Genomic DNA, 258,752 nt, shown 5'->3' on the forward strand with positions numbered 1-258,752 from the left:
GCACTGGCATATTTGTATAAGATTATCTGGTGTTATACATTGAAGGGAAATTGACATTGATGCATGATTAGCCAACTTTTTAACGATGCATAAAAAATGATTTGTAGGAAATAAAAAAGAAACCTAATCAACATTTTATCGTTTGATCAGTTTAACCTGATTACCTTCAAAATAAATGATGGGGAAATTATCAATCATCATGTTCAGCCAAAGCGAATATAAAAAGACCAAACCTGTAAAACATGGTATATTATTCTTAATTAGATTTTGCCTGTCACATAATCTGACGCTCCTTTAAGGGATTTTCCTTGGCGGCGTGAGCGCGCCGCGTGTTCTCGCAGTCTCCTGCGTGAGCGAGCCTGCGTTGTCCGTGACAATCCCATTTCATCTCCCCTCCGAGTGCCAAAACATCACCAAGGACAAGAGCACAGTGAGATCAGGTAAGCAGCGACCATTTGTGGGCAGTGGGGATCATGGACGTGGATGTACGAGGGGACAATGGGTTTATTTTGAAACACTGAGATCTCCCCAGGCCACAACACAGCAGCGCACAGGCAAAATGTATGAGACTACAGTCAGATGAACACCCTGCACTGGCATTGTCCATGCATTAGTAAAACATATTATTTATAACACGTTTTACGTGCAATAGTGAGGATATTTTGTAAGTTTCTTTTACATGCTCCACCTCAGTAAAGGATTTCTACTGATGGCCTGTCTAACAAACCATGCCATCTTTTGCTTTTTTTTCATAATCATTCATACACCATGTTTTATTTGATGTTTACAGGGGCTGAAAGGCAACAGCACATTTATTTTTAAGATGACCTAATTTAAAGGGGAGAGGGAACAGAGAATGTGTCTGTATGATGACCATATATTCTTCAACACGGAACACCACACACATTTCCCATTTGTTGAACACTAGTGTCAACTGGTCTGTTCATGGTGAAGACATTTTCTGTCCAAGCAGCTGGATTATTCGGGATTTTGGACAGAATTTATAAAAATCTGCAGCCTCAGTGGTATAAAGAAATGTTTTACAACCACAGACTGAGAATAGATCATCTTTTCATCCTGATCCACATATTAAAAAAGTGAAAGTGCCCACCGAAGGTCGGGTTGAAATATGCTCTTCTTCTCGTCTCCTCTCCTAATCATTTTCCTGCACAGACATCAGGGATGAACCAGGTGGTTGCAACATGCTGGACTTTCCTCCTGCTCTCTGCTTTCCTGTGTGAACCCGCTCTGTCCAAGGGCGGGCGTGGAGGGTCCCGGGGCTCCTCTCGAGGCTCCCCCTCCCGCAGCTCCACAGCAGGGAGTTACCGGGGAGGAGGTGCCTACGGTGGGACTCGCTCACGCTTCAGGGTGGCAGGGAGATCTTCCCCGGCGAGGGTGGCAGGGGCAGCAGCGGCGGGGGCAGCAGTGGCATTGACGGCAGATAAATGGTACGCCTCTGCCTACCGCCGCAGCAACACCGACAGCTCAGAGGAAGAGCTGGATTACTACAACAGGACCAATTACTTTGATGCACAAATGTCAGGCTCAACTCAAAATGGATCTTCTCTCTCTCAGCTGGTTTCAATCATTATTACCTTTTTAACAAAATATGGACTCCTTCTGGACAGTATACTGTAGATGTTCAGGTTATTTCTCAGGATAAGTTCTGGGTTTGGTTTACGCCTAACCCTCTGCCCTGGATCTGACTACAAATGTGCAGGACCTGCATTGGGAAGACCAGTTAGAGGTGCAAAACAGTGGTGGGACACCACAATCACAAATAAAAACAAAAAACATCACTGTACTGTATGTTTTTACACATACAATCCTCTATACCAACAGACAACTGTACATTACCAGCATAGTGTTCAATGTGACATCTCACCTGTTAAAGATTGCACCTTTGTCAAATCTTTAATCTCTTCAAACTGTGTGATAGACTCAAAGAGAATTAGTTTACTCTCCTACATTTTGATTTCCTATAAAAGAAAACTTGTTTTAAGAAAAATATCAAAAACCTTCAGGAGTGTAAAAGGGTTGGCTGCCAGTTCTAATTATACTGCCAAACTCAACTCTATCTTAAAATGTGTATTTCATAAAGTGCACAGAAATTGAACGACCAATATTGCTGCTTTGCACGACTACGTAAAATTATTTGTATATATTAGTAGAATTTGGGGTTAAATGTAAAAACATGGATTTGCAGTAATTAGCATAAAACACTGAAGTGCAGGGGACCTGTCGTTTAAATTGTTTTCTGTAATTATCAAATGAAGCTGGTATCAGTATTATTCTAAAATGAAAATAGCTAGATTAATCTTTTTTAATCCTCAATTAGATTTTTTTTTTTATTTAAAAAAAAAAATATATTTTTCAGTTTGTGAGCCACCATGACCCTTTTTTTTTTTACAACCCCTTGAAAATGTGAGTCTAAATCTGAGTGATTTATGGTGGCAGTCACTGGTGTGGTCATAAACATGATTCTCCACAGTAACACTAAGTAAGCAAATGAGAGCAGCTTGCACTGGACAGCTAAGATGCTTTTTTTTTTCATCTTTCCATAAACTCTCATTTTTGTGCAATTCATACCCTTTTCTAACATCTGGAAATGTTGTGAATTCATTTCTCAGAGCTGTGTATGACCCACGCCATGGTTAGGCGAGACAAATTGCTTTTCTCATTGTTATTGATGTCTCTGTCTGTCCATCATCCTACAAGAGCTTTCTACCTGCAGTTAAAACTCAGGAGCAACAGACTGTTCCATATTTGTAAGTGCACTCAATTATATGCTACTACACTTATGTACACGATAAATAGTTTGTTATTGCTGTCTTTATGATAACAATAAATATCCTGTTTACATCATATTAGATATCTGCCTCATGTTTTCTTAAAGCAAAGCTGACAGAAATGTCATACCTGAATTAAGTTCAACTCTTTTATTTACAAAGGATTACAGTGACTTTTCACAAACAATAACAAACTGTCTCATGTCCAGCAGGTATCGTAGGCATGAGGACTGAGATGGACAATATATCCTTGTTGACACCTTTTAGGTGAAACTGAAAACCTTCAAGTTTGAAAGAGGCAGAATACAGCAGCAGTCTCTGTTTACCTTGATTAAAAATGCTCAAGTCAGTCCAGCATTACTTGCCCCAGCTCTCCTTTCCGGAAGGCCCTTATGAAATCATAAGCTGCTGCAGTATAGTTCGGGACAGTGATGGTAATGTTGCCTGAGAATGAAGAGTGAGACATTTTTTCAAAGAAGTATTCTTTAAGATGTTGATGCAGATTGTTGGGTCAAACTGAAGAGAAAATGAATACATTTTAATAGCATTCAGGCACATGAAATATTAATTGGCAGCAGAAAACGGCTCATCAGGTGTTTTGCTGCAAATCATTTTGTCATAGAGGTTTTAGTAGGTAGACGGAGGCCAGTTATCTCCCCATTTCCAGTCTTTAAGCTAAGGTAAGCTGACTAGATGCTGGGTGTTGAATCATATATGCTGTGCAGAAAGTGATACTTCTCATCACTCACTTCTCGAGTTTTTCTTTAAATCAATGGAACTAGTCACTAGTCAATAATCGTACACGCAGCAGGGTTATCTGTAGGATTAATTCTTTCTTACCCAAACCAGTGATGGCTTTGACGCGCTGGGTCTTTTTAAGTTTTACAGCAATGCGTTTCAGGACATACTGGATGTCATCACTGGGCTCTTGGAGGTTGTATTTCTCCACATAGCTGCTCAGACAGAAACACAGTAATGTGAAAGAGAAGAAATCCATGACCAAATGACAGTTCACTCAAACATAACTTAGATAAATATTCAAACCTGAACTTCCCCAGCCTGTTGAGAGAAAAGAGTAAATAGTCTGCAATAATGTCTTCACCAACCAAATGGTCCAGAATAGTTCCTTGGGAGAGAAAGAAAAAGAAATCAAAATATTTGTTGAGCACAAAAGAAAAATCTGTTGTACGAGAAAATGTGGTGCTGGACATTGGAAGGGCTCACCGCATAAAGCCAACTTCATGCCTGTTTCAACACTCTCAATCTTAGGAGGAAAAACTCCTGGTGTGTCCAACAGGTGTATTATGGGTCGCTCACATACCTGAGGACATTGTACCAATGCACACAAAAATAATCAAAAATAATTAACTCGTGAGCATAAACACACATATAAAGAGACAAAGATCTCATCTACACTCACCTGAATTCTGGTGAGGACAGCTTTAGTTATACCAGGCTCTCCACCTACTTTAGATGCACGACCTGCAAATGGTGTATGATGAAAATATTTAAGATGAATATCACACTGGATCAATGTCCAACAACAAACAAATGTTTTATTATCCATACCTTTCTTCAAGTTTGTTCTTCTTAATGAGTTAATAAGGGATGACTTCCCCACATTGGGCACTCCAACCACCATCAAGCAGTAATTTGTCATCTGAAAGATTTTGATACCCAAAATGGAAAATGGACAATATATGAATAGTTATCCACTATTATCATATTGAGAATATATATAAGTCAAAATCCAATCATATAGGTCAATTAGGCTGCATTCAGTGGAAAGTTTAAATAAATGAGATACTGGTTAGGGAGAGAAAGATAATATTTATAAGAATCTGCGCTAAACACTGTAAATATCTCCAGGGATAAGACATATTTACCTCATCTCTGTTAAAACGTGGTGTGCTTCCAACAACGTTAACCACCATCGGCAACAACTACAGCAAGTAAAAAAAAAAGGAATATTGTATATTGATTGTCAGAATTAAATTTTCTTTCACACGGGACAAAGGACTGCAAATCGCTGCACGTTTAGTGTCCAGAGAAAACGACCTTTACCTTTTTGATGTTTTCATGTCTTTGCTGTAAACAATCTGTGAAGAGAACATTCTTCACTCCATCTTTCTCTAGCCTCTGCTGGATTTTCTAGAGGTTAAACATGAAGACATAACTTTGTTATATATCATTTTTTAAACATAAACACACGGGACAAAAATAGCAACAAAAGTATTTACCTGCTTCTTGGACAGATCAGCAAGATCCATTTTATTGAGGATTAGCACATGTGGTCTGACATCCAGACTCTCCTGAAACACAGGGTTTCTCCCTGTGAAGGGGATCTGCTTTATGTTAAAGAGAAATGAAATGTACTTTGTCCTTAGCTTGGCGTTTATCAGAGCATTAACTTCATATTCCATTTGGTAATCAGATAGGCCTAATTATGCAGATTAGAAATTAAAAAAACTAATATACTTAGCAACAATCAGTCATCTTCATAGAAATATTGGTGTCATCTTGGAATACCTGGATAAAAATATTGCCAAATCTATTTATACGACTGTATACAATATTTTACATGATCTTATTCTGATATGGGGCTTGTTACTGTAATAATAAAAACCCTTCAAACTGTGCACTCGATAATTGATGAAGCATACCTTTCTTTCAGATAATAATCTGGAGTGTGAACATTTTTTCTCCCGCCATATCTACATTTAAGTATTAAATAAGACGTGTACTTTCGGCAGAAAGGTATCTCTAAATAAAAGATGCCACTTTGTCCAGTAAGTGAAGAGAGAAAGGATATTCTGGCATCGTGGATTTCTAAGATGCAGTCCACGCTCTTCAGGCTGGCTCTCATGTGCTTGAGTCCTGTAAACAGATGAGATCATTCCCATTTCAATCCTGACACTTTCATGACATTTTGGCCCGGAGGGTGAGTCCGATCGGAGCCGCCACCTTTAGCCATGTGTCCCGGGAACCAGTGAGCCACGTCCCGCCCGCCGAAGTCAAAAACGCTCCGGAACCTGTCGGCATGGCGGAGCGCCTGGTACAGTTTCATGGCTACTGAGTCTGATTACAGCTGCTTTTCATTTGTGTTCAAGTAACACTTGTGCTGACCTACGAGCAGTGAGACATCACGTCGAGCTGGACGTGGTCGTGTGCAACACTGTTTACACACCGACTTGAATCCGCTGTTAAATTACTTCAGTTCCGGTTTTACTTCTTCGTGTGTTTCCCCCCTCCACACTGTTCTTCCGCTTATTTCTCAGAGTATCAGAAAATAAACAGAACATGGACACATTCACACCCAACACAGGAAAACAGAGACAAACAAAAATCTGCGTTTATTACGAAAAACGATGTTGTTGGACGGATGAAAGTATTCATCAACACACCAGTCATTATTAAATATTAAGTAACAAAAACCCTGCAACTGCAAATGTTAAAGCAACATGAACAATGATTATTGAGCGGTACTCTAAAATAAGTGGCACATCTTATTTGGAATGTTTTCTATACAGATGTTGATATTTATTTCATACCTTATTTTTTATTGATTAAAAATATATAGCCACATTTCTTTAGTTAACATTTAAAGCTGTGTGCTTAATGAAAATATAAATGCTATATCAAAATCTGGTTGCGTTTTAGCTCACTGAAACTTGCATCATGGCATGAAGTCAGTGGTATTATAATTCACTTTGACTGACTTTAACAAACAGCACCTCTTACACAATTACACAAATCAACTCCGAGATCAGTATTTGAGAAGATTTTAGATTTTATGGTGCTGATACATTTATTTATTTATCTTCCAAAGCAGTATTGGTCTTTTAAAGCTTTGCCTTGGCCAGCTGAGAGGGACTGATAGAAGAGTAGTGAGAGATGAGCCGATCAGCTTCTCTCCACCCGCTGAGAAGAGCTCCGTGCACAGTGGAGTAGTAGCTGGGATGAGTAGCCTCTCCAGCGAACAACACCTGCAGGGGCTAAAACACAGCAAACATTTACAGAAGGATTATTTAATAGTGGTTAATTACATGTGAGATATTTTGTACACATTGGTGTTACTATGAATATGTAGCCTGTGTACCCGTGACTGTAATCCCTTCACGGGGAGGGGCTCCATCATGTTCTCCAGGTCCTGCATTGAACATTGTTTTCCAGGATAACTGTAGGATCCACATGTCCAGGGGTCATGAAACCACTGGGAGCGTACAATTCTCCTTGGGGTGATGGAAGGGTTTCCTGAGAACACAAAGTTGAGTTGAAGATTAGGAACATTCTTGAAAATACACAGTTCAGACTCTAAGTTGAGGAGTGTTGTGAATTAAACCAACTCACCTGTAAATCTACGAATGAGTTGTGTGACGGCAAACATGACCTCCTGCTCAGACAGAGTCTCCATATACTCTGACTCGTGCCCAGCAATCCAGCCACACAGAATATGACCATACCTGAAAGTTCAACCACCAACCTCTTAACATATGATCATCAATGAATTTGCTAACGAATATGCACGAAATATAACATGAGAAAGCGCCGCACACATCAGAATTTCTGATGTTGTTTACCTTTCAGTGGGTTTAAGCACGGTGAAACCAAACAACTTCTTAATCCAGGGTCTCTGTACATCGGGCTCTTGGTCCACAATGGCATCCTAAAACATGGCAGGAGACTTTTGCAAACTCACTGTCACAAACATCAAACTTTGTTAGGTCTGATGTACAGCAAGTTAAAATATATGAGCAAAGTTACAGCACAGTCAGCATTTTCATTCAACATGCAAATGAGCAGTGTGTATTTTCTGTCTGTATATTAAATGCACACCTTTATTCACTGACTACACATCTCACCTCATCTTCCCACACAAGGTAAATGACCTCACAGTCAGCATCCCACCACGGTGAATCGAACTCCACAAAGATTTTGTTGTTTGTTCCAAAGCCCTGTCTCTGGATGGAGTGCAGCTTGTGTAGAGGGAGAGGAGGATGGAACAGAGTCGTATGGTGCTTCTTTAGGTATCCTGACAAAAAAAAACAAAACAAAACAAAGCAGTAATTTAGGTAATTTAGATCAGAAAAAGAAAACATTCTCTTTTTTTAAACGAGCAAACTGAGTATATGTTGTACTTAGTGATATACTCTTAAGTAAGCTCTCAGAGACAGTAACTGGACGACAATGGTAAAGCGTCTATAATGTCAATGTCTACCCACACAGAGTTTTTCTTTTCTTATATTGCCTGTTTATATATTTTTTTATGGACCATGTAGATATGTACAGATTATGTTTGATAGACATTTGACTGAACCACCTACTAGTTTTACATTGCTTGGGAGAGGTTAGACTTTGGTGGCACTTAGTGACCTAATCCTCAATATGGCTCCCATATTGCACTTTTCACACTATACATGATGAAGTGGTAATCAAGTGCTTGTGTATGTATGCATATGATTCTACCTAGAGGTACTGTGACAATAACATGATCGGCAGAGAGCTTCTCCCCATTTTCACACTCAATAGTTAAGGGGATTTTCCTCTTCTCTGTGTTGTTCCAGTGGACACATCGCACTGGCTGATTGTAGGTCACTGAACCATTCGGGAGCTCTGACATCATTTTTTTGATTAAAGTTTCATAGCCACTGCAACAAGATGAGACTTAATTTCAATTATTTCATGTAGGGAATAATAAATAAATGAACATTACATAAATTTGAATAATTCTTGGTTGTACATAGGAACAAACCCTGGGAATGTGCAGTCCAGTCCAGGTAGAGTCTTGTAAAGGCCGTAAGCCCCCAGGCCCACCTCATCCAGACTGTGCGTACCATTAACAGAGCACTCCACCTTCAACATGCTGCTGATTGCACCCATCTGCAGAGTTCTGGTGTTTGCATCAACATCTTTCCAGATCTCTGCTACTCGTTGTTGCAACTATGTCAGTGGACAAGGAGCAAATTAAACTCTTTATATCTGCAGCATGAATTATTTTATCCATCTTAATTCAGAGGGTTAGGGAAATTGCCTGAATAGCTTCTTTAGTTCCTGAAAGGCCTGTACCTTTGACCGTATGAAATCTCCCACACTGGCACAGGGTTCTCCTCCTTTACTGTGAAACTCTGAACTTTCTTGCATAAGCTCAAAAAACACTTCCACAGCTGGCCGGAGAGTCTCAGCCTTCAACCTCCGACCTGCACACATCACATAACACACAGATTACAGATTAGGGAAATATCTTTACATCAATTTTATCCACATTATCAAGTGTACCGACTCATTTTATTTTACTCACACAGCACAGTAGGTATTGATTGACCTGACACTGGCTGCATATAACAGCAGGGCAATACAAACAAAGCTGTAATTAATTAAACTTGGGGCTATCATGCAATTGTACTTTTAACAAAAGAGTATATGAAATCAATTAAGTTCAACAATTCCATTTATCCCATATTTCCAGAGGACACTACAAAGAACACACTCAAAACACCCCTCACAGGTTCAGGCTCAGATAGGACATTCAATATTTAACTACTGACTCTGTCTTTTGTGAAATCATCAACACATTATTGCAGCTCAGCGTGACACATCACTGCAGTCTGCTGTGTAGTCACAGCTTTTTAAAACATCAGCTCACCTGAACTGCTGAAGATATTAGGAACCCAGGGAGGGTGTCCTGCCACATCCACGGCCTGGTTCTCTGGGGTTAGGGCCTCAGGATCCAGGAGCCCATACTGCCGAGCCAGACAAAACACTGGGTTCCCCTCAGACGGTCCATGGATCCAGTTTGCCCCAATCTCAACAATACTATTACCTTCAAGATATTGAGAAATCTTAGAAAATAAACCATTTATGGGATTTGTAGTTTTCTGTTTTCCTCCTTCATAATAATTTTTATGTTTTGTAAATGTATCTCTTGTAATTGTCAGTTAGTCTGTCATTTGAAATGGACAGAGCCACACTGAATCCTCAAAACAACACATCTTAAAAACCAGATGAGACCACACCTGGATCGGAGTTGCATTTTGGTAACCTTAAAAAACTAAACGACATTAGTTGCACTGTGTCATAAGCTTTGTGTTACATATGACTGCAGGTTGTACTGCTGTCTTGGAGTAAATGATTAACACGAACCAGAATCTGAAGACGCAGCCAGGTCTTCAGGAAAAGGATGTTTTTACATTTTAATCAAAGCAATGGTTCGATAATAATGATATCAGTGACTCTCTCAGTAGCATTTGTCGCTCTACAGCTGGCAGAATATCAGCACACCTTGGTAATTATGGTGGCTATGATCGCTGTGCTCACCCAGTTTTCCTGTTTTTATTCTTCCTCCACTTCTTCCAGTCGCCTCCAGGATCCGGACGTTGTTGAATCCAGCTCCGATGAGCCTGTGAGCGGCTGCTATACCGGACATCCCGCATCCTATTATCACGATGTTAGAGTTGATATTCATGATCACAGCTGAACAAACTGTTAGTTGGTGTGTTAGTGTCTTCTTCTTCTTCTTCTTCTTCTGCTTTGGAGGAGAAACACACTTCCGCTTTAAATTTTCAAAATAAAACTGAACTGTGAACTGCTGCAGGAGGTGTTCTTAATTTTATCTCTCTAGAAGGTCCTGATTTAATTATTAAAAATAAGCAGGCTTTGTTTGTATTGAAATTCTACCTATTTATGTGTTTCACAGATTGCCAGACTTGGCCCGAAATGAATTACACCTCTTCCCTGAGACACTGAAACCATCTTCATTGCATGAAATTGGGAAAGATGGTTTAATTCAACAAACAAACTTTAAGCAAGCAACACCTACAGGGGCCAAAACAAATCTGATCCAAGAGAATTAACACACATTTCAGGTGTGTTTTGTTGTTCCTGTGTTTTTTTAACTGGCATATAAGTAACTTCTACACATTTGCTTATTATTAAATAAAATCGTCTTCAGTGTGATGGTAGGGTTTCCTTAAATTATGCTGACTGTTCCATGAGAACCTTACTGTCCACATGTTTGAACAGCCTCTGTGTAACTCAGACATCAACATAATATCAAACAGTAACTGATAATTGATACCTCTTTAATTAAGGCTCCTGTGTTTTCAATAGGGCTGTGCGTGTGTGTATGTACAATCTGCAGCTTGGCCTGCAGCTGGCAGCATAGCACAGGTCATATTGTATTACTGCCAATTTTCATCAGGGCCATTGATCAGGAAGCAGAGACAGATTCACAGACTCACCTGTGAACGTCTGGACGAGCTCTGTGATGGAATCTCTGATCTCCTGCTCAGAAAGTGCCTCCATATACTTTGACTCTCACCCAGAAATTCAGCCACAGAGAAAACAGCTACATCTGAGAGTTAATTACATTTATCATCATACAATGCTTTTTTAATCTATGAACGTCTGTGGGAGTGTTTATGTGCTGGACTTGTTACCTTTCAGAAGGTTGGAACACAGTCAAGGTGGACATCTTCCTAATCCAGTATTTGCTTATATTTGATACCTGATCTGAAAACTTCACCTGAAGGCATAAAGGGCGTAAAACAAACATTTTATATGCAAGTTTGGTTTTTTTTATATCACTACTTATCAAAAATGTATAAGTGGATTATTTGTAAACTGAAAATAAGCAAAATAATGCAGCTGCCTGACAGAAAATACTGTAGCAGGTAACAGGATTTTACATCTCAGAAAATATCAGTGGTGGTGTAGTGCTGATCAGTGCCCCCATCAAATCAAGAGATGAAAATCAAAAGTAAAGACAAACATGCTGTAAGATCCAAATAATTATTAAAATATGGTTTTATTTCATTCTGTGGGTGACTGTCAATACTAACTAAATATTGTTTAAATATTTATTTGGGTCTAAAATGGTTTTCATTTTATTTGATTCACTTCCTGAAGTGAAGGATGCACATGGTCTGATTTTTGACATACCCAGTTTCACTTTCATTGCAGACCCTGCACAGTTTAAATAAAGGCTGAAAACTCTCCAGGACAGAACTCTCTGATATTCGACTTCACCTGTACTCTCTGTGAGCGGTTTACAACCCAACCATGGCAAACATCTCTGGTAAGTGAAGTTACCACAGAATAATGTAAGAGAGGGGAAGTAGGACCTGAGCCCAGTGCTCAGAGGGTACGAAGACACACAAAGGAAAAGGCGTAGCACAACAGATTCCGTTATTTAAAACAAGGTTACTGTCATCCTTGAAGCAAATATCAATCTTAGCTGAACGATCAGTGGGAACCAGATTTGGCAAACTTGTAAGAGATGCAACTACTTTAGGTCTCGATGCCATCGACAACGTAATTGACTGGATTTGTTTCTGGAAATGAAAACCGCTTGGAGATAGATGAATGAATGAATGATGCTTGTTTCCTACAGCAGTTCAATAAGAATCTGAGATTAGATAAAATTAGACTAGTTGTACCTATGTTTCCTTCAAGATTAATCTGATCAACTATTCTCTTCTTCTTTAATAAACTGATGTTGCCAATGTTTTGCCAGACTCTTTGTTATATTTTAATTTTTCATCAATGTTTTGAATTAATATCATTTTAGAGGGGCAGGTCCAGTTTGCACACTCCCACAGCTTTTCATCACAACATTACACAGCCAGAGTTGCAAATGATGTGCATCCTCCTACGCATAAAAAAAATAAAGATTGTGAATCAGCAATAGCGGGACATCGTGTTTAAAGTGTAAGTGAAGAGGCAGGAAATAATGGAGTGCCTCTTGCTGAGTTTGAATTCAACGTTGACATGATGGTTGTCTTACTTGAGAACTACAGCCCAGGTTTGGGTAGAATATTGGAATATTATTTAGGTTAACGCTGTCATGATGTTCAGATACCTTATTGCATTTTTATTGGCTCTCGAGTGATAAAGAGGAATCAGTCACAGGACTGAGTGCAAGCTCAATGAATTCGTGCGATAACGTAGTTAAACCAGAGTGAGACTGCAGGGAATGTGGAGGCTGATGGAAACTGCAGCTCTTTGAGATTATTGTTTATATTGATATATTTGTGTCTGTACTTACATATAAAGCACCCTGTGACTGTCCTGGTTTAAACACCCAAGTCCTGGATATGTGCTGTTCATGTACTGGCCCTGATATCTGCTGGTCATTCATTGGTACCACTGTCAATTAAATAAACGGTCTCCTCATCTGTCACATTGATTTAATATGGCTTGAGTTTGAGTTTGAGTTTGTGAGCCATTACGGTTACATTTTACAAGAACTTCCCCTCAATTTTATGAAATTGTCCGGACATCAGGGGTTTATACCATTTAGAGAAGATGAATCTGATGAATGTTTCCTGCAGGGGATCAGCTTCACCACCTGCCAACACTGAACTGAGATATTATTATCTCTCAGAAGCATCACAAGATGGCGACTTTTACAGAGGATTTAAGTGTCAAATTTAGTTTTGAACATTGAACTATATGACAAAAAGAATAATGATGGCCTAAACAAAATGAGACTGATCCCTTCCCACTGATCTGTTTTAAAGTTCAGTGGGAAGACGTGTGTTTTACACTCCTTCTGTTCAAGACTGAACTTCATGCTTTACCTTAAATCATCTGATATTCATACTAATCTTCTAAAGTTTTTTTTTACTTGGATTCATGAAATCTAATTTCATTAACAGTTAAATTAGAAAACAACTAAATGTACCCAGCCTGCTTGGCCTGTGATCATTGCCATGGCTGTGTTTATTAATATCATTATTATTGTCTCTGACTCAGTTGAAGTTAGGTCCATGTTTGAGGTCAAGGTAGGCTCACAAAACATTAAACATGTTTGTGAAACTGTGGGAAAAAGGAACAGTCCCTCTCTCTCAGGATACCCCATTGTGTAATGTTGATAAGTTCAAACACACACACACACTCAAAGAGAGCTCATGGGAACTAGCTGGCACAGAGGGTCACTCAGTAGAACAATGCTAATCTAAGCCAGTCACAGTGGAAGTGCAGGAAATAATAAAGATGACTGTTTTCTTTGTGAGCAGTCTGAGCTGTGTATTATTTGGTGTCAGCAGAGATCCAGCAACATTTATAAAGGCCACACCAAAACTAGTTTATTACATAAAAAGGTCCAAAAAAACAGTGTGTATAAATATCCATATTCAATGTAAGAATTTTCATACAAAATGCAAATACGTGAGTTGCAGAATTATGAAAACAGCATTACTTAATTGGAACAACATTATCGAAAGTAATCATACAAACTGTTCCTGATGCCATATTGTAAAAAGTAGAAGCACATCGGTGCACGATAAGGTTCTAGTGAAGCTTTTGCTTTCACTCCTATACCCTCACCTCCACATTCACTACAGGACATCAACAATCATTAGCGTTGCAGCCGCTCCTCTCCTTCACACACACACACACACACACAGCATTCACACCCTTCCTGCTCTATACTCTGTCACCGCTGTGAGCTCTGCCTTCGAGTTGATGGAGAATCATTGACCTCAGAGCGCTGTACCTGTAGGGATGAGACAGCACACAGTAGAGACTGACCTGATTAAACACACACCACCAACACAAGCAAGCACTTAAAACACACGCACAGACATATATAATGAATACTAACAATGACTTCAAACATAGAAAAACGCCTGGGTGTAAAAGAAGGATTCTACATGAATCCACATGCTGCATGTAAACAGTCACCATTACATGAACACCAATCTTGAAAACAGTGAGTGATGAACACTGTCCTCATTGAAAGGAAGATGGTTTGTTTTGATTGTGTAATGCCGGCGGGAGACACAACATATTGTTTTCCCAAAATGAAATCATGCCACTGAGCAAGGCTTTGTTTGGGGGGAAGCTACAGTGCTGCAGCTGAGAGAGAATGTTGACTTACTTTTTGGTCAGTTTTTTTATCTCACGTTCTTCTTCCTCTTTCAGTTTCTCGACGAAGCTGTCTAAAACAGGTATCTCAAACTTAATGTACTGTGCAACCTGCGGTGAAAAAAGATTGAAAAAGCTTCACTCAGGTTTTGTGACACTCGTACTGCAGCTACACAACCGTACAAATAGGCATGATCCCTCGATGCTCATAGTAGCACACATCAAACTTTAGTGACCTACACTGTGCTGTAGTTGATACTGAATGAAAAGGTAGATATTTCAAATCCAGGACCGATGACACAAACAAGATATTTAGATACCAGTAGAGTAAAGCAGATGGTTTTTGCAGTCACAACATAGTTAGTCTATTGTTACATCAGTCTCAAAACAGGATATCTTTTCTGAGCTTGCTAAATTTGACCCGACTGTCTCTCGCTGGGCCATTGTTTCCTTGTGTGTCTATGCTGAAGTTTACAAATAATAAAAGAGAAAAAGGGTCACGTATCGTGATCAAGGTGAGAGAAGAGAGAGAGTGGCAGCTCATGGCCAAGACTCACATCGTACGTGACTTCCTCTCCAAGGTCGGCCTCCATGATGAAGATCTTGGAGATTTTCTCACAGGGTCCATAAAGCACCCGAGCCACCAGTGGGTATTCACTGTCTCTCAGACAGGTCCTCTCTACAAGGTCACATTCAAAGAAGGCTCACTCACACAAATACAAAAATAACTCAACATTTCTAGCGACGCAACCATAATGAAAAACAACTTACCGCCAGACTCATGCACCATATAAAGGACAAACTCCTCTGAGTTATTCTCCACCTTAAAAAACATAAAAACAGATTATTTCTTGTTTTAGATTTTACTGAAACTCCACCAGTGTCTCACTGCTTACCCTAAATTTATGCAGCAGGAGGTTAAGGACCTGTTGAGTAGTCATGGAGCTGTTCACTCGTACGTTAGTGACCGAACCATAGGCTGGGGTAAATACAGATGTCTGAGGGCAAGAAAAAAAACAAGCATGAATCTATATCTGAGGGGACACAAAGTATTACATCTGAGCAATGGTTCCTGGACTTGACCACCTTGGACATTTTGAAACGGAAATTTTAAACAGAAAGGAAATCCCTCCTTCTGCAGCTGGAATTTGTTCAACAACACGTACACACACCGTGTGTTTAGGAGAAACTGACTAAGGAACTCAGTGTAACCTTGTATTCTGTAGCACATGAATAAAATCAGCAGTCTATTGTGAAAACTGAGCACATTCGATGGCACACCCACACAGGAAACTGCCTCCCTGCTGCACCTGGAGATGGGTCAACAACCGGATGTGTTCACATGTGTGTCCTCGTGTCTGTGTTCTGTTTATTGTACCTTGTGGTTGTAGAAGTGTCCGTTGATTGAGAACCTGTGGGTGCGCAGCCGCTGCAAGTCCCTGGGAGTGTGTGTCTTTGACCTCCTCTGAACTCGCATAAAGGAAGCATCACTCCTTGTCCTCAGCAGCTGAGGAGAATCCTCTTCCTCTAGACCACCAATGTCAGCACCTCGGAGATACATGTAAACAAAAACACTCGCCTGTTAGCAACATCGGCTGTTATTATATGTCAGACATGATACTGATACCTTTATTTGGCAGTCAAATTAATTACACACAAAGTTATCAATTAGTTCAGATCATCACCACATGCTGCATGTAAACAATCACCATAACATGACCACACACATACACGTACACAAAGACAATTTATTTGCGTGCGTGTATATAACTTTGGTAAGTGATTCCTTCGTGTCTTTTAATTTTAGAAGTTTACCTTTTTTTGTTCCCAAATTCCCAAATACCTAAGCACTTAGACTGAACTGTCAGGGTTCATCTAAAAATCTCCTAAAACAGTATTAAGATCACCATGGGACAAAACATTGATGTCAGCAAGGGGAGTAAATATAATCTGAGCACCTTTCCTCCACTGTCTACCTGTGATTGAAGGATCCCAAAAAGAAAACCGCAGTTAAAAAGGCCAATATCTGACCCTTCACTGCATCTAACTTTGTTTATTTCTAGTGCTGGTGAGCTGACCTGGTACCAAATGGTAATCTCTGCTCAACATGTGAGCCAACCTTTCCACTGGAAGTGCTAAATGAGGCACTTAAGGAGCTCTAATCTGTTTCATTATGTGTGGATAATCTACATTAATCCGTCAGCTGTGAGCGCACACGTGTGAGTGTGACAACGACTGCACATGCACATTACTCACTTGCTGGTCCAGTTTCTCTGCCCAGTGAGTTATTGTTGGAGTTCAGTGATGAGACAGAAGCTCTATTGTTTTTGTGGAAAAACAGAGAAATCGTGCTCATTGTTTGTTGAAATTCCCAGTATTCCTGTATGTTTTACTCCCACTACACCATCCAAAAATGATCTTGAGCAATATATTAGTTATTTCGGTCATAAAAAGCAATAAATCACTAAAAAAAAAAACATTATATGGGTAATGGTTACAATGGTTATAACATTATGGATAATGTTGTACCGGTTCAGGTGGAATCTTTCATTGTCATCATACATCTGAAGCCTGATTGGGCGGCGTAGGCCCCAGTAAATGTTCAGCAACCCCTCCAGGATGAGCTCCCCATCCTCCTACACACACATATACACACAAAAACACACACAAACGTGCACACATATAACAATGATTATCAGCAGTCGTGGTCAGATGGGATATCCTGCTGGCTGTCCGCCATAGTGGCTCAGTATCAGGTGTACGTGCACGGCTGCTCAACTCTACAGGGTAAATCCTCTCATCTTGGCGAAAACCTGTAAGTCCCCCAACCCACCCCCCCTCCTTTTTTTTTTACAGCACAAGGGTAAAGTCACGTCTGAGAAGACAGGAATAATAGGAACAGAGCTGTGGGTCACGTACACAGAGGGATAGTCCTTTTGATTTCAAAAAACCAAAACTGTCAAATTAGAAGAAAATGTCCACACTGCGGAGAAAAGAGTACAACCTCACCATGTTTCTGATGGCTTCAAAATGTAAAACCAAAACAAATCAGTGTCATGGATGGGGTTGAACAGACAATTTTTTATATAATAATATAACTGAAAAAAAGTTGTAAATCTGATTGTACACAACTGCCATAATCAGATGTAATCACTGACTATCACACAGAAACTAGATCTAATCGCCGTTTCCAATTTGATGTGGCATAATACAATGCAGCTTTTGATCCATTATAATAAACCTCAAATGCCAATGTGATCATCTGATAAACTTATCCTGTGGTTAGCCTGTCACATGTCCGATTAAGTAATTTCATGATTTGTTTAAAAGATGAAACGATTTTTTAGCGTAATGTAGTGTGAAAGTATAAAGAACTGATCATTTCATTTCATTAGGCCGCTGTAACAGACACTATACCAAAGATAGATACAGGCATCGGCAGCTGTACATGTACATACTGGTGGACGATCTTGCAGTACCACAAACGATAAGGATCTAAGAATTTGCGAATGAAGTACTAACATTTAGCTTTAAAGAGCTCAGAAATGATTACTCCAAGAAAAAACATCACTCAACCAAACATAAAGCGTGAGTGAGAGAGAGAGAGAGAGAGAGCTATACAGAAAGAACTGACAAAAATATATTTCATTGAAATGATAAAGCATCAAGCATCTGATCATAACTGCATAGCCATATGAATTGGGATTAAGGCAGAAATGCTGTGAAATATTGCACCGAGGACAGTTTCATTTTTATGGCTATCATGTGGAGATGACATATTTCTTATTCCATAGATGTACAATGGTTCAAGGCTTAGCTAACGCTGGGGATAATCAGTTTTATATTTAAATTGGAGGGATTATAATTGTTTTAATGTGTCAGTAAGTCTATGTAAAGGCAGGTTTGTGGGGGAGTGTCAGATGGGTCCCAGCGCTTCATTGTTTGTGTAAAGTAAACATTCAGAGCAGCTGCACCACTGAACTTTGTTAACCTGCCACTCCTCAGTTTCCTGATCAGGCATGAACACACCCTCACACACACATGCACATGCGCGTGCGCACACACACACACATTTCCATGGATGCAAGTAAGGTCAAGGCTATTTTTGGCAGTCATGGCTAATCACTCTGCTGCAGCATGCCTCTATAAAGCATGGATACAGCCTCCAGTCCAGTCAGACTCAACTGAGCGGACTAGACATCACTTTGTTTTACTGTGCTGATACATAACTGAAACATCACAGGTAAGCGTCTGCTTTTCCCTTTTATCAGCTTTTCTTTACCACCACTCAAGCTCTTAGAGTCGATTTTAAAGGAATTGTTGCAATGTAACATATTTCCCTTTGAAAAACCTGACACTTGTAAAACATAAGGCTCAGCAGGTTAAGTAGTGAGGAGGAAACTCAACCATTGTGGCACACACATTTTTAATTAAAGCCAGAAGAAGCTCATTATAAAACTAAATATCTAACTGTTTGATTATCTCTCCCAATACAGCATGAAACGTAGGCGGCTGTTGCTTTCTTTGCCTCACTTGCCCACAATTACAGAGACGCTGGAGGACTTGCCTGTCCATCCCTCATCCTCCCAGTGTACCCAGGGCGCTCAGTCTCTGGAGGACTACATGAGCAGTATCCAGGCCCTTGCCTGTCCATCTGAGCCCCCGAGCTGTGGGCCTGTCAGACTCCAGAGGTCCCCGAGGCTTCGGCAGTTCTCAAAGGCTCAGATGAAGCTCTCTGTCTCAGCCTCCCTTCCCCGCGGTTCTCCCCGCACACTAAGGACTTCCAAACCTTCCAGTCTGGGTCTAAGCAGCACAGAGGATTTGTCTCTAAAGATGGATAAAGACCCCGTAGACTGGCTGTTTGGCCAAATAAGGACTTAAGGGGGGCCATTGCTTCATCCAGCACCTCGGTGGAGTATCGCATGGTGACACAAGATCTGAAGACTCTGCTGTGTATAAAGATGAAGACAGTTCTGTAGGATGGGACTGGCCAAGATGCCTGAATTGAGATAAACCAAAAGTGAAGATCTATTTATTTCTATGCATGGAAGACTCAAGTCAACATGTTTACATTGTTTAATATTTTGTAAAGATGTAAAGGATGGAGTTTGTAATAAAATAGTACGACAAACGTGAACAACACAAATCTAATAATTATCATTTAATCTTTGATCACCCTTTATCAAACAAGAGAATATTTATTTAACAATTCCCGACCGTGATTTTTCTGTTTTCCATTGTAAAATAATCACTTTATCTTTTTTTGTAGATTCTTTTTGGCATTAGGGAGCTGTCATAAACATTATGACTATCTAACATTTCATAAAAAAAGATTTCATGACTAACGGAACAAGTAACCAAAATATCTGGCTATTAGTGTAGTTATTTGTGATGAACTCAAATGCTGTAACAAGCCGAGGGTGGAATGTAGAATTTAATCACTGGACTTAAGTACATCTTTGCGTTAAGTGGAAAAGTCCTATTAACATTTTTTACTTCTATGCACATATTTCAAAGAGCTGAGAAAAAAATACTACACTACAAACTATACCGCACATACTACACACAAAAATACTACGCACATTACTAAATGACTGTTTTAGCACTTACTATAAATAGAATCACAGGCACAGTATTATACTGGCAACCCTGCTACCAGTAGTCCACTATAAAATCAAGACAAGTACGTGGTTAGGATTACACAACACTAACATACAATAACCAACAACCAGCAACTCTGATTCCAGTGTTTTAACATTAAATCACATGACAATCTTCTTCAGCTATTTTCATTAAAGTCGGGTAACCTTTTATGAAATTATAGCATCAGTCATAATTATCCAATGATATATATGTAAATGTATAAAAAGGCAGGTGACGGATTAAAGGACAAACATGATGAATATGTCAAGGTTACTCAACGGAACATCTACGATGAATTGGTATTAGGCAGCGTCCTTCAGCATTCTTCACAAAACCCAAGAAAAGCAAATATTTTGGAAAAATGTTTTTCTATTCCTCCAGAGAAGTCAGAGAGCAGGGGGATCATATATACATACGTATGTACACACAAACACACACACACACACACACACTATAATATACTTGAAGTATTTTGCTGTTGTGCACCAGTGCTGCTCCTTCCACAAACAAAACTACACTAAAAACAAGCAAACAAACGAACCAAACCCCAGAAACAATCCCAGCATGCCCCTGACATCTGGTGGTAATCAAAGGTAATGCAACGGTGGATTTGGAACAAGAAAAATCCTTGAAACAGCCACCAGAGAGAGCTGCGTGTGCACCGACTGACATTTGGTTAACACAGCAGACATGTAGAGGCAAAGACGTTGTCATGTGTTTGCTCAGTGCTGCCTCGGATCAGACCTGTTGACAGGTAAAATCTTTCGACTAAACTACATCATAATTTGAAAAAATAAATCCATATTTACAACCGCCATTAGAATCCCTGAAATGGAAGACCACAGTTTGACACATATGAAGTACTCTTCAGCAAGGCAGCCAATAAATACTTCAGCAAAGGTGTCAGAGGAGTGAGAGAGACGAATATGACTCCAGCAATCAGTACCATCAATATTTTTACAATTAACACAGTAGTGCGCTTAGTAGGTGTGTACAGTTTACCGCTTACAGTATACTGTTTTCAATGAGCTTTCTCCAAAAAAAGATGTTTATGATTGCTGCTAAACCTCAGAGGTGAACCACCTGACATGTTCTAACACAGCATGACTAACCCATATCACCTGACGACACCTGATAACAATCTTAAAACAACCATGTCAAATTCCTGCAACACATCCGGGCACCATTTCCAGCGTTTTATTCCCACACAGAACCTGTTTGCATGAATTTTCACAATCAGCCGATGATCAAAAGCTATGTTGAGAAAAAAAACAGCGCTTCATCTGGTTTTCATCGGAGCTCACTCAAATTCATTATGTGTTCACCAATTCTGGCCTTAGGCCAGCTTACACACCAAGAACCTCTCTACTGAGTAATGTTTGGTCATGGCCACAAAGAATTTACTCAGTCAGACTTGACTGGTACATGAGGTTAAAGAGAAATACCACAAAACATGTCATATATAAAAAAAAAACAAAAACACATCACTTATCAAGTTTAGATAAAACGCATATGCACCATTATAGCAATCTATTATCACAGGGCTTTTACATTACCACATATTCGAAATTACCTTTACTCATTTGGCACACCAATTTACTTTCATCCAAAGTTAAAAGTGAGGGCCATCGAGCATGCAAAAAAGGAAAACATCTATTTAAAAAAAAAGTAAAAAACCCAAGACATGAGTACTGAGTAGCATGCTCCGTTCTATAACAAGAAGAGTGCGGCCTTGTGTGCCGGAGCTTCCTCTAACAATACAGCAATATTTGACAGCTGTTCTAAATCAGAGACAAGAGTTCACATGAAGGAATTCAGACTGGTAAGTAAACATGCTCATAGTGGTTATCTAGTAGCAAAACTGACAGATTTCTCCTTTGAAGACACTTCACCTTGCCGATAGAACTTTGACACAAAACAAAGGTCATTCTTTTTGTAATGGGAAAACTTTCCAAACCAATCTGAGTGCTATGCTTCCATCTTCAACTGAACTTTAATTCACCAGGATCCATTTTCACATCATGGATATACTGTAATCAGACTGTGCTGGTATAGCTTTGTAGCAAAGTTTGAATTTTCATGAGAAGATTGTGATAGAGACATTACTGCCGGCTCTGCTCTGTACCAGACAGTCTCATTTCTTGTTCAGTCTTCATGATGTACTATCTCTAGTCTGGTCTTTAGACTGTACAGCCTGGCTACCGTCTCAAGGTCTTCCCAGTTTGAAACCAAAATGTTCTTTGACTTCTAATCTGTTCATTCACTGTCTGCTAAAGAGTGGATGAATCTTTCTGGATAAAATTCTTCTTAAAGAATCAACATAACGGATCCTTGGTCCTGTCTGATTGTTTTCAGACTCACAGCACACAAATCCATCAATTATGTCACACCAGACATTGCTGTCCTTTGCTGACTTGCTAACTTATTATCTTTAAAGCTTTAGCACTATTTTTGGTATAACTAAACTATATATGACTAAGAGGCTGTTTTGAGACAGGGATTATTTGATTGCCAGTATAGCAAATGCTGTATATTGTTTTTGACAAAATACAGGTGAAATACACGAAGTACTATGAATTATTATCATAGATGAGTAAGTTATTATCCTCACTTACCATTAACGCAGAGTTAAACACTACATTTATAATCAAGCTGAAACATTGGTCAATATGAGTAATAATGCAGAAAAATAAACCTGAAGAATCCCACGAGTAGCCTCTTTATACAACTAGTACACTTAAGAAATAAAAATAATTATAGTTTGAGCTGAATTAAAAAATATCAAGAAAATTAAGAGAAAAAATTACAGACTCAGTTCCACATTAAACCCCAGATTAAAAATGACTGTGTTTCAATAAAACATGTCAAATGATTCTTAACACTGCGTTCTGTTTCCTCTCAATAAATAATCATGTTCATCTCTTTTAAAGTTTGACACACTGTGATCACTGGTGCCTTTATCTATGTGCATACATCGCATCCGTGACTGTGGGGGATTTTCCGAGAATGAGACAATATGGTGAGTCTGGCTAGGGGGAGACCAAAAAAGATTCGAGATCGTTACCACCAAGAAATACACACACAGTCCAGTTCTAAAAAACCCACTTGTGAACACAGAGGGGAACTCCCAACCTTAAAATCAGAAGAATTAGCAGATAAATAACCAAACTCTTACAAACTGCTTTTTAGACAAACCACAACAGCAGGCATTTACTGTGGAATTGCTTTGCTAAGCAGTGAGTATATATGACTTCGGGGGGACTTTTTGTGGTTTGCCAGCTCTTTGGTATGTTGGAAAAGGAGCCAGGAATTGCAGATTTTTAATCCATAGTATCGGTCTAAAAATCCAACTGGTTGCAGTTTTGTTGCACATACAACACAACCCACGGACATCGACAGTATAATCATTAACTCCCCCTGTTTACCATTGTGTTACTAGCACTGCCCCCTGTCAGGTAATGCGACCACAGCTGAGATCTTCTTACCTCACGAGTCCTCAGCTGGAAGTTTTTCCCTTCATGGTAACAGTTGTAGGTCCTCAGCAGTGACAAGATGTCAGACCTGATTGCGAAAACCAGACCACAAATGAAAAATATTGTCAGGTTGAAATTTAATACATGCAATCTCTATCACACTTCTGCACGCAATTACTGTGCAGTTCATAAACTAAGACAACTTACTTTGGTATCAGTTTGTCTTCACTGAGCTTCACACAGATCTGATGCTCCCCCATTCTGTTTAGAGTACAGCTGTAGGAGGAAAATATTGCAAAGATTAAAAAGGACATAATGATCATATTATCTCCAAATCTACATTAATTTAATTCACCACCATGTTCCACTTTAATGAGATTTATATATTCCTGCAATGGTAGAAATGAGTAGAAATCACAGTGTTGTTGACACACAGCCAAAAAAGTATTGTCATGTTGTTCCAGCAAAGGTTAACAAAGCCTGGAAATGGACAGTCTCTACAAGACTCATTCAAGGAAAGTTTCTGCCTTTGTGTATTGCTTATTAACAATTGAAACGAAAACACTTTCTTCATAAGAAAACACCTCCGGTGTCTCTCTGGCATTTTCCAGAAAACGAATCCTGTCTTTTTTTGCCAAAAAGACAAAAAAAGAACAAACACAGGGGAATTCATTATTCACTTTGTCCTTCAAGATGTCAAGTCTCTGAAGACAAAACTGAAGGAATACTGTCCCTGATCCCTGCATCCTGCATCAAATCAGAAAGAAAGTGCCACGGGAATTTCCTGGTTTGGAAAGCCCAGCTCGGAGAGAGCGGGGGAGGAGCACACATATAAAGCAGGCTCAGGCTCAGGAGATCAGTGTCAACGTTCAACTTGCAGCCACTATGAAGTGTTCCCTTCCCTCAATCTGTCAGCTCGCCTTCCTGAGCCTCTGCTGTGCTCTGATTGCAGGTAAGAATCATTTGGTTGATTTGTGCTTATATCTGAGTATTTTTCTGTGCTTAAATCTGGCCAACAAAACGGCTCGGAATTTCACTTTGTAATGGAAAGAATCTCTTTTCTTGCAGGAACTTAATCCCTGCTTGTGTTGCACATATTGAATTAATCAGCAATCCTGTAATTTTCTGTGCGCAGTGAGAGAGTCGGACAGCACATTTGTCCCGGGAAGATGCCGATGCCCAATTTCACAAGATGGCATCAAAGGGCAGCTGAAAGGCCTGACAGTTTACCAAAAAAGCCCAACATGCAACAAGATCACAGTCATGTGAGTGTCAGATCCTGCAAATGCACAAATTCATCTATTCTTGTGTCCAGAGGAGTGCAACTAAAAGTGTCAATTTTACATGTATTTTTCAGAGTCACGCTGAAGAGTAAAAATGAGCAAGTGTGCCTCAATCCAGAGGCCCTGATGGGCAAACAGCTAATTCGCTGCTGGAATAGGTGAGCGTCTTGATAAATGAAACGTAAATATAAGTTAAAAACACAAACATATTAGGGGCATGAAGAGTGACCATTTGGATAGGATCTTTGGCTTTTGAGGTACACTAAACCTTTGTAAACCGCAGAAGATCGCACAACGTTTAAACTTAGGCTTAAATTTAGGGTTCAATTCAATTAGGCAATGGCTTCTCACACGACAGAACAACGGAGACTATGTGAGGTCCTGTTCTGGTAAAGAAGGGTTCCACCCATCCAATTTACCGGAAATCCCTGGTAACAGTATCTTATTTGTTCCCAAACCAGTTCTCTTAAGACCAAGGCCTATAATTTTGCCTCTCATGTGTTGGTAATTAATTACTTTTGTATTAGAATGCAAGCTTTCTTGTCTTTCTTGACGATTTTGATGAGTCCACCTACATGAACCATTATTCTCAACCATCATCAGTTCTACACAAATGCTTTCTGATACTGCAGGAAAGTCTGTTTCTGCCTCTGCCTCTACATTAAAGATGGAACGTATGTGTTTGCTTTCTAGAGTTCACAGTATGGGTCATGATGTGACACTGTGCCTGAGGAGAAGGAGAAACAGAAGGAAGGGCGGCCAGCGCCGGCGGCCACAGCAACAGTGACCATAACTCAAAAGCTTCGTCCTAAAACTCTCAATGATTCACCATCCAGCAAAATGAGGTTAAGCCACTTCATGGAGAGAAGAGGCCAAAAGCTGTTTCTTGTCAAAGTGTTGATTGTTTTACAACAGAAAGCCAGCAGCTGCCAAAGAAACAGCACATCAGCACTTCTCTCTCTTAAAATGTCTAACATCTCTGACATCAAAAATCCCTGAATTTCGGTCTGAGACACTCAATGACTGCAGCATTGAATGTCTCAGCAGCAGGGGACCTTTGCGTAAATAACTCATGTACTGCTTTAAGTTAGGCCCTGGGGGCTTATCAAAAACATTAAGATTTAGCAGTAAAACACTAACCAATGGTCAGTATATTTGTTGCGAGTTTCTATATGCAGCTGTAAAATGTTTAAATGTGTTGGTTATTTATTTTTATAAGATTTTTTTTCCATATATTGTTTCATTTTTTAAATAAATATCTGAACAATAGTGTGGCATTGTGTGTTATTTGTTGTTAAAGCTCGTGTCTGAAGAACCAAAGGATATTTCCTTGGCAGGACAGGAGAGCTTAATAAACTACAGGATGTGAGTCAGCAGTGGGCACAAAAGAAAAACCAACTTTTAAAAATATCTGCCATAACAGCAGCTTACCCCTTCTATGAAATCTACAGAAGTGACCAATTATAAGGGAATTTGAGACGCAATTGGTGGAATGTTTTACACTTTTATCGTCTGGTGTTGCTCAACAGACACTGATCAGGGTGGTGAAAGTGATTCATTGTGTTCATGGTTCATCACACAACCATGCTCCAAACAACTCGTTGTTTTCCTGTAAATCATGTGACTGGATTCACACACACACACACACACACACACACACACACACACACACACACACACACACACACACACACACACACACACACTCTCTCTGAATTTGATGATGAATAAACTAGGCAAGCATCAACGTGTCCTGTTCCAAATGTAATTACTTTGGTCGGTTGGAAATCTCCTTGAGATATTTCACAGCACTCCAGCATGAGGGCAAAACAGAAAGTGAAAGTCAACTGCTGAACAATGTCCCCTCTGCCACAGACAGAGCTGGGAAGGCATTTTTTCCCATAACACGGTGTTCATGTTTGTTTGAATTGAACTCAATAGTTTTTTTGTTTTCCTTGCTGAGGGGATTAGACAGGATACTAACTGAGAGGAAATGTCAACAGCTGTCCAAATGACTGTCTTGTTTCTGCTTGATACGACACCAGCACAAACAGAAGCACAGGATCTAATGAATAATACAGGCATTGTGCAGTTTACATCACTCTATGTATGTGACAGGTGCTGCTTTGTTCATGCTACCGAGCTAAATATAACTAATTCAAACGGACATCACCGTAATCACAAACATTAAAACGCAGTTTAATTTTAATAACAATACAATTCTACAAATGCTAAGATACACCATTTTCTGCTACAAATATTACTGACTAAATTTTTTTTATAAATAACGGCCTTGCACTTTAACTTGGATACATTCTGGCATCTTAGCTTGTGATTTCATATGATGATCTTTGTTAAACTTTTTGACACAAATTGCTGCTTCAGTTCGCTTTTTCTGTGATACACTACCTGTAATGCAAAAGTAAGCAAGTTTTTCAATGCACAAGTGATGTGATGTTGGATTCATCTACAACCTTTAGTAGCACTGAAGTAAAAAGTGTCATAGTGTGGTATTCACAGCTATTAGCTATGTGTTAGCTAAAGCAAAATGTTTCAAAGGTCAGATTTTTTTCCAATGAGTGTTACTTTTTATGATATTGCTCATTTTTTCCCCTATGAAAACTGTAATCCTTTATATATATTATTTTATCTTTTTCAGCTGTAGACTCTCCTTCCAACAAACACTGGACTTCACATTTGAGGACTTGCTTCTAAAAACACTCGTCACCTTGGACATGCAGTCATGAAACACATGTCACAGTGGTTCCACCTAGTGTCTAAAGTGTGACGTACAACAAACTTAATCTTGATCCTCATCCACTGCTGAACAGTTGCTCCCCTTTTACTCACTGATCATTCATTAATGGGTTAAATGTCTCAGTCTGATTTTGGTCTCTCTTCACAGAGAAAACGCCTGCAGGACTGCTTTAATGTAGGCTTTTCTCCAATGTGTGAAATCACTGAGCTCTTGCTTGGACTCCCCAGTAGTCTACAGTCTCTGCTGAGCAAAGAAATCGCAGTGTGTGTCATTTGGCCACATGATATAGGAGGTTATTCTTCTCTTTTCTTGAGGCTGAAAGAGAAGTTTCTTGTAGGAAAGAAAAAGAAGGGGGAAATGCTTGCATTAGTAGAGCCAGTCACCCAAAAAAAAAAAACAAACCAGGAAACAAGACTGCCCAGTACTGACCACACAACTACCTTACTGGGAAGTGACACCGGGAAGTGAGGCAGAAATTTAGCAGAACAATGACCACTGAGCACAAAAAAGAAGACAAGTAATCTGAATCATTATCACACAGCTGCTCCTCTTGCAATTCTGCCTGAAATCCATTAAAGGATCAAAAAAAAAAAAAAAAAAAAAAAAAACTAACTTTAAAGGGCAGTTCATCATCTACCTATATAACAATCCAGTAATGTTATTGTAAATTACACCTCTCAGCACCTCTCCCTGTAATGACCTCTGGCAATGTCTCTCCACTTTCATCCAAGGTAACTGCTGACAGAGCCGACGCATAATTGGATGGTCAGTCTATCTTGTCATACATATTTATACATAATAATGGCCGTATAAATATTCCATCACTTCAAAGATTCCAGTCTGTCACCATTACTATGAATTATTCAGCAAGTGCACATGGCTGCACAGCAGATGGACCAAAGGCTGGGAGCAAAGAAAAATAGGAGTCGCTGGGGTTTTGGTGAATTTACGCATTCTGTGTCTTCTTTTCTCTGCTCTCCTCTTCTGTGGCTGAATCGCGCGCACACACGTCGATGCGTGTAAGCTCCCTCGGCGGACAAAGAACCGTCTCTGCAGGTCTGCTAATTGGTTTGATCATCGCGAGATTCGTATCCAATTATCGCACCTCAGCCTGCAGCTGCGTCCCGGGTCGATCCAAATAGCGCGCAAAGTGCCCTTAATACAAAAGTCTTCATATCACAGAAAAACGCTGGCTGAAAAAGGGGACATATCCCTGCAGATCACCTGACGAGGATTGATCTAATTATTTTTATGCAGTCTTTATTTAAATGGAGTTTAATATAGCTAGGATTAAAGATGAGAGCTGATGAAAAGTAAACGTTCAGTCGCCATAGTATCTTATTATTGTAAATGTAAAAATAAACAACTGTTACCGTTAAATAACCTGCATCCAACTTCTGAAGCCCATTTAACTGTGTGTGTTTTCAGTCTTTAACCGGATTATTTCATTTGTCAACCCTCCCTTAAGTGTTTTCTTAACAAAAGAAAAAAAAAACCCCTGTGGTGAATTTGATCAATGTGGGTCTTACCATATCAAACCGAGTCCTCCGTCTTCTTCCGTATGACAGCCGGTGGTCTCCTCTATCCCGCCTCTCCCTCCTGATCTTCACGGCTCCGTTACCGTGCTGCGTTCAGAGCCGGAGAGTGAAACTGACCGCAGGATGAGCCAATAGGAGGCGGGCGCCGACACGCTCCAGCCAATCAGCGTCAGAAGTGGGCGGGGCCAACACAATCAAGGCTGCATACCTCTCTGCTCCTGATCGAGGTGAATGTGGGCCCGCAGCAGCGTCTTGATTTTTTTTTTCCATGTATCATCAGACAACACCAATTTAAAGTGTGATTACACAAAATGATTTTTGACAGAATCCACTTAAGTTGCACACACATGTGATAAAAAGAGCCAATTCTGTATTTTCTTGATTTTCCCCATTTCACATTTGAATTAGTAAATCCAGTCCTGTTGTTGTTGGGTTTGTGTGTGTGTGTGTGTGTGTGTGTGGTGTAGAAGTAAAGGAGGAAGTCAGTGTGACCTGTTAAGATTTATTTTACCCATCCTGTTTTTGAGCCTGGCTCCGGCATCTAGGAAACCTTTGCAGGGTGGAGGCAGAAGCTGTAGGAAGTGTGTGTGTGTGTGTGTGTGTGTGTGTGTGTCTCTCTCTCTCTCTCTCTCTGCCTGTCTCTCTGCCTGTCTGTCTGTCTGAAAAGGATTTATGATTGAGCATGCACAGAGGAAGTAAGTTGTTCCAACAGCTGAATAACTTCCCTCACTGGGAACAGCTCATAGCGAAGGATCTGGGGAAGAAGTTGGTGGGGAATTTATGGAAGTGGACTGGAAATAATGACGTTCTTCTCCCCGCTCCTTTGTTCATTACTGGGTCACTCAGCTGCTAATTGACCAGATATCCTCCTGAAGAGGACAATGCGGCCCTGCTCATGGCCCGCTGAGTGGCCTGAGCAAACTCTGCACAAAGACTCCCTGTTCTCTCCATAAAGCAGCAGAGCATCTCCTGACTGCAGTCACATGTCATGGCTTTGATATATAGGGCAAAAAAAAAAACAAAACATATTTAAAAGGTTGAGAGAATATTTGGAATAATACTACACTGCTGCTGGGGATGAAGATTGCGTGTAACATGAAGTTGTTTCACCCTGAGGCGTGTGTGTTTTTACAAGTCTGCTGTCTGACCCCAGTGAGGTATTTTTTGATGAATGAGATGCTGTTATTGATTCTCTCTTCAGCTTTGATGCTGAAGAGCTATTGCCTCTTAAGGATACATACACTTACACACCTACTGTTCTGTGAACAAAGGACAGAGGAATACGATGAGTGTACATTGGTGTGTGTGTGTGTGTGCTTGTGTTTTGACTGAGCAAAAATACTATTGATTTATGACCTGAACAGAAGAGAGGATTGTTGTTATGATTGGATCCGCTGTAGCACTGTGGAAAAACAAACAAATGAAACAATAACACAAGATTATAGAGTCTGAGACACCTTATTAATGTCATCAATGCAAAACCTATGACATGTCATTAGCGCATGAATAATACTTGTAATTATTTTTAGTGTGCTGGCACATTAGAGGTGTTTCGGTGAAGCGTAGGCCTATGGTGGCGCTCTGGTGGGCGATCTGATGCTTCTCTCATCACCATAATAACGCCGGCGCTCCTCCCAGAGCTCCGTCTCCATGGTCACCACTCACACATTACAAACACACAATGAGGAGACTTGAATGTGACTAAAACACATTGCACCTGCACAATCTGCTGCTCTCAAGTCACATTCGCACACATTCTCACTGACGCTGAATGGATCAAACTCTTGATCTAATTTACCACCTTATGAATAATGTATGCTTCAGTAACTGGATGGATTACATGACGCTAATGTCTGCTTTTCAATCAGTGCTGGCTCTGCAAAAAAAAAAAAACCAAAACACTGGCTATCACATTAAAAGCCACCCACACGCACATGTAGGTAAAAGTGGTTTAATTTCTTTGAATTTATACATTTGATGCTGCTGGAAATACTTAACACTAGATGATAGATTTCATGCATCAGATTTTCATGGTGCACAAATGGATCTTTTTCAAGTAAAAAAATGTACAAATCAGCCACAGTGTAGAACCATCTGGTTTTACCCAGCCAGTATGACTAAATCACACGATTTCCATCACGTGTTATCAGTAAGGAGCTCAGTTTGAGCACAGGGGGACCTTCAGTCAGTAATCATAGGTGCGGTATCTGAGGTGGTGTCTGCCTCTGGCTCACAGTATCCGTCCAGCTCCTCCATCTCTCTCTCCACAGGCTCCTCCCTACCTCTAAAGCTTATTAGCCTCCTCTCTTTCCAGCCCCACCTCCCTGTGTCTGTGTCCTTCGGTGCTGCTGTCTGCTCCAGCTCCAGCATGGCCTGGACGCTCTCCACTCTCTCTCCCTGGCTGAGGCAGCGGTCTCTGGTTGAGAATACCAGCCCCCCACCTCTCCTCCCTATCACCGTGTGGAAGAATGGGACAGTGCTGTCCAAGTCTGCTGTCTGACTCACACAGACAGTGGTCGGGCCCTGGTCGCTGTAACTCTCACTTTTTGAACATGTGGTCTTTTTTGTTTTCTTGCTGAGTATGAAGTTGAAAAAGGCAGTCACCAGAAGCATTGTCCCTGGAATCAGAAAGTGTATTTCTTTTTCTATAAAAAGATAAATAAAAAAGAAAAGAAAAAAGAATGCTGCTCTCTGCTTTTAGTGCTTAGCTGCTTCAGTTTCAGCGTCCTGGTATTGTGCATGGTGCCTCACTGTAATGTTCACTTCTGAGAAGGTCAAATGATCTGCCTAGTCAAGTTAATAGTGCTATAATGATTACAACAGATTTTCTTACTGCTGGTGTCGTTTTACCTGGGATAATCGCATGCCATACCAACACAGGGTGCAAGAAGCAGACCAGAGACATGATGGAGTAATAGAGGAACTTGTGGAAGCCTCCAATACGAGCCATCTTCCCCCAAAGCACAAACAGCTGCCAGTCTGGAGGACAGCTGCAGTGAAAAAGGGACATATCAGGAGTGCAAATCTTACATCGTGACAAACAAATTCAATGCATACATTTAGCAATCTACATAGTGGGTTAAAAATGACCCCAGAGAATTGTACTGTGTGGGGGATTCCCTCTTTCTATTTAAGTACCATACAAAACACAGATGTTGCAGTCGATTGTTGTGTACTCACGGCAGACAGAGAGACAGGAGAGCATGCAGGAAATATGTCAACTCAAACATCATGATGGCAAAAGATGACACTCTGGGGGGAGAGGTTAGAGCCAGATGAAGAAGATCAGTAAACTGTTTTGAAACTATGTAAACTAGATTTTTTTTGTATTTTAAACAGCTGCAGGCAGGGACAACATCACTTCACTCTTTTGTATGGGAAATATGGGAACCATAGTTCAGGACACTCTGCATTTTTGGAAGATTTTTTATATCATCACAAAAATATGGACCCCTTTCTCTGTTTCGTGTTTAAATTATTTGGTGACCATCTAATCTAGTGATCCAGAAAATGGCCCCAGACTAATTATCACTGTGCACTGCAAAGAGGTATGCTTTTCTGTGTGTTCCTCTTTTTCTATATTGTTGGGGTCAACTGCTGGACCCCACAGGATTACAAAAACTGTTTTTATGCAAGATTCGTTTTAGGTTTATATTTATAGACGTGTGGGTTAGGGCCTTACAAAAGTGTTATGTCATGTCAGGTCCCCACAAACATAGTAAGAAAAAGACGTATTTGTGCTTGTGGCGTCTGCATCTGTGCTGTTCATCTGCATTTGTGTTTTCCGACAGAATAAACAGTTTTCCTTCCAGCCTCCTCTGGGAGATGTTTTCCTTTGGCTCTGAGGAACTTTGTTGTGTTGTGTGAACCTCAGAGATCATTTGAAGTAGCGTAGAGGGACTGGCCTCCCCTGCATCCTGCACCTTGCTTCATCTGTCTGACTCCCTCCCAATGTCTCCCTGCAAGTGTGTACATAAACTGTTGTAGCTGTTTTCCAAAAAGCCCCTCAGGCCACACATTGTTTCCCAACAGCTTGCTTTTGACTTGGTAACGCCAACTCTTCAGTCTCAAGTAGGAGAGAGCCAGGAGTGCTTTGAAAGGTTTTCATTTCTACACTATGTGACAAGGTAGAGTCCACTTACAGCAGATAGATGCCCAAGCTGGTGAATTCTCCCAGCTGTATGGTCTCCACTCCCACAGCACACAACACTGCAAACAAAAGAGCTAAATCATTTGTTTTTCTTTTTACTGGTGAGCAGATTCTGTCCACCAGATGTCAGACTTAGCTCACGATTTTCACTTCAGTGCCAGAAAAAGGTTGGAGTTGTCTTTAACTTATATGAATACTGATGACATTTCCCCTGTGAGGGAACTTTATGTTGTGCTGCTTTTACTGTGCTGTGGCATATTTACTTTATATGGCTTTCTCATATTGCTCTCAAGGTAGTTGTTGTTGTAGTCTTGCAACCAATTTTAAGCTGTGTTGTTTGGGGCATTTATGAGAAACTAATTAAAGTTTTGGCAAAGAACCATTTCTTCCCTTACCCAGCAATAAAGACTGACTCGAGCCGACCTAAGATGACCTATCTCGAATCATTACATTCCATGGCATAGTATCGAGCTGATGACATACATTATATAAATATCAACCACTTTAGCCTGGTGATTACAGAATTATTTCCATTATGGCCACAGAACTTTTGCTAATAGCTTACTCAAGCTCTCAGTATCTGAATGGACACTTAATGGATACATGGACACATGTGATGGACAAAATCAGATGCCGAAATGTGTTGATACTCACTCCCGCTATCTAAAATCCTGATAATTGATACACAACAGATATACACACCCCTTCTTCTATTTATAACGCTTCTATGTTGACAAAAGCAAAAGCACGTTGAATAAAGGGATGCTTTCCCGCAGCTGGAAGTTTCCAGTTTATTGCTTTTTTAAACTTGGATCAACTTTGCTGCGGTACATTTGGACAAAACACTCAATGTCCTCTATGGCTTTTTTTTTTTTTTTTTTTCCTTTGACCTTACAGCTGTGAGAGAAGCTCTGAGGTATTTCCCTGAAGGCAACGATACAGTTCTATAATTTTGTATAATAGGAAATATTCAAATTTGCTTACTTGCTGGGATTGAAATGGAAAGATTGATACTTCTTCTAATGTCTCTGTGGCAAATGTGGATGCCGGCAGCCAGCAGGTATTTAGCTTATGAGCATTAAGACAGGAAATACTTGCCAAGAGAAAACCAGGCACTGTCCAAAAGTAACAACTGCCTGGCAGCACCACAAAAGCTGACTAATTGATGTCATATTTTGACCTGGTGGTTTGACAGGGGGTTAGCCAATCACTAGCTCCAGATTTCAGAGACCGACAGACACAAGAATGCCGTTATTCCTTTCACCAAACCTCCTGCAAGAAACCCAACAAGTTAAAGTATTCCTGACAGTTCTGTCAGGAAAATACATTTGCTCACATATAGAATGACATCAAATGTGATCAACAATGAACCCTAACAATCTATCCAAAGAAGTATATTTTTAATGGCCAATATTTTCTCTGAGAGATATAAAAGAGGTAATTGTGGATAAGTGGTGATCACCACTAAACACATGGAAGCAATTTCTCTGGCCTGCTTACCAGAAATTCAGAGATAGAATCAGCACCGGAGGGAAATCAAGGGAATGCAGCTAAATGGTTTCTGGTAGTTTATAGAGTGTGAGAGGAATTAACGCTGCACACACACCAGCTGGGCATTAACATATATCTACTCCCTGCATGTATGTCTGTCTATGGAACTCACACAGAGGCAGACAGGCCAACCACAGCATGCAGACGTGTGAACAGACAGAGGCACACGCAGTCATACCATAAATGTACACACACAAAAACGTGGACCGTAATGCAGAGAAAGCCCATGTAGATGTGGCTGTTTAAGAGCTTGTTATTAAGTAAGCCTACTAACCCAGCTTGATACAGAGACTCGGTTTTGGTGTGATGTGATGCACATGTGTCTCAGTAAATGTTCAGTGTCTGCAGCTGTTTGAATTTAGGTGGATGGTGGGGTTCCTATTTTATTTTATTTTATTTTTTTGAAGGAGGCAGCGACCAGAGAGCCATTTCCCCCATGATGATTTAATGTGGCTAAAAGAGCTGCATGCAATCGGTCCCACAGTGCCTTGGGAAAACAGAGGAATGGGGAGGGGGGGTTAGGCAGGCAGGCTTATGTATGATCAAGTATGTTTTTTCAATGCTCCACATCTCAACCAAGAGACGGTCAAAAATACATTGACCGAACATCACCATCTGACCCCCTAACATCTGAGGTTTATGGCGGCTGTGACCTTCCCCTACAGGACAGCTTTGGAGGTTTCTGAAACGGTGATATTTTGGAGATTGATGGGGTAAAAAGCTTTCCTGTAGCATAAATAGTCAGGATGTCAGGTTTTTAACGCAAGAAACACTTCAAAGCAGACAACATGCATGGCTAGTATTACTCTTACGTCTCCTATTATAACATTTAATATTTTATTTGAAGTCTTTATTTACATTTTTAGAAAAGTATGTGTTCTGACAGAACAACTATAGGCAGAGGGGGTCTGGGCTCTGTTGCCCATCTGCCAGTGCTTCCAAAGAACTCAATCATGCCCATACTGAAACAATAAGTGACTTTAAATTGAATCTTGCTATAATTCTTTTGTTTGTTTTTATGCAGATTTACCTGTTGCCGTGGAAACACCAAGGATCCTGCAGGAAAGCTCGACTACAATCCACCATACGCTTTCTGAGTTCCCCATGACCTTAAATACTTCTTTTCTTGTTAGTATTTGAGATTTATAACACTTCACTTCACCCTGCTTTTTTAAAGTTGCCTGCAATTCCTGGTGACACAGTCGCTACTAAAGCACCGTTGGAGGAACATGGTATATCGTCATCTTAATGGATAATTGCTAGTTTAAAAAAAAAAAAAACAGAGGCGGGTAATCCATGAGTGCTATGATGTGGAGCCTCTTAAACTGGTTCAGTTTACCTCAGAAAAGTTTGTGACCCAACTCCTGTGTACTAATCAGCCTCACACACTCACTCACACACACACACACACACACACACACACACACACACACACACACACACACACACACACAGTAGCAACGGCACATTCAGATGCTTTAGTATTGCACTGAGCAGTCTATGTCATGATGAAACAGATCAGCTCAGGTTCACACATTCACTGTATCACATGTATCATTAGAGGTGGTTAAAAATTATCTATGAAGGATTAATACAAAACTAGCCCTGTGATAGACTGATGACCTATCCAGGGTGTACCCCGCCCCTCGCCCCAGAACGCTGGCTGGGATTGGCTGCAGTGGCTCCGTGACCCAGAAACAGGAAAACGGCCGAAGATGGATGGATTAATACAAAACTAGCTAATACACACGTGCGTGTGCATGCACACACATTTTTAGAATTCGTAGTAATTTGTATGCTTAACTGTGACCTTGCTTTCCAACCAAAGTCCCCTTTATTGTCTGCTGCCAACACATTTTTATTTTTTTTTTGTGTGTGTGTAACGTCACCTTATTGTGTGGACAGCTTCAGAAACACTTAAGGTCACCGTCAGGAGCCTAGAGTTTGGTATGCATTTGTTAAATGGCAGTTTGAAATTGAGATGATCCTGATGGAACATGATGCAGCTTGTGTCACTAAACAAAAAGAACAATTTTCACACTTCATTTATCCTCGTCTTTCCTAATGCAAGACTGACTGTGTATGTTGTTCTGTGACAACGCAATGTACGTGGGATAAAATGCCAAAAGAACAGCCTGTCTCTCTGACACACTTAGACAGGCATAAAGTACAAGTCAACATAATTGCCTGACGCAGGTTTGGCTGAGGTGTAATCTTGTTGAGGCACAGCAGAGGCCTCCTGGAATGAACAGTTAGGGCACACACACACACACTCTGACTCCTGGTAGGGGCCAAAGTAAGCTACATAAATCTCCTTAAATCTCTAACAAAGGCATTTTTGTGTTTTCGTACTCATTACACTTGTTTCCGGCTTAACATTCAGATTATTTGTGGTATTTATAATATATAGCGCAAGTATGTACAATCAGTGATGCAGTACAGCCTTCTTGTTGTTTTTTTTTTCCCCCCGTATTTATTGGCTTAACAGATTTAATGAATTTAATACAAAGTCGTCTACAGAGTTTTGTCGTGTAATCTTTCAGTCATTGAGGAAAATCCTCAAAAGAAGAGATTGAATAACTACAAGGAAGATGCACAGTATCATGTCCTAATTCAACAACTACATTCAAATGCGGGAAACTACTACTGATGACCCCTGCAAGTGATTTGATTGGCAAAAGCAAAATGAAGAAATCGTAGTGAAAGCACATGAATGTTTGGACTGCAGTACATTATTGCGCATAAACCAGACACAGATGAGCTGCAGGAATGTTTGATGTATATGTTAACCGAGCCTCACCACCATGGCCACAGCAGGCTGCGTGTTTATGTTTACGGGATGTGCTCGACGCTGATGGTGACATGAAAAACCACTGGATAAAAACACAATGTATTATAGTAATCACAGTATAGTGAGAGATGCTGTGTATTGTGAGTGTATCTGTAATTGTCACAGTTGTACCAGACGGTTGTTTAAATATCTTTCACTGATTTCACAGAAATTTTAATGTTACGTTATAAGTACTTTCTCCTGTTTTCATTTTGGTCACTGCAGTGGAGAGACATGGACGGACCCTTCAACTCTCAGCTTCACACAGCTTGACCGCCTGACCTGGCTCCTTCAAAACGTTCTGTCACCTGCTTGCACATTGTCTGATCTTGTAATCGTCTCTGCTTTCTGTTTTCTCGTCTTTCTCATCATCACACCGCCCCCAACTCTTTTCCTTTCTCCACTGTGCCCATGGGCACGGGACTGGAGATTAGCTAGGGCACTCTCTTCCTCTCTCTGTCTACTTTCTCCCTCCCCTTCTCCTCATCTCGCCTCTCTCAGGCAGACATGGGCGTCTGGTGCCCGTCAGAACCGGTGAAACCAGCTCTAATCATAATACCACCAGCAGTTTTATTACCCCGCTACATTGCTTTATTCCTGCAGTACCTCCATAATCACCTCCTACAGGCTGCTTTATCTAAAGGCTGAAGGAGGGCAGTGAAATAAAGGCTTGACTAATTTCAACATAATACATTAATATTTCTTAAAATCTGAAGATAAAAGCCTCACTGGATGCTTTGGGACACTTACACCTCATGTGCAGTTTTAATCACCAGATGCCCCACTATGGTGGAGATTAATTACAAAATTTACAAATGAAGGGAGCCACCAAGTGGCAGAGATGTGTTGGTACATGGCAGGCACCAAGTGACTTCGGTGATCAACATTTAGGTGTTTAAACATTCTCATGGTGAAGCTGACCAGCAACAAAGTGCCTTGTCTTTCCTCTTCTTCTTTTTTGCTCTGATCCCATTTGTAGCATAAGCAAAAGATCAGGAGCATCATCCAGTGGGAGGGAGCACAGACATGGGAAAGAATAGGAAAAATGTGCGGTTGTGAAATAGACATGAATCATGGACAAAATTTTCAGATGATAGTGAGGATGCGTAATATCAGACTGTTTATTGTCTCCAACAGTCAGGGCAGATTGTGTTTCTCAGAAAGAAAGAAAGAAGTGAACAGACCCCCCCCCCCCACACACACACACACAGTATTAAAGTAAAGTTATACTGACTGGAGCAATTTATCGGGGTTTCTTTATCATGATCACATTTCTCCTAAGCACCTACCTGCTGCTGGACTCAAGCATGTAGTGATCACAGTAAACATTATTCTGAGTTGCATTTGTGTCTACCTGCTGAATGTAAATACACTCCTCTGTGCTACTGACAGAAATGTGTCTTACTAGCTGTTAAATAAAGTTAACTAAACCTAGCTCTACGACTATTGAAGGTAAATAATGCTGATATATTCTTCAGAGTGCAGACGCAGACACACTAAACAGAGGCAGTATTTGGTGGGGTTTTACTATGCGCTCTATTGTGCTTAATTTTGACTGGCAGAGCGTGACGTAGCTGAGAGGTGTGAGAAGTCTTGATTTCCATTCGCAAAAGATGCAAATGAGCTGGCTGGTGAAAACGTGTAAATGTTTAGCTTGACATCATCAAACCAGCGCGTACATGTTCATCGTGCGTGCATTAGCTACTGATTGTTAATTTTTAATAATGATATAAATAATGAGTCATCTAATAAACTGTTACATCGTCTGTGTTTCAGTTCAGTTTCATTTGGTTTTCTCTGAGCAGAGCTGAGTCTGAGGCTGCAGAATATATAACTTTGATGTGCTGTGTGCATTGAGCACAAAACAACGAGGTCATCAACTGCTTAGTGGTGATTGTGTGAGCAGATCACTCTCAGCCCTTTCACTTTGAATGACAGCAGATTATTAAAATGTTGAGTGTTTCTCCATGTTCCGATCACTGAACTTTGTCCTCCTCACTGTGAAGTGTTTAAGTCTGCTGTCTCTCATCTGTCCTTCTTGTCTTCTCACCAGCTCCCAAACGGGCCTAATTAACAGAAACTGCTTAACTCTTTTGACTCTGACAAGCGAACCGGAGTAGCTGTCCAGATGACTGATTTAACATGTGGCCATTGAGAAGAAGACATAAGGCATCCTGTCACACCAGTTGGATGTTTTTATCCTGAGCATTAACAGGACGGCATCATCCTTATGTGCAATTGCAAGGTAAAGGAATTGAAAAGTGAGAGGAAATTGCCTCTCAGGTGTTCGCATAAAAGTGCATTAGACTCATACACTGATAGTGAATGGAAAAGAGAACTGCAAACAATCAAAGTGTGGCCTTTTTTTTTATTCTTTACAAAAGAAAATTTCTGTCCTATGAGTACTTATTCTGTGGTTAAAGTGCAAAGTCATTAAAGATGGAGTATTTGCCCTGTTGCTAAGAGGTTGCAGCACAACGCTAGGCTCCACCGATCCCTCTGGAGCGGTGGCAGCCTCACATGTGGCTGATTTCTGCTCTGCTGCACATGCTTCCTTCAGTGGATCAACTCCGACAGAAGAAAGCAGATCTAAAATGATTTATAAATATGAGCAAAACCCTCAACAAAGTATTCTTCCCTTAAACACATAATTGTGTAGCATCATCTCCCCTGTGATAGTATCTGAGACGGTGCAGCATTCCATTGTAAACAGAAAAACTGCTTCATGAGATAGTTCAGCATTCTTTTAATGGCATCCAAACCTCAGTCATAAAAATCTGCTCCTCATTTCGTCCTTGTTCCAACCCAGGAGTAAAGAAAAGCTGTCACGGTAATTTGGCCTGGCTGTAAAGATTTTCTGAATCGGCCCTCTGAGACCGAATTCCTATTTTAGATTTCATAGAGGAGCTGATGTCAACAATAAGTATGCCATCGAATCCATTAGACAATAAGATCATTTCAATGCGATAAGCTTTGCATTCAAAAGAATTCTCTTCTATAGTTTATTATCCTGCCTATCGGGCGATGGACAGAGATAACATGGAGGTTTTTGGTGACCTCTCATCAAGGAATGTGCAGGAGGCCTGTTTGGTATTATTTTGAAACCCTGATACAGTACAGTATGGTACGAAGGTCAGGAGCAGTGAAATACTGAAACAGACAGCAGCGGCAATTAGTCATACAAATAAGTTTAGCTTTAAGTCTTGAAGTAAATCCCAAGGTTCTATGCTGAGGGTCAAGAAAGTCAGGTTATGAGTCATAAAACAACTTTCTGATCAGTGAGAAGTTTCAGTTTATCTTCTGCCTTAATGAAAACTGCTGCAGCTGCTTGCGCCTTATAAAACTTAATGATATTAGACTTTTGTGGCGATGTAGAATCTGGATCTGTTGCTGCAGCCACTGACTTTGACCATCTGGTTGCTTTGTCTGGTTTTGTCTTTTAACAATATTAAAATACATAACATATGATATAATATCATATTATGAAGTTGTGTTTTTGTTTTGTTTTTTTTTTTAAACCAAGCTTTGTTAACTGACAAATACTCAAATTTGCACCTCGACTCGGTTAAATGGCCTTGACTATATCTCATACATAACTCTTTGTAAAGGTTTGGTTTTATATATCGGTGTCCATCATTTTTGCTGTGAAACCAGTTTTGGAGACATAAACATAACAATTTAACTGTACAACTGTGTAAAATACAGTTATGAACATGACCTTGGTCCTCTTTTTCTTTTTTTTTATATGCATATAAGATAATCCTTTGTTAGTCCCTCAGTGGAAAAATCTGTACTATATGGTTTTAAGGTTAAGGCTAGAGGTGAGCAATTCATTTAAGGATGTATGCATTGAATCTGGTTACTGCCGGCCCTTCACAGACAAAGTGAGCTAATAAAATTGTGTCATCGGGTTTCAGTTAACACCCGCTACAGCCTACAACAACATTTGCCTGATATAACATCTTTCAATGCAATGTAAAGACTCTCCCACAGCTCCAAGTCATGGATGCAGAGAACAAAAAAAATTACTTTGTGTTATAGCAAAGATATAGGAAAACAAAGATGACAGTCTAATGTGCTAAAGAGCCTTGAAAAGTAAAAAGTCATGGCAATGAGATGCAGACAAATTGATGTTGCAAAGTGAAAAATATACGTTACAGTACAAATACAGCCAAGTGGCATCCAGCACAATGTCTCCTACTTGATAATGAAGCATTTATGCAAGTGCGTCTATCCGCTTTGTGTGTGTCAAGACCTCAAAACACAAGTAAATTTACCAATCTCAGAGGTCCAGACAGGTCTGGGCCACTGGAAACCAGAGCAGAGGAAGGACAGCTCCTATTTGACTGGACATCATGAATTTGGATGGAAACATGTTTGAAAAGGTGAGATTCCAGAGGATAAAATGGACTGTCTACTTCTGTCTTTGTCCTTCAGGCAGTAAAAAAAAAAAAAAAAAATGCCCAAACATTATTAGGGCTAATGTACAGTCGCTTCCAATAATGCAACCTCTAATCCCGTAGTTGGCTTTTACAATTGCCAGCCGTGTATAAAAACAGCTAATATATTGGATGATTAACTGCAAGATCAAGGTTAAGAGGGCAGAATCATGTCTTATTATATGACAGATTATAAACACCATGTCATTAGTCATGCTTAGTGCCCTCATACTAAATATCAAAAGAGAAGTCATCATCCTTGCAATCCTTTACATATGGCTGTATTTTGTGAGTGTGTAGGGTGAACAGGGTGAGGGCCATCCTTCAGCATGCTTAAATGTTTCCATCCAGCACAGTCTTGCTAACCGCAGCTATTTGCCCAATTGCAACCAACGAGAGGAGGCTCGATCAAGGACAGCCTGCCAGGGAGATTGCTGCAGCTGATGTGCAAGTCTGCATGCACACGCTTCATGCGTACGAGCAAAAGCGCTCATCCATGTGCAGATCAGCTCATGGCATGGAGCCCATGGAGTTTGTGAAGAATGTAATTAACGTCCAGGGAGCTAAATGAATGTTTTTGCTCCATTTGTGAAGCAACGAGAGTGAAATCAGATATCATAATGAGACGAATTTGTTAACTTAATTATTAGATCATTAAAAAAAAAAGAAAAAGCAGTACAGCCAACGGGCCTGAGATCAACTGATTCCTCTCTGAGTACTCTCAAAATTCTTTAAGTCCCCATGCATGAATTTAAATGACTTCACATGAAAAATAAAACTCTGCTGTGTTATGAGCAAAGACAGATTTGATGACATACATTCAGAAATTGTTTATTCTGGCATCCACAAATGTGTTGGTCTAATGAAAGGGCACTAAAGGTTTTCTGCGGTAAGACTAGGACTTTGACTTTTTGGTAATAATGTCAGCAACATGTCTTGAGTGTGTGTATTCGTGTGTACACCTGTCAGTAAAAATATCTAATCAGAATCATGAGAAAACAGAAGGAACACTCACTAATTAGTCTGTTTCCACAGTTGGATGTGCTAACAAGCTATGAGTGACAACAGATGGGCTGTGGGAATGAAAAAAAAAAACCCCAAAACATTCTGCTCTATGATCTAACAAAGAGAAAAGATAAAAAGATGAAACCAAAAGTCTGGTTTCCGTAATACCAAACAAAAACATCTAAATATTTAGGATTTGGGATTAACCATGTTTGAATAGAAGAGTAAACAAAGCGGGAAAGGACGCTGTGACTGATGTCTGAATGATGTTTCCTGGTTATGGATTATGTTGCCAATATGCAGTTCGCCTGTCGCTCCTGCTTGACCTTTCACTGCTCCTCAGTGAAGCTGTGACCCTGTTTGACCACACAGGAGCCCTCCATCAGCAGGGTCACGACTGCACTTTAACCCTCTCTGCCGCTCCAGCTTCACAGCTCTAAGACATATGTGAAAGTGCAAGGACGCCTTGAGCGCTCACAAGTCTCTTCATGGGCGTGACACCACGGGTCATCCTTGTTACTGTGGAAACTGGAGTTCATGAAGGGAGGGGGTGGGTTATTTAAACAGTCAGATAATTACAATAATAGGAGAGGGGGGTCACAGATGGGGATGTGAGGTGAAGTATCGAAGGCAGAAAAATGGATGAGTAAAGGATCAATTCCTGTCATTAGTGAGCGGTTGTCAGTGAGTCGGTGAGGTCAATAAGATTCTATAAAGCCAAGTGCTTGTAAAATATAAGAAGGCAAAAGCTCTCAGTTCTAGGTTTTAGAGGAAGTGGTGAATATGAGGTGCAAGATCCCAGAGGTGCCTTTTCAGCGGGGTCATTTGTCTAAATGGAGAAACTCAGCACTGTAATAATTCATGCATGAAATGTGTTTTTATTCTTAACAAAGCACAGCAACTAACGCAGGAATTTTACACGTCCTCCATGCAAACGCTTACATAAACATCCAGGAACACGATTCCCTTCCGGTAACTTCAGTAGTAATGACTGTAATTGTTTCAGTTGATCCCAAGGAAATGAAACTCAGTGGATGATATTCACCGGGGGGCAGATGAGATCTAGCTAAAAATGAAAGTGTTTTTAGTAGTAAAGTGAAATCACAATTATATGTTCTGTTATGATGATTCTTTGGCAGAACTCCAGCCCCCAACATGTTGAGCTCCGAAAGGGCCCTGATTAGAGGAGCTCTGGTTTTCATCCAGACAAACAGCTACGATTGTAAAACATCGCTGTGCTCGCACATTTCATCACCTCTGGTCTCTGAAGCAATAAAAAAAAACAACAACAACGATAACACTAAAAGAAAAAAAAAAAAAAAAGGGGAAAACCTCCTCATTCCCCAAAATCAAAAGGGAGATAATTCAAGCTGAATGTTCATCTGATAAGTTTATAGTTTGTCCTCTTCTCAACCTGCTGCTTCCAGAGTTGGGGGTCAGAGGTTTGGTGTGTGATTCAGCAGAGCTCTTAACCTTTGTATTCGCCAAGTCTAACAGCTGGAGCAGTAAAGATGCCTAAAGGCCGACAGGTAGGTCGGAAGTTCTGCTAACAGCTGTTTCAGCTGCGTCAGGAAGGACAGTGAGATGTGACCAGAGGACTCAGCAGCATGTTGGACACAATCAAACTGGAATAGTTAAATCCAACCTTAAACATTAAAACATTAAACGTCACTGAAAAACTATGTAGACATAATTAATGATAAAATTGAATAACATATCACCGGCAGGAGTATGTACGGCTTTACTTTTGAATACGGGGATTCTACTTGTGAAGTATTTCTGTTGAAAAAGAAAAATAAAGCTGGCATTTAATTTCGCAAATTACATGAGCACGATCAAATCCCATTCTGTCTCTGTTGCATAAATATAATTAGGGGGTTCAGTCTAAACACCAAACATTTCCATTTCAAAAGAATACTTCTCATGACCTTCTCATGACCAGGGAAATGCAGCACACTTCGTTCAATCTCTGCATACCACACTGTGAGAAAGAACTGGTCGATTAGCTGGCCAGTGATGCCTGACGCTGCACCTTGTCTAAATTTCATGGTCACTTTGTTGATGGCGGCCACACTATGATATATCCCTGCAGCCCTGACCTCTGACAGCCACACACAATCTGAAAATGAATGATCCAAACATTACTTGAGGAGGTTTGTGGTCAGCAATCATGAGCCCTGACTCAACGCCCGTCACTCTTCAGCGTATCAGTGCAGGAGATGGAATAGTAATCACAGCATAATTGCAGCACAAACATCAGAATATATGCAGCTACATAAACACTGTAATAGAACGAGTACACCTTATGTTGAAAAATAAAGCAAACAGAGTGAAGATGAATGACAGTTTTCACTCATTTCATTACGCCAACATGCTTTCTTTACTTCTTCTGCACAGATTCAAACAGCCGAGCTCACACATACGGAGCCTTGAGCTCACCTCATGCATGCACCAACATGTGCAGAACTCATGCACAAATCGTGGTATTGCTTGTAAAAACACGTTTGCCAACCTGTATGCATCCACCACACCATTTGTTGTATGTGACCAAAAGAAAAGTGAAATGATTATGAATGAGGGTTTTATATAGTTAATGTCTCTGACCTAACCTGTTGTCTTATCTTCATCAGAACACAAACAAATGATGCAGGCTTGATAAAAAAAAAAAAAAAAAAAAAAAAAAAAATCTGCTCAACAGATTCGCTGTCTTACGTCAGTGCTCAGCTTTGTTGATGTTGCTGTATCTGTGTTTACATTTTCAACTATAGAAACGTAAAAAAAAAAGAAATAAAAATGGCATAATAGTTGTGATTAGTGCAGTAAGCGCAGCTGGGATGAAGATAAAAGATTTAGCAAAATAACTTCTGACTGATAAGTCAAGAACAAGTCATCAGGTGGTGAACCATTTAGTAAATCACCGATTTAATTCCCGTCTTGGTCAGTTCATGTGCTGAGGAGGCATTTGTGTGTTCTCTTTAGAAAGACACAGGCTCGGTGTGGACAGAAAACACAGATTCTCTTTTAGGTGAAAAAGTGCAGCTTTGTTATACAAATTGAATCTCTGTTTGCAATTTTTCCCAAAGGACCCCATGAAACACGCCTGACCACAGTCTACACAAATGCCAGACAGATAAACCCACAGCGAGCATTTAGCACCGACACAGCCGCAGACACACATGCATCTTAACTGAGAGATATAAGGAAATGGCGAAAGGCTCATAAATACACAAGTGAAAGCGCAATGTTAGTTAACTTCAACTTCAGTTCAAAAATTCACATTGGAATGAATCAAATCAGATGAAAATCTTTATGAATCACCTTGATATTCTGAGAATTAACAAAACTGAAACTTGTCAAGGTCATTTCCCCTTCAGTCACCAAAACTATGTTGTATTTACAATATATCTTTTCTTTTCCAGCTTTTAAAATAATAATAAAAAGTATATTATTATGTAATTGTTTTGTTTGTGTCACATTTTCTGCTTTGATTTCCAGAAACAGTGCATCCAAAGGATCATGGTCAAACAAGTGTTTGGTGTAAACTAACACTGGCAGTATATCGTCACTTGGGGAACACCCTATATTTCTTCCAGGAAGCTCATCATAAATCCTACATCAGGGAACCAACGTTCAACCCTGCTGGTAAGTCCATTTAACCATCATCCAACCTTAAACTGTGGTCGTGAGGCTGGAGCGTGGACTCAGAAGCCCCAAACTGCTGCACGTGGGGGAAGGCGGCCTCTGATGGTGTTTGTCCTACGAAAGAGTTGGATTCAGGCTGGATGAAATAGCCTCCGGCTGTCTTTCCAAGTCATAACTGCTTGAGTGGAGTGCGCACCAGTTTATGTGTTTGGGGAGATAAAGGGGTACAGGAAACCAGTTAAATCCATCTTGATCAGTCCGTTAAGTCCCAGACAGATTCAATTAAAGGAAAAAAATAATTACTACTGTCACAAAAACATAACGCAGGAACAAAACAGTCCTGTCTCAGACACTTAACCACTCACAGACTGACATTTGGGCAAATATTTAAACACCGGAGAACACACAGAAAACGTCAATGTTTTTCATTTCAGCTAGAAAGCCGCGTGGTGGACTCCAGCATGGTGATTGTAATTTCACGCATGAAAACGTAAGGCGAGTTGCCTCAACAAAAAACAAATGCGCTCCTCGGTACTTGTTAAGCGTTGAAAATATCTTCCTCAACCTGAACCGAAGTAGAATGTTAATAGGTTTCGAATTATCGTTGTTTTGTTGTCCAAATACTTCTAAGTCTTTCTACGCAGCCTTGTCCAGCTGTGCAAATATGAATGATTTACCCAGAGGGAGTATAACTTTCATCTCATACAAGAGGCCTGTGACAGACAAGCTGACGCAGATAGAGTTCAACCCTTAGAAATGAAATACATAGAGGGGACACCTAATATATCAGGACAACAGAAACTGCCAAGAAGAGACATGGGACCATGGGGAAGGGAAACTCTAATTTATTCCAGAGGAATAAGAATACTTTGGGTTTTTTTTTTTTTGTTGCTTATTTTGGAATGAGATGAGTGAGATGCCGATATGGTGATGAGGCTTTTATATATATTCCTCTCAAAGGATTTATATATTCATCTTTTTAGAGGAATGAAGTTCTGTCGACTGGATGACAGCCACTTTTTAATACTTCACTGAAAAGTCCAGGAGGAATGAGGATAATGATCTTATATCTGTCAGTTAAACATAAAGCTACAGCTTTTATAAATTATTATATTTATTCAAGGGCTTTATGGGTGCGGGATGGCAGACTTTGTCACTGTTGCATAGTGCTTTATATTTAAGGTATCAATCTTCCCACTAACTGTCTGTAAGAATGAGGATAAGTTAATTTTGCAAACATGTCTTTTATATAGATTTTTTTTTTTTTACCCCAAATTCAAGACTGGTGAAGTTGCATAATCATCAGACAGCAGCAAACAGCAGGGACCCTCGTCCTGTAAGTAACTATTTTAAAAAGCCAGAACAAACAGTAAAGCTAACAAACCGTTCAGCCGTGCAGCCATACTTTCTCTGCTTCCTTTCATTGCCAGTCACAGTGAAGTTCACATAGTCAGCCTTGTTCTGCAGTCTAAAACCAGTTCTTTTTATCTTTTTTTAACTCTTTTATAGCTACTATATGTGTTAAAAGGCGACAGAATGAAAGAGAATCCGACCCCCTCACCTTCCTCTGCCTCTTCCTTCGCCTTATCAGACCTTATAAGGTTTGAGATAGTGCATTCAAGCTCAGATGTTTCCCAGAATCCCCCTTCAGGTCCCCAGGTCTGGTGAAGCAGATTGACAGCAGGCAGCCAATAAAGGGGCCACATGGCACTGCGTTGTTGGATCCTGGGGTCAAAACACCTCTTATCAAAATCACAGTGCGACAGAGACCTGCTAACCAGCCTGACCCGATAACAGTGATACACAACGAGCAGAGGAAAGGAAAGGGGTATAAAGAGAGGCAGCAAAGCAGTAAAATATGGAAAGAAAGAGTTGCATCAAAGAGGGAGATTAACACAAAGAGTTTTATCTGGGAACTTCATTGTAACCCCTAATGAGCGGAGGGGGGGTAGACAGTTTTAATGTGTGTATGTTCACCACAGGGTTGCACTTAGTAAACCCTTAACATCGTCACTGAACAAACTATTAAGCCCAGTTAAGGACAAAAACCCCATTAGAGTAACGTCCATTTGATGCCGCACCTCATATCCTGTACCTGAGTGTGTGAGAGTCACGAATAAAGTCAGAAAATACTTTGGTTTGGTTTCCCGCTCTCCGCTACCGTCACATAATAAACGCAGAAATGACTGTTGCCTGTTTGACTGTAATTGAGTGTTATGACTAAAAAACAAAGAGAGCGATCTTTCTGACAGAAGTGGAAGAACAGCGTAGGTTTACCACAATGATTCGTTTGTGCGCTTTTATTCCCCGCATCCTTTCTAATGGGTTTCAAGTGAAAGCCACAGTAGCCACAGTAGCTGAATAGCGCCCACAAAGAACAGAGACAAACAGTTTTAGGCAAATCAGTCTCAGATTTCAACGGCCAGCTAGCATCTGAACAGCGGATTATCACAGCTTCTTGACCGTTATACACCTTTTGAATGGTCTTGAGTCTCCTGTTAATGGTACCCATGCATTTGTAAAGTTAGGGAGTGAAAGCAGTGGTCGCAAAAGGAGAAAAAAGAGAACCTTATTTCACATTCACCTCCCGAAAACCTTTTCACAGCGCACACAGCTCCCAGACACAAAGCTGCTTTTGTCTGGGGAGTCTGGGGTTAACTGAATCCTGCTCAGGGTCCCGAGACAAGGCCACTGGGAACCTGCATACCTTGACACACACACTGATACAAATACTTACAAGGGAAAGTTTACATTAAATTACACAAGCCACAACAAAATCAGACCTTAAAAACATTATTACTTTCTGATTAACTCTAATAAAACAATTTCTTCCTTAACGGTCCATATGGGCATTCTTTGGTTTCTTTCGCCTCACGCTTTGACCTATCAACACTGTATCCCTTGACTGTTGACCTGTAGGCCATCATAAAGGTTTTGTGTTTACATTAGGCTGTCAGACTTTGTTTTCATTTGCCATTCACACACAGCCGATAAATATGAAAAATGCTGCTGACTTTGTTTCTCCTCTTTTGTGGTTGGAAAATGCTGGGATGGAGCATTATCACTAACAAATGTTCAGGACCGCATTTAAATGGATTGGACATTGTGACAAACATGAGCAGATACTTAAGCTCTGCCTGGGTAAAGCTTGGCCCTTCCTTTTTGTGTCAGCACCAGCATGAAATCTCTCCAAGCCGGAGATGTCGCTTAATGAAATAGTACCTGTAGCTCAAGGCTAACAAAAACATTGGCCGAGCCATACTGAAACACTTGACGAAATCATTTTATATTTAATAGCTGTTGTTCAACAGAAGCAGAAAAACATGTCACTGGAAACAACGCCTCGCAGAAAGTTGGCCCGTTGCACAAACACAGGGCCAAAGTAGTCAAGATGTCTTATCTATATTAGCAGGGACTTCATTTAAAGCTAATTGCACACTTGACCTTAATTCTCATCTCAAATGATAACTCTGAATTAGATTAGAGTAAAACAGGCACCCTGTGTTTGATTTTCATACTCACATGGTATCCATCAAGACAGAAAATACAAGAGCATACACAGACACAAGCGCACACAAAGTGCACATACCTTTGTACAGATGGGAATTTTTGTGAATTGTAATGAGCACAACCGTCCTTCATTTCTTTGCGGTAAGAAGGACATGACAGCAGGGTGCAGTCACTCTTGCTGGAGAACAGTGTAGCGATAGATGGAGAAGAGAGGAGAGAGAACTTGCGAATGAGGTGTTAAATCTTGTAAACGGCATTTTGGTCCTATATCTCCCCCTGTGAATAAAATAGCCCCTGCTGTGGCAAAATGGAGAGCAGAACACTAAAGGCATTAGAACTTTTGGAACTGGATCATTGCGGGTTTGGAAAGTCATACGCAAAAATCTAACTGCCTTTCATCTGTCATATTGTCCTCTGAAGTTCCAAACGAACAGATCTCATTTCACCACCACTTACCATTTATTTCTGTTTTCATTCAAGACTGGTGTGTGATCGCAAAATATGTATTCAATCCTGCAGCCAGTCCTGCATCGAAGGGGGCAAATTTGCTCCCAATGAAATATTATTGCTTTCTGTCGTGCCACATCACAGCATTTGGCAGCACCTGCCCATGTGAACACAACACTGATTCCTCGGTGCGCCGGACAGGTGTGCTGACAGGATGTGTGCGAGTGTGTATTCGTGGTTTATGGCCTTTTAAGCATGAAAATGATCATCAGACTGGCTCAAGTTGCCAGACCACATGTGGAAATGTTGAACAACACACTTGGTTACTGGTACTGGTTGATAGGGGCTATTTCAAAGACCAACAATAATCTGTGTATGTAATCACAAGATATGTAATATAATCTGTGTGTATGAAGACCTAAATCTGAGATGAACCTGCTGAAGACAACACTAAGCAAAAGGGGAGGACAGAGCTCATCCCTGAAGCCCCATGTCTCATAAAAATAAAACTTAAACAACTGCATCGACCATCAAACACCTCCACATAAATCTAACATTTGTGTCGTGTGTCTGTAAATTACATGAGTCACATTCTTACCTCCACATTGCCCGTGGCACTCATAAAGCTGCTTTGTACCTCAGCGGCCAAGCCACACTGATGGAACTATCCCACAATGCTTTCCCACACTTTTTTTTTTAGGAGCAGATGTAGTTCCTATTAAAAAGAATGTTTCATGTTCCAATGGAAAATGTTACAATCAAGAAATCGATTAACAACAATAATAAAGATCAAAAATAGCCATAATAATAATAATAATAATAATAATAAACACATTAAAACTCGCACATGTGTGATTGTGGACTGCTGGCACGTTCTCTGCACTGCGGCTTGGCTGATGAAGACACCAACATGTTATAAAGCAGGTGAGAGTTTGAGAAGATCACTTCATTCTAACACATATTTTACGGCAGTAAGAAGCATGAAACCCACACCAATGAGATCAGAAGCTGCTGCTGAATTATGGTAACATTAGTTTGAAGGGGGAATGTGCAGAGGATGAATTTGTGAGTGGGACAGGTTCTCAGACTCCGAGGTTAGTCAGGGCTCCTAGAAAGAGGCTCGCTCTCTTTCGCTCTCGCTCTCGCTCTACTTCCACACGGCGCTGAGTTAATGAGGAACAGAGCTTGGTTTCTGTCACTAATCAAAGCCAGCTTTGGAAACAGACCTCTAGTTGGCCGGTCATTTCGCTCCCTCACCTCATGTTACTTTGTCTTTCCTCTACATCATCTGTACATCTCCCCTTCTCTCTCCTTAGCTGTCACTGGCTTGGCTTCCTGTTTTTTCCCCTCTTCCACTTTTCCTTTCCTGGTCTGTACGTTTACCATCCACTCTTCTGTTTGAGGAACAAGGATGACCTGTGCACACGATGCTGCTGATAGTGAACCTGCGGGGGATCTCAAGGATCACACAGCCCATTAAAAAGAACCTGGCCAATTAAATACACATCACACATACCATACACACACACGCACACTGTCAGGAAACAGTTACAACTCCAATGCTCTGATACCACGAAAAAGAATGGTGAGTCCTCGTGAAATCCATTTTTCTCTCCTTGTTTTGTGTCCTTGTTTGTCCTTGTGTGCTGACTAGGTCTTTGCATGCATATGCATGTGACTGAGGGCAAGTCAATCTGCACACATAATCCCCTTCATGCTCATTGATGTCGCCATGAAAAAAAAAAAAAAAAAAAAGAAATCACTCTCTGATTCCCAAGTGGGGCATTACTTCAAAGGCGCCGAGCAGGATGAATAGCATGTAACAATATCTATTCGTTTATTTGTCCATGGGAGAAAGGACAAGATACTCTGTCTTCTGTGCTCGTGTCGTTTCCTTGGGCTGATTAATAGACCTTTGATTGCAGCTTCAGACCTGAGCTGCAAGCCCACCAATGTGCACCAAAATACTGTTATAGACTGCCAAGTTACAAAGAGCGCACTTTAAAGTGACAGTCAAGTTAAGTCACTCTGTCATTCTGATTGACAGCTGTAGCTTTAACTCTCTCTTTAAATGCACTTTAAGTGTTTTATGTAGTTGACCTGGGCATGGAAAAGCAGTAAAGAGACGGCAGCTGTGGCGTTACGACTCAGTGAAGGACTGAGAATAGAAAGATGTGGGGGGGGTTGTCCTAAAAAAGAGGGGGCAAAGGGAGAGAGGTGGCAAAATGTCTTCACAATGATTCTCTGTTAATCGATTGGATCGGTTTTAGGACTTTCATGCAAAGAAGACATAATCTGGACAACCTGTAGGTTTGGGTGAACTTTGAGCTTTTGAAAGCGGACCTGTGTCTTTTTTTAAAAAGGAAAAAAAAAAAACTGTTTCAGTTTTCTCATCAGCCTATGCCAAATTACTGATACGAACTTAAAAATACAAAACACATGAGGAAGTGGGCAGAGGGACTCATAACTATCCTGTCATAATAAAATAACTGCAACGAAAAATATGCAGTAGCCAAGGACAGTTCATGTATTAGCATTGTTGTATCATTTGATATTTAATGCTGAGCCAAGATTTTGCAGACTGATGTGGTTAAAGAAGTGATTCCTCTCGGGTTCACTTCCAAGTGTGAAAGTATTTATGTGGCTCTGAAATGATATTATCAGGTTTAAAAACCTCCCAAAAATATCTCAAGTCCAGTCTGCATCATTTTGATCCCGTGACTGACCGAGTCTGAAAGACAGCTTCTCATGTCTCCTTAATACGTCAAAAGAATTTTATAACTTTTAAACTAAACCAAGAAACGCTAAATGTGTGATTTATGTCCGAGTGTCTCTCAGCTGTTTCTGGCACTTCCTCACCTGTTTCAGCATCTCTGGCAGCACCCAGAAACATTACATGACCACATACCAGCCTGATGACAGACTGGATCAGTGTAGTGGAGTGGATGAACCTTCTGTTATGTTACATAAAGGAATGAATGAATGAATAATGAAATATTAACAGGCTCCATGTGTCTTTAGGCTCTTTTATCACACAAATGGATCAGGTTAAAAGACAAGCCAAAAACATTGACTGTGTGATGAAGCTTTGACTAATACAAGATTCAAAGAGGAAAAAAAAAAAACAAAAAACAACAGAAACGAAAATGGAAATAAATGGGAAAAGGGATTGTGTGTCAATTCCTTTGTCAGCGATTAAACATGTGGTCAGGGCTAAAGGCACAGGCCATATTGTTTGTATTGTGGTTCTCAGATTCAGTGACAAAATAAACATCAGAACTTTTGTTGCATGTGAGAAAGAGTGTGTTTACAAATGTGTATTTGTCCTTGTATCCAGTTTGTGTATATGTACAGTTGCAACACCATAAGGCCTGTGTTACAAATGTATCCGTATACACAAGTTTATGGTCAACTGCCTCTGGCCTATACGGAATTGACAATCTAAAATAAAGGAACAGAATCAAGCTAAATTGTGTTACCTTATCTAAACAGGCTGAAGTCAGTTTGGTAACCTGTTATTTCTCTGTCCTGACAGATGACTGACATCTCTGTGACCCATTAAAACAAAACTCTACTGAAAGGAGTGAATCTACTAGAGCTACGTATGTACTGTTTATTTAGAATATTTATTATTTGATCAGCTTTGAAGATTTAGCAGTGTTTATCGGCTCCTCCTGGGCAAAATCCAAAAATCACAGAGGCAGCTGAGGGCTTTTGTTCCCGTGGCTGGACAGGACCAGGTGTCCAACCCAGCGGATCCACCACCAACCTCAACCAGGCAGTTCTGCACCAGCTGGGGCTCAGGCGGCTCATTCTGGCATAAATTCACAGCTGAGACTATAAAAACTAGCACAACTGACACTTGATTTAAATCCAGTTTCACAGTCCAAAGTAAAGTAGCATGTTTTTCTTTTCAAGGAAGGACCAGGGAAAAGCTATTTTTTATTATCAGGGGGCAAAAAAAACCCCCAACCCTTCTGTTTTTTATTAATGTGACATTCAGCTTTAGTTTCTTGCCTGCAGTAACAATCATTATGTTTTTGTGTATGGCGGGGATAAGGAACAGGATCTTGAGTTATGTGCGGTTTTCTAAATTTGTTTGTTGCATTTCTGTGACAACAGCATTCTGATACAAGAAGGATCTTATGTCATTCACAAAGCCAAGTGAAGTGCTATACAAAAAAAGTCTCTCAAAATTTGGAGCTAAGAAAAAATGGAAATTGTGGCATGTCATTTGACCTGGAAGTTTCATCTGAACAGATAAAATGAGGCTGTGAATTTCCTTTAAGCCGCTGCGTTCGGAGGCTCTTGAAACCTCTAAGTGCTTAGAAAGCTTTTGTTCAACACTTTCCTTTCTCTTTGATTCAAAAATCTTTGGTTAAAGACTTTGTTGAGGGGCTGTTGAGGTGGTCCATATGGCGGTGTGAAGGTACAGGGCTTGTGATTCTCTGGAGGATGCAGTGGAAGCCAGACAAAAGCTCAGCCAGCAGACCCTGAGCCTCAATGGGGCACTGGCAGATCCCCCACTGGGACCAGTTGCCTGTACGTTCTCAAACCAAAGTCTGATCTATGGAAACTGACCACTGCCCCATAATACGTTCAGCCATCCATACTCCTGCCGCCCCCCCCGGGCCATATGGTCTGTCTTTAGAGGTGAATAGCAGTTAAGGAATGTTTAGGATTAGATCTATGTGTGTGTGACAGATTCTTGTTTTTTCTGACTCATCAACCCCACACAGATCCATGTGGAGTGATGTGTTACTGTTCTTGAACAGCCTGGTGTAGCGTGAGCTTTTAAAATATTTAGATAAGGAAAGCATAAAAGACAGCTTGTTAAAATGTTTTTGTGATTAGACTGCTTGAGATCATAAATCTCAAAGTCAAATGTTATTTTGGCTTCACAATTCAGAGGGTAAAGATTTCAACTGTACTGTATGCATACATGTGTGCGAAAAGATCCAGGATATATCTAATGTTCACAGAGGAATTCAAAATGCAGTGTACTGTATCGGGCTTTGTACAATGCTCTAAACTATTAAACCAGTGGCACAATTTGAAATTCATTTCAAACGTTAGAGAAATACCAAAGAGAGCTGATCAAAGTTTAGCCACTGTAAATTTTCAAATTGTAAGGTTTTCAAAACGCCAAAAAAGAAGACCCTTGAAGAAATCTGCTGCACATTCAGTCTTTCAGAGAAGTTTGATTTACACATGCAGTCCAAAAGGCACTTTTTCCAAGTACAGTAAGAAATGGTTCATGCAGAGAGCAGGAGATGGACCCCTGCAGTGAGACCTCCCATCACAGACAGATGGGCTTCAGAAGTCTACACCACAACTCAAATATACTGAACACAGGACAGGTGTGAGCAAATAGGTAGTGTGTGTGCAACATCCTCCATTGTCAATGGAAAAAAAATAAAAATAAAAATCAAGCACACATTTTCACAAAATATTTTGTTAAAACAACTAAAAAAAACACTTAAACACTTAAAAAAAAACAACTAAGAAAAAAAACCCCAAAAACCTCAAACTCTTTAAGATATAACACTTTTGATTTTACTGGAAATATTCTCAATAACGAAACAATCAAAAAAGCTTTTACGGCAAACTTGTTAATGCAAGAAAGAAACAATTGAGCAAGAAGATGTTCTGCCAAATTTGATTGTGTAACTGTACTATAAAAATCCAGTCACCTCAGCGGAAGAGTGAGAGCCTCATTCACAGCGGCAGAGAGATGTTGAAATACTTAAAATGCCACTGACTTCTTTCCCATGACATGTTACAGGATGCCTCCATTTACATCTTGCCATGTGTCTGTGTCCCCAAGACAAATCATTCTCACTTGTGTCTGTGCTTGTGTAAACTGCGCTGCACACGTTTGTTGTTTGTGCAGGCTCACAATGGTTTGAGGAAGAAACGGAGAAGTGAATGTGAAGACTGGATTGTGAAGGATTGCCAGGAAGCCTGTGAGAGAGTGCGCAGGTGGAAGAGCTGTTGTGGGAGAAACTTTCACAAATACTTTTGCTTTCGTACTGCTTGGGTTTACCCCTTTCTTGCCCTTTTTCTTTAGCCCCTTTCTAACCCTCTCTTTCTCCATCTATTTCAGACACACACACGCACACACACTTAAAGTTAGCTTTTGTTGTCTGTGAGAGAAGTCAATATGTGTCCGCTCAGCTGTCGGCTGATTCCACCGTCTGTGCATCTCCTGTGGTCTGTCTGGTCTCCATGGCATCATCTATAATAATGACTGAGATCCAACACTCTCTGTCCCATATGGAGCAAAACATAAGAAACACAATGCTAAACGTGCACCCAAATCCAAATAAGTAAGCGCAAGTTGTGAAAGCGATTCCTAATCACCACCCAGTACGCACCATTAATGGTCATTGCACAATGACGAGTGCAATAACGAGTTGTACTTAAATGATGCTGGGGAGACACCGTAAAATCACAAGTGGAAAACAGCTATCCTCCTTGAACTACCCTTTTTTTTTATTTCTCACTCATTGCCATGATAAAGTGTGCTGTCAGCAGGTGCTTTGCTTTCCCAGAGCTGTGTAATGAGAGAATATGTCTCCAATAAAGAGAAAAAAAATGATAGAAAATGAACAACAAACCACTTGTGCGCATTATTAATGTTGGTCTGTGATGCAGTAAAAAAAAAACACAACACACGCTTTTGTTTTATAAGCTCTTGTGTGTGCAGAGTAAAGGGATTTCTTTTTTTTTTTTTTTACATATTAGAAGTTAATGTATGTGTGTTTGGCTTTAGCGTGCATCTGAATGTATTTCAGGTATAACAGCATGATGTTAACACAGTCTGCAATCAGTGCAAAAAATACGAGACTCATGTTTTCATCCAAACATGAACACGAACACAGAGCGAAAGAGCGACGCTGGAAATCAACGAATACACATACATATTTGGGGTGTTCGCTCTGGAAGATGAAAGCCAAATGTCTGGAAACTGACTTAACATCTGCATCCTGTTAAATACACTAATAATACCCCCAAATACGAGGAGAGGGATCAGTACACACACCAATACAGAGTGAGAGTGAGTGTGCGTGAGTGTGCGTGAGTGTGAGAGAGAGAGAAAGGGGGCATTTTAAGCAGGTTAAATAAAGGCAGCTGTTTGGGGATTCACTTAAACTGAGAAAAGATTTACTGTATATGTATGTGTGTTGTTTCTACGTCTTTTGTATATTTGTGGGAACCAACCATCATTCATTGTAAGAGAAAATTTGCAGGCCATCTCCAGTTTCACTTTTAGTGTTTAATTAATTTAGGCTGAAGTGGGCCTGAGAAGACAAACCATGACTGAAAACAAACACATGCATGCATGTCTCCTGTTTCTCGTCATACACTCAGACAGCCTTATAGGAGCAAGTTGGGCTCAGGAAACGCTGTTCAGGGACATTTGGGGTTTTTCTTCAGAATCCAGATCAGCTTCCAGTTGAGTTGTACAAGAAAAAAAAAAAAGGACAGCAAAACAAGTATCTGAATTACTGGATATCGTCACTTCTCCTTTATCGTGCATGCTTGAAAAAAAAAAATGAAAGTGTGTGTGTGTGTGCGCGCGCGTGCGTGCGTGTTGTCTGGTCACTATAGAAGGAAACAAGTGTGTTAGAAAATAAAAGCACACAGATGAAACAGTGAATATAACACCCCTAATCACACTGTGAAGAGGTGACAACCAGACCACGCTTTGAATGTAAAGTGGGGTGTCGTTTCGTTTGGCTGTAAATTTGCTCGTCTTGGTGATTTCACCGCAAATCTGATCCATATTAGTCTAAACTCAGCGCGCGCTTTTATTTTGAAATCCAGCAGTGCGGGCTCAGTGCTCCGGGCTTGACTCTGGAGTGTAAACTCTCTTCAGTGATCCGGACTGTCACAACTTCTGTGGACTTTACTGAGAGCAGGACCAAAACCCCCGGAGGCTTTAACCCAGGATGGATGTGAAACTGTGGACGCTCGTGGCTGCGCTGGCGCTGGTGACTTACGCGCCTCCATCACAAGGTCTGACATTATCTGGCATTATCCTCAGTTTGCTGCCTGGATCAGGTCTGTTTAGACTCCTTTCTGCTGCTGTCGCAGTAAGATAAGGACCAACAGGTCGTTCAATCAGTTTTGGACAGGGGGTCGTTCATGTGTAGTTTTTTATTTATTGGGGTTGGTCTTTTATTTTAAAAGAAATGAAGAAAGTTTACTGAAAAAAGAAAAAAGCTCAATTAAGAAGGTTTTAAATCAGTTTTCATAGCTGCATTTTAGCAGGCTTATTTAAATAACACCCCGAGCTACGTTTTCAGTTATTGGTGTTATTTATTTATCTTAATCCCAGTTTTCCTGCAGGGGCATACAGCCTCATATCATTTCATCATTTCAGTGATCAGTCTCCCCAAATAATTGCCATTGCAGTTGAGATACAACATTTAAATTGTAGTGCAATTGTTGTCTTAATTGGGTTTTAGCTTGTTTTCATTCTAATTAAGAAATATTTTTATAATTGCAAAAAAAAAAAAAAAAAAAAAAAAATAGTCGTGAGCCCTGACAAAATGAAATCAACAGGCACATCAGGCTCTCTCTGTCAGATATTCTTTATGTCGCGGATCAGTGTGTGTATTTGTTCTGCGTTTTGTTTTCTTTTAATTACGCGCAAATGACGCAGGTTTATACCAAAGTCCGAGCGAGCCTGCCCGGCGACACCGGTCACCCAACGGGAAGGTGTTGCGCCTTCTATCATGGTAATGTCTCTACATCAGGTGTTAAAAAAAATTTACATAGATGTTATTGAATGGCGGATCTTCTAACCATCTGTCTGTGGGGCCAACATCAGTTAAAACTGTTTCTAACAAAGTAAAGATATTGTTTTGTTCTTACACCTATTTATTTTAAAATCGCTGCCAGCCAGCGGAAACAAACATTACAGCCATTTTTTTTTTTTTACAGTTTGCTTTTTCCTGTAGGCTTCACAAAAAAAGAGAGCGAGAACGCATAGACCTATTTATTTTTCCACATTAATCAACCGTGAACATCTGTGTATGACCCTGAAAGCTGTGGTTGTGATGGAAAGTATGCGCATCCATCATGAAGTTTTGGGACCACACAGTTGTGTATGTCTGAAACAGCTCCATGTTTGTGTATGTTCAAGTCCTGATATAAATGCCGCTTATAATTCAGTGTGGGGAAGAAAGAATGCATAAAGTTTAAATGACTTGATTTTGGTTCAGTGTTGGCCACCTGCCACTGAGCAAAAGACGACGGGGTGTAGAAAATGGATGGATTTACGTACGTTTGTGGGGGCGCTACATTATAGGTTTGCTGGAACCATTTAGTCAAAGATGATTCTGGATATGATTTATCAGCTTGCTACCACAACTAATTGAATAATTTCAGGTAGTTTCTATGGGAGGTTAGTGTAATTGTCGTGCTTTCTTATAACTGGTGCTTGTCATCTCCTCAGCCAAGCCCATCAGCCTGGTGGAGAGATGCTACTGTCGCTCGACGGTCACCAACCTCCCACGGTCCTACATCCGAGAGCTGAGGTTCATCCACACGCCTAACTGCCCCTTCCAAGTGATGTAAGTAGTTTTTAGCATTTTTTCAGTAGATGGTGCTCACGCAGACACCAAAGGCTCGCTTTATACCCCGGTACGAAAAAAGTCGGACAGGTTTCCTCCTCGTTGGGACATTTCTCACCATCAATCTCTGGGTGGTGACAGGCCAGAGAAAGGAGTCATGAATGCATGTGCGCACACACGCCCCTCTGTCCCTTGCCCTCATCACACTTCAACAGAATGCGAGACGCTTTTCCACTGCCCCAATGACACATCCGCCGGAAGCACTCGACCTGATTGTCAGTGACTTCGAAAAGGAGGTAGAAATTGGATGTAGTTTTATTTTAAGCGGAGAAGTAACAATTGTGTGTTTTGTAATTGGGTTTGCTTCTCATCAGCTTGTCACGCAGCATTTTCCGCCTTGCACTTGCAACCCTTTTGGTCTGATCCCATTTTTGTTTCAGTCTGCATGGAGAGAATTTAAAGATCAAAGTGTGTGGTCAGTTACAGGGGACAGGAAAACTACAGACACACTTCAATTTTAGGAGAAGGAAATAGTTCTGGGAGGTCTTGAAAATACAAACACGGGGAAAGTTCAAAACTGATTTAACTCACTCAAACACAGCACACAACTGCCAGATAAAGCATGACCTCCTATGTTGGAACATATAATCCCATTCTGCAGGTAACCACAGGATTATTCTGTATTTAGAAAGTACCTTGTGGCCATTGATGCACTGAGGCAAACATTCTTCATGGATCTATGCAACAGCTTCACAAACGGGGCAAAGAGTCACTGGTCATTATCAAACTTATAGACTCCTGTGAAAAGTCTCTCTGTATGTGTCAAACTGACAGGGCAGTGCTAATTCAGTCTGTTTGATAACAAGGTGTCAAGGTATCTGAGGTTTGGCTTTACGGACCTCTGCCTTTCATCTTCAGCTAAGGTTTGGATGGTTCTCTGAAATGAACTGTTTTCTTTTTCCTGATCAGTGCCAAGCTGAAGACAAACAAAGAGGTTTGTGTGAACCCCGAGATCCGATGGCTGCAGCAGTACCTGAAGAATGCTATCAACAAGTGAGTAATCAGGCTGATTTTGGGTTTGGAGTTCTGTGTTAGCTGCAATGCTTGTGTCGTCTGGAGCAGCGTAAATTCACTTCCACTCTATAGAAATTTAAAGTAAGCCATGCAGGAATACAAAAGCCCAAGTGCTCATTTGGGCAACTATCAGTAAACCATTGAGAGAGTGACAGTTCTTAATTGCTCAACTAAAGTCAAGACATGCTGCTACATGACCAAGTGGGAGTTCCACTGACACACTAACTGTGGGGTTTTTTTTTTTTTGTGTGTGTGAGCCATTAAAACCACATTTAATTTAGTTCTTTCTGATATATTGTTGGGAAGCATGGTGGCACAGTGGTTAGTGCTGTTGCCCCACAACAAGAAGGTCACGGGCTCGGTTCCCGGCCTGAGGCCTTTCTCTGTGTGCTTTCTCCACGTGCTTGTGTGGGTTTCCTCCAGGTACTCCGATTTCCTCCCAACGTCCAAAGACACACATGTTTAGGTTGATTGGTGACTCTAAATTGTCTGAGTGTGAGTGGTTGTTCATCTCTGTCTGTCTCTGCGTGTTGGCCCTGACCTCAATGAATGATATACTGCTCTGGGATCATCAAATTTCATAGAAGAGCCAGATCTGCAGAACCAGCTCTGTAAACTACACACTGCCTCACTTGAAATGTGTAATTTGTAAAGTTTTTACTTCAAAGATACGATCATGGGAAAATGAGTGCAACTTTACAGGATTACCTTTCTGCTCTGGTCATATAATATAACATTAATGCAGCAAACTGTCTGAGATTAAAAGTCATTTGTCTCCTTGCTGCCCTCAAGAAAGAGACAAAAAGGCAAAAAGGCAAAAAAAAAAAAAGCGCTGGCACCATGAAGTTTATAAAAGGGATCAAATTGCCATCTTGGAATCTGTACAGTTGTATATTTCTGGGGTCTGAGCGCCCCTTCAGCGGCCGGATGAAACAAACTCTGCACTGTTTTGTGGATGTGGGATTCATAAAAATGTGTGTTTCCTATCCTTCTATTTTAGGAAAACTAAATGAATGCAGAGTGTTGATGAGTCTTTTGTGCTCCAGCTTCTGACATATACACTCAATATCCACAGGCTGATCCGCCCGCTATCCCGCAGTCAGACTGTCTGTCTCAGGGATGGTTGTGGAGCCTCGACTTGTCGAGGTGTTAACAGTTCCTCTGCATAACAAAACAGGTCATGTAGAGAGTAGATGGTGGTCATTTACAATGGATCAGTCTTGATGTGTTTCCAATTACACAAACAGTGAAAGGGGAGGAGGGACAAACTTATTTACAATGTGTAGAAATGCACACGGTTGTAATGCTACTCTTTAGTCTGTTAAACAAAACCATGATTACCAATTTGAATCAGTGAAAATGTGCCTCAGCATTTACAGAGTGTAATCCAAAGTCAATAAACTGCTCACTCATAATCAAGTGTTTATGCTGTTAGTCTCTGCTATCCCAACAGTGGCTACCAAATTTTCATTTAGTAGCAATGAAGTTTCCAAAAGCCCTCAGAGTTGGATATGACCAATTACCTGCAGGACTAAAGGGGGATTCATGAACCTGTAGAATAAAATCACCTTTAATGAGCCAAATATTTGGTTCACAAACAGAGTTAAAAAATGTTTTGGCCCTATAAATCTAAAACAGCTGCTAACTGAGTCTTCTCTGAATGCTGGCACTTTCTCTTAGTAACTCTGGCACACAGTCACAGTTAAACAAATACTCATTAATTTTCATTTTGGTGTTTACTATTTACACGTTAACAGCTGGGTGATTTGTCCAAACAGACATGATACAAATGTTATTTTTGTCGCTCTGCCAGAGTTATTTCTTTTAGTCTGTTAACCACCAAATATGATTTTGACATGGCTGTCTTCACATCACTTTTGTTCTTACAACAAATCATTATAATCTTTTTTTTTTTTCCTTCCAGGATGAAGAAATCCAAACAGGGCAACTAAAATGCCTACACATTCTTCCTGAGCCATCACTGAAGGATTTTGGACCATGAAATCATCTGGTATGTTGTCAGCACTTATCCCGACTGCCATGCTGCGGCGGCCTTTCGCATGGAATCAATCCACAAATCTTCACAGTGAACACTAATCCATTAGCCCTGCCACCGTCATCACCCTCAATACTTATATGGGTCATAGATGTTACAGGTGGAAAGTATATCTGTGAGTCTGTGTTTTTCCAACTATAATGTAAATATGTTTTGCTAATGGGATTCAGCTGTAAAAAGCTAATTTCAGAGATCGTCTCATCCCTCTGGTTTTTCTGTCATTTAGAAATTATCTCGGGGTCTGTGTTTAAACGGAACGTTATTGGTCAGCATGAAGGTTTCCTTCACAACAAACAAGTCTACATCTTTCTTGCATGTAGCAGATACCTGTGATCTGTTGAGCTGGTTGAAATGCGATTTCTTTGACTGAATCCTCAAGATGGGATTTGGTAACCCTTATCTGAAATTGTATTCATTTATGTGTAACAGCCTAGCTCCCTTTCTAAAAGGAATGGGTAGCACTGCAGAGTTTGCCAAGTTGAATTTCATGTTTCAAGTTAATTGGCACCATGGAATTTCAAAGGCTGCCAGCCACCCCCAGACTGAATATAAGATGCTAAGATCTCAGTAAAAACTGCAATTACAATGTTTTCGTGTTGGAAATTAGGGTGCCAAAAGAGAGCGAGCTGCTCAGAGGATGTGATTATGTGATCTTTTGTTACCCAACATCTCTGCTTTATTCAATCTTTGAGAAAAACTCAACATCTGGAAAACCCAAAACATTTTAATTGAGCAAAATTTCCTGGAATCAAAGTTGTTCCAGTGAACAAGAGATAGTAAATTCAAATGCTGACACACCGGTCACTGTTTATGGTGGTATTGCTAAAATACTAATTCATTTTGTTAGGATTCTGATAGAAATAACCTTTCAACATCACTGTCCATTTCAACGAAGGGCAAAAAGAGTAATTTGAATAACAGATATCCAATCTGGATTTAATAACACTACATTATCCTGACGAGGTTGTACCATTACTGTCAATAAATAGATGTAACTACCTACAACTGTCACGCAGATAGCAATGCACTTTATATCTGATGTATTCATATTTTTAACCACAAAAGTTACTATTACTCACTAAGTCTGATCATTAACTTCTGTCTTTTGTCGTTGTTTTTTTTATGTTTACCTTGCTGTTTTCACTCTGTTCTTACTGATCAATGAATGTGTAGCTGCATTTAACTGTTAAAGTCTGGGAGATCTATTCACATACTCATTCAAATCTCCTTGTCATATGTGAAATTAATATTATATAAATGTTTTATTTTTGTACTCTTATGCATTTATATATGCAGACATTTAAATGAAGAAACTGTACTCTCACGATTGAGCCATCTAGCCAATGTGTTCTTGTTAAACTTGTATGCAATTGGACAGTAAAAAAGAGGAAATCTTTAATTTCCTATGGTCACTCTCATAATGTATCCATTGTTATATGGTTTTTATTTTTCATCATAAACACACATTTATACCTGCTGATGCCCATGGTTCAGTTAAATACTCTTAATTTAGCGTAAAGCAGCAGGCCTTTCCAGGGCCAACACACAGCTGGTGTAGTCTCACTGTACTGTCGGGTCAGAGGGTAAATTTGATGCTTTGATGTGAGAACATGTGTTAGGCTTTACTCACAAGGGCAAATAAAAGGCAAGGACAACGATCCTGCCTGTTATTTAACTATTAACTCAACAAGCAGCCATTAGGAAAACATTAGAGCTAAAAGGGATGAACTTTTAACTTCCCTCCAAGGGTATTATTGAGGCGAGGCACAGTAGTTCGTGCGATGAGTAGTTCCGCTGATTGAGACATCAGGGAGAGATAAAGACCCCTGAGTGGCAACCCACAGCACATTTTGCTATGTTTGCTGATCAGCTTTGAAGTCAAGTGTATAAGCACGATAAAAGCACAGTCAGCAGCACTCTTGTGGCAGATAAAGCCATCGATAAAGCTCTGGTGTCCAAATTTGAAATGGAAATGAATTACATGTAATCACGGTATAACCTGACTGTATTTGACCATCTTTAATGTGGATATTGCAACAGAAGTCTGCAGGTAGTAGCAAGTATTTTCCTCTATAGTGATGTGAAGATTAAGCAGCTTCACATGTCTCAGTGTTATGTGTTTGTTCAATATCAATCATTATAAAGCATTCATTCACTGGAAATATTTCAATTAAGCTTTAGGTCGGTCACATCTTATTTGCCTTCTATCGTCAGGTCACTGCACGGCAAATTATCACAAAGTTATCTGTGCGGACAGTGGAACATATACAAATATTTGTTTCCTAATGAAAAGCAGATGAAATAGTTCATAACTCATTGCTATTCTTGGGATCACTGCCAAAAGCCAGCGTTTAAACTGTACAGGTGGTGTGACAGGATCCATGAAGCCCAAGGGGCAATAAAAGGGGATGTAAAAGGATATTACGTGATATTCTATATGCACACAACACTTTCCTACAAATGGGAAACAATGCAAGGCATTTTTGAGAATCTTGTAAAGCTTGTTCATTCATATAAATGTGTTGTTTGAGAGAGACAACACAGCAAAAGTAAACATATAAAGAGGTTTTGGAACCAAGCCATTAAACAAGAGGCTGTGGAAAATAAAAGCAATGCATTACAGAACTAATGCATCTGCAAACCAGGTTTACTGAACTGGAACAGAACCACACAAACAAAAGAATTATTGGCTGTTTTACACCCCTGATGCCGTGTTGGTACATGAGGCTGTCTAGGCACCAAGCCTGAATAAACACACCTTTGTTCAAGCGTCTCATAATCATCATTACACCACAGAGTCAAGTACATCAGCAGTGACTCACTGCCACTGCCACAGATAAAGATAATCCCGGAAAGAGCTCCATTTCCAACTAATTAAAAGTTTAGTAAACTGTGTTGCAAGACTGGGTTTTTAAAAATTATAATATATCCAAAAAGAAAGAAACCAAAATATTGCTGAGTACCATGGAATGAGCCATACAGCCAGCACATTAGTTTGCTGGAAAGCTACAAGAGCGGAGAAATCATCTGAATTTCATATCCAGCGATGCCTTCTAAACTCTCTTGGGGTTGAGATTTGACCACAATGTCAGACAGAAGACTGACACCTTGACAGATGAATAAAGAGTTGTCATGTGAAACGCAGGGAATGACACAGAAATGAGGTGTCAGTCGAATGTCTGTGCTCATTTAATCTACAGTACATGTTCCGTCCATCATCCACTGTAAGGACTCCCAGATGTGCAGCCAGTCCAATTCCACTTTGTGGTAAATCATCACGAAAATATGGACACGTAAATACAACATTTTTGTGTATTTGTGTGCGAGAGGGTAACGGGTGGTGGTGGTGGGGGTCGCAGAAAGCCATTTGAAAAGGGCTCCAGTGAACGCTGCTCTCTTTGGTCAGACCAGTTTTTAATAAAAACTACAAGGTGTTAAAGATAACCTGGGGTCAGGTTTAATATTTTTGTGTGTCAGTGAGTGGGAATATGCGTGCATACATGATGTCACTTCCTGGCTCTGCTCAAGGACCACTGGAACCTACAGTCAGTCTGGCAGCTGAACACGCCAGACTGACTCTCATGATATTTGTCACCATTTCAAATGTCATAAGATCACTAAAAAATTGCCCAGTGGAGTGCATTAGGAGGTCAAGATGCATGCAAAATCTCATCCCTGAGATTTAAACATGGACAAGCAAAGTGTTGCAACACGACATTTCTCAGAAGAAAATGAAAACTATTAGGCCAGTTGTGGAGCAGCTGTGAACTCGAAAGCAAAACTTGAGAGCTGTTTGCACTGGCAGGATGAAGATGTGACTGCACATAGAGCTGGTGTTTTTCAGGGCTCTGTGGTCCACTGAAGATTTGATTGTATTTGTTTCTGATCCGTGAAAATGCTGTCTGGTTTACATGCCTTCCTGCCCTAAAGTACTGGTAAGGTCCACACATAAGAGAAAAAAATATTTCAAACACGCTGTACGTCTTTGGTTCTACAGAACTTTTGAACGCCATCCTTTCTGTTTCTGTTGCCTTTTGAAAGTGAAATACAGAGAGAGAATTTATTAAATTCGTTTGCATGAAAACATTTTACTTCCCAAGGGGAAACTTGACATTTTCTTCTTCACCCTCTGAACAATTTTCTATGGGCACAGGTCAGCTACAGCAGGGCACACTTGGCTGTCATGTGGAATTAATCATTGTCTTTTTCTGGTTTGAAAAGTATTTTTTTCTTAAACTTCTTGGTACCCAACACCAGACTCTCACTAGTAAGTATATAAAGATGAGGATCAGATCAGATAAAAGATTAGATTGGGCCTATAAGAGCCTAAAATAATGGGAATTGCGATGATACATTATTCATATACTGGGCATTTTAGAGTCTTTTAAAACTGACAGTCTTCAGATATTATCTTGATGAGGTGAAACTTCTTACCAGATGCAATGTATTATGCATCATGGTTGCATATTTTGCATTCAGTTCTGCCTGCAGTCTTTCCATCCTCGGTCAGACAGATGCTCATAGGCATTGATTCTTTCTAGCTTCTCATCAGAGTACACATACAGACATTGCCAATTCCCCAGCACAAGAAATAAACTTTATTGTTATTCCTACGTGTGTGTAGCTCTTTGAAATGTGTATCCACAACTTCTGTGCTCTCTCAACCACAGCTCCCTTCCTGCTCCCCCTTTCTGATGTTATTTGTCAAAGACCAGGCTGCTGCCCTCGGGCATCGAGTGCACCAAAATCATGCTTCCCAAGGGAAACATAGTTATTCTGGTATCACATGACCCATAGCACATTTTCACAAGTACACACTCATACTCTGAAAAGTCCACATAATAATTTGCAAACGACTTGTTGATTATATAAAAGGGGGCGGGGGGTGGGGTGGGCGCTGGGTGTTGTTAATTACTTTAACACTGCCAGTGACCTGCCAGAACATTAATCACAATTATGACAGAAATTACTCAGCTGTACGTCTCAGACAGGTTCGTTACTGCGACGGATGTTGAAAGTAACCAACATAGAGTATGTAATAGCAGCGGCATCTGTGTGTCTGTTTTAGAATGACTGTGAGGCTAATAGAGGGGCCCATATGAGCAGTTAAAATAGCCCTCCTGCAGTCTGTCTGCCTTTCATGTGCTAATATTTCAGAGGTTATGAGTCCCGATACCATCCATCTTCACACACATGTTCAAATGTGAGGACACACACACACACATAAGCTGAACAGGACAAGGGGCCTTCCTTCAACATAATAACAGCAGCAGCTATTGAACACATTCCTTCAGAGTGATTCTGCCCAGAAGAACCACAGCCAGCTCTGGATCTTAGGTATGGATGACATACAAAGGAGTCACACTCTCAGGGGACAGTAGGAGGCCTCAGTCTGCGGGGCCCAGGAGACCAGAAATACCACCAACTTTCAACTTCACCCACATATCACACACTGTGTTGCCCCTCAGCTCCATTCCTTTCAGGATTATCACCCACGTCCTAATTGGTGGGTCGGTCCATACTGGCTACATGAATGGCATTTTTAATGTCCTCCCATATCAAGCTCTGAGTGCCATGTGACACCCAAAGAGAAGAAAAAGAAGAGCATGACCGAAGTTACTAACCATAAGAAGAAAGACACAATTACGCCATTATTTGGAGATTAAAGTGATATATTGTACACGTTTCATCTCCACTACCACAGAGTAGGGTTTTTTTGAGGTCAGTCACTATAGAGACTCCTCTGTCGGGCTGCAGTGTGACTCAGTGCCTGAGTATGTTGGCCAGATGCAAGAAACAGGGAGGTCTGATGGCTAATGCCCTTTAAAAATATTACCAATCCTTAAACAATTACATTTTCAAGAAAGAAAATGAATAAATTGTCATTTGACCCACGGCACATCTGAAGAGCCTTTAAATGTGAGGGATACCCCACAGATATTTGGGATTGTACTTAGCTGAGGCTTGAGGGTCTTTTCCTCTTCATCATAATGGCTAAAGTCTGCACTGCCTCCCCCCCAAGACACTTCAGTGTTAACTTTGATTATTGAATGTTATGTATATTTACATATCATAATGTATATTTTAAAGAGTTTAGTTGTGTGAAAAATATATTTTTCCAACACACTGCTACACAACTACACAGCACTATTTCGATTTTAGCAGGAATTGGAGAATTATAAAGAAAACGCACTTTGTCTGCAGGTGGAACCGTGCTCAGCACAGTTTTCTCACAGCAAGAACATCCTCGGTTCAAACCCAGAGGCCTGGGGCCTTTCTGGGGTGGAATTCGATCTTCCCGCGCCTGCCTGGATTCCCTCCAGGTCCTCAGACTTCCAAAGCCACTAGGTGACTCTAAATCGCCTGTAGGTGTTTGAATGCTTGCATGTCCCTATGCAATACACTAATAACTTGTGTATGCTGTTCTCTGCCTTTGCCTAGTGCCAGCTTTTCACTTTGTACCACAATCAATTTAAAATTAAATGTATGCAAGACCTCATGGCCAAATAACTGCAGTAATGATAATGAAGAGCTCTACCAGTTTCAGTTGTGCTTTTGGTTTAGCGGTAATTAGTAAAAGTTAGCATGGTAATCCACTGCAGTTCATGCTGACTAAGGTAGGCATAATGCATGGTTAACGTCAGCATGTTAATACTGTCACTGACAGCACGTTAACATGCTGCTGTTAGCGTTTGGCTCAAAGCATCACTGTGCCTTTAAGTAAATCCATACAGCTACTGTGTCTGGATCATCTTAGTAATTGGTTAGAAAATTTTTGAAACAGTAATGACCATAATCTTCCAGTACTGTGAGAAACCCAGCATTTGTCAGTTATAGTCTGTAGTCAGACTACTACAGACTACAACTTTGAATGCTGATCAGAAGACATCAGATTACTGAACAACACAGACATGTTTAACAAGAAAAAAGGGAATGATTTCCCCCCTTTCAATCACATTAAGCCCCTTGCCAGTTTTTATCCAAAGCTGGGCCAACACAACAACTCCTTGCCTACTCTGTCTGTGAGAGTAGTACAACAGCCAAAGTAATTCACATGATCACACATATCCAGACACCAACTTCACTGCTCTTGAGTGCCTAACACTCAGTTGGCAACAAACCCACTCTCACCATTGGTGTGAAGTAAAGTCGTGCAGCTGAATCCATCGGCACACAGGAACATTAGAGACCATCCACCTTGCATCCACCGCTGTCTGTCGCTTTTTTTTTTTTTCTGCCATCTGGCCAACTTCATGAAGCCTTCTTGGAATCACATCTATTGTTAAAGGAGAGCGCAACCTCGCAGAACAACCAGTTGTCTGCTGTAGTTTACATTAAACACATCAAAGACATGAGAACAAAGAGTGTCTGATGCCAGACTGAAAGGAATTCCATATCAATCTGGTCTGAATTGTACAGTACATAAAGGAAATGTTGTAAGTTGGCTGTTTATTCTTGGCCCAAGTATACAGGAGGAATGAGTGGCTACTACGTTTTGATATCAGAAAGTATTTCTAGCGATAAAGTCATTTACTTTTCACAAATGAAATAATTGCACTGACTTTAATAATTGCACAGACTTACAACTGGAGGATGTGTATGTCAGTGGGCGATCTTGTGACAAGTCTGGTTTATACAGTTCTTTCCATGTTAGGAGTATGAGTGATGAACCAAAGTGCTGTTGAAGTCAGAGGGAGGGGGGGAAAAAAAAAAAAAAAAAAGTTGGACACAGAAGAGAAAGCATAACTCTTTGTCTTTAAAGACGCTACAGAGGACTAATATTCTTCCCTTTGGTTTCTTTGTGGAAGTTCACAAATCAGGACGTAGTTTTTCACAGTTTCAACAACACTGATCCCAAATGTGCAGTATAACGCTACCCCCTCAAAAACAAATATTACCCTATTTTTCCATGCAGAAAGTCTGTGTACATTGGCACAAACCAAAACCAAATCTGTGACATTTAATAGCTGCAGCTGAGCTTTGTTAACGAACTACAGATACACGACACATTCATAGCAGGAAACTCTCATCTGGAGGATAAATCATCGGTTTACAAACTCATTATGTTGATAAAACAGACACCATATAAATATAGATCATGGAACATGTCTATTTTGCATCTTCAGAGTTGAAAGACCTATCGGTATTCCTCTGAAGGTTTCTTTCTGCTCTGTGTGTTTTCCTCTTTTACTCACACATGGTTTGGATTAATCTTAGTGGTGAAAATAGTGAGTTTCATCAAGCTTGAAATATGCTCAACCACAAGTTTAAACAGTGTAGGTTAGTTTCGATAAATTTGAACACGCCAAAACATTTCTTTTTTCCTCAGAGTGTAAAAAACAAAAAAAAAAAGCTTTTTCTCATGAATTTGCTCTCATCAAACAAATTAATAGATCAAAGTCAGTGAACCAAAATCATGACTCAAGGGAAAAGAAATTTCACACAAGCACTCTTTTCATCATGGTGGAGCTAAAACAAAGGTTTTAAATTATATTTTAAGATTGAGATTTCGTACTTTATTGTTATGCTGCCCCTACCCCTTTCTCTTTTTTGCATGCATGCACGCACACATTCACACTCACACCATGCAGTGACTCTTTCCTGAGCTAGAAACATGAACAAATCCTGCAGAGCAACGAGCACGTGAATCAGAGAACATCCCTCCACCTGCAACAAAAGCTTGAACTCGTCGACAAATTCTTCTCAAGCTAAAACGGTTCCATGCATTTAAAATAAGCACCACTGTTCTTTCCCCTCTCAGTGTACTCTTTTTGACAAACCACAGCTGGAGAAGCCACAGTGTACTTTAATTTGGAGTAGCCAGAACAGGAGAATAAAAGCAGAGTCTTGGGACCTGGGACCTAGACAGTGAAATTCAAACAACAAGATTTTCCTCAGAAAATTCACTCAAAAGATAATTTCAGTGTTTGGAGAAACAAAATGATTGCCTTTGTTGCTGAGAGTTTGAAAGATCAGAGGATCAATACCAATCTGATCTGAAAACTAAATATGTAGCTGAGGCCAACAGTCAGCTGGCTGGGGTGAATATGAAGAAAGGAAATGGGAAGACAAAATCTGCCCATCACTCAATAACTCATAAATTAACAGTGTTTTCTGTGCAAAACTCACAGTTAAAAATAGTATATTTTGCCTAATGCTGCATAAAATACAGGCATACCAAAAATACATTTTTAATTTAGATAAATCTTGCAGCTCTCTTGCCATTTATCTGTCTGAGTAAAGAAATAAATGTTTTGTTACTCTGTCAAACAACCAACCAGCCACATCCGTGTTTCACAAACTGACTGCCAGCTTTTCAAGGCCATTTACACAAACAATTATGTCAACATTGACCACCTCCTTTCCTGACACACACACACACTGACATCCATGTGAAGACAGGGCCCCAGAGGGTCCAATTTTCACAGTTGTAGACAAATCTCTCTGTTCCCTTATATTGGTTGGATATTCATGGAGCTGAAATGTGCCGCTGTGGCATCCATCTCTCTGTGCGCGTTTGATGGTTAGCTCAGTACGCAATTGCTCATTTCATCCGTGGACCCCCTGCAGGGGTTTTTATTACATGCATCCAACCATCAACAGTTAATAAGAAAATGACTGTTGTCAACATGTCATGAATGAATTTTCAAACACAATAACACCAACACGCGGCTGAAAGCTGTGGTTACAATTTGCCAGGACAAAAGAAACACAAAACAAATTTTACAAGGAAAAAAAAAAAAAATAATAAAAATAACCTGCAGATTTGATTGCATATCTCTGGCATCATCCATGTCCCAAGAAAAAAAAAAAAAAAAAAGCTGCTGGAAAAAAGATTAGATTTTTGACATTTACTTCCATAGCATATTTAATGTTTACAAAGCCAGAATGAGCTATTGGCACAGAGGGTTGGGAGCCCTGGGTAGCAATTTAAGATGTATGACAGAGGCACAAAGAGGAGGAGGACAAAAAGAAGGAATTTGTCTGCTTTTCATGCAAAAATGGCCAACAGAATTAGACCGTGAAGATGAGAAAGACTTGACAGAAAAGATGCAAAAGAAAAAGGCGATAAAGCAAATGAGAGACACAAAGAGAGTGACAGATGGAGAGAGAATCCATCTTCATTTTGTTACACAGTGTATAAAACATTGAGTAACTAAAAGTGTGCATGTGTGTGAGAGAGAGAGAGAGATGAGTGTCTGCATTGTGTATAATTTCCTCTGAGGTGGAGGAGCATCTCATACCTTCTCAGGCCTGTTAATTTTCCTCCAGGGATTGAGGCAGTTATTGCAGTCCTGTTCAGTAATTACACTGCAGTCCAGAAAATGCTTAAAGTTACATCTATGTAATCCAGGCTGTCCAACCCCTGGGATACACCTGAAAATTGCTCTAAGTGCTATTTCCTACAGACTGATTACCTTGTACATACACTGGTGCTTATAAAATGGAAACTGAATCCAAATGGTGTTGTGCAAGCAGCTCATACAGTAAACTGAACAAATCTAACAGTTTACGACGGCTTTATCCAGAATTCTTGTTTTAAGAGACATTATGTCTGATTCTTTAGATTCACTTTCTCCTGGTGCTTGTAAATCATTCTAAGTCTGTGTAATTGTGAATCCAACCAAAACTGTAGTGGCATTTCCCACCACTTTGTTTTCAGTAAAGCGTGACATCTCCCACACAGCTCTGAGGAAAGCATTACAGTTCTCAGGCCGGATTTTAAAAGCACTTGTTGCTGATCTTGTGATAAAAGTGCATCAACATTTTAAGGTTTCAACTAAATAACGGTATCGTAGTTGTCAAAGGATCACCAAAGTCTTTATGAGGATTCATCCTCTGGGAACCATTCATGTGTTGATAACAAATCTCGAAGCAATCCCTCAGTAGATGGAGAAATTATTCGGTCTTTACCATCCTTGGAACTATGCCACTAGCATCGCTAAAAATAAAAGGCAGCCAACTTTATTTCATTTTTCTTTCTGTAGATATTAGGGTTCTGCCAAGGAAAATGAAAATGTATTCACAAGTGAAAGGTACTTTCATCACAGAACACAACTGTACGGTTGAAGTAAACATTTATAGAAACACACACTGCTTAATGACTCTTTTTAAATCAGCACAACCCCTCAAACTGGATTCCAGCTAGTCTTTGTTTGGTCTTCAGCACTTGATGATTAGATTGCAAAATGTTTTTATTGTCCCTCTTGCTATCTTGCAAAAAAAAAAAAAAGTCCAGAAATGTAAGAGCTGTTTGTCACAGAAAATATAGAGTTGCCTATTAAACTGAGTATGAGGGAAGTTGTCGTGAATAGAAATTTGACTGTTTATGAAAATGGACCACAGTGTTTTGGGATGATTCGTTGGCTTACTTCTCAAATAATGTTCTTGCTTCATTTGGTGCTGGAAATAGTCAGCACACATCCACCCACGAACACAACAGTAGGCCAACAGCTTGTCCCTCTACGACCACAGACTCTGAGATCTGGAAACACTTCACTGTTTGAGCCTGCGAAAAGGTTTCACAGCGATGCACCAGCAAACCTGCCACCACAGGCAGCACGGATTAAAACACAATGGGGAGAGGGAAAGTAAAATGAAGCGGTCTGCATGAAAAAAAGAAACAGAGTTCCATTATAGAATTAACTCCACATAATAGGAAGCAAATTTTTTCCTCCACCAAAAAGGGTATGCCAAGGTGTCAATCCACATGGATTAGCAGTATATTTGATACACATATAAAGCAATCTAAATATTCTTTTGTAAAAGCGGTATTGTTGACGCAACTAGAGAACAGATTATGGATTGAATGATAAATTTTTGTGGATATATGACTTTATGTGATCAAAGGTCCGCACTTGTGATAACACCTGATTCGGCAAAAAATTCTAAATAATTTTATTCCATTGAATTAAACAATAGTGCCACTTTTTTTGTTGTAAAAGCATAATGAGTTAAATGGCTATCACTGAGTTTAGTGTTTCTTATAATTGCATTTTAAGTATTTGAAAAACTCAGCACAATCCTGTACTGACAAAAACTATTGTGAAAAACAGTATAGTTAAGGAAACTTTAGGAAACTTTTCAAAGCAGAAAAGAGGGAGTAAAGTGGAAAATGAAAACAGTAACTGTGTCTAAATTCATTTCCATTATAATACCAGTTAAAAACTGAAACATCACCAGTAAAATGGATTTACAGGCTAAATTAATCCATAATGTGACATATACCCTGACAATAGTGGAAATATATAAATATAACAAAAAGGGTAGATTAACAGGTTGGTTAAAATTAGAAATAAATACAATGCAGATTGAATAGTGACTATCATTCATGTTTTTAGGATACCACAGAAAACAAGTGCAGTCAACCTAAATCTAAAGGAATAATAGAGTATCTGATCTAAGTCTAAGTGGTGTGTCTCCGTTTCAACCCCGACAGTGAGACTCAAACTAAATCTAAATCAGGCGCCAAAGTCAACACTGACAGGTTACTGAAGCATATATATTACCGCTCTGGAAATGACCTGCACAACTTCAAAGTGTGGCATGCTGTCACCAATTACAACCACATTACAAAGCCACATGTCCATATGTATTGTATTGTCCTAACTCCTCATGCAGTCTATGATATTTGCAGTCGTGACTGCGGGGAAGCACATGAGCAGGACTCAACATTGTTCCAGAGGGATGAGCTCCCTTGGCAAGCTGAGTATCTGTTAAAGCAGATATTGGGTTTGTTATTTTAGCTCCGGGAGGGAGAGTGGATCTGTTTTCAGATGTAACTCCAGGGGATCTGGTGTGGATGTTTATTTGTCTTTCTCAGTGACAGAGGCTGTTATCAGCCACTAAAGTATAAGTCTGAAAGAATCACCAGCAGCTTCCGCCATTGACCATAATCCAATAAAATATCACCTGCAGATAGATGGTTGGCCCTGATGGCTGATTCAACAAACACAAGCTGCTAGCACGCATTAAGACAACCAAGCAAAGATTCATGTTAAGTGATAACTAGCGACCGCTGTGGGTCATACTGTGGAGACCGAGGTTTAATCAAGCAGAGTTTTCATGGTTAATTTTTGAACTTCGCAAATTTGGCAATGCATAACATCAGGAAATCATATAGCTCATAACACAAAAAGCAAAGTACTCCATCTAACCTAAATTCAATTTGTCTGCTGGGCTCACAGCTCATGTGCATAAAGTGGCTCATGGCACCAGTTCAGAGGAAAGGAAACTGGGATCAAGTGAAAGTGAATATCACTGAAGGGTTAGAATGTTGTTTTCAGATCGTATTTAAAAGATGGATGATTTTTAGCTTGATAAATTGCAGCATTAATATATACATTATGGTTTCAAAACCCATAGCAAAATCTATAAATCATGGAAAAAGTTTTACTTTGTCACAACCTTGAACGTTTCATGCCTGTGGTGGCTTGTTAGAAATGCACAAAAACACACAATTTGAACGTTGTGGGTGATACAGAGAGCCTGTCATTACAGAGGATGCTTAGATGTTTAGTCTTACGACACACAAAACATGGAGGGAGAATTGGCAGTGCAGGACACTAACCCCGCTGACCTCTGACCTCTCAGAGGGGCTCTCTAAACATGGACACTGGGGCATTTGAACAAAAAAATACACATATTAAATTTAAAATGAAAAGAAGAGTCAAAGGAAGCTGAGAATGAGAGACAGGCGGAGCCTGAGGGAGAGGGAAGTGGAGGGCAGAGGGAGAGCTGGACAGGAAGGCAGAGTGTGGCCTTTGGTAAGTGTTAAGGATAATAAAGAAGGGCTTAAGAGGGTTTAGCAGCTGATAGGTGGGTAACAGCAGGACAAATGAGAAGTCCCCTCCAACAGCAGCACTTGACTGACCCCAGCTGAGTCAACAACATCACCACGGGAAGGTTGTTGTGTCTCCAAGTGTGAAAATTCCCTCTCATCACAGATACCACTGATACTTGGTATTTTATCACAATGACCTACATCACGAGCACGGTATTACTGAAAGTGCCACAGATGTAGTTCCAAAAATTATACTAGTCTGCTGTTAGCATGTATTAATGTCAATTGTGCTATATTTTAACTTGAATAAGTATTTTATAATTAAATATTCATGATGGGTTATCTCACCCAAGCCCCATCAGAAAACAGAGAGTTATTAAATTACACCAAGGACAGAATAATCCACATGCACCAATGTTAGCGGAATAGTTGTACATTTTAGAAAATATAGTTCTGTCAGAAAGGTAAAAGATACAGTTACAACTAGTGCCACTTAGCTCTTCGAAAACTGAATACAAGGGACTGTCCTGGAAATTATTTTTAGGAAATTATCTGTGCACAACAGGCAACGTCAAGAGAAGGAGGAAATCAGCTGATGCCTAGTAGAGACAAAAGGACTTATAGACTGCTGCTTGTCTCTCAGGTGAAGCCAATAATTCTTGTTTGTTTTATCAGTGGCCATTCAACAAACTTAACAGAATGCTTATTATTGTAACCATGTTGGCGAAAGTCCTCTGACCAAAATAAGGTGCCATGACCTTTTCCTAAACCTAACCAAGTAATGTTTGTGTCCCACTCGAACCAAAATGTGCCTGTTCACAATCTTAATCCCGTGTTTACTATCTTTATGACTAAAATGTATAATTCAAATTCCTTTATTTGTACCACAGTGGGGGAATTTCACTGCTGCAGCAAAGCAGAAACCAAATCACAGAGTGGGAAAGGGGAAAAAAAAAAAAACGCACAGTAAAATAGGGTGAAAAAAAGGGGATCGTTGTATATAAGTAACAAATTTGATAATAAAAAAAATAAGCAATAGACAAGAGCTATAAAAAAAAATCTGTATCATAAAAGTACATTCTAAAATGTAGAACTACTCTTTTAAACTTTTGCATCCCAACGGCTTTTTAGTGAAGATACAACTGAAAGATTTCAGACAATGGCATGCTAATCCCTTACAGTTTATTATCAAAGATAATTGCTGCCCAGCCCAAGTGGCATACATCCAAACTATTTGAGTTTTCAATGAATCAGCATCAATGCTTCACAGAAAATGTTCTTCGGGTGGGGTTTTTCAATGGGCATTACGCAGCCAGAGCAGCAGTGCTTGCCTTGAAGAAGGGAGGTGATCCATTAAAGAGTTGGAGAGCACCACGGATGCCGAATGCCAGCTCTGTGAAGCAATGAGAACACGACTATGCCAGCATTCATAGAAAACTACTTCAACCTTCAATTATTAACTGACTAATATGATGAGAAGCCATATTAGATCACACTGAAAATGCAAACAAAGTAAAAGAAACATCTGTGTTTCATTTCGCTGAGAGCCAAAGAGTTGTCAGCTTTACTAAAATGATTTTTGCATCCAAACAACAGATGCTAGTAAGGGAAAATCGGCTGCTTTTTATTGGTTAATGCCAGCCAAAGCCATTTCCATGTTAAAGCATTTAGAGCTGATGAGCAGGTGAGACCTCACATGTTGATGTGGTGTAACTGTCAATACAGCAGGCAGCCATAAGATGAAGAGAGGCACATGTTTTAGTGCTTAAATAAAGTCTGGAACAGGAATATATTTATTTTTCATGTGTGGTTGCTCAGAGTATAGTTACTTTCCTGAGCAACGAAAATAATTCTAAGAGGTTTTGTTTTGGTTTTTTTTTTTTTTGTTTTTTTTTAATAGTTCATACATTTCCTATTACAATCTACTCTGAACATTACTGAAAAACTTGAGTTGCCAGTTGCAGTGACGTTAGGCCAAGAAGATTTTTTTTTTTTTTTTCCCTTTTTAAAGATCTACTCTACGTTTTTCCACAGAGCAACTGGGTGTTTTTCCTCCCTCGCTTTCTCCCCTGACGTTTTTCGGTTGGCAGTTCCTCTAACTCTTGCAGCATTAGCACAGACTTTTCAGATAATCTAACACCCTGATAAGATATGTTAGAAGCAGCCTGATTTTCTAAAGCAGCAAATATTTTAAAATGTATTCATGAAAAACTATTCGTAACAATAACTGCAAATAACCCACAAGTGAAGTGAAGTATAACATTAAGATTAAACTGCAAGATATCAAAAGCAAAATCATCAAGTAGTTAGACTGCAGACTAATAATTACCAAATTAGGATTATTCATGTTTATAAGGGTGTTCATTGTGAGGCTAAATTTAGGATTTTTTACACGTATTACTAACCCACCTAAGTGCTTTATATTTTTGCATAATCATTCCTGTATAAACATCCAGTTGTTGGACCCACAAATGTTTACAGTCAATGTCAAAGGTCTTTAAATTATCATGTCAATTTTTGTTTATGTAATTTGCGCTCCCTATAAGCTTGGTGTGGTCTGTTTCCTTCTGTGGAAATCTCTACACTCTCATTTTCAAACACCTTATTATGCTGTAGTGCCCAGGGGCCATATGGATGACATTAGACAGTTTATTTGCAATGAAATATGCTGACCTTGCTGAATGAAAATGCCCATAACACTTCCTTATCTCAATGTCATCCTCACTGTTAAATTTTTTCTTTCCAATCCACAGAAACGGATCACGGACTACCACTGACTGTGGTCCATGCCATGAAAATACCAGGTAAATGGCTTTACAGGTTGCTTGATATTGTACAAATTTTCTCCGAATGAGTGTGCGATTAGCAAGAAGCAAAGTGTACATGCTCTACCTCTCATTACTTTCATAACACAGCTTAACAAAAAATATATTTTCTTGACTTTGAAATTCTGCAGCTATGTGGCCAATTTCTTCCAAGAGTCCTATTGTTTACACTGTGAAGAAGTGTGGCATTCTTCTGTTGGTCTTAGTTTTCCTGTTTTTCCTTCACACCATGTGTCACTGTTCTCAGCTAGGAGTTCCCCTGCATGTCCAGTCTGAACAGACCCGAGGTCATCACAAACATGTGGCAAGATAACAAGACCCCCATTAAATTGGATCACAGCTCCCCTCAGGATATCACAGGGCAAGGCAAAACTCGTTCTGGACAATAAAAAATGCTCTGACACAGGAAACGCAAAATTTTCTGCTGAAAAATGACAGTAAAAATGGCATGACCTTAAACACATGCTACTAATTTTACACTGCAAGCAGTAGTAAATGGGTACTGAAGTCCTGAGGTCTGACATGAGAAAGTTCATTGCTCACAAAGAAGGGATTAATGATAACCAAGAAGTCAAAAACTGACACCATTATGTCCCCAACAGAGGGCAAACAAAACAAACCACGAAAACTAAACAAAATCAGATTAAATGTCGAAATGAGACATCATGCAATGAACAGATGAATAGAAAAAGCTGTGCAATTTTAAATAATTTAATAAAACCAAGTGTCAAAATGAGTAATACATTGAACCATAAGTTTATGTTGTTTCCTGGCAAGGCCACTTTTGACATCCTTATACATTTGTTAAGTGGTGAAAAGATATGTGTAGGTCTGTAGTATTTTGTTATGATGCTATCTGGACAGATTTGAAAGAAGTGTTTGAAGAGGTTTGTTTGAAGTGTTGCGTTTCGTCACAAACATTAAACACACGTGTTGTTTCTTCATTTAAATGGGTGTGATGTGGTGAAAATACAATAGTGCGTCACGCAATAGACGTCAGTCAAAATATCCATAACTACAATGCAATGTATTGCTCCACCAGCTGTTTGCTGGCAAGCTAAACGGATACAAATATAGAAAATGTAACACACATTTCAATGGATATGAGCTTTTTCCCACTGACTATGTTTTACAATTTATTTATTTTTTGTTGACCACAACCACAGCAGCGTGTGCCAGAGTCTGTGCCAGTGCTTCCAGCTGCTTCTCCAAACTGACAGTGCGCTTAACTGAATTGAACTGAGATAATAAACTGACTGTTGTTAAAGATCCCACACAACTCTGTGTCAAATAACCCAACTATGACTTTAATGTAGCAGCTTTAACCCAACACAATCAGAAAATTATAATAGTGTGAAGGTTAACGGACAATTAGTGGACATGCTGAAGGACATTCAAGATCAGATTCCTTGTTTTAGATTGGAATAAAAATTAAGGGATTTGCAGTTTCCAACTCTCCAGCTTTCATTTATCCTAAAATGGGCCCACTTCATCAATTAACAACCTTGGATACAGGAAGCCAGCTGAGCCAAGTGACAAAATTCAGGAAGGAAGGACAGTTTTGTGTGGGGAAAGAAAGGGGACATGTATTTTCCATGGTTAGAGCCCTCCCATCCATTAAAGTGAGAACTGGCAAACAAAGGATGGGGTAGAGGAAAGAGGACACACAAACACAATAAGATGGAGAAGAAAAGCAGGCATTTGATGGTTACTATATTTATTCATTCCCTTTCTTCGTGGTCTTATTGCTCCCATCTGACTTATACTAGGCTGCAGAGAGTACATTTATTTTACCTCACTGACATGGCTCCTTTGCTGATTTTTCAGCCCAGCGCTCATATCAGATTGGGTTGCATAGCGGATAAGACACTCTTGGCTCTCTGATATGACATTTTATCTATTACCGAGTCAGCTTTTCACTTTCCCAGCGACACTCCTCATTTTTCTCTATCTGTCCTCTGTGAATATACATAAATCTGCTATGCTATGCCTATTGCACTCCAGAAAGAGGGGTGGTGTTTCCTCAAATTCTATGAAAAAGGGTCAAATAATAGTCTCAACCTTACCTTACCTTACAACTTGACAAAGTACTCTTTGTGCTTACCCTGCTAATTTTGTATATATATTTTTTTATCCATTGAAGGGGCACATAAAACACTTTTAATTAGAGCCTGATGTGCAGTAGATTTGCCAAGTCTTTGTTATAAGACCAGAAACCAGAACATACTGGCAGAGAATGGACAGCACATATTCATTCTTAACGAAGTAAGTCACTGCTGATCTGGGATTTGAGTGATTTATGCAAAAAGGATTTGGTGGAGCACTTCATATTCATCACATGCATCACTCTGTTGCTTTACAAAACTGGTCATTGCCTCCCATGATATCTTTCTGCAGCTGGAAATACTTCTTAGTCCATGATTAAGTTAAGGTCTCAGAAGACGTCAGCATGTTTGCTTTGGTCTGCAAAAGATATCTGATAATCTTGTTCATGCATTTTGCTTCCCTGGTCAGTTTTTCTCATCAGAACATAGATTAAAGCGGGGTCATCCACTTGAAGTTATACATGTGTTAGGGGTTCAATTGAAATTAGAAGTAGCTGAAATTTATTATTGTAAACTCTGAATAAATCTGTGTCTACATCCGCAGAAAACCACAAGAGCGAGAGTGAGGAGTAATGTAGTGTTCCAAGTCCCGCTGAGGCAATATACCCTGCAGCCAGGGCTGCTGCTGGCTGCGTTTTGTCGGGTCATTTCTAATCATGCTAAGTGAGGACATGGTCCAAGTTGGTGACAATAAAGGGTAAGTGTATCAGAGGGGCAGGGGCAGAGGAGCGAGCTGTTAACAAAGCTTTTGACTAATTTATGGCTCCCGGGGCAGACAGGGGCCTGGTCCCAGCTCCACAGTCATGAGGGACGCCGCGCTTAGGCTCAATACCCTATGATCCTATCCTGGAGTAAATCAACCACTCAAAACCCTGACAGACTGAGAGCTGCTCGGGCAGCCCATCATCGCTATGCTACACTATTGGCCTGCTATAAATCAGCTTGATGTCAGAGAGAGGAAGAGGCACATGGACCGAGTGACGGACAAAGGGCTCCCTTGAGCCCAAGGTCCTCTGAGACGCAAAGCTCTCTGCTTCTTATCAATGCATGGTTTTAGCTGAATTTTATGGGGCAGACACTGGCTGTCAGAAAACCTCTGCACATCCGCAGACCATCTCATAATTGGACAAAATAATTAAAATACCAGTCTCCATTAGGCTGAAAAGATCATGATATTTGACATTCTTTATGTCTAATATCCATCAGTCAAGCTCACCTTCCACTATGAGCTCACGTCTAACAACTGGAATTCCTAGACAGCGTTTTAAAGTGAAGTCTGTTTGGTGGGTTATTTACGCCACACATCCACTTAACCATGTATAAAATTGTTATTAATACTTTGACTTGTTATTGCAAAACCTTACTCATACATCTATGGTAGCCACTGTTAAAAAAAATACAGCATGTTTGCAGATCCCTAAAATTTTCAACAGGTTTTCACCAATGTCAACAGTTGCAAGCTCCCACAACATATATTTCTGTCGTCTTTTTCTTAAAATGTAATACAAAGTACGCATTAGTGGTGAAACTGAAAAATCCAGTGAAACACCCAAAAACACTTGTGTTACTGTAAATGATCTAGATTTCATATGTCATTGGGAAACATTCTGTAACCAACTTTGCCTGACACAATCATTAAACACTCCGGGGGTTCAACCTACTCTAATGTAAGTGTGGAGTTGGTTTTAAAAAAAAAAAAAAAAAAAAAAGTGTTGAGCTACTTCCTGTTCCCACAACATCCAGAATGTCTCTTAATATGCTGACAGAAAGAGAGAGCTTTGAACTTCGAGCTTTACATAACATTTGCCTGTCAGCTTGTTGCACTCACTGATCCCCTTGGCTTTGACCCTGTTGTCCTAACTTTGTTTCTTTGCCGATAAAGAATAAATCATCCTTTTCATTCTTTTCCCCAAAATGAGCTTAGACATATTACATTTTGAACAACATGTTTATCCCCCGGCATTATGTTTGTCCCCAAATGTTAAGGATGATTACTTCAGCAAAGAGTGGATTCAACACATCACTATCACCAATCCTTGTTGTTTCGCTCCTATTATATGAGTTTACTGCAAATCTGTTTTCTGCCCAAGTTAATTGCCTAGTGGGCGAGGTCCCTGGTGTGCAGTGGTCCCCTGTTAAAGTTCTGTGTATTCAGCAAACATTTCCGATGATGGCACACATGTTTTAAATTAGACAGAGGGAACAAACACACAGCAAACAAAGGAGCTGTTCAAATGTCTCAAATACTCCATGTGGGCAAAAGAGAATCTAACCTATCGAGAGCCAAAGGATGGTGGCACAGAGAAATGTGAAGAATCTGACTGCTAGCATTGACAGGCAAGGAAAATCACCCAACTCCCAACCAAATAAATCATAGAGTGTTGAGCGGTATTGTAGTTGACACTGGGGAGCATTTCAGTCATGACAGTGAATAATTGAATATTGTAGATCCAAAGTCGGGTGATGGAATTTGTCAAAATTAATTTACCTTGAGTCTCGATTCTTGTGTGGTTTAAGACGGACCCCCGTGCACACTACTGCAATTTATTATGAGAATAAAGATATCACAGACAGCGCAATGACAGGAAGAGGCCTTGGGAGAAGTGGGATGAGAAGCGGAGGCAGTTAAGATGAAGATTCACTTCATAATATTTACAGACAGCACAGCAAGGCCTAGAACAGGTTGACATACATCACCTTAAGTGCATTTTTACATACACAAACATACAGTCAAACATTCATACAGAGTTGAAGAAGAAGTCAGGGCCTATTTTGATTCCTGAGCACAAAAAGATTTTAATTACTTACTATAACTCGTTGAACATAAAATTTGACAGAAGATGATGTATCTCTGCCCTGTGAGGTATGAGGGCAGGAAGAGTCATAACTCACTTAGAAACCATTGGGAGATTAAAAAAAAAAAAGACTATGTAGCTTGAAAGTGTACCTGTTGTAGAAAGTTCACTTTTGACTGATGTGCATTAATTTTCTTTCTCATCCAACTTCTCTATCTGCTCTCTGCTTTCCAAGACTATACTGCTGTTTATCCAGGGGGCACCTATCCAGAGTGCCACTGTCATCAGCTTGGCAGCTGGATTTGTATATTTTAAACGATTGTCAACCAAAAGTTCATATTTTCAAAGTCACAAATCTAGCCATCCCTACTTCTGCTGAACCACATTTGTCTATGCAATGTGTCAGTTTGTGTTTCAGTCTAAAGTCCGTGTCAGGACAGCGCTGCCACTGTGCATCACCAACGCAGTTCTGATCCCACTGTTGTGTTCTACAGCTATCACAAGCTGGACTCCCCCAAAGCCACATCAAAGAAAAGACTATCACTGGAGACTGATGTATACCCCAACTTAGCTCGTGCACACTGCAACGCAAATGTGCACACACACACACGCATGTACACATTGAGTAAACTGAGCCTGCATTGCAATGTTCTAGTGGTTTCTTGTGACGTGTCACCGAACCACACAGACATCGTCCTGATTCTTTCTGCTGTGGTTTGCTCCAGCTGTGTTTGAGGTCGGCTAAGTACACAGTTCTGTGTGAAATCCCACTAATGTGTCGACACTCCAATGTGACCTCAAAGAGGCAGACATGTTTGATCAGAACCAATTTATATGCAGGTGTTTTCCTGAGCACTCTTGGAATCCCTTTTTATACTATAAAATAACATTTTATTGGGACGCAAAAGATTAAAATCCATTTCCTTTAACTCAATGCTTCGGATATTTGACTTCAAAAATTTATTTTTGTAGAGATCATCAAGACCACAGAAGTGTGCAGTTGCTGTGTGATTAAGTGTGCTCAAACATGCATAATCACACACTTGCTGCCGAGTGAAATCACAAGCAGATGGATTAGACATCTACTGTAACATGGCAGTGGTCTGATGCACCCAGATGAGAACCCAGCCCACCCAAGTAATTATTATCAGACACAGACAGGCAGACATATACTAACCGGGACAGGGCAACACATGGGAAACATTAGCACTGCCAATATGGCCCCACATGTAAAGTACAATATGGCTTGCTTATGCATTCATAAAGGCACGATGATACTTTGCTCATGTTGATTTATTAACCAATTTATGGTTTAAGAAAACATCTTGATTCCCATCTCCTCTGAATTAGACTGAAGTATTCACTCATCTCAAATATGAAACAATCTGTGTTCCACTTAACTGTGCAAAATTGAAGACTTGCCTGAAAAATTGAAATGTAAAAGTCACTGCGTGAATGGGCGTAGCTGCGTTGGGGTAGATATATGGAAACCTAAAGTACAGTATTTCTTACTGCAGCCTATAGCATATTATTCTACAAGCACAATTATACAAAGTTGCAACATCAGGCAATTGTATATATGTTGACACATTAATGTACGAGTATAAAGAAGTAAGTGCATAGCCTCTATAGTCTACACCGTGTGGTCGTCAAAAGCACAATGATATTTAATTTACTTTCACATAAATAGAAAAATACCAAATTTTTGTAAATAATTTGCTTGATCTCATTTTTATATGAATGCATTTACACACACTTCCTATCCAAAAGGACATTTTGCATATTTAAATATGTAAATACAAATCAAACTCAGGCTGAGTAATAACCATTCACTTTAAGTGAAATTAAGTGTGATGGAAACAAAACGCCCTCTAGTCAAGGAATGCCAGTTGAGTTTATACCACGGAAAACAAAACAAATTCAGCATGACTACACCAAAAAGACTCAAATTACACATCTAAATTTGAGGAATAAAAGACCACACAAAAGCCGCACATTTTGCAGTTCTTTCAACAAAAAGAAAAATCATTTGAATGTTAAGAACGCAAAAGTCAAAGATAAGGTAGAAATGAAATTTCTCCACGACTCGCAAGGTCAGAGGAAAGAGCTTCCCCAAGTGAGAAAATCCAAAAATGTTTACAATAATCCAAAACAGAGACAAGAACAGACATGTTTTCCCAAACCTAATAGGTAACTAGTTCATCTGAGGTGAGAAAAAAAGCCTTCCTGTGACTGTGGGAAAAAAAAAAAAAACTACACACATTTCTTTGTGTAATAATTTCATTCTGGAGACATCAACAGGTTCCTGGCAGTTAATGAAGGCCACACACACTTGCAAGGAGGACAGTGTGGAAACAGTAACATGTTACACAACCGCAACTCCACCAACAAGGGAAATACGGAGCATTCGCCACATATCACCTGTGGAAGTCTGATACAGCAACTTGTGTTACCTAACTTACCCTTTAATGCACTTTAACACTCAACATGTTTTGGGACCATAACTCTGTACAGAGACTGAAAAAAAAACCCCACAATCCCACCATGTCTTGCACATATAAACATTAACCTGTAATGTCTTCTCTTGAAAACTTGCTCCACTTGTTATTTTACCGTCAGCATGGAAAACAGCAGCAAGTGTGAACACCACACTGACGCACCCTTTGGGGTTGATAGTGTATGCCCTCCAGCACCCCATAAATCTACAAACTCTTTATACACAGTGTAGCAGGAGTCATCTCATTAGACCATTCTCACACATGAATATATGCAAGCACATAAATAAAATAGGTAGACAGCTTTGCCACCCAGTAAATCTTGTGAACTTGGTGTGGTCTGTCAGCTAGCTTTTCCTAAATTATGATGTGCACAAAACACAGCCACATACATATTATCTCCTCCTCCTATGTGATAAAAGCCGTCAAGCACAGCTTAAATACACAAAAGACAGAGAGTGAAGACAGACAAAACGTTTTCATTCCTCTGTGCAGTTCAGCCTTGTACTCACAACACTGTGTGAATGCATCGGTTTATTTCCCACCATATGATTCATTAGCAGCTTGACTGTTTATCAGACTTTTCTCTGACGGTTCAGATGAAAACCAAAATTTCATTCTTTTGAGTCTGTTGGTTATCCGGTCAGACCTTCGCATAGTGTGCATCATCTAACCAAACCACAAGGCCTCTCATATCACCAACACTTTTCTTTTTTGTTAAACACTTTTTTAAATTCAAAGCCCATCCAGTGTCTCTGGAGAGGTTCTACTGAAGGTGACCCACATTTACTAGTTAAGCAAATAAAATAGAGCAGCGTCTCCATCTTCCTTCACTTTCTGTGCCAAGGGTAACAGCAACATCTCTAGCCTATATAGATCTGTCTGTTTACACATATAACACTGTTTGGAAAGATTGCCGCCCTTTGCTCCGTGCAAGACGATGATATTTTTAATTAAGTCGTTCGTTTGTTATTGCAAGACACTGGAGATAAACTTCCTGCGAGATGCAATATTTGGCACGGCTCACATTTTTGACATCCAATAAGCACAGGCTTTCGACACCAATCACCAGAAATAGTTACATAAATGAAGGATTGATGCTTTTTATGGCAAGTAGTTCTAATTCTTCAGTGTTTTATGGACGTTTTGCCTGAACTTGATCCTGGTTGCAACACACATACGCACAACTTATTCACTGTATCTTAAGACACAAACACTTGGAGAGTTACTGAGCTGATCATACAGAACACAACGACAGTTGTTTAAACTCTGGCCCAACAAATCATGATCACCGTGCAGACAGAGCGTGTTTCTCCACGTGTTACTCACTCACTCGCTCATCTTCCGGGTCGGGGAGGTGCTGGATCCAATCCCAGCTCACACCGGGCGAGGGCGGGGGACACCCTGGACAGGTAGCCGGTCCATCACAGGGGCCAACACACAGAGACAAACGGAGATGAACAGCCGGCCAGTCGCCATTAAAATAAGCGGCTTTGTGGCGCCATCTAGAGGTCAGGGAGCCCCCTGCAGCTGTGCGCCGACAGGGGGCGCTGTCTCACAGGGCACTGAGCACACAGCACCGGAAACCGGGAGGCAGGGCGAGAAATATACCATGAAGCGGGCCGGTGATGTTGTGTAACTGCACGTTTAGTAAGTAATCTCTGTCACCGTCTCCTCAGCTTAATGTGCCCACCTTCACCCAGACAGGGCCGACAGTGGCGGTCGGATAGGTCTCCGTGTGTTTGTGTAGCTGAGCTGAAGCTGTTGCTCTTCAGAGACGAGCAGCTGATTGTGTTTGGCTCATGTTAGCTTAGCGGGCTAGCCTAGCCACGTAAACAAAGGAGCCCTCTGACATAACTGTGTGACTGTCTTAAATCCGTGCCAGTGTTTGAACGAATTATTTCACCACCTCCCGTAGTGCAATCTTTGGTTATATCAGGTAACAGAAACATTTACTTCCTTGCTTCTGCGTTAGCTACTTAGCTTAAAGTCAGTTAACCGTAACGAAGCAGCAGGTCAGCGTTCATTAGCTAATTAATTCAGTTTACAATTAACACACATTAAGTCAGCATCATATCATCCATTGAAGGGGGGGCGGTGGTCTGACCGACCACGGTGTCGTTTACCTCTGGATGACCCTTTAACGGACCGCCTGCAGCAGCGCCGTGATGCCGGTAGACGGTTCAGAGGACCGGGCGCTCTCCTCTCTCTCCAGCCCGGCCAGCGCAGCCCTCACCCCGGGGGGGACGGAGGAGGATGGAGCCTGCTCTTTCCCCGGCAGCAGCCAGGGCTCTGAGGCTGCTGCAGCCTACCCTGCCAACGCCGGGCCCGGGGAGAGCAACAGCGGTGAGCTATGCCCCTAATTAGGACAGAGAAGAGATGAAATAACTAATCATGGTAGACGTGAAGTGAGATAATTTAATTTTCATCTGTGCGTACAGCCGCCAAGAGGTCTGGAGCCTTGTTGCAGATTGACCGGCAGCGTATCCAGGCAGCATCGGCCAGCTCGGGGGCAGATGAACTCCAGGGCCTCGGTGTGGCTGTATATGATCAGGACGTCCTGGAGCAAGGGGTCCTGCGGCAGGTGGACGAGGCAATCCAGGAGGCCAGTCAGGCAGCTGTTAAAGCTGAGGCTGAGAAGGAGTACCAGTCTGTGCTTGATGATGTCAGGTGAACACATATGCAAGTTTAACCATGATCTAGTTTCTAGTTTTTAATGAGAGCATATTTGATGTCCCATTAGAAGTGAATCTGTAAATTGTTAAGGTAAGCCTTCATTGACTATAAAGTTATCATTATGTAAGATTGGATGAATGAAACAAAGGATAAAAAAAAATGATTTCTCCACTATCTTCATAGAATTGTGACTTTGCTCTCAAAACCACATATCTTGAAGTAGCCAAATTTAACTGTTCTTCATTGGGGTGTGTTTCAGGTCTGTCACAACATCTCTGAAACATATCAACAAGATTATCGAGCAGCTGTCTCCTTATGCTGCTTCCAGCAAAGATATCAGTCGGAAGATTGAATCTGTCAAAAGACAAAAAGAAAACAAGGTAAAATGACTCACAAGATACTAGTAAAACAGAATTACACCATTTACAATTCTAATGGCAGAATAAGAAATTTTGTATTTACAATGGCATTAATGATGATGAGGAACCTTTTTAATTCAGGAGAAGCAGCTGAAAAAAGTCAGAGCCAAACAGAAGAGACTCCAGGCAATTCTGGGAGGAGAGGAGACCCTGAGAGTTGAAGCTGAGCTTTTGGCAGAGGAAGATGATGAGGAAGGTGAGATTTTTTTTTGTAGTTGTTTTTACTTATAATTTTTTTTGTATGTTGTCCAAAAACATTGCTCTACCAGCCAGTCATTACCGTTTGGGGTAATCAACATTGAGTCTTATGAGGAAAATTAAGTGCTGGTGTCCTGCCTGACAGGGTCATGTCCAGTAAGGCACAACATTTTGCAAAACAAAGCAGAGACGGAAACAATGCAGAGCATTAATACCACTTGCAGTTGTGGTGGCCAAGAAGGTTATTCTGTTGCATTCCCTGACAAAGAGGATTGTAAGCAAATACTCTGAGTGGGTGGTAAAAAAAATACAATCCACAGTGCAGTGATAGCTGTTTGGAAAATCAAAGTGACCATATATGTTTTATCTTTAGTGGATTTCAATACAAAGACTTCCACCAAAGGATGTGTCAAAGGTTGTTGAAAGACATGCACAATAATCAGAGAAGGTTTCACATTAAACAGTCTAGTGGTTTCCTTGTGGCAGCAGAGTTACTTTCAGGGTTGAAATGTTCTGTAGATTATTTGCTACAATACAGCACTGTTTACCTTTGAGGTTTTTTGCTCTAGTTTGACAGTATCAAGTGAAATTCAATACATCTGTTGTGGAAACACAACAGAACTGACGGAAGCAGCTTTCATATTTTTAAATTTAGCTGCTATATTGGCATTTTGTACTAATTGTCTGACTTTGATTTGTGATACTTAGCCAGTCATGCTTGACATGCCCATTTTGCAATGTTTTGGCAGAGCTGAACTAAAAAGAAACCACCTCCAGGTCCACCACATTGTCATAGCTGTTAGGGCCACATATTTGAAGGTTTCAACCTACAAAGAGTAGTGTTACAGCTGTCTTTTGCTAAAGACCATGTCAGTAATTTTTCATGTATACTCTACCAGAAGCTGGCCCATCCACACTGGGCAGTATGCTTATGCCAGCTCAGGAGACCGAATGGGAAGAGCTCATCCGCAAAGGTCACATGACTCCTTTTGGAACCAGAATCCCTCACAAAGAGGTAAAGGAGCCTCGTAAAGTGATGCTTGCAGAGAACTCCGCGTTTGATCAATACTTGGCAGATCAGGCCAAGTTGGCTACTGAGAGGAAGAAAGCCCCTCCTCTAAAGAAGAAGTTGCGCTCTGGACTGAGCCCTAACAGAGAGGTCATGGGAAAAAACAGAATAGTTTCCTCTTCCAAGGATAAAAAGCTTCAAAAGCGCATGCGAAAGCTCCAGATTACCGCTCTGAAGGCCCATCCAAAGGCTCGTCCTAAGACTGAGCCAGAAGTCCCTAAATCACGGCGGAGGCATCACACCGAGGGAGAGGAGACAGAGAGTGAAGGGTCAGAGTACCTGCCCACAGATGAGGGCATAGATCCTGACCAAGAGGAAAGAGAAGCCATGGAGGAGGGCTTTGGAGAGGATGATGATGAGGAGTATGAGTTGAAACCATACAAGAGAAAAGCTGAAGGAAGAGGGAGGAAAAGAATAAAGAAAAGGGAGGAGAGTGAGGAGGAATACTGTCCAGAGAGTTCAGAAGAAGAAGAAGAGGAAGGTGGGAAGGGAAAAGAGAAAAGATGCAAAGATGATGGAGATGTGGAGTACTACAGACAGCGCATAAGGTATGAGCATTGTTGTTGCTGTTTTAAACTTATGTAATTATTCTATTTTAGTTCCCAAATTAACATGAAATATGCAACTCTAAATATTTTGACATTTATTTAGTTTCTAAAGAGCAGATTTGTTGTTGGAGTTATGGTCGGATGCAGGGATGCAAAAAGTTTTCATCTATATGTCTTCTTCTAAAGGGAATGCAAACATCCGGGCTTGTGAATTATGTGCTCAATAAACACCAGATTGAGCCTTTAACTTTGCATCACATTTGTAATAGCAGTGATGCAAATGTGCTATTGTTCTTCCCTTTAGTTAAGGAGAAAAGCAGTTGTTCTCTGCTGGCTCCATAGTGAAGAAGGAGAGTTAATCCCAGATGAGATTGGCAGCTGTTTCTTGACTAAGCAAATTCACTCCCTGCTCTTCTTCTCTGTCTGCTCTCACACTGGCCTAATTATCCTCCTGCACATGGTTTTATACACTCACTAACTCTAATGCTCAAATTAATGGAAGAGCAGCCCTAATGAGATTTCATATTTATAGCTGCCAAATAAATTGTGTTGGCATGTGTCCTTTTTCTACACTACAGTGATTGAATGTCAATTCAACGGCATAGACAAGGCATGGATGGTGAGGCTAGCTTATATGAGGAATGATATTATTAGAGCGGGGGATATTTGTAGTTGGGTGGGAAGCGGAGTGGGGGCTGAAAAGTGTAATTAACTGAACCAATGCTTAGTCTTGACTTAATTAGAGAGTGTGGTCTCCCAGGCCCAGCTAAAGGACCAGTTTCATGGCAGAGTGACAGGACCAGGCCCAAATGAAGATGGATTCTTATCCTCTGCACCTCACACCTTTCTGGGGAACTCGCACTACTAATTGTCTGTATCAATCTTCATTTGCTGCGCGACGACTGTGCCTCTAACTGCCCTCTCTCCTGCACTATTAAAACGGTTCTCCTTTACATTTCCCTTTTAGCTGTAGATGTTCCACCACTCAAGGGAAAAACCAAAATTCAAAACATTTGCTGTCCATACACCTATGTAGGCAACTCTTAAAATAAATCACTGAGTGCAGTAGGTGAGAATAGAACATCCGTCCATACATCCATTCGCTCCATCTTCTTATCCTGTGGAGGTTTGCTTCTAACTGGAGCTGAACAGGTCGCTAGTGTGTCAAAGGGCTTCTACCTATAGAAAAGGAAATCTAATGAAACAGAACTCCCTTAAGGTATCTTTTGAACTTTGATTATCAAAAACCTAAACCACTGCAGTGGTACTTGAGTGATGTGGCTATTTCACAATATTACAGTTTTGGGACTTTTTGTCTGAAGTAGGTGGTGTTGTTTTTTGTTTTGTTTTTTTTTTTTAATTCTAGCTCAGCAATTTGTTCTCTTTATTATTATTGAAAGTCCCCCACAACAGTAAGATAGATAAATTCTTTTTACAATTTAGTGAATTAACACTATCCATTGTCTTACTAGGAGATGGAAGCGACAGCGTCTTAGAGAAAGAGAAGAGAAGAGAGAAAGAGGTGAGGAGCAGACGGATGACAGTGATGCAGAGTTTGATGAAGGTTTCAAAGTGCCTGGATTCCTCTGGAAGAAACTTTACAAGTAAGTTGGAAGTCACAAATTTATAGTTCTTTCAAACATAGTCATATAGAAATGTTCTGAAATTGATAAGTGAAAGTGAAAAAGAAAATAAGTGAATATAGCTATAAATATTACTTGCGTACTTATTCTTGTATATTAGTCTGTATCACATTTTGTTCTTACAGGCACTTATACTAAAGTAACACTGATTAGGTAAAGGTTGTTTGATCAGGATGAAACTGGTATGAAAGGTGGCATCACCTGTTGTTTAGCTTAGTTGATAAATATTTGATTGCCTTGCCAGAAATAAGATTTTTTTATTTTTTTTTTTGGTAATGACCTGCCTGACCACATCATCCTCAAAGCACCTTTGATTCATTCCACTGTGTGTGCTTGTTTCTCCTGCACCATATTAACAATTATAATTGTGATGTTAACTTGTGTCTGATATTTAGTTTGGGCTCACAAGTATAGGATCATCTGAAAACTGCTGCATCTGGCAGATTTTAGGAGGTCTATAAATAAAAATGTGTCTGGGTCGATTATCTGACCAGCATGCAATTTATTATTTTTTTTTCTCTCTCTACATAGTCGCTGTTGCCCGTGTTTGGAGTTTTTACTTACGTGTGTATCACATTGTCAGGTACCAGCAGACAGGTGTAAGGTGGATGTGGGAACTTCACTGTCAGCAGGCAGGTGGCATCCTGGGAGATGAGATGGGATTGGGTAAAACTATCCAGGTCATCAGCTTTTTAGCTGGACTGAGCTACAGCAAAGTGAGGACCAGAGGATCTAACTACAGGTACACATTCACACACAAACAAACTGTGGCCAGAGACTGTGTGTCTGTATGGTATGAATATTTGATCAGGGGGATTTCTGCTTGAGAGTGTTCATCTGAATTATTAAACATGTTTCAATTATCAGACTCTTCACTTTCTTACTGCAGACATCAGAGAAAATACTGACTGTGTGTGTGTGTGTGTGTGTGTGTGTGTGTGTGTGTGTGTGTGTGTGTGTGTGTGTGTGTGTGTGTGTGTGTGTGTGTGTGTGTGTGTGTGTGTGTGTGTGTGTGTGTGTGTGTGTGTGTGTGTGTGTGTGTGTGTAAGTGAGAGAGGGTATAAGTGTACTTGAGTAGAGTCAGTGTCTTCATGAACACTTAAAGTGAATTTTGGACCATGAAGTGGGTGTAGAGCAACAAATCAACTATGGAAAACATGAGGCAGTAATCTGGTTTTACTGCACAACGACACTCATGCACTTAGGAGGTGGAGCTTCCCTGATGGTCAATACTCTGTCTGCTCTAGACGCCCACAAATTGATTGCTTGCAAACTCAATTATGGCCCAGTATCAATAGCTTCCACCAGGCAGTTTTATACTAGCCCATTAGTGTCTCTTTCTCTGTGTGCGTGTGTTTTTGACAAAGCTCTTGTAAATCTTCACAGAGCAGCCAAGCATGTGGTCGCGCAGCTTCCTTCTACAACTTCCTCTATTTTTCAGAATGCTTCAGATAATTTGCATGCAAATTAAGGAAATGTTCATACTTTTCTTCAATGGGTTTTTACACTGACTTTAATTTGATTGAGTTGAGTGGATGTTATATGATCTCTGCCTTACTCATTTTAATCGCAGGTCTGGATTTAAATATATGTATCTACCATGTGTGTTTTCTATTAGGTATGCTGGTCTGGGTCCAACAGTTATTGTATGCCCAGCAACTGTCATGCACCAGTGGGTGAAGGAGTTTCACACCTGGTGGCCTGCTTTCAGAGTGGCTGTTCTACATGAAACTGGCTCCTTCACCAGCAACAAGGTAGATGCATGTTGATGGGTTTGGGATTTTCAAACTCCAAACTTGACTACAAAGTTTTTCTTCTGGGTCTTTTTTTCCTCTGGAGGGCACTAGAGGGCTGTTTATGAAGACCTCTAAACCTTTTCTCTTCCTCTCGATGTTCTCTAAAAGACATGATGGATGCCCTCCTCTGACACTCTTTCAAGTGCAGGATACTGGAAATAGATAGAAAAAAGCTGACTGAAACTTGTTTATGTATATATAATCTGTTGTTATTGTTTTGAGGGTTTTTTTTTTTTTTTTTGTTGTTGTTGTTATACAGGAACGGCTCATTCCAGAGATAGCATCATGTCATGGTATCCTGATAACTTCATATTCAGCAGTGAGGACCATGCAGGACACTTTGCAGCGATATGATTGGCACTACATTATACTAGATGAGGGCCATAAGATCAGAAATCCAAATGCTGGAGTGACCACTGCCTGCAAACAGGTATTCACATACATTCATTGCTGCTCCACATTCAACACAGCATCTGTTGGGCCCGGCAGTAGTAATGACTTTAGCCGAAGCATAAATGTAAGCTGTGCAGACTTTAGAGCTATACCTGCTTTGAAAATTATAGTAATAATCTGGCTTCTTCCACCACCACAGTTCTGCATTGTATTGTTCATTAATCTAGTTTAAACATACACAGTTCTTAGTTGTTTTTCTGCCTCCGGGAGAAGTTTTACTGGCATTATTTTTATACAGCAACATATATGTATATCATATTTTGGGCAAATGTAAGTAACACTGTCTCTTCCCACTGTGTAGTTTCACACTCCCCACAGGTTCATCCTGTCAGGCTCTCCCATGCAGAATAATTTGAAGGAGCTGTGGTCTCTGTTTGATTTTGTCTTCCCCGGCAAACTGGGGACATTACCTGTGTTCATGGAGCAGTTTTCTGTGCCCATCACCATGGGGGGATACAGCAATGCCTCACCTGTACAGGTAACACAGAGACATGTACAGAGAGTTCTGATTCCTTATAAGTATCCATTACTTATGAGTAGTTCTACTCATTTGTGAACTATGATGGGTTGGGGGACAATAAGAAATATTACATCGTTTGAGACTTAGAACATATTTTAAGAGGATAAACCCAAAGGAGAGACTGGCGAAAAAGAGCAGAAGAGCTTATTTCCATTTTGGTCCAAGGAGAATAGGAAGTGGAGATAAGCGAAGCATATCACACAAACAAGAATAAATCATCAATTCATACCCAAACCCTTTAAATTAGTCTTTACTGCAGCATAAGGAGGGTGCAATGATGGGCTGAAGTGTCACATGACAAAACTAGTACTACTCATGCGCACAAGCACAATTTTGAAGAGCTTGATGGAAGCAGGTTAGAAGGAGCAATCGAGGAACAACAGAGCCATTAAGTGTAGTGCAGGATAATGTAGGTGCATGCAAAGGAACTTCAGTGCATCCCCAGTGTAAGAGAGAGAGAGAGAGAGAGGGGCGCGGAGAGGCTAAAGTGGAGAGCCAGTGAGCTAAATTGTAGCCCTTTGTCATTAGTGTTCAATCGTTAATAACCCACTGACTGTATGGATTTAATTATTTAAGCCAGCTATTGATGCTTCTTCCGCTGTCGATAATAAAAACCTTTACTAATTATTAATGTTATTAAATGGTCAGAGAGGGCTAAGCTCTGCTGCTTTATCCTCTTCTCGAAATTCTCAGAGCAACAAGCAGGCCCACCGCTGATGTTCTTTTGTATGTACAAGGCAACGTATGTAAAAATGTGTCTTTAGGGGGTGGGGCTGGGTTAGCATGTGGATTTGAGACCAAATGCTGAAGCATGCATTTGCACCCCCATGTGAATCCACTCAGCAGCTTGTGCAGGGATACCTGGGTCATCTGCTGGCCTCCACGGTTTCTTATTTACTCTAACCTACATTGAGCGCTACATCCCACCAAGTTATTGTCCCTTCCAGCCTCGCTGAGGGTGTCTTTGATCCCTCTGTGGACCCCCACTGAGTTCATGTTAAAAAGCCTAACTAGCCTTTAGCACTGACTCAGGATAAGGTGTAGCAGGCTATTTGCAGTGGGGCTCCTTGCAAGGGGTGGGGCTGGGTGTTTCTAAAGCTCCCTCTCTGTTTCCAATGGAGCTGGCCAGTTGTAGTGATGAAAGAGGAGGGCTCTGTCCCTTGAGACCAACAGCACTCTGATCAATGTTTAATGGCTTGTAGTGCTGAGAGGGACAGCAACATGACGGAGGTGATGATAAGAGGAAGAAGAGGGGCTAAATGACAATCATGCCTCAGGAAACGCACTCAGAGGTTCCAGTGTTTGATTGGTTCACACACTGAACTGAATGCTGGTTCTGTTTTAAAGGCAGTTTGTTTGTGGTAAAACGTTAAACTGCTGTTGATTTTCCAGGTCCAGACAGCGTTTAAGTGTGCATGTGTGCTGAGGGACACCATAAATCCTTACCTGCTCAGAAGAATGAAGGCAGACGTCAAGGCCAACCTCTCTTTACCTGATAAAAACGAACAGGTATTCATCATACTCAGACACTTGACCCTTTTCTGTGTAAATATTGACATGCCTCTCATGCTCAGGATCCCCTAACTGGGGAGGTGTTTTTCTGATTGGATGTGACTGCATGTGTCACGTCTAAAGAGTATTTGATGAATGTGCACAGCCCTTGTCAGGTGAAGCCAGCTAATAAAGTCCTAGTAAAGTTAAAAGGAGCAGGTATTCATTAAGGTGGCTGGCCTCTGGTCTATCCTCGCGGTTGACGCTGGTTGAATCTTCGGTCCACTTCGGTTCATTAAGTCAGTCCCTGAGGACAGCAGTGGCTCCTAAAAATGCATAGCCTCCTCATTTCTCTCTTGGCACACAGCACTTCATCAAGGGGCTTTAAAACAGATGTTCACTCCTTATTACACAGTTTCATGCTTCCTGTGTTGTGTGCAGGTTCTCTTTTGCAGATTAACAGAGGACCAGCGGCAGGTGTATCAGAAATTCTTAGATTCCAAAGAGGTCTACCAGATACTAAATGGAGACATGCATGTAAGTTTCACTTTCCTCAGTTAAAGCTGGTTCGCCATCTTTCATCCTCATGCTTTGCCCATTTGGGATCTTTGGCTCTACATTACAAAAACAAGGGGCGCAAAAGACTTCTAGGAATAAGAATCTCTATTCATTTTTCACCTATTAACTGATTAATTCAAGTTCACTCCTTTCACTCCCAAGCACACTTTCAGATCAGCAGTGGCATGCAATTGTTTTTCATGACATAAGTTTTGTTAACCTCTGAATAGCTTGAGTTCAGTATCCTTTAAGATGCTCTCTCTAAGGAGGTTATGCAGCTGCTCTTCTCACATTAGCTAGACCCTGGAGAGAGAGATTTGATAATTTATCACCACTGACCAAATGGATGCAGTTGGAGAGCCAGAGGTGACGACAGCAGATTGCACACACAAACTCCTATAGACATATTCAGTGGTCACTCTCAGTCCATTAACCACCATTACTAATGCAGTGACTATTGGGCCTTCATCAAGAAACACTGCCTTTATTGTCATAAATAAATTATGGAACTCTTTCCTGTAGACTGAAGTAAATGTGTTTATTAGTTTAAAGGTGCAATGCAGTAAAATGCAGTGAAATCTGTCAATGCTTCGTATCCTTACTGTCGCTTGAAAGAAATAATCTGTTTACGTGTTTGTTCTTGTTCTTTTGGTTTTGCTCTTTAGGTATTCTCAGGTTTGATAGCGCTACGTAAAATCTGTAACCATCCTGACCTTTTCTCCGGTGGCCCCCGGATGCTGAGAGGAATCCCAGAGGACCAGCTAACTGAGGAGGAACATTTTGGCTTTTGGAAACGCTCAGGCAAGCTGATCGTGGTGGAGTCACTGCTGCGCCTCTGGTTCAAACAGGGCCACAGAGTCCTGCTCTTCACTCAGTCTAGACAGGTCAGAAGTATGTTACTCTCATTCACTTTGCTGAAATGGCAGTTAATACACATAATAAATGATTATATATGATACCTTTTAGAATTGTATTAATGCGCTCAGATGGATTTTTGCACAGGCAAGATGTGTTGTTTCTTCCCCTGCTTTAAATAAATAACTTAAACCGTAGTATCACTCAATTTAAATGTTTTGCTCCTGACTACCTACAGCCATGTGTCTGTAAAACTGCTTGTGTGTGTGAGAGTGAGCGAGGCCCCAGCTGTTGCAGTCAATACCAATGAGATTATACCTTCGAGGGAACCTGAGACCCTCCCTGTCGGTATCTCTGTCCATGTAATATTAATCTGCTCTAATCCTTTTAGAGATCATCCAAACCTCAGCCCCTCTCTCTCTCTCTCTGCTTCTCTCCCTGTCTTCCTCTGCTGACTGACTTTGCAAATCTTTGTCCCCTTCCTTTCCAGATGCTGGACATCTTGGAGGTGTTTGTGACGGAGAATAACTACTCTTACCTGAAGATGGATGGCACAACCACAATAGCCTCCCGACAACCGCTCATCACTCGCTACAACGAGGTAAGGATTAGTCATCCCTAATGGCTCTGAGTGTTTCCCCTGAAAATCCCATCCTGAGGGACAAAAATGCTCCACTGAAGCCGTTCTCACCCTGAGGTACTAACACTAATTGATGCCAATCTGTTGTTCAAAAAGAAATGTCCTTATTGTTTTCTGTTGACATCTAGACATAGAGGCATTGTAACAGTAAATGTAAATTTGCAGATTTTAAAATTGTTACTAATATACAGAGAAATGCATGACTTATCTCTGTGGAATTTAGAATTTGATGTATTATAATCTAATGCAAAAATTTCAAATAGGTATTTAAGTTTCTTTATATAGAGTGAATAAAGTTAGCAAAAGCCACATTTGTATAAGCTACGTATTTAATTCTCCTGAAATTGAATTAGATACATCAGAAAAATCTTGTATTGCATAATAAGTTAATTTACTAATGAAAGCGTTAACATGCGAATACTGCAAAGTGGTTTTCAAAAAGAGTATAAATCGATGTACATGATGTTTATTAATTACTGACATTTTTTGCCTTGCATTTCTTTTTAACAGGACAAATCCATTTTTATCTTCCTGTTGACCACTAAAGTCGGAGGCCTGGGAGTCAATCTGACTGGAGCCAACAGAGTCATCATCTATGATCCGGACTGGAACCCCAGTACTGATACACAGGTTAGTCAGACATAAACACACATTCATTCAAATACAACATTTACAAAGTCCATTATTTCTCAATAATTTAAGAAAAGTTATTTATAAAAATTAAATCAAGTTTTTTCTGTCTGGATTTTGTTTTAACAGGCTTTGCCCCTTGCACAATAAATATTGTAATATTTGATACTTTAATCCTTGATTTTAATGAGCTGTGATGCTATTAGGCAAGAGAACGAGCATGGAGGATCGGTCAGACACAGCAAGTGACGGTCTACAGACTGCTGACTGCAGGCACCATTGAGGAGAAAATCTACCACAGGTCAGGCAGCAGCGTAGACACATCATTTATGTTGCACATGATGTTTAATTACAGAACGTACTAGGAAAAAAAGATTAAAAAAACATTATGTGCTTGGTTTTATGTTTTACTTACCCATCCTACAATTTTAGTTGTATTTCCATTGACTTTGTGCATTCACAAATATTGGTAATGACATGACTAATTGCTTACATCAGTGCCATATTACTATTTGCACCATCTCAGTTCTCAGTAATTGAAAAGCTTTCCTGCATTATTAAATGGCCAATCTAGGACTTATAAACAGTTGCTCTGTTTGGTTTGTGTCTGTAAAGTGCTTTCAAACAGCAAGTTTGAAGAACTGCAGGGATTCTATTTTGATACCTACAGTAGGGCAGTTAACTAATTTTCTCATCCATCAGCCAAACTACTCTATGGTGACAGGGGATCGGGGTTGCCTGCTGAGATAAAATGGTAAATTATACACAAGTATCTAATTCTTTATTTTTATCTGTTCTGTATCTGTAATTCAGGCAAATCTTCAAACAATTTCTGACCAATCGTGTACTGAAGGATCCCAAACAAAGACGGTTCTTCAAGTCTAATGACATTTATGAGCTCTTCACCCTGTCTGACCCCGATGGGGCTCAGGGAACAGAGACAAGTGCAATTTTTGCAGGTTTGTAGGTTTTGCTTTTATTGTTCATACGATAGAAGCATTAAAAGTTCCCTTATTGTGCCTCACGTTTTTGAGCACGTAACAGTTACAAAAAATTCTGACCTCAGCATATCAAGTCCAGCACATAGTCCTGTTGTGCATGCTATTTCCTCTCCCTCCCTAATTTTTCTGCCTCTTTCTCACTCTGGCTGTTGACATAAATGCCCAAAAATAATAATGAAAAATATGTGAATTAAGTGAATTTAAAGAATTTGTCTGAAAAGTTTTGTTTTTGCTGTCAAACAGGCACAGGCTCTGATGTTAAGGTTCCAAAGAAGCCTGAGACACCATCACAGATGATAAAATATGGCAGCTACACGCATAAACACTCCTCTGCAAATCAAAACAAAACTGGTGCTGACAGCAAACACCTAACAAACATTCCTGCATCAAGTGATGGCAACACTTCTTTGCACACTAACAACTCTCTTTGTATACCAAGTGTCCCAACAAATAGTCAAAACGGTATGGAAGTCGAGCCAAATATTTCGCCAAATATGCAGCTTACAGGGAAAAATAACAGACCGTTGGTCAAAAACTCTAACTCGCACAGCCCTCACCCAAACAGAGACAAAAAGTCAGTCCTGACTAGTCCCCAGAAACACAGCGAAAAAAGGAAGCACTGCGAACCAGGTGACTCAAATAAACACAAACATAAGAAACGGAAACACTCCAAAGACGCTTGTTTTGAAGGCCACCGCATCTCTCATTTGGTGAAGAAAAGGACCTATAAGAAAGAGGAGAACGAAGATAACCAGACGAATGACCAGAAGAAATTGGATGATTATGTCTTGGCGAAGCTCTTCAAGAAATCTGGTAGGCTTCTTTTGCAACAACCACATAAGATTTGGCTTATTTAGTAAATCTCGCGAAACAGCATTTGTGTTTGTGTTTTTCCTCAATCATCTTCTCTGGTTTTACTCAGGTATCCACAGCGTAATGCAACATGACTCCATTATGGAGTCCTCCAACCCTGACTACGTTCTTGTGGAGGCAGAAGCCAACAGGGTGGCTAAAGATGCCCTGAAAGCCCTTAAGGTTTCTCGACAGCAGTGCAGAATGGCTTATAATAGACCCCCTCCTCCACCTGCGAGGTACGGAGTCCCAGACTCACAAACTACATTAATCTCACCTCAAAGAAACATATTTCAGTTACTACTCGTCTGCTCTTTCAGGAAACGGTTTGGGCAAAAGAAAAATTCTCTTCTGGTTACACCTTCAGTTGAGTCTGTTCCTAGCCAGAACAAATGCAAGGTGACGGCAGTGTTATGAAAACACAAAATATATTTTAGATAGTTTTTTTTAATGAACGATTCCACGTTCTGTAAATAATACCTTTTTTCTTTTCGCTCTTCAGGATGCTGCTATTATAAAGAAGGTAGTATCTAAGAAACCTGGTGCGGGAGCTCATTTCAGTGGTGGGGTGGCAGAAAGTGACTCAAACACCGCCCCACTCTCCTCCTCCTCCCTCTTGGAAAAGATGAGAGCCCGCAATCACCTCAGTGTGCCCTCCAGTCAAAGAGACGACACAGAGGAAGATGACGGTGGCACTGGAGCGCCGGGAAGGAGCTCCACCCCAGCTCCGCCCACTGAGCATGATGAGCTTTTAGTGGATCTGCGCAACTTCGTAGCCTTTCAGGCAAACGTGGATGGACAGGCCACCACGCAGGAAGTGCTAGAGTATTTCAAACCAAGACTCACCCAGGAGCAGGCACCAGTTTTCAGGGAGCTGCTCAGGAGCATCTGTGACTTCCATAGGACCTCTGGTCAGGAGGGGATCTGGAGACTGAAGGAGCACTTCCGCTGAACAAAACACACATGGAACCGTGATACTTATTTGGTACTTTCTTGTAGAATCCAAGCTACAGTAACTTCTTGTTAATTTGTGTCAAATTGTGATGTTTATCAAAATGCAAAAAAACAGTTGCACTGTATGGGGGGAAAAAAAAAAAACCTCATGTTTTTACAGTTTGCAGTGGAAGGACCATATAGTGTAAAAGCGATTTTTACAGGAGCAATCACTGTTAACTGGATATCTTATAAACTCATGTGATTTTCAGTTAAAGTCTGTTGCAATGTTTAATTTATTTTACCTGTGAATTTTCTCCCTCTTCCTATATTATTTTTGTCGGTGGTTGTTTGTCCCTGCTCATACTTGAATACATCTTATTGTCCATTTTTAAACTATTACCGGATGATTTTCTCAGAGATACATACTGTTTACTCTCTAAACATGTACCTCAACAGTGTCATATCTTGCAATAAGCTTCTGTTAAATATAACGGGAGTCATGTCTCATTTTCTAAATATATTTCTAAATCTAACCTAATCACTTACAGTTTTAGTAGATTTTGTAATGACTATCTTTTCTTGTACTGTATATGAATAGGATGGTGAGGTGGGCTGGTGTGGGAGCTTTAAAGTATTTAAATCGGCTGCCTCAAATTATTTGTGAAACATTTGCAAAAAGCAAAATCACTTAACAGCACTGTTTTCTTTAAAAAAAAAAAAAAAGATAATAAAATTTAAAAAATAATTACTTGGTACATTGTCTGCCATAGATTATATATAATAGCTCTCTTCAGATTCTTGCATTCTCCGGTTTGCTTATTAAAATGCATTCAGGATTAACATACCGGTTGAATGAATGAAATAAAGTGAGATTTAAAAAAAAAAAAAAAGCACAATTTTGAATGATGAGCCTTTAGATAAAGGTCATCAAGCAAAATAATGCAAGGTTTTTATCATTCTCTCAGTTTGTGTTCACTTTCCATATTTACCACAGTTTAAGCAGTAAATACGGAAATAGTGATAATATTAGATTAATTAAAATCAGACTTAAATCACTGACGTCAGGGATTCACTGCAGGGAGGACGTTTGGTGCTGACCAAGGTCCTGAAATGTTTCTGTAAGCGGGAAGTGATGGGACTCAAAATCTGCAAAACCTACTGAAAGTTTCCTTGTTAAACAGTTCGTGAGTGGCGGAGATGAGAGTGTAATTTCATTTAATCATTTAAGCAATCATCAGAGGCTGGAGAGGAAAGGCGCTGACAGGAAGCAGACACACACCTTGGGCCTGCACTCTTGTCAGAGTTGTCTAGACCAAATATTGGTATAAAGTTATCAACCGTTATTTGATTTCAATTTTCTCCACGCACCTCGCCGAGGTCATAATAACAACTTTATTTTCAGTGGTGCATAAATTAATTACGCGCATTTAATAACTAAAATATCATTATATTCCCCCTTTAATAACATAAACGCTGCACGCCAGGGAAACCCTTAATAGCGCGGGGCCCTGTAACTGGCCATTATCCGCCTGTAATGATATTACAGAACCAATTACGCGCCATTAGAAGGGATTTTCTGCACTTTATGTGGTTTAGTCCAATCCCGCACTCCTCTTCTAAATTTCAGCTGCTTCTCGAAGCCTCATTTTGCCTCCACCTCAGAGACGCATGGCGTCTGCGCTCTGCCGTCCCTGATGCGCTTTAAAACTAATTGAAAGGGTCCCGCAGCAGATCATTTATCTGAGGAAGCGTAATAAATCGCAGGACCCCTTGCTGTGAACAAAATCAAAAATTTGGCCTTGTGAGTGTTCTACATGCGCAACCCCTTGTAAAGTGGACCCCCTAACACACCCTGACGAGCAATTAACCCACCCGACAGTCAATCTAAAACCCAAAAGCAGTCATCCTCCTTTTTTTAATATATGAAAGAACCAAATAAAAAGTGCAGCGGGTATGTGTGCATGTTTATGGTTAGGGAATATGCTTGACTCTGGAATAACAATCACTTGTGATGAATTTTTTTGGCACCAGAGCAGAGCTGCCGTTTGCCACCCTGGGTATATCTCCCCTCTCCCCCTCTGTTATTCTATCTTTTTCTGACACACACACACACACACACACACACGTACACGCACACAAGGAGTTGAGGGTGAGAAAGACAAAGCCGTGATAATCCGATTAGGACCAATTAGGCGTGAGATTCTGCGACACTATAGTGGCTGAAAGCCTTAACACTCTTTAGACAGTTATACAGTTATAGAGACATCTGGACACTCCCAGAGAGAGAGATGTGAGTGGTGTGAGTCCGTGTGTGTGTGTGTGTGTGTGTGTGTGTGTAGGAGAGAGAAAGAGAGAGTGGGGGGGGGGAGAGCGAGAGATCTGGACACTCCCAGACAGAGTCAGGGAGTCAGTGGAAGAGCAGCAGCCACTTCTCTGCAGACCGGGAACTCACTCGCATCATCAGCATCCTCCCCGCAGGTAGGACGCTGCATCTCCAACTTTGTCTGCGCCGAAGTGCCGCCTCTCCTTCGGATCATTTCATGTGTCCAGCAGTTTTTTGTTGCTCTTTTTTTCGCTTGTAAATCTCACGGCAGCTGCCGTCGCCGCCCGGAAGCTCCGGGTTGAAACTTTTTCTCTGTTCCAGGTTCAGTTTTTGCGGCTCCGAGACGCGCCAGGATGTTCTACTTCCACTGTCCGCCTCAGCTGGACGGAGAGTGCTGCCGCTCCAACACCTGTAAGTTCTCCGCTCCTTGTTTCCAGCCACATTTGCACAGCTGTCAGCTCTTTTTTTCTCGCGTCTCTCTGAAAGCCGGAGTGTGTAAACTTTGGTGATGCTCGGCTCTGTAATTGTCGTCGTAGAGCGGAGAGCAGGCCTCCGTGCGCACCTTCTTCCTTCCTCCTTTCAAATTTCCTCTAATTATCTGCCATGAATTTCGGAGGTGTCTCCAGCCTGTGAAAGAAAAACACATTTAATGGAGTGACAAATTAAAAGATTTTAATATCCAAACAGTAATGGCCCTATCAGTGCTGGAATAAAATACATTTCGGATGCTTGAAGCGTATCTATTGTGTCGTTTTGTGGATGTAAAGGGTTAATTCTGCTCTCGCCTCTGCCATGTCAATCTGCTGCCTGTTTCGGTGAAGCACTGGTGGTTTGGCCCCGGGGCAGGGGAGGGGAGGGGAGGGGAGGGGGGGGGCGTTTTGTCCCGGGCACAGATGTTGAGTGTCATGGCTCTTAGTCCGTCATGGTTCCCCTCAGACACCCACAACATCAGCGTTTCATGCAACTAATGGAAATACTAAATGTGCCAAAAAAAAAAAAAAAAACTCTCCGTTTGGCCTATAGGCTGCACATTCTTTTTTCCTTGGACGTGCAATCCAAGTTTTTCCTTTGTAAAAAAAAAAAAAAAAAAAAAAAAAAAAAAACATATGTTCCAAATTAATTTAATACAAACACAAAATCGTAAAGCTCGTTTTTACAAAGACTAAATTCTCTCCATGAAACTTTTCTTTCCCAGTGAATTCCAGCGGGTTTGCCAGCCACGCCGCGGCTGATTTTGATGATGGATTTCTCCGCAGAAAACAGCGCAGGAACAGAACGACGTTCACTTTGCAACAGGTACATTTTTTTTTTCTTTTTTCGTGCCCAAAAAATGCGGAGAAAAAGAAATGTTTAACCTCACTCAAAGCGAAACCACCGCGAGGAACTGGATTAAAAGTAGGAAATGAATAAAACAAAACCAAGTTTTCAAAATGATATTTTTTTTTATCTAACAGAAACAGGTAATGATAATCACACTAGCTCAAAATAATAGTCACAACGAGGTCATTGTAATAGTTTTGATGGGGTTGAAAAGCTTGAAAGAAAATGTGTGATTACTTCAGAGATTAAATTAAAAACAGGAGGTTGGGAAAATATAAGAAATGAGGCCTAATATTTGTGTTTTTTCCAGATCAAGTTGTAAACTGTGTGTGTACAGGCTGATTGTGTTAGGCCAAGACTGAGCCTGGATCAGGCTGCTCTTCTCTTTTTTTCCTGCTAAATCTGTTACGTTTAATTTCTGGGTTTGTTTGTTTTTGTTGCTTTTTTTTTATTATTATTATTTGTTTGTTTTTTCGTTTGTTGTTTTAATGGCATTGACCTAATGTTGAATGCAACAAGGAAAGGAAGAGGGGGGAAAGAAATCTAATCAAAAATAAATCAAAACTTTTGCACCTGTGCTTTGGTGTTTTGCAGTTGGAGGCTTTGGAGGCTGTCTTCGCCCAGACTCACTACCCGGACGTGTTCACCCGGGAAGAGCTGGCCATGAAGATCAACCTGACCGAGGCCAGGGTGCAGGTAGGCTGCAGCTCCGTGCGCGCTGTCCTGGGCACGTCTGACCAGGCGGGAGAGGGTAAATTAAGGCACTCTGTCATTCCGGCGATGCACTTTAATAACATCAACATAATGGTGAATATTAGATTAGCTTGATTAATCGGTCATTCATAATTAACCAGCGATAATGGTCCTCACTAATTTGTCCGCGTCTCAAAGGTAGGAATACATCATCTCTGCAAGATCGCTTTTCCCGGAACGCAAACAGAAAACGATATGTGCTTTAAAAAGAGGGATCAGCCTGCTGCCTCCAAAAACTCTCCCTCTGTCACACACACACACACACACACACACACACTTGAAAAACACTAACACACACTAGGTTAGAAAGCCTTAAATTTGGTCATTTATATTCCGCTCCTGCCCTGCACATATGCGCGGTTATAAACTTGGCCAGATGTAATTAAGTTATGTGTCCTGTATGTAATTTCCTGCATTCCAGATTTGCTTTTGGGTTTTGTTGTGCGCGCAGATCTAATTGTGTGAAATATAATAGTTTGCCTTTTGTTCCCCAGGGTCATCTTACTATCGCTTAAACCCAATGGCGGGGTTGATAATGGAATCCAGCGCTGTAAATTAGGGATTGTAAACAAATTATTCCCCTCCTAATCCGATTACCACATTCCTATTATTAAATCTGAACATGAATCCACCGCAGTATGCAGGGATATTAAACTTACATTATTATTAGAAAATAAATTTCCTTTCTGTTGTAGTGTTGTTGCCCCCCTTTTTGTAAAGTGTCAATGGGCCTCCCCTGCATTAAGAGCATGCCGCAAATTGAGATTAATGGAGCAATTATAGCCCATTCAGAGACGGGTGTGTGTGGGGGGGCGCGACTTCTAGCTGGAAGGTGCAGGGGTGAGATAAGTCCATTGGTTGTATTGTTGTCCTGCCACCAAAATGTTGTCCTTTTCTTTATGCCGAATGAATGCATGTGTTTTGTTTGGCTGTTGACATCATTTATACCTCCCATACAATGGGAGGGATGCAGAGCACATGCACACGACTCTAACCTCCATTCACACATCATGATTAATGCCTGCTAGAACCAAGTCCTAATCGAATCTGATGTTGTCAAACAATCACTAAATAGGGAAATAAACGACTTCATCATAGCTGCCTCTCTCTCGGGCAGCACAACTGTCAGTGGGAAGTCATTAAAATATGATAATGAAAAATTGCTCAATTAAATGTTGTTATAGGCAGTGACCTTCATTCAATTAAGATACCAGAACTTGGCGAGCCTATATCTTCTTAGCTGTGCCTGGTGAAGTTTTAGAGATAAGTCAGGGACTGTGGGAAAATTAGAGCGCTGGTGTAACACATTCAAACGCCTCTTGATTTGTGAAACAAAGCAAACAGAGCATTTGCTTAAACTTAGCTAGGCCTGTTAACAACTCAGAAAAAAATACAGTCAACGCGTTCTACGTTTGCACACGTGTCTGTAACATGTCAAATGCTACGGTCAAAGAATAAAACAAATGGAAGCAAATGTGTCAGGACATGCTGCAACATTTGAATTTCAATTAGTAAAATAACTAATTGAGATCAAGTGATTTGCTTTTTTGTCTTCTTTACTTTTCCCTTTCTTCTCCTATCTTTAATTGCAGGTTTGGTTTCAGAATCGCAGAGCAAAGTGGAGGAAGACCGAGCGAGGGAGCACAGACCCTGAAGGAGGGAAAGAGCAGATGAGCGAGGGCACTCCTCCATCTCGCAGCATCAACTCTCAGTCCCCAGTGGACCAGAGCAGAAAGCAGAAAGAACCACTGGAGATGCAACAGAGGTGGGGGGGGGGGGGGGGGGGCAGGGAGATGATTGTTGTGGCTATTATTGTTGTGAAACAGTATCCTATCGATGGGAGACAGAAAGGTTGCTGCTCCAGATTCATGGTGGATTTGAATGTAATTTATTTTATAAATAAGAAGCAACATCCTTTCTGTGAATAAACTCTAGAGCAAATCTGTACATTTATCCGAGATGATTATGAAACAGCCACAGCGAAACCAGATCTGCAGTACACAGGAATTTCAAAATGTTTTAAGACTGTTGTAGAGTCGGATGTAGGTGTGTCAACAGAACATCAGGTCGTCTTATGATATTCGGCAGATAATCAGATTGTTTGTTCTCACCAGTATCAACAGGACAGTTGGTCCTGGTGGTCCCTTCTTCCCTTCTTGTATACCAGGGACGCTCCTCAACTCTGCCACCTACGCCCAGGCCCTCTCACAGGTCGCCACACTGAAAGGTAAATATAATTCTCAACAACGGTTTAATGAATTCGGTTACAATGGTGATGTGATAATGCCAAAGCTGGCGTTGAGTAGACCCCACGCTAATTCCACCTATCTTTGTTTTTCAGGTAATGGTTTGTGCTCATGTTGTGTTTCTGACCCCATGGGCTTGTCCTTCCTGCCACCCTACGGTTGTCAGGGCAACCGCACAGCTAGCGTGGCCGCCCTTCGCATGAAGGCCCGTGAGCATTCGGAGGCCGTGCTGCAGTCTGCCAACCTGCTCAGTGCAGCAAATGGGCCCAGCGGCGGCGTGGGAGTCCTGTCTGGAGTCGGCGTCAGCGCTGCCGGGGTGGCGAGGCCCACAATGGGTCCTGCCCTCGAGGTGCCCAGCACTGTGGGAAGAGGGGGGGACAGCTCCAGTCCCAGCCCCGGCAATAAAGTCACAGTGTTGGGCAGTCCTGACAAACACCCTCAGTGCTCCAAGGAACCACTGGAGAAAAAGTGAGACGCTGGACCTGAACTTGGATTCTCTAAATCTGTGTGATCGTGCCTGTTATTACTACTCTACTCTACTCTGGTCTGGTCCCCTGAGCAACTAAGCACAACTACTGACTGACTCCAGAAACAGCAGGGGAAAGACTTTGCTGGTAGCACAGTGTATGGATGCAAACAATAAATATTTATTTGGCAGTAAATTATTATTGTTTGTGAGAAATAATGAATATCGGGGGCTTTGTCATCCCCATTAAAGCACAAGTGTTGTTTTGGATCTATATCTGTCGTCATGCACTCTCGGACTCTATTTGATGGATTAACATAGATACAAAATGAGTGCGACAAAGACCTATTTGATAATGTGAATTTGAGTTCCTCTTGTTTTCAGAAGGAGGACAGATGCTTACATTGTGAATGTTGATGCATGTAAACTGTACGTGTAGAGCAGTGAAGATTTTACAGGAGTTTGGCAATATAATGGTTTGCCAGCAGGTCAGCGATGGGCTCAAACAATCGTCTCACATTCTTTTGTTTTTAAAGTGAAAGTGCACTTTAATATTAATCAGCCATTTCAGTGTAAATGTGTACATGTGCCAGAATACAATATGTTCATATCCGAGTGCAAGCTGAAAAAGACTAGGTGTCCCTTTCACTCTGTTAGCACATCTGTAGCGCCAGCAGACAGGAGACACACCAGTCCTGTTTTGACATGTTCTTTAAAACAATTAAAGATGTAGTCGCTCATGTTCCTCTCCTGTTGCCTCTCGCTCCAGCCATCTGTTCTGATACATTATTTATCAGCTTCCCTTAAAGCCGGGAGAGGAGAGCAATCGTGACTCTTATTATTTATTTACTTTTAGCAACGCCTGCCCTCTCTCCCCCTCTCTTCCCTTTCTCTGAGCAGTTTTTAATAAACCCCATTTAACATGATATATGCTATTTATTAATGTTGAATTTACATTTTAGAAAATATCCTCTCTTATCACCTCAGGGTTCTTTACGCAGTTTATCACAGGCAATATATTTGTTGATTCATTATTCCTAAATATCTCTCCGCACTAGAATGACTCTTGAATAAAGGATCAGCTGATCAGACACAACCAGTAGTTGGGCTGATTCAATTTGCGTCCTTGAGGATTTTCGGGAAATTACTTTTGATAGTCAATAACACAATTAAGTAAACTACACACACATTACAATGAATAATTGATAAGAAATTATGTATTACCATGAAGTACTGGTTCAATAATTGATGAGGCGACACCCTGGTGACACAAAAGAGTGAGATAATGTCAGAAGTCGTGCCAGGTTGTACACTCACATCCTCTTTTATTATGTGTGCATGCTGTAAATACCCCTAATAATAGAATAAAGTGACCCTTTCACTGACTTCGAGTCAACCACTTGTGATATTAACACTTAAGAATTTAGCAGGACAATTTGTTGGAGCACTATATTTCCCTAAAAAAATAAATAAAAAAATAAAAAAAAGAAAGCACACGCACTAAAATGAAAATTATTGGCAAGAATGTCCATGTTTAGAAAAAAAAAAAAAAAAATCAGAACCTATTGTGGTCCATTATTTTAAGAAATTTGGTGTAATATTCTAGGCCTGTTACATTGCAGGTACTTTATCTATTCATGTCCCAAATAAATGTACAAAAAAACAACATGTTCTAATATAATGTTTTTGCTTCATGTGCATGAGAGAGCTCCAGCGCAAATATGTTAAGCCCTGTGACATGGCAGCTAATGATAACACAATATCCTTGTACAAATCAGCTCCTATTCCTGAAATGTACCAATCAGGGCAGCAGAATCCAGCCAACTCATACAAAAGACGTGAAAAACACATTCAATCTCTCCAAAATTGAATACAGCAGTTGTGGAATTTAATCATTAGCCAAAACAAAGGATGCTGAAGTTATAATGACTCCGATCATCATTAAGTTCTGCATGGTACCCATAATTCACTGCTTTAATATTTCATAAACAAGTCAAGTTGGTGTTGACATTCAGCTGTGCATGGGCATCATTGATAATTTTCTGTCACTTAAAAAAAAGTCCTGAGGCGGTTTTGTGGAGCATTGTTATATCAAATTAGCTGGAGAGCGGCCAGAAAAGCAGACAAACATGGTGAATATGGGGGACAGCAGTTGAACTCTGTTCTTACAGTGCAGTTAATGGGCTTCTTTTGTTGCAGTAATGAAATATTTTTGCAGGGATGTGGGGAAATATGTCCTGAAACAGGGAGACATGGCGCACATGCCCCCATCCACAGACACACACAGACAATATAAAGGACACAGATAAAGACAGAATGATAAAGAAAGACACACATACACATCATTCTTTTGCCTGACATCGAGTGCAACACCTACATTTTACAATTCAAGTATATTCAGGCCCTGTCCACTGAAGGACCAAAACACCACGTGAGAGTATCATCTCTGCTTTTAATTCCTGCAAGAGACCTGATCAATAACCCAATCAATTATAATCAATTAAATTCATGTCTGCATGGAGATAATACAAACAAAGCATATCTTAATGCAGCGAGTAATGTGCCTGTCTGCTGTCTGCCACATAACCACAACTCTGCTCATCCTTACTCAGCAAAGGGAAGAGCATCCTCAGCGATCTTGATCAATGCCTATAGGCCTCAGCAGCTGCAACACACAGAAATTAAGCAAAGTTGTAAACAAAAATAAATAAATAAATAAAATATATATATACATACACACATTTATATTGAAATGCACATGCTGAATATGTATCTCTGTATGTATGTTTGTGTGTGTGCATATACACACATACACCATAATTATATGTTATATGTGTGTATTTGCGTGTGTGCTATGTGGTGTTTTAGCTGAGTACAAACCAATTGGGTGGGTGTTGTTGGTCTGTCCACTAGAGGGACTTAGTGAGCAGGAAACGTGTCCGGACTTCACACAACAGGCTTTATCTGAAACCTCAGTGGGGCAATTGAGCTCTTTGGATGAACACACGCTGTTATTTTTGCTGAGGGAAGTCTTTGTAAATTTAGTTTTATTAATCAAAACCATTTTTAACAAATGCTGAGAATTGAAGGCCCAAAAGTAAACAGCAAAAACAGGGAGACAGGGCCTTACATAAGCAGCCATGCAAAATCCGGACTATGATGTTTGAGATCTGTGAAGCTTACTATCTCTTTACAGAAATCCAGAGTCCAGTGTGGAGAGAAAACTGCTGGATGAGAAGGGCCAGTGAGGGCAGAGATGGTGGTACTTTAGCATGGAGGAAGGAGATGAGTTAAAAAGGGATTACCTCAGCCTTTCCCAAAGTTTGGTGAGCTGTATGTAAAGCCATCTTAGTGTTTGTGCGTGCATGCATGTGTATTTGGAGGAGCGTTTCTCCATTAAGGACCATGTGTGTGTGTCCATCATTTCGCCTGCACTTGCCAAGGAAACTATCTGCTACAGCAATCTCCTATTATAGCAGCAGGCTGCAGTGGGGGGAGGGAGGGGGGTGAAAGGGGGAGGTGCTGCTCCTCCCCTTCCTCTGCCTTATGGCCTTTTCTGCTGGGGTTGAGTGCAGCTGCAGCCAGAAGGATGAGGCCATGTTCTGAGTGAGTGTAAAATTGATGTTGAAAGGAGCCTCTCAGCAAAATGCGAAGTGTCAGTGGGAAGAAAATGAAATGAAATCCACTGAAATATTTCACCCTTGAATTCAATACAAGTCTGTAGCGATGATATCAGGTGTGTAGCGGTTAAGGGCCAGTTGTTGACACCCCGTATAGTGCTTGTTAATTCTACTCAGCAAAGAGGCTGGCACTCCAGTGTGAGGCAATAGAGTACATCACCCAGCGGGGGGGGGCAACCAAAATACAGCCCCCCCCACCAAGACAATAATAACATCTTCTGGTAATTAGACTTTTCTCATGGTTTAGACCTCACAACCTTTTCAGGTACCTCGAACTTTTTCCCAGTTTGCTGACAGTTAGCTCTGGCTGCTAATGGCCAACAGTTAGCTGTCCAGATTTATAAATAGTTGAGAGGCTGTTTGTTTCATCCATCTGACACTCGACACCAAAGGATCTCACAGACCCCACATGCTAGTTGAGGCCCTCATTCTGTTTGCTATCGTGGACACTCTCTCTGGGACAAGTCCTCTATTTCTGTCTGGGCTCCAGCCCCCGAGTCCCGCAGCCTTGTTCTGGCCAGATGCTCAAAGACCTGACTGTGGACTATAAAGAGGTTTTTGCTTTGGATTGTTGTTAAATAGGAAGAGCCAGAGTAGACAGTGAGGGCTTGTGTGGGGTGACGGTTGAGGATTAGATCTACAAGGCCTTCTTAGGAAGACTCGCAGTATGGATTATAAAACTTAAAGGTAAGATTAAAACTCACTCTACCACTGACTCATCAGGGAAACAAGGGATGTAATCATCCTTCCATACATGCCTACATGCATGCTTGAATCGTTTAATTTTCAGAGATGCAACTAAATCTGTGTAAATTAAAGGAAACTTGACTATATGGCAAAATTCATATGCATTAGACAAAATAAAGCTATTGACATATCGTGTTATACTCCACTGACTGGATTTGATTTTATTGAACTGAAAGTTGCTGACATTCATAAATATTATGTTCTGACCTGAGAAGTGACATATATGCTGTTCAACCACAGATCCTCTGAAAACGAAGCCTCTTGGGTGTCAAGTTTTAGGGTTGGAGGCCGGTCAGTGCACAAAAATAAACCTGTCACACGCAAGAATGAACAGAAATCACCCCGACAGCTTAACATGAGATCATTGTTGCAAAAAGTGCTTAAATCTGGGTCAGTTTTGACACTTTTGAATTCCTCTTTGGATGGCGCAATACAGTGACGTGAAAAGTTTCGTATTTTGAATGTTTTTTTGATTGCTCACCACAATATGAAAGGAGATGCTTAGGCTGAGTGGAACTGTAACAGATGAGTCCTTGGCTGCTAAAAGTCATCACAACAGTTTTAAGCTCATCTCTGTACCAGTCACATTTGACACTGGTTGGGTTGGTCTGGCACTACAGACTACGGTGTGGCCGCACTGTAGATGCGTATGAGATGGGTGGCCCCCAGGTCAGAAGATATTAATGAACTACTGGATATTCTGAGAAAGGTGACAGGGCTGCCTGGCAGCTGCAGTTAATTTAGTCAGAACACACCCATGACGTTACCTCGTCATCTCTTATTGTACCAAGATCAAATTTAAAAAGCACAGTATAACATGTGGACCGAGTGATGAATTGGAGTTGCATTATGTCACTTTTAAATTTCAAATCCAGCATATTACAAGTACAGTTTTGAAGGCCATCCTTAAGCGATGACTAACAGCCTGCTCACTGGTGGTGAGAGAGAGTAACAAGGATTGGAAAAGTTATGTCAACATGTGTCACAGTACTCGCTCGTGGCCTTACCTGCTGAATCTTAAAGCTTCGGTGCTCAAGTCTCACAGGTCAAAAATGTGATTTTATTTATGAAAAGGCCTTGCTAATTAATTGCCACTAACTGCATAGTGAGTAATCCTCCAGTTGTTTGATGCTTTATAGAATCTATATTGTGTAAAGTAGTACAATTTACATAAAATTGTTTAATAACTTTTAAAAAACTTTTATAACATTTTTAGATAATAGTGTAAACTATAAAGGTACATTTTAATTTTAACTCTGAAATCTTCATGTAGTAGCACTTCTATGGGAAGATGTTTTATTCAGCTTACTGACTGCCATTATCAACACATCATCTAGGAGACTTACTTCGTTAGTTCAGCCCATGATTATTGTTAACCCATTGTCATCTAATACCTAGCTTTTAATGCCAAAGGTGCCTGTGTGCGTCTGTGTGCGTCTGTGTGCGTCTGTGTTTGATCATCTAAATTTGTACGGGTGGGTACTGCTTCCTCAAAATAACTCACGTGAGCCTGTCTCGGCTGTGCCTAGCAACAGTGTAGTTTTATTCACAGCATGTCTCTGAAGGTCACAGTGATTGAGTGGATGGATTTACAGGGCTGTTTTCAGAAGCACATACAGAACATTGCTACGTAAAGCAAAGGAAATTTAAACGGATCATGAGCTGCGGATTTAGGTTGGACTTCATTATTACGGATCATGCAAATGCTATTTCACAACTCCTCTCCTTTCCCTTGTAGGAGAACACCAAATTCCAGGATAGACAGAGGCCATCTCAAAGGCACAATGCCTTAGGAGCAACTGTCTGCACAAAATCCTGACCAGGGCCCTCAGCCTCTGGGCCCTGCAGCTCCAGCATCAGGCAGTGAATTATTTTGAGGTCCGTGTTTGCGTGAATGACTGAGAAACTGAGGACAGAGCTCTTTGTCAGTGAGCTTGCATCATGACCTCAGTTGAGAAACGCCGCTCCAGCCGAAAGAGTGGAGGGCATCGAAAGCACAGTGATGGAGGATACAGCGATACTTCCAGCGGTGGGTCATTTCTGGATGAGACTGACCGAGAGGTCAGCAACCTCACAGATCGAGCATTCAGGAGTCTCTGCATTGGAGATGAGGCTGTTTATAATGACTCAGACCTCTGTGCGTCTTCGCCTTACAGCCAGAGAGACAAAATGCTGGCCTTCAGCCAGAGCAGCCAGGACAGAGACCAGGACAACGCAGAGCGGGAGAAGCTTAAGATAGCTGCACATGAGAGCTTCACTCTCAGGGTGCAGCAGTATGGACAGGACTGGATCCATGGAGGAATGTATGGAGCTGAGATCCACAGAGACCCTCAGTGGGAGGTTTATGGGGAAAGGACACAGGGGAAGGATTCTGCCACATTCCAGCAGTCCTTTGCGGATACCTCTCAACAGGAGAAATCTTTGATGGAGGAACGGCAGTCCTTCCTCAGCAATGGAGGCACAGATCTGAGTTTGCAGCAACGCAGAGGTCACTCCAGGGTTTCGTCCCTCATCAGAGCTTTTAACTCTGAGGGACAAAGGGATGAAATGGGAATGGATGTTCAACTCAGAGAGCGGAATAATGAGACAAGCTGGGACAAATCGGCTCTGATGAGCATCCAAAGGGAACTATCTGAATTCTCATCATCCTACCAGCAAAACTTTAACAGTCATCATTTCCCCTCAGCCGGCCCCTTTTCATCCCAGGACAGCAGCTTCTACTCCTCTGAAGTAGCAGCAGTGGCTCATATGAACTCTGCATCTTCTTTCATGAGTTCTTCCCACAGTAAACACAGCATGTCCACCCAGGTGAACAGTAACTCTAACTTCTTTATACACAGTGAGTTTAGTCCCTTCAAGGTATGGAGGGACCATAACAGGTTTCCTTTTCAGCAAGGAGAAGTCTCAGGATTTATGCACCGCTCAGAGTTTCCTAAATGGTACGAGACACCGATGTACAAGGAGCTTTCACTGGAGGCCCAACCACAAGGCCCTTACAGGATAGATGGGAGGGATTTTAGGCACCCAAGGCATAATTTGCCGACAGCAGGTCCTGCCACTCCATCACGTTCCACATCAACATCTACCATGCAGCAGAAAGCTTTGGCTGTGGGGAAACGCTGTGAGTCTGAATTGGGAGTTCATTACCCCCACAGGAAGCGGGCACAGAGCCTGGGAACTAACAGGCTCCCTTCCCAGCGTCCATCAACTGCATCCCCTACAATCGAGATGTCTCGACGTGTCCGGGACACTATCAGCTCCGTGAAAGCCCTTCATCAAAAAATACAAATGATGTCCGAGCAGAATGTGGCAACAGAAACGGCAGCAAATCAGCAAAAAGTATTTCATGGCAACGATAATTTAATTCCTTTTGGCAAAAATGCAGTATCAGCGGCGCCAAATGTCAGAAGTAACGCAAGCACAACTCCCTTCAACATCAGTCAGCTGCTCACACCATCAGTCAGCACACATCACACAACAGAGGCGTCAGAAGTTGGACAGTACGCGGTTTCACCTCAACCCGTGGAACATCCTCCAGTGCGAGCGGAGAGCAGGGGAGCCACTCCTGACATCAGGATGTCCAGCTACAAATCCAGAGCCTCAAGCCTGCTCTTCAATCTGAAAGATAACAGGAAGAGAGTGAAAAACACCTACAGCCCAACCAAATTTAAAGGCTTGGAAAATCCGGAGAAAAACAAAGCACCTTCCATCCAGGAGCTGAAAGAGACTACAGCAGATGTTTCTCATTTTCCAGACACAGTAGAGGGATGCAGCAGGACAAATGTTGCTCCACATCAATATGCACTAAATACTCAACCTGCAACAGCACATGTAGGCCAATATTCAGGATACACTCTCAGTGATTACCAGACAGCTCAGATGCAAGGTGAGATGGCTCATCACTCCAGGTTCACTGGTTTCATACCTGAGAATTACACAACCAATCAGCTGGCTAATGGACAAGAAGACTTACTGTCATTTACTCCCTACAAGCAAGGTTTAACAGTCACTGCTGAAACCCTGGGAGGGGATATGTATGGCCGTAACCCATATTATGCTTCTGCAGAAACACTGAGGCTGGAAGCTGACAACAATCGAACCAGAGAATATTTAATAAGTAAGGCAAATGCTGAGCAACATTTTAATGAAACAGTGGGAAGGGAATTCACAAAGGAGGTTAGATATCAGCAGCTCAAAGACAACAAACACGATTACAGTAATGTGTCCTCACAGGATAGGTGGAGACAGACAAGCAGTCAGGGCACAGAAAAGCTCAGCTTGAAAGCAGAAAACTCTCCATGGAAACAAGAGATAACTGCTTTAATCGAAGAAGACGAACACGCACCGGCTTACCAAAGAGCAGCTGCGATGAAGGAAGAACTAAGCATACCCAGAGACAAATACAGAGGAGAAAAGCAGCAAAGTGTAAATAAAGACCATGAAAAAATTGAGCTGAGGCAGAGTTTTAGTGCTGGAACATCTTCTCATCAAAATACTGGGTTGGTCAATCCTGACATTTCAAACCAGATGCCACAGTACGCTCTGCCCAGTAATGAAAATCTGGCCTTTTACGGACAACAGCAACTTGGAACAATTAGGGACAAACAAGTTTTTCAAGAGTATTATGGACATAACAGGGAAAATACAATCAAAGAAAATTATTTGCAGCAGAATTACAATAGCTTTACTGGTCAGGAATACAGTCACCAACACAACTTTTACTCTAAAGAAGATAAAACTACACCTATGCAAGAAACAGCTCAGAGGAAACAACATGCCCCAGCTCCAAAGGGACATGAAACTCAGAGTGTCCAGCCAGCACAGGCCAAACAACAGTTGGAACACAATTTCGACAAAAGAGTTGCTTACACAATAGAAAACCAGGTGAAGGATAGACAGTTTGTTGAGGTCAGGGCTGAACAGGCCTCCGCAGAACATTTAACTCAACACACCCAAGCAGAGCTGGCAAAGGTTCAGCACTGGGCTCAAGTGGAGCAGCCCAAAGCAGAGTCGGCTAGGTTAATTTTAGCAGAGCAGACTGATGCAGACACACTGAAAGCAGAACAAAAAGAAACAGAGAGAGTAAAACAGGCTGAAGCAGAACATATAAACAAGAAGAGAAAAGGCGAAGAGCCAGGACAATCCAGAGAAAAACAACCAGAGCGTGCGAAGGAAGAGCAGACAAAGTTAGAGCTAACCAGAATACAGAAGGCAACAGAAGAGCCAAGACATATTACAGAGGAAGCAGGAGCCGTGCACATGAAAGAGGAGCAGGGTGAGCAGGTCAAAGCTGAACACGCTAAAGCAGAAAGGCTAAAAGAAGAACACATAAAAACTGCCCCACCAAAGACCGAGCAAGCCAGAATACAGCAAGCTGAGGGAGAGGAGGTAAAAGCAAAACAAATTGATAGAAAACCAGAAAAAATCACAAGAGAAAATGCTCAATCAGAACAGGATCAAACCAAGCTTAGAAAATCAGAACAAGAAAAAATGGAGGTGAGAAAAGTGAGAGCCAAGGAGGATTCAATTCAAGTAGGTCCAATGGAACCGGCACTGCCAGCGACAAAGATACCCAAACCCAAAGACGAAAGACTCACTGAGAGCAGAGCAGAGCTGAACATGTTGGAGCAAACCAAACTACCAAAAACAGAGAACCCGCAGGAAAATTTAGCTAAACTCTCAACAGAACCAACAAGGAAGCAACAGGTCAAAAATGAGCCAGATAAAGTCGAACAAGTTAAGACAGAGTTAGCAAAAGCTAAAGCAGAACTGGCCAAAATAAAACAGAAAATGAAGGGAGAGCAAAAGGAGAAAGTCAGAAACGTAATCATATTTAAAGATGAAATTACAAAGAAAGAGCTAAAAGAAAATGAAAATCGCAGAGATCAAGTCAGAAGAAAGGCGGACAATGATGAATGTTTAAGAGAGAAAGATGATTTGACTTCAGGTTCAACAAACACAAACAAAGTGCCTACTGATGGAAACATTTCTTCACATGAAACAGTTGACAAAGTTAAGAACATGAATAACACAAAATCAGAGGACAAACATGATCTCACAGTTAACACAGAAATTAAGGAAGTGGACAGCTTTAAATCGCCTGAAATGACAGAAAGTCACTACGTCTACAGTGAGTCGTCTAAAGAATTCAAATTATTCAGTGCTAATTATTTGCCTAGTCATGTAGATGATAGAACAATCAGTGACTCTGTTACAGATAAAGTGAAGGATGATGGAGTGGAAAAGTTGGAAAAATCTGAACCTGGGAAACATATTGATGTTTCACAACAAAAAGATTCTGATTTGACTAAACCGGTCCCCTTTGAAAGAAAATCCATGTTGAATGACCACAGTGTCAACCCAGGAAAAGATCAACATTATATCCCTCCCAGAGCGTTGTCCCATAAAGAGAGAGCGCAGACAAAGCAGGAAATTCTGACTTCTAAAATAAAAGCTCATGCTGAAAAAGAGATTTCTGCAATTAAAGAAAAGGGTTTTGCCTTAAGAGATGGTTTTATGTCCAAATATGCTGCCAAGCAACTATCAGCCATCAATATACGCCAGAAGCCGCCATCACAAGAAGTGTCTAAACAGAATGAAAGCACAGCGTCCAGTAACATAACACCAAGGCAGGAGATGGAGCTGCCAGGAATACAGATGGAAGTGAAGTCTGCAGCAACCACCGGAGACCGTTCACAGAAACAAGCTCACAAAGACCCAGTGAGGGGCAAGGACAACGTTTCCCAACCATCCAGGGGAAATCATACCACGAGCACGGATGAAGGCCTGTTAGAAAATGAAAAGAAAGAGAGTAAATCAGTTATTATCTCACCAAAGACCAACCAAGGAAAACAGGAAGTTCATCAAGGAGTAAACATTGGAAAAGACAAAGAGGGATTTAAAGTTAATCCCATAAGCACTGAGCATCTGAACAAGAACAAAGATGACTCCTCACTGGCCACAGCTACGACAACAGAAAAGCCAGAGAATAAAACTGAAGCAGTTCATGAGGACTCAGCACCTTCGCTACATCTGGACTTTGGTCAAAACAAGACACCAGGGGCTGAAGATAACTTGCAGATCATGGGAATAATGGTAACTGTACGAGAAAGACTGCCACATGAGAGCAATGATCAGGGGGATAACAGCACTCAGGATCAAATAATTACAAAAGAGAAGAAGAGCAGTGATCTGAAAACAGATGAATGTCATCAAAGCTCAGATCTGGAATCAGAGGAGGTTGACATAGCGAAAGGACAAAAGGCAAAACAAAAAGCTGCAGAGGAAATCCATCCCCCAGCAACAGAAGGTCAAACTAAAGTTAGCGGGAATAGTCATCCTGAAAACATACAAGACGTCAACATGTCAACCTGGGAGACAAAAAACAAAATGTCTGAGAACATCACTGAGAAAGGAACAAGTCTCCAGAAGAGTTCGTCTCTAAATGCAGGGCCCCAAATGGAAATACAACTTATAGAACCCCTGACTGACAAGGATGTTACTGTACCTACTAAAAATAAAGTGCTGCCTGAGGCTCAACCCTCTCTTTACAAGCAGGACACAATGGCAAAAGAAATGGAAGCTGATTCAAATAAAAATCCAAACGAGAGCTCAGCTAAGAGCACAGGGAAAGATGAAGCAAAAAGGAAAACAGAAGACAAAAATCCACAAATAAGACAAACAGGACGCACCAACGAGAACTTCGAAGTGGGGAATTCTCTAATAAAACATGATGTCCAGCTATCAGTGACAGAAGATATGTCAGCTGTCATAAATTCATCCAGCAGCAGTTTAGATGGCAAGAGTGCACACCTACTGGAGGAAGAGAGACATGGCGCCACACCACTACAGCCAGTCAGCAAAACGACTTCAAAACCACCTCACCACGTAACTGCCAATCAAAACAGGCATGCAGCCCCAAAACTAAACAATAAAGAGACCACCATGGGAGAATATAGCCAAGTGAATGATAACGATGATGTGCATATAGATAGCATTGCGATTAGAGTTGTGCCCGCCGTAAGTGAGCACGACGACCTGAAAATGGCAGGAATGCGTACAGTCTCAACTGTCTCTGTAGCTAATGAACATAAGCAGGTTGCATCGGATAGTTGTGAAGATACAGCAAAAATTTCAAATGGCAACAAAGAACCCACTCCATCATACAGTGAGAACCCGATGAAAGAAAACTTGGGAGAGAAAGAACAGGTAGATTTGCTTTCTGATGCCCGAAAAATGTCTGATCCGTCAGAAATCAGCCGCCAAGAGAACAGCAGCAATGCAGCAACTAAGAATGTCGAGGCTGAAAATGAAGAGCCGGGAAAAGAAAAGCATCAGGAAAGTGAGAGATCAGGTGAAGTATTTATGGATGGAAATTACTTCCAAGTTCAAGGGGCAGCAGACACTAATGACTGCGTAAATTTTGGAGAAAGATTAGATAGTGCTTTTAAGGGAAGGGAATTTATAGGGCTACTCCCAAACAAGGCCACTGTCAGCAATGACCCATATGAAGACGTCAGAAATGAAGCCTTTGTGTTGGATCAAGGAACAATGAAAACAGTGGAATCAAGTTCAATAAACGTTCACCACCAGAACATGGAAAAGAAAAACATGGCAACAGAAGATAAACTGGGTTCAAAACGAAGCAATGTTCCCACAGAGAGACAGAGTAATAATGAATTGATGGAAGCAGGTCAAGATAATCACATGGAAAGACACACCGCTGGGAGTCAATCCATATTATCAGCAAAGGAAAGACAGAGCTTAAGAAATTCACAACCACCAAGAGAAACTAGAGAGAAACTAGAAACAAGAGAAAATGTAATTAAGGATAAACCTGAAGTTAAACCAAAAGTGAAAGAAAGAACATCAACAATACCTGAAATATCTGCAATTGCAGACTATGCCAGATTAAAGGTAATAGTTTCAGAAGACAGGGCAAACACATTTCAGGAATTCCCACCCAACAAAAAGGAAGGATTCTTTCCACTAATACAGACTCGTCACAGCAGGCGTCCAGTGTTCAGCGCTGACATAAAAGACATCTCTGCGAAAGAGAAAAGTTTGCCAAGTAAAACAGAGGTGAGTGCCAAAGTTAACAGAGAACCTAAAGCGCCAGCATTTCCTATTACAGAGAAAGAACACCAAAGGACAGGGATGTTCAAATTGGGAGATAAAGAAAGGCAAGAGAAAATAGCATCAGATGCCACAGGTGTGTTCGATTTCAGGGCAAAACATGCACAGCATCTCAAAGACAAAAGCAAATTGCCAGCTATTCATCTCAAAAACCGTGTAAGCGAAGAACAAGTGGCAGGAGCTAATACGCCAAGAATCAGTGAAGTAGATCCAGTTATTCAGTCACATGATCCTCCTAAGGCAAGAAAAATGTCTGCTCCACAGCACTTAAAGTCAAGTGATAAAAATGGTGCAGATGAAAAACCTACTTTGGAGCAAGTACACAACATAGACGTAAACACAACAACTCCAAGGAAAGATAACAACACTGTAAGCAGCCTGGCTAAGATCGGAGAGAAGACAGAGAAGATAAGACAAGAAAGGGTTTCAACTCAGTGCGAAGAAAACACAGGAGGAGAACAGGTGTCAAGGAAAGAGGAGGAGAAAAGAGCAGAAGACATGAGAATAAAGCACATTTTAGAGGAGAGTCGAGCATCTCTCGCAGAAGAACAGAGGAAAGCCATTCTGAGAGAAGAGGAGAGAAGAGTAAAGGAGCGAGAAGCCATAATTATCAGGATCAGGGAAAAGCGGGAGAAACAGAGAGAAGCTGATAGAAGAGCTGAAGAGGAAAGGAAAGCAAAACAGATAGAGGAAGGTGGAGCTACTCAAAAAGAAGAGGGGATGAGAGGAAAACAAAGAGAGGAAGAAATGAGACTTATAGAAAATGAGAAAAGAATAAAGAGTAATGAGGAGAGAAGAGCAAAACTGAGAATGGAGGAAGAACAAATGAAAGAAAATGAGAGGGTGAGGTTGAAAGAGCAGGGGAAGGAGAGAGCTGCACTGGAGGAACAGCAAAGAAGAGCTGAACAACAAGAACAGCAAAGAAGAGCTGAACGAGAAGAACAGCAAAGAAGAGCTGAACGAGAAGAACAACAAAGAAGAGCTGAACGAGAAGAACAGCAAAGAAGAGCTGAACGAGAAGAACAACAAAGAAGAGCTGAACAAGAAGAACAGCAAAAAAGAGCTAAACAAGAAGAACAGCAAAGAAGAGCTGAACAAGAAGAACAGCAAAAAAGAGCTAAACAAGAAGAACAGCAAAGAAGAGCTGAACAACAAGAACAGAAAAAAAGAGCTGAACAACAAGAACAGCAAAGAAGGGCTGAACAACAAAGAAGAGCTGAACAAGAACAGCAAAAAAGAGCTGAACAACAAGAACAGCAAAAAAGAGCTGAACAAGAAGAACAGCAAAGAAGAGCTGAACAAGAAGAACAGCAAAGAAGAGCTAAAGAAGAAAAACAAAGAAGAGCTGAACAAGAAGAACAGCAAAGAAGAGCTAAAGAAGAAAAACAAAGAAGAGCTGAACAAGAAGAACAACAAAGAAGAGCTGAACAAGAAGAACAGCAAAGAAGAGCTGAACAAGAAGAACAGCAAAGAAGAGCTGAACAAGAAGAACAGCAAAGAAGAGCTGAACAACAAGAACAACAAAGAAGGGCTAAACAAGAAGAACAAAGAAGAGCTAAAGAAGAAAAACAAAGAAGAGCTGAACAAGAAGAACAACAAAGAAGAGCTGAACAAGAACAACAACAAAGAAGAGCTGAGCAAGAAGAACAAAGAAGAGTAAAAGAAGAAAAACAAAGAAGAGCTGAACAAGAAGAACAACAAAGAAGAGCTGAACAAGAAGAACAACAAAGAAGAGCTGCATTGGAGGAGCAGCAAAAAAGAGCAGCTCAAGCAGAACAACAAAAACAGAAAAGAAAAGCTGCACTAGAGGAGCAGCAAAGGCGAGCTAAACGGATTGAAGAGGAGATGCTTGCTGAAATCAGGGAGGTAAAGAGAAGAGCACAGAGAGAGAAAGAGGAGAAGGCCGCTGAAAAAGAGAAAGCAATTCGAAAACAAAGAGAAGAAAAACAAGACAAAGAGGAGAAGACGGGGCCACTTGGTCTGAAAGGGGAGGATGGCATAAGGGCTGAAGAGAAGGACAAAGAAAGCACTGACAAGATGGAGGAGCAGAGAAGAGCCTCACAGAGGATGGATGCTCTCCAGTACTACGCCATCACCTCGACAAAACCTGAAGGGAAACCCAAAGAAAGACAGCTCCTCTCCCCTTCACCTCCCCAACAGAGAACCAATCCACCTGGGCACGAGTCAGCTGAGGAGTCAGGAGCCCACGGTCGGCTTTACAGGCCACATGGGCCTGTATCTCCAGCTCCGTCTCTGCCTCGTTCCAACACTTCCTCTCCTGCTCCTGGGGCCAAGCCCTCCATGTTCAGGGTGAAGGATAACACCATCAGAGGTTCCACTTTCACCAAGTCAGTCAAACCACGCTTCCATAAAAACTTCGGAGAGGACTTTCGAGTGGGCTCGCCCATGGAGAGGGTATCTGAGAGTGGAGAGGAAGAGCGGGAGCTGAGACGCGGTGATGCCGGGTCAAACAGACTTGCTGCTATCAAGGAAGCTCCAACCCTTCAATCTGCACATTCATCAAAGGACTACTCCACCCACCTCCAACATCACAGGCCTTACTTCAGGAGGAGCATTGCTCTGGATGACGAAGACTCTCGCTCTGTCGTCAGCAACATGTCCGAGGACGTGGAAAGCTTCGCCACCAGCACTGCAGACCTGGCAGATGTGCGAGGACTGTTTGAGTATGAAAGGCCAGAGTCCGCCTGCAGCTTAAGTAGTGACGTGTCGCATTCTTTAGGCAAACCTCCAACTGTTCCCCCAAAGAGCGAGAAAGCCCTGCGGAGAGCAAAAAGGTTGACCACTCGAAGAATAAAGAAAGAGTTGTCCAAAGTTGCAGCAGACAGCCCTGCCGGAGTTCAGAAACCTCTTCAAGAAGTCTCTGATATTCTTCCTTCCTCCTACACTGAGGTATGCTCCTCCAATCACCATGCGGTGGCTTCCCCTCACTTTTCCTCACCCGTCTCCCTCGCTCATGCTCCAGCATTAGGGTCTAGCTTGCCTTGTTCCCACACAGAGCTCCAGCCCCCCCACTGTTCTGTCCATGTTTCTCCCCACGCCACAGGTCCTGTCTCCCTCCCCGTTGCCTCGCCTCACGCTACTGCTCCTGTTACCCTCCCTAGCGCCTCACCTCATGCTGCTGGCCCTGCTTCCCATACTGTTGCTCCTAAAATAGTTGCTCATGTTCCCTCATCTCCCACTCTCCACCATGTCAGCCATCAAGCTCCAGTGACACAGTACCATGTAGAGTCAAGCTATCCGCAGCCCTACCCACTGACCCAGCGCAAAGTGCTGCAAGACCTCGGCTCGGGCCAATATTTTGTGGTGGATGTACCTATTCAAGTGAAAACAAAGACTTTCTTTGACCCAGAGACGGGGAAGTACGTTCAGCTGAACGTGCGCGAGTCCAGCCAGGGCACCTCCCAACCCCAGCACCAGCAGAAGCACCAACAGCCTCTCTCCCGGGCCTCTCCAGTCGGAAAGCCCCTTGTACTTTATCAACGCTACCATGGTTATTCCCAAGGCCACCGACCTTCAACTATCAGCTCCATTGCCCCCCACAGATCAACAGTCCCTGGGAGTCTCTACCAGGACCAACAGCCTGTCACGGAGAACCAGAGCTTCGGATATCCAGCCCCTGAAATGAGACAGAACTCTGAAGGGCATCGCTACAGCCCGGAGAAGACACCATACATGGACACAGTTAATGACACAGAGAAAACATATAACACAGTTTACAGCACACATGGCTCACATGAGGCGTTCCCAGAGTGTGACACAAACAGCCAGCTTGCAGGAAGCTCAGTTTGTGAAAATGATAACTCAGCCCACTCACGATATCAGCCCCGTGACATAATAACTATGAGTGAACTGGAGGATTTTATGGAGGTGTCTGACTGGTGAGAATAAGGACTGAAAATCTTCGGCCCAATCTGTTTTATTTATGTAATAAAAATGGAAAGTGAACAAGAGGCTCACTAAGAGATGTGGTTAAATAAAGACAGCCCCAACGAGCATTATTTTACACACAGAACATTTTCGGATAGTTTCAGAAAGTCCATCTCACATGCTGTTAAATTGCTTCCATTGATTTTGGAGATTCGTTGTTGAGCTATTTAATGTGTTACAGGGAAACTCATCATTCCATTTGATGTTTGAATTTGAGATGCTTTCTTTCTTGTGTATACAGAGTGATCAGTATGCCGTTGCTTCGTAAACCTAGAAGTGTTATCGCGCATTACGCAGCGGCAGTATGTCAACAGTATCTAGTAGCTTGGAGAAATGTCAGTCTCTGTTTTGAACACTGGCAGGTCTGCTTAACTTTAATTGTTTTGCTTTTTCTTGTTGAAGGAATCCTACCCTTTCATTTGGTGATGCATGAAATATTGGTAAAGCTACAGCATCAATCAAAGATCTGCGGATGATGTAAAGCATAGTTTGTGTATTTAACAGTGAAAGTGAAAACATGGTGATGTGACTGTTGCTGTTTTGTAAGGTTTCATTTCATACAGTAGTCAATTTTTAAAGTTGGAAGTTTGTGAGAATGTTTCTGTGTTGCTGTGAAACAGAGTAGTGTGGACGTGTACGTGGATGTGGATGTGGGACAATAAAAACAAACTCCATTCAGCTAAATCTTTTTTTTTTTTTTTTTTTTTCCCCCCGCCCAACGTATTGATTGTCTTTCAAATCACCCTGTAAAGGTTAAAATTAAACAAAAGGAAACAAAAAAGATTGTTGCTGCAGACTGATTTCATTTTACAGCTCAAAAGACTGTAATAAGAATAACTGCGTTTGGCTTCCTGCTCTGACTTTTGAAATGTACCCTGGGTCTGAATGACTCAAAATGAAGAGTCCTTTTACTGAGTGCATTACACAAAGTGTTATTGAGAGAACACAGTAATATCTCCTGAGAGAGAAAATAACAGTTGATGACATTTGTGTGCATGTGTCTTTTCTGTTGCTGTATGAATCAACCAAAATGCTTAAATCTTTGCCTAGTATACCAGTGGGATCCAGTAGAAATAAGACAGAGTGAAAATGTCTTTTCTTTGATTTCCCTTGTTTCACAAAGCCAAATTAAATGTACATGACTGTTGGTGGGAAGCCATCATATACTCTCCAGCATCGGAGTAATGTGTAGTATTGTTGTCCCCCTGAGGAGCAGTAACTGGCTTTGACCACTGCAGGGCAGAGCGGAGTGATTCCTCCACTGGAGCAAACTTGAACTTCAGACTGGAAGGGAAACCCCAAATATAAAACAGTTAAGGATAAGATCTCCTTCTGCACAGTCACACTAACATTTCGTTTAGGCATTTTAACATGTGATGCTTGATTAGATAAAACTACTGCACCCGCGCTGGTACTGCATCCTAAACAGAAACACAGTTACTTATTAATGTTAGAAAAGATTGATCCCATATCAGCCCAGCGAGTGCATTTTCTACTGAATCCATCCAATAAGAGAATCTGACACACGGCAGGTCGTATGGATAAAGGGTTAAATCTGTTGTGTAATTCCATTTGGCTTTGGCAGAGCTCAAAGCGCCTGCAGAAGCCCTGCCTCAGCAGTTTGGCCTGCCCAATAAAGCAGCAGGCTTCATACCACTGGGACAGTCTGACAACCACAGCCAGAGACAAGCCCATGCCACTCTGTCCTGCAGCCAGACAAGGAGAGGTCGCAGCGCGCGCACACACACACACACACCCAAAAAGTGCATGAACACCCACATTTCCTCTTTCTAAGGCTTACTGGGAATGCAGAGTACAGTGAGCACTACCCCTTGACTTTGGGAGGAACTTGGGGAATGGAAATATATGTGAAGTGCTCTATTGTATATGCTCCTTGAAATGACATCCCTGCGAGACGGACGCATGCACACACACACAAACTGGGAGATTTGACCATCACTTTAGGGTTTTGGGCCGTGCTCCAAGAATCCTCGCAGAAACACAGGAAATGACATTTCCTACGTTTTTCAGGACACACAGAAAGGGAGAGAGGGATAAAGAGACACTGAGAGAGTGTGAGAGAGAGAAAGAGCGAGAAAGTACTGGGAGAGTGAGTGGGAGTTTCTAAGTGGGAACAGAACATTTACTGTTTCATATTACACAGAAAAGAGGAGAAAGAGAAGAGTTAATGGTGGGTAAAGGCTCTGGTGGGTCGTGAAGTCAGGCTCTGTTTTGAATGTAGCTGCTTGTTAAAGAGCTGTGCAGTTGTCTTGAGTTTATGGATTCGCTGCCTGTGGAAAATGTACTTCTCTATAGTGGTCCTTGTCCTGACTAAGGCTCTGGTCACAGGTAAGTTCACCTTGTTTACAACATTATGTGAGTAAGAATGCAAGAGACCAGCCAAGTAAGAAAGAAAGCTTAATAACATCATTACTTCATATCCGATTGGACATGCATCACTGTGGAACTTTAAATGTTCCAACATACAAGAAAAACATTGTTGCCTTTACAATAGACAGAAGTTGCAATTGCATTGTTAGCAATATAATGTGAGCAAATGGTCTTTTGAAAACCTGACTAATGTGGCTTTTGTTTAAAATGTGTAAAACAAGTCCATTCTCTGATCAGAGAAAGCCTCAGGATAATTTGCGTTCTATAAACATAGGCGACCTACAACTCCTATTTCCTGCCCTATAATCTATTGGTGAAGTTAAATTTTGTATGTTGGGATATGTCCCTGTTGGTGCTTTTGTTGTCACATTAAATAGTGGTGGACCGAGCCTGAGGGAGATTGCCCCCCAAAAAATAATAATTAAAAAAAAGAAAAAAAGAAGAAGAAAAAAAAAAAGCAGTAAGGCAGCCCAGATGGTCCCTGTTATCCTGCCGTGTCTCTCTTCGCCTGGTTCACAGTGAAGCGTCCTGACGAATGTTTTCCACCTGTAGATTCCTTTTGCCTGTCTGATCACACATATTGTGTCCAGACACCAAGTCTCCCGCAAATAGACCTGACCCAGCTGGCAGCAGAACAAAACACAAGCACCTCCAGGCTTGTTTGGCGCTCTCTTCTTCTCAGCCATCTTATGCCTTTGAGATATTATAAACCAAATTCCCATCCAGTGATGGAACGACATAGATAAGCAGAACCAGTAATACTGCGAGCTCCAGCACCATAAATCCCAGTAGCCACTGTGGGTGTGCATCTAAACTTGCTTTGTTGAAATGCCACAGTTATCTTTAACTGAGAGGAAATCAAACAACTTGCAAAAATGAACTCAGACTTTCTCCATGTGGGAGACATTACCAACTGTTAATGACTTGATTTAAAAAGTGGGGAGGAGTCACTCATGCTACCAGATCGTTGCAGTGTAGCGGTACGGGCTGGGTTCATTCTGTCAACACATGCAATGCTGTAAAAAAATGCGACTGCAACAATAAACACAAACCTCCAGAAAAGGAAGACAGAATACGTCCAGACACTCAGCATGCTGTGTGTCTTCTTTGTGTCTTTTGTCAACAGAGGTATGTTATACCCTGAATGTGACAGTGACCCCTGGACCTATTGTCATGGCAACAGAGAAAGACAACTTCACACTGTCCTGTCTGGTATCTCAGAGGAAGAGGACCAACAGCGTGCTCATCCTTCGCTGGTTCTTCACTCCTCTTGCTGCTCCTACTCTTGCATCTCCTCCCTCCTCACCATCCCCCTCTTCACCCTCCTCTCCTCCTCCTCCTGTTGTTGTTGTTGTTCCTGCTTTGGAGTCCTCTCAGTTTCTCATCGTAAAGATGGGCATAAAGAAACTGAAGCTATACGGGAACTACACCCGTCGTTTCCCCCAGCCGAAGTTTCATCTGCATGAGGAAGCGGAGGGGGAGCTGTACCGGCTGCGGATCTTCAATGTGACACAGACAGAGGAAGGTTTCTACACGTGTAAGGTTCAGGAGATCCGCAAACACAGGAACACGTGGCGAGCATCATCCAACGGTACCAGCACCACACAGCTGACAGGTAACTGAAGCCGTACTGTGAAAACGTTGTGCTCTCTACCTCTTATTTTATTGAAACATATCAGCCAAGCACTACTATGCTGTCTGCTTGACTTTGAGCAAAATGTTGGCCCACTGGGCCCATTTCTCTCTGTGAGATATGCAGTGAAACAGCCACAAAAAATATTAGTGTTGCACCAATTCTTGCAGACTCATTGGCCTTTTGTTAGATCAAATGCAAGAGGAAAACAAATATACGAACATGACAGCGTATCCACTAGATTTATGCTTTTTTTTATACCCTGGTCACTCATTTGAGGGGATCAAAGGCAAAAGGGATTTTTCTGCTGTTGCTCTGAGGGAATGTTTTCCATGGAATACTCCTTTCTGAGGAATCCCCTCTCAGTCGCCACACACAGCCAGTGGAGGCACACTGTCCATGTTATCTGGCAATGGAAATGAATGATTAAACAAAACAACCCCAATTCTTAGAAAAGGACCAGCCACGCTTCCAGAAAACTGCAGCATGTATTTTTTTTTTTTTTGACTGAAACTGAGCTATTTGCCTTAAGTGGAGCCTATATGTGTTTGAAGGTGACCCCAATCCGTCTGGCATTTCCATCTCAAAACAATGAGCTCACACAGCCAAACCACACTCAACAATATCACTCTCTGTGCATGAACACGAGCAGCAAAAAGGTAGAGGAGTGCTGCTGAGCTGGCGATGTTCAAAAACTCTGAATTACATGACGTCAGCGTTCTGGGCTCACTTTTATGCAAGCCTCAGGAGAAATTTTACTGGAGAATTCGGCTGCAGTGGAACTTATTCAGTCTATGCCAAGATTCCTACAGAAATCAACACTAAACAACCTGAACGAATCAGTTAGGAACTACTTTGAATCACATGCGGTATATTCTTCTTCAAACAGTAAAAATCTTTGATCTGATTTAAGTGGATTGGTTGCATCTTTCCCCTGTGGGAGGGACTGGATAGAGAGATTTAAGATGCTGCCGTACCTTGCTATAGGTGTGGTTACACCTGACTCAGCCGCACAGTTTACCTTTCATTAGTTGTATGCCCAGACGCTGAAGTCAGACAGAGCCATCTGACAACGCCCTGCCCTGTTTTCAAGGCAATGTCCCACAAAGGAAGCCACACAACCTCAGGCATCTCCGACATGCATTGACCACAGAACCAGAAACACAAGAGCTGACATTTTAAGGGTAAACAAAGAGAAAGCTGCACTTTACTGTAACTGTAAGCCAGGGAACCCCTCCGATTTCAGTCTACAGCTGTCTGGGCAAAGGTCACCCCCCTCTGAGATCTGTGGGCCGCAAAATATTTTGCACTGAGGGAAGATGGTTCATCTTTTCCTCCATTTCTAAATGGTCCAGTGGTTGAACACTTTCTGCTCCTCTCAGTCAAGCTGTACGGTTACAAATCTCACTTTGTGAGGTAGAAAGCTCAATATTTAAAAATCTCACATCCACAGCTGGACTGGGGGAAGGAAAAAAAAATGTAGGAATATAAATCTGTACTTGATTGTTTTTGGCTTTTTATGTTCATTTCTATTTCATGAACCTTCATAAAACAGCCAACCTGCCAACTCTGGGCAGCGGGCTTTAATCAGATGTGAGGTTTAGCACGTTGGTTCCCACAACATGATGGTTGGATATACGGTCTACCTTTGTTAACTGTTAACAGCTCTCATTGCCATGAGATGTCTGTTACATATCGCCTGTTGAGTCTCTGCAACAATTTATCCTGTTCCTTAGGCAGACATTATATGTTGTTCATTGTAAACTGTGGGTGGGCATAATAAAACACAACAGACTGGCCCTCTATAATTATTGTAGCATCGAATTTTTACAAGTCAACAAAATTATACATTCAAGATTTTGAAGAAAAAAAAAAAAAGATTTAATTGGACTGTTGTAAAGCCTTCTTCATATATCTATAGTTACACTTAAGGATAGTGGATTGATATTTTACAAAAATAATCAAACACTGCATGTGTTTTTACAATTATTGATGGAATTCAATCGGAGTACATACCGAATATGTTTATCAACATGTGTTGAAGTACTATTTTTAAATCTCATTAGTGGGGTAAATTTATGTACGGAGCCTGCTCACTGTCCTTGCAGGATACCCCTGACCTATACACATCATTCTTTAGCACACACTCATGATGTCTTTGTTCTCTTATCAAACTGACAGGAAAAAATAAAAAAATCTCCAACATCAAACAATTGTTAAGTGACCAACAAAAGGAAGTGGAGAAGCAAACAACAGGGAACCCCCAAATACTGTCCAAGAGCAGCATTACAGCCAGGCCTGTGTGTGTGTGTGTGTGTGTGTGTGTGTCTGTGTGTTGGCTTGGCTGATGCTGTGGCAGACTCTCCCTTCATGACAGCGGTTTTGATATTTCTGGAAACCACTGAAGCTGTCTGCTGTGTTGGGTCCGTTCCCTCAGACAACAGCAATTTACAAAGACTTTTTTTTTTTTTTAATCTGGGCGCAGTTTTCTGTTTCTGCTGACTTTTTTTTTTTTATATAATTGTTTCTGTAGTGCACTTTACTCTTGAGGATGGTAGCAGCGAAGGACTGTGGCGTTTGTTTGCAGGTAGATTTTTCTCTTTACCACATGAGATTAATTATTCCAGTGTGTCAATGCCTTTTTCTGAGATTATCATCGGTCTGTTGTGCAGATGTGTATCTGTGTGCCGTGCTGATCTGCTCACTGGGCCTATTGTCCATCTTCCTATTCACGGTGGTTCTCACTTGCCAGTACTTTCACAGAAGACACAGACTCAAGGGTAAAATATCATTTTCATACAGTAACCTCGCATTTCTAACTTGATGATTCCTACTCTAAATAAGCCAAAAATAATTCTTTATCCTTTCAACAGCCAGTTACCTCCTGGTCAAGTGCCCAGAAAGCAGGTACAATATGAAATGACGTAGATTAACTCGGTATTAAATGGAATTGTAAGTTGCAGCCTTAATCGAAATACCTCTGCTCTGTACAGCTCAGGAGAGACTGTAACAAGCTCCAGCAGTTCCTCCAGTTCTTCCCCAAAAGCACAGAGGAAAGATGGAAGACAGAAACCTGACAGAAGGGTCACAGTAACGCCACCTAAACTACCTGAAGAGCCACCACCGCACATACCAGTCAAAGGTAAAGTGAGCAAGATGGGGACCCATCTTCTCCTACTATGGTCTCTGTGTGGAAAGGTTGCAGGAAATATCAGAGTGTTTTCCTTCCCCAGATTGTTTTATTTAAAAAGAAAATAAATGATGGTTTTTTTAGAAGGCCCAGAGAAGCAAATTTCACTGGGAAAAGTCAGAAAACCCTCCTTAGACCCACACTGGGAAAGGTTCCATCAAGGTATGAATACATTTTACACAGGAAAATAAAATGAACTTACAATGACATTCAAGATCACAAGCTTTCAGTCTGATCTCTTGGTTTAGGGGGGCATAGCGGATCAGAGGTCACCTCACAGTGTGGAGCACCTTAGTCAATTCCCAGTTGGCATCCTTGTAGGGTGTTTGAGTTTCCTTTGTAATTCCAAACACAGGAGGCACAAGAGGCTGTGAGAGGCTACAGCCCCCCTGAGATGCTGTGAATAAGAATTAATGTGTAAAGAAAACAGCATTGATAGAAAGTATCCAGCAAAACTCAATTTCTGAGAGAAACAGCAGCAGAGGAACTGTGTAAGACCACCAGAAAAGAAACAAAGTCAAAATGAAATTTAAACAGTGTTCCAGTACAATCCTGTGAAAATGACAATTCATTTTCAATTCTGTCACCAGCCTCACTTTGACTATGTTAAATGTAAAGTAGTTGTGAAAGATGGTTTTGACTTCTGTCGTGCCATTGTTTTTGTGAATCTTTTCCTCCTGACTGCTGCTTTCAGCTGAATTAAGCTCGTCTTTGTTTTTCAGTGCCTGTTGCTGCAAAGAGGCCTCAAAAGCCCAGAAGATTAAAGACTCAGCCAAGAAGATCTACTGCTGTAAGTCTCCTGGTTGTAAAACACCACACAAGCGCCGTCATTCCTGTGCCCACTACTACCAAAACACCATTTATAGAACATATACACTTAATATATTTATTGGAATTTATTTATTAACAATTAAAGAGTTTTTTTCCTGTAGAGTTATTATTGAGATATGCACAAGAGGGAATTTGTCTCTCGACTGCATGATTGTCTACAGGAGTTTATTGCCATCTCTTCATTCAGTTATGAGCTTGATAATTCTATTTAGCTTTATTGCTTCTCAAACACAATTATTTATTTAGAGAGCTCCATTGGTTTTATATCTATAATAAAAGTGTCAAATATATATACAGGAGAAAACTACTCAAACTAAGGATCATCAGTGGCGCTGCTGATGTCGTTCTTGTGATTTTGCAATGAAACGAAAATGCGAGCATTTCTTTTGCACGCACATACTGATTGGATTAGTGTAACGAGAAGGATCTGAGGATGCTGGACAGGATTCGATTGTATCAAATGTTTTTCAACTTAACTGGATGTTCCAACAGGTCCTGCAAAAAGCTGTAAACAAATACTTTCTGCAGCTGAGAAGCACTATGGAGATGTTTACTACAGAAAAATACTACTGTTTGCTGGGATGATTAAATGTGAACAAGCTGCGTGCATGTCTGCGGGAAAATCTGAGAACTATAGATGAATGAAATGCTTTCCTTTTACATTATCTCCAAGCTAAATTCTTTCAACGTTTCTCTCATCCCCCACATCCCTTTATCCCCCTCTTAAAGTCTCGAGTAACACAGGAGGACAGTCTGACATACGCAGAACTGGAGCTGGTCAGACCGAGGCCGGAGCCCCAAGCCGCCTCCTCCAATCCGGACCCTGCACCCTCAAGCTCGGACACTGTGTATGCTCAGATCCTCTTCCAGGAGAAGCAGCTGTAAATGTGGCAGCTTGGTACGTCCTATAGCGAGGAAAGAGATTCAGCTCAACAGACTGAACTAAATGGCATCAGAAAGGACTCTATTTATGAACCATTGGTATGGCATTTAACTTTTGCTTTCTGGCTGTAACAACTACGACTGTTGGTAAATGAGGCTTTTGTGTTTTCTCAATACAGTCCCATTCCAGCACAGCAATTCTGGGGTCTTATAATTCTGTTGTTTAGTTTGTTGGCATCGCTGGCCTGTGAGCCAGATGTTTATAAGAATGCTCTTACTAGTAACTAATCTGTATAAACTCAGGAGACTGTGCAACGCCTGTTGCACTGCAGTGTCATAAGGCCACTGTAACACTCAGCCTTTTAAATGCATTTATAATTGAAGTACTAATGCACCCAAATTAATAAACATATGACTCAGTCTGACATTGAACAAAGATAGACTTTGATTCCTATAAATGCTGTTTTTAATTATCTAGTGAACGGTACTTTGAAACAGATCTCGCGTGTGACCCTCAGAAGACAAAAAAAAAAAAAAAGGGAACAGATGACAAAAGAAAAACAACAGCAAAATATCACAAACAGCTGGAGTGACTCATTGTCTCACATGGGCAGCAGTGCAGTCTGAGAAATGAATGACTTCTGTTAGGAGAAGAACGCTTTTGTTTTCAGTTTGAGAAGATCGCAAATACACACACATCTTTCATATAAATGTAAGGCGACAGGTAGTCATTAGCTCAGCTTATCATAAAAACTGAAAACTGAGGTAAGCAGTGAATGCGGTCTCAGGGGCTCAGACATAAACAACCAATATGAAACAGCGGCCCTTTTGCTCTAATACCAAAGACAGGTGAAGGTATAGGCTATTTTGTGAAGGTCAGTATGTGGGGGGAAAAAAAAAAACAAAAAAAAAAAAAATGGGATGAAGATAAAAGTGCATTGAGAAAGAGAATGATGCACATCCACACCCATCGCTGTGAGAGTGGGAGAGCGAGACCATCATCCCCCACAGTTCAGACTCACTGACTAGGATGAACCCACTAATGACTACATTTATTCAAATTAGACTAATTGTAATCATGGTTAATAATTAGCTTTACAGTGCATTATAATTGGGTTAGGCTACAAGATGGTTCTGCCTAGGTGCAATAATTTATTTGATTTAATTATTCTGAAGAACCCAATGGTTTGACATTTCATATCATAAAACCAGCGGTGTAGAGAGAATGGAGATGGCCGTTGTCTTTAGAGAAGGTCATTGCTCGCTCTCTGGGAAAATTATGAGGACTATTTTCCACTCTATTAAGCCACTCCACTTAGCACAATTAGCCACACACACAAAGGTTAAAGAGAGAGACCTCTTCCTTTATGATAGGAAACAGCAGTGCACGTGCATGAGGGAGCTAGTGAGATGCAAGGAGAGAATGAGCAACAACAAATCTTGAAAATCTAACATCATTTCAAATGTTACATTACTTATTGGGACATTAGTGAATCGCTGTGGTAAGTATCAATGCAGTATTTTTTCTCTGGAAGATGAAGATCAATAGTTAAGATTTCACACCATCTTCCTTCATAACGGTCAGATCTTCCCAAGAGTGTGTTTGGGGGCTCTGCAGTGATGACAGAGATGAAACAGTCTGATGTGGCTAAAAGGGAACATCTGTCCTTGATTCACCATGAATTGTGTATAAAAGGCTGATACAAGCAGCTAACCCTAACCCAACAAAAACCAAATACATTTTACATTACACACACACACACACACACACACACCAAATACCCATAAATGCCACCCTAAAACAAATTGAAAGCAGGCAAAAAACAACAAAAGTAAGGCCAGGACTATCTAAACATCCTGAATTGTTGATGCCACAAACATTTACCAAAGCAAAACACTATACCCCCATTGCATGAGATGCTGACATGTGTACAGTACTTTTCATAGTACTGAGTGCTTGATGTTTAACTGTGAGAAAAGAAACTGCTCTACAGTAGTTCCACAAAACTGAATTTTGGAACTGCATTTTCCCTAGTCGCCCCTAGTTTAGTTAGCTAGCCAAATTGTTTCAAAGGAGTGCTGGTGTTTATCTATACTTTTCTTCATCCAAATTAACCCAGCAATTCTAGGGAATGTCCTTCCAGTTTCACTTATATGAACCCTAGATTTAGTCTGATCCTAACGTTACTCATATTCAAAATAACGGCTCACAGGGGAAGATTTAGGCAAATGACCAACAACAGTTTATTCAATTTAGCTGAAATTCAGTATTCACACAGAAAAATAAATATTATCTGAAACTTCTATCAAGTATCAAATATTTTAACATAGTTGCTCTGAATACAAAGACAGCTGACGAACAGCAGGTCTTGTTCTCAGACCTGAGACTGCTGAACTTCCTGTGTCAGTCTCTCTAAGAGGGTGAATGGGAAATGGTGTCTCAGACATTGCCTCCTCTCACTCACAGGTCCAAGTGAAAACTCTGCCCCAGGCATCACCCACCAACAGAGTAGCATGGCTCCTACACAGGAGAGAGTAATGCAAATATTCTGTTGTAAAGTACACAACAATATACATACAAAGCAGTACATGGAAGGCAGAGTATTGAAATAAATCCAACCTCTTTTTGAGTGCGTGGGTGCAGGGTATTTACTGTACCTGGACATGGCCAGAGCTGTGACGGCTGGATTTTTCTTGTAACGTTTTGACACAGCCTGAATTCTGTTCAGCTCTTGACATAGCACCAGATGTCTCTCCCAGTCTTTAACCTGGCATGGGTTACTCACTGTGGATACATCATGAGAATGTATCAGCTTCTACTTATCACTACATCACAGGGCAGGTGCCCACGCTGTCTGTTACTCTGGCACAGGGGTCCCTACAAAAACAGATGTATTTCTGTTTATCTGCGGTCAGCAGCTTGTTAAAGGGAGAAAAATCCCTCAAATATAAATGCTTCAGTGTTACGTAAAGACTTGTCTCAATGTAATTTGCAAAGCATAATACTCCTATGAGGTGACGTGGGGCTGTAACCAACGTATGCCAAATTGGATCTGGGTATTATTGCTTTCTAAATTATACACGCGCACACACGTCAGCAGAATTACTCATCAGTGTTTACAGCCTCTATGTTTAATAACTTTATAACAACATAATTCCAGCTAGCCCTAACACTAGTGAGAGACGGGGAAAGCATTACAATCTCTCATCTGGAAATCACACTGTCTAGCTCTGAGATGAACAGTTAAAAATAATCACCACACTTCAGGATGAATCCAATTAGTTAGTGATGGGTTTCTTTTTCAAACATGATACTCTTAATGCCACTGCATCTCTGTCACTTTCACAGTTGTGCCACTGTCTGCCACTCCCATTATGTGTATTGTTATGAATACAGCACCTACATGCATATCCAATCGCAGTGCCAGTAACATTACCGTCTCTCTCTGTTTGGTCTTGCCCTGAGGACACAGGCTCTTCTGGAGGGCCAGGTAATTGTGTTCTGGTGTACTCTGTCTTCCATATCTGTGTGAGAGACACATAACGAGTAGCAAAATCAGACATAATTCAACATAATAACAAAACACTCTCACATACGCACCAGCACATGCACACATCTGACGACTCAGGGTAATAATGTAATAATACCATTTGTGTGAGTGTTGTGTGTGTGTGTGTGGCACGGGCACCCTTTCCCAAGTGAAGCCTAATTTAGAGTTTGCTGCTTTGATTGCAGAGGCATCATAGGCTCATATTAATCCTTAACATAAGCAGTCAGATACACAAACACACATCCAAACCCACATGCTGTTATTAATTTGTTGATAGGCATCCAAACTGCTACCTGCAAGCCTAACCCCAGAGTAGCAACCATACTGAGCAAGTTCAAGAGCAACTTCTCATCTGCCTATTGATTAGCTCTATAAAGAACTGGCAAACTGGGACTTTAGAGACAGCAACTATAACAATTCACTTCAGTCAAAACAAAAACAAAACAAAAAGATAACCTGTATGATGCCATCAGCACAGCCTGTGACGATGACGTTCCTGGCATCCCACTCATTTAGCTGTGTGAAGCTTACACACAGGACGTCTGGCTGAGGCCCGCAGGAAGTGTCAGTGCAAGCCAACAGCTGACCCTTCATGGTCCAGAGATAGAGCAGAGGCCCTGCGCATGACGCAATCTCACCCTTGAAAAGAGCAACATGGTGATGACACCCATGCATGCACAGATATGCACAAAAAAAAGGCAAAACACACAAAAAGAGGATACGCGTGTTGTCAAGAAGAACAATCCTCCCTTCCTCATAATGTCAGCTGAATGAGCAGTTTGCCAAACCCCCCCAAACAGAGGAATGATATTTTGAAGTGAGAGTAGGCAGAGAAGATGATTATCAGGGTGAACTTACAGTGAGATCATTGATAGCCAGAGCAGAGACGCTGCTTTTGTGGCCTGCTAACTGGGTGATGTAGCTTAGCTCCTCCATGTCCCAGAGGATACAGGTGAGGTCTCTGGAGCCGCTCACTATAATGCTGTGGACCTCTGATACTGCCAAACATGTCACTGAATCTGTGTGACCGTATAATGGCTGTGGAGGAAAATTGGTTCAGTGAAAGTGTCTGCGCCAATCCCAGAAGCAGATAATACCAGACACTAACCTGTCTGAGTTTCATGTGAGACAGTTTGTCCTTGCTGACTGCTACATCCCAGACACACACCACAGTGCTGGTTCCTGCAGTGATGATGGTTGTCGCATTGGGGCAGGCTGCACACAATGTTGTGCCCCAGTCACACAAACTCTCACACACAGCAAAGATCTACAGATGGAGAAACACATTTACATCATGGCGATGTGATTTCTACTCAAACGGTGAATTAATGGGTGTAAAATTTGTCAGCTAGTGTGTGTGTGTGTGAAGCTTGATCCAAACCTCTCTCTTCTGAAAATGTTTTAAAAATAATGATCAGAAGTTAAGAAATAATGGAAGTACTTTAAAATAAATAAGTAAAAATTATTGTTCAAACGCAATGAATTGATCACATTAAAAGTCAATGCTCTATTGGATTTGTCTCTTCGATGTGATTTATGAATCTGGGTGAACCTGAAAAGTTGTATGAATTTACATGAACCACTATCTAACTCACACACGTACTTTGTCAGTGGCACAGTTTCCAAAGGCACAGCTGTTGTCTGGGAAGCCCCAGCTGAAGAAGCAGGTCGACTGAGGCGACAGTAGGAGCCGATTTCCCTCCAGGACCAAGACCTCTTTCTCCAGGCAAAGTATTTGACCTACTGGGCCTCTCAGTAGCTCTGCAGAAAGGTTTACAATGCTACTTAGAGGGCACCAGGAGTAAAAACTTGTAAAAGAAAGTAAGGCACTTTTTTCTTCCTTTTTTTTTTTTTTTTTTTTTATAAAATTGTCAGTTAAACCATATGCACCAATAAAAAAGTAATGTTGGCCTCATTCTGTCTTTTGTGTACCTGAATAAAGTTGCTCGGCCAAATAAAGGTAATGGCTGTTCAAAAACATCACATTAAAGAGTTTGGTAGCTCAGTAAACTTGGAAAGAATTTCATTAAATTGACCACAGAAAACTGGGCAATTAAAACAGCTAGTCCCATGTTACAAAAAGCTGAGCATAACTTTATCCTAGGAGGACACCGGATGGTGGAAGTTGTATGGTTGTCTCCATATCTTTGCGTATATGAGTGTGTGTGTGTGTAGGTGAGGCAGTGAGAGAGAAGCAGTAATTGTGCCTGTAATTGACCTGTACATGCAGGAACAGGCAGAAATCATTATATTCTTTCAACAGTTCTGCTTCTAAAATCCCCAGAAAGAAGTCATGTCTGCATTAGTCTTAGTGTTCCTCCTCCTATTCATCTCTATCTGCTTATTGATCAGATCAGACACTCTAAGATTTAATATGAAATGTAATATGCAGGAATCTCTCCCTGAGCATTCGCAGTTTCATCTCTTCTCCCTCAGTGGGCCTGTAGGGATATTCAGATTATTAAGTAGGGCTCAGCGGAAGAGTCATCTCCATATTGTAGCTCTAACAGATAGCTCCTTCCACCCTTCCATAGTGTGAATTAATCTATGGACATTCTCGCTCTTTCAATGATCCTCTTGAGTACTGGCTGCATTGTGTGTGTAATAATTGACATACAGTGTGAAATAAAACCATACATAATAACGTCAAATGCTGTAATTGATTGAATTTAGTAAATTCAGCTGAAAGCAGCTTTGTTGATTCAGGTCTTTTTTAATGACGTTTAATTATAAAAGCTTAATTTCAGCTGAAAAATTAGTTTGACATTTTGGCTGAATGTCAAATATACAGTCGGCTTACTATAGCATCAAGGTTGGAAATGGGCAAACTGGGCAAATCAAATCTGGATCAACCAGAAGGTAAAATATTTGTACGCTCCAAAGGTTTGAAAAGATTTGGTTATATACACACACACGTTGTCATTATATACTTTATATAAAATGTACAAGTGTAAATCAAAGCTTTAACTGGTGGTGGCCTTTTATTTTTTAAATCTGTGGTAAAGCTGTGTCTCCCTGTATCAACATTTTGCACTAAGCAAAGTTAAATGATCACATGAAATTCACATAGATGAGAGTAGTAAGAATTCTTTTAAGCACTTATCTGCCTGTACCTCTGAAAGGCTGTGCAGTGGTCTTCAGTTTATCCAGTTTGAAGAAAAATGGAGTGGGATGTGGCGGTGATGGGCCCTCTTTCTTAGAGGCATTGCGAGCTGGATGTGGTTTGGTGAAGAGCTATGGAGAAGAAGCAAATGATTGACAAAGTTTTAATGTGAAAACAACATAGAACACCATTCAGGAAGTTGTGTGACTTCTGCTTACCCCATGCTGATTATTTTTACCTGTTTGGGAACCTGGCCAAAGTTGCTGACATATCCCAAAATTGTGCTCCTTATGAGGGGATCCTTAGTATTCTGAAAACATCTCTTGGCGTAGAAGTAAGGATGAAATGTGTTGACACTTTCAACGGCAGCTGGACCTTGCTGCCGATACCCAAAAATGAGGTCAATCCACAGGTGGAGGTGGGAACTCACATAGTCACTTTCCAAAGCCTAAGGTAAACAGTGCAGGAGATTGTTAGATGAACTAAGACCAGATAGACAAGTAACATCACAAAACTAATATGCAGCATTAGGCAAGGAAGATGTACAGTAGGATGCAGTGTTCAGTGTTATTACAGTGAGACCAAACCCATCAGTCAAACTGTTAATATGAGAGTTTAAAAACACAAAAAAAAAATACTTACAAGAGAATGTAAAAGCAATCAAATTATTCAGGTAGCGCACAATTTCTTCCAAACGTCCATTTAGAAGTCTAAAACAGCAGGAAACTGCACAGCTATCTTATGAGCATATCTTCATGTGAGAATTAAAGAATGATTTTAGAATTACCCAGAGATTGGTTTTGAAGAGTTAATAAGGAAAAGTGGGCATTATGACCAGCCTTATCCTAGCACCCATTCTTAATAAACCCATCCTGGAATAAACGGAAAGTTAAAAATAAATAAATAAATAACAAGGATATATTGTCCTGAGTTAATTTGTCTATGGACGAAAGAAACAACAACAAAAAACCTATCTTCCAAAGTCCCTAATTTTACGAGAATGCTTGGCGATATGAGTAGTTCAGTAGATTACAGAGTGATAACCATCATCGTGGCCCCAGGAATGGAAAAAGGGAGGGTCACACTGAAGAAATCAGACCGGAGTTACACAATTACACCACACAGGGAAAGAGAAGGAAAAGCTGAGAAAAGAGAGAATATTCAGCCCATTAAGAGCTGCCAGAGATATTGGCATTAAGAGTGTCTTGTGCCTTCCCAATATAGTTTACATAGGCTTGTTGTCCTTTAACTTTTCAGCCGCTTTCTTGATTAAGGGAGGGGGGGACCCAACAAATGCTCCCTCTATTTGAAAACTGTCAGTACACCAAGAATGGAACTGAACTGAACTCAGTGAGACAAGATGGCCCTCAGAGAATACAACTATTATGACAGTGGCTATGGTGAATAAGCTCCGTCTCTGTTATACTCTAGTGGATAGAATGAGACAAATTGCCAGCAACATGGCTACAGTGGATACTTGTTTAAGATACTAAAACATTTTCTGTGTACATGCATCAGCTAGTATCGACAAACATTATTAGGTCTTATGGGAAAGCTCCCTGTATGTAGCGGGGCAGACTGGACAATTGTAACAGACAAGCATGATGAGGTCGTGGGGTCACTGACCTCTCGATGGACTCTAATGAACTCCTGGTGGTCACCTTTCGCCCAAGGAGGCAACTCCACATCACCCAGAGCAGTACCATCCTCCATACACCCTACAGGGATATGGACATACAGTATATAGTGTTTTGGGTCACTTCATATCAAAATGAGCAACATTTTGATGAGTCGTTCCCTCTTATCTCTGTGTGCGCGCACATGTCCCATATAATTTCAAAAGTTGGTGTGTTATAGAAAACTTTTAGAGGATAGAGCTGGTAATGTTGTATCTTGCATTTGCTGCCCAAAACCCAGAAATGTGTGGCACACACCTCCATTGTTACAAAGTTTGGTCAAAGGTTTCCTCATCATGCTGTATATGTGAACCGTAGTTCATCTTTTTGTTATAATTTTTTTCTGTCACCAATGCACCTGCACTTGTAAATGTCCATCTTCTTTTAATATGAAAATGATGAAAATATCTATATTTTACTCTTGTACTGTATAACTAACAATAAAAATGACAGCCAAAACAGGCTTGGGGCTGAAAACTACAGGTAGTGCGAGACAGTCACAAGTGCTGATAGACAGACTAACAAATTACTGGCTTTGGTCGTTTAGAGCAAAAATCTATAACAAACTTTCAGTCATGTATTTAGATACACAGAGGACATTTCATTGAGCCTGACCCAGATGAATGTCATTGGAGTTGAGCAGAAAGTCAGGCAGGTAGTAAAACTCTGGGATCAGCTCTCTGACGTCCCCCATGTTGTCTCCGGAGGCCGATTCCCACTCCTTCCTTACACTGTGAAACATCCGTTCTGGGATATCAAACCCTCCCTGTGGGATGAGACAGGAGACACTGTCATACCAAACTTTGCAACGAGCATATTAATAAAATAGTCTGCCTGATTCATTGCAGTGAATTACATTTTTATTCCTCATTGTATTATGCAAAGAGGAAATATTTCCTACACTTTGAAGAGAGCTTTTCATCTTTCTGTAAAATTCCATAATCTATAATGGAAGTCTCATGAGAGAGAATGTAATTTAGAGTAAAACAATTACTCCAATGAATGAAAATAGCATATATACTGGTAAACTCAGTTAGAGATGTAAATTCAGTTATGGATATTACTGCACTCCTGTTACATGTTTCAGAAGACAAAAAAGCACTGTAATTCACCATCCTAACATTTTATTGCTTTATTCTGGCTATCAAATGCATGTCTTTTCATTCTAATCAATTGGATGCCGCATTGTAAATTGGTAACATCTGTGACTATTTTCAGATGTTTTCTGTAATTATTTGCATATATATTGAAACTAGACTATAATCTGCTTTCATACCAAAAGCAGCACTGATCCAGGATCTGCCATTTACAAAACAACTCATCTGAAGAGTTGTATTATTAGCAAAGTTATATTCAAAAATCATGTAATGAATGTCACTGTTCACAACTGCCATGAAAACTGCCATGGCCATCAAAATGTCAGAAACACTTCATCCTGTCCATCATCAGGCAACTTGAAACCTATAATCTTCTAATCTTTTATTATTGACCCTTTTGATGTTCTGATAAAGGACTTGTTTGGATTTAAAATGTGAATTTAGGTTCCATAATTGACAGCAATATAATGCTTATTCAGTTTAGCATTGGAAGGATGCATTAACTGTTGTGGTTCATTCAATAAAGAGGCTTCATACTGAAACACATCTAATGTTTTCCATTTGATGCCATTCTTATAAACAGAAGAGGATTTATTTTACTATTTTCTGTGAAAATTGGTTAGTTCAACAACAAATTAACCAACAAGTTAGGTCAGTTGGTTAGCTAGCATTGTGCTTATTAAGTACATCAGCACAGTTTCCACAACTGTGTATTCTGCATATATTCCCGGCGTGAAAGGCCTCACCTGCAGAGCCTGGAAGGTGTGTGAAAACGGCTCTATCCTCACTAGGAAGGAGGACACAATGATGGCAGAGGAGTAGTGGGTACAGTAGTGGCATCGTGCTGACAAATCTTCTAGATGGTGAAACATGTTAAAAGGACAAAGTGTGGTGAATAAAAGGCCCAGTGAAGAGGAGTGAGGGGAATGATGAGTGACAAGCTAAACAGATACCATCAGCTTCGCTGTTCTCGACTTCTTCGAATCTCTGGATAAACATCTGCTTCCTTTTCTCTGACTGAGCTCCCATTGGCTTAGAAAGATCACGGAAAGTAGCAGGATTTGACAGATCAAGTGTCTATTGAGGATGAAATAAGGTGGGATAAGGGAAATCATAAAACAACATGTTTGACAGACGTTTTGCACAGATTTTACATTTTGACATTTTTATGAACAAAGCCTGAGTGACAAAAAGTTTGTCAATGCCGTGCGAGAGCCTACCTCTGACTGGTAGTCAGCAAGGACCCAGGGGAAAACTGGATACTGCATCAGGTCATTGTATGTCCTCCCAGCAATGGTGTTCAGATGCATTAAGTACTCAAAGTTACTTATGTCCCCTTTCTAAAGTACAGACAAGAATCATAGAAACACCTTTCTAAACACAGGAACTAATTTTCTGAAAAAATGAGTGCCAATTTCTCCCATTATATTAATTAGTAAGAAAAGTTTATTTATCTAACAATATTCATAGATAAGGGTCACAAGATGCTTTACAGAGTAAAAAAACAATTTAACAATTTAAAGAGACTCGGAGTGAATCATTGACCTAATTAAGCACTAAACAACATCCTTTATTGCTTTAACAAAAAGAATAAAAAGAGTGATACAGTCGAGTAGCCAGTAAAATTCATTAATTTCAACGAAACAGACAAGAAGTGTTAATTGCATTACCTGCCATTTCACAAGGGCTGTCTTTTCAACCACAGGAATTTTTCTAAAACACAATAAAAACAAACACATTGAATCAGCATGATGGAGGCTGATTACTGAGCAGTGCCAACCAACACAAAGTTTGTCATCTTTTTTTTTTTTTTTTTTCTTTTTTCTTGCTTCCTCTGTTGCTTAGTAACCGGTGTTGAAATGAAACACAGCAGCAGAGTGGAGGTGAGTGAGTGATTCAGGAAACAGAAATTGTGTGTACACAGCTGTAGGAACAGTTACGGGACTGAAGCGGGCTACAGTACGCAGCATAAATAGGAGGGATGGAGCATATGGTGCCATCTGTAGGCGATGAGGAAATGCATTTTAACACTTGAACTGGTCTCCAACGGCAAAGTGAGCCACTTCACAGAAGAACTAATCATTTCATCCTCTGGTAACTTTTTAAAAGCTGCTTTCTTCCTATTTATTTCTTCCTGCTTCAGAGACAAGACAATAAGATAAATAATTTCTTCGGCCAACAATTTAAAAAAATATATTTTCCCATTGTAAATATTTTAATTATCCATTCAAATAGAGGGAACACACTTAAATGTTGCTCTTTCACAAAAATTAAGAGTAAGCAAACCGTTGATTGAAAATACGCTGGTTTGGATTAATCTACTAAATCTTGTTTATCTAAAACATAACTGACACTGTTGCTGAACATTTCATTATGTATTTTACTCAAGATATACCTATCTAAACTTGTTTGATGTTAGTTGGCAAAGCATTCAAGTGCTCCTGAAATCTCTTTTCCCTCTGTAGGCCAGTAACATAGCAATAAAGTCCTGGCGCCAAGCACCACAGTTGCTAAGTAACGCTATTAAACAAGAGGAACCTTGACTTTCCCCGTTTGGTGTAGGGAGGCTTGGGGAAATGTGGATATACATAAACGGTGCATTCCTGACCTTTTCTCTCAACCTCACCATCACGATTTGCGAGATAGGATTACCAGGACTCATTAATATAATCTCAAAATGCTGACCAAACTGGAAATGTTTAATTTACAGGAGGGAAGAAGCTTCGAGCTGAAGGGCAACTTCACAGAAACTAAAGTTGTTGTTACGTTTCAAAAACTGAACACAATCTCATCACTTAATCGAGGACACGTCATGAAAAAGAAAAGACAAAATATGGGTGCATGTTTAAATTTACATTGAAATTTTAGATAAACATTATAAACATGAATATGGTAAGATACCAACTGAAAAATGCAAATGCATGCAGTTAATTGGGTTTAAAGAGTGAAGGGCCACTTTAAATGTTTTCTATTTCTAAGACCAATAATTCCTCCTGTTGTCCCAACAATTACCGACCAAATTGTTTTGTAAAACTACACTAAATCAATCATTGCATTTGGCCCACTATGTTTTATGTAATCACCAGCAATAATTTCATGCAATAGTTTTCTATAGGAGCTTATAATGGGAACAAGCACCAGTGGATAACCTCTCTCATCCTGAGGATGATGAATGAGGCGAGAGAGGGCCTTGGGGTGTAACATCGACACAAACAGACACACCTTGCTCTTTTAGACAAGGAGGGAAGAAGAGCGGCGCCCTGATAACACTCCCAACCCTCCCTATCTATCATCAACACACTTTCATGTGGAACACACACACACACACACACACACACACACACACACACACACACACACACACACACACACACACACACACACACACACACACACACACACACACACACACACACACACACACACACACACACACACACACACACACACCTTGCCTGGAAAAAGCCAAACAGCTCAATCAGTTGAATGGTGAGGGAGCATCAGCACTCATTTGTTTTTGCTGTATTATCCAGTGTCGCCTCTCTCCTATTGTTCCCCAGTATTAGCCTTAATTAGAGAGTCATGCTCTTAAATACCCCCATGGGCAACACTGGGTGAGCATGCACTAATGCAGACATAACACTGCAACACACACACACCCGTGCATTCACAGAGATACACACATACCAGTCAGGCTCATTCCTCAGAGAGCATGCTTTCCCCGCTGCCCTGGGCCATACATAAGCCCTTGTATTTGAATAAATCACATCAGCCTTACACATGCATACTTACACGCAAACATACACTCAACACATTTATTTCTGATAACACTGTGTGGTAGTGAAGTTTAGATAAATTATTGTGAATCAGTCTCTTGGGGCCAGCTATCACAAAAGTGAAAGTAAGCAGAATTTTTTTTTAAATAAACCAGTAGCAGTGTGTGTTGTAGTACCATGCCCAAAAGAAAGGCACAGAAGGGACAAAGGTGACTAGGCAACCTTCAGGGTGGGCAACGCAAACTCAACCTGAACAACATGGGAGTATAACTGTCTTTTCAAACTGAGCAGAAAAACAAACAAACAAACAAGCAAAAAACTGAACAATGTGGATGAGTTGGACTTCAGCTATAACCTGTTACAGAAACTCCCAGATAACATCAGGAACCTCACTGAGGTAGCTAGATCTACACAGCAACAAGCTGGAGTCTGTTCCAGAGTCCATTGGCCTGGCCTAATAGGACTGACCCACCTTAATCTCTCAAACAACTGCCCGAACTCAGCAGGCTTACCCTCAGCAATGGGTTTCCTCACCAAACTGCTTAGTCTCAGTCTGGGGATGAACCAGCTGGATACCCCGCCTCCCACTGTGGTGGGCCTACACAGCCTATTTGATAAACTCTTCATCAACCTACCAGAGTTTCTGAATAGCCTACAAAACCTTACTGAGGTGATCGTGAAATGAAATCCTCTATCATAGAACCAGGATGATGGTCAGAGGATGCTGAAGGAAGTCTGAACTAGAGAGAAATGTGTTCCTAGCACATGAGGATAGCCTGAGTAAGACATGCCTTAAAAGATGTATACAGCAGAGGGAAAGTCTAATGAGAGGACGAGGAGATGTGTTTGAGGATAAAAGGATAAGAAATATATAGGACTAATAGTTCCAAACTCAGTCTCTAAAGTTGATCAGAATATGAAAGGCGGAACATGAGACAATCAAGAGCTGCTGACATTGTCTTGAACTGCAGAACAAGTAAAACCAATGTAATTTTTAAGCAGCTGTGCAAAAGTGTTGGTTATATCAGCATCATTAGTAGTTATCTGTCACACAACAATATTTAACGGATTTCACAATTCAATTTATGAAATAAAAAGAGTGATTACATAGACTGATTATATGATGAAGCCTACCTTGCGTTAGCAATGACCTCAGCAATCCCTCTGCCTTTTAGTGCTGGCACTACTGTACATAACCTGGAAGAATAAAGATCAGCATAGGGTAAGAAGTCCTAAAAAGAGAAACAGATAAAAAAAAAAAAAAACCCCAGCATGTTTACATGTGGTACCTTTTGTATGCAGAAACGTGATCCTTATTCAGGAATACCAGGAAGGCCGAGCGTCCATTTTTCATAAAGACTTCAATAGCGTTGTCCTAATGGACACAGCGGCTCTTTAGTAATTCAGTCACAGGGACATTTCTCTGTATTTTTGCTCAAATGTAGACTTAACATGCAATTTTACTGACTCCTGACTAATGGAAAGCAAGGAAAATAAGACAAAGATTTGTACGTAGTAATATCAGTGTTTTTAAGGTAAATCCTGTATACCCAATTCAGATATATTATCCATTTTAACGTGCATGAGCACTTGTGATGTCTAACCTCCAAAAGGAAACGAATGAAGCGGGCCTCCTTGATATCATCATAGGGCCAGCGTCTGCACTTAGCTGATGGCAGCTCCTTACTCAGCATGGAGGAAATAGAGGAATCCCTCACACTGGCAAAGAAAGAAAAGGACAGAGAATGACGGATGATGATTTGATCCAAATGAGGAGCCATGCTTGCTTAATTTTCTGCAGTGGCAAGAAAATGTGCAGCACACACATGTACCTGCTAGGATGGTGCTTTCTGCAACAAACATCCCCAGTAGGGCTGACAGTGAATCCTTCACACAAGAACAGACTCTCCTTCCCAAACAGCAGAACCCCCTCTGTCACTCTGAGGCCACTCACCATCACTACACACATCTTAGCCTTTATCTAAAGAGGGAAAGAGAGAGATACATTAAGTCCTGTGTGAGAGGTATAATACACATCAGCACATTTTTCTCCTGGGGCATGACATGGCAGCAAAACAGGCACTTCAGGCTTTACTTGATTGATCATTTTAATCACATATTTTAATCATTATTAAAAAGACACAGTTGAACACTTCATTATCAGAGCTGATTGATGGAGAGGAGAAAACCCAGCCCCTTTTGCACAACTGTGACTGTGTTTCATCCAATGCCAAAGTGGACCCACATGCTGCTTTTAGCACTGGTTGTAGCTAATGCTAACTGCATTGTGATAATGTGTGGCTAATTTTATTGTCTCCCCTCATTTCACAGTGAGTGTGTGCACCTGGCTGTCTCCCTATGTTGGCCCCCCTGCAGCCCCTCTGGGACACAGCGCCCAAAAACCATATGGGGCCCCAAAATGCCCGCAGGCCCCTCACAATTTATACTAATCAAATCAGAATCCCTACCCCCAGACACAGTCACACACTTGGTGGAGGAGGAGGAGGCCATGCCTGGCCATTATTAGGAGAATTAATCACTGCCACATACACAATAGGAAACCTGCTAAGTGATCAGGACCTCTTGTTTGAATGCATGCGTAGAGACAACCTATGATGGATAATATCACTTGTCATGTGAAAGTGTTTCAGGAGAGTCAAGGTGAATGCCACATGGCACTGAAATTTTACACTGAGCTATATGTTGGTCGATTTTCCCAACAGTGCACATAAACTGGTATCAGACCTACTGTCCCCAACAAAAACAAAATTTCAGGGAAATTTGTTAAATTTATTGTTATCAAAGATTAAATACATAGCAATAAACTTGTTTCTTTATCGCCTTACTGTGGTCTGGGCAGATACGCGTTATCAGTGTGAGGGTGATTTAGCTGATGATGGGAAGAAGGAGAGAAAAGGAGGACTTTTATTGACTGAGAGCCTAATGTCAGACCATTGATTTCTCCCCATACACATTACTGTCATAATCACACTATTGGCGCTGGCAAGCTAATTATGAGTGGGTCTCCCTTTGTGTGTAACTATAAGTGTGTGTGTGCATTTTTCAGAGCTAATGACTATATTCATTTGACAGGAAGCTCAGCAGGACTCACAATGAACCACTGCAAGACAACAGGACACACAAGCACACATCACACACTTACTAAGCGGATGTAAGACAGCTTGCATCACCTCCTACTGTTTTTATTAATACTTCTGTCAGAAACATTAAAAGCCGCGGCTGGTTGCCGGAGCGATGAGAGTCCTTGTCAACATGTGCTTTGGTTTCTAACTCACTGGAAAAATGAGAAGAGCTGAGCTGGGTCTCGACATTAAAACATTACACTAATGAGGAAAGATGAAATTCTGATAGCAGCGCTGGGCTATTGGAATCCCTCAGTCTTCATCAGATAATTATGATTGTGAATATTAGTAGAAAGGGAAGGAGCTATGAATGCTGTTTTTAGCCCAGCATACCAACAAACCCTCTTATGCTATAGTACCTCCTCTTCAGAGCGCAGCTCCTGCAGAATGATGCGTATGTCGGTACAGTCTTGTGTGTGGGAACAGGGTGCAGTGGTCAAGGGGTCAGTTGGACTCTCAGCGACGGCAGGTGTCTCATTCAAAACAGGGAAGAAGGTCAGATGGTCACAATCCCGTCCTTCCTCTTCATCCTCTTTAGCCTCTGCACCAACTTCACACAGGATCTTGGGCTCTGTCAGAAAGGAAACACTCTCCACTGAGCTTACACCCAGTCTGAACATTACAGCAAATGACGGGACCAAAAAATAAAATAAAATATATATATATATATATATATATCAACAGGCAACCCGCTAACCTGCGCCACCATGTGTTCCATTTTTGTCCTTCTCAGACATCCCAGTCTTTAAGCACAGACTCAGTGTTCCTAGCACCTGTTTTAACAACATATTTGGTATAGGGTTAGACTCTGTATTAATATGAACCTTTGATAGGACCCTGTTCTCAACTGACCCGTCTGGATTGTCTCTTCCTGCGTATGCGTAATCTGGTCCGGTTGGGTCCTTCAGCAGTATCTTGCACCCAGTCCTGTCTCACTAGCACCCCTGGGCCAGGCCCAAACACAGCTCTCTCTCTCAGCAGCTCAGCCTCCATATGCAGCCACTTTGAGCTCACTCGCTCCCACTCACTGGCTTGTAACTGCGATGTAGAAGGAGGTACAAGATAAAGGGGAAAGAAATTAGAGATATTACTAAAAATGCAATTTTGACAACATGTTTTACAGTATATTCTCATATGGCTGTCAAACCTGTAAGTGGTTTGTCCTCATATTCTCAAATATCATGTGGCCTCTGTGTCGATGTGACTCCATGCAGGACAGAAACTCCTACAAAGAACAGAGAGTAACCTGATGGGTCCAAATGAAAAGAGCGGGCTGAACAATCGCTCTTCCTCTAGCTCATATTGTACACACACACACACACACACACACACATAACACATTATGTTCACAGAGATTGTATATTCATAATGGTATTGTTGTTTCCTCATGCAATTACAATACATTCATACAATTACATCTGTTCTAAATTGCATTCACTGGGCAAAATAAGCTAGTGGCTACAGTGTTACAATAACCCTGTCTGGAAATGCAATCATTTGTTGGTTTGATCTGATTAACATAAACATTAATATCACTGAGCCACGCCACAATCAAGGGCAAGGTAAGTGTGTGCGCGCCTTTATTGTGTGCGTGCAAGTATGTTTGTGTCGATTAAAGAGGAAGGAAAAAAGGAAAAAAAAGAAATAGAAAAACCCAAAACAGGGCTGTGTTGACACTGCAGGATGCTCATGTTCAGCAGACACACTGGGATCATATTCTGACTGTTAACTGCTTCATTAAGCCCATCATCACAGCAGTGCTCGCTGAGAGACTAGTGAAACAACATGTGTCCATCCTCACAGCTGACCCAGGAAAGCCATTTAATTGACTGAATGAACATGCAGTAACTCTTTATATTGAATCTTATTTACAGATGTTAATTCTCAGTTTTGCTGTATAAACGCTTTAATGCAATAATTGGTTTCAAGAGCAATAAAAGAAATAAAACTACTTCTGTAATGTAAGAGCTGCGAAAATTCAACAATTTCAGAATAAACCCATGCATCGAAGTTAACAAACTTTGACAAGCCTTCTGGAGAATGAAAACTGTTTCTCCAAATGACTGACTGCCTTTCCAAATGAGAAGTTTTGCAGATAAAGAAATAAAGGAGTAATTTGAGGGGAGATTATAGAAATATTACAGACAGAAAAGAGAGTAATAATGAAGTTTGCAAACTAGAGCTGTGTTGTGACAGATAAACAGCAAGTCGGCATCATCATCTCCTAATTTCATTCCTTCATTTGGACAAACATAAGTAATATATAGCATTAATTACCCTATTTAGCAAATAGGAACCTCATTGGCTTTTTAAATGTTGCATTAAATACATAACTCATCTCTTCCCTCTGCAATTAACATCAGAACATCACACTCATTTCCATTTTAATGACTTCCCAACAATACGCCACCTTTGATGATAAGGCAACATAATGTCAACTTCATTCTGGGCTGGCAGTGAATGTGTAATGAACTTAACGTGATCATTAGTGCTGTTAATTATCTTTCTAATATGAGGACACAGATATGATTATGGAAACTGCATTCGCTGATGAAATAAATCTCAAGAAGGATTGCACTGAAGCATGACTGAGGACACAGTCTGCCTATCAGTCTCTATATTCTCATTCATTACCTACAGTAGGCTTTAAAATTCTTGTTTTGTTGCATCTCAGAAGTAGACATCTGAGACGCAAAACTATGTTCTATGCTCTGTAGAAATGTATTCTTATGGATCTGGTGAGTGAGGAGAGACCTCCCATAAGCTCATGACTTGCCAAATAAAGGTCATAAGTTAATGACCCAGAAATTAATTAATGACTCACTTGTTTCTTCACAAGGATGCATGGGAAAATGAGCAGACTGGCTGACCATTACTGATTTGAATATCATTCTTTGAACTCACGCTGCATGCTGCAACCTTCTCAGAGCAAAGTGGTGCAACACACTGCAGAGAGTGAGTGAGCAGGCAAGCATCCCTCCCTCTACTTTTCTACCTCTCAGATGGAAAAACAATTCATCACCCTCTCTGATAGCCTGTCAAAGACTGATATGATAAAGAATAACATCAAATGAATAATGTTTTCATCAGATTGGTACCACTATAATTGCCACCCCGATTTCTCTAGGCAAGAGACGTGCACAAACAAGAACACACACACACTCACACACTCTTTGTGGGGGTGAGACAGACACACAGACGTGGTAATTTCATGCCTGTGTGCCTGAGTAATATGTCCCCGCTCCCTGCTCCAGATGGCTCAACGTCTTAAGCGTTGTGGGGGAACTAATGATGTGGGCCACGTGTTTCGGGGGGAAAAACAACAATAAACGCGTCTTTAACCTTCAGCTGCAAACAGTGTGTTGTACTGAGTGTTCCCATGGATAGGCCTAACAGATATCAATTACTATGCCCACTCAGGGGCAATCAGCTGTGATAATCCAAATCCATTTAAAGAAATAATCAAACATCCCCACAGGGCTGGACGGCCCACAGCACAAACACTACAGTGACTTTGGGATAAGTGTTTGGGCACAGCTCTCTGGGATGCATTGGCACCTGAGAACAGGTGACTCTACACTCCTCAAAAGGCAAAATCATGACTTCTATACACATCTCACTGTCCAAAGACTGAGTTTTGTATTTACCTCCACTGTTACTGACTCTTTACCAAGTCTGCCCAAAGCAGAGCGAACAGCACTACTGATCATATCAAGTTTGGTCTGGGAGCTGCTGACCGCCTTCTTCTTCTGAGACTCTTAAAAAAAAAAAAAAAAAAAAAGACAAACAAAAAGTAAATGTCAAGAACATGGATCAAAACATCCAGGCAACATCTTCCTTTGAAGTTATTAGTGCAGTGACAGCTTACCTATATGCAGCTGCCAGGCCTTGTGTGCCGTCTCCTCCCAGAGAGGGCTGATATCTGTCATGCTTGTAGGCCCCGTTGCATGTTTAACTGAGATCTCAATCTTATAGTTGTCTTCCAGTGTGTGCTTTCTCTCTGTCATGACCTTTGACCAACAGGTCTCAGCTAAGGACGCTAGTTCTCTGTCATCTGGAGAACACACACACACACACACACACACACACACACACACACACACACACACACACACACACACACACACACACACACACAACACACACACACACACACACACACACACACACACACACACACACACACACACACACACACACACACACACACACACACACACACACACACACACACACACACACACACACACACACACACAATTTGAACTCTCCAGTGCTCTCCACACACCATGGCAGGATAACCTGGTAAACACAAATGAACCCTCATACCTGCGGTGCTGTCTGTTCTGTTTCTGACCCGTGCAGAATATCTGGCTTTAGTAACAAACAGGTTTCTCTTCCGCACTTTTTGTGGCAGACATCCAAAACCTTGAGGGTAGCTAAAAAAAAGTGTGATTAATAAAATATAAATAATAAAAATAATGATTAAGATAGTCCTGTTTTCAACAACACATTTGTGTCTGCAAGTTAGCCCTTGCATCACTACTACCTGCCAGATCGAATCAGCAGCAGACAATGAAGAAGACATGTGGTGAAGAGCACGTTAGCATTGTAAGTTGCCATGAAGACATCCCAGCGCTCCACCAAGGTCTGTAACGCCCTGATGACCCTTTCCTTTTCTTCTTGGGAATGACGCGGTTGCGACAAGAAATAAAGCAGGACTTTATTGCTGCATGAGTAGAGGGCCAACACCATCTTCTCCTTCTGAGTGTGGCTTTTCTCCAAAGCCTCAAAATATACAACAGTGTATCCGTTAGTTTTTTCCTCCCACTGATTTATTTACATACATAACTTTTCTGGTTGAAGGTTAATGAACTTCAAACATGACATTTATGATGTAGCTATTCTACATGTGTCCATACAGCGTGTCTCTGTGGCCAGTCTTGGGTGATTCCTTCATAAGTGTACAGCTTTAAGAACTATTTTTATTTTTCTATTGGCATCAAGTCAAGGCATTTGTGAAAGAGCAAGAGAGTGGGGCAATGTGGCCTCACTGCATCTTGTGTGCATTCACACCTGTATACTTGTGAATGGATCACCTGAGACGGATGTAAATGAGGTCTGAACAGGCCCAATGTGTTCATCTCACCACCACAATCTGATCTGCAAGGAAGTTGAGCAAACTCTCAGAGTCTCCCAGGAAGGTTCCACAGTGCAGTTTCTCCAGTAAGGTCTTACTGAAGAGCACCACATTCTCCATCAACGTGACCAACTGTTCTTCAGGTGTCAGATTTGAGCCTAAGAGATACAGTAAAAAGTTGTGCGTTCAGATGAGTGAATTTTCTGCATGGACACAGTCAAACCAGTTTCAGCAACTGCAAACTTTTACCTTGTGAGCTGAGATGAGTGTTGTTTTGTTCATCGTGGCTGAGCATGTGGATGATGTCCATCATTAACTCCAGCAGCTCAGTGTGGAAAGTCTGCCGCTGTTCCAGTGATGCGCCATCAGGAGAGAACTGCAACATTCATATTCTTCAGAAAAACAGATCCAATGCAATAAAGACAAGGGAATTTCAACAGGTGAAGCTGCTTCTTTTTTTTTATTATTATTATTATTATTATTATTACTCTTGATAGTAAGGGGGAAACATATTTTCTTACGGTGCTGTGCCACTCTTGTGGCTAGTGGTGGTGAGTATGCATGCAAGTTGGGCTTGGCAAAATGAAATTGAATTCTGTAACTTGGCAAAGAGTGGCACCTTCTGGAGACATGCAGTAATGTATTACACTTTTGAGCCTTATTAGTGGAAATGCGCCAAGGGTTATTCAAGAATTTATGTTTATATCTATTCAGATCTCCCTGCAACCTGGAAAAGGATAAGTAGTAGCAAATGAGTGGGTGATATGCAAATATGCAACTATGTGAATTCACCTCCAGCAGCAGAACAAAAGGATTTGCATTGGTGCTGGCAGAAACATTGAGGAGACTGTCCATTAGCAGTATTCTGATGAAGTCGCATACTGGCTTCCTGGATTGATGAATCTTGACCGCATCATCGCCTTCACTCATAATGTGAGGCTCGCCAACACCCTGAAAGAAGTTATAACACTAATTAATATAAATAAAGGGCTTTTATACAACATTATTCCTTGACTTGGAGGTGAGTTCCTTAATCACCTTACTAATAATATAGTAATATAACCAGAGAAATTTGAATTCTGGAGGTTTCAGGAATTGAAAGCAACACTGAACAACACACCTCTGAACAATCGAGAGGGTACACAACTCGTGCGAGTGCATGGAGGAACTCTGGAGATACCCACAATTGGTCTCTTGGCCGAAGGCTATGGAGAATGCAAAAGAACTGCATCACACTTGCTGCGATCTGCAAATCCCATGATGCATCAGTGCTTGACACATGCATAGTGGAAGGAGCAGGCTGTTTAAAAAAAATAAATAAGTAAAAAAATAATAAAATGAAGATACATATATTTTTAGATGTTACACTTTATTGGGGCAGCTGTGGCAAAAAGTACTAAGATGCACTGTGACTACATTCTCACCTGAGTAATGACAACTTGCACCAATTCCAGTAGTATTGAAGCAGCATCAGCACAGAGTTGCTGAGTAGGACTATTTTCTTGGCTGTCAATCAGTGACTGAAGAATATCATCCAAATCCACCTGGAGACGACATAAAAGAACAGTACTCTTTAGATGATTCTGCTGAGCATTTAGAAGAATAAGATAAAAAAAATACCCACCTTTTCTTCAGCAGTGTTGATTGTTTTCCCCATCAGCAGAGCAGCCAGGGCTTCATATACCTGGGGCAGGCGAGAGTGACTCATCAGGAGCTCCTGCAGAACATTAAAGCCTCGGCATGTGGTGGTGACGCACTCATAAGACCAAGAATGAGCTCGAAGGTTGTCTGTTGAAAATGATAACACACAAGCCAAATGTTCAAACTGTATGAAACGACTGAATTCAGGATTTAAAATTTTACATTTGTTTCCATGGAAACGGGCAAAATGGCAACACTCATTATGCTGCTTTGCTGAGGGAGATTTCATTTTACCCATGACAGTAACAGGCTCCTCCATGCCATCAATGAGCGTTCCTGGTATCACCCTCTCTCGGAAGCTGCTCTGTCGGTCCAGACAGGACAGAGATTGTGTGAGCAGGACAAGTCCCAGTTTTAAGGTGGAAAGGTGAAGGTGGGGCTGAAGGAAGTGGAGGACCCAATCACTGCCCACGGATTCAAATATGGCCTTCTGCTTACTAGCGGGTAAGACGAGAGACTGGTTCAGTTAATAATCCTATCGTGACATATAGCACATGAAATAGAGGGTATATGTATAAACAGTAACAGATGCTCCTCACTCTTTCATCAGGACATTGTCTGAGTTGAGGATTTCACAAAGCAGAAGTAAGAGCTGGTTCCGGGTCCAAATGAGACTGGCTGGACGAGAGCTCTGAGCTATAGCATGTGGAGGACACTGCTGGGTCAGTCCAAGTAAACATTTGTTTCATGCATGAGCTTGTAAGTTGTAGTTGTGTATTTTATGTTGTACCTGGTGTATCCAGTGAAAGATCACTATCAGACGTCGCCCTGCTTTCAGTCATATCGCTCCGGGGAGGGAGTGTGAAGACGAGAAAAAGCCCAAGTCTGACCAAACAAGAGGATATCGTTGAATAGTGAATAGTGACTTTAAGGAACAAATTGTATGAAAGAAACACTTGCTCTCTCACACACAGTATATTCCAAGGTTTTACCTGCTCATGTCCACTGGGGTAAAGTGACCCTTTAAGAGGGATGCGATGACAGAGGAAATTATCTTAACCTTCTGAAAGGTCACAGCAGGATTTGAAAGCTCAAACAGAAGCTTTGGTAGCAGTCCTAAAGTGTGCATGACCACTGCATTCCTACTGTCACTGTTGAGGATACAGAGAGATAAACACACAAAATCAATCACAATCTGTTCCCACAAGCAGTTAATCTAGTTCAGTACACAAGAAATGTTCAGTCATGGTCTTCTCCTCAGATTCTGTGACTGATAGCAACAGAAATTTTCAACATTCCCTAGCCCGTTTCCAATATTGGTGACGGTATGTTGACAATAAAGCCAGAATGCCTGAACAAGAGCCTCTTTATTGTGTTATCTAACTTGTTGGTCAAGTGAGCTAAAAGTAGATTAGAGTAAAGCTACAACAAGTATCTGTGGTCTGTTTGCACGCAGATAACTTTGGAAATTACCTTGAGCATTTCAAGATTTCAGCAATGTGGTCCAAAACTGTGAGGTCCAAACGTTCTGATGTACTCTGCCACAGCTGAAAATAAGGTACAATGAGGGCAACAAAATGTTAATTAACTTTCAGATACAATTTTAGGGTTAGGGTTAGGGTTCATCCGTTCATCCATAGAACTTTTTTAAATTTCACCTCCAGATCACACAGCAGAGCCTGGAAAGCAGTTATGTTCTTCAGGCAACCAGATGCAGAGCTCAGTTCCAGTGAACTACACAGATGCAATACCAACTGAAGGGTTCTGTAGGTGACCAGAGAGCTCTTCATCTTCAGTAGGAAAGCTAGCAGCTACGGGGAAAGCAAATTATAAACAAGCTGTAACAGTAAGTTCACCAATTTTCATGTGTGTGTGTAAATCTTTTTAGCTATTGCAGTGAATGTAAAACATCACACTCTGACAAACCCTGTATCCATTGATGCGGTTCATTTCCTGCTCCATGGCAGAGTTAGTCTCCAGCACAGAAAGAAGGACTTTTACCGCTGCATACAAAGAGCCATCATCTGGAGCCATTGCAACTAAACTGAGAACAACTGCAGGGCCACCAACATACAGGAAACCATTGGATGCACTGCTGGGAGTGAAGGTACGGACACCTAGAGGGCAGGGCCTGGGAGTTTAGTAAATGTGCCTGCAAGAATCTACTGTAAGGCAGAAAGGACATTTTCAAAATAATACTTTTACCAAAATGTCCAACCAGAGCGGCTCCTATTGTACGAGCTGTACCACTCAGGTGCTGGCTGATATTTCGAGCAAGGAACACAGGGGTGGACTGATCCCGAGAAGTTATCCCCATCTATTATGAGAAAAAGTGATTGTTACTCTGTATAAAGAAAACACACACACAAGTCAAACATTTCACCCTACCTCTTTAGCAATTAGTCTGCAGTCAACTTCATTGTAATCCTCTCTGATTTGCACAACAGTTGTTAATGTAGAAACTGTTGGGTTGATGCCAAATGAGATCCTCTCCTCAGAAATGATTCTGAGAGGAAGAGACCCAGCATCTGAATTACAGCCTGGATATAATGAAAGAGGCGAGAAAACATTAATAGAAACCAGAAGTTAAATGAGTCAGAAGAGTAGGGTTAAGGAAGATGTGACCATTTCCCTATAATCTTATCAACATGTTAGGTAAGAAGTCAGAGTTGTTATGTTTCCGTGTATGCTGTTTTTCTGCTTTGAAATGCAGAAAATCATGCATGCATTCAATGAACACCATAACATAACATCATTTCCTGCATGCCATTGCATGGGTGAAAGACAAGACAGGTTTATAAAAGCTAAAGGAAGCACATTCTGTCTTGCATAATCTTGTGTCTCACCTGGCTTTTGCAGGGCTTGGAAGTTGCCTAAGTAAACAGTGCCTTGCGTGTACATGACACCCACAGCCTCAGCACTCAAAGCCTCTTCAAACAGGTAAGAGGGGCCCACTCTCCAAACTAGAGCAGCATGCATTTTCCAGACAGGCGGTGTTCCTATCAGTCCGTACACATCAATTACAGCTGTGGGGTCCATGGAGGCATGCTGACCAGGGAACGGCTGAATGTACTTCATCTGGCAGAAAATACAGGCTTTATACATGAACACATAAATGCCATATTAGAATTAAGACCCATTTCATCTTCAGCCTCTCTCCTCTTGACATACCTTTCCTGTCCCTAGTGCCTTGCCATTAAAGTAGGCAGAGGTCAGACAGCTCTTCTTCACATCTTTGGCCAACACAACAGCCAGATGGTGCCACTGACCAGGGACCAACATGCCAGAGCAGCGTAACCTCAGTGATGTAGGCAAAGAAGAGGGAGTTGAAACTTCTGGCTCCATCATATCTTTTAAAATAGGCATTAAAAAAGTTATTTATGCAGTATAAACAAAAGGCAAACTGCAAACAATACAAACTAGAAAGAAAGGTAGAAATCAAAAGTTCTTTTAATTTCTTGATAATCAATAAATGTTCTATAAACTTCTCCAGGAGCAAATAATGAACGATCAGTCTCACCCAAGTATGTAAATGCTTCTTCCTCTGTGGAGATGACAAGACAGCCATCATAGGCTGAGAAGGAGATTGAAAGACAGGTGTAGTGTTGTTCAGTGCGGGACATGTGGCGGACCACTGACAAAAGATGAATTGGGTGGGAGTCACAGGCTGAGCTGAACCTGGTGATCTGGAACCAACAGGAAAAAGAGAGACCTGCTGCAGGGGGAAATCCCCGGCAGTCTAACACAGGAAAGGCAGATGATTAGTATGTTATTCTGATCACAGATGTATGAGTATTATCGTGTATCAGACTTTCAGAGTCTTCACTTACCTTTTCCAATTCCACCTGTTGTGATTGAATCAGCAGTCACTCCTTTAACTGTTGCAAGAGAAGGCAGGAAGAGGCAGCTGCCGACACATTCAAAGAAACTATTTAAAAACTGCAGTTACATAAACATGCTTTTTTCTTTATAATAATGCTTCACATGTGTTAAATGTCTTGGCAGCTACTTAGTGCTGCAATTCAACTTCAAGGCGATACAGAAAGCCAAGAAAATGAAGACTCACCCATATCCGCTCTCACTCATGTCAAACTCCACAAAGGCAGGTGAGGAGGAGACTCTGTGTGGTCTGAAGGTTCGTGGTGAAGTCATGGAGACCAGACTGATGATCTGATGGACAGGGATTGCTGAACCAACAGACGATAGCAAGCTATAGGTCCGCTTCAGTGTCTTCACTGGAGTTTCTGATGGGTCAACTGTGCTGTGACCTGGTTAAGATAATACATTCTAAATCAAATGCGTGAATAGGCTTAATGTTTTGGTATGAAAGACAAAAAAAATAAGTAAATTAAAAAAAAAAAAAAAAAAAAAAAAAAAAAAAAAAAAAAAAAAATATATATATATATATATATATATATATATATATATATATATATATATATCTCTATATCGAGTAAAATGCATGCAGGTAAAAACAAAAAATGTCTACCATTTGATACAGAAGGTGGTCGTGATTTTGTTGTCATTTTGTCTGCCAGGCACATAAGAGGGTTTCCTAAGCACAGGAACTTCCTGAGAGGGGAAAAAGTGCATTCAGCATCTCATTGGCACAAACACTGATTTTGAATTAAAAACAAATTTAATCGAATATCAAAGATTTCGTGCATCTGACCTGAAGTCTGAATGTGTGATGGACTGGGAAGACAGTTTTTCCAAGATACGTGTAATTGGTAGATGTAATGGATGGTTTGGAGCCATTAACATGCTCTGACAATGAGTAAGGAGGGTAGAGACCAGCCCGGCCTCGCACATTATCTGACGGTTTCGCTCAGATTTGACCATCGCCTGGACATGGTGTGCTAGCGAGAACTGGACCTCCATAGAGAGCTGGGAAAGAATAAAAGCAAGTTCTCTTACACTAGGCCTTATGTATTAAAAATTAAACATTATTATTAAACAGTATGTAAAAAAAATGAAAATAACTTGTTCAGCTGAGAAAGGTACCTGTGGGTCCTTGGGAGTAAACACGGCTGGAAGGAGAGTCATTATAACTCGGATTGCTCCCGGATGATGAATAATATGATCACAGGTGAACCTATCGTGGGCCGAGAAAAAGACAAAGAAAGAAAGACATCATTTGATGTTTAGGAGATACAATACGCACCCTCCTTATAGATCCCACCGATTATTATTACAATTTAAATAAGAATGTAGAGAAAAGTCATTTTATAGAAATATATGTCATTACGACCAACGGTTAGAAATATCCACCTGTACTGAGTATCTGTGCAGACTGTAGAAATGCTAGATGCTGTGCTTCTGGATCTTCCCTTTGTTTCCCCATCAGACTGAGGGATGGATCCCAGGTGGACATGGGGGGATGTTGAACACATACCATCCTGCTGTGGTGGTCCCTTTAGTTTCTCTTTATCTACATCATACACATCATCAAGTTCTAATCCCATTTTTAGCTTTGGAGGAGAGTAGGCCCCAGTGGAGAACTGATCCAGATATGAGAGCAGTCTTATACATGTTCGAAGGCTGAGAGGCAGATCCATATGCAACGTGTTGGAGGGAGATTCTGTGGCCTCTGCTAACTCAACAAACTGATGGAAGTTTTTTCCGAGAGTCTCGCTGTCCACTGCTGTCTTGAGACAGGAGCCCTCCTCACTTTTCGACTCCTCTTTCTCAGATTTCCGGGTGTGAAAACAGCCGAGGTTGAGTAAAGCCTCCGCCAGTTTTTCATAAAAGCCTCCAGTTTCACAATGGTATGCGTTGACTGTGTGGAGATGCACAGCCAAGGCCAGGATGTGAAGTGCAAGGAGCAGGATGTCCAGCAGTGGTTGGTATCCTAAGGACTTCCACACCTCTTCCTGTGGAGGGCTAGCCAGAGCTCCCTCCATGTCAATCACCAAGGAGAGCAGTCCAGTGAAGCCACCTGCCCTCCTAAAGGCTTCCCAGCTGTTGGGGCTCTCAAGCACCTTCAACACAGACTGAAATACAGAAGAGTCTCGTCATACAGACCATTTGGACGGACAGTAAGGACAATGGGTCACCCAATAGGTGTAAAACTAATTACATCTTTGACAAAGCTGATTTGGGTTACTATATTTACATTTGTATGTTGTGTATGTTAAGTTATATATTTTGATAGACAATAAGCTCAAACTCAACGCTTTTAAAAGAATCTTGCTTGTCAATTAAAACAATGCCATGAAAAATAGATGAAACATATAGATATATCATAAATCATTTCTGGTAACTAGTTTTTGGAGGTGAACAAATAACATTAGGCTTATTCAATTTAAAGAGCTAATCCATCAGGTAGGTAATGTGTGAGACAGAACGCAGAGGGAAATGTGATTAACTGAAACTGGAGTAATCACAATGGCTCTCAACACTTGCCAACCCAGGTTGTATCCAATCTGATTGCCACTTGCTTTAACCATGTTAGCACAAAACACGCACGTATGAGCGTACACATACACATGTCCATCCAAGCATGCACAAACAAGTGCTTTTACGCTTATACACATTGAACACACACACTATCAGAAAGCAAGTGCTCCTCTTGCTCTTGTCTATAAAAATGGACACATACAGTAGGTGTGTAACTTAGTTAGGCTTAATCACATCTATGTCCCATTCACTGATCTGATAGAGGTTGCAATCTTCATCGTGCCACAGCACAAAGCTCCTCGCTTAATCAAATTGGTCCAGAGTTAACAGCTAAACGTGTTTTAGCAAATCAATCTGCATTTGTCTATAATGTAATCGGGGTCCCACATGCTAAGAAAATAAATTCACTACCCTATTATGTTTTAAGTGCATTACAATTTGTTATGATTTGATGGAGAGTGGAGACTACAATCTAAATTCAGTTTAGATCATTACGTATCCACAATGTGTGTTGTCAATTAACGTGTGTGCCCGAGAAATACACTCAGACCAGTACCTGTAAAAGGTCCCATTTCAACCCAAGCTCCTGCTGTGTTGAGGAACAGAGGGCTCCTATGGCTGTACTCATGAACTCCTCAGGGTTTATCTCAGCCAGCTGCTCCAAAATGCTCAGAGTGGGACTTCGATACCGATCCTCATCCAAGAAGATTTTTATGTAGGGAACCATACCAAGGTCTCGCACTGAAACTGGAATACACATGCCAAAAACATGAAACGATTCCAAATGGTCACAGAGTAAAGCATTTAGCAGAAAAAAATGGAAGTGAAAAGAAGTAAATATTGATACCTGTGTTTTTTATTGATCGCAGAGTAAGAGCGGACACTACTTGAAGCATATACGTAGTGAGCAGTCTCTCACTGTCTTCTGCACATTGTGGGTGCTGGGGATCTAAAGAGTAAAAGCACTTTTGACACAAATAATGACTTAATAATGATGAAAGGCATTTCAAATGTGAAAGTTAGTTGCTGAGCCATCTCGCCCACATAAACTTCATATTAAGTGTCTGTACTGAATTGCAGAACCGAAATATGACTGGGAATTTTACTCACTCCCAACTTCACTGCAATTATGCAAACAACCACTTTGTGTGTTCATAGCAGCTGTACAATGTGATTACATCAGCTGCAGAAATAAATGTCCATACTTATTTGAGAGGAATAAATAGCTCCAGCCTTCCTGAGGATCTTAGCTCTCCTCCGAAGTTCCCCTAGCAGCAGCTCCAGAAAACCCCAGTCACTCAAAACCTCAGCTAGCATACCACTGTGCACTGTCATCCTGTGGGAGATGGATCTTATTCAGCATGTGTGGAGGAAAAATTGGTACCATCAGAGCATTCCAGATACAGCCTGGCACTGGCTATTAATTACATCCACAAAGGAGCCCATGTTTTCATTCATGCCTGTATTTGTTGTTGTTTTTCTTTTTTTCCATTTATCAGAGATTGTGAGTACAAAGTATTGAATGAGTAAAACTCTCTTAATGCAAATGTAAATATGCAGTATTCATACACAAAATAACAAATTTATCCAATGTGTATGTCTTAATAATTAGATTGAGCAAATGTTTGCAGTGCCTTTAGGAGAGGGTTGCCTTTATGCTATTTCTCATTTGACCTGGCTGTAAGTGTGAGGGGAACTGAACACTGAGAGGGGAACAATAAAAGGCTAGTTTCTACTGCCAGAGGATACATTTGCGATAAAGCAGAAATACCCCGAATGACTCTGAGCAATATTTTGCCAACTAGCACTGCTCACCTGTGAAAAGACTTGAGAGCAACCACTCCAAACTCTACTCCTGCCAACCCTCCTGCAAGTGTCCCAGCCCAAATCTGCTTCAGCTGAGCCAGCAGCGTACGCAGAGTCTCATGAGGGATGTAGTTCAACTTAAATATCACCTGAAGAAAAGCGAGCATTTAATCAGATCTACTATGAATGTTGTATCAAAGAGAAAACAAGCTGAGGGAGTTGACTGTCAACATTAGAAATCATACCATCTCCAGCAATGAAAAAAATTGTTTTTGTACAGGGGCTGGTTTGAGCCACACGCACGCCGCCACCTGGGCCATCGACTGGACAGTCCACTCCAAGAGGAAGAAATTAGCTGGATCGTGCTCCCATATTGACTGCAGGGTTTGTAGGAGCTGGCAACACAGTAGAGAATCCTGGGAACGCAACAAGGAGGCCTGCAGCAAGTGGAAGGCTCGCAGGTTCTTTACTGCTAAGCCTTGAGCAGAAAAAGAGATGACTAAATGACAAAAGAAAAAAAACGTGGCCACGCTCAACTTGTCAAAGGAGGTACCAGCCATTTAAAAACAGCCCTGATTGAATAGAATACCTTTTGTATATTTGTTTGTCTTAACCTTTTGAAGTGTGAGAGAACATGTGCTGGTGCTAGTCTGTCACAGACCTCTCTACAAAACACTATCAGTCTGAGGTCAATTAATGCGAAAGAAGTTTTGAATTTAGTGCTCAATTTATCAAATTTTACTCTGGCAAGGTCAGTCAGTCAATTTCAGAGAAAAATGAAACCCAATAAATCACAAACAACCTTTGACGCACTACACATGCTGAATCCTGGAAGCCAATTGAGTTATAAATGCATAGATAGATTGAATAAACAACATAACATGCAAGAAAACAAAAGAACAACAAAAGTAATGTAATCCACCTTGATAAGGTTTATTTAGCTGACTGTCGAAATATTTAGAGCAAAAACATTTCACTGAATAAATATATACCTGGTTAGTCATAGGATTCATTTTCACATTTAATCAAAATTGAATCAGCATATAATCAGATCAACACAAAACAATCCCCGAACCCCTTGCTGGAGAGAGCTGGTCCTCAATCTGATAGATGCATCCTGAGTGTGCATATTTGTGTGTACATTTGGATGGGTGTGTGCGTGTTTATTGTGGACTCTATTTATGAATGTTGGATTGAGGTGCATGTGCATTTATGATAGATGGCTGGTTGCTGTAGGCCAGTGATGAAAAGATGTGGGGCATCCTAACAGAGTTAGAGGGGAAGCTTCCACTTCATCATCCCTGACATAATCACCTCAGCTTTCTGTTAACCTGAGGGGTGTTGTACCATGCAGCGGGGCGGTGGTGGGGGGTGAATCAGGGAAAGGGGAAAATGGTTGGTACAGTTTGAGCGGATTATATCAGGGCAAAGGTACGAAGGAGATTTTCCCCTCCACGTGTTCCTTGATAACAGGAATAGTGATAATAATTAGATAGTTTGTAGGGTACATTTGGAGGGGATTGTTGAGAATTTATCCTCAAGATACAATCAGCCAGTAGAGTTAATTAGAAATGGGAGCCCAGAGCATACATGAGTAAAACAATTGTGAACTCATATTGAAGACTTGACCAACCTTTGGTGAGTGGTGGATCAAACTTAAAGTTTGGAGGCTGGGGGTTGGTCACACAAAGAGCCACTTTCAGTTCAGTTTTTCCAAGCAGAGTGAAAGACGCAATGAGAGCCAACAACTCCTCCACAGGCTGAAAGTGATCCACCGACACACCATCCTCACAGCTAATGGTAGAATATTAGCATGTGACAAAAAGGTAAAGTCAAACACAGAACAGAAAGAGAGATTTACTGGCACTTTGCTGAAAAACGCATTCATACTGTATGAATTGCAGCTTTTGATGGAGTTTTATATTCACACCACAGAATATTTAATTTCTTATTTATCCATTCTTGCCTTAAAAAGACCAAGAATACAAAAATCTAATTCCTTTGATAGTTTAAACAAGTATGTCATCTCTAAACTTATTACCATTCTTAAACTCACACACCTTTTTTGTCTATGTCCTCTTTAACTTACCGTTGTAGGATTTTCTCGAGGGCCTGGTAGCCATTGTTGGTGTCAAACTCAATAAAGAGGGCTGCATTGAGGTGGTAGGTGTCTCTAATGAAGCTAAAAACAGCCACAGCCACCTCAGCAAGGAGCGACCCTGAGACATCATCAGAGATGTGCTGCAGATTCTGGATGCAGATTCGAACACAGTTCTTGCCTAATGTCGAAAAAGCAGACGTGACATCATAGTGGTCAACACACTGTTGAAGTGAGGCATCCCCCCACCAAAAAAAAAAAAAGCCTCACCATAGTATAAAAGACAGCTTAACAACATCCCCTTATATGTATATACACACAAGAGCAAAGAACTACAATCATATGAGCCGAATATCATTTTGTAAAATGCTGATGATGTTTTTATGTCAAAAACAAACAAGAACAAGAATATTTGAGTGAATCGGTGTTGATGGGCAAATCATGTGAAACATACTTTCACTGTGTGTGTTGTTCAGCTATGGTCGTATGCCATTACTGGGAGAAAGATATCGTTCTGCACAAATAATCTATCAAAATCTAATTATTCAATTTTAGTGCAGCCTGTTTTCAGATTTCTGTTCTATACGTATCACTGAAACAAAATCTGTTTCAGGAAGCAGATATTAAATTACTATAACCTTAACAGAAATGTCAATTATCCCAATAGTTTTGAATTTCCTCACCTAACAAGCTCATGACTGTGTTGCTTGTTGCTACAGCAGAGACTGCCTTTAGGATGCGGGAGGCCTGGTGCCTCCAGGCTGCACTGGTCTGATCCCACAGTGATGTGAGGCCAATAATAAGACACTGAAGTTCCTGAGCTGCAACCAGTCTCTCAGCAATGATTGGCTGCCTGCAGAACTGAAGCAGAACCTGGACAAAAACAGAGTGAAGAAGAGGAAGATGTTCCCAAAATCCAGTGAAGATAAGTAAAAGATGAAAAATGTATAGCATGGAGAAAAAAAAAATACATTTAATTTCTTTTTCAAAGCTGACCTGTGTTAGTGGCTCTTGAAAGGTCTCTTCTATTGCTGTGTTCTCTTTTTTAGCAGGAAGACACACTAACAGGTACAGACATTTCACCAAAGCAACAGGGAGCCCTGGGTTTATATTGGACAATATATCCTACAAAAAGACATACATATACAAAAAAAAAAAAAAAACAGCTTTACACCTTGAAGCATCATTTATATGCAAAATACAATTTAAAGCAAAAGAAATTCAAGATAAAAAGTTCATATCTTAAGGAGATATTTACGCTTATGATGCCCATACTAATAATCATTTAGATTTTTATACATAGTAAAAGTTTGGATTCATCAATATGTATGATAAATGTATATCATCTATGAGTTGCATTGTCTAAGCACTTTACATATTAAAAGCAATTTCCCCATAAATTGAAGTGACCCATCAAATACTGTTAGTTATTACTCACTGAGCAGTCAGCTGTCAGGAACAAAAGGGACTTTAACAGCAGCCATCCTGAATTTCCTCCCACTTCACCCTGAGAATTCTCATCAAACCTCTGGAAGAACCGGACCACCTCTTCACGAGCTGCCTCTGCAAACATGAAAGACTCAACATTTACTGAGCCATGACCCAAAAGGGGTCATAAACTAAAACCAGCAAGACAACACCTTATTTTTTACATTTACTGTTTCTGTCTAAGTCAATATTTCAGCCAAATATTCATGAAACATGAAAAGAAAAGGGGATGAAACACATTATCATAAAAAGGTTTCATTTCTGTTTTGGCAGGTAAAAGTCTTTGGACATACCAGTTCAACAGAAAATAACTTTTGTATGGCAGTACTCTGCTAATGTAAAGATACACTGAGCACAGTTTTTCCAAAAGAGAAGTAGCACTTTGGTTTATTTTTGAAAAATTCCTTGAAATAGCTAGCTGCAAGCATCATTTACCGCACACCCACATGAATACACAACATACTGAGAAACAGGAAGTACACAAGACAGAAAGCCCCTTTAACTGAAAAGAAAACTACACAGTGATACAAACAAACAGTACCTGCAGGCCTTTCTGACACCCTACTGTGGATGCTATTGATCACAACGTCAGCAGTGAGAGCTGCAAGCCCCTTTACATCCAAACCTTCAAGTTTGTCACCATCCTCACAGACCTGGGATCAGAGGAGAAAATGTCCAATTAACAGATATTGAAGACAGTTGCTTCTACAGGTTTAGTACAGATGGTTAAACCTATTTGGAAAATCTTTGAATATATTGACTAGTGTGGGATATACAAAAAGGTAAAAAGGAGTATTAAAAGCATTTTAGAACTTAACATAATGTGCAATTAATGGTTAAAATGGTTTATCTATTGTGTTAGATTATCTCATCTGTATCTGCTATTAGGTTTTTAGGCCTTTAACAACCCACATTATAGTTGCATCTCAAGTGGTTTTGTTAATGCACTATACCATAAAAGAGGAAAGCCAGCGCATGCTATAGGGTCTTCCCAGCTCCATAAGAGGATATCACATTTCACTGAGTTTGCAATTCTTTAGTAAGGCCCTATGTTCTGCTCATGGGGCTTAGCCATGCACCCACACACATACGCACACAGAGCTGCACATGAACACGAGATTACGTCTTCAGCTGTAGGCCTGATCAATTGTGTTTGGCACACTTAAAAAGATCAGTGATGGAATTTACAGAAGGTGTGCATGAGTGTCAAAAACAATGGGATCCTCGAATCTTCATAACTTGAGGCACTGTTATTGAGAAATTCCACATCTCACAGCTGATAATAGTGAGGCCCAGGGCACTATGGATCTGATGCACTCTGTATCTTATTTGAAAGGCTTGGAGACTGTGGTGGTTTACTGAAGGGGCATACACACATTCAGTGGAGTAGTGGGATCAGCTGAGGCCCAAACATCTGACTGCTGACTGATGATAATTTCATTGTTCATTCAAGCAGACTGGAACAGTGTTTGAAATCACAGTGCCCTGAAGCACCCATTTAACCTCCACAAGGTTGGGGATTAATTAGGACTTCGGCTCCAATAAAGATTTTCCTGCCATGACTCACTACATTGCATATCTGTTTGTGGAGTTTTACTAGAAAGCAAATAATTTGGTCAATTTAAAGACAGTACAATATTTAACTGAAACACATTCTTGCTCCACATTTCCACACCTTTATGTAGAGAGGAAGGACTTTAAGTAGATGTTCTTCTCTCTGTTCTAAAGGAACCAGGACAGTTTTGTGGTCAGAAGTTGAGTATGTGTGAATTCCCAGCTCCTGTAGTCGTTCTTTGAACACTTGTTGAGAGCTCCTGAAAGAGTCCTCAGCTTTCAGCTCCTTTAACTCCCCAGAGACAGGCAACTCCCCTGAAGCACTCAGCTCTCCTGTTTCCTTATTAATCCTTTCCCCTTTAACTGACTGGTCCTGGAAGGAAAAAGGAACAAAAAATGAAAAATTTTCAAACTGCTCCATTTCTGTCTTTTTTTGGTTGATATTCTGACTTGGTCTATTAATAATCTTTCCCCAAGTCTAATTTGTTCAGTTTCAAAACAAATCCTCATTCCTACTACTGACCACACCAGCTGCATTGAGAAATCAGAGGAGCAGGCCACAATCACATGCAAGTTGTTCTTACTAGTTTTCAACATTCATACGGAATTATGTATATTTATAACTAGTTTTTAGTAACTGGGAGGATATGATGTCATGTAAGGCCATCTTTGTAAGCTTTTCAAGTTTAATAATTCACAGAAAATGTTGTATACCTTGTTGTCATCATTTCCTTTTTAACGGTGCAGCATTTAGTCATAGACTCATGATTGTCAGTCTCATAATTTGAAATTTGGACAGTAAAAGAATTAAATGTTTAAGACAATGAGGTACATATTTTCTAATGATGGATAATGAGGGTGTTAATATCAAATAACCTTTACTAATAACCTTGTCTCAGACGTGAAACATAGGACAGTCAGGAGCTCTAAGTAAGGTGACTGGAAAGACTTTGGTGTGAAATACAGCATTACATTAAAATGTTCAAAATATGACAAGGGGCCTTGTATTTAGAGTTTTAAAAACTTAACAGCAGTCATGCTACAGAGCTAGGGGGAAAAAAAAAGTTTGTGCTACTGCTCGGACCTGCTGGTCACACTTAAAAGCTGCAAAGGTTTTTAAGATAGAGTTTAACATGTAAGGACAGGTTGCCTAGCCTGCTGGTAATTGATTTGATGTTGTTAGCAGGACCAGCATTCAATGTGATACTGATAAAACTAAGGATGTCCAGCCTAACTCAGTATCTTCCCTATTATTGACTATGCCTTAAATACTGTGACATAATTCCTCAGTCTCAAGTCTTTCATCACACAGGAGGCTGCTGAAGTTGGCTTTACACTTCTCTGTAACTCCACATGTAGAGGAGAGGAGGAACGCACGTTAGCGTGTGACTGAGGCTAAGTACAGCATTGTTTCCACATTACAGTGATAATATTTGGATCACTCTCTAATTTCAGACAGCCACGACAAATAATGAGACTGTTAACCTGATAAACCTGAAATAGGAGATTCAGATACAATGATGTAAGTTTAGAAAGAGTGACTTATCAATCCACAAAAACAATCTTTGACATTAGCTCATGTGAAAAGAGAAAAAGAGAAAAGGAATGCAAGACACAAGTAAGTCCACCTATTCTTACCTGCAGCTGCGTGAGAGCCATTTGGGAGTTTCCTAGATGTAAGGGGACTGTGTCATCTGTGAGGTGTTACTCCAGCTGTACAAGCAGTCCGTCTCTGTTCACATGTCTGGGGGAATAGACAAGCACAGACCTGCTAAATCAGGACTAGCTCATAGTGCACAGACCATTCTGTAAAACTACCCGCCCCTTACTAATCTGCACCAAGCAGACTGAACTTTGAGCAGCAGAGTAACTCACATCAGCTGGCCCAGATCATGTGCCTTCTTACTTCCTTAGAGAAGCAGAAGTGAAAAACTCTTGTTTAGCTGGTTGGATGGGGCCCTCCTTCTTTAGCTTTAAAAAAAGAAAAAGAAATCCCTTTTGCTTTTTATAGTTGTGTCATGCGTGGCTGGCATGATTATGAATTTCTGTAACATGAGGGTTAGGGTTAGTCAGAAAAAGAAGAAATAGACTTACTCCTGGATTATGCAGAAAATTAATGCAGAAACACAATTCCTTTTGTTTGACTGTGTGCTGATAAAAGTTGGAAAAACAGACCATTTCAACTGTGTTTTACAATGAATGAAGTGAAGCAAGAAAATGTTTGGTAGGTAAAGTCCTCAAAGTAGTGTTTCGTTCAGATTTTTGCTGTCTGTTTTTCTGAGCAATCATATCTTCCCTTTATTTGTAAGTAGTGTCACAATGTAGTTTTTGAATGAGATGAAGGCAAAGCATTTAATTGTGAGAAAAATACACTTTAGCTACACAGCGCCATCTTGTGGGGATTAATAATAATAATAATAATAATAATAATAATAATAATACAGACACACCAACAACAATCAAAAAACAACATCGAAAGAAGAACTGCCCTTAAGTCAAAATTCAACTTTAAATCTTGATCAATCATGTACCATCGAACAAATGTCAATTAAATAATACTATGATAAGCCTTTCTAAATATGTTGTGTGGTGGTGAATGATAACTCAGTAGCTCCTGAATTATGCCATAGTACATTAAAATGTTCTTAAATAGGCCTTCAGCTTCACCTAATAAGTGTATGGTGGAAGCTGCATTCAGACTACTGATTACTAACAATAACTAAACCAAAAAGTGAGCAAAAATAGTGTGTCCCCCCTCATCACGTTAGCTAACTCCACCTGCCGAGGAGCTTCATGGCGGACTGCTCTTCTTCTCCTGTCGGTTTTGTGTTGACTGCAGCTGTAAACTGCTCTCCAGTCACCTTAAATAATTTCAACACGTCCGTGTCCAGAAAGCTGGACAGCAGCCATGCTGTGTTACCTCTGTCTCCAGCAATGAGCGTGATGAGAGACATATAATCAGTGAAATTAGTGGGAGTCTCTTTCCGACGATAAATACGAAACATTTGTTACAAACCAAGATTTGTGTGGTTTTAGTGCACACTGCAAAACAAAGGTGCGTCTACCTGAGGAGCCTGACTGCGTCCATCTTCAGCTGTGGCGCTTCACTTGTTAGCAGCGATGTGTTGTTCGTGAACGATTCGTTCATTTTGAACTAACCCTTTGTATAACCTTTGTAGGAGTATCTGTGCTTTAACTCAAGTGGTGAAGTTGTGTACTCTGTCCACCTCTGCCTTTTACAGTTAACAACAGAAATTGACTGAGAGTAATTGTAAAGTAAATGTGTTAAGGATTCTGCTCCTTAATGCAAAAACTGTTTTGTTTTTTTTTCAATATTTTAAAATGTATAGAAATACAAATATATATAAATATCCAGGCTCTCTTTCTGTCAGCGTCCACAAATATTTTATTTCAGGAGGCTTTCCCTCGCTGAGACGAGCTGACGTCAGAGGTCACATGCCCAGCCGTAGCCAATCAGATCTTCAGGGCGTGGTCTGCTCTAATCAGTTTAGCACGATGAAATGTACACCGTTACTTTGAAGCGAAAGGTGATCGCCCCTGTTTCCTGACATTATGGCGTTGTGGCGCTTCGACGGAGGGAGCTGATCCGGCTGATCTGGCTGCGGTTTGTTGAAACAGTCTCCGGCCGCTGCTGCTGTTGCTCGGCCATCGCAATGCACCCGATGCCTCTGTGCTCCGTCGGCGGCGGAGACATATTTGACTGTGTACAGAGAGGAGATGTTGAACAGTGCATACATTTCGTTCAAAGTGATCGATCAGTCCTCAAACAAAAAGGTGAGATGCACTAAAGCGACCACACCCTGAGCCATTTATTTAAAGTATTTTGACCAAACTGTAAGCCACTAATAGTTCAGATTCTCGCAGTTGTTAATGTGTTCCTGTCTTTAGATGCATAGTTTTTGGCTTTTAGCTGTGAGTGCTTGTATTTCCTGTTTTGGCGCCAGAAAGATTGGCATGAATATAACTTTCACCAAGAGAGCAAACCTGTAATTCCCACAACAACCTGTCTGCAGAAGTGCGCATCTTCTAAAAAAAAAAAAAAAAGCCAACTAAGATGTGCACGATAGCGCTGATGTTTTCATGACCAGTTTAAACTTTTGTAACACTTCAGTGTCTCCTGATGTGATTTTTGTTTTGATGCCAAAGGGAAACCTAACTCTGCTGCTGCTCCACAGACTGGTCTGGCACAGATCCTGTGACATCACAACACACAACACAACACAACACAACACTGTGCTAAAAACTCTAACCTCAGCTCCAGAAGCTTTTAATGATCAAAAGGCCAAAGCACCACGCACTGCAAACACTCAGCCCTCTAATGTATCTCTAATGGACTGTAGATCAAATTTGAAGGTCCACATCTTCAAACCTGTGATATTTTGCTCATCCATCCAGGCTGGGGTGGTTTCACCCCACTCCACTATGCTGCCCTCCATGGTAACCGTGTTGTGGTCGACCTTTTCCTTAGCCATGGAGCTGACCCCAACCTGACGTGTGATGCAGGACAAACCGCTTTTCATTTTGCCTGCAGGTGAGTGGCAGACCTCCAGCGTTCAGTGAGCATGCCTGGGATCTTCAAGTGTAATCACAATTTGTTCTTTGTATTCTCATCAGGCAAGGGAACATCTATATCATACACCAAATGTTGCAGTATGGAGCTGATTTGCGTCTAATAGATCTGCAAGGAAAAACGTCACTGCATCATGCAGTCACTGGAGGTAACATGTGAGTGGAGAAACAACACACCTCTCACTTTTTGTTGTCTTTTGTAATTGTACAACTACACACTCATGCAAATGAATTATGTACACATTAACTGTAAGCTGTCATTCCCAGTGTTGCAGTGCACTATTTATGGGAAACAGGGATGTTCCGATTCTCAGACACAGATATGTACCAGGTGACCCCACTACATCTGGCTGCATCCACAGGCAACACAGAGGTGGTGCGGTATTTGCTCAAAGACCAGGTATGATACAGTTTTTACTCTCATATGGCTCTACCTGAATAATAGTATGATGGAGGAGTATTATCTCACAGTTTGACTCTGCAAAAGTGTTTTTGATGGTGAAATTGAGTCAATGAAAATGATGAAAACTGTTGCTGCTCCAGATGAAAACGACCACAAAACTGTACAAAGTGAGTGACTTTAGCTACATCAGCTTGTCAGTTAAGTTTGAAGCTCACTGATCACTTCTTTAAAATGATAGCTGTTCATTATGTGCAAATAACACAAGATTAATACCTGCACTCAGAAATTATGCAGGTAGCTGTTGAAAAATGACACTAGCGGTTACCTTGATGGTTTTCTGGTCATTTTTCTGCGGTCACCGGCAGGATGAATCCATCCATAGAGATGGTGACATCTTGAAGAAGAACACTTAGTGTGGATGTGACTACCTCTAGCAGCTGTGCAGCCCAACCCTCTTGTTTGTGTATCAGAGATGTGCTGTGGATGCAGTTGACCAGCAGGGAGCAACAGCGCTTCATGTAGCAGCAGAGAGGGGCGGTGTGGAGGTGTGCTGGATGCTGCTGCAGAGGACAGGATGCAGGATGCTCCATCAGAAGAATCACAGCGGCCTCACACCTCTGGATCTCAGCAAACAGGGGAAAACATTTAGGTGAATCAGTCATCTTTAGAAATATCTGGAAAAACACTAACTACGAGGCCACTGCACGGGACCGTAACACCACTATGTAACTTTAAAGTATAAGTATGTTTTCTTTTCCAGTTGACCATTTTCTCTAGGGATTCTGATGCTGATTAATACATGGCTATACTGTCTATTTTTCCTTAGACATCAGCAGCTCACCAAATTACTGAGTCGATATATTAAAGAGCCAATACATGAAAAGCCCAGAGAGTCTCGTGGTAAATATTATCATGATTATTATCAGTCAATCAACAATGGTAATGATAATTTGTTAATTGGATAATTGGTTTTATGTGTGTTATTTGCCCGTCACACCAGTTTTATACTACTGGACACTGTTTTTTCCATCTTTGAGTGGGGCTGCCATCCTGCTAATAGCAGCCATGTTGGGTGGCTACGGAGGCCTGATCTGTGGCTTGCTATTCCCCTGGCTGGCCAGAAGCATCTTCACTCAATACCACCGCATGACCACATATCAAAGGTTTGACAGATATTGCTGAATATATGCAATGTTTATTAGGAAGTCAATGTATTTTAGTGTTTGTGATAACTCAAATCATTTCATTCCAGGTTACCCAACCCCATCTACCTGGGCACGCTCATAGCTGGCTTGTTCCATTCCCTGCTCTGCTTCTATGGTAAAATAATGCCTAATATCCTTGACAAAAGCAATGCTTATTACAGCCATGCATATTTTTATCCTGCTTGTTGTGAGGCATCAGGATCTGGGTGGTCTGCTGGTCACATCTCAGAGTCAATATCTATAGTTTTACTCATTCATTATCTATACCACTTATCCATCAGGGTCCCAGGGGGACTGAGTCAATATCAGCTGACATTAGGTGAGGGGAGGAGGGGTACACCCTGGACATGTCACCAATCTATCACAGGACTGATATATGGAGACAAAGAAGCAGTCATGCCCACACTCATTTTTGTGAATGAAGGTCAAAATTGAAGGAGCATATTGTCCTGCAGTCTTATATATTTTTTCTATGTTCAGCACTGATATTTGGCCAATACACTTCTAGTTGTTTTCTAGTTTTTCCATCAGATATACAAAGTGCACAAAATATGATTGAAAAGCTTATTTTTTTTCAACAACTGATGCCATAATGACCATAGTTCCTCCTTAACTTTTATACGTGTGTGGCCAAACAGTTCTCTGATTGAGGTGTCAATGGTCCACTTCTCCCTAGTCTTTGGTTTATTCTGTAAGCTTCTGACACAGGACCCCGGGACACTGGACAGAGCAGATGCAGATCCTCGCTTCTCCTGTATTGCAGACCTGGTGGAGAACAACCAGAGCTCCCACAGGTTCTGTCCATACTGTGAGGTAAGACATTCACACAGTCATGGCTCAGACAGCATACACTGTTATCCTAATGTATCTGGTCATCAAATTATCTGGCTATCTGTCGGTCTGCCTGGATATCGAAATGTACACACAGGCTTTCTCTTCTTGGTCTGATTTTACATTGCCTCCAAAAATGTCCTCATGCATGTTAGTTGTGGGCGTGACAAATATAATGATAGAAGAAAACACAAAACCTTGTATGCATTATTAATGATAAATTGACAGTTAAAGAAGGGATTTTCTGGTTGGATTAGTTCTTGTTTGCGATGCTTCTCAGCCTGCTTCTACTTGTCCTCATAGTTGTTTCAGCCTGACTACACCAAACACTGCAAGCTGTGTGAAGTGTGCATCAAAGAATATGACCATCACTGCCTTTTCCTCAACCGCTGCGTCGGCCGGGGTAACCTCCGCCTCTTCCTCTTCTTCATCCTCTCCATGGTGATTGCCCACCTTCTTTTCGTTGCAACGGCAACAAGCTACCTGTACAATCAGATGCCTGCAGGCAGTCAAAGCTTGGCACTGTGGCTCACATTGTTAGGGCAAGAGTCCTGGGTTGCGGTAATGATAGTTATGAACACACTGACGCTTTTGTGGGAGGTGTGGCTGCTGACGGAGCAGTTTGATGCCGTTGCCACGGGAACGACCACCTACTTCAGACAGTGTGAAAGCTCAGCACGGCAGAGGTCGCTAGGACAGCGCTGGGTTATAGCGCTGTCATTTCTGCTGGAGGGTCGGAGACGGGTAGGACAGGACAAAACTGCCATCGACATTTAAAAAAAAGTTTTTTTGTCTTGTAAAAAGTCGTTGCATCATTGTCAACTTACAAAGATTACTTATCAATTTAAAGTCTTTGTGATAGATTATCTTTAGAATGCCACATAAAATGTTGTACTTGAATGGAAACTTCTTGCCATAGATTGTTATTATTTTTTAATATTTATGGTGATCTGTAGAGTAGATCCATCAGCAGATTCATCTGCTGCAGCTAACAGGATAACTACTAAGAGTTTACTTTATTCATTCATGTTTTTTGTTTTTTTTTTTCAAAGATAACAGTGTTTATTAACTTGATAGGAAACTGCTCTGATAACGTGTGCTTGCATTCATCTCAGTTTTTTTTTTTTTTTTTTTTTTTTATCTTGTCAGCATACCTGTTTTTTATCCATTCATTTTTTTAAACATTGTTATTGCTCCTTTAAATGAAAGCAAAACGCACACCATAGATCAAAATTGTTTATGCTTCTAAAACAAATTGTACGTTCAGTGATTAGCTAGTGTTAATGGTTAATGGAAAATGCACCGAAAGACTTTGTTCCGACCATAATGTCATTACCTCAGTGACCTGCTCCCAGTCATTTGTGCCATGGCACTTCCTCTACTCTCACTAATGGGACGTGCTCTTTTCATGCCTTCAATTACACACACTCATTTCCTATGTGTCCTTTGGGACTATATTTCTATATTATAGATGATGTACCCCACACCCCTCAGAGGCTGGTGTGTCTGGACTATGTAAGTGGCTATGTCATGTGACATAATTTATTCTCTACTGTACCGCTTGTTATGCATTTGGAGTGGCTAAGATGGGTGCCTGTCCACGTTATGTTTTTGTCCTTGGATCAGTGTTATATTTAACTGGCAACCACTTGTGGATATCCCAGAATAGTTTATATGCATTAATGTATTTTATCTGTGGTGACTAGTTTCCAAGTTGATACCTCATTTGTGCCATGATGTTTTTTATGCTATAGAAAAATATGTTTAATAAAAGATAAAAAAATCACTTGCCAATGATTTGCATAAGAAAACCAAAAAAATGTACAGTAATAACATTTTCAAAAAGCAATTTTAAACATTTATGATCCAGAAGTCAGCAGTTTTCACTTCTCCATCAAGGCAGCTCACTTCCTGACTGGCAGACAGAGCGAAAATCCAGAGAGGACAGCATGAGACAGCAACGCGCCTGTGCTTTAAACTGTTCTAATCACAGCAGCTGCTTCGGAGCTATGTGATGCCTTCATGAGCAGCACAGCATGCCTGGCTTAGCGAAAGTCGTCCGGTCCACCCATCCAAGATGACATGGCAAGTAATACTCACATGAATGTCTTTGCTTCCTGCCTTCTATCAGAATGTGTTCACATCAGCATTCCTCAGGCACATGTCACTGATGTGTTAATGCGGGGAAAAGCAGCCCTTTCTCTTTGGGAATGCAAATGTAATTCGATTTGTGATAATTAATTAAATAGAGGCTTGAGATTTCAGTATTGCCATTATTTATACCCAGCGTGCATGTGTGTGTGTGTGTGTTTTGTGGCTGCAGAAGTGGGCCCGGTGAGGCAGGACACACAATGCAGAGGGGTTCACTGACATGAACTTATACAGGGCTCTTCATAAACGAACGGAATTGACAGGTAACATTGTTTGTGTCTGTTTTTGGTTTGTTGTGCATAGAGCAACATTGTCTCAAACATGCTGATTGATGTGTGCTACTACTTTTGATTTGGCTGACTTGCTGTCTGAGCTTTCATGAGCAGCTAAACTCATACATTTTTATGATTTATGGGTCCACTCCATTTTGTCATCGCATTTGTCATCTGCTGCTAACTTATATAGCCTTCATAAGGGCCAGTGTGTGGTTTTGACTGTCTGTTACTGTTTGATTTTAATGTTTGAGCTGAGTTGGTTATCATTTCATAAGAGACGTCTTTGAAACGGTTTCTCTACACTGTGACTGAGTCTCATCAAGCCTCTTTAATGTCTCCATTAAAGTGTTTCATCAGATCAGAAAGAAGAATATCACACCTTTTAATTCTGTGCTTTTCACTGTACAAATTTGTGTGCATTCCCCTCCAACTATAAATCTGTCACCCCAAATGACTCACCATCATGTCTGTTTCATACGGGCAAAAATATAATGCCTGCCATACATCTGTAACTGTTTATAGGCAGAGACAGCACAATGCAAGTCCACATTGTCCGCAGGATTATTTTATAGTGAGAATGGTGTCAGTTAAATCAAATATATTGATTTGACGTTGTACTTCAGGTGCAGAGCAGACCCTAATCAAATCTCCATGAGCAAATTGCTGGACAGATTGTGAAGCAATGTGGGAGCCAGAGTAAAAAAAAAAAAAAAAAAAAAAGAGCGACAAGGCATAGTTCACACAGCCAGACGTATTTATAGGCGGTGAGAAATTGATACTGACAGTGTGCAGCAGAAGGCAGAGAGGCAGATTGCAAAAGAGAGAGAGAGGCAGAGAGAGAGGGAGAGTGGGCAGGGCTCTAGGTATGTGAGAACATCAGCACGCCGGGCCAGTGGCACAGAGAGACGAAAGGAATTAGATGAAGAAGAGGAGGGTGCATGGTTAAGTGCTTGTAAGCATCTGTGTGCCTGTTTGTGTGAGTGTGTGTGCTTGTGTGTGAAATCAGATGGAGACAATGTCCAGGTTTAAGACAGTAAGCAGGAGGAGAGAGATGCTCGGGGAGGATGAGGAGTAACAGGGCGAGGCAGCAGCGTGAGGTGCTGTGTGTGTGTGTGTGTGTGTGAGTGTGTGTGAGCAGAGGGATGCAGTCATGTCTCTGTGAGTGGGAGCAGCACAGCAACGGTAACCATGCTCAGCCCCAAGATAAAACAGGCACGCCGGGGTAAGCACGGTCCCTCCTCCCCTTTTTCTATCCCTCCTATACGCTCCATGTCTTTTCTGCCTTTCTTTCGTGCTGTCTTTTTTTCCTCCATTCTTCTCATTCTTCTCTTTCTCCTTCTCCCTCATTGCCTCTGCAGAGCTTCATTTGACCTGCCGTTTTTCTCACAATCCTAACATCTATTTCATTGATGATGACATCACTGTAATAATGCCAGTCTCATTTTGCATTCCAGTGACTGTTGCTATCAGAAAATGACCTGAGTTTTTTTTGCATGATCTGAGGTTTTATCTGTTGTGCTCATTGAGAGTTAACAAGGTCTACTACGGGGTGATGTAATCCCTCACACCTATAGATTATACCACCAAAAATGTTATCCTATTGTAGATGCTGTGGGTCGCAGTCGGCATGGCTGCTGGAGGGCTAACTATGGTCTGGACCCTGAAGTCCTGACATGTTACCTGCAAACATTACTACAAGGGTTGTGGTTCTGAGCAGGTGATCAGACATGAGAGGTGCCGAGGGGAAATGCATCTGTTCTCTTGTGTGAATTACAACAGCTGAGTGTCAAACATAGTTCCTTGAACACTTTGTAAAACCCAGTTGTGGCTGCATAAGTCAGGACACCACGTTTGCATGCCTCTCAAATGACTGTGTGAAGATGAATATGGAAGCTCTAAACCACCACAACAACTCCTGTCCCTGAGATTATCATGATGAGTATAAACTCTTTGCTGTGCTCTTAATAGCAGGTGGTTGCTATAGACAACAGCACACAATGCGTCAGGTTGCTGGGGGAGTTGTGACCGCCAAATTATCACATGGAAATTGACCTGTATTGGTTTTCAGAGGAGAGTTTCCACATGATTTCTGATACAGGGGCATTGCCACCTGACTGGGAATAAATGTCTGTGAGTTTTGCTGATCCCTTTGAATGAATCTCATATTGCTTTGCATGAAAATATTTGCAATTGAAATATTGGTCAGCAGCAGCTTCAGGAACCCTTAGTCTGTGTTTCTGCACAGACGGTTCTTCATTTCACCCCTGGCTGTCCTTGTCTTATGCTAGACTGGCCGTAAAAGTAAGACTATAAAATTGCAGTAGCCACTTAAGTTGGCTTGCCACATCCTGTGTGCCTGCCATCTCTCATTTGCTGCAATGATATTCTCTTTTGGTTAGATTCCCAGCTCAGCTCTCCTCTGAACCTTTTATGCAACATCATTCAGACCAAATTCAGACAGCATCACAGAGCTGGATCTGCGCTCGGTATCAGACTTGAATCCTAAGCAGTTAAGTGGAGTGAGTTTTCTGAGAAGATGTGAGTGAGCCCTGAGTAATGAGATAAGGCTGAGGTTTCTCTCCATTATATATTTGACAAGATTGGAATAATTGTTTATATTTAAAATTACCAAAAAGACTTATTGTCATTTAGAATGTTCATAATGTTTCATTCATAAGACGATGTCTTATGAAACATGGCTGCGTCACGTTAATGATCATCATCAATTATAATATTATCTCATTTGTATGAATTATTCTCCCAATTTATACCATAGCATATTTATGGAATATTCTACTTACGTACAATGTTGATGGCGTTGTGGCAATTTAATTCATAATGAGTAATTCGTATTTTTACTTTTAGTAGTGTATTTGTGTCTCTATATTTCAGCTATATGCTTTAAATTGCTGTAAATCTCTTCATAAAGGGTCTATTTCACAGCTCCTTTTTCATTTCTTTTCTGATTAGGGTACCAGACACCGTCTTTGTCAAACACCAGAGTATAATGCTGCTTTCACCAGAATGAGTCAGTAAAAATAATTTTGCTTGATTGCTTATTGAGCAAATACATTTATTGTTTTCTGGAAAGATGATTTGAGCCTTGTAAACTAACAGTCATTTGCTGACAATAGAAAAAAATGTTAATCTCAGTGATTTCTTGCCTATTTTTCTTGAAGATGAGCGCAATATGGCCATTTTTTCATTAGCTCCTGGTCTGTTCGTTTTTGCTGTCAGTATACAGTTCTTTTACCAAATCTTTCACATGGTCTTCAGTCTTCTGCCTTCCCAACAATCATGGCTCTGCAAATAAAGGGCGTCCAGAGAGAGGGGAAATAAAATGAAATAAAATGAAAAGTCCAGACAGAGCTGATAAGTAAGAGAAAGAAAGCGCGAGAGCGAGATAAGAGGAGAGAGAAGCAGAAAGAGAGATTTCAGTCCAGGCTCTTACAGATTCCTTCCTTGCTGTCCTCAGCAGAAAGTGAGATGCAATTAACAGGGAAAAAGACACCATTGATTTCTCTCTCCTCTCCCTCTTCCTTCTGTTTATCTCCATCGTCCTCTTTCTGCCTTGCCTTGACTCCCTTGGGACAACTCTACTGTCGCTGTTTTTCTTCTATTCCTTTGGCATATGGATGCAAATATATAATCCATGTTTCTGATCAATTTGTCGCAGTTCAAGTAGAACCTAACCAATAATATATGCCCTTATTAATATTTGAACCATGCTATAAAAAGCACTATAACAGATAGGTGGATAATCTCAATTCTTAAAGCAGGAAATCGTTGCCACAAAATGGAGGCTCTGTTGTCCTAAATTGACTTAATAGGAAAGCTGGATGCTTAGTCAAGTCTATTTAGTTAGCTGCTCCACCAGAAAGATGCATGTAAATAAAGATTGTGGATTGTGAATTGAGAATAATGGAAAGAAAATCCCTAAAATATCAATACAGCTTGTGTCTCTACACACAAACACACAGCTTGTGTCTCTCCCTGTCTCACTCAAACTGTGATGCGCTTAATCGTGTAATCTTGAAATGTCATTTTTGTTCACGATTTGTGCACGTGTGGCCATGCAGCACGGTCCAAGAGCATGGTGCTCGGAGAGCTGACTCGGGTGTCCAGGCCCTGCTCGCCTCTGGATCAGGAGAAGGCGCTAAAGGCAGGTTGGCTGAAGAGGCAGCGGAGTATCATGAAAAACTGGCAGCTGCGGTGGTTTGTCTTGAGATCTGAGGCTCTTTATTTCTACAAGGACCAGGATGAAACCAAGGCCCAGGTAACACTGACAAAATAATGCATTTACATATACAAGACACGGTATTTGATGTCGCCTGTTGCCTCCAGAGGTTTGGATTAATTGTAGTTTGAAGCCTGATACATAATCAAGCTTCATAAATAAATTTAATGAGTATTTTTCCCCCAGGCTAGTTGATCAAATGTGAGGTCTCCATCGGTGAATGTAGTTATTGATTCTTTTAAATAGGGCAGAAAAAAAATTTACATTTCTAAATATATATTTTTTTTCCTTTGTTATGTAACTTTATATTTTTTGTGTCAAATTATAGAAGGATAAATATCCTTTTATCTTTCCCTCCTAAATCATCCATTCTCAGTCCCCACTTGAGCCTTCGTGTGTTGTAATTGCCCTGACACACACAGACGAAGTGGTAACTCACTGCCCCCTGGTTCTGCTGTAAGCACTTAGTAGGGGACCTCTTCCCCTCTGTAGTGGATCAGAAACGCAAAGTGCACCAGGAAGCAGCAGTGGGATAAATAGATGAAGGGATGTTTTCCTGAGTCATCCCTCCATCCGTCATCATTACCTCTCTCTGCTGGGCAGATGCCCAGAGTGCTCAGACCGCCATAATGTTTAACATGCACTACACAAGTCAGGAGCCACTAACTGTTCTTGTTAGTGTCGTTCTTGTTTGGCCGCTGAATGCAGTTCATGGGTGTTTCCCTCATGTCTGCCTGTCAGCTTTTTCTATCTTATGCTTTCCTCTGCTTTTTCCTACAGGGTTGTATTCCTCTTCAGGGCAGTCAGGTCAATGAGTTGCCAGCCAATCAGGACGAACCCGGTCGCCACCTTTTTGAAATAGTTCCAGGTAGGATTGGCATGGTGACAACGCTGCTGTGTAAGGCTGCCGATAAGTGAGTCAGTCTTCTTCATGGGAGGCTGAACCATCTGTTTAACAGCGATGGCAAGGGTTAGATGATTGATATATATATATAATAAAAATGTCAGTTTCCCTTGAATATCAAAACGTATTGAAATCCCCAAAACTGTGGTCATGCTGTAGATACAGCGGCTGTATCTTGTGATGAATAAGAATTGAGTCACAGGCATCATGCATCAAATATGCAGTGCACTGGAAAGGATGTGCTTGCCATGACTATGCGCCTGAGACTTGAACAACAGCGTCATTCTTTTTTTGCTCTTGATCTGGAGAAAGAAAGACAGACAAAAAGAAGTTGTAAGATCATAGCTGGAAGACATGAGGTGGCCATGCCAGCAATGATTCACCAGAAAGTTTTGGCTCTTCATAAAGACTGGCTGCTCAGTGTAGCCCTTGTTTTCTACAAGTGGCACAAGCACATGGGTCATTACTACAGCAGGTTGACTCATCCTGACAGTTTATCCTGAGGACGAGCTTCCAATTAAGAATTAACAAGAGTGAACTGAATAATAGTGCATCTTCTTTTCTTGCTTTTTGTGCTAGTTTGTCATCCCACCTCTGATCACACACATACGAAGACCCCTATTAACAAATTACCATTGCTCTTGTCGGCAGATTTTCATGAGCTGGAAGATGGAAATTTTGACTTGATAGGGTGAAACATGTAGATGCGCCAACGCGGTCTTTTAACAATTACAATGCAGTCCAGAGGCCCTTTGAAGAGGAAGTTAGTGAAAGAACTGAGTAAAAACAGACAGAGGAGAAAAGCTCCTGGACACCGTGTGAAGTGGTGCAGTTATTGGTGTCCACGGGGAATGTTGCTCTTTCTGGGTCATTTGTTGTTCACAAAAGACACTATGCAGCACACTGCAAAACCTGAAAGCAGGTGTTGGATGTTACACCCAAATCCACTTAAGAGAACCCATTACTTTTGAATTTGCTTTGAAAAAAGTTTCCATTGGTAGAAATGCAGTGCTTTATATTAGCAAACTTGAATATTTGTTTTAAATTGAGTCCTTGTGGCTCTTTAAAAGCAAGCGATTAAAAAAGTCACATGAAGGAGGAGGATTTTACTCGGTATAATCAAAGCTAAACTAAAATAAACTAAAATGTCAAACAAAAATGTCAAACTCAGTGGCGTCAAGCTGCGTGAGCCTAGATGAAGGAGAGGCAGAGCTGCATGGTTGTGTCTTTGAACTTTACGGGGATGCTTGAGCTAATGAAGCTATTTAAAGGCCGATGTTTTCATGTGGTGGAACATACTGTTTTCCTGTTCATTTGATAAGCAAAGTCACTTAAAAGAGAGGTATCGGTTTGGTTTGTGATTCCCCATATCTAAAGCACAGCTGTTTTTAGATGTGTTAATCATTTTGTCCGGAAAAGAATGAAATATGGTTGTGTCCTCAGGAGGCGCTGGAGAAAAAGATCGAACCGCCATAAGCCATGAATCATTCCTGCTGATGGCCAACTCCCAGAACGATATGGAGGAATGGGTCAGAGCCATACGGAGAGCAATATGGGCTCCACTTGGAGGAGGTGTGATTCTGAAACATATGCATACACATAGTCTCACAATTATTCATTAAAATAATTATGCAAAAGGCTGTGAGGAAGCGTCCTCAACTATTAATGAGCTGATTAGTATCTATTTTCTGTGTTTTGCATCTTCAGGTGTCTTTGGGCAGCACCTAGAGGAGACCATGTTGTACGAGGCCCAGTGTGGCTCCCAGAGGCTGGTCCCTGTGCTCGTTGAACAGTGTGTGTGTTTCATACGTGAACACGGGCTCGATGAGGAGGGACTCTTCAGGGCCCCTGGACAGAACAATCATGTTCGAGAGCTACAGGACATGTTTGACCGTGGTGAGAAGCCAGTGTTTGACAGGTGAGGCAGGGGGAAGCGATGCTTCTTCTCTGTAGCAGCATGTTAAACAGTGCAGTGCAGGACATTCTCCTTTATGTGTGCTCTGCGCCTCTTACAGTACCACAGATGTCCACACAGTGGCATCCCTGCTGAAGCTGTACATAAGAGAGCTGCCTGAGCCTATAATCCCATTCTCCAAATACACACAGTTTCTCTCTTGTGCTCAGCTACTTACCAAGGATAAAGAAATGGTAATGAAATATCTGCCTGTCACTGCAGATGGAATAAAACAATGGTTTTATTGATAATTAATGTTTAACAGACAACTTTCTTATTTCAGGGTATCACAGAGCTCGGCAAACAGGTGAAGTCCCTTCCTCAGGTCAACTACAACATCCTTAAATACATCTGCAGGTATGTGAGAGCCATCATGTTAGCTCCTGAGTAAACTCACTAATGTGACAGTGATGGGTGTGATTGTCCCTGCTGTTTCCCACTCACAGTTTGATGACTTGTCACTCTGTAACACCAGAGAAATCACATTTTAACACGACTCCCACGTCCTTGTCATCATGACATGACATTGACTGACTTAATTGCATGTCTTCTCTGCCTTCTGCATCTATATTAATACCACACAAAGAGCCCACACACACGCCGGTCTCATGACTCAGCCCATCCTTTCACTGAGTTTGAAATGTACTTTTAAGCAGCATGGGTAGTTGACTAGTTAAGGTGCACGCCATGTGATTGCAGCGTCACCGTGTTGAATCCGACCAGGGGACCTTTACTGCAGGTCATTGAATAAAGGCATAAAAAAAATAATACTTTAAACGTAAGCAAGGCGCTTTACACACTTTTAAGCAGTGTAGTCAGTGCTGTGGATTTTATGTGGAATACGCTCACACACTGGTTCTTTTCTGCTCAGGTTTCTGGATGAGGTTCAGTCTCACTCCAATGAGAATAAGATGAGCGTGCAGAATCTGGCCACTGTGTTTGGGCCCAATATTCTTCGGCCTAGAGTGGAGGATCCAGTTACCATGATGGAGGGTTGGTAATAATGTCAAGATGACTGCAGCATAAAAAATGTCTTTCCAAACAAAATCCGAAGCCATGAAACATTTCTATACTTACTGTGAGTGTGTGTGTTTTTCCATAAAAAGGAAGTTCACAGGTGCAGCACCTGATGACCGTGCTGATCAGTGAGCACTCCCAACTTTATAAATGTGAGGAACCAGAAACCGTGACCAAGGTCTCCCTGAGTCCTACCCAACGAGCCACGGTGGAGTGGTTCTCCCAGGAGGACATTGACCTGTCATCGTCATCAGGCACAGGCTCCAAATCTCCTACAGAGAAACCCCAATCATCCACCTCTTCCTCAGACAGTAAGCTGACTACACAGAGCTCCAGCATTATAGCACTGGAGAAGGGTGAGGATGGTCCGATTGAAGGGAAGAGCAAAAGTAAAAACGAGGAAAAAGTGGACGGAAAAGCAGATGGCAAAACTGAAGGGAAAAGTGGAAGTGAGGTAGCGGTTAGCCCCAGTAAACAGTCTAAAGCTCTGCCCTCCTGGAGGTGCTCCTTCAAGGGCAGTGCTACATCTGTGGGGTCCAGGGGGAAAATAGGGGGCTCAGCAGGGGATGTGTCCGCAGCTGGTGGGAGTAACTGGCTCATGAATGGGCTGTCATCCCTCCGAGCTCACAGACGCACCACCTCATCGGGTGAAAGACTGAAAGACTCCACCCTGTCCCTGAAGGACTCAACCCTCTCCCTAAAGGAGACCACTCTTTCACTTAAGGACTCACAAAGAGACTCTGATGAAGACTCCTCTCGGACATCCCTGTCTCACAGAGCCCTCCACCAATCCCACAGACTGTCTGCCTATGACAACGTCGCCCCCTCTAGTCTAAGCCTGCCTGCTGACACCTCCTCAATGTGGACGTCCTTTGAGATTTCACTGGCCGAGCCAGAGGAAAGGGAAAAGGCAATAAAATCGGGGCAGGGTCAAGAAAGAGCCCCAGAGGTGAGGGACAGTACAAATACTCCGGATCACAGTGCAAGTGGCACTGAAGATGATCTCATGGGGACAAACGAAGGTCTTGCCAACATGCTGACTGAGCTCAAACTGGAGCTGAAGAAACAGAGGACCAGCTATGAAAGCTGCATTCGCAAGTAAGAATAAGTCACTTGTCACAGCCTGTCAAATAACAAATTCAATTCAGCATGGGGTTTTATGTGTAATGTCTTTGTCTCTTCTTCAAGGTTGGAAGAGTCCTGCTCGAAGTACCAGTCCCAGATAACCCGCCTTGAGGAGGAGCTGGACCAGGAGAAGAAGAAGTTTCACATGCTGGAGATCCGACTCAGGAACTCAGAGCGGGCACATCAAGACGCAGAGAAACGAAATGCTCTCCTGCAACAAGAGATGGAAGAATTCTTCAAGACCCTTGGAGATCTGACCACAGGAGCAGCACGGACCAACTAAACCAGACCAACCTGCCTTCATCCGGTCCAACAGAAGAGGAGGAGGAGCTTGATTACTGGGAAGACCAGCCAGCCCCAAAGCTTTGAAGACCAAATACCTCTTGGGCAGTACTACTTGCCATCGTATCCTCTTTCGTATGGCCATCTTGTGCCTACACTGACCAGTGCCAATGCCAAACAAGAACTCCTCCGGACCAAGAGCCTCTAACTTTCCCATTCCGCAGACTTACTACTATACAGCATAGGTCATGTAGCTGATTGTCTAAATTCATGTTTAGGAGATGAGAACAAGCCTCATTGATGACATGAGGTGCAGTCTTCCTTTTTAACAATCTGACAGAAAAAGAAGACAGTGAAAGGAAGAATAACATAAAACATTAAAATTCAACTCTTTTATTTACAGGAGTTGAAGGTACTGTATACAGTTTCCATTTCTGAAGTGTAGTATTGGTCTGTTAGTGAGGCAATTTGAGATCCAAGGCTAAATTTTACACAGCTGACCTTCTAACACAAGATTTTCTCTATTGTTAAACCATCAGAAGACTGCAGCATCATCCCAGTAGTGTTGATTGGCTTTCCTAGCGTTCCTCTAAATGTACCTGCACTAAAATCAGATTTGCTCAGAGAAAACTCATGCGTTGTCTATTCTAACATTTCTATTTTTGAGAACATGGAGGGGAGGGGAAAAAGAAATATAACACAAAAAGAGGAAGCCACAACAGTAATTTGAAACATGGCCCAGAAAGGGTCAGAACATGTGTCACAATCCCCAAAGTGCATTCTGGGAGCTGATGCTAGAGGTTACTGCCTGGAGAGCCCAACCACGAAAAGGGCAAAGGGACAGGTTGGGAAATTTGAGCCATCAGGTACATCCAAAGGTTACCGTGGCGGGTAGCAAACATCTGTTTTCGGATGCTCAGAAACAAACATACATCTACATAAAAATGTACAGATCGATTACCATGTATACTAATCTATGAATTATATTGCACAGAAAACAAACAAAAAGAATGAAACAAAATGCATATAAATAGTACTTCTGAATGACATGTGCACATTACATACAATAGACACCTCCTAGCTTGAAATAAATAAATAACAAATACAGGAAGAAAAAAAAGTTGATCTTTTTTTTTTTTTGCATTTCTTTCAGATGACGTGTCATGATATACATACTGTAGCTTGAAAAATGTGTGGTTGAGTGTGTGCGCACGTGTGAGGTAGAACTCAGAAAGATGCACCACAGTAGAGAGGAGCATCTGCCGTGGAGAAGACTGAGAAAAAAAAAAATAATAATAATCACTGAACTGAGTAAGGACACTTAAATGAAATACCTTAAAGATCAGACAGCTGTGAATAATGTCTGAAAGAACCTGTCTAAAGGTAAAGTGACTCATTTTAACTTGGTCTCTGGCGACAGCCCGTTAATACAGCTCACTCACTCTAACCAGTGACGTTATATTAACTCGTTACAGCGCTAATAGTAATCATTGGCTCGTTACAACGCCACATTTCTATTCACTTACATTCACCCAGTTCTTCCTCATCCAACAGACCGTCATCTACAAATTACACCTAAGTAAATAAACAAATTATAATACAGTCAGTTTACAATATCCTATAGTAAAAAAAAGAAATTCAGTGTCAGGGCAAGAGCATTTCACTGCTTTTCCAGATCCACACAATCAGAGGTGACTAAGAAATAAGTTAACTTGGGATGCTTTCTACAAGAAAGATGACAAACAATAAAATCATTAATTTTTCATAAGAATCCTAGAAGAAATGTGCTATAGTCTACTTTTAAAGAGAGAATATGTGTAGATTCATTCAAATGTCCCGAGAATAATACAAAAATGCCAAATGAACAATTCAGAAATATTCTCAAAATAATATTGCAATGCTAACAGTGTGATAGTCAACTGTGTAGCAGTAGCTAAAAAACAGCAATGTGTAAAATACACTCAAATCCCTCCCTTTCTTAACACATCACAGATTCACATCAAAACATACTTTGATTCTTTGCAGCAAAAATACAGTAATGATACATTTTCAAACCACAATCATTTACAGCAGTATAATGGGAGGGGAAATAAAAACAAACTGTACATTAAAAGCGCAAGTCTACAAACTAATATAAGAAAATCCGTTCGCCTAAATCCTTTCACAAGGATCGGTTTGTGTATGTGTATTATGCATTTTGTATGTGACCATTATCTGCAACAGGCCAGCGCACCCAGAGAGGTATGGCTGTCCAAGCTGCTGTCTGTTTCAGAGGTCATGGTGGGGTCGCTGCTCGGGTCAGTGGGCTCGGTGGACATGGACGAGACGTCGTTGGCTGAAGAAGAGGAGGATGTGGGCTGAGGGGGGCTGTCGATCACTGCTGCACCTGTGCTGCGAAAAACACATGTAAACGCATAGGTTTGATTGAAATACCCACGAATCTGTTATTGGGTCACGAATCACAAATGGACACGTTAACAAAACTTTAAAATTCATTCTAAAGTCATTCAAAGGTCGAACAGGGTTAAAACTGGATTAAAATCAAAGGAACACTTTTTAATCACTTTAGTTTATTTCTATAGAACTGAATCATAACTGGCATGTTTCATAATGACCAGTTCCAGACTACAGTTGCACACAGGAGCTGTCTCAACAAAACACATTTTGAGAATAAAAACTGTGATCTGAGGAAGTCATAATAATTTGAGTGTTACCTGCCTGACATTTGTTTTGTGTTGTCACTGCTCCAGGCTATGTCATCTCTCATTCTTTACTGCCTGTTTCTCAACATGACTCTCAAAATATCAAAGCTTTATTCTTAAAATGTCTCCATTTCTTTATCTGGCAAAACTTTGATTGTGGCTCTAATACACTGTTGTAAATGGTTCTATGTAATGTAATCTATTCTAGATTTAACTTTGATCTCTCTATATAACGTGCAAATCTGCAAATTATATACATGGACGAAGTACGCAGTGAATTTAAATAAAATATTAGCACTTTTAGATTATTTAGTGAGTCAGAGTGGATAAACATGAACCTTTGAAAAACACCCATCACGCGCCTCGAACATTCATCCTCTCCAAAAATTATGATTACTCACCTAAAGGAGGTGGCTGGCCTCTTATCACTCCATTTTTTGTCCACTCTTCCCATTCACTCACTTCCTTATAAATTAGCTCTACAGATGAGAGAAGTGAGGGCGGTTACACGGGGCAGGGCAGGCAGAGAGAAGGAATTGATGCATGTACGCACCGTATGCGATACGCTTTTTCAGTATAGTCAGAGTGTATTGCATACTGCGCAGTTCAAACAGCATCATGTTTCTAATTTGGACAGGCTGTGCTGGTGTGACCCTTCTAAAAATGAGTGAGGGGTCATTATCACCTGGCAGGGTTTGGAATGAGCTCATCATGCTGCACAACTGAAAGTGATATTTACTCACAATCTTAGGTCCTCCCGTGTTTCAGAGCCTCAGATTCCCCACAGCGGAAAACATTAACTGAGGTGTTTTTAAAATAGGCAATTTGAAGTCACACCACACACCCTGTCCCAACTATGGACACGCAGCGCCTTGGGAAACAATATCTGTAAACAACTGGCTGGCATCTCTACACATTAGCTGGCCGTCTTACTGGATTTCCTTGCACATGGTTTATTTGTGTGCTTTCTATGGATAGAAAAAAGATGATGTCACTGCTAATCATAGAAAAGTGACCAACGGACCATTTGTATCTCATTGCCAGCACATCTGACTTGTACAACATGAATGACTAAACTATGGTAGAAAGTCCTAACAGTGACTGGTATGTGTATGGTAACACATATAAAGTGTTTTTTTTTTTTTATTATTATTAAGCTGGTTTGCTTCAAACAAAATTCAGCTCTCTCAAATTAACTTTTTAAAATGGCTCGATATGTTGTTAAGACCTCAAAAATTGTGGACACTTGAGTGAGTAAGAGAATAAAACCAGCAGCTCATCTTGGCGCTGTGGTTTGATGGAGCCCCTTTGCTGTCTAAGGAGCCAGAAGGTAAATAATACACTGAAAGGTGAAGAGTTGAAGTCAGTGTTAAGATTCTTAGTATGCTGTCTAACCTTTCCAATCCTCCACGGTGTGCTCTCTCTCATCCAACTGTTTGTCTGGAATCTTCGGAGGGGGCTTAAGAAAGAGAAAATGGCTTAAATGGCACATTGGTGATAGATGAGCGACGCCAACTTTCCACTTCTAAAATCTTGTGACCCATTTAAGGATCACGCACTCCAATCAGCGATCCACTTACCGCTTCCACTTCTGCTGGGTCATACCAAACGTTAATATAAGGGTGCTGCAGGGCCTCGTCTACAGAGATCCGCTTGGAAGCATCAATCACTAACATTTTGGACAATAGATCTCTCGCTTGGCTCGCTGAGGGAAGAAACAACAAACAGATAAGATGCTGTGCTATTAATCACAACACTACAAATGTGCTTCGATAAAAGTGCTCCTTAAAAAGAGACCACTACCTTTCAGCTTGTTGTGATCAGAGTCGGCAGGGAACAGCACGTCTGGGAAGAGTTTCTCGAAGCTGTATCCAGCGTAGCGCGGCCTGTTCTCTACGTACGTTCTTACCGACTGGTTCAGCTTCATTAGGAAATCCTGAGATGGAGTGCCTAGCTGTTCAATGACCTTGTTCCACTGGTCGATGTCTAAAGTACAAACATTAAGGAAAAAGGGCAAACACACACACACACAGACGACACTTCCCACACACATGAAGCAGACAGCATCGGGGCAGCTTATATTGTTCTCACAATAGGTTGGAGAAGAGCAACGATGGCGGTCGTGTTCGTTGGGTGAAAAAGTTGAACATGGACAAAGAGACAGAGGACAACTATCAGGACGGCGTTGGATCTCTATACACTGAATGAAGTAATGATGGTGATCAATCAATGATGGGGAAGGATACGATCAGTGCCAGGGAACAACACGCTTCCCCTGATCATCTCAGCCACTATGCAGCCCACTGACCATACGTCCACTGAAGGTGGATGTTTAGACAACAGGGAGGTGGACATGCAAACAAAGTGATGTGAAAGGAAATAAAAAATAAATGTGAAAAAAAAAAAAAAATCATGAAAAGCAACAGGCAAACTGAGAAGAAAGCAAACAGAAAGGCAGTTGTGTGATGAAGTGTGGAAATGAAAATGGATGCCATGCAGAAATCATCAGAGGGAGAAACGCAGCGTTGAGCAGATAAAAATGAAACTTCACACGCTGATGAAACTTTACAACCAACGACAGCCAGAAGGATTCCATTAAGGTATGAGAGCAATTCTCCACAGCCTGGCTCGATGTCCTATATTCAAGCCAAAGACTGACTGTGGAGTGCATAAACACCTTGGAACAACTCTTACAAATAACATGGAGGAGAAGTATTTAAAAGACCCAAGGATACAGTCCCTTCCTGGGAAGAGGATTTTATGACGAACCATTTCTGCCAGTATGCAGCCCACAGACCATATGTCCACTAGTTTAGTCGAACATGGTAATCAAAGCCAATAAGAGGTGAGAGGAATGCGACAGGTTAGTCAGATGTTGGAGGCTTGTTAGTGAGCATTTTCTTACACCGAACCGATGTAAAGACACGACTCGTACAACGTTGACAGCAAGATTTATAATAGGTTAGAACAGGCCTGACACATAATGTTAAAAAGGCTGAGCAGCAGAAAAGAGATAATCACTAACCATTGGCTTGATAGCCCATTCCCAGGATAACCTCGGGCGCTCTGTAGTAACGCGTAACCACGTATGGCGTCATCAAGAGGCCTGTGGCAGCCGTCCGAGCCAAGCCAAAGTCCAAGATCTTCAGTGTACAATCTGACTTCACAACAATGTTACTGGGCTTGAGGTCCTGCAGGGGAACGACAAAACTGTGTTTTTAGATACGAGAAGCAGCAAAGCTTTTGAATAAATGCGTGTGGAGATGCACAGCTATAAGTGTGGTGATTTATTATTTTTGTCATCTGCACAGCAGTCAATAAGTCAACCTGAGAGAGGCTGAAGGTTCCTGTTTCTGATGCAGCTAATTTTCGACAGCTGACGTTTGTCTACATCATGTTTCTTTGGACAAATTACATGTACATTACATTACATTACATTACAGCGACGATTTTCTTTTTCGCTGAAATATTTGCTTTTTCATTCTGGTGAGAAATTGTTTTGACATTTTGATGACGTGTCAAACGGCTCAGTTATAAATCGCATGCTTCAGTCAATGGGGAGGTCAGACATTTCTATCGACTGCTGAAATTCAGCATTTGGGCCGGAGACTCCTCAGTAAGAAAGCTTTGAATTCAGGTTTTAACGTCAACAAATGGCACAATGACACAAACAACAACCAATCAATTCTTATCGACTTTTGTTTGTAACCAAGAGCTATTTCTAACAGTCTGCCGCTTAACTGTTGTACTTGGGTGTCAAGCAGGTTTAACGGGTTGCCTTCAGAAGGCTCTGATGGTTCTCACCCTGTGAATGATGCCAGCAGCGTGGAGGTGTTTGATGCCGCACAACATCTGATAGAGCAGATAGGACAGTCTTTCGTGGTCCAGCTCCATCTGTATGACCTGGCACAGGTTGGCATCCATCAGCTCCATCACCAAGTATCTAACAGAGCACAGACAGTTTACATGAGAGTGAGAAGGAAGGGTTTTTTGTTTTGTTTTTTTTTTCCCCCCCAAAGGAAACATACCAAATGGTCTCATTCAGATTTATGAACAATTCACAATGCATGCCTTACGATGATAACCAAAAAAAATATAAATACCACAAATCACTTACACGTCTTGGAATTCTTCGAGTGATTTTTGTGGCGTGAATACATTGAGCAGGCCAATGATCTAAGGGTATAAAATGACATGGATCAGAGTGATTTTCACATTAAAGCATCATATTTCTCACACTGCTGAATTGCGGTGTAGTCAGACAGATTTGCATACTTACATTTTTGTGATTGACACATTTCATTAGTACAAGCTCTCTGTACGCCCTCTTGGCATGGGTTTGATTCTGAAACGGCCGACTCAGCTTCTTGATGGCGACATTTCGTTCAAGGATTTGGTCATAAGCTGAGCTGAAGGCCAAAGTTAACAAGGTATTCCATCATGTGTTAAAAAGAAATGTAGTACAACAGGCATAAGACACCATACAGATATTCGAATATGGATATGTCATCAACAAAACCATAAAAGGGAGGGAAGAAAATATACAAAGACCTAGAATTTACAGGCATTAATGCAGTTATTTCTTGCGCCAATGTCAAAGGAGATGATTATTCGTTGTCAATCATACTCTGGCGACATATCAGAAACAGTGAAACATCTTTTACCAAGTTGCTGTAGATTGAATATGAGGATGAAACACTCACCAGACGATTCCCTGTGCTCCTGAGCCGATGGGTCTTAAATTCTGGTATCTCTTCAGTACTGTAAACGTTGAATCCCCAACATCGAGGCTATAGAACTCTTTCTCCCTCTTGTTTTTATTCATGGCGAAATCTTCAATTACTGCTTTCTGTGCATCCAAAAATGTCCTCTGTGTACACAAAGACGGACACACAGGGTTTAAATATTGTTTTGCGCTGGGACTACGACACAGATCCCACAAGAGCTGCTGAGCAGACCAGGCGAAAATTAGAAAGTCCAATGAAAATCCCTGCTCCCGAGAAAGCAGATCAGGAGTTAAGGAGAAAGGACACTGCTGAATTTCACACTTGAGGCGAGGACCGCAGTTCCCTTTCTCAGCAACTCACCAAACACACCAGGATGGAAGATTTGATATCATCAGCAGGGATGGCAGAACAGCAGGAAACTGGGGAAGTCTACTCCATCATGTGAAACATGATTCTGAGAGTGACTCTGTCACCCTGGAAAACCAAGCCCAGTGATAATTCCTCTGCGTTTGGACCTGAGCCCAAGACTTCAGCCCAGCTCTACGGGCAGGTCTTCCACAGCCACATGTTAACTGGGTCAAGTTGCACCAAGAGGCTGTGAGCCCAGATAAGACACAACACAGAGATGCAAATTTCGTGAGCACAATGTTCCCAAAAAAGTTTAATTTCGCATCAAAAGAAAAAAAAAATTAAAAAAATTGGAGAGAAAACTGACGTCAGCTTCCTTCCTCTCCTTTTATTCAGTACTTATATAAGCAACGTAGTCACCCTCCCCATTCCTCCACTCTCCCGGCACAGAGTCCATATGAGGGGTATAATTGCCAGAATAAAATGAGTCAGCTCTCCTTCTGTCGCTCCAACGTCACAAAGACGTACATAACATCCATCTCCCTCACAATGTGAAAATAGACATGCCACATCTTTTTATACTTTCGACAGGAAGACAATTACACTCATCTGCGTTCAGAAAGTTTGAATGACGTTTCACTCGGCTGTACTGTCAGTATTATTTGGTCTTATCTGTTGCAGGTCATTTTTCAAAAAAAATGGCTGACCATGAGGATAATTAAGGTCAGGTCAGGTCTTGTGTTTTATACCTTCAGATTCAAGAAATTCCTCTTCAGCCACACACAGTTTTCACATTAATGCCCCCGTTGTAAAATAAGTAGTCCTGATGCTTACAAGTACATGCAGCATCAACAAGATTCCTCTGAATCAATAACACACAATTAGACTGCAGTAGTAGTAGCTCCGTGCAGCAGGAAACATATGGAGCTTGTGAATGGATTTTAGAGCCGGCAGGTGAAAAACCTCAAGGTGCCCGAGTATCCTGCAGAATGCAGCAGAAATTCTTCTAGTGGCTTACCTTCGACCTCTGTCCTCTCTCATCAATTTGTCTAACCTGATGGTTTCATGGATAGCTTCCAAACCACAGAAAGGTCCAGTCCTGTCGTGGTAATGTTGGACATTAATATACAGCCTGCTGTACAAAATATCAGACAAAAAAAAAAAAAAAATCTTGGAAAAGTGTTTCACTGCATTCTGATGGTCAACATCTCATACCACATTAAAGCTAATGACACACAGCTACCACAGTCAGCCTCGAGGCTTTACCCCATATAATTTCCATTTCATGCCCCTCAGATTACATGCAGGGATTATGAACAGACCAGGAAATACAGGAAAGCCGAGGAAGCCTTTTTTTTGCCCAGTCCACGTGTGAACGGCACAGAGAAGCAGAGCAAACAGCCGAACAGAGGGAGCGGAGGGTTCATTTCATCCCGTTTATTTGTGCTGGATGTCAGAGTTAACCTTGGCCACTCGACCCCTGGTGTCGCCCAGTCGGCAGCGGCGGTGGCCGGCAGGTGAAGCGCCGCACCGCCGCGCTGCACCGGAGGGAGCCGTGCACTCTGCAGGCCGCACAACAACACAACAGTACGGCGGTAATGACAATCAGTGTTGTGCCATTACGGAGCCTGTTCGCCGGGCACAGTGCGCAGCCGGCTGTCACACTATCTGCCAAACCCCGATCCACACGGTGAACGCCGTGCACTCTCTCTCAAACACACACGACAATCAGCGCAGTGTTTGGGCTGAGCGACAACGGGACACACAACGTAACAACCCCGAAACAACAGCCGCGTCGGTACAGCGGCACGACCCTCCCCCACAGCCAAACAATGAGCACGTCTGAGGAGCAGAGGTGCGAATCCTCATCTTACCTCCGTCTTCGATCCACACTGTCGGTCCCCGCCCCCTCCACCGCAAACTGCGGTCTGATCGGCGGCGAAATGCTCCGGAGGAGCTGATAATTTGTTTATGCCGCCGAGGAAGGACGATTTATTCCGTTGTGCGTCTTAAAAATACATGACCTCACCAAAATCACTTGCCTACGTTTCCATCTGGCCGCTACTGACAGGCCAGGACGCGCAGTGCGCACGGGGCATGCGTCCCAGATCCACGTCACTCACTCACGAGACACACCCACCGCCCCCCTCCATCCATCCTTCCTTCCTTCCGCTATCTGTCTATCTATAAATATGATGTTTAATATGCCATTTTATTCCATTTAGAAGGATGACGCTATCTACTTTAAAAATATAGACCTTATACTGTGTGACGAGCAGACAGGGCCCACTTAGAAATGTTGGCCATATCAATGCCTCAGGACGCATTACATAACTTATAATTCTTGCTGTTCTTATTTTAAGAGGCTAATTGTGGAATGAAGGAAGAAAGACGAGCCTGCATACTTTCCCTGCCTTGTATTTGCTAAAAATATATTTATTTTGTGATGACAGAGAGAAAGCCTGACAGGGCCTGCTAAGGCTGTGTGGTTCACGGATCACTGAGCTCACAGGTCAAAATGTTTTTCACATATTTTCTGTGACTAAAACAAAATCCATTGGAGACTGACAAACCAGCAAAGCTGTCATCGCTGCAAAAACCTTCATAGTGGAAACGAGCCACCCGAATGTTCCCATCAAGGACACACAGTGAATTTAGTCAAGCATATGCAGATTTAGATAAAGCAGTCAAATCTCAGTCGTTCGATTTCGCCTTCGTACGTGATATGCTGTGGTGTTTGACATTTTAGTTGTAAGTGTTCATCAGATGTGTCATTTGAAAAGCACAAAACAAAAGAATGATCACAGGACAGATTGCAATAACAGTCAAACAAGGGGGAGTGCAAGAAGATATCAGAAAGTACAGTTTGACATCTGTAGCTTGGAGTTCAATTAGTACCGAGATGTTTTGTCAGATGACCAATCGACCCAATAATCTGATCTATCAAACTGATTTTGACTGGACATTGACCAATGTTTTATCACATGCGTGGAGACACTTTGTTTCTTCCTCTGTTAGGCCTGCACATTTACAACTCACAAGATATGCTGTAGATTCTAAAAAATGGTTTGGCTGCTTGTTTGTTTTTTTCAATGTAACCAAAAAGGTATGTCTCACATTAGTGATGATTTTGAACTCACATGTCTGTGGTCATTTGGACCTGGAAAATAATATTAACTTTGACATGTTAGTCAGTTAATGTGGTCACATAATGTGGTATTTTTCCACAAGTCACAGCTTGTCTACTGTGACCAACTACTTTTAGTAAATAATGACCTGATGTTGGTTAGTTCAGGCTGGATGGAGGTAGTTTTGTAGGCCTGAGTCTTTTGTCCAGTGAAAGCAGAGCTGCTGCAGTAATGAACGATCAGATTTAAGATGCATGATCCGTGTCCCTGTGATAACATGAAGCCAGCCCAGACAAACCCTGCTGCTGTTAAACTCGGATCGTTTGTGGAGTGGGACGGCCAGAGGCTCTGCAGAGATCCATAGCATCGTAGTAAAGGTAGTATCTGTAGTTTACCCATCAGTCCCTGTACGCTACAACAGCGGAGGTCCACACGGAGCCGCGCTCTGCGACGGCGTGTGACTGAGCAGAGGGACATGAGGCAAAACTGCGTTTACTTCGCGCTGAGTGCTTTAAATCCTCCCTGCAGCCGGCTGACAGCCCTGGATGTCTGTTAGCCTATTTATCCCGGTCCCCTGCTGCGCAGATAGCCTGGGGCCTGCAGAGACGCGCTGCGCGCACTAGACCCGGGAGGCGGCATGGATGAGCGTCCCCGCACCGACTCCCGCAGCCAGACCGGCGTACTTCGGCTCCTTACCGCCTGTCCGAAGAGAGCCCGCAGTGTGATGATCATCGTGGGGGAGCAGCCCGACTGCAGCAGGCTACAGTCCGCCCGTCCGGCCGAGGTCGTTCGTCCTTCCCCGGCTTCTCCGTAGCGCACCTACGCCGCCGAGGAGCCACCACACCTTCGGGCGTCAGACGGATTAGTTAAATCGGTGTAGCTGATCTCACGCCGGCCGCTATTGGTGGCCCTGACCTGTCGCTGTCAAACCGCGAGGCTAATCCAATTAGGCGTTTAAAGGCGAGACGCTAAGAATAGCGCAAAATACAGTCAAAAGTTTCAGATCCTCAGCGTGGCTCCGGCGGTGATTGAGCAAATGTTCGGTTCATGTCACCGATGAATTACCTGGCAGAGCCGACGTCAAAGCAGCAATGCCATGATCACAAGGCTTATTCTGGATCCGCGGAGGGAGCTCTGAACACAACACAAAGGATCAGACCAGCTCACATTGGTTACATATGGTACCAGGTAATGTTTCTGCATCTTCCTCCTTTGGTCCTCTTTGACTCGTTGACGCGGCTGTTTTCATATGATGGGTGGATTTGTTCTGTTCCATTTCACATTGAAACTAATCACTTCCACAGTCACGGCGCCGTGATGAGGTTTACCTTTAAGGATCACAAAAATGCAGAGTGTAGCCTTCACGTTCAGGCCTGCGAGACACAAATCATCATCTTGAGATTGTTTGTCAGTGGCCGCCTGTGCCATAGCCACATCAAGTAGACATCCAGTAGTAGTTAAATGTCTAGACTATCATGGTATATGATTGTCACCTTGTAGTGCCAGAGAAAGGTCGTAAAAACAGAAACCCAGATCCTGAAGAAGCATGTTGTCCCAAATTCCCAAGAATACAGCACAGCCTCTCCTCTACATCATGTGATTGTCTGCCCAGTGGATCAGTACAGAGGTTTTCCTCTATCAGGGTGGTTTGCTTGATTTCAGCCATGACATGATGTGTATTTGAATACAAAGAATGAATAGAGATGCCTCTGAGCACTGAGAGGCAAGGGGACAAAAACGGGCAACTGGTGTGTGGAATGATCATGCCATCAGATTATTATTTACTAGAAATTGCTGGTTCTTGACACCCGAAGACATCCTGCAGCTACACAAGGGCTCTCTCACGATAGATCCATTTCAGTTAAGGTTGGTGAAGAAACCAGGAGAGATCCGATTTGAATGTAAAGGGAAAAGCCATGTTAAGAAATGTGCAAACAACAAACCCTCTTGATATTTGTCTCCTCGCAGAAATCGATTTTAACAGTCTGCCATCAATGTATCAAAGCAGCAATAATGAGCTGCTTCACCTCATCACTTCAGGAGCTCTCCACCTGCAGTAAAGTTTTTCTCAGGAGTGGAGAGGTGGGATCGCCTGTCAGAGATTCGGCTTTCTTCTCCAGTCTCTTCGTTTTTACAGCGAACCAGCATAGGATTGCATTCAGATTATTTGACATTTCTCATCGTCATGATGATATGATCACTGATGTAAATGGTCTCGTGAAGTTTCCGAAGACCTCCGAACATATGAGTTTAAGATGTGTTTTGGTTTCGCCACACTTTTAATCTACTAAGGCTTTCCTTGGGTTCAGTCAATCTGGGTGTCACGGGCCGAGGATAAAAAAACAGTTTGAGTGCACCGACTATGGAGGCCTAAAGTAATTTGGGTGGTGTGTGTCAAAGGGAGTGGAAAATGTTGCTTCATCCAGTACACTGTTTTTGGCTGTGAGCTGCCTATTGTATTACTGTTCAGTCCAAAAAAACCAAAACAAGAACAGGCGAAATAAAATGAACGATGGTTGGGTTTCACAGCCTTCAGCGTCCATGAGGAAGAATCACCTCTCTGTTCTGTAACTGTGAGTTAAAAGGTTGGACCTAAAAGAAGATGTCATGTCAGTTTACACTCTGACTTATTCCATCCCTTTCTTCCAGTCGTAGCCGCCTCAATGCTAGTTTGAACTGTCTTCCAAATTTATAGCTGTCTGTTTTTAAGTCTAAGTTGGTGGTCATACAGATAGAAGAGTGATAAACCCAGACTTTGTCAGAAAGCAACTATCTGAACCAGAAAGACTGAATGAGTAATTAATTTTTAGCATCTACCTCATCTAACATCTAAAAATACCTGACTGGTCATCTAATGATGTTAGATAGACTAAAAAAGGTCGAGGCTAATTTGAAGATTTTGAATGGCATGTTTGGGGGACGAAAGGACTCTGTGTCATATAATTGTTATATAATTAATACATAACTTAAATACTAATAATTATCAAAGACAGAATGTCTGGCCTTGTTTTTGCAATTTCATCATCCCTTTATAGGGTCATTCATTATCGCCGCCGGATTCTCAACGTGCGTGTCCCTGTGCTAGTACTCTCACAGTATATAAAAACTATGGGACACTGTTGCTGTGATTCCAGAAGCAAAATTCTCTCAGAACCACCGTCAGGTCGGAAGAAAGCCTATTAAGAAGAGGGAGGGGCAGAGAGATCAAGAGGCGGCGAAGCCAACAGACTAAGATAATCTAATCAGTGTCCAGTGCAAAGAAACTGCAAAGTTTCTCACCGCTACCATTCATAAAAGCGTCCGGCGACGAAGGCTTTGTCACCAACAGTAATACTTTCACTGAGAAATTCAAAGAGGAAGAGGAAATATTATAGTGTAAGCAGTGAGTCAGAGAATCATACACAGCTCACAGTTTCCATGAGTGATACCTTATGTTCTTTCAACACTTCAAGGTGTTTGCTCACTGGCCCAAAGCCAGAGGAAAAACGTGGCCTCTCTTCACTATATGACCTTGAAATAACATAATAATAAGTGATATTTTGGGTTTAAATGTGTGTTTTGTATGGATGTGTGTGTGTGTTTGTGTACTGGGAGTGCAGGAATGAGTGCAGGATGAGCAGCACTTTTGTTACATTAGCTGAAGTACTGGAGGCACGAGGGGGACCTCTGCTGGAGGAGGAGGTCTGGTCCCTGCTGCTGGGCACTGCAGAGTCTTTAGTGGATGTCTCCTATAAGGGTAAAAGCTCTCATGCATTATGACTTAGTGTTATGGCCATAGCCTTCCGTTGCTGCTGTCTATGCATAACATGCACATTTGAAAATGTTGAGTGTTTCTCTTTCACTCAGTTCCGTAGAACTGTGTCAGCATCCTCATTATATACTATGGCCTCCCTGTTGTTGTTGTTTTTTTTTTTTCCAGGTCACAACAATATGTGTAACATCATAAGCCCCACCTCTTTGCTGCTGTCAGCCACTGGTACCTTAGCATTTAAGAACTGTGGCCTATCAGATGAGGTATCCACCTTCACTGCTCCAGAAATGTTGCAGGGTCGTGCCAGCTCAACCAAGCCTGCCATAGAGAGGGTCAGTGCATACATCCTCATTTCAGTCGCGAGACCTGTCATGACAGCTGGTGGCAGATGTGTCGAACTGTGCCGTAATGAAATCTTATTTTAGCTGCAACTTTAAACTTGAATCCATCAGAAGTCTCTGCTGTCATGTCCTGATGGTTATTGCTTGAAAATCGAATGATGTCAGAGTTGAAGGGCAACCGAGATGTTGTCATGCCATCTAGTGGCCGAGCAAATGAATCTCTCTGAATTCTTGCCCACTTAATCAACCCTGAATAGAAAATACTCTAGAGTAACTCCAAAGCTTATTAATGTCCTAATTGAATTGTTTTAAATGTTTTTGTATGTTTCATTTTAGCAACATGCCGTCATAAGCAGTTCTTCTCTTTCCACAGATGCTGGTGTATTCACTGGGTATGACTCTCTACTGGTCAGTTGATTTTCACCTACCTCAAAATCAGGTGGGAATCCCTGAAATCTGTAGCGTTTATTTCTCCGCTGTTGTGTCTCCTGCCTGAGTTATGATAGATATTTTCCGTTTTTATTAATCACAGCCAGTCCAGTTGAGTGACCACCTAAACAGCCTCCTCCTCAGCATGTGTGAGGACCTGGCCCACCGTAGGGTAAATCTCAATGCCATCCTGGAAGCCTGCGAATCTCAGCATAAAACCTCCATCCTGCCACCACCCGCCACAGTCATCAGACAGCTGGTGGAGGAGGTTTTTCACGATTCAGTGAGTAAAGACGCCAACACAGTGTTCCTGTCCGCTCTGCTAGTATTTCAGCTTCTCTGCAGGCCACCGTGTGTTTTTCAGCAATCAGCTGCATGATGATAAAGCTTGAAAATGAATGCAAACAACTTTTGCTTTCTTTTCCTCGAGGTGGAGCACGGCTCTTTAACAGACAGCAACGTTCCTTTGACCGGGAGGAGCCAGATGATCAGAGAGAGACTTCATGGTGAGTCTAGCACAAATAAGTGACATCGTAAGACTCAGATTTAGTTGGTTGTTCGTGCGGACAATGCTTCAGAAACATTTCTGATTCTGGAACACTCAGCAACATAAAAATAAAGCTGATGATTTGAATTGCATAAGAGCAGACTTTCCTGCTTTGCTCAGTTGGTTTCATTAAATTGGCATCAGAAATAAATTTGCCAATTAAAAATGGTTGTTTATATATTTGCAGAAAACAGTTGCAGACTTTTTTCTTTTTTTTTTTAGTGCACAGGTCAACAAGATTAAAATCTTAACCTAAAGCAAGTCCAGGATTACTTTTCCTGCAAGAGCCAATAATCAGATACTGAACGTGGACCGTCCAGGCTAAACCCTCAGCCAGCCTTAGTTCTGTCCAAACATTTCAGTATCTCCAGGGAACACAGAGACGGACATTGCTGTGATCTTTCATCTTTCACCTGGTTGACAGGAAAAAGAGGGCCGTTTTCAGACCTAAGTGAAGGGAGTGCTGAAGGGAGAAGATACTCAACGGACTCTGACTCAAAGTCAGGTATGACTGTGAAGCCGAGGAAACCAAAACTGGGAAGATGTCACAGAACGGTGGAAAGAACCAAACTCTTAAATATAATGTTTGACAAAAGATATATAAGGACATAATCCTCGTTAAATAAAATTTTTTCAGCAACACATTTTATGTGTTTTCTAGGGAGTTTACCTCAGAGACCTTGGAGACAAAGACCAAGGAGCTCTCCCACACCGCTGTATCAGTCTTCTTTAGACAGGTATGCTCTCTCCCTCCCTCACTCTCACTGTCTGTCCTGACTTTGAGGGGATATGACATTGTCTCAGAGTTTGACTTTCCAACTTGTCCGCACAACTATTACCCAACCCGTCCTTCCCCACCGTCCTCTCTCTCTCTTGCCTCAGACTCCCTCGTGGGGTTCGTCATAGGGACAGCAACTGTAGTTGGCTTGGTAGGAGCCCCCACCACGATATCTCTCCCAAAACATCAGGCAGGTCTCACAGTCCCTCCATCACCTTCAGTGAGTCCTCGCTCAGCCTGAGCCAGAGAAAAGCTAAGGTATGATCAGGGCTTCTTAAAAAGGTTTATTCAGTGATGTGGATGTTACCGTAGGTTATGTGTATGTGCTGTATCACGGATGACGTCTCGTAGTATTTAGCCGAATGGGAATAGACGGTGAAGTCTGACGACTGTATTTGTATGCTTTTATTTTGTCAGGCTTTGGGTCCTGAGTTTGTCAGAATGCCAGATGAACAGCAAATCGTTCTTGAGCTTCCAGGATCTATTGTGGTAAATTTATGATTTCTTCACACCTCCTCTGTTTCTGTCTTCTTTTGATCACTTTCAATGTTAACACCTTCTCACATTACTTAACTTGTCTCTTCTTGCATGCTGTAATATGTCTGTTTGCATAATTGCATGCACTGTATAGTATTTGTATATGCTTGTGCATGTACGTGAGTGTTTGTAGGTTGTCCTTTATGTGCATGTGTGTCGTTGTGTTTGTGTGTGCACCCCACAGTCTAGAAAGGGCCGCTCGTGTTCGTCTCAGAGAGAAGTGACCGTGGTGTTTCCTAGCGGACAGTACGTGGTGGTTCGCTGTGACATTAAGTCCAGAGCAAGAGATGTGTTTGACATGGTGGTGGCCCATGCAAACCTGGTGGAACACTTCTACTTTGGTATCGCCTTCCTAGATGGTAAAAGGATATATTATATGGATCCTAATCCGTCTTGACTGCACTGATCGCACAGAAAAATAAAAATACATTTCATAATATCCATGCGCCAACTTGCGATGTGTTGGTTATTACCATTTTTTGTGACTGAGGTGTTATTTCGCTTCAGAAATCTGAAAATAAATTATAAGTTTTCTTTTTTTCACTCCTGCAGATGATGAATATTTCTTTTTGGACCATGAAACGAAAATCTCCAAAGTTGCTCCGGACAGCTGGAAAAAAGGCCAGATATCTTCGTTTTTGGTGTTTCTTCGGGTCAAATTTTTTGTTGATGATATCGCCTTCATTTTGTAAGTCCAGCACTGATATTTTACTTATCCAGGGTGTTGTGAATTAATCTCTAGGATTCACTTTGTTGCTCCTGTTTCCCAGGCACAGATTGACTCGTCACCAGTACTACTTACAGCTGCGTAAGGATATCCTGGAGGACAGGCTGTACTGTAATGAGGAGACAGGCTTGTTCCTAGCTGCTCTTGCGCTGCAGGCTGAGTTTGGGGATTATATGCCAGAGGTAATCAGGACAAAAAACAAATATTCACTTAGGCACCAGCATCATTTAGCCCGTGTGTTACAGCAATGTGCTAAACTTTTTTGGTTGTTATTTTAGTTGTATGGTAAGAACTACTACCAGCCGGAGCATTACGTGTCCAAGAGGATGCTGGAGAAGCTCGCCCTGCCCAGTGTCAAGGAGGAGTTGCCAAGACTACATGCAAGTCATGCCCAGATGCTGCCTGAAGAGGCAGAAACAGAGTACCTAAAGGTATGCAGACCTGAAATGCATTCATTCACATTATCCTTTGGTCATTTTTTCATCCAGCACGACGTCAAATTACTATTTGCTTTGAATTTCACAAAAATGCTTCACACACTTCCTGTCTAGAATTGAACGCATCCCCTCTCACACAGAGACTCACACAAATAAAAAAAAAATTTATGTGCCACTCAGATTGCCCAGCAGCTACCTGAGTATGGCGTTATGTTCCACCGCGTGGGGAGAGAAAAAAGGCCAGTGATCGGAGAGCTGATGTTGGGGGTCTGCGTTAAAGGGATCATCGTGTACGAGATGAAGGGTCACCTTCGGATTGTAACCAGGCGCTTCCTCTGGAGGGAAACAGACTCCATATCCACTGGGGTAAGAATAAGTGTTACTTTAGTGTAGGCGCTGCGATGTAATGTATCCATTCTGTATGATGACGTGTGTCTTTGTTTCAGCGACGTAAACTGATTATCGAGTGTGGTGGACCCAGTGGGAGAAAGCACAGTTTTATAACAGAAAGCTCAAAAATAGCACAGTACCTCCTGAACCTCTGCTCAGCACAGCACAAGTTTCATAGTGAGATGACATCACGGCAACTTAATCACACCATGATACCAGGTGGGACGGTCGTCGACAGTGGTTGTATTGCTGGTGATTGTTGGGCTGAATGACCAACACCTGATTGTCTTCCGTTTGTTCAGATGAAAACTTAGATAAGTACATGTCCGTCTACCGAGGTCGTAACTTGAACCTGAAGCGAATGTCCTGTTCAGAGGGCATGTTGAACCATGTAGGCCTGACACCCGGTCAACCAGACTCTCTCTCCAAGTCCTGTGATGACCTGACTGCCAAGCTGGAGGCTCGACTCCGCCAGCAGAGAGAGATGAGGAGGGAGATGAGCCGAGAGCTGAACAAGGAGCTCCCTGAAACAGGAGACCTCAGGGATATGAAGGATCGGCAGTGTTGGAGGTAGACCTCCATGATGATGATGTTCATACTATCATCACAGTCAGACTGCAGAATGGTTGGCTAAATGTGACTGTGCGTGTGTTCTAGCACTCCAGAGCCGATTCCCAGGATGATGTCCAGTGTCTCACTACAGAAGCAGGACTCTGATGCCTCCTCCTCCATTAGAGGTCAATGCATCAGCCTTATTTCAACTCAGCTCATTTTTGCAAACATATATGAAGATGTGACACATTTGAGGGGGAAAAAACATGTGTCTAAGTGAGGTTTTCTGAACATCTACATTTGGTAGGCTATGAAGACTTTTCATTTAATTTAAGATTATTCTTGTTCCCTCAACATGAACACACGCTGTTTTTACAAGGAGTAAAAACAACGAGTAAACAACACACGTGGAATATCTATAGAATACCAAATAGTCTAAGCGAATGTTTGACCAGGTATACAAAAAATAGGTAAATCAATCTAAAGTAACTTTTTTACATTTTATATTTATAAAATACGCTTTGTCACCATGCGTCACAGTAGATACACCAACCAGAACCCCACCGGAGAGAGAGATAGTCTGTGTGACCCTGAAGAAAGACCCCAAACTGGGCTTTGGTGAGTTTGTTAACGTGCATTTAGCTGTGAACGTAATGTAAAATGAATGAGCAGAGCACCATGTACCTGTTTAACAGGAGACCTTTGTCTCCCTCTCTGGTCCTGCTTCAGGCTTTGTGATAGTGGGAGAGGACAATACGGGTAAACTTGATCTTGGAATCTTCATTGCCTCCATTGTGCCTGATGGGCCTGCAGACAGAGATGGACGCATCAAACCTGGTGAGAAGTTCTCACAAATGAGAGCTTCAAATATACAATAAAAATGTGCAATATGTAAAGAAATTGTAAGAAGGATTTTTTTTATATATAATTCATTTGTTGACTTCTTCTTCGTAGGTGGACGTCTCATCTCCCTGAACAAGACTAGTTTGGAAGGAGTGACTTTCAGTGATGCTGCAGCCATCTTACAGAGCAGCCCAGAGGAGGTGGAGCTCATTGTGTCTCAGCCAAAGCGTAAGATATGCACATCTGATCGTGGAAACACTCAAAAATCACTTCCAGACTATCACTATGTAAAGCAGTGACACTTCATACTGCCTATATGCTTTCTGATGTCTTACATCTCACATGGTTGCTCTCCCATCAGAGTCTCTAAAGGACAGTAAGAGTTCCTTGAGTCAGAGCACTCTGGGTTTGGCACTGGAGAGGAGCTTTGGGTCGCAAACCACGCTGAGTGGCGCAGAGTTTCGTCCTGCTATGGATGAGCTTGAGGAGGCCATCACTCTGTCCAACATGGCAACTCCAAAGCAAAGCAGGAGGCTTCACATTCCTGTTGTGAGAATACACGACGCCCAGGTTAAAGTCAACATTCATCTCACAACAGTTAGAGAAGCGATTTGGTTTCCATGGAAGGAAAAATGGAGAACATGAGGTTAAAGCTGAAAAATGAGTTTGAACCAGTGTTAATAACTGAATGGATTCGGAGTCATGATGAATGTGATGAAGGTCTTGACTTGCTGTCCTTTGCCTCATTTATTCCTCTCTAAAACAAATGTTTAAAGTTGATTCAGTCATTGGTCAGCCATTTGTCATTTATGACTGAGGAATATGATCACACCTGGGATAGACAATAATAATATAGTGGTCGCACACAGAATGGCAAAAAATCTATAGCAAATGCCACCTAAACAAAAGAAGGGCCAAGGCAGCTACTTTACAAAAAACTTAGCTGAATTCATTTAAACGTGGATGTGTGGTTATAGTGCTAATTTGACACACCTTTCTCTATATTTCATTATGATTTCATTCTAACCTTCAATCATAATTGTGATATTCTGTTTTTTGCTCTCTTTCAGGACGTTTGCTCCAGGTCACCATCGATCCTAAGTTTAAAAACTAGCGAGCGGTTTATAGTGGAGCTTAAGAAAACCAGTGGTAGTCTTGGCATCAGTGTTGCTGTGAGTGAAAGATTTCCTTTTTTATTAAACAGCATTTATCTCATACTATGTTGTTTTCTACGACAGAAGTTCATGCAGGTTTGATTATATATTCTTTTTTTTCCTCCCCTCCTCACTATAACTAAATAATACTGGAGAGGGGGAAACAGCTGAAAACTACTGTGTCTTGATACAAAGTCTTGTACCTCATGCCATGTTGGCTCATCAAACAAAAGCTAGTTGTGCCAAGAATGTAATGACAATGCTGCTGTGTGTTACATAATCGCAGCCAAACTGATTTGTCGGACTAAATGGGACAGGCCACTAGGTAACAAGCCACAACGCAAAATCACACTGAGTCAGTGTGAGTTGTTAGGGTAATTTAAGACCAGTGAAGGTGACTGATCAGTTCTCTCCTGTAATCTTTTTTGCCAAAAGGGAGGAATAAACACTAATGTGCGATACGGAGGCATCTACATCAAGAGTTTGGTGCCTGGAGGTGCCGCAGAACAGGACGGGCACGTTCAGATAGGTAATCTTTGGCTTCGTCATTTCAACTTGTGATCAGGTGGCTGCCAAAAACACAACTCCTGTTTAAATCCTCAAAGGCCGTACTGGAAATGCACACTACATCCTTTACAGACTTAGAGGTGGTATAATATAAAACAAAAACTGAATGTAGATTGAAGAACTGTGTCTGTGTCTTCTAAGAAGAGAAAACTTTTACCTCTAAAGCAGGTGTTTTATTTTGATGCTGGCTTTTGCATCTTCTTTTTTTTTTTTTTTACCACCCATATTTGTTTGAGTGTCCTACTGAAGCACTGTGCTGTGTCTGTGTCTGCTCGGTTCATGCTTCAATGAGCAGGAACAACTGTTTTGTTGACATGCCCATTAACCATACACACACACACGCGCAGGCACAGGCGCACACACATGCTGACCGTTTTGTGTGTTAATGTGTCTAATGATGATGAGATTTGTGTTTGTGTACTTGACAGGTGACAGACTGCTGGAGGTTGACGGGTCTAACCTGAGGGGCGTGACTCACCAACAAGCTGTCGAGTGCCTGAAGAGGACTGGGGAGGTATACACACACAAACATACACACTCGCACGCACACCCACACATACACTTACAATTACCAATTTCGCAGATGCTTTTTTTCAAGGCGACTTACACAACTACTAAGACTTGCAAACAAGATAAACATGCTTATGTACTTATATAAACAACACATAGATCCAACTTCACTGAAACATTAAGGGGTGAAAGTCTCATATACATTTGTTTTTGGATTCCAATATTTTATTCAAGCACCTGTTGCTGCCCTGAGACCCCTGGACTTGTTTACATTCATGTACAGAAGCTTTTACAGTTTTCTCCGGTCATAGCTAATTTTTAAAAAGGCATTAACAGCTGCTGATAGACAACATTTCTCTGTTTATACTGTGGTCGTGCATTTGTTCCTCATAGGTGGTGAGCCTGCTATTAGAAAGGGAGCCCACTGTAATCTTGGAGACCAGACCAGACTCACCCTGCCCCCCTTTGGTCCACAGCCCGTCACACACACAGTCCCCCAGGACTGAGGTCTCTGTGGAAACGACCTTGAGTGGTCGTGCCAAGGACTACAGCTTTGTTACTGATGGTGAGAGGGGAGATGAGGGGATAAATACACTCACAAAAGAAAAAAAAAAGATAGTCACACAGACACACACACAGACATGTACAGCCTAGAGGTGACTGTGAGTCATCTGACAGCTACATTGTGGTTGCTGTCAGAGTCATCCAGGGCTGATGCTGCCTTAGTCCCCCAAGACTATATGTGCTGAAAGTGCTTGAAGCTGCCTGTTTCCTGCCTGAGCTGAGTTAAGTTGATAGTTCATTCTTTCATTTCAATATTGAAAACAGGAAGAAAATAGGGCAAAATGTGAAAAAAAGTCTCCTAGATCCTTCTGCCCAAATAAACACTTGGGTTTTGTGCAAGCATTTTCACAATCACAATATACAATATATATATCTGAACTCACGTTACAGATTGAAATGATGATGCAACGCGTGCTAATGCCCGAAGGTTCCCTTCCATTTCTTCCCTTTCCTAGAAAACACGCACGAAGTAGTGCTAAAGAAGAGTTTGTCCGGCCTCGGCTTCAGCTTTTACATCTCACAGCTGCACTCGGGGCCAGACCACGGGAGCTTCGTCCGCATCAAACGTCTGTTCCCAGGTCAGCCAGCGTTGGAAAGTGGCCTGCTGCGAGAGGGAGATATCATCTTATCTGTGAACAAAGAGCCTGTCAAAGACCTCTCTTACCAGGTGGGGCTTTGGGAAATTTGACATTATTATTAATGAATGAATTAACAGCAAGTGATCACCCACATTTTTAGGTTGGCTTGCTAAACTGAAACACTGGAAAATAACAAAAAATGGGTGTATAAAATGGTCAAAACATGAAAACAAGAATGTAGTTCTCAAGAGGATAGATTCCTCCAGAAGGACTTTAAAATGCACTAATGGCAACATAGTCAGAGAATTATGAATGGGCTGGGAGGGGTTTGAGCAGCCGTTTGGCCCTGTTGTTTCTTAAGGTCTTGGCCATGTCGTTGGTTCGTTAATCCTTTAATCTCGTAGTACTGAAAATAGCAAGCTGGTTGTGTCACAGCGTTTGATGTGTCATTTAATCTTTTGTGTACTGCCAAGCAGTTAAAGCGGCATGGCACTGCATTTAAGCATCAGACTGGACTCATCCTCATTGTATCTTTGCCAAGGACACTTCCACATCTTTTGTCTGTTTTCAGAGGGTCTTGTTCCTGCTACGCGGAGCTCCATCTGAAGTTCATCTGCTGATCTGCCGACCAGGCCCTGGAGTGCTATATGATGTCGATGACAACACCCTGGTGAGCTCACATGAACACAAGTGCAGACACCCACCTTGAAAAAACATTTACGTTACCCCCAGTAGTCTCGACAGATTTTTGATTCCGTTATTGTTTGACTCTGTAGAGTCCTGCACCCATCCGTGAGGTTCGATCCCGTTCTCTGGATATCAGACTAGGAGAGGACTACAGCCAGCTTCTGAAGTTTCAATATGATGTCAACATTCTTGCCCAGAAGCAAGGCCCCACCCAGGAGGAAGATTTGAGCAACACAGTGGAGAAAACTCCAGAGCCTCCTGCAGATCCAGCTTTCCTGGAGAAGCAGGAGAATCTGGACGGTGAAGTGCCATCTAACCAGACACCTCCGTCTGCTCCTCGCTCACCACCCTCACCGACGTCACCTACGTCACCTCCATCACCCGTCTCACCAGCGTCACCTGCCTCGCCAGCATCACCCACCTCACCGACATCTGGCTCTCCACCAGCTACACCAAAATCACGATCAACGTCTAGGAATCCAGGGAGCAGGAAGGAGGAGCAGGGAGTAGAAACAAAGGCAAGGAAAAAGGACAATGAAGAGGAGACTCTAAGGACATCAAGTTCAACTGTGATGCTTATGGATGTGTATCCTAAGACTGCTACAAACTCTGTATATGCCAGGTAATGTATCAGATGTTACCAAAAAAATACTATTCGTACATATCATTGCAAGTGTTCAATTATCCCTCTATTGCACCTTTGATATATATATAACAGTAGGAATCTGTTGTATTTCATATATATAAATATATGGATAGAAAGCGTCATTTGAAGCACACACTGTATATAATATATGCTGTTGGTTATCTGCAGTGGTGTCAGGGAGGAGGCGGATGGAAGTGTGACCTACTGCCTCATGGGAAATGGACTAACAATCATGGCAGATGAAGAGTACCTGACCATCAGTTCCACCCTGGAGCCTCCTCACAGCTTTCCCTCCACTCTTGCCACCCACACCTCAGTCACAGCCCACAGTTCTCAAATCTCCAACAGCTCCTCTAGTTTCATCTCTCCGAATCCAAACGTCACCCTTTACACCCCCCCCACCTCTGTCTCACCTCTGAAACCTTCGTCTGACACCCCAACCACGAGCTCCCTGGCCCACCTGTCTCAGCCGCTCACAACACAGCCACCCAAAGCTAAGCATCACCCGATCCAGCAGGGGCTTCTTCCAAGTCACTACAAAGCCTTTTCCCACAACAGCCGGCCCATTGTGCCTCCACCCAAACCCCCTGCTCCACCTCCAACCCCCATCACAGCTCAGATCATCTCCTCTGTGCCTCCCTGTGTAAGTCCGCCTACCCCGGCGCTACCACCCACAGTGCTTGCCCCTCCAGCCCAGAGCCACACACAGCTGAGGGAAGAGCCAGAGAAAAAAGAAAGTGAGTACAAAGATGACGATGATGACGAGGATGATGATGATGATGAGGAGGAGAGCCGAAGAAAGGCAAGTGTGACCCATTTGCTGAAAGTTCTCTTGACCATTTCCGCTTTTATTGCACCACTCCACTGGTCACTTAACAGCCTGTAGAAATTTGTTCTTCCAAAGCTGCAATGTCTGTCTTTATTTTTCTACAAATGTACACTAAAGTCAAAGATTTGGACACACAATCTCATTCAAATGAATAGGAAAGTGTGCCCAAACTTTTGACTGGTAGCAAAAAAAAAAAAAAAGTCCTTCAGAGGGGTAACAAATGTTTTGTTTTTCTACTTTTTGCATCCATAATAGAGATAAATTGTTATGGTTTTGTCTCTCAGGGACTGGTGAAAGAGTTTGAACTGAGCGTGGTTCTGACCAAGTCCAGGAGTGGAAGCTTTGGGTTCACCATCACTCGCAGCAAGCTGGACAACTGCTACTACATACAGGACATACTGGACAACCCAGCCAGGGCAGATGGTCGACTCAGAGCAGGAGACAGGCTCGTCACTGTAAGTATAGTCGTACACATTTCAAAACGTAGATGGTGAATTGACTGCTCTTGTGAACTAATGATTCAGCCATTCACACAAACACTCATTCAATGCCCTTTCTACACAGAGAGTGCCTTTTTCTAACACAAGCTCACTTTCGTGCACTTGCAACATGCGGACAAGGAGTCGGGAAAAAGGAGCCAGTCTGCCAAATCTCCAGCTGCCCCAAAGTGTCATCTTGCTTTTAGCTGTAAATACTGAATGTCTTTGGTTAGTTGACTGTACACAGTTGGTTTTTTGCCTTCAGGTTAACGGGCACGACGTTACCTGTGTGGCAGATGATGTTGCCATGACAATTCTCAGGTCATCTCCGAGAAGACTGAGCATGACTCTGGGCAGGGCAGTCACCAACCTGGTGGCTCCACCACCGTGCGACAGCCTGCCTGATGTTGTTTTGTATAAGACACCTTCAGGACAGCTTGGTAGGACGTTTTCTTTAAAGACAACGTAACTCAAACTGTCTTCTCAGTCATTTGTAGTGTGTTGAGTTTATATGTGCGCATTCCCCAGGTATAAAACTGACTGGTGGCATTGGCAGCAAATGGCAGGGCATCTACTGTCTGGAGGTGGTGCCAGGCTCCCCAGCCAGTGAAGAGGGGAGTGTCCGACCCAATGACAAGATCCTTTACATCTGTGGCAGGTGCACTCTGGGTATGACCCTGGAGGATGCAGTCAAGGCCTGTGAGATCGCTCCTCGTAAAGTTAAACTTAAAATCATCAGGTATGTGCCCTCAATGGCTACAGACATAGGTACTGAGACAGATGTTTATTTGTTGGTTCCTTTAAACGACTCTACTGTTTGTGTCTGTCACAGAGAGGAACAGCCTGTGACCCCGAAGACCAAGTGGAACGGTAAGGGCCTCTGAAGGTTTTATGGATGGTGTCGCCTGCTTCACTTAAGGGCACATAAACATGCTAGTTTGGTTGTTATATGCACTGATGGATTGCTTAGAAACCAAATATGTTGCTCAGGCTAAACAATGACAGCTAAAGTTCAATTATTACCAGGAGGTGTTAGGTAAATTATTGTCAGCACTTTAAAACAACTATTTCCATGTCCAATATATGATGGTACATATCTAAATCAGCTTTTCTCTTTTAGGTCTGTTTGACTGGAAAAAGGACAAAAAATCCCTTGCTCGTTTTGAAGAGTCCATCTCTCCAGAGAGAGACTCTCCCATCGAAGAGGGTGAGGTTTTTCTTCCTCTTCCTCACTTATTTCCAGGTCTATTTCTGAACTCTATCCACCATTATCTCCTATCAGAACCATAACTGCCTTCCTCTCAGCCTTTTTCTCGGTGTCCTATTGTCTGCGTGAAGCCGGAGCTCTGTGCTGAAAGATAATTCTCTTTGCAGCTGTCTGTGTGTGATCTGAATGCTGACAGACAGATCCTGGGCTCTCACAGCAGGATTAATAATTAGCAAGCCTCTGGCCCTCCACTGGTGTATTGGACTGCAGGGCCAAAGGCATTTCTCTCTCTCTCTCAAACACACACACACACACACACACAAAGACAGAGACGGACAGCACCATACAGTTGGTGGTCTACAGGGCAGGTAGCTCAGTTGCCCGGTGACAGTGCATGCAGCGGTAAGGGACAGCAGACAGGGTCTCTTTGAAAAGAGCAACCTTGTTCACCTGTCATACCCCATCAACACTTCTCTCTCAACATGGCTGAAGAGGTGGGAGGTTGGTGTGTGTTGCTTTTTTCTGTGTGTCTTTTTTGGAAATTTCATTGGCTGAAAATTATACATGAATGGAGACTAGTGCAGAGATGAATTTCCATTGACATCTTAGGAATGAACACCAGGCATTTCCCCTTATTTGAGTTTTTTAGAAACATTGTGTATGTGCTAATAACTGGAGTTGTTTGTCTGCGCTGGCCATTAATTCATTGATTCTTTTTTTTTTTCCAGCTGAAGCTATGCATTGGAGTGCAAGTAAATTTCGATGTCTCTCTGTCACTCAAGAACAAGACGTAAGTTTATGAACAAATTATTTGTCTTTGTCCAAAGTTCATTCTGCTATCACCTGTTAGAAGCGTGGTGTCTTCTCTTTGTTTAACTGCACATTTTTTAGGTGTGTTTGGAAACACACTCTGTAACATGAGTCTACTGTGTGTCAATCTGTTGCACTGCCGTGCATTCACTGTCTGGAAACGCATATGTGTCTGTTGGGTTTCTTTGCACGGGATTTGTTTTTTACTCAATATACATTTTTCTTGATCTTAGTTTCACTCTTCTTTCAACCACTGCTTTCTTGTCCCTTCAGAGTTGCATCATGCAAGTGGAGTTCAAAAAGCCAGAGGGAGGAGGGCTTGGCTTTGCTTTGGTTGGAGGGACCAATGGCAGCATGCTCAGGGTGAAGGAAATCTGTTCTGGTGGTGTAGCTGAGCAGGATGGTCGGCTGAGGGTGGGGGATATTTTATTAGAGGTAACTACCCATTATATCTCTTGATCATTTAATTTCCCCCGTTGTGATGAAAACGGAATGACACTGTGTACATTCCAGGTGAACGGTGTGATTGTGTCCGGTCTGAGCCACAGTAAGGTGGTAGATATCCTGCGTAAAGCTGAGGGCACTGTTCAGCTCACCATCTGCAGAGACATCCTGCCCCTGACTTACTCTGAGTCACCAACACCACCCAACATGTCCGCTCAGACTGAGGCTATTGTATCTGAGATGCCGGCTCCTGATGCCTGTCCATCACCTGACATCATACTGAATAGGCCAGCCGAGCACCCAAATGGTACGAGCTTCAGTTTATCCGATCAAAATGAGCACACTGACAACCAAATTTCCATTTTACAAATGTTGATATTCTAATGGAGAGCGTTTAGAGACCTGATAAATGTGTATCTTGGCACTAAGTGTGTGCTGCGATTCCTGTTTCAGAGGCAACTTTAGACCCTGTTGCTAAAGAAATAGCTGTTGTCCTCACTACACCACCACCTCCACCACACCGACTGACTGTTGTAACAGATGAGACTGCAGTAGCACTGGTAATCTGCACAATCACAATACTCACAGATAGCGTTATAATTCCAATGTATTTTTTTGTTTAAATTGGATCATACCCCTCCTTAGCTCTTTACTTACATCTATTACTAACATCCTACTCCTCCTATGTGTTGCCTCCTCTGGCTGTTTGTCTGTTGGACAGGAGAGCTGCAACAGTACCCCTTCTCATCAAGCTTGTTGCCCATCCCTCAATGTCACTGACATGTTGCATGGAGCCTCTGACAGGTAGTAACTTCCTTAACTTCTGTCCTCTTGTGTTCTACTTACACTCGCCTCTCTCCATTGTCCCTCTGCTTCACCTTTATGTTTTTAGGTTTGCTGGATTGGGCGTTTACCACAAGGAGGCGACAGAGAGCAATTAATAAACTGACAAATGCTGTTGCTGAAGCACTGTGAACCCTGATGAGACAAAAGATGATAGTGTGACAGTTAGGAAGTATAATTGTCCCACTTTCTTTAGCCTTAATAAAAAAAGTATGGCAGAAGTAAAAAGATATTAGCATCTTGTCTATACTGTATTTTAGGTGGAAAAGTCGCAGGGAAAGGAAGCTCAGCCTTGCATGATTTCATCTCCTCCTACCGAAGAATAAAAATGGTCTGGTCTCACCCCTGCCCCCTGACTCCCCCAGGAAACAAATTGTGACCAAACTTTTGGACCAGTCCTGCAAAGACATCCGAAAAACCCAGTCAGACGGCTGGAGCAGCGAAGAAGAAGATGATGTATTTGACACCACCAACCAGGAAATGACTTCACCCCAAACAGGTTTCTACTTCACTACGTTTGTGCTAATGAATGAAATTTTTCATATACATCAAGCCACACAAACAAACCCTAACCTTCCTTTTTCTGCTTCAGGCCCACCCATAGTATCAGAGGAGGAGCTGGCCAGTTTAGCTCTCATTAGCCCTGCTAAAAGCAGCCAATACTCAGGCTCCAGGGTCAAGGCTCTCATCCAGATTCTGCAGCATCAACTGGACCAGCAGGAACTGGTCAAAGAGTTCATGGTGTGTACTGTATGTGTAATGCACAAAATCTTTTTGAAATAATGTTACCAGTAAAACATGGCTGTAAAATTAACTAAAGGTAAAATTACACACTGATCAATAAATGTCTTGTATCCACGCTGGATAAAGTGCAAAGGAGGTTTTTATGATTATTTTATTAATTCCAGACCCTGGAGCATCTGAAGCCTTCTGATAACTGTCTGGTGGGCAAAGCCACAGAGAACAGAGATAAGAACCGCTACAGAGACATCTTGCCCTGTAAGTTAAGGCCCATTAACTTTGACTTCCTTCGTTAGAATCTTAATTTACTTTTTAAATTTGCTCAAACCAAAACTCTAAACCAGTGCTTCATTCTGTGATTCTTTGTTGGAAGTTTTTTATTGGTGGGTAAAGCTTGTTAAAGCTGGATCGCCACAAACTTGACATTTATAGGAGAGTCTGTTTGTGAGTTGGTCAGTGCAAGCTGACTGTAAGGCCTTCACTGAGGGGAGTGGAGACATTTAAGTGATTTCTACACACTGAGTCATTTCCCACATTAGTGTTGGTATTTGACTGGTGGTGGACTTAAATTTAACTTGGAGTTGCCCAAGTATGTGATAATGAAGTAGATGTTATGAAACTTGTAATCATCTAGGATTTAACCTTTTGATTATTGTCATCGTGAATCTGAGGGCATAAAAGTAACAGAATAAAGGAAAACTCCCCAAAAGATATGAGTTAAGTAATTTGAAATTGTGGTTAACAAATGCTTATATCGTGAAAAAGTCTCAAAGGTTACTCTGAAACATTTTGTTCTCAGGATGTAAACCAAGCTGGAAAAAAAAAAAAACTCATACACACACAAACAGAATTTTTTAAGTTTCCAGCCACCCCAGAGTCTGTTGGGGTGAAAGCAGTCAGAGTTGAGATGGATGAGGACAATGAAAAGGATAGTGACCCTCAGTGGAATACCCCTGCACCTCACCATATGCCTTGTTGCAGCCTACAGCTTGTTAACAAGCTGCTGTTTGTGCAAGTGGTCCAGAAAAATGCTCATGGTATGAGCTGATCTGATCCGTTACCTGGAGCCTTTAAATATTTTATTTAGCAAAGCCAGATTTCCAGTTTGTGGCTTTTTTTGACCTCACAAGCAGCAAGGGGATGGGGGAGTAGCCCAAAAAACATTCCTAACTGCTCTTGGTCTATCACCCCTCTCATCACCAACAAGCTTCCTCACAACGCTGGTTTGTTGAGTCCAACTCCAGACCCCAGACATGTTTACTCACCCCTATTTACTGTACACTTAGATTTTACACCTTAGGCCAAACAACAAGGGAGCAATGTTTTTTTCTTTTGATGTTCAAGAAATCAATGGAACTATCATCTAGAAATTGACAAAGAGATCATTTTTACATTTGCAGGAGCACAGTGTTAGAGGTGCAAGTTTCAAATAATTTCACGCTCTGAAAGCACGTACTTAAGAAGTTTAGTCAACTTTTTCCCCCTTTTTTCTTCACAACTACAGATGACAAAACGCGCGTTGCCATTGGGCGGAACCAGGACTACATCAACGCAAGCTATGTCCGCATGCAAGTTGGCGAGAAAGAGTTCTTCTACATTTCCTGCCAGGGGCCTCTGCCTTCCACAGTGTCAGCCTTCTGGCAGATGATCTGGGAAAACAAGTCCGACATCATTGCCATGATGACCCAGGAAGTGGAACGGGGAAGGATTAAATGCCACAAATACTGGCCAGAGAAGCTGGGTGCTCCTCTGGGCACGGGCAGGTACCAGCTTCACCTGGAGAACCAACAGTACCTGGAGTACTTCCACATTAAGATCATCCGCATGGTGGAGACAGAGGTGAGGGGGGGGGGGCTGCCTGTCTGCAACACTGATGATGTTGGTTTAAACTCCAAAATGCAATCACACTGATAAAATACAACATTGTTGTTGCAGAGCGGTGAGATGCATTATGTCCGTCACCTGAAGTTCACACACTGGCCTGACCACGGTGTTCCACACTGCTCTGAGCAGCTGGTTCGATTCATCCGCTACCTGAGGGCGGTGCACCACAAGGGGCCAGTCACTGTTCACTGCAGCGCCGGCATCGGGCGCACAGGAGTTCTCATCTGCACTGACATTATCCTCAGTCTCATTGAAAATGATTTACCAGTGAGTAGAATTCAGTTTGTTTGGTTGATTTATTGCCCCTTTTATGAAATGTCACAACAATTATTCGAGAGATTGCAACGTTTAAAAAAAAAAAGAGTAATTTAGCATTAAATATGGGATAATAACTGCTGACTTGACATCTAGACCTGTCATCGGGTCTAATTTTATTTGTCTAATAGCTTATGAATAATACTTAAAAAATGAACAGAGGCTTAATGAGATGATTTTCCAATGCTAGCATGCTAACATGCAAAAATATGGTGAAAAATATTGCATTACCTTAACATATGAATTCAGTATTAAGATCACAGAATAAATTTAATTATTTAATTTAATTATTTATTTAGATGTATTCAAATATTTTATTTAAAACTATTATTCACGGAAAAAAACTGATTAGTCCACCCAAATGTTGTAGTTGTGCTTAACAAGCTTCTGTCTCTGCCTTCAGATAAATGTGAGTGACATTGTAAAAGAAATGAGACTTCAGCGGCATGGGATGATTCAAACCAAGGTCAGTGTCAAAGTTCAAAGTTCAAGATTTAAGAAGAAGAAGAAAACCAGTTTCCCAAAAGTTAGGTATGGCCTTTGTCCCTCTCATTTCAGGAACAATACCTCTTCTGCTACAAAGTCTGGTTGGAGGTTTTACAGGGCATTTTACAGCTTCACGGCAACCAATGGCAACCGGAAAGTCCACGAGACCACAAAGTAGTTTGAATGTTTCCACTTCCACTTCACCTGCCTGTAAAGCACAGGCTGTATATGTGTAACCATGTGCAGTCGACCACAGACAAGACTGGTGAGACCTTTTCTTTGGCTGTAGTTACTTTAATTAGCTATAATATGGAACCTGTATTTCTCTGTTTTGATACTTTGTGTTGAGGCCTCTCGGTTAGTTACAATGACTCAACTTTATTTTTATTTATTCTTTTGTTCCTATATGTGCTCTCGGTGCTGTGATTATGTCGATTTAATTTAGATCACTGAGGTTGTTAAACCTTTTCAGGCTTAGTGATTTGCCTTCTGTCTAGCAATTTTTGTGTTTCTATTTGAATGTATCAAATTAATTTTTTCCATGCCCTTGAAATTACATACTGCATTTATTTTTAATATTCATATTGCATGGAATTTGAAATCTGGTAATATCCAACATCTTTTATCTGGCAGTTATGTCACAAAATTCAACAAAGTGCACAAGTGTAAGGTCATCATACCAAAGTTAGTATCTGTTTTAAACCTTGACAACTAGTATTTGAGTAAGCATTGTGTTATCATTTCATTAAGTGCATTTCTACCCTGGAGAAAAGGGCATTAGCAAAAGAACATGATTGATTTTCAGTGCATCATCTAAGGAAATGAAAAGAATCAAGTGCCTTGGAAAGTTTCATGCTGCTTGCTCCGTATCGACCCCACGCCTCTTGTCACAAGCGGTTGGGGACGAAGCGAGGACCTGCACCTGACTGGTGATTAGCTCGAATGTGCAGCTTTCAGTCTGTTTTTGGTTTGAAGTGGACGTTTGGTTGATCCAAACCAGAAGAGGATAACATGTCACCTTTTTAGTTAGTTAAATTGTAACGTCGAAACAATGAAATTTGCTCACCGCCTGTTTTACCTTTTTTTTTTTTTTTTTGTGGGCCCATTTTATACAAAACAGTATCACATTGAGAGTCTTACTACACATTATCACAACTTGAACATCCTAATACAGATAAAGAATGACTCAACGTAACAAATTTTTGGATAAACACATTTTCGATTCACTCTTTTCTAAAATTTGGACAAGGCATTAACAATAAGTATTCAGTTTCTTTTGTAAAATGTACGAAACTGATTTACACATACATTTAAGTAATGAGTTGCTGGTGTAATTTGTTATGTGTTAACATCCTTTATCTGTATTCCATAGCTATTTTAATACAAACTCAGCCAAAAATGCAAAAAATATTACAAGGTTTACAAAGTTTCCATTTTGCCACTTTAGATGTATATGATGTACAAAGCACCAGAGCTGCATCTTTAAGTCACAGATCAAAGACACTTTATAGCTGCTGGTTTGAACCTCAACCTTTGGATGTAACTGCTCGTAAGCATTGTTCTTTTAGCTGCTAATACACACACAAACACACCAGCTCTCTTATTGCATGTAGACTCATTAAATACACAGATCTGAGCCTGGAGTTTGACTGCTGAATGACTTGAACATGATCAAAATGCGGAATGTAACAAAGCAATACTCTCCATGAGGTGGGGAGGTCAGAATGTCAATCTCTCACCCAATGACTTCTTCCAAACTGGAGCATGTTGGTGAGACATATGCAGTACTGTACCTTTGCCATGTGGATGGCTATGCAGAGCCATTAGCCTCTGTACTGTGTATGCAACATCTTTTCAGTCAGTGCTGGTTGGTTGGTTTCCAGCTATAGGTATACAACTTACGTTTGTTACGTGCAAATTTGTGTGCTCTTTGAGATGTTGTCGCTATGTTTTCTCCCTCAGATCTTAGAAAATGATTATTCTTGAGAGAACAAACAAAAGCACATTTTGCATTCATCTGTGAAAATGCACCTTGTACAGTCAAGCAAGTGCTTATGCAATAGCATTGTGAAATGTAATAACCCTTAATTGCACAACTGCTTATTTATGCTAAATTAATATCTTGTCACTGTACCAGCCACTATGTAACCAATAACTGAGAACAATGTAATACCTCCCTCTTTAATTAAAAACTATTCTGAAAATTGTTTTTCTGTTCGATAACATGTTTCACCTTCTGACTGTAATCACAAGTTGATTTAAAAAACGGAACAAGAACAGCAAAGTGGGTTTTCCCTGGCATCACACACAGAACAGAGAGCCAGAGGCGGCTCTAAATCTAATTCCACTGAGCCCCCTCTCCACTTTTACTGCAGGGTATACTCCCTCTCGGGTTTTACTGCAGGGTAAATAAGCTGGTCTCACAGGGGTCTTTGTGACAGCATGGAAACCCCTGAAAACACACTGCATGCTCTACACACATATAAACCTGATGCTGGGGGAAGCAGATTTACTCACTCTCATACAACTTCCACTGCCCTTGTGCACTATCTCTGTAACCGCCCGAATCACACACATACACAAACTGTCACTCAATCCACCTCTGTCCCTTTGCTTCCCCGGACCTTGTTACTGCTGTAAGTTATGGAAGGAACAACAATGTGCTGACACAATACTCGTTGCCATTTAAGGTTGTATCATTCTCTTAAACAACTGTTTTCTCAATTTCAGACCAATATTGAAATACAAAGGGTGATTACTGAAAACCTGGGGCCCGTGCTGGTTGCATGAGTCTGACAGTATAGTTAACATTGATGTAGAGAGCTGAGAGGAATAGTGGTGGTAAAGTCGTTAACAGAAAGCTGCTCAGTCAGAGAGTGTGATTTAGAGGCCAGGAGATCGTGTAGAAATGAGCTCATTCCCTTTCAGTAAATCCTCCTGCTCTCTGCTGAGCTCAGTGTGTAACACACACACAGGCCTGCTTTCTTTTTCTCTGTGTACTGATTAAAAATAGCACGCAAATTATGTGCTGCCACAATCTCCCTCCCTCCACACACACACACACCTGCCCAACACCATCACCACCCCCGCCAAGATTTCATCCCATCCTCCTTCACCACATCCCTCCCTGTCAAATTTCTCCTTGAATTTCTAACAGGCAAATAACTGCAAGACTCCTCTGTATTACTTTGTGACTCATGCAGCTCCATCAAAGTAATCACAAATAATTTATTTAATTTCCATCTTCAATAGATTTTAAGTTATGTAATATTTAGTTTTTCTCACACAGTGCAAGAGTATCCACATTCAAATCCATTCATAAGGAAGATTTGATTAAAAGGAAAATTCTGGATGGCTTCACTTAATGCACAATTTCCTGAATTTTACCCTGGGATTATAAGACTCTGGCATTTTGACTAGAATATAAATGAAAGTTGTGTGCATTAAGATAAGGTTTGGGTACACAATGTGCATTTGTTGTCATGATTCCCCTGAAAGTGCCTTGAGGGTTGAAGAGGTTAACTATGACTCCACTGCTGCAGCTATGCTCAAGAGGTCTGAGAATTATTACCCTACAGGATGCTTGCAAAATAGGCCCGTCATAGACCATTTGGGTTCTCAGAAAAACACAGGGATGAATTCTTCTAGCTTGTGTTTGCTGATCAACCAGTGATATTAAACTTGAACTGATAAAGGAGAACGATCAGAGAACATTCATGGAAGCTGAAGGGAAGGGTGCCAACATGTAGTCTGGCACAGCAAAGGCCATACAGTTCAAAAATAAATAAATAAAATTACAGAAAAAACCTCAATGTGCCAATGTGGAAAGACACTAATGCTTTTGATTATTTTCATATGCCCAATAAAAGCAGATACCCTTTATGGGCTACAATTCCCAATGAATTTAGAGCAAATATAACAGATCGGAATTGAAAAATGTAAAAGCAGAAAATGTTTTAAAGGGTCTTTTATTTACGTATCAGTGCAAAAGAGAAACTTATAGAATTCAATGAAGAGTCTAATTTTCTTTTTTTTTTCTTTAGGCACTTTGCCCAATATCTTGCTGGGATATTATCAACTTAAAAGTACAGTTTAGAAATGGTTTATTTATTTATTCTTCATGGACCAACAGCAGCAACAGCAGAGCTTAACTAAATCCCAAGGGAAAGTATTTGGTTCTTCAGATGCTACATGCTCATCATTGTTTACCATATGGAGTCTCCTTTGTCTGTTGCCTGTTTTGGTGCTGGACAAGAAGTGTTATACTTGTTCTCTGGAAGCATTGAAGCTGCCTACTGAAGAGAAGCAATATACTTTGAGATGGGTAGGAATGACGGCAGAGAAAGCCGTGTTGATCCACCTACGTACTACAGAAAGTGGTAGTCAGCAAACACCACAATGTCATCAACAGTTAAAACAACCCTCAGTTTCCCTGCCATAGATACAAACTATTACACATAGGACACTGAACACTTACTGTGAACTGAGTTGTGTCTGTCTTCTAAAGTTTGGCATTTGATTAAGTTTCAAGCATCATAATAAATTATTATGAATGTTTTTCTGAGTTGTTATTGATCTGCCCTTTGTAAGTCGACTCCATAGGCTGCTCTGATGACAACCCGCTGACAGACACAGAGGGCCATTCATTTGCTTTCTGAGCCGAAAGTCACTTCTGTGGCTTTCCAAAGTCTCAGAAACCTCAGACTGGTCAAAGGAGGCCCATTATGATCATGGGCTCCTCTTGCATGTGCACTTGTAATTATCTTAAGTTGGTTATGTAAAGGGTGATCCGGGTTTTCTGTGGTGAGCATAGAAGCAAATCTGGAGTTAGGGCCAGTGGTGCTTTATGAAAAAGGGTTTAATTTTCTGGGAGTGTTTCTGGGAATAACTGTTAAGGAATAATTATTAAGACTCAAACATTGAGCAGCTGTTACAGCCGGTATTAAATACATATTAAAGACTTCTGGCTTAGATTGAATAAACTTACAGGGTTATTATTATCATACTTTAATGTTTATGCAGGAGCACTGTCGATGTTCAGTTATATTTTATTATTTATTTTATATTTATATTAAATTTTCCAAACCAGCCAGGCAGCAACCATTTAGTGCCAGTAAACTCGTTTAACGGTTTCTCCGCTAAACTTTGGCATTTCAGCTGCCGCCGGCTGCAGGGGGACACTGCCAGTGAGACAGGTGAACATGGCTGTGAAGGAAAGTCCTGTGTGTTATTACTGAACAGCAGACGGGACTTACTGTACTGTAGTTTACATTCAACTTTAATTAGCCGCTAGCTGTTAGCCGCACCGAAGCTACAGCTAACGTTAGCCGTTAGCCGCACCGAAGCTACAGCTAACGTTAGCTCGCGCCGCACCTGATGAGTCGGAAACAGAGCGGTAAAGTGGCCGTGTGGGCCTCGGCAGAGGGACGGCACCGAGAGCAAAATGGAGCCGCTTGAACCTCCCGCTGAGCCCAAATTTGCCAAAAGAACGATGGAGACGATTTAAACAGCGGTTCACGCTTTATCTATCTGCGATAACGGCGACGCAGACGGAGAAGTCAGATGAGCTAAAGGCGCTTCTTCCAACGGCCGCCGGACCCGAGGCCACAGATAGTTTCAACGTAACTACACTGGGCTGGACTGGACGGACTACACTGCGGTAATGAGGAAAAAATGACAACTTTTCACACCAAAATGAAGTGAAACATATGAGAGATGAATCCCACAGAAGATATCTGTGGAGGAGTTTATCACAGGAATGAAACGGAATGCTCGTAATGTCATTTTAGAGAGGTGGACCCAAGTGATGGCGGTTAAAGATGGAGGACTCCGGGAGAACTTACTGGAACAAATGGAGTTGGTGCTGGAAATGACCAGATGGATATACCAAGCCGAGGAGCCCCCCCCCCCCCACCAAAAAAAAAAAAAACAAACAAAAACAAAAATACATTGGAAACGCGCCTTAAGAGGAGCACGAAAGGCACCTGAGGAGGAGAGCACCAGCCTTGACAGCGCCCGACATTTGTTAAAGGATATGAACTCTACGTCACCTGGAAGCCATTTTGTTTGTGTATGCAGACAACAGAGAAAAGGTGATCCTGGCATAAGATCCAGATGGTGAGGATATACAGGAACTCTTCGTGGGATCGACTGACAGGGCGAGACCAAAGGATGAGAAATTGAAGGAAACTTACTTCAAACTTCAACTTGAATGGGCTGACATCACGTTCAAGGTGGATACTGGAGGACCGGTCAAAATCACGGGTGCCACAGAACAGCCTAATATACAGGTAAATCTTCAAATTAAGCAAGAACCTGAAGGCATGTAACAGGGACACAACCACATGTTGGAGTTGTGAAATGTTTAAGCCGTTTTTTTTGTAATGTCCTTTTTGTGCAGATATAGCTGAGAAGATGCATATTGTTTTTGTACACCAAAACTTTCCAATTCTTGTTTTTTTGAGAATTTAGTAACTCCAGATTAGCTGATGGAGAATGAAAAGTGAATTTTGTGGAATCGTTCATATGCCACAAACTGAGGGCCCCAGAGCTAATGTGTACAGCACAACAGTATTGTGGAGCATAGAGATATTATTAGTTAGCCCGTTACCAATTAGCTTTAATGACACAGCTACATCAGAAGCAAACAGCTTCTGTATTTATTCATTTTCGAGGCAAGAAAGTTGAACAATATTTTATTTTAGTTTTTCAGCTTGTATGCTCTGGAGCATCAAGTACCAAGTCCGTCAACAGAACTTAGGAAAGGCCTCTTTTTCCATGACCATAATTCGGTGTAATTATGTGAATTCTCAAAGCAGCCAGAGTAAATGAGTGCCTGTCAATTGGCATAGACTTTGGTTTTGCTGATGCGCTTTACTGGAGGGAACAGTATGACTTTGTCACAAGAAATGAAAACTAAGCTACAATTTACCGTTATTTCAGAGGCTACTTTCATGACCAAATATTAATAAATTCATTCAAAATCTGCTAGATATAGATAAACAATGGAAATTTGAATTCCTCTCTAAGGGTAGCCATTTAAAGCAATGTGTGGAATGCAAGACTGTCATAGATAATGGTATATTTGCTGCACTGGTGCAGAATGGAAAAGACTACAGAAACTGAAAGTGCAACAAAAAGCTCTCTTTGCAAACTGAATGGTCCATGTCACTGAGTGGCAAGGACGATCTTCTCTTTGTCAAACTCCCTCCTAAATCATGTGCCACGTCAGAGCAAGGTTGATTAACACCTGCTTTCAATTAGGTGACTTTGTCATCAAGCTCTTCTTAGAGACAGAAAAAAAAAACCTCACACCTCGTCACGTCGAAGATGTTCCTGAATTAGAAAGCTATTAAATCAGAGCAGCAGACGCACAGTGTTGCAAGGAGTGTCGTTTATCTTCATTTGAGCAAGCCCTCCATGATCATCTCCACAGGGTGAGCTAATTGAAAAAGGGCTTCAGAAATGCGATTGTTAGCAGCGATAATAATTTATTACTCTCAGCTTGTGGAGTCCTGGGAGTCATTTGTATTCATTAGTGTAAATTCAAATTATGTTTGCGATTAAAATGTGACTTTGACAGGCAGAGGGGCCTCAGATGGGGACAGGCACTGATGAGACCTTTGCTCCGGGTCACTGGCTCTCACATTTGCCTCTCACTAAGAACACGGCAAAGGAGCCTTCTTTGCCTCACCACCATCAATCTGTGTCTAATTCAAGTTGAGACATTAGCTTTGATGGCCTCTACTTAGGCGTGCGTATATGCTCTGAGCACATTTAGTAAGCAAATTAACCTACCGTCTGAAAGACAACACAAATGAGATGCAGGATAAGAAATGGGTGCTACCCGCTAAAGTAATTCTTCTTGTCTATGTTTCATTCAGCCAGTATTTGCTGTTATCAAGCGGAGTGCAGGTTTTTTGTCATGCCCGACTAATATTAACCAAGGTTTTCTGCAAATGTCAGGCAGTGATTTCTTTGACATCCAAGAGGAGATGGCAGTTAAGTAGGTCAGTGTCATTGTGATGAACATCAACCATGGCGGGTCACTGACTGGGCTGCTCCTCCACTTGCCTGTCAGAACCCACTGAGCCAGAGGAGGCGAAAGAGCTGAGTGCTCCTTTACTGAAACCCGGTAAATTACTCCAATGCAGCCTGTCACCACATAAAGTGAGGAACTTTATCAGATGTATACCGCCAAAGGTCATATTTTATTGACCTGACAGGTCTCTGGCAGGGGCCTGCTGGAAAGGGTGACAAGGCTGGAGCAAAGGCTGATGGTTAAAGGCTGTTTGTGTTGGACATGAAAATGTCAAACACGGCAGTTTGGAAGAAAGAACTGCTTACGAGCCTTTTTCTCTCTTTTATTATGAACTCAAGCCACATGCAAATTGCTTGCATTAGTAAAAGTTTAGGAAAGAAGTGAAATTTAATTTGCAAATATTTAAGCAAAAAAAATGAAGATTGGTGTTTTTGACATGGTTACATTTTAAGTCATTCTTAAATTAAAGCACCCCATTGACCACTGTTTTAATTAGTATATGAATCCTGAGTGCAAAACAATGCATTGATTAGAGCCATAACAAGATAAATGCAACTGGACTCCAGTCCAAGGACAGTACCTTCTGCTAATGGTCCAAATATAGATATTTTCATATCTATAGATTTACAGATTTTTGTGTACAGCACTTTTCACTGATGATGATACATGCCCCAACTCCCAAGCTAATGCCACATTATTACATTTTTTGAAGAGTGAGAAGTGAATAAGTGAGGAAGACATTTTGTTCAAAAGCCGACATTTCTTATTTGCACTTTTTTTTTTTAAACTAGCAGTCCACTTTATATGCATCCTATAATTATATCCAATGATTGATTTAACAATAATTGATAAGCCACAGTTTTCCTGAGAATCTGAATTTTCATCAGCATCAATAGGGTCTTTCTCTCTAAAACATAAAAATCTGATATGCAGATTAAAAATGTGTCTTGCAGTTCTTAACCAGTGATTTATCGTACCATTTGGGATACAGTACAGACAGTGGCATTTTTTATAGTATAAAAGGGCAAATGCTGCATAGGAAATAAAATGAAATATGTAGGCTACTTTAATATGAAAATAATTTGTCCACTGGTTTATCTGTGAAGTTAATTCACTGTCAATGTCGCCGTCAATGGGGCTTTTTGGCCTCGTGTCTTTTTCAATCATGTTGTCTGTTCACCTTCCCAACACTGCGGTGATTGTAGTTGGGGAAGCCTTTGCACTCGTTCCATGCAGGACAGCTAAATGTGAGCTTTTTAGTTGGTAACATAACATAGTTGTTGAGTTATACTGAAGCATAGTGCCCAAGTAGTGTTCATTTGGCTTCTTTGTCGTCATTTATTAGTTTGAAATAGTCCCACACTGCACTCTGTTTTGACCATTGCATGTTTGTGTGTTCTCACCAGTGGATTGTCTTCAGGTGCATCAATTGATTGTTAATTTCATATAACAAAGTAAATTATTAATGACCATAAATTGATGGTGGATTAATTATTTACATCCCCATTAAAACCATGGGGGGAAAATCAATAGCAGACATCAAAATGAAATAGTTTCTTCATAATTATTTGTTTAAATTTTTTTTACACTGGTTTGACCAATATTTCAGTGGTATTTATGTATGTTTTACCAGAACCCCCTAAAAAAGTTACATTTTAAGGGGCCTCAGATAAGCCTGTTTATGCAACATGTCACTATTGTTACTCTGAGACATGCTGGGCCTCTAGAGGGGCGACCGTCCCCTTTCCTGAGGGCCAACTGGATGAAAACAGATTTCCCTTCTCAATTATGCATGAATCACGCACTTTAAAACGTCATAACATTTTTGGCAAACACGGGAAACATGCACACAAACATACAAGTGTATACCTGTGGAAAATCCCAAGTTTCCCTCTGACCCTGGTCAGCACTTGACATGGACACAAGCACCATGTCAAATCAATAGAGCTTTTCTTTTAGGTGAAGGGAAACATCACACAGACTCTCTCTCTCTCTCTCTCTCTCTTTCTCTCTCTTTCTCTCTTTCTCACTCTCTCACTCTCACACACACACACACAGTGTACACGATACAGGGCTACCCCCTCGTATACTCCCACGCTCCAGGCCTCTGTAAATGTCAGACTGTGGGAGACAGGGTTTATCTTGGAGCTGTATAGTATTTTTGCACCTTTAGTTACTGCTTCTCTGACACACATACACGCACTGGAACTTCTAACACCACCCACCCGATGAAGGGTAACCTTGACTTTGGTGTGCTACCTCACTGTGGGTGACATAAAACAACCAAATCACTTGAACATTTTAGCTCTGAGACATCCTTTCTTGTCTACACAAAATGTAACAAATTGTTAAGATTAGAGCCACCGATGGGTAACACTCCTTGAAGGTCTAACTTTAACATTTGTTTTATATTCATATTATTATGAATTCTTGTGTTTTTAGATCTTTTTACAATTGAGGCTATTATTGTACACAGTCTTGTTCCACATTTTGTGTCTCATCCGTAATCTTTGTCTGTACAGGTTTAGGTTTTTCTCTGCCTGTACTATTAATGGCATCACACAAACACCTTATCTAAATGCACTTCTGGAAGTTGGGGTGTATTTTGTGAATAGGTGACCTTTCCCTCACTGAAAGGTCTTGCTCTCCTTGGCTGGGCCAGCCTAGATTCATAATACCTGCCAGAGCAGAGTCATAATAATCATAGAAATGCAGATGTTCAAAGGACATGCAAAGGATTAATTACTCTCAAGGAGTTTAAGAAAATGGTTTTGAGGATTGATTAGAAAATGTCTTGGAGGTTTTGGATTTGAAAGTGAATGTTGCAATATTTGTCAATGCACTTTACTCAAAATAGTAAGTGTGTATGTGGAAGTAAACAATTAAGAACAGCAGATACAGCTTTTTAACAGAAGTTTTTTTCTTGCAATGCTATTTACACACAAAAAAATAGCAGACTTGTTTATTAAGAATTGTTTTTATTTAATTATTAACATGATTGGATAAAATATAGAGATATACATGATTGGTATAAAAATATAGAGATATATACATGATTGGATAAAATATATACATGATTGGTATAAAAATATAGAGATATATACATGATTGGATAAAATATATACATGATTGGTATAAAAATATAGAGATATATACATGATTGGATAAAATATATACATGATTGGTATAAAAATATAGCGATATATATACATGATTGGATAAAATATATACATGATTGGTATAAAAATATAGAGATATATACATGATTGGATAAAATATATACATGATTGGTATAAAAATATAGCGATATATACATGATTGGATAAAATATATACATGATTGGTATAAAAATATAGAGATATATACATGATTGGATAAAATATATACATCGGTATAAAAATAGAGAGATATATACATGATTGGATAAAATATATACATCGGTATAAAAATAGAGATATACATGACTGGATAAAATGCACACATCGGCATAAAAACAGAGAGATATACATGACTGGATAAAATGCACACATCGGTATAAAAACAGAGAGATATACATGACTGGATAAAATGCACACATCGGTATAAAAACAGAGAGATATACATGATTGGATAAAATGCACACATCGGCATAAAAACAGAGATATACATGACTGGATAAAATGCACACATTGGCATAAAAACAGAGAGATATACATGACTGGACAAAATGCACACATCGGCATAAAAACAGAGAGATATACATGACTGGATAAAATGCACACATCGGCATAAAAACAGAGAGATATACATGACAGGATAAAATGCACACATTGGCATAAAAACAGAGAGATATACATGACTGGATAAAATGCACACATTGGCATAAAAACAGAGAGATATACATGACTGGATAAAATGCACACATTGGCATAAAAACAGAGAGATATACATGACTGGATAAAATGCACACATCGGCATAAAAACAGAGAGATATACATGACTGGATAAAATGCACACATTGGCATAAAACAGAGAGATATACATGACTGGATAAAATGCACACATTGGCATAAAAACAGAGAGATATACATGACTGGATAAAATGCACACATTGGCATAAAACAGAGAGATATACATGACTGGATAAATGCACACATTGGCATAAAAACAGAGAGATATACATGACTGGATAAAATGCACACATTGGCATAAAAACAGAGAGATATACATGACTGGATAAAATGCACACATCGGCATAAAAACAGAGAGATATACATGACTGGATAAAATGCACACATTGGTATAAAAATACAGATATATATACATGATTGGATAAAATCTCCAAAGTGTATATATACATACCTGTGGCACCTGGACACATACAGCTGGTAAAATATGCAACTATAACTATAACTTACTGTAACTAACCAACAACCCAAGAAAGAAAGAACAACAAAGAAATAAAACCTTGGGGGGAAATCCCTTAATGCAGCATGACTAGGAATCCATCAAGTCCAGTTTGATTGCAGGTGAACTTCTCTGCAATCAACTTCCTCATTTTGGAAGAAATGGCATCTCGGGTACCTTTTATAATGTTAAAGGTAGCCTGACAACCCAAAGTGTTTCAAATGTGCTACTTTGTGGACTATTTTGTTACATTGAAGGTTCTTTGCTGACAGTTGCCAATCTGTGTCGGAGGTGGAGCTAAAATTCATCTGAATAGCTGCAAGTCAAATTGAGCCTGATCGGACTCAATGTGCAAACATTTGTAGCACTTGTATAAATTTAAACAAAAATTTTTTGGGACTTTGGCCATCACATTTCAGGCTAAAAGAATAATTTTCAGGGTATTTTTCCTGCTATTAAATATTGAAGCATGTCAAATTTGACCCATACGGTCTGTAAGGCTACTCTGGCTTACTCCGCATGTTTGTTGCGTGAGACTCGTTGGAAAGAGTCTCCGCCTCCTACCATCTAGTCCTGAAAACACAAATAGAGGTGGATTTCTGAATACCTCTGTACTGTAATTTGTACAATTTAAACAAGCAATATTTGCGTTATGTCTCTGTCACACCATCTCCATGATGCAATGACAGTGCTGTCTTCTTACTTGTCTTTTGTAAAGCAAGACGTAGGAGCTCCTTTGTCGCAGGCTACAAACAGAGGTACTGCTTGTTTCAGTGATCATTATGTCATTGTAGGTGAACCATTTGTCAGTGAGGTCTTTCTGTGCCATCTCTGTATCTTTTCCTTCACATATATAGTGTCCTGTTCAGTGAGATAAATGCAAATAAAGTATTTCTGATTCAGATTCTGTTACATGGGCTGTCTTGGCTGACTGAGGGTTATCTTGAATTAACCGATATATAGCGACAGTAATTTTGCTTTGATTCATTGTTTTACCTCCTGTTGCTGTGTTACCAATATGGCTGATTATGCTAACTAAACTGTAGCAGGCACCACCCTGAGTGGGAGCAAAATTAACCAGTTAATTCGCACACAAGTCAAACATCTATTTACATTAGTCTCAGTCTGATATTGTTTGTTATTTAGTGTTTCTCTACCTCCTTTGAAGGTACCAATAGGTCCTGGGAAATGTTGATGGGGTCATTGTTTTTTATGAGCTGGAACGTTGGAGAATACCTGAAGCGCTTCAAGTGAAAGACCATTATTCTGCAGACACAAAGAAAAGATTTGAGTACCAGGTGATGGGGGGAAATCCCTTAATGCAGCATGACTAGGAGTCCATCAAGTCCAAGTTTGATTGCAGAGAGTCAAACCGATGTCATCCATGAGTTTGGTCATGTGTGATGGATTTTATGTCACTCACCTTGGTAGATTAACAAATGATGAGCACATGTCCGAACTGGTAGCGCCGCAGTCACATCTAAATTCTAACTCTGTGTCCTGTAAAACAGCACAAACATGGATGTACATGCTTATCCATACACATACTTAAAGATTTCCATGTGACTGGATGAGGAGAGATGTTTTTTTACCTTAATATAATCTTCTAGCATCTCCTGTACAGTACCTCCAGATACCAGGTCAAGGGACAGGTTCGTGAAATTCTCCCTGAAGATAGAGCCTTTACCACAGCTACACATTGAGCAGATAATACAGTTAATAGAGGTCATGATCAATGCCTTTTGTACAGGGTTCAATTATTCAAATTTCAGCTGAGAATGTCCTGTTCAGAAATCAGTTTACCAGAAATACAAAAGCTTTTTTGCGATTTTTTTTTTTTTTTTTTTTTTTTTTCTCTTTTCCCCCCAGATTTGGGGATACCAAATCTGCAAGAAATAGTGGGTATTGATGTAAATCCTGACCTATACTGCAGGACATATGAACGTGTATACTATGTAACTGTAGTTTTACCCTCTACACTTCCTATTCTTTTCCATTTTGAACTCCAGGTGATTCTTTATTGGACAACTGTAAACCTGGCCTTTGCTGAAAGCAACCTCTTGCAGCCTAAATTCCACTGTGCTGATCTGTTGTACCACTGAGGTGAAGAACTCATGAGCATCCTGTAGATAAGCATCCATACTCAAATGTTGAAACATGAGGAACGGCTAGGAGGTGACGAAGCAACAAACCACAAAACCTTCCTAATTACCTTCTGTTGGAGATCTAAAAATTCTGAGTTCCACATAGCCACCACCCCTTTAAATGCATCAAGAAGTCTTAATTTATGAAGAATGTCTCCAGAGAACCGGGCCCTTTTGATATCTATTAATAGTCTAAGGAGAAGTAAAAGGATTGATTAAAGGTACTGTTTAGGACATTTCTTTTTTAGCATACATCTGGAGGATAAAACAAGTGCTTGTGTCTGAGAGATGCTGTACTTCATGACTGTTGCATCTGGGATCAAATTCCAAACAGGTTCCTGTTGTTCAATATCCTTAATAAAGTCCTTCAGTGTTAGAAGGGCCTGCAGACAGGAGTTCATGTAGCAGATCTGTATGGGATTGGGGAACCTAACACAAACAAGTAAAGTCACACACATCAGAAATAATACGTTCACAAACTAAAATTAACCTTGTCCCTATAGCTGTATATGGACATGTAGATGTACCCAAGAAGACTGATCTTCTGTTGCCTGAGGGTCTCAGTGTGTTGGTTGTAATGTTGTTCTTTCTCTTCCTTGTAGTTTTCCAACTTCAGCTTTTGCCCTTGATGTGGGACTCCTTTATTGGCAGTTGTTTCTTTACTGGAGGGAACAACTTTGCATCTCTTCTGTTGGGGTAAAGTAATAGTGTGGTTAAATCATGCAAACAAATGCTCATCGGCTAATAAATACCTGGTCCATATTATGCATTTTGTATCAAGCATACTTGCCTTCTTACAATGCCACCACTTTGGCTCCTTAATTTTTTTTGAGGTCTTGTCATCCAAAACATTGACACTGGTGACAAATAGAAACACAGTTATCTCATTATGAACCCTGATTGGTTGCAGGTATTGTTGTAGAGTTAAAATTGTTTTTAGTAACTAAACATAAAGGCCTGAAGCAGATATGTCCTTACCTTTTCTTCTCTTTTTTGAGAACACTTCTCTTTGCCTGTATGAAAGGACCCAGAGAAAAAAAGCAGCGGTTAGAATAAACTGTATCAAATATAATTTATGGTAGTTGTAACTTACTAAGTAAAATATAATTCCTGCAATCTACTTAAATATGTGTAATATGAAGACATGATACTGTCAAACATACCGAAGGCCAGCCGAAGAGACGGTACCTCAACGGGATCCCTTCATCTTTGTTGGTCACAGACAGAGTGTCTTCAGGTTTGAAGGCTTCAACAATAGTTGTTGATTTCTGGTCAGAGTAAAGAAAAGATAAATAATTAATCAAAATATGATGCATTTTAACAGATATAATTAAATGATGGGGACAAGAAAGTAAAACATTTCCCACTTAAGTGTAGCAGAGTTGAAATATAAACTAGTAGGAAGAGGAAAAACTGAAGTACAGTACAAGTAAGGCTGGGTATCATGGCCAATTTCCTAAATCGATTTGATTCAATCCGCTCTTAAATAATGAAAATGGCTCAACTGTTTTACAAAATACAAATATTCTATATCATTCTCTTCAACATAAATAAAAGGACAGTTTAAACCTGAGCTGTAAACACAACTGTCTGAAGTCTCAAAAGTGCAATTTTAAAATTAGAAAGGCATTGCAACTGAATGTGTACTTGAACTACAACTTTCCTTGTCGATGAAGAGACAGGTCACTGTCATGTACGACTGCATTGACAGTGATGTCCAGGTGTCACAAGTGATGCAGACTGTCTCTACTGACTGCATTTTTGTTAGGATGTCGTTTTTCCACACATGTATACATCATGGGGATTACAAAAACCACTTTGCTCTTATCCTCTTTGTCCTTTGTTGTTTAAAATAGAAATCTTGCCAGACGTCAGACTTAAGTTTGGATGGTTTGTTTATCGGAGTTTTACATGCGTCGGCCATCTTGCATGCATGTGCGCTTGAATGAATGTTAACCGGATGTAAACGCGTCACTGCAGCATCACACACGAGACTACTGTGGTTAACTTTTTAAATGAAATTGATCCAAAATCGTTTAAATCGAGTTTCTTTTTTTTTTTTTTTTTTTTTACCTAGCCAAGTTCAAGCACCTCAAAATTGCAATGTCAAACACTTGTGTAACCAATCCAAGCTAATTATCGTTGGATAAAGTGCTATTTCAAGTATTTCCTCCTGTAGCTACAGCTTGTCCAACTGAATTATTTATTTATTCCATGTATTATTTTATTATGAAAATCCAGTCAGCAGTCTGAGCAATATAGTGAGACAGACAAGTGAGCTACATGGTCACACTTGGAAGACTTATCATATTACCAGGTTCAGGAACATTATAAAATACAAGATGACAAGTTTTTGACATAATTAATTAAGTAAGCATTGCTGGAAAATGCTACAAAAAAAGCACAACTACAGCATTGAAAATTACACAAAGCAAACTATTTACAGACTAATATGCAGGTATCTTCTTGAAAATCTTGCTCGATCAGGCTCTCTAAGTCCTTATGTGTGCTTATGTACATTCAAATGTAAATATGAATTGCTTTTAATAGAAAACCATGTGTACTTATGCTTAATATTGAAAAAGTTCTTTTAAGATTAACATTTTGTAGAGCAAAGACAACTGGTGTTTGTTTCTTAACATCCTAAAAATGGCAGTGTATGCTGCAGGACTGCTGCCTGTGATCGGCTAATAAATACCTGGTCCATATTATGCATTTTGTATCAAGCATACTTGCCTTCTTACAATGCCACCACTTTGGCTCCTTAATTTTTTTTGAGGTCTTGTCATCCAAAACATTGACACTGGTGACAAATAGAAACACAGTTATCTCATTATGAACCCTGATTGGTTGCAGGTATTGTTGTAGAGTTAAAATTGTTTTTAGTAACTAAACATAAAGGCCTGAAGCAGATATGTCCTTACCTTTTCTTCTCTTTTTTGAGAACACTTCTCTTTGCCTGTATGAAAGGACCCAGAGAAAAAAAGCAGCGGTTAGAATAAACTGTATCAAATATAATTTATGGTAGTTGTAACTTACTAAGTAAAATATAATTCCTGCAATCTACTTAAATATGTGTAATATGAAGACATGATACTGTCAAACATACCGAAGGCCAGCCGAAGAGTCGGTACCTCAACGGGATCCCTTCATCTTTGTTGGTCACAGACAGAGTGTCTTCAGGTTTGAAGGCTTCAACAATAGTTGTTGACTTCTGTTCAGAGTAAAGAAAAATTTATATAATTAATGGAAACATAATGTATTTTCACAGATTATATAAATTCACTTCGCAGGTAGCATCCACTCAGCAGAGTGGCTCTTGTGGTTTAAGTAGTTCCACCTTTGCTCCAATCACCCCATGATAAATACTCACTTAAGAAATGACATATTGAAATGAAAACATACCTCTCCACAACAGGAAAGCAGGCGACACATCTTTAGGAGTTGTTTTGTCAAGTTGAACTTGGATTGAACGTAAAGTGCTTCTGTTTGCAGGCTTGACGAACTGATCTGATCTGCTGATATTCTGTGGCCTCTTAATAATGATTGAATTCTAGAATAGTGTCTATAATGATGTCATATATGACATTATGATGTCATAATGCATAATGTCAAGAACTGTCTTTGATCTTTCTCTGAACTTTGTCTGTGTGGAAACATGGTGTATATTTATATACATATATATATATATATATATATACACACACACAAACACACACTTTTACACTTAGGACATTCAAATGAGACAATATCAAGCAAACTCTAACCACTGAGTTAGGTGTTACTAAGACACTATTTACAGTATTTTGCTTGTTTAATTAAAACTGTCAATTAAATGATGGCAAAAACAACATTTCCCACTTAAGTGTAGCAGAGTTGAAATATGAACTAGTAGGAAGCAGAAAAACTGAAGTACAAGCACCTCAAACTTGAATTTCAACCACTTTTGCGTAACCAATCCAAGCTAATTATCTTTCTGTAGTTGGATAAAGTGTTATTTGAAGTATTTCCGCCTGTAGCTACAGCTTGTCCAACTGAATTATTTTATTTATTTATTCCATGTATTATTTGATTATGAAAATCCAGTAAGCAGTCTGAGAAATAGTTTTTTTATATAATGTATTACCAGGTTCAGGAGCAGTCTTGTATAAAATACAAGACTACAAGTTTTTGGCATAAGTAAGTAGTAAGTAAGCATCACTGGAAAATGCTCAAAAAAGAAAAGACAACTAAAGAATCGAAAATTACACAAAGCAAACTATTTACAGTCCAATATGCCGGTATCTTCTTGAAAATCTTGCTAATTAACAACCCCCCCCCCCCCCCCCCCCCCCCCCCCCAAAAACACACTTTTTTTTTTTTTTTTTTTTTTTTTAGTTAAATGTATGTTTAAAGTCAGGCTCCTTAAGTGCGTATGTGTGCCTATTTATGTTCAAATGTAAATATGAATTGGTTTTGGTAGAAACCATGTGTGGTTATGCTTACTCTTGAAAAAGTTCTTTTAAAATTAACATTTTGTAGAGCACAGACATGTTTGTTTCTTAACATCTTAACATCCTAAAAATGACAGTGTATGCTGCAGGACCGCTGCCTGTGTGAAACTGCCTGTGATAGGGGGGACGGGGGCCATGACAATGCCTGTCTCCCTCCCTGCTGGTCCACCTAGGAGCCTAAACTACTAATGGCCCCCTAATGTATAAATACCATTCTGTAGACATTAGTCACACTTTCTCGCTTTCTCTGACACACACACTCTCTCTCTCTCTCTCTCTCTCTCTCTCTCTCTTTCTCACACACACACACACACACACACACACAGAGAGGCAGGTCTATAAGGCATTAGTCACAGTGGCAGCCCAGCCTATAGTTTGATTGCAGATGAGGGCCAAGGCCAGGGACTGAGGGTCTAAATTCTCTTGCACAAACAATGCATGTCAAAGAGGCCCATCATAGGCATTCTTTTAAGGGGGAAGGATGTTGTTCAGAGCACAAAGAGAGGGCAGTAGGACCGTGCCTGAGACTGGTGAAGATAGAGATGTGTATATCTTGAGGCACAGGTTGCCATTGTAATCTCTGCGTTTTTCATGAGTTTGTATCCTGAAGTATAGAAGTTCTGTTGTGTAAATATCTTAGTAGGGTGTGCAAATAGAATAAAGCTGGCCGGTTTGGATGTGCAATAGAATTATAAATTATGCTTACTCTGAAGCTGTGTTTGCATGCAAATCCTTGCTGGAGATTGCCATTTCTCTTTTTATTTTTGATGTGAAATGAGACCGCAAGCAGAGGAAGACAAAAGCTTCTGCAACACCCAGGGGTTCGTTGACAGCTAGATATCTTCATTCTCATATGAGGCATTATGGATGAAATTTGCCATGTAGGTGCATGTATGAAAGAACAGCAGAGGTTATTAATTCCTATTCAAAGCATCATTTATCAGAGTTATATATAGAAAGACGGTATGTGCAGACAATAATTACTATACATCGTGTATGAAATTGTGTGTATTTTATGCTGCTTATGTGCCTGTGCGTGTGTGTGTGTGTGTGTTTGAGTAAGTGTGACCTTACTCTATCTTCCTGACATTTTCCCACACATGTCAAGGAAGTTACCAACTGAAATGCAAAAAACACTTTAATGAAATTCATAATTTTTTTTCATTCCACCCACATGCATGATCAATCAAATTTCATTCATAGCCAATCAACATGCAGTATTCTGGTATTGAAAGAAGAAACAGGGGCCCATGAAAAAGAGATAGTCTGTTTTGATGTTCATGCTTTCTTGTACATGCAAGAGCATCTGTGATATTACAAAGAACAGACCCAAAATGTAAGAAATCTCTTTATGCCACCGACCTGAAATTTTTGCTGAATCTAACAGATGGTCTTGGGTGAAAAGCTTGTCATGCTGATGCTAAAGTACAAACACATATTCCAGTCTGTTTAACAATTAGTGAACTTCACAGCATGGGAAAAGGAGATCATTATTGGAGAGCATCAATCAGACCTTTGAAATCTACCGTAGCCATGCAACTTTTACTTAGCCATGACCACTTTGTGGCTGTGACCTTATAACAGTGGCTATAAAACACATAGTAGGGCTGTTACCTTTTTTTTTAGTTTCAAAGTATTCCCCTGTCACACTGCGTTACTGTGAGGAGCAAACAATTTAACAGTCAGGTCTACGTAGACGCTCTTCTGCTCTATGTAAAGCCAGAATCTGATTACAAGCCAAGACAAAATTGAGAACATTAATTCTTTGTTTCTTCATCATAAAAAGGTTGTGTATAGTTTGGCTTGTTCATGCTTGTGTAGGCTGTACGTGTGTGTGTGTGCGCGCATGTGTGTATTAAAATAACAGTGTTCCTCTTAAGTGGCTGGAAACTCTAACAAGCAAGCAGCTTTTGGAAGGGAATTCCATGAGGAAACACCTCACCAGGGCTTTCCCCAACATCCTTTTCCTCCGGCCGCCCAGGGAACAACACTCATACATGCTAATAGACACTGACATGCATGCATGCATGCAGAGAGTGAGGCCTGCTGATTTCTGCTTCTGTTGGACAAAGATAAAACCAAGCAGGAAACCGGCAAGTTGTCTTTATCCATTTGTGTTGTTAAGGCCTCAAAATGGTGCAGTATAGGAGTGTGGCTGTCACAAGCTGATTCTATCAGCTCATACTTTCCCATGTCTGCATTTTAAATACTGTAAATAAAAAAAACAACTTCTTTAGCAGTCCCTCTTCCCATATTTACTTACAAATTTCATAACTGTTCAGTCTGGGGTCTCCAGCTGTAGTGTTTAATACCTATGATGCGGTTGTAATGTTAATACCTTTGCAGAAATGCTGGGCCAATGGGAGCAGTGCTGCCCAACACCATGAGGAACATTTTCCGCTGATTTAGATGTTTCTGCTGTTTACCAGGTAAAGACTCCAGAGAGAAAACAGGCTGGAAAGTTAAACGAGGAAGCCTGTTTAACAAGACTGGGGGGAAAAAAAACCTTAGCAATTTCATTTCACATTTCAATGAAAGAGAAAAACATGGAAACCACCAGAGCTATTGAAACACAACTGCTTCTAAAATTGCAGTGAAGGAGACAACAGCGAGGGAAGCATTGTGCTCCAAACATGGAAATATAGAAAGTTTGGCAGAGAGACAGAAAGGTCCAATGTTCATAATGGACAATTTCTGGACTGAAATATATTGAAGTTGAAGCGCAGCATCTTAGCACTAATACTTTCCACAATGTTATGCTAGCAAAAAGCATGCTCGCTGATTTCAGTTGGCAGGATGAATTAGGTCATGGAATATCAGAGATCATTTGGCAGCTGATGTCACTGGTAACTAAAAAAGTATTATTTTCTCACCTGGGATTTGAATATATGCCAGAAAGAGGCACCTTTAGCTAGTATAGGTTAACTATAGCCCTCAGAACCTTTCCTTGATATCTGATATTTTTTTAATTGGATTTTTATCCCCACTATTTCACCAAATTACACTTTTCCTCTCAGTGTACTTTTGGTGATGTGAAACCACCACTATAAAATCAAAAGCACTATGAATCACTGAAACCTGTGATGATTTAGATCGGTTGCAACGCATGACCTATTATCATTCATCAATAGTTTTGCATAGTAAATGGTTTATCAGTGGCATTAATACATTGACCGTATTAATTATTAATGGCGTGAGGTGAAAATAGCATTGCTCTTGTATCATCTTTTTTTGGCAAGTCATTATTTTAAAGGTCTTTAAACGTTCAATGTGTAGTGTTTGTTATTGCTACATAGCCAGCATTAAGAGTAAGATACAGCAATGTTCACTCTTGTCTTCCATCTATTCCTATCACTTCTGTTTTTTGTTGTTGTTTTCTTTAAATTGGCATCCTTACCAGTTAGCATCATAAAGCCACTGTGCAATAGTGAGGCATTGCACTGTTCAGTCTGCCCTCAATGCAGAGGATATATTGTAGCACTTCTTCTATAAAAACGTGATGAACATGTAAGTATTAGATATTGATTTATTTTTCGGTGCCATGGACTCAGTACTTAGGGAGAATATTTCAGGAAATGCTCCCAGGGACAGGGTTGGAGGACTTGATCAAGGTCTAAACTTAGCACTTAATGAATTTCAACTGTAGGATTGTTATGATAGGAAAGGACACCTGTTGGATGTTGCCACATCCACATCTGACAGCCATTACCTCCCTTGGCCCAGTTCAAATCTCCCTTTAATTACACTATTAAACCGTTACCATGATACCACAATCCCACCAAAGATGACAGGCTCATCAATCTTCAGCTGTTTTTGAACACACACAAATGCGCACACCCCAGACAACCAACAGGCCTTTCTCTGCTGCACTCGGGCCTCCTCTTGCAGGGAGTTTATTATTCTTTTTCCTCTGACATGTTATGTGGTCTTTTATCTTTGAATAATGCATGAAGCCTTTTTGAAATCCAGTTGTACATTTGGCACCAAAGCTTGGTTTATTTGGCTTTGCTTTTAAATGTCGAGGTGCCCCACACATTACAGGAGTCTGTCAAACCTCAAACCCCAGCTCTCTTTTTCTTTTTCCTCCCGGCTCAATAATGACACACACAATTTACAGAACTTTCTTTGGTTGACTTTGTACAGCAGCCCCTGCACCCCTGACCCCTCCCCCTTTTACCATTAGTAACATTTATTTTTTACAGTAGGTCCTACTTTGGAGTGTCCGAGTCTGTGACTGGGATCTTTCCCTCCCTTGTGTATTGTAGTTGTGTTGGAGCGATAATGTAAAGTGTTAGGAACAGGCCAGGTCACTGGCCGCTGTTTTGAGTCCTCTGTGTTCTCTCAGGCCTCTCCTTTCCCAGCTCCTCTCCCCTGAAGCACTGTGGGTGTGTTTAGTGCATGCTCAGCAGGCTTCCCTCAATCACAAAGCCCTCTTCTTCCACAGTCCGAGGCTGCCAGCTGGTGAGAGTGGTCAGTCTAAGTGTGTATGTGTGTTTGAGAGAAACTGAAAATGTCTGTGCTTAAAAACCACCCAATAATAACAACTTTATATACTCTGTCCTGCACACTAACCTAACTGGTAAGAAAGAGAATAAAGGAGCGGACTTGGAGAGAGACATGCAGGACTTGGATCTTGAGATGGAATAAATCAACAAGCTGGACTCATTAGACCTGGCACCACAGGTTTTTTATCTCCCCAGCAGGCAGGCGGGGTTGATAAAGCTCTGCCACTCAGTAGCAGCTCCACAGAAGAAAAAAGGACATAAAAACACAAAGAAAGAATAAAGTGCTGGCTTTGGGCTTTCAAGAATCCAAATTAACTGTGGGTCATGTCATGTGACAGCCTTGCAGCAGTAAAGCAAAAAAACTAAATGTCTGAACTACATCACCTTTCTGGAGAAGTGGGCAGCTCTACCATTCCCATGGGAACTCATATGGTCCCTCTGACCCATCCACCATGAAAGCCTTTACAGAAACACACAAGTTCTCAAGCAGAAGAGGGGGCATATGATAAAAGATGAGCGGGTGTGAAAATGAAAGACACAGTTTCTCATTTTCTTGAGGCAACATGACACACTGCACACCCCCTCAGACCCGGCTCAGCTGTATTCTGTGAAGGGGATAATGACAAGTGGTTGATGAGCATCACGCTCCGATCCACTAAGTCCACTGAGAGCGATGCATCTGTCAGCTGTCATCTTTCTTAAAATCTGTCAGTCAAGGAAAAAAATCCACTTCCTTCCTCCCAGGGGTCATGCAGAAGCCAGGTTTAAAGAAAGACATTCTGGTGCTCATCACACACCCCTATGATTATTCACAATAGTACTGGAATGCTGTAGAGGCTGAAAGCTGCTTGAGATGTGACTGCGGCCAGACTGACAGCAAGAGACACATTTTCTGATGCTGCCCTGTCCAAAAACAATCAGACGACTTCTTTCAGTGCTGTCAACAGCTGGTCATGTGCCATGTTGGTTTAGAAAGGGCTGAAGAGGGAGAGAGCCACAGTTTTCTCTGTCCTCTGGCCAGCCACCAAACTCTGCTGCTACAGAGTGTTACACTCCTCTGTTGCTTTCTTCCCGTTCATGTTCTCTTTTGTATTTGCATTCATTTATAACGCCTTTATATTGTTTTATTGGTACCCTTATGAAAGAGATTTTTGTCTTTAGTAAATGATTTATATTTTTGTGTTTGATACCGTATCATCGCTTTCAAAACTTCCATACATGAAAACCTCTTATATGGCTGAACTGCTTTATAGGGCCGTCCTGTTGTCTGCCAGTTTCAGCCTTTTATCTCTTGTCTTTTCTCTTGCTCTCACATATACAAAGCGTTCACAAAGCCAAATTAGTTTCCATTGTATCTGTTTTGTTTAATTTTTATATTGATAGATATATCTCAAAGCCTGGACAAATAAAGCACAAGTGTCTGCAGAACCATATGTAGCAATAAATGTAATGGATTTTTTTTTTTTTTTTTTTTTTTTTTTTTTTTTTTTTTTTTTCCTTTTTGTTATCTAAGAAAAACAATTCTCAATATCTGGAGGATTTGATTTTAAATTGAAAATACAATTTTATTACATTAAATGTTTTTTGAACCAAGTAAAAGAGAAAATGTGCCACATTTTGTCAAGTCTGGTGAATGCCTCATCTTTTTAAACACATGGTTTATCACAACCAGACAAACATTTGGAGTTGAGCAGCATAAATGTCTTCAACGCATTACGCCTTCATATGGATCAGAACCCACAGTCTGTTTAAGCTTGTTGTTGTGGTCAGCCGAACTCTGCAGCTACAGACTAGCTCGGTTTTCAAAGACTCTCACGCTGATCGCTGCTATTAAAACAGACACTGGTGCTATTTCAGGAGCAGACCTGGGGGCACAAAAACAGTGTTTTATTGTTGGGGATGAAGTTTGAAAATAAAGAGCCAATTGTAAGCTTCACTTGAACAATTTTTGTAAAAAATATCAGAGGCTGGATTAATGAGCAGGATTTGAATGAATAATAAAAGGAATGATAGGAATTCAGAGGACGTGCTGGCTGAAACATGAAATCATGGTCCCTCTGACTCAGGAAAGCATACGGAAGCACTTCAGAGAGGATCCTGCTTGGCTACGGTTTCAGTTTTCATTCCCCAAAACCAAGATTATTCTTTTGAATTTCACCCCATCAAAACTGCACTCAGACCTCAAGGCACCACAACAATCCTCGGGGTCTATGATTTGCATTTCAGGATTTATGGGAAGATGTTTGAAGATCTCCAGATCAAATACAATATTAGACCATTGGACTGTTCCTCTAGCTTCATAAATGAGGAAATAATCACACAAACATAAACAGTTTTAATGATGTATTGAGAAATGGTGAAAGATGCAAAGCAGAGTATTGGATAGTCTCTACCTTTGGTGCATGAAGCTAAAGACATGGAGCAGCAGAGGGTTGTAACCACAACTTTACACATGCAAGTAGATAAAGGGTGCTTTTATTCCCTGTTGATGCACTAAATGGATTTGGCCCATCAATGCAACTGCAGAAAATCTGATTTGTAAACAACCTTATTTCCGACTGCCAAAGACAATTAGAGTAGAACTAGGTAGAGTAAAACCACTGATGTCTGGCTGATAAGAATAATATATTTTTCAGTTTGTTTAATGCACAGGCTGCAGGTCTTCTGAGAGGGAGAGTGACTTATTGGCCTTTCCCCCATTTGCCTGTCCAGGTTTGTATTTGCAATGTGGTGACTGAGGAGAAACACAATCAGGGCCCTTAGTGCTGCTCTGTACTCTTTGTTCATCCATCACATCAAGGACTTTCTTGACACAGAGCTCCTACAATCAATTAATGCCTCTGAGCTGCAGTGTAACGGCTGCCTCGCGGCGCAGACCTTAGAGGTCACAAAGAACTTCCTCCTTAACTATTAACTCCTAATTTTTCTTCATACTCTCCTGTGTTTTGCACCAAAGATTTCCTGAATTTATGGCAAATCCCAGGTTGTTTTTTTTTTTTTTTTTAAACAGACAATTTTACAGTGAGATCAGCAAAACACTGGCATTAAGTTTCCCAAGTGGAAAAGATGACTTCACACATTTTTCCTCTTCAACATTTTTCAGCTCGTGTACTGATAGGGAAACAGAAAGTAGCTCAGAGCAGAGGTCCAGGCCAAGCAAAGTGTTTTCCTTGGCTCCACTCAGAATGAGTAACACAAGACAAAGTATGCTCTCAGGGTACAGCATGACATGTTGTCCTTAAACTTTATATTACCAATGTAAACATGTTTTAAAGACAAAAATCAAACAACAGGCAGATATTACTTCATATGGGAGGTTAACGTGCATACACACTGATATGGAGGCAAATACAGACTTGTGCACACAAACATACTTTTCCTTCCTGTTCACTCAACCGTGCTTAATATTTGTTGAAAACTTTGCATTCTTATTATTTTTCGAGAGACATCAGACATTGAGAGACAACACAACCACCTAAATCTGAGAATTGTCTTTCACATTTAGTTGGTAGTTTTATACAATGTAAAATTCAAATTTTTCAAACCATAAAACATCTTGGGTTGGAGGAGTCTTAACAGGACAACTGTGATGGATACTCTGGAGAGGCATGGATGTTTTTCTGTACTTTCAAGAAGGTGATGGCAAACAAAAGCGTAACAGCAAGATTTAGCATCCAGTAACCATGTATCCTTTCCTGGTCCAGGACTCCAGTGAGGCATGGCAGTAGGCCACTGGGCTATAAAGAGAGATGAGATAATCTGGCATTGGTGAGGTCTACTGTGGAAAGTGTATTGTTTGTGATGAAGCTAATAAAGTCCAGCCATGCTGTCTGATCCTTGATCCTTGGCCCAGGTCCAGACAGGGCATACTGCTCCTGTCTCTTCACTTATCGTCCTCTCTCTGCCCCCTCCTAACCACGACAGCAGGGCTTCTAGGAGCAGCTTTGATCAGTGTCTGCCTGTCATTCAGCATTAGTTACCCCAAGAGAGGGTAGTTCTCTGTGGGCCCAGGATGGACCAGAGAAGCGCTGGATCCTTAATGCAAAGGGCCTATGGCTGTGGAACAATCAGCTCTGTGTGGCACAGCAGATGTCTGGGTGTTAGCAGACATACTGGTGTGTGCCACATGTCTCACCCCTGCCACTGTTATGACCCCATCTGCACTCTCATTACAGCTTTATCTCCCCTAATATGACCCTGTACACATCTCTATTAAACGGGAGGTGCTGGTGTGTGCTGGTGAGATCATAGCTACTGCAGTCATACACACATGCTCATTTAACTATGGTTTAATTGATATTTAATTATTTTTCCTGGGCAAAACTCCTTGGATTGTGAGGGCATTGAGTTATATGTACTCACTGCATCCAGAAAGTAAAAGATACAAAATTACAGGTTCAGTTCCAACAAATTAGCTTATTTCCCATTCTGCTAGAATCACTGCACAAACAACTTGTTAGGCAGAGTATTTTTCTTGCTCCAGGCTTATTTAGTTGCCAAGCATGACATCAGATGTCTCCTATTCAAATCTATCATCTCTCCCTACCTCATGTCTGAGGTGCAGGAGTAAGAGGGGATTACAGGGGGACGAGGCTCATTCAGGCCGGCAAGCTTTCATAGTAGAGTAAATAAAGCTGTTCCCATTTACATGCTCCTATATGTCATGTCAGAGCCATTTCCAAACCCCTGTCTGAAAAAATCCCCAAGAACACAAGCTAAAGACAACGGCCGTGCAGTGATTATGGATGTATTTACTTTTAAAATGATCACTCTGAGGTAACATTTATGTAGGTTGCCTTGCTGCTCTGCTTCTTTTGTCCCAAAAAACTGTTAGATTTGATGCTGGTGTGAAAGATGAAAAGATGGCAGCTGTAAAAAGGCAATGTTCCTCACCAGCCCAATTAAGGCAATGAATCCATCGTGAATGCACCCCAGCTTTACATTTTGGTAGGACTGCATTCCTAATCAACACATACACATTAATATATAAATTTGTTGAATTTGCATTTGTTTGTTTATTTGTAAGTTTGGATCCTCATTAGTTGGTACCATGGTAGCAAATATTCTTCCTAGGGTCAGCAGAAAGTATAGAGATGAAATTTTTTGCACTAAAATGTATATATTCATGTATTTGCCATTTATTTATACTTGATGACACTTTTTGTCATCTCTCATAGAGGCATGTTTATGATGTTGTGAGAGGTCATCAAACATCACACATAATACAAAAACCTCATGGTCTGTGGCCATGGCCTTGGGACAAGCACATAGCAGACACATGCAAATACACACACTCAATATACACACATGTGCTGTAACATCTGACACCGCTTCCCTGCTGCTCCCCCTGTGTCAGAAGGGGAAGTCCGTTAATTTTAGAAAAATGCCTTGCGAATCAGAAAGACTGAACTCAGACTGAGGTTTCAGTTTACACAGAGACTGAATATTAACAGCCTGTGCCCACCCCATCCAAAACCATTCATAAATTTATGTTTTATGTTTTATGTACAGGGTATGATAAGGCGGACTGGGACCGTTGATCATGAAGAGCTGTCCGCTGCACTGAACAGTAAAACTAAGGTAACGTGAAATTTGACATTGTTCGTTTTAACTACATCGTTGTAAAAAGTCTGAAACTTTTGTTTCGCTGTATTCGATCTTGTGGGTCTCTACCACTAAGAAGCAAACACACAACAGGCAGACATATCAACTACCACAGCCCCTTAAGCATTTTAGTGTTTCCTGGGAAATCTATCATTGAGATTTGTACTTTTGTTTAGAAGCACTGAATGTTGGGAAACGTTTAGGTATTGTAGTTGTTTTTTTCACCTGCACAAGGAGGAAAGAGTGGATATGAGTCAGAGAAAGATGAATATGGAGAGAGTAAACACTCTTCTCTGTCCTTTAAAATCACATATTCTTACATGCAATGTTGATATGTATAATTAATATTTTCATATTAATTCAATGTAGTTACCGGAAACAAAGTGGCATCTCTCCATACGACTCCTTTTTATAAAGCTTCTTGCTGCTCTCCCTAATATGTTGCACTGCTAGTAATCTGTTTCCCCTTTGTTTTCTTTTCTGTTGCCAGAATGTAAGTAATAACGCAGAGAAATCTGAAGGGTCACTTTGTTTAAAACCAGGAAGTTATCAACAAAGGGCCTTCACTGATATTAATTGAATCCGCGTTCCAGTGAGATTAGCTACCGCTGCTCTGGCCTTGACCTTACAGCAGGCTGTCCAGGGCAGACAATGTACATGGATCTCCCTCTCCCATGCTGTATATTTATTCTGCGGGCTGACCGGCTTGTAACATCAACAGAGACAATAGACCCCGTTGGATGAAATGTTTGTACTTGTGTCAACGACTGCCAGAATCGTGAAATATCAAACTGATTCAACATGACTTGGAAATATAACAGCATGTTTCTTTTCAGTCTCTACTTTCCTGACTTTCAGCAAATCAGTCACTCGCCTGTATCGGGCTTTTCACTTCCTGAAAACCGCTAACATGACATCACCAAAGCAACGGTCATGTCCAATTAAAGTCCAGAGAGCGACAGGAGGCCTGAACCCCCACTAATGGGAAATAGATATCATAGTTATTACTCTGCAAGGGGGGTAAATTTATTGGGAAATATCACCCACCACCTTGCTAAATGATGGAGACAGAAGCAAATTAGAGCAAGGGTCAGTCTGACAGATCCATCAAGCTATGAAAAGGCCCTGCCATCAAATCCCCAACACAAATTACATATCTGCTTTCTTTAGAGAGCCAGGGCTCTGGGATAACAGGCTTTTTTAAAAAGAGCCTTGAGGCTGCTGGGTGAAAGCCCAAAAGAAACAAACACCATGTAAATCTCAGCAGGATATTGTACAGAATGTGTGTGGGCATATCACGTTTTGGTAAAATACTCCTCCATGCATGCAAAAAATGATCACATCCCACTGAAGAAATACACTCCATCCATTCTTCCCATCTCAGAAGTCAAGTTAAGAAAACATCAGAAATGTGAAGTGAGGAGGAAGTGACAAATAAGAGCCCTTTGATTTGTTTTAAAGTTAAAATACTCAAGCGTTTAGTCTTTGTTGTGTCAATATTATGAAACCCCCGGCAATTCCCAGATCTCAAATAAAACCTCAAGTTTCACTTGATTTTTTTAAACATATAGTTTGTAAATCTTTTAGAACACATTTGGGCTGTCAAGAAAGTGAGGAATTCCCATCTTTGTTTGACACAGTCAACAACCCAAGGCAACTCCGATTTGGTGAAATCCAAATAATTAAAGGATTTGACCAATCAATCCCCCCCTTGCAATTTCCTCAATCCTGGCTTCAGTCCAATGAGGTTTAGGGGAAGCCTGTGGAGGTGAAGGTCACGGGCCAATGGGATGTGTTCAGGAAATAGCAGCACACTGCGCAGCCTGTAATGAATATCATGGGCGTCAGAGTAAACATAACACCACCAGTCAAAGCTCGAATCACACGCTCTCTAGAATATTCTACATTCCCAGCAAACACTGCTCGCTGACTTACCTCAGTGTCAGCGTTTCTCACTCAGTACTGTCTGTCAAATAAGCCTGACTGGAGACTGTGATGTATGAAGGATAAGCAGCAAGTGAGAAACAAGATTTTTATTCATTAAAAAAAGGAGGCAGTTATGGTTGGCTTGGAAAATGGTGTCTGCGTGCTAATAACATGAAAGAAATGATAATAATAATCAGAATCAGAATCAGAAATACTTTATTGATGCCAGAGGGGAAATTGTCTTCAGTTACATATGCTCCCATTGAAAGTCAAGGTGCATAATAAAACTTTGGTATTTCTGACAGTGAAATGAGCGATGGAGAGACACAGGAGAAAGGCTGTATGTCAGACCTGGGAGAGGATACCAGTCCGCCCACCTCTTAAGTAGTTTGAGCAATGCTCAGAGAAAATACTCTGTCAGTCAGAGAGATCTTGAGCACAATGCATCTTTCTATCCTTCGCCACGGGCTGTGAAGACAGGAGTGAACAAAGTGAATCTGAATCAGTCAGATGTCAATTAACGAAGAAGTAATGTTCCCACAGAGGCCCATTGTCCTGTGAGATGGCTTCTCCAAACAAAAGTCAAGATGTCAGATGAGGTGAAACCTCGAGAAGTCAGGCTCTGTCCTCCTGTTTTCAACCTCAGGTAAAACAAGATGAGATTGCATGACCACCTGTACTCAGGAATCCTCTGTCAAAAGGAAAAAAAACAGAGGACAAAGAAAACCCCCAAACACAAAACTATTGAAACAAATTCAGAGCAGGAAGGGAGCTATTTGGTTAGTTCAGCGGCGAATGGTCGGCAACATTGGAGCGGTTCACAGTTGAAGTGGGGGGGAACAGCCAGCCCTTTGTTTGTGGACAGAATGGTGCACTCCGTGGGGTCACTCCAGGAGGCCCAACATCACAGACACAAGGACACGCACACACATACATACACATTTTCTCCCTCTGTCTCTGCCTCTCTTTCGCTAACACACACACACACACACACACACATGTTTGCCTGCACATGCGTGCACACAAAAACCATAACATTCCTTTGCTTCTATGAATGTTTTATTAACCATGTGAATGGGTCACAGAGTTGCACCCCCTAGCACAACTATAGTCTCAAGAGTCAAACACACAAAAACACACTTTTGCTCTTTCTCACACTGACGCACTTACTTACGAGGCGAAGTGGATAACATTCACGTGGTGCGATTTCTGGTCTTTCATTACCCTCCAACCTGAGTCTCCTTGTTAGGTCAGACTGCCTGAATCTGGCCAGAGACCATGAATCCCTGACTGAAGGCAACCTGGCAGCCTTTTACTGAATGCTTCTGCACAGCTCTTACAGCTGAAGCAGCACAATCTACAAAAATTTATTTTATCATTTTATTCATTTAGCCATGCAAATAGTTTTGGCTTTATTTGCTATCGCTGAGATTAGTTAGTGGTGATTCATTATATTCAGAAGTGAAAGTCTCCAGAGATATCAAGGTCATTCTAAATCAACCACAGAGATCTAACAATCACGGGTAAAAACGTATTGCTTTTATGTTTTGGTTTTTAGACAGACAGATTTAGAGATATTTTTTTAGTTTTTACTATTTCATTTGTACACTTCTGCTTGTAGTTCTTTATGTCTTAGCTTAGTCTTAGTGAAACTCGGCTGGTCCGCTATCTTTAGATGGCTATTTAGCGCATTAATATGAGAGAAATCTTTAATCTAATGTTTCGTCGAAGAATGAGAGCAAATAATTTTATTTCA

General features: G+C 41.1%; 16 protein-coding genes across 35 annotated transcripts; 10 read left to right on the forward strand and 6 right to left on the reverse strand.

Annotated features, from left to right (window-relative positions):
- The first annotated feature begins 473 nt into the window (after nt 1-473).
- Nucleotides 474-1,745, forward strand: sprn (shadow of prion protein). Its single transcript, XM_029521803.1, is given in 3 exon segments — nt 474-485; nt 1,174-1,646; nt 1,721-1,745. Coding segments are annotated over 3 exon segments (510 nt in total).
- A 1,189-nt stretch (nt 1,746-2,934) lies between these two features.
- mtg1 (mitochondrial ribosome-associated GTPase 1) lies at nt 2,935-5,951 on the reverse strand. Of its 2 annotated transcripts, XM_029520375.1 has the most exons (11): nt 5,754-5,951; nt 5,603-5,666; nt 5,030-5,135; nt 4,854-4,940; nt 4,676-4,732; nt 4,359-4,449; nt 4,210-4,271; nt 4,014-4,110; nt 3,834-3,915; nt 3,630-3,742; nt 2,935-3,233 (listed from the first exon to the last, which is right to left on the reverse strand). In XM_029520375.1, exons 1-11 carry the CDS (start codon nt 5,854-5,856, stop codon nt 3,136-3,138), a joined length of 960 nt encoding a protein of 319 aa, XP_029376235.1. In that variant the 5' UTR covers nt 5,857-5,951; the 3' UTR covers nt 2,935-3,135. The 2 variants fall into 2 exon arrangements, 1 of the variants encoding a protein (XP_029376235.1); XR_003841647.1 differs by having other exon boundaries at nt 3,834-4,110; nt 5,030-5,134; nt 5,602-5,666.
- A 166-nt stretch (nt 5,952-6,117) lies between these two features.
- Nucleotides 6,118-10,303, reverse strand: paox (polyamine oxidase). Of its 3 annotated transcripts, none has more exons than XM_029520335.1 (10): nt 10,104-10,303; nt 9,433-9,602; nt 8,856-8,986; nt 8,542-8,729; nt 8,256-8,437; nt 7,652-7,821; nt 7,370-7,455; nt 7,140-7,252; nt 6,889-7,043; nt 6,118-6,784 (listed from the first exon to the last, which is right to left on the reverse strand). In XM_029520335.1, the coding sequence occupies exons 1-10, from the start codon at nt 10,217-10,219 to the stop codon at nt 6,632-6,634; spliced, it is 1,464 nt and encodes a 487-aa protein (XP_029376195.1). In that variant the 5' UTR covers nt 10,220-10,303; the 3' UTR covers nt 6,118-6,631. The 3 variants fall into 3 exon arrangements, with proteins under 3 accessions (XP_029376195.1, XP_029376194.1, XP_029376196.1); XM_029520334.1 differs by having other exon boundaries at nt 9,433-9,609; XM_029520336.1 differs by lacking the exon at nt 8,256-8,437 and having other exon boundaries at nt 8,624-8,729; nt 9,433-9,609.
- Nucleotides 10,304-13,808: 3,505 nt separating this feature from the next.
- rassf4a (Ras association domain family member 4a) lies at nt 13,809-29,453 on the reverse strand. Of its 4 annotated transcripts, none has more exons than XM_029520370.1 (11): nt 29,341-29,453; nt 23,978-24,046; nt 23,783-23,858; nt 17,184-17,290; nt 16,911-16,972; nt 16,033-16,202; nt 15,551-15,652; nt 15,426-15,477; nt 15,212-15,333; nt 14,668-14,765; nt 13,812-14,283 (listed from the first exon to the last, which is right to left on the reverse strand). In XM_029520370.1, the coding sequence occupies exons 2-11, from the start codon at nt 24,028-24,030 to the stop codon at nt 14,214-14,216; spliced, it is 912 nt and encodes a 303-aa protein (XP_029376230.1). In that variant the 5' UTR covers nt 24,031-24,046; nt 29,341-29,453; the 3' UTR covers nt 13,812-14,213. The 4 variants fall into 4 exon arrangements, with proteins under 4 accessions (XP_029376228.1, XP_029376230.1, XP_029376233.1 ...); XM_029520373.1 differs by lacking the exon at nt 29,341-29,453 and adding an exon at nt 24,451-24,521; XM_029520368.1 differs by lacking the exon at nt 29,341-29,453 and having other exon boundaries at nt 13,809-14,283; nt 16,911-17,005; nt 23,978-24,520.
- Nucleotides 24,576-26,322, forward strand: LOC115055023 (C-X-C motif chemokine 11). Its single transcript, XM_029520398.1, has 4 exons — nt 24,576-24,722; nt 24,906-25,035; nt 25,128-25,211; nt 25,747-26,322. Exons 1-4 carry the CDS (start codon nt 24,656-24,658, stop codon nt 25,838-25,840), a joined length of 375 nt encoding a protein of 124 aa, XP_029376258.1. The 5' UTR covers nt 24,576-24,655; the 3' UTR covers nt 25,841-26,322.
- A 1,887-nt stretch (nt 29,454-31,340) lies between the features above and the next one.
- Nucleotides 31,341-89,061, reverse strand: tmem72 (transmembrane protein 72). Of its 2 annotated transcripts, XM_029520384.1 has the most exons (5): nt 36,081-36,156; nt 33,492-33,558; nt 32,530-32,601; nt 32,200-32,339; nt 31,341-31,967 (listed from the first exon to the last, which is right to left on the reverse strand). In XM_029520384.1, the coding sequence occupies exons 1-5, from the start codon at nt 36,154-36,156 to the stop codon at nt 31,531-31,533; spliced, it is 792 nt and encodes a 263-aa protein (XP_029376244.1). In that variant the 3' UTR covers nt 31,341-31,530. The 2 variants fall into 2 exon arrangements, with proteins under 2 accessions (XP_029376244.1, XP_029376245.1); XM_029520385.1 differs by lacking the exons at nt 33,492-33,558; nt 36,081-36,156 and adding an exon at nt 88,974-89,061 and having other exon boundaries at nt 31,341-31,994.
- cxcl12a (chemokine (C-X-C motif) ligand 12a (stromal cell-derived factor 1)) lies at nt 58,797-65,114 on the forward strand. 2 transcript variants are annotated; one of them, XM_029520401.1, is made up of 4 exons: nt 58,797-58,945; nt 60,390-60,507; nt 61,477-61,560; nt 63,506-65,114. In XM_029520401.1, the coding sequence occupies exons 1-4, from the start codon at nt 58,879-58,881 to the stop codon at nt 63,531-63,533; spliced, it is 297 nt and encodes a 98-aa protein (XP_029376261.1). In that variant the 5' UTR covers nt 58,797-58,878; the 3' UTR covers nt 63,534-65,114. The 2 variants fall into 2 exon arrangements, with proteins under 2 accessions (XP_029376261.1, XP_029376262.1); XM_029520402.1 differs by lacking the exon at nt 63,506-65,114 and having other exon boundaries at nt 61,477-61,564.
- A 159-nt stretch (nt 89,062-89,220) lies between the features above and the next one.
- Nucleotides 89,221-104,110, forward strand: ercc6 (excision repair cross-complementation group 6). Of its 3 annotated transcripts, none has more exons than XM_029520296.1 (22): nt 89,221-89,290; nt 89,730-89,986; nt 90,082-90,310; nt 90,576-90,696; nt 90,817-90,931; nt 91,833-92,550; nt 94,023-94,154; nt 94,777-94,935; nt 95,812-95,947; nt 96,249-96,419; nt 96,744-96,920; nt 98,355-98,471; nt 98,895-98,990; nt 99,677-99,895; nt 100,357-100,467; nt 101,017-101,136; nt 101,343-101,437; nt 101,950-102,095; nt 102,381-102,950; nt 103,060-103,228; nt 103,310-103,388; nt 103,492-104,110. In XM_029520296.1, the coding sequence occupies exons 2-22, from the start codon at nt 89,809-89,811 to the stop codon at nt 103,939-103,941; spliced, it is 4,308 nt and encodes a 1,435-aa protein (XP_029376156.1). In that variant the 5' UTR covers nt 89,221-89,290; nt 89,730-89,808; the 3' UTR covers nt 103,942-104,110. The 3 variants fall into 3 exon arrangements, with proteins under 3 accessions (XP_029376156.1, XP_029376158.1, XP_029376157.1); XM_029520298.1 differs by having other exon boundaries at nt 91,836-92,550; XM_029520297.1 differs by lacking the exon at nt 89,221-89,290 and adding an exon at nt 89,339-89,579.
- Nucleotides 104,111-106,347: 2,237 nt separating this feature from the next.
- On the forward strand, nt 106,348-112,331 carry drgx (dorsal root ganglia homeobox). Its single transcript, XM_029520376.1, has 7 exons — nt 106,348-106,403; nt 106,570-106,659; nt 107,444-107,544; nt 108,163-108,264; nt 109,914-110,086; nt 110,436-110,548; nt 110,663-112,331. The coding sequence occupies exons 2-7, from the start codon at nt 106,602-106,604 to the stop codon at nt 111,037-111,039; spliced, it is 924 nt and encodes a 307-aa protein (XP_029376236.1). The 5' UTR covers nt 106,348-106,403; nt 106,570-106,601; the 3' UTR covers nt 111,040-112,331.
- Nucleotides 112,332-126,315: 13,984 nt separating this feature from the next.
- Nucleotides 126,316-129,199, forward strand: c15h10orf71 (chromosome 15 C10orf71 homolog). Its single transcript, XM_029520331.1, has 2 exons — nt 126,316-127,505; nt 127,968-129,199. The coding sequence occupies exons 1-2, from the start codon at nt 126,441-126,443 to the stop codon at nt 128,496-128,498; spliced, it is 1,596 nt and encodes a 531-aa protein (XP_029376191.1). The 5' UTR covers nt 126,316-126,440; the 3' UTR covers nt 128,499-129,199.
- Nucleotides 129,200-130,486: 1,287 nt separating this feature from the next.
- Nucleotides 130,487-137,900, forward strand: vstm4a (V-set and transmembrane domain containing 4a). The gene is made up of 8 exons (XM_029520361.1): nt 130,487-130,892; nt 132,061-132,549; nt 135,101-135,154; nt 135,240-135,347; nt 135,441-135,474; nt 135,561-135,709; nt 136,480-136,547; nt 137,318-137,900. The coding sequence occupies exons 1-8, from the start codon at nt 130,844-130,846 to the stop codon at nt 137,471-137,473; spliced, it is 1,107 nt and encodes a 368-aa protein (XP_029376221.1). The 5' UTR covers nt 130,487-130,843; the 3' UTR covers nt 137,474-137,900.
- Nucleotides 137,901-138,011: 111 nt separating this feature from the next.
- On the reverse strand, nt 138,012-177,048 carry wdfy4 (WDFY family member 4). Of its 3 annotated transcripts, XM_029520294.1 has the most exons (66): nt 177,008-177,048; nt 175,818-175,913; nt 175,581-175,686; nt 174,064-174,315; nt 172,930-173,041; nt 172,339-172,463; nt 171,897-172,025; nt 171,584-171,773; nt 170,892-171,081; nt 170,436-170,596; nt 169,048-169,280; nt 168,812-168,951; nt 168,202-168,332; nt 167,844-167,945; nt 167,553-167,743; nt 165,869-166,590; nt 165,602-165,692; nt 165,270-165,484; nt 165,087-165,169; nt 164,664-164,865; nt 164,428-164,504; nt 164,118-164,336; nt 163,769-163,947; nt 163,444-163,675; nt 162,986-163,137; nt 162,803-162,914; nt 162,524-162,714; nt 162,256-162,408; nt 162,071-162,144; nt 161,590-161,748; nt 161,388-161,482; nt 161,197-161,293; nt 160,892-161,094; nt 160,581-160,744; nt 160,381-160,500; nt 160,077-160,256; nt 159,749-159,907; nt 159,206-159,332; nt 158,966-159,114; nt 158,366-158,604; nt 158,146-158,255; nt 157,685-157,870; nt 157,464-157,573; nt 154,964-155,041; nt 154,669-154,854; nt 154,514-154,589; nt 154,176-154,387; nt 152,506-152,654; nt 152,278-152,392; nt 151,963-152,048; nt 151,808-151,870; nt 148,568-148,610; nt 148,118-148,237; nt 147,851-147,974; nt 147,644-147,753; nt 146,416-146,566; nt 145,751-145,842; nt 144,363-144,572; nt 144,135-144,255; nt 142,625-142,782; nt 142,130-142,288; nt 141,880-142,059; nt 141,478-141,660; nt 140,908-140,995; nt 140,129-140,255; nt 138,012-139,991 (listed from the first exon to the last, which is right to left on the reverse strand). In XM_029520294.1, exons 3-66 carry the CDS (start codon nt 175,599-175,601, stop codon nt 139,928-139,930), a joined length of 9,672 nt encoding a protein of 3,223 aa, XP_029376154.1. In that variant the 5' UTR covers nt 175,602-175,686; nt 175,818-175,913; nt 177,008-177,048; the 3' UTR covers nt 138,012-139,927. The 3 variants fall into 3 exon arrangements, with proteins under 3 accessions (XP_029376154.1, XP_029376155.1, XP_029376153.1); XM_029520295.1 differs by lacking the exons at nt 175,818-175,913; nt 177,008-177,048 and having other exon boundaries at nt 147,644-147,750; nt 175,581-175,809; XM_029520293.1 differs by lacking the exons at nt 175,818-175,913; nt 177,008-177,048 and having other exon boundaries at nt 175,581-175,809.
- A 416-nt stretch (nt 177,049-177,464) lies between these two features.
- On the forward strand, nt 177,465-181,985 carry LOC115055464 (putative ZDHHC-type palmitoyltransferase 6). The gene is made up of 10 exons (XM_029521303.1): nt 177,465-177,737; nt 178,359-178,494; nt 178,578-178,688; nt 178,800-178,932; nt 179,406-179,584; nt 179,762-179,835; nt 179,936-180,098; nt 180,188-180,270; nt 180,763-180,953; nt 181,275-181,985. The coding sequence occupies exons 1-10, from the start codon at nt 177,617-177,619 to the stop codon at nt 181,746-181,748; spliced, it is 1,665 nt and encodes a 554-aa protein (XP_029377163.1). The 5' UTR covers nt 177,465-177,616; the 3' UTR covers nt 181,749-181,985.
- A 364-nt stretch (nt 181,986-182,349) lies between these two features.
- Nucleotides 182,350-194,067, forward strand: arhgap22a (Rho GTPase activating protein 22a). 6 transcript variants are annotated; one of them, XM_029521298.1, is made up of 12 exons: nt 182,350-182,486; nt 182,871-183,056; nt 183,295-183,385; nt 187,477-187,673; nt 188,415-188,502; nt 189,982-190,110; nt 190,246-190,456; nt 190,554-190,686; nt 190,776-190,849; nt 191,364-191,485; nt 191,599-192,607; nt 192,698-194,066. In XM_029521298.1, the coding sequence occupies exons 3-12, from the start codon at nt 183,343-183,345 to the stop codon at nt 192,915-192,917; spliced, it is 2,226 nt and encodes a 741-aa protein (XP_029377158.1). In that variant the 5' UTR covers nt 182,350-182,486; nt 182,871-183,056; nt 183,295-183,342; the 3' UTR covers nt 192,918-194,066. The 6 variants fall into 6 exon arrangements, with proteins under 6 accessions (XP_029377158.1, XP_029377159.1, XP_029377157.1 ...); XM_029521299.1 differs by having other exon boundaries at nt 182,453-182,486; nt 182,875-183,056; XM_029521297.1 differs by lacking the exons at nt 182,350-182,486; nt 182,871-183,056 and having other exon boundaries at nt 183,301-184,619; nt 189,982-190,155; nt 190,240-190,456; nt 192,698-194,067.
- On the reverse strand, nt 194,037-202,746 carry mapk8a (mitogen-activated protein kinase 8a). 3 transcript variants are annotated; one of them, XM_029521304.1, is made up of 12 exons: nt 202,568-202,746; nt 200,322-200,488; nt 199,898-200,027; nt 199,736-199,794; nt 199,423-199,561; nt 198,644-198,809; nt 197,865-197,936; nt 197,422-197,604; nt 197,199-197,323; nt 197,014-197,077; nt 196,020-196,097; nt 194,037-195,302 (listed from the first exon to the last, which is right to left on the reverse strand). In XM_029521304.1, exons 2-12 carry the CDS (start codon nt 200,441-200,443, stop codon nt 195,127-195,129), a joined length of 1,314 nt encoding a protein of 437 aa, XP_029377164.1. In that variant the 5' UTR covers nt 200,444-200,488; nt 202,568-202,746; the 3' UTR covers nt 194,037-195,126. The 3 variants fall into 3 exon arrangements, with proteins under 3 accessions (XP_029377164.1, XP_029377166.1, XP_029377165.1); XM_029521306.1 differs by lacking the exon at nt 197,865-197,936 and adding an exon at nt 198,354-198,425 and having other exon boundaries at nt 197,178-197,323; nt 202,568-202,687; XM_029521305.1 differs by having other exon boundaries at nt 195,163-195,307.
- Nucleotides 202,747-207,424: 4,678 nt separating this feature from the next.
- ptpn20 (protein tyrosine phosphatase non-receptor type 20) lies at nt 207,425-226,080 on the forward strand. The gene is made up of 46 exons (XM_029521804.1): nt 207,425-207,557; nt 207,741-207,904; nt 208,287-208,352; nt 208,446-208,625; nt 208,773-208,848; nt 209,314-209,394; nt 209,551-209,626; nt 209,772-209,925; nt 210,085-210,156; nt 210,389-210,563; nt 210,757-210,892; nt 210,975-211,113; nt 211,210-211,362; nt 211,549-211,734; nt 211,815-211,977; nt 212,061-212,328; nt 212,416-212,495; nt 212,851-212,928; nt 213,040-213,147; nt 213,265-213,381; nt 213,515-213,723; nt 214,224-214,325; nt 214,743-214,836; nt 215,303-215,388; nt 215,778-215,949; nt 216,404-216,615; nt 217,098-217,196; nt 217,303-217,835; nt 218,028-218,502; nt 218,973-219,143; nt 219,433-219,607; nt 219,696-219,906; nt 220,000-220,037; nt 220,288-220,374; nt 221,103-221,164; nt 221,458-221,619; nt 221,698-221,935; nt 222,082-222,188; nt 222,350-222,432; nt 222,837-222,970; nt 223,064-223,212; nt 223,380-223,470; nt 224,717-225,051; nt 225,148-225,363; nt 225,815-225,877; nt 225,970-226,080. Exons 1-46 carry the CDS (start codon nt 207,434-207,436, stop codon nt 226,078-226,080), a joined length of 7,011 nt encoding a protein of 2,336 aa, XP_029377664.1. The 5' UTR covers nt 207,425-207,433.
- The last annotated feature ends 32,672 nt before the right edge of the window (nt 226,081-258,752 follow it).

Source organism: Echeneis naucrates, chromosome 15, assembly GCF_900963305.1.
Source record: "Echeneis naucrates chromosome 15, fEcheNa1.1, whole genome shotgun sequence".
Taxonomy (NCBI): Eukaryota; Metazoa; Chordata; class Actinopteri; order Carangiformes; family Echeneidae; genus Echeneis; species Echeneis naucrates.

What these genes read in the sequence shown, in the direction of transcription:
- mtg1 (XM_029520375.1), bottom strand. Translation starts at nt 5,856, where the DNA reads ATGAAACTGTACCAGGCGCTCCGCCATGCCGACAGGTTCCGGAGCGTT. An exon ending in CACGTTTTAACAGAGATGAG is followed by an intron (nt 4,450 to 4,675) that starts GTAAATATGTCT and finishes AAAATCTTTCAG; the next exon opens with ATGACAAATTACTGCTTGAT. An exon ending in CATGAAGTTGGCTTTATGCG is followed by an intron (nt 3,916 to 4,013) that starts GTGAGCCCTTCC and finishes TTCTCTCCCAAG; the next exon opens with GAACTATTCTGGACCATTTG.
- paox (XM_029520334.1), bottom strand. Translation starts at nt 10,251, where the DNA reads ATGAATATCAACTCTAACATCGTGATAATAGGATGCGGGATGTCCGGT. An exon ending in TAATATCTTCAGCAGTTCAG is followed by an intron (nt 8,987 to 9,432) that starts GTGAGCTGATGT and finishes TGATGTGTGCAG; the next exon opens with GTCGGAGGTTGAAGGCTGAG. An exon ending in TATTGTCACAGTACCTCTAG is followed by an intron (nt 7,822 to 8,255) that starts GTAGAATCATAT and finishes TTTTTTTGTCAG; the next exon opens with GATACCTAAAGAAGCACCAT.
- rassf4a (XM_029520368.1), bottom strand. Translation starts at nt 24,093, where the DNA reads ATGATCATTATGTCCTTTTTAATCTTTGCAATATTTTCCTCCTACAGC. An exon ending in GAAGACAAACTGATACCAAA is followed by an intron (nt 23,859 to 23,977) that starts GTAAGTTGTCTT and finishes TTTCGCAATCAG; the next exon opens with GTCTGACATCTTGTCACTGC. An exon ending in GACACTTCTACAACCACAAG is followed by an intron (nt 15,653 to 16,032) that starts GTACAATAAACA and finishes TCTTGCCCTCAG; the next exon opens with ACATCTGTATTTACCCCAGC.
- LOC115055023 (XM_029520398.1), top strand. Translation starts at nt 24,656, where the DNA reads ATGAAGTGTTCCCTTCCCTCAATCTGTCAGCTCGCCTTCCTGAGCCTC. An exon ending in CTGCTGTGCTCTGATTGCAG is followed by an intron (nt 24,723 to 24,905) that starts GTAAGAATCATT and finishes TTCTGTGCGCAG; the next exon opens with TGAGAGAGTCGGACAGCACA. An exon ending in TGCAACAAGATCACAGTCAT is followed by an intron (nt 25,036 to 25,127) that starts GTGAGTGTCAGA and finishes TGTATTTTTCAG; the next exon opens with AGTCACGCTGAAGAGTAAAA.
- tmem72 (XM_029520384.1), bottom strand. Translation starts at nt 36,156, where the DNA reads ATGGGGAACTCAGAAAGCGTATGGTGGATTGTAGTCGAGCTTTCCTGC. An exon ending in TGGTGTTTCCACGGCAACAG is followed by an intron (nt 33,559 to 36,080) that starts GTAAATCTGCAT and finishes TTTTGTTTGCAG; the next exon opens with TGTTGTGTGCTGTGGGAGTG. An exon ending in ATGGCATGCGATTATCCCAG is followed by an intron (nt 31,968 to 32,199) that starts GTAAAACGACAC and finishes TTCTGATTCCAG; the next exon opens with GGACAATGCTTCTGGTGACT.
- cxcl12a (XM_029520401.1), top strand. Translation starts at nt 58,879, where the DNA reads ATGGATGTGAAACTGTGGACGCTCGTGGCTGCGCTGGCGCTGGTGACT. An exon ending in TTACGCGCCTCCATCACAAG is followed by an intron (nt 58,946 to 60,389) that starts GTCTGACATTAT and finishes TCATCTCCTCAG; the next exon opens with CCAAGCCCATCAGCCTGGTG. An exon ending in AACTGCCCCTTCCAAGTGAT is followed by an intron (nt 60,508 to 61,476) that starts GTAAGTAGTTTT and finishes TTTCCTGATCAG; the next exon opens with TGCCAAGCTGAAGACAAACA.
- ercc6 (XM_029520296.1), top strand. Translation starts at nt 89,809, where the DNA reads ATGCCGGTAGACGGTTCAGAGGACCGGGCGCTCTCCTCTCTCTCCAGC. An exon ending in GCCCGGGGAGAGCAACAGCG is followed by an intron (nt 89,987 to 90,081) that starts GTGAGCTATGCC and finishes CTGTGCGTACAG; the next exon opens with CCGCCAAGAGGTCTGGAGCC. An exon ending in AAAGACAAAAAGAAAACAAG is followed by an intron (nt 90,697 to 90,816) that starts GTAAAATGACTC and finishes TTTTTAATTCAG; the next exon opens with GAGAAGCAGCTGAAAAAAGT.
- drgx (XM_029520376.1), top strand. Translation starts at nt 106,602, where the DNA reads ATGTTCTACTTCCACTGTCCGCCTCAGCTGGACGGAGAGTGCTGCCGC. An exon ending in GTGCTGCCGCTCCAACACCT is followed by an intron (nt 106,660 to 107,443) that starts GTAAGTTCTCCG and finishes TTTCTTTCCCAG; the next exon opens with TGAATTCCAGCGGGTTTGCC. An exon ending in CGACGTTCACTTTGCAACAG is followed by an intron (nt 107,545 to 108,162) that starts GTACATTTTTTT and finishes GGTGTTTTGCAG; the next exon opens with TTGGAGGCTTTGGAGGCTGT.
- c15h10orf71 (XM_029520331.1), top strand. Translation starts at nt 126,441, where the DNA reads ATGCTTGCTGAAATCAGGGAGGTAAAGAGAAGAGCACAGAGAGAGAAA. An exon ending in TTCCTTCCTCCTACACTGAG is followed by an intron (nt 127,506 to 127,967) that starts GTATGCTCCTCC and finishes TTTGACCCAGAG; the next exon opens with ACGGGGAAGTACGTTCAGCT.
- vstm4a (XM_029520361.1), top strand. Translation starts at nt 130,844, where the DNA reads ATGTACTTCTCTATAGTGGTCCTTGTCCTGACTAAGGCTCTGGTCACA. An exon ending in CAGCACCACACAGCTGACAG is followed by an intron (nt 132,550 to 135,100) that starts GTAACTGAAGCC and finishes TTGTTTCTGTAG; the next exon opens with TGCACTTTACTCTTGAGGAT. An exon ending in ACCGCACATACCAGTCAAAG is followed by an intron (nt 135,710 to 136,479) that starts GTAAAGTGAGCA and finishes TTTGTTTTTCAG; the next exon opens with TGCCTGTTGCTGCAAAGAGG.
- wdfy4 (XM_029520294.1), bottom strand. Translation starts at nt 175,601, where the DNA reads ATGGCTCTCACGCAGCTGCAG. An exon ending in TCTTTCACTGGATACACCAG is followed by an intron (nt 161,294 to 161,387) that starts GTACAACATAAA and finishes CACATGCTATAG; the next exon opens with CTCAGAGCTCTCGTCCAGCC. An exon ending in TTGCTGACTACCAGTCAGAG is followed by an intron (nt 147,975 to 148,117) that starts GTAGGCTCTCGC and finishes CATCCTCAATAG; the next exon opens with ACACTTGATCTGTCAAATCC.
- LOC115055464 (XM_029521303.1), top strand. Translation starts at nt 177,617, where the DNA reads ATGCACCCGATGCCTCTGTGCTCCGTCGGCGGCGGAGACATATTTGAC. An exon ending in GGTATTTGCTCAAAGACCAG is followed by an intron (nt 178,933 to 179,405) that starts GTATGATACAGT and finishes TTTGTGTATCAG; the next exon opens with AGATGTGCTGTGGATGCAGT. An exon ending in CGCATGACCACATATCAAAG is followed by an intron (nt 180,099 to 180,187) that starts GTTTGACAGATA and finishes ATTTCATTCCAG; the next exon opens with GTTACCCAACCCCATCTACC.
- arhgap22a (XM_029521297.1), top strand. Translation starts at nt 184,586, where the DNA reads ATGCTCAGCCCCAAGATAAAACAGGCACGCCGGG. An exon ending in AGGATGAAACCAAGGCCCAG is followed by an intron (nt 187,674 to 188,414) that starts GTAACACTGACA and finishes TTTTTCCTACAG; the next exon opens with GGTTGTATTCCTCTTCAGGG. An exon ending in TCCAGTTACCATGATGGAGG is followed by an intron (nt 191,486 to 191,598) that starts GTTGGTAATAAT and finishes TTCCATAAAAAG; the next exon opens with GAAGTTCACAGGTGCAGCAC.
- mapk8a (XM_029521306.1), bottom strand. Translation starts at nt 200,443, where the DNA reads ATGAATAAAAACAAGAGGGAGAAAGAGTTCTATAGCCTCGATGTTGGG. An exon ending in AATGTGTCAATCACAAAAAT is followed by an intron (nt 199,795 to 199,897) that starts GTAAGTATGCAA and finishes TTATACCCTTAG; the next exon opens with ATCATTGGCCTGCTCAATGT. An exon ending in CCTCTTCCCAGGAAGGGACT is followed by an intron (nt 197,605 to 198,353) that starts GTATCCTTGGGT and finishes TTTGTACTTTAG; the next exon opens with ACATCGACCAGTGGAACAAG.
- ptpn20 (XM_029521804.1), top strand. Translation starts at nt 207,434, where the DNA reads ATGAGCAGCACTTTTGTTACATTAGCTGAAGTACTGGAGGCACGAGGG. An exon ending in CAGACTCCATATCCACTGGG is followed by an intron (nt 211,735 to 211,814) that starts GTAAGAATAAGT and finishes TCTTTGTTTCAG; the next exon opens with CGACGTAAACTGATTATCGA. An exon ending in GTCTTGGCATCAGTGTTGCT is followed by an intron (nt 214,326 to 214,742) that starts GTGAGTGAAAGA and finishes TTTTGCCAAAAG; the next exon opens with GGAGGAATAAACACTAATGT.